Here is a 257,185-nt window from a genome sequence, read left to right on the forward strand (position 1 = left end):
TGTCATTTGAAAAAAAAAAAAAAAAAATAGAAAAATGTTGCTTTAACAGCTATGGGCGGAAGTGACGTTTTCGCCCAGCAATTGTATGGAGACGGGTGGGGGCCATCTTCCCTTCACTCATCTCCATACCTAACAGGAGACAGGACACGATTGCCCTCCGGTACCAGAGAGCGGCGGGAGGGGGGCCCTCTCCTGCTGCCGATAAAAGTGATCTTGCGGCGAATCTGCCACCGAGACCACTTTTATGTGAAAGCTGACCGCCCGCTGAAGAAGAGGATACCGGGGTTATGGTAGCTAGCTGCTGCCAAAACAACGATATCCCTCTTCAAACAGCTGATGTATAACGACGGCGGGCAGTCCGTAAGTGGTTAATAAAAACAAAACAAAAAAAAAACTATAGTATCACTTTAACATAAAGGAGAAGTAGTTCACCTAGGAACATTGACAAAAAACTGAGGTCTGAAAGTTTTGCCAGTGTCCAATCAACTGAAGACAGCAGCCTATAACCCAGAGTCTATGAATAGTCAAGCCTGTGTCCCGTACTGTAGTTCCACACATTTTCCAGTTTATTAAAAGTCAGCAGCTACAAAAAGTGTAACTGCTGACTTTTAATAAACAGACACTCACCTGTCCCACGGTCTAGCGATGCGGCCGCCCGGAGCCTCGCTCCCCTCCTCCTCCTCTCTGCAACTGTAGGCACTGTCAGAGAGCTCACCTTGCTGGTCGCGGTGCTGGCCGCCCTGGTGTGCGCGCTGCTGTGCGTGTCCCTGCAGGCGCTGGTCTGTGTACTGGCGTGCGGGCGCGCGCCTGTGAGCGTCGGCGTGCCGTTTGGCGCCAATCGGCCTATTTAGGTTTGACATGCACTCTGCTCGGTGCTGCCTGATCAACAACTTCCGGTTCCTTAGTTCCTAATACCTATTCCTGCGTTCTTGTTTCCAGATCTCCTGACTACCCGGCTTGCCTCTGATACTCCGCTGATTGCTGCCCGTACCTGACCTTGGCTTGTTTGACCCTTCTTCTGCCTGCTCCTTTGTACCGTGCTGCCTGTCTGTTGCCGAACTCTGCCTGTGCCCTGACCTGCCTGCTTGCTCCTGCTCAGCACCTGTTTGCCTGTATTCCAGCTCACCATCTGCTGCTTGAAGATCCTCTTCCACCCAGCACCTGGATCCCTCACCAGGCTCTCTTACCATTCCATACTCCCGTGCCTCCTGTCCATTCTACCAGGGGCCGCGAGTAGGATACGTATGGGAGACCACCCTCTGCCCAAGCGGACTCACCGGTCTGGTAAGTAAAGTCTGACAGTATCAGGCAGCCATGACCGAGTCCGGGCAGGGGGCCTCCCCCATGGATGAACCTTGTAGACACCTGGCGGGTCTTACTCAAGCCGTAAAGAGCCTTCAGGAAGGCTATACAAGATTGGAGGAGCAAGTTTTGGCTCTATCCTTTCTCTCCAATCCCCAGGGAGCATCTTCTACTGGACTTTCATCTGCACCCTCCGTGGTAATGCTTCCTCGTGAGCCCAGAGTACCCACTCCTGAAAGGTTTGCTGGAGAACGCAGCAAGTACCGTGCATTTCGCAACGCCTGCAAACTCTCTTTGGAAGCAACTAAGGTGGGCTTTGTCATTTCTTTGTTGTCCGGTGAACCCCAAACCTGGGCCCACCGCCTGCTGGAGCAAAAATCAGTGTCCCTGGATAATTTAGAAGCCTTCTTCTTGGCCATGTCCCAACTGTATGAGGATCCGCAGCTGACTGCGACTGCGGAAGCCGCTCTGCACTCTCTACAGCAGGGTCGCAGGGCAGCAGAAGATTATGCGGTAGAGTTCAGACGCTGGAGCTCTGGCACCAACTGGAATGACGCCGCCTTGCATCACCAGTTTAGAATGGGACTTTTGGACCCTCTGAAAGATGAGCTGGCACGTGTTGGAATACCCCCGTCCCTGGATGAACTTATTAACCTGTCCATCCAGACCGTCCTTTGAGGGAACGCTGGTCAGAGAGGTCTTCTCACCGTTTCCGCCATACTTGGATGCTACCTCAGGTCCCCAGTTGGGTCAGTCAACTTCCTCCCATCTCTACCGCACCCGCTCAAGATGCCCCAGAGCCTATGGCAGCTTGGCTTGCTTCGCCCCACAGTGACTCCTGAGGAAAAGCTGCGGAGACGAGCCCGCAACCTTTGCCTGTATTATGGTGAACCCGGGCACTACGTGAGGGCTTGCCACAACAAGATGCGCAAGTGTCTCCCTGCTCCTTCAATGTGTGCATCTATTGTACCTAAGTCCGGTTCTCACCTTGCTCTCTCCATCGCTTTGCAGCTTCCAGGAGGGAATACTCCAGTGACGGTCATCATTGACTCCGGTGCCTGCAGCTGCTTCGTCAACCTGACTTTCGCTGCTAATCACCACATTCCGCTTCAACCCAAGGCCCAGGGGCTTACAATACACCTGGCAGATGGCTCCACCCTTCGTTCCGGCCCGGTTACCCAAGAAACCGTCCCTTTGCTGGCCATCATTGGCACCCATCATCAGAAATTTCTTCATCTGGACGCCATCTCCTCTCCCCTCTTTCCCATCATCCTGGGAATACCTTGGCTACAAGCCCATAACCCCAGCATTAACTGGACCACAGGGGAAGTTACTTTTCTTTCTGAGTACTGCCAACAGCACTGCCTGTCCTCTACTGAAACCTCCAAACTCCTTTGTATGGACTCAGATCTGGAACTACGACAGTCCATCCCTGAACCCTACCGAGACTTTGTGGATGTATTCAGCAAGAAGGGAGCAGAAACATTGCCTGTGCACAGGCCTTATGACTGCCCAATAGAACTCCTACCGGGAACTGAGGTTTCCTTTTCCAAGAATCTTCCCACTAACTGAGCAGAAGGTAAGCACACTAAAAGCCTACATTGACGAAAATCTGGAAAAAGGATTCATCTGCCCGTCCACCTCTCCAGCCGTTGCGGGCATCTTTTTCGTCGAAAAGAAAGACCACTCCCTACGTCCCTGCATTGATTATCGGGAACTGAATAGGATAACTATCAAGAACCGTTATCCCCTGCCTCTAGTGCCAGAACTTTTCCAAAGGTTGGGAACCGCAGTCGTGTTCATGAAGCTTGATCTTCGCGGAGCTTATAATTTAATTCGAATCCAGGAAGGGGATGAGTGGAAAACAGCATTCCGCACTCGATTTGGGCACTTCGAGTACCTTGTCATGCCCTTTGGTCTATGCAACGCCCCTGCAACATTCCAGCACTTTGTCAACAACATTTTTCGTGACTACCTGGATTTGTACGTGATAGTGTATCTTGACAATATTCTGATCTTCTCCTCCTCGCTAACCGATCACCGCAGAAATGTCCGGAATGTCCTAACCCGGCTCAAACAACACGGTCTCTATGCAAAACTCGAAAAGTGTGAGTTCGAACTCCAGTGCAACCAATTCCTAGGCCTAATCATCTCGGTGGATGGCATCAAGATGGACCCTCAAAAGGTGTCCGCCATCCTGGACTGGCCCGCACCTATGGATAAAAAAGGTGTGCAGCACTTCATCTGCTTTTCTAATTTTTATCGGAAATTCATTAAGGGGTTTTCAGCAATAATCGCCCCAATAACCGAACTAACCAGGCAGGGAATCCGATTCCCATGGACTCCTAAGGCCCAGGCGGCTTTTGAGAAACTTAAAGAGCTCTTCACATCGGCTACCATCCTGAAACACCCTAATCCTGCTTTACCGTTTTTCCTGAAGGTTGATGCCTCAGAAATAGCAGTTGGAGCGGTTCTCTCTCAGCGGCAGGGTGCCAAAGCTCTTCAGTGGCATTTTTTTCACGCAAGCTCTCAATATCGGAAAGGAATTATGTGGGAGATCGGGAACTTCTTGCCATCAAGTCAGCTCTGGAGGAGTGGTGTTACCTTCTGGAGGGTGCTGCACATCCCATCTTGGTGTATACAGATCACAAGAATCTGGAATATTTGAGGACAGCCAAAAGATTGAGACCACAACAGGCTAGATGGGCACTTTTCTTTTCCCGATTCCAATTCCACATCACCTATAGACCAGGTTCTAAGAACATTAAGCCAGATGCGCTTTCACGCATGTTTCATGATTCCGAAGAGACCCTGCCTCCTGACACGATCCTTCCCTCTGGGAACTTTTTGCTCATTCAAGTGGACCTTATAATCCAGATAAAGCAGGCCTCTGTGGGAATGTCTCCGTATCCTGAAACCAATCTGAGTGAGGGTTTGTTTTGGAATAAAGATAAGGTCGTAGTCCCTGAACCCTTACGGGTGGCGGTAATGGAACTTTGTCATGACCATAAATTAGCTGGACATTTTGGTGTGTTGAAGACTACGGAGTTGGTGTAGCGCACCTTCTGGTGGCCCCAACTGTCTAACGATTGTAAAAGTTATGTGGATTCATGCAACACTTGTGCCCGAAGTAAAAATAGCCGGACAAAGGCTTGGGGCCTACTAAAACCTTTACCCGTTCCAGAGAGACCATGGAAAATGATATTGATGGATTTCATCGTGGAACTCCCTCCGTCGGAGGGATTTTCCACCATTTTCGTTGTTATAGATAGGCTATCCAAGATGGCACATTTTCTTCCCATGAAGGGCACACCCTCGGCCATGGACACTGCGAAGATTTTTGTTAAAGAAGTGGTAAGGCTGCATGGGGTCCCGGCAAGTATTGTGTCTGATCGCGGTGTCCGATTTACTTCGAGTTTCTGGAAGGCTCTCTGTGGATCCCTGGAAACAGAGTTGGCATTCTCATCAGCATACCATCCCCAAACGGGCAAACAGAGAGAACCAATCAAACCCTAGAGCAATACCTCCGCTGCTTCTCTGCTTTCTCTCAAGACGACTGGGTCTCTTTACTACCCGTTGCAGAGTTTGCCTACAATAACTCCTTGCATTCCGCCAAACGCCATTCTTTGCCAACTATGGTTTTCATCCTTCTTTCTTGCCTAGTTTAATACCCGAGTGTACCGTTCCCGCAGTCGCTGAAACCATGAATTTTTTCTCCACTAACAACAAACTTTTGCAGGAAACTATGGCCAAGTCTCAGGAGTACAGCAAAAGGATGTATGATAGGAAAAGGCGTGGAGAACTAATCCTGGAACCCGGCAACCAAGTATGGTTGTCCACTATTAACCTGAAAATGGCCTGTCCCTCAAGGAAATTGGGTCCCAAATTTATGGGTCCCTTCTCAGTAAAGAGGAAGATAAATGATGTTGCATATGAACTTGATCTGCCTGATACTCTAAAAATACATCCGCTATTCGGAATCCCTTTACTGGCCGTATGACCGGCCCACCTAAACCTATCATAATTGATAATGAAGAGGAAGTGGAAGTTGAAGCAATCTTGGATTGCAGAAAGAGGAACAACAGAATTCAATATCTCATCAAGTGGAAGGGGTATGGGCCGGAAGACAACTCCTGGGAGCCAGAGAGCAATTTGCATGCCCCGGAACTTTTACGGACTTTCAAGAACCTTCATGCCTCCAAGTTGGCCCAACTGGGCATCCAGAGGCTGCCCTTGAGGAGGGGGCACTGTCAGAGAGCTCACCTTGCTGGTCGCGGTGCTGGCCGCCCTGGTGCGCGCCGGTGTGCGTGTCCCTGCAGGCGCTGGTCTGTGTACTGGCGTGCGCGCCGTTTGACGTCAACCGGCCTATTTAGATTTGCCATGCACTCTGCTCGGTGCTACCTTATCAACAGTTCCTGCGTTCCCAGATCTCCTGATTACCTGGCTTGCCTCTGATACTCTGCTGATTGCTGCCCGTACCTGACCTTGGCTTGTTTGACCCTTCTTCTGCCTGCTCCTTTGTACCGTGCTGCCTGTCTGTTACCGAACTCTGCCTGTGCCCTGACCTGCCTGCTTGCTCCTGCTCAGCACCTGTTTGCCTGTGTTCAAAAAAAAAAAAAAAAAAAAAAAAAAAAAAAAAAAAAAAAAAGGAGTGCCGCTATTCCTGTCATCTATAGCGCGCAGACTCGGAAACGCGTCGCAGAGCTGTGACGTCACGGCCCGGCGCCGCGCTGCGCTTGCTTTCCAGGCCTCGTTCTGGCTCCCTGTACGGCCGTCACCATCTCTCTCCACGGAGCCGTACGAGCCTCAGACGGCAGCGCGCCCGGCGATCGGCCTTGACGTCCCCCCACCCCCTCCCTGGAACCCACAGACCGTTGGTCTTTGTTATTTAACTTACTACCCATTCTGAAGTGCCATCTGGAGACCCGAGGGAACTTCCACCGTGTTCTGCCATCACCATCCATCCCTGCCAGGACTTGATGTGTGACCAGTACTGCACGGACTCGCTGAGACTTGTGGTCCTCCAACCTCTCCTCTACTCAGAGATGCACCGGAACGCAATACTACAGTCTTCCATGTGAGTGGATATTGTTTGTTGTAATAAATGATTATTGATTTATACTCAGAGGCGCCCCTCTTCCTTGTTTTTATCTTCCTCAGCCTATTGGACCCTGCTTCTGGTCTTTTATTGGTGGCAGCCCTGATAGACTTCCTCTTGTGTATATGTCTATATACACCTACAGTCACCTACCCTGCCATTGGACTATTTGGGATCTGTTATGTGAGGTATACCTGCTTTGCGCCTTTTTACTTGTTTTTTGCCTGTGTTCAAGCTCACCATCTGCTGCTTGAAGATCCTTTTCCACCCAGCACCTGGATCTCTCACCAGGCTCTCTTACCATTCCATACTCCATACTCCCGTGCCTCCTGTCCATTCTACCAGGGGCTGCGAGTAGGATATGTACGGGAGACCGCCCTCTGCCCAAGCAGACCCACCGGTCTGATAAGTAAAGTCTGACAGACACACGGCTGTGACAGCTTGTGGCTTCACAGCCGGGTGCGCACTGCGCATGCGTGAATCACGCTGCGCTCTCTTAGTGGCCAGGCAATCTTTTGGGACCTGTGACATGTCCCAGAAGATTGCAGAGAGGGAGGGGGAGTCGTCTAGGCAGCCAGGCGACCGAAGCAGGAAGTGGGACAGGAAGTACCTGTCAAAAGTAGGTAACCCACTCCACCCCCCCCAAAAAAAGACATGCCAAATGTGGCATGTAAGGGGGTGAGGAGTGTTTAAAGTTCCACTTTTGGAACAAGATACAAGATTTACTATTATGGGTACAATTGCGGACCACATGTTTGTGGAGGTCTGCTGTGTCAGCAGTGACTAACCTGCTGCAGGTCTCATGTACTGAAAGTTTGGGCTGGAAAATATTGTACTTTCATATGCAAAGCTGAATTTAAAACAGCACTAAAAGACTGAAGAGTTTTATTTAAAATAGACCTATACTTTAAGTGATTCAGTACATTGCTGCCTGAAGCTTGCATGTTAATGCAATGCACCAGACTGCAAAGGTGCAAAAGGGGAGCTAAGTATATGTGAACCCTGAAAATGAACTTCCATCATTTGCTTCCTTTTGGTCTGCTAAACAGAGCATGTGACAATACCAGTCCCATTTAGCATCTGTCCCAACTCCCTTTTCTTCCCTGGGATTTCAGCCCCCTGAACCAGCCAGGTTGCCTATATTTAGAACACTGACATTTGACATAAGCATTTCCTCAAGTGTCCTTCCCACTGACAAAGTTGGATGCATGCCCAGTTTCTGTTTATAAGATTTGTTGAAAAGTTTGAATGTAACTGTGCCTCATGTTATTGGATGTACAGTTTACCCCGCCCTGTGTCTCTATGCAAACAGGGAGGGGGGGGATTGTCCCCAGGGATATTTATACTTGTGCCTGTTCCTCAATAATAGTCTTATGTCTCGTACACACGATCGGATTGTTGGCCAACAATTATGAACGTAGTGACGTACTAGACATACTACGTGGTTTTTCATCTATTTAGCGCCACCCTTTGGGCTCCTTCTGCTAATTTTGTGTTAGTAGAAGATGGGTGAGTGTTGATTTGCGCTTTTCATTTCACACTTTTCATTTCGTGCGTTTCAGTTCGTTTCTGAATGGCCGTTCGTCAACCAGACATGTTGCAGAATCGGCGGAGATAAAGTGTTATTTATTATTGACCTTGGAGTTATTGCTTTGACATTATTTTTTTGGTTAAAAATGATTTGATTTGGTATATTTTTGGATGCATAGAATGCACTTTTTGATTAAGTTCTATTGGCAGATAGCATGTTTAATTTTATTTGTTACCTTTTTTTTAACCTCCTTGGCGGTATGATTATTTCACATTTTTGCGTCTCAAAGCGGTACAACTGTTTTGCATAGAAATTTGGCGTTTTATATTGTAGGCCTGTAATTCTTAGCAATAACACACTTAAATCTGTTCACCAAGAGTCTAGTAGATATCCCGGGTATGATGAAGTTTGAAACACAAAATCATAAATTATAATATAATAAATATAAATAATTATAAAAAATAATAATATAATAAAAATAAAATACATTTCCCCACGATTCACTATGGCTCAATTCTGCAAGTGTTCTAATTTACTATCTCTGTTTTCTAGCTGGTCTAAAACCACTTTTGACGTAACGGGACACTTTTTGGTTGCTATGGACAATCTCCAGTTTCCAGGCAGAAAGAACAGTTTATATCATATAAAACAGGACACAGGACATCTGGGGGGGGGGGACAGAGCCCGCAGACACAGCGGGGGGACATCGCAGGATCCTGGGGACAAGGCAAGTACACTGCACCAGGATCCTGAGATATAATCCCGAGTGTGGCTCTGGGTTACCGCTAATGGTGCTAAAATTTAACCCCAAGCCACACTCAGGAAAACCACCAGGGAGGTTAATGCACAATAAAAAATTGTGGAGAATAATACTTGGCTATGTGTTTTACTTCAAATGACAGTTTGGGAGTAGGCAGTTACATTTAAAAAAAAATACAATGTAAAATTAACAAGGAACACCAACATAGTTGTATCTTTGATCTTAAAAACTACGGTGTTGTGGTAACTTGCCCAAATAAATAAAAATAAAAGCATAATAATATTATTCTTGATATCACTAGAAAAAAAAGCCTTTGAAAATTTGTTTGCAATAACTCAATCAGTATCACGAGCAAAGCAGCTTCATTATTATCCCATTAAAGAAGAAGAGACTGTGCATTGCATTTGGAGATTACATAATTTGCCACGTCACGAATGTTAATTCTCCATTACGAGCGCTAGTTTACAAGACCGACTGCTTGCATGCAGTTTTATATGATATAAACTCGTCCTTGCTTCCGAGCATGCGTGTTTGTACTTTGTACTTTTGTCCGACAGACTTGTGTACACACGATCGGAAAATCCGACAACACACATTTGTTGGCGGAAAATTTGAAGACATGCTAGCCAACATTTATTGGCGGAAAGTCCGACAACAATTGTCTGATGGAGCATACACATGGTCGGATTTTCCGCCAACAGCCTGACATCGAACATTTCCCGTCGGAAAATACGATCGTGTGTACGAGGCATTATGCTTTTATCCACCCTACACGGAGTCCTGTGATGATGAGTAAGCACAGTGTAGCTGTGCGAAACTAGTCCACTTCTGTTCCCGGCTACTGCAACCATGGTGTGTCATTGTTTGTATGGAACATTCAATAAATGGACTTCAAGAGGTGTGCAGCCAATTTCTTCCTTTATACACTGAGTCCTGACCAGTGACTGGGTGGGCTGCAGGATCGGGTATTGTCCTGGCACCAGGCAAGGGAGCTCATACAGCAGACATACTTCTCAGGAGTATGGGGGGTCCATCGCACACCACTGAAAGTATTTTGTTCTATCTGTTAGAGAAGTGCAAAAAAATCTACCTATTGTTCCAGTCAGAAATGCAGTGAGTTTGTACATTTTTGTGCAAGGTGTTGCACTCATTAGCCCCATCAGTTTATCAGTTGTGCTCCATTCTCTTTGAACCACAGAACAGCTCGCTCTAGGTTATGGAGGTGAGAAGGGGGAGTTTTTCCTCCCTTCTGTCCTTGAATGACAATGTTGATCCTCCTTAGATATTGTACAATAAGTGATCATTGTCACCATAAAACAGGGAGTGTATTAATAGCAGTGACAGCAGATAAGAAATAGGGAAAAAAAGCCTGTAAAAAAAAAAAGAAAACGAATGCAGCTACCACATTTAAAGACTGGTAAACTGCAATATATTACATTTTTGTGTTTGAGCTTAAATATATTTTAAGTCTAAAGTTTGCATACGTTTAACATATAATCCCTGAATAGCAGCAGCATAGCACTTCTTCGTGTGACATTGTCCAGGTAGGTAAAGGGAATGTGGCAAGTAGAGGCAGCCATTAAATAAAAAGGTGCTTCCGCTTGGATTCTTCAGGAAGGTTGGAATTTATCGATAACAAAAAAAAGTTAAAAAACACATCATCAACAAGTTTTGTGGCTCTATTTCATCATCCCAACCACTGCTGCCTATAATTACACCACTGGCATTATTAAGAGGCTAAATCTAGGAACAGAAAGAGTAATTCAGGGATTGCTTGTGCCTGCACCTTTCAGCCATCCACAGCACTCTGGAATGGAGTATTTTATCATTCACGAATGATTTCCCTCCTCTGCAGCCACTGTCGCATTTCAAAATCAGCGCGGCTGTGCAGGGCTCTTCCACCACAGCAGACGGCTTGTACTTCTCAAATATATTTTAAGTCTAAAGTTTGCATACGTTTAACAGACAGCTTGTACGTCCCACAGAGCTTTGAGGCATATCAAGCAGCGCCTTCGCTCTCTGCATTTGGTAGACAGTTGGAGGGTGCTGCATGAGCGGGACAGGGATTTCAGTTATTACTCAAAAACACAATCCATAAGGATTGACTTGTTGATGGTGGATCAGTATTACATGAACTATGTGTGCTCGTCCACTATCGAGTCAATCACTATACCCGACCACGCTCCAATAAGTTTAACATTTTGTCCTGCATCGGTTGGTAGTATCGAACGAACATGGCGTTTGAATGAATCTATTTTGGATGATAAACAGAGTGCGGAGTCCCTGTCTCGCACATTAGCATTACATTTTGAAATGAATACATTTGAAGAGGTATCCGATCAAGTGGTATGGGAGGCCCATAAGGCGGTTATTAGAGGGGAAATAATTTCACTAGGTACGCGTATTAGAAAAGAGAGACAGAGGGAAATGGTAGAGCTTTTGGAGGAAATACAAAAACTTGAAATTAAACATAAGGCCCATATAAATCCTGGGGATGTGCAGAGATTGGAGAAATTGTGGATAGACCTGAAGCAGTTTCTTGATCGGAAAGTTAGGTATTTCGCCCACAGCATAGGTATTTCGCCCACCGTTTCGATGAACAGGGGAATAAGGGTGGGAAGTTACTGGCCAGACAATTAAAAAAACAACAAGAGGTACGCCATGTTCACACTTTAAAGGCACGCGATAAACAGATAGTGGATTCCCAAGCAATAGCAGCTGAATTCCACAGTTTTTATAGGTCTTTATACAATATAGATCCAGTTTCTACAGGAGCTACAGAGGACGGACGTGCATATAGAATTTAGGTATATCTTAAGGCCTCAGATTTACACGACATCCCCTCTACGACCCTGGAAGAAATGGACACTAAGCTCCTGGCTAAGATTCTGGCCCTTAGATTACAAGATCATATAGTAAAATTGATTCACCCAGATCAAACAGGCTTTATGAAAGGCCGAGAGGCTAGCAATAACACTATTTGCGCACTGCATGTATTGCACTGGATGCATAATGGACCGAATCAAACCCCGAGTGTAGTAATTTCAATGGATGCTGAAAAAGCCTTCGATAGGGTAGGGTGGGAGTTTATGGTCGGAGTTTTGTGGGCCTAAGAGAATAGATGATGGGTTGAGTGATGGCACTATACGTGGATCCCAGAGCAAGGGTTAAAGTTAATGGTAGATTTTCAGACTATTTAGAGATACTGAATGGGACTAGGCAGGGGTGTCCCCTATCCCCATTATTATTTGCTATGGTGCTGGAGCCCTTGCTTACGATTAGGGGAAAAAGGAAGATTAGAGGGATCTGTATTGGATCAATGGAACACAAGATTTCAGCTTATGCTGATGATTTATTGTTATATCTTTCCTCTCCTCAAGAATCCCTGACTGAATTGATGTTAGAAATAAGTAAGTTTGGTTTTATATCCAATTTTAAAATAAACATTGAGAAGTTGGTACTGATGCAGAGCCATGTCCTCTCAGGGATGACAGCCACCCTGCAACAATCCTTTCCCTTTGTCTGGCGCTCTGATTCTATATTTTATTTGGGGATTCATATTTCTCTGGATGTAAAACGCCTATATGTTCTTAATTATGGACCCCTGATGGTATCTATATTAAAGGACTTGCAAAGGTGGAAAAGTTATACTCTGACATGGTTCGGCAGGGTAAACGCTCTTAAGAGGAGTACAATTCCTAGAATTATTTACGTTTTACATACAGTACCTATAACACTCCCACAGATATTCTTTAAACGGATACGAAGGGCATTCATGATGTTTGTGTGGGGAGATAAGCACCCTAGGCTGACATATGAGATTCTGAGGAGACCTAAACGGGAGGGGGGAGTGGGCTTCCGGACATGTATTACAGAGCCACGGCCCTAGTGCATATTATGAACTGGTGCCATGACTGTTAGCAAACTTTGGGTGCCTTTGGAGAAGACACTAGCAAGTAGGAACTTGGCGGATGCCCCATGGATCCCGGCCTCTTATAGGGGTCTATCAGAATGGGTATCACCATTAAGAACAACACTATCCATATGGGATAGAAGGATAGAATGAATAATACTGGAAAGTTTGCCCCCCGGATATCCCCTATGACACCACTGGAAGGATTCCCCTGGTTTCCTACGAGGGAAGAGTAGAGAAGTTTAGATCAATGGGGAATGGACGGAAAGGGTAATTGTGCAGGAGTGGCTCCACAGGGTAAATTGTTACCCTTGGAAGAGTTAATTTTGACCCTAGAATAAATACCAATGGCTACATGGAGATTCCATCAAATGGTGGACTTGTTTAATAAGTGGAAGCATCAGATAAGGCCAGCGAACCCGCTTACTACTTTTGAATTATGGTGTGCCAACATACCAAGAGCCGGGCCACATGTTGTCCCGAATGTATAAATTAGTTCTGAGTGCCCAGTGTATAACAATCCCTATTTTATTAGAGAATGGGAAAGAGAGATGGGTCATAATTTCACATCTGAACAAATTTAAAGACTGATCAGGACGACACACCATACTTCAATAAGCTCCCATATACGGGAAATGTCATATACATTTTTGACAAGATGGTACCGTACACCGGTCCGGTTGGCACAGATGTTTTTTTTTTTTTAAACAGTGGAGGGATGACTGATTTCATTAAAGGAAGAGAATAATTTATAGTTATGAATTAGGCACGGGATAGGTAACACTTAATTAAAGCACATAAAGGAGAGTGGATTGAAATATTGAAATGAAAGGAAGAGAGGAATAAATATTTAATGATGTAGGAGGTAGAGATTATATCGAATAAAAGCACTAAATATTGAAGATGACAATATTCATTTTAAATTTCACTTTCTTTTTTGTATTGGGTTCGACACACGTAATAGGGCGCTGTAAAGCCTCCTTCCTAATTATATATTAAATAATGAGTTACACAAATTTAGTGTTGGTTATGAGTTTATGAGTGTATATATATCGTTGGGGGGGGGTATTGTGTTTTGGGTAAATTATAAAAGCTAATGAAAATATTTACATAGATAGCCTTGTAGTGTGCATTTTTATGTTGTATGATGAAATTTGTCTTAGTAAAGAAAAAAAAAGTGTTTATAAAAAAGGATTGTATTGAGGTACAGATCTGGGGAAGGGTACAGAAAAATGTCTGCAGCACTAAAGGTCCCAATGAGCACAGTGGCCTTCATCATCCGTAAATGGAAGAAGTTTGGAACCACCAGGTCTCTTCCTAGAGCAGGCCGTCCAGCCAAACTGAGCGATCAGGGGAGAAGGGCCTTAGTCAGGGAGGTGACCAAGAACCTGATGGTCACTCTGACAGAGCTGCAGCGTTTTCCTATGGAGAGAAGAGAACCTTTCAGAATAACAACCATCTCTACAGTACTCCACTAATCAGGCCTGTATGGTAGAGTGTCCAGAGTGTCCACTCCGCCCACCTGGAGTTTGCCAAAAAGGCACCTGAACGACTCTGACCATGAGAAACAAAATTCTCTGGTCTGATGAAACAAAGATTGAACTCTTTGGCCTGAATGGCATGAGTCATGTCTGGAGGAAACCAGGCACCGCTCATCACCTGGCCAATACCATACCTACAGTGAAGCATGGTGGTGGCAGCATCATGCCGTGGGCATGTTTTTCAGTGGCAGAAACTGGAAGACTCGTTAGGATCAAGGGAAAGATGAATGCAGGAATGTACAGAGACATCCTTGATAAAAACCTGCTCTAGAGCAGAGACAGAGACCCCAAGCACACAGCCAAGATAACAAAGGAGTGGCTACAGGACAACTCTGTGAATGTCCTTGAGTGGCCCAGCCAGAGCCCTGACTTGAACCCGATTGAACATCTCTGGAGAGATCTGAAAATGGCTGTGCAATGACACTTCCCATCCAACCTGATGGCGCTTGAGAGGTCCTGCAAAGAATGAGAGAAACTGACCAAAAATAGGTGTGCCAAGATTGTAGCATCATCCGCAAAAATGTATTGAGGCTGTAATTGTTGCCAAAGGTGCTTCAACAATGTATTGAGCAAAGGCTATGAATACTTATATACATGGTATTTTTTTTGTTTCTTATTTGTAATAGATTTGCAAAGTTTTCAAACAAACTTCTTTCACGTTGTCATTATAGAGTATTGTTTGTAGAATTTTGAGGAAAATAAATGAATATAATCCATTTTGGAATAAGGCTGTAACAAAACAAAAATGTTGAAAAAGTGATGCGGTGTGAATACTCTCCGGATGCACTGTATATACATAGTTACATAGTAGGTGAGGTTGAAAAAAGACACAAGTCCATCAAGTTCAACCTATGTGTGTGATTATATGTCAGTATTACATTGTATATCCCTGTATGTTGCAGTCGTTCAGGTGCTTATCTAATTGTTTTTTGAAACTATCGATGCCCCTCGCTGAAACTACCACCTGTGGAATGGAATTCCACATCCTTGCCGCTCTTACAGTAAAGAACCTCTTTTTTCTAATAATATACTTTATGAAGATATGTATTACTTAGTAACGTGTTAAGAGTGACAAACATATGTGCATAAACAACTCTATGAAAATGGTTTGTCTTTAATGATGACAAGCAATGGGTGGACATTTTTCTATTTGTTTAATGTTGTAAACATTACCCGGTCATATCCTGATAATATATTGTATTTAAGATACTAAACCAGGAAATAAAGACGAGTGATGCCTTATTCTGTGTCCGTGTTTTGACTTCAGTCTACATTGCTCCCCCCAGGGGTGTGTGTGTGTCTGCGAGTGTGGAACGGAGAGTGACAGCACAGGTTAGTATAGGAGTAATATATAGGTATAGTTAATAATCTTTTAGCCCCCTTTCACACTGGAAGCGTTTTTCAGGTGCTAAAAGGGCTAAAAATAGCGCCTGTAAAGCACCTGAAAAATGCCTCCCCTGCAGCCCCAGTGTGAAAGCCCGAGTGCTTTCACACTGGAGCGTTGTGCTGGCAGGACATTAAAAAAAGTCCTGCAAGCAGCATCTTTGGGGCCCTGTATACACCGCTCCTCCACCGCCCCTGCCTATTGAAATGAATGGGCACCGCTGCTGAAGCACCTGCAAAGAGCTTTGGCAGTGGCACTTTTGGGGCGCATTTAACCCTTTCTTCGGCCACTAGCGGGGGTTAAAAGCACCCTGCTATCGACCAAATAGCTCAGCTAAAACAACGGTAAAGCGCCACTAAAATTAGCAGCGCTTCACCGCCAACACGGCCCGCGGCTCATTGTGAAAGGGCTCTTCATGATCTTTTAATGATCAGTCTTCAATGATAGACAGGTACTATTAACTTGTTTTAAGTCAGGTTGTAATAACCTTTCAGGGGTCTTATAGACCCCAGGTCTCTCCATAAAGAGGACCTGTCATGCTGTATGGCTATCGCAAGCAATGTTTACAAAAAAAAATTAAAGTGACGGTGGAGAAAAAAAAAGGGAGTAAATAAAAAAAATTAAAAATAAAAGCGCCCCCGCCCTCATGCGCAGTGGAGGATGCATATGTAGGTCGCGACCACATTTGTAAGCGGTGTTCAAACGACACCTGTGAAGTATCACTGCAAACGTCAGAGAGAGAGCAATAATTCTAGCACTAGACCTCCTCTAACTCTAAACTGGAAACTTGGGGGCGTGTCCAAGATGGCGACGGGAGCGGACGTGTTTTAGTGCTGCTCCACCATCCCAATCTCTTAGTCTGATTCACCGAAGTGCTGAAGTCTCTCACCCGCCTTATCTGGCGCTCCTGGCTGCCTGGATCTGACCACCCATGCCTGGCTACAGACGGGGAGGCTCCGCTCGGAAACAAAGCAAAAAATGGAACACTCTGCAAGCCGAGGGTAAGGCCGCCACCATAACCCTTACTGCTATGGCTTCCCAGATGGAGGAGGTGAGTCATGAGGCACACAGCCCTCATTGAGGCTATCAATGCCTGCAAAACGGCCCTGACAGAGAAAATGGACCATGTCTATACTGAACTGGGGCTGATTAGGAGAGACATTGACACCTTTAGGGGTCGGGTGACTGAGGTGGAGCAGCTTGTATTCTCAACAGAAGACATACAGCGGGAACACGCGGCAGACCTCCATACTCTAAATATCAGTTAGTTAAGTGAGCTAAGTGAGCTAAGTGAGTGAAACACTTAGAATCACGGGCTGAAGATGCCAAAAATCGGAGCAGACGAAAAAACCTGTGCATATTAGGGCTGTCTGAGGGAGCAGAGGGCAATGATACCGCTCTTTTCACTGAAAAGCTGCTGCGCTCTCTCCTACCCCATGCTTCATTCTCACACCACTTTGTGGTGGAACGTGCCCACCGGGTCCTCCCGGTCAGGGGGCCTCAAGGAGCACCTCCACATTTAAACTACTGAACTTTCGTGATCGTGACCTGATCCTGTGCGAAGCGAGAAATGTGGGGGAGCTGAAATATGAAAATGCTAAGCTCCTTATATTTACGGAATACTCCATTGAAACACAATGCCTACGGAAGTAATTCGACCATGTTTGCACATGCCTGCGTGTTAAAAGCCTCAAGTATAGCATGCTATTCCCGGACAGACTCCCAATTTCAACATGGGGAGTGGGTGCACTTCTTCACATCACCTCAGGAGGCGTCCTCCTGGCTGGATACAATTCGCACGGGATGACGGCGGTAGTCGATTGCCATATCTTGCCTTACTACGACGCTTCCTTTTGTTGCCACTTGGCACTTTTCATGGTGATGCTCTGTTTCTCCCCTGGAACTGGGACTGCTCTGGAGGGGATACTACTCTTCTCTACCTCACTGGGCCCTCCAGGGGAAGAGAGCCACGCTCTCCTACATTCGTTTACTCCTGGGTGCCCATGTGCGATTGTATACTGGTGACTCCCCACCTATTATTGTCTCTCGATTTTGAGCTCCCTGCTCATGCCCGGGGCCCACACTATCCTCAGGATGCTCCTATTGACTGTAATAAGTTTTGTACCCCCAGCTTGCTGGGAGACCTGAACATCATTTACCATCCGGCTGACCCTAGCTGTTAGGGGTTAGCAGACCAATGTACTGTATGCCTCTTGAACACGCTGCCTCCAATGCACGGCGACTTGCCATGCTTCTGTTGGGAAGATATGCCGCTCTCAGTTTGGGGGGGGGGCTGGCGATGTTTTGTTTTTTTGGTTATTGTTTTACTGTTTATTTTATAACAATGCATGTATGACACAGTCACTCGGGCTCAACTTAACTTTGCTCTTAGTGGGTACTCCAACTTGTGGCATTCTGTTGGCTGCCTTTGCTCCATCTGGGTTGATGCTGCTCCTTGAATCCCTCCCCTATTTATTGCTGTACAAGAATGCTGAATGATATCTCTCACTGTGATCCCTTGGAACACCAGAGGCCTTAATTCTCCTGTGAAACGGTCATTGGTATTCCAATTCTTGAGGACTTATAACCCTCATATCTGTGTCCTCCAGGAGACCCACTTGGTGGGGAAAAAGACCCTTAGTCTAAAAAAACCCTGGGTGGGTAACCAGTACCATTCGAGCTATTTCAATTTTGCCGGAGGTGTCAGTGTCCTGAACGCAAATCCCTACCCTTTAGACTCTTGGATCTTGCACTTGACCCAGATGAATGCTATGCAATGGTAGAATGCTTAGAAATTGTGCTGGTGGGTTTGTACATACCTCCTCCAGCTTCAACTAGGTTGCTTCATAAGATAGGCTCTCTCATTACCAAGTACGCTACAGACAAGGTGCTTCTTATGGGGGATTTTAATATGCCATCTAACCCTGAGCTGGACCACTTTGCCTCTACGGGGGTTCTACTTCGGACCTCTCTGGATGGGCTGAGACCTACGGGCTGACAGATCTGTGGAGGCGGAGGCACCCCCTCGACAGATCCTTTACGTGACACTCTGCCAACTATAAGACTCAATTCCGCATAGATCTCATGTATGCGGCAGGCTCCATTTTGCCCAGGGTCCAACAGGTTTCTATTCTGCCGAGGGGGATCTCTGACCATGCACCGATGCTGCTTCAGTTGTCCTTGGAGTGATCTCCCTCGGATAGATTGTGGAGACTGTCGAGGTTCTGGATATCTGACCCTGGGGTGGATTCCGAGTTTCGCCAACAGATGCTTAAATATTGGGTCCTTAACCCGGGGTCTGCCTCAGAGGCGGTGGTTTGGGATGCCTTTAAGGCTTTCTCCAGGGGCCACTACCAGACACTCATTGGGGGGGCTCGTAGGCAGCTGAAGGCTGACTTAGTAAGGGCTGAGGGACTGGCTGCTTCCTTGGCGCGACAGTATACCCAGACTAAAGACCTAGAGCTCCACGATAGGCTTCAGGAAAGTACCAGAGCAGTTCTTATTATCCGTACTTCCCTGACCAAAAAAAGAAAATGCTTCAGCAATCCCAAAGGATTTTTGAAGAGGGTGAGCGTGGTGGTAGATTGCTGGCCTGATTGGTATGTGAACAGTCGTCCTCTATGAGTGTCCCCTCATTGATTGACAAAGAGGAGATTAAGCAGACTGCGTCTAGGGCAATTACTGACTGCTTTGCTTCCTACTACTCTGAACGTTACTCTACCCGGGTAGACTATTCTATGGAAGACCTAACTTCCCTGTCCTGACTTCGACCTATAGGGATCAGCTCGACTCCCCTATTACCCTTAAGGAGGTTTGGCAGGCCATGTCTTTTCTTCAGACTGGGAGGACACCGGGCCCTGATGGATTCCCCACTGAATTTTATAGCACATATGCTGAGGATTTGGCACCCAGGTTTCACTCTATGCTTTTGTCTTCCTTGCGGGACGGGACCTTGCCAGCCTCCATATCTGAGGTTGTGATAGTGGTGGTACGCAGGCCTGATAAGGACCCGGAACTCTGCAAATCTTACCGCCCAATTTCCCTGATTAATGTGGATGCCAAGCTGTTAGAAAAAACATTGGCCATCTGGTTAAACACGGTGATCAAGGCTCTGATGCATCCGGATCAGTCTGGGTTCATGCCGGGCAGGGGTACTGATATTACTGTCCGTAGGCTGTTTACCCATGTAGATCTGGCCAGGGAGTGCAACACGGGAGTGATAGCGGCATTAGGTGCTGAAAAGTCGAATGGCTTTTCCTCTGGAAGGTGCTAGAATGTTATGGATTTGGGCCCAGGTATATCTCCTGGATTCAACTCCTATATAGGGACCCAACTGCTAGAGTCCGAGTGAACGGCCTGTCTGCCCCCTTTGGCCTGAGTAGGAGAACCAGGCAGGGGTGCCCTCTCTCCCTGGGGCCTCTCGCCCTGGCGATCCTAATATGTCAGGACCACAGGGTGATAGGAATTCAGGTCGGGGTGCTTCGGAAGAAAATGTCGCACTAGGCAGACGACACCCTCCTCTATCTGGCCGATGCAGGTGTCTCCTTACAGTCTGCCTTGGAGATTATATATCAATTTGGGGGGTATTCGGGGATCCGCACTAGTTGGGACAAGGCGGTCCTTTTTTCCCTTCACCCCTCGGGTTCTGGGATAGACAGTGGGACCCCGCTTCAGTGGGTAGAGGAGTTTAAATACCTGGGGATAAGAGTCTGAGGATCCTTTCAGGCTTATATGGAAGACAACCTTTCTCTCTTAATTGTTGAATTTGGTAAGAAATGTCAGCTATGGAAAACTATGCCACGGTCGCCGGTGGGTAAGGTGAATTTACTTAAGATGGTCTACCTCACCAAATTTTGATACCTTTTTAGAAATACCCCGATCTCTATTCCCAAATCATTTTTTCGCAAATTGGATAGCATAACAGCTTTTGTTTGGGCAGGGAAAACCTGGAGACTATTTAGGAATACCCCGATCCCTATTCCCAAATAATTTTTTCGCAAATTGGATAGCATAACAGCTTTTGTTTGGGCAGGGAAAACCTGGAGACTGTATTGGACAGGTGATGAGCAGTGCCTGATTTTCTCCACACATACCACTTAGAATTAAGGCCAAAAAGTTCTATCTTGGTCTAATCAGACCAGAGAATCTTATTTCTCACCATCTTGGAGTCCTTCGGGTGTTTTATAGCAAACTCCATGCGGGCTTTCATGTGTCTTGGAGGAGAGGCTTCCGTCGGGCCACTCTGTCATAAAGCCCCGACTGGTGGAAGGCTGCAGTGATGGTTGACTTTCTACAACTTTCTCCCATCTCCTGACTGCATCTCTGGAGCTCAGCCACAGTGATCTTTGGGTTCTTTACCTCTCTCACCAAGGCTCTTCTTCCCCAATAGCTCAGTTTGGCTGGACGGCCAGCTCTAGGAAGGGTTCTGGTCGTCCCAAACGTCTTCCATTTAAGGATAATGGAGGCCAATGTGCTCTTAGGAACCTTAAGTGCAGCAGAAATGTTTTTGTAACCTTGGCCAGATCTGTGTCTTGCCACAGTTCTGTCTCTGAGCTCTTCAGGCAGTTCCTTTGACCTCATGATTCTCATTTGCTCTGACATGCACTGTGAGCTGTAAGGTCCTATATAGACAGGTGTGTGGCTTTCCTAATCAAGTCCAATCAGTATAAACACAGCTGGACTCAAATGAAGGTGTAGAACCATCTCAAGGATGATCAGAAGAAATGGACAGCACCTGAGTTAAATATAGCAGTGTCACAGAAAAGGGTCTGAATACTTAGGACCATGTGATATTTCAGTTTTTCTTTTTTAATAAATCTGCAAAAATGTCAACAGTTCTGTATTTTTCTGTCAATATGGGGTTCTGTGTGTACATTAATGAGGGAAAAAAATGTACTTAAATGATTTTAGCAAATGGCTGCAATAGAACAAAGAGTGAAAAATTTAAGGGGGTCTGAATACTTTCCGTCCCCACTGTATGTATATAAATAATGTGAAATAATGTTTTCAGCCACCGGAGACATCTGTGATCATATTTATCAACAGTTAAAAACAGCAAAGGTACAGAAGGTAAAGAAAACAAGCAAACCAATTTTGACTGGGGCAGGGGATAAACCTAATGTCTGTGGCTTCTACACCAGACACCCCCAATCAACTGATCTCAGGGAAAATAGCAACAAGCCATAATGGATCATTTGTAACATTTTCCCAACACTGATTCTAAAAGTATCAGGCTGTGCTTCCCTTTCTGACTGTATAGACAAGTCTGCACACTTGGGCAGCCATGTCTTTAACCAACTCTAGGTTATTATTAGTAAAAAAGTGTAAATCTGATTAATAAAAATAATTGAGCAGCAAGACACATTTTAAGTTATTTATTCTTATAAAAAGGACAAACACATCTTACTTAGAAAGCACAAACATGTCAATCAAACAGCAAATGATAAAAAAGAAAAAGTAATTGCATACAATGAAATTGCTGCACAGTCCACCTGATGTTCTGGAACTCTCCATCACACCTTATAAATAAAACCTCTCAGACTGTGCACAATGAGCTGCTTACTATATGGTCCAGTGTTTGACACTTGCTTGCTTTCAGGTAAGGGATCTGAGAACTGCCAGTGAAGTGTTAGAGAACAACAGAGGTCACAAAGCAAATTGCTAAGTCCTTCTGTAAATAACTAAATTACCTGTGTGAAAAGCCTCAGATGAAAGCAGCCACTCTTTAAATTCTGGACTGCAAAATACTTGCAGAACAGCGACACTTTTTTGTATTGAATCCAAATAGGTTTAGTTTCACAGCTTTGAACTAGTATATGGCCTGGAAGTCACAGAATGGTTTCTCACACAATTTGGTTTGTGAAGTTTGCTTTAAAAATCTGGCCAGGATTAGAATCGTCTACAGCCGGCTTTAAAAGGACAGCTGCCGTTATGACATCTGATTAAGAAACAATCTTTGTCTTGCTTCAACCAGTTTATCACTTTCCTGTTGCTAGGGAAGGTTCTAAAAAACAAATGTGCAGCTGACTAGCTTCTACCTGTTCTTCAGTCGCACCTTTCATACATGAGGCCCAATGCGTGCACTTGAGTGGATCAGAACATTTCCAAATACTAAGAGTTGTCAAACTGACTAATTTGGCAATGGGTAAGCATCCAATAAGCATTTGACACTCAAGCTGTTCCTGATCCTTTCCATTTTATCATGATTTACAAGTGTACAAAGAGCAGAACAGGGGAAGTTCCTAACATCATAGAAGCTTAGCTTTCTTCCTTGCTCTGACTTGCTCAGCTATGACATGCCGAGGAGGAAAAACAGCTACACACAGAGCATATCCCATCAATTATTACTGGTCACTGACAGCGGGACACACCATTAACGTGCGTTTTTACAAAAAGGGTTGTCAGTTTTTTGTTAGAAGGCCATTTTAAAAAGAACTGACATATTAAAGTGTGTTTTTATCTGGGTAAGGAGAATATGGACACTGCTACAATCCACTGCATCCAAACAATTCTTTTGTATTATTCTGTCTGCCCAAATAAATGCTGAAATCTGATTGGTTGTTCCGAGTACCTGCACAACGCTACTCTTTGCCCTATTTTTTCTAACCTAGAAGACAATGTTATTGTTTACATATTGGCATTTAAAACCATACCTGTTTTTCTGAAGACCAGATCCACAGATTTAATACCAGTGATGCAAAAGATCCTTTGCCACATCCAGGTCTAAACCATATACATAACAAAACTGCTGCTTCAGAGTTTACAGTGGGAACACTGTCTTATTTTCATGCACATGCTCTTCAATTACTGTGCTCACAGTTTCCCATTACTAAAAAAAGATCTTTGTAAACTCAATCAATGCTCATGGCGTTACTGGATAAACTGGACAACAGCTCCAACGGCCTGTAAATCATATTTCTATTTCATATAAAAACAAAAAAATCTAACTTAGAACAAAAGCTCAAGCATTGGTTTGTAAACAAAATTTCCCAGAATAAAGCACAAGTAAAATACTATTGTCCCACACTGCTTTCACCCCAATCAGTCAACCACCTAAATGTAGAGACAGCAATGCATGCCTCTTATTTATTTTCATTAAATAACATAAGCAAAACTAGAGTGCAGGATCGACCATAGCCCACCGCTGACCAGAAGGGCTCAGATCACTTTTACTGGAGTTTGATGTCAATTCTATGTGAAACTCCCTAGAATATTAGGACACCGAGTGAAATGCTTCTTATTTTAAAATCCTGCATGAGGGGCAATATATAATTTTGGGGAATGTTCTTGACCTTTCTTATATTAGGTTTTGAAAGATGGATTCATTTGGAGGTAAGGCTTTGTCTTTGAGAGTAATCTCTTTACTTTCCAATAGCAGGGCAAATGATTGGAAGCATTCAGCATTCTTCATTCCTCACTCATTTAGCGCACCCTGTTTCTTTGACCTCTTCATCTTCACTCCATTTTGGATCTTTCAAAATGTGTTATCATTCGTTCCTGTTATAAGAAAAAAAAATATATATGTGATTTATAATGTATATACCAATACTCGCTAACACATCTCTAAAAGAAAACTTGATAACATTCTGGAGATCTTCCCCAAAAAACTTGATTTGATTGTAGCCGTATTAGTGCAATTGTGACAGAGAAAATTGTTTTCTCTTTTTTTTTTTTTTTTTTCTTCTTTAACATGCTGCTTAAAAATTTGTGAATCAGTACTGCTTGGACCTTGAAGAAGGGGACATACCCCGAAAGCTTGTCCTGAAAAATTGTATGTTAGTGCAAATAAAAAAAGTATCACGGACAGTACTCAATTTTCTCTTTCCCCCAAAAACAAATATTTAGCTGCAAGTGAAAGTGAATTGTGGCCCAAATGTACAGTGCTGCTCTACTGAAAAGATTTCCTGCAGCTGCATATACGGTGCTCGGCATAAATAAGTACACCGCCTTTGAAAAGTAAGATTCTAATCAATATCTCAATGAACACAAGGACAATTTCCCAAATTTTTGACAAAAATTAGTTTTATAGAACATTTGTTTAGCTCCATTACATGAAAGGAAGTTTAATAATATAACTTAAATGACAAAATCTTCAGTTTTACTCAAATTAGTTGATGCAAAAATGAATACACCCCACAACAAAAACTACTACATCTAGTATTTTGTATGACCTAAATGATTTGTAAAGGACTTTACCAAGTCTTCTAGCCATGGAATGAACAAGTTGGTGACATATTGCAACATCTATCTTTTTCCATTCTTCAAGAACGACCTCCTGGATGCTGGCTGGAGAATGATGCTCAACTTTTTTTCTTTTCAGAATTCCCCGTAGGTGTTTGATTGGGTTCAGATCAGGAGACATACTTGGCCACTGTTTTACTTTCACCTTGTTCTTCTTCAGAAATGCAACAATGACTTTAGATGTGTGTTTTGGATCATTGCCATTTTGGAAAATGCACGACGACCAAGGGCACGGAGTGATGGTAGCATCATCTCTTTCAATATAGAGCAGTACGTCTGTGAATTCATGATACCATCAATGAAATGCAGCTCCCCGACACCAGCAGCACTCATGCAGACCCACAGAAGGACACTGCCACCACCATGTTTCACTGTAGGCACCATGCGTTTTTCTTTGTACTCCTCACCTTTGCGATGCAATAAAGTTTTGAAGTCATCAGTTCCAAAAACATTTATCCTGGTCTCATCACTCCGGAGTACAGGGTTCCAGTAGTCTTTTTTTTTTTTTTTTTTTTTTTTAGCATGGGCCCTGGCAAATTCTAGGCAGGCTTCTTGTACATGGGCTTTAGGAGAGGCTTTCTTTATGGATGACACCCATGCATGCCATTCCTATGCAGTGTGCGCTGTATTGTGTCATCAGAAACAATCATCCCAGTTTTGCTTTCTACTTATTTAGCTAACTGCAGTGAACTTGCATGATGGTTTTCTTCAACCCTTCTCATCAGAAGATGCTCCGGTCAAGGTTTTAACTACCGTGGACAGCTGGACGTCTGTGAGATGTTGCAGTTCCATCTCTGTTTTGTATCACTTTTGCTACAGTATTTTGACTGATAAGTAAAGCTTTGCTGAGCTTCTTGTAGCCTTCACCTTTTCTTGTTTAAAGAAATGATTTTCTTTCTCTGGCCTTGTGACATTTCTCTTCCATGTGGTGCCATTGCTGACAGCATGAAATGGGAAGGGGTTTTCTTTTTTAAGTAAAGCCCTTATATAATAAACTGTCTGCTATACACCTGTTTAATGAATAATTAGATTCACTTGTAGTTGAATTCTTGTTAATTACAATTTTGTGGTCTAAAATTAAGCTTTGCTCCCAAGACTTTCATTGGGGTGTATTCATTTTTGCAACATGGTTTTGCATGAATTTGTTAGGAAAAATACTTTTTTGTGTGTGAAATTAATAAATCTGCTCACTGCCCTCCATCTTAAAATGTAATACATAGGAGAATGAACACTTTCTTCATATGAGCTCAGACTTACCGTACAGTCATGCCTGCAGTGCTTTAATCAACCTTCATTCAAAATTATAAAAGCATGCATTGTAAGAAACACTGGGTTTCCATTCATATATGAAAATTCCAGCTACCTGGTTGTCATGCAGGGCCTCAAGCGCTATTGTTTTTGTCAGTAATGGCCTTAAGTAGATGAGCTTTTGTATGCTTCAGAATTAATTCTCTCTACATACATTTCCATGGTGGTACAAAAACAACCTGATGCAGGTCAACTGCTCCTGCAATGAATTCTTAATGATCCCAGCAATGTCTCAAACAGATGTAAAAAAATATTCTGCACTTGCCCATTAAAGCCCGGCCACACAGGTCCTAAATACATGGAGATAAGGATTTCTGACTTCACCTGCTGTGATTTATTGATTAAAAATATTAAAAGCAGAGACAGCCAAGTAATGAGCAAAGTTAAAAGGGAATCATCAATTGCAGGCTACATACTGCATTTCTCCCATGGTATTTTGAATAAAGTTATAAGCTAAGCCTGAAGCAAGATCAGTATACAGCGTTATTAGCTTTGAGAACTCAACGTTTTATATTTTCCAAATACTTGTTCAGAATGGTATACCATTGCTACCCTGCTAAGAGTTAAAAAAAAAAAGAAAAAAAAGGCGACACAAATCCCCAGTAAAAATAAGTTTAATGTTTCTAGAAAAAAAAAAAAGATCTGACTGGAGAAAGAAATGTTTTGCAATTCACAAATATCTAAATGGTAATTCCAGCATTTGGAGAAAAACATTCAGTCCTAGTCTCTGTCTCTTAAAGCATATGGCCACCCAATGAACGGTTTAACTTTAAAATGCGTAAGAGGTTCTTTACTGTATTGCCCCATTACACACGATCGGAAATTCCCTCAGCAAAAGTCCGATGTGAGCTTTTGGTCGGAAACTCCGACCGTGTGCATGCTCCATCGGACTTTTGCTGGTGGAATTCCCGCCAGCAAAAGATTGAGAGCAGGTTCTCTATTTTTCGGTCGGAAATTCCGATCGTCTGTAGCAATTCCGACGTGCAAAATTCCTACGCATGCTTGGAAACAATTTGACGCAAGTCCAACCTATGTGTGTGATTATATGTCAGTATTACATTGTATATCCCTGTATGTTGCAGTTGTTCAGGTGCTTATCTAATTGTTTTTTTAAACTAATTGATGCCCCCCACTGAGACCACCGCCTGTGGAAGGGAATTCCACATCCTTGCTGCTCTTACAGTGAAGAACCCTCTATGTAGTTTAGGGTTAAACCTCTTTTCTGCTAATTTTAATGAGTGGCCACGTGTCTTGTTAAACTCCCTTCCTCGAAAAAGTTGTATCCCTATTGTGGGGTCACCAGTATGGTATTTGTAAATTTAAATCATATCCCCTCTCAAGCGGCTCTTCTACAGAGACAATAAGTTCAGTGCTCGCAACCTTTCTTCATAACTAATCTTCTCCAGACCCTTTATTAGCTTTGTTGCCCTTCTTTGTACTCGCTCCATTTCCAGTACATCCTTCCTAAGGTATATATGGAAAATGTGCAGCGCTAAGCAAATATTGCATGCCATTGCTAAGCCTATTATCTACTAGGACCCCCAGGTCCTGTTCCATCCTAGATTCCCCCAGAGGTTCCCCCCCAGTGTATAGATTGCATTCATATTTTTACCACCCAAATGCATTATTTTACATTTTTCTACATTAAACCTCATTTTCCATGTAGTTGCCCACCCCATTAATCATCCTGTAGGTGCTGCTTTTCCACAGAGCCGAGGAATGCTGGTAGAGTAGTAGAGGGTAATCTATCTGGTCAAAATGATAAATATTCATTTTTGGGTAATCTAAAGTTTCTCTCCCTCTCCATTATAGATATATTTAGATTTTGGATAAACTTCAAAAAAATGTAAATAAACTTGCGCTAATTAAATTTCCCCCATCAGTTAATGTGCTTTATGAAATCTGATTTGTGTTACTCTACTTGTATAGAGACTGTTGAATGACTCAGTAATGGCTGAGCACATGACAATCATGAGTTCTGCTTTCATGGTAATAAAAAAACTGAAAAATACTGACCTCATCTGAATCCAGTAATGCTGGAAGAGCCCTGAAATATGAAACAGAAAAATTACATTCATTATTTTCAGTGTGGAACGTGTAAGATGGAAAATGTGAGTCATTTTAAGGGACAAGCTTTGTTAAAAGTTACAAAAGTTTAAAAAAAAAAAAAGTTGCACACAAAATACCATGCTGCTAGCTTGCTAAAATAGGGGAAAATTAGAGACTCAACTTACTTTTGCCAGAAAGAAAATGAAAGATATACAGTATGACAGTGGCGGGACATGTCAACCAGTGCCCAGGGCGAAGATGCCAAATTTGGTGGCCAGTGGAGGGGGTTAACATTTAAGTGACTGTAAAGTCTATTTTTTAAAATAACAAACATGTTATACTTACCTATAAACAGGGGGATTGGCGCTGTCCGGCTATATGTGCATTAAATAATGATTCCTACAAGTGTAAGAAAAAAGGAGGCATACATGTAGAAAAAATAATAAAATAATAAAAAATAATAAAACAATTAATATGCGTGTGACCAATGTGTTGTGGGAGCTATTAAAGTGCAAACAACACTCCCAACAGGTGTTAGAATAATAAAGTGCAACTTGCTCCTGAGATAAATATATATGTGCCAATTTCTCAATAAGAACCAACTGCCTATATATGTATAGAAATGTGCCCAAAAGTAAAAACAAGAACTCCGAAATAAACACTTATGGCAATAAAACAGTATTGGCAGTAAAGAACAAACAATTATGACAGTAAAAAATCCCCAGCATGTGTGCATAAAAAAGTCCAACAAAGCAATGTGTGAAAGGTAAAGAAAATATATATGTGAAAAACAACAAAAATGTATAAAGCAGTAAGTGTCCAAAATCAAGGTCCTAAAGTGTATCCTTTTGGTGAAAAAAACGTGATTTCAGCATTGACTGGTGTTGTCCCCGTCCTTCACTGCACCCCCACTCGTGCTTACACTCACCGGACTGCCTAACCCCTGCAGGGGTAAAAGGCATATGTGGAAAATCCTGCGATGGCAAAGTCCAGGAAGCGGTCCTCCGTCCAGGGGTGTTTATCCTTCTCTGATGTTTTTGTATCCCCAAATGTTAAACATCACTTGGACAGAGTTCCAGCTGCTGGAACTCTGTCCAAGTGATGTTTAACATTTGGGGATACAAAAACATCAGAGAAGGATAAACACCCCTGGACGGAGGACCGCTTCCTGGACTTTGCCATCGCAGGATTTTCCACATATGCCTTTTACCCCTGCAGGGGTTAGGCAGTCCGGTGAGTGTAAGCACGAGTGGGGGTGCAGTGAAGGACGGGGACAACACCAGTCAATGCTGAAATCACGTTTTTTTCACCAAAAGGATACACTTTAGGACCTTGATTTTGGACACTTACTGCTTTATACATTTTTGTTGTTTTTCACATATATATTTTCTTTACCTTTCACACATTGCTTTGTTGGACTTTTTTATGCACACATGCTGGGGATTTTTTACTGTCATAATTGTTTGTTCTTTACTGCCAATACTGTTTTATTGCCATAAGTGTTTATTTCGGAGTTCTTGTTTTTACTTTTGGGCACATTTCTATACATATATAGGCAGTTGGTTCTTATTGAGAAATTGGCACATATATATTTATCTCAGGAGCAAGTTGCACTTTATTATTCTAACACCTGTTGGGAGTGTTGTTTGCACTTTAATAGCTCCCACAACACATTGGTCACACGCATATTAATTGTTTTATTATTTTTTATTATTTTATTATTTTTTCTACATGTATGCCTCCTTTTTTCTTACACTTGTAGGAATCATTATTTAATGCACATATAGCCGGACAGCGCCAATTCCCCTGTTTATAGCAATTTCTGTACACTGGATTTCACCTAGGTGATTTTCATTTTTAGGGGGGCAGCAGTCCTTCCTTGTTCCTATTCTCCTAAGCGCGGAATATCGTCACCCATTCATGTTATACTTACCTGCTCTGTGTAGTGGTTTAGCACAGAGCAGCCCAGATCCTCCTCTTCTCGAGTCCCTCTTCGCTGCTCCTGGCCCCTCCAGCAAGCAGCTTGCTATGGGGGCACTCAAGCCGAGCTGCAGCTCTGTGTGTCCATTCAGTTATGGAGCAACCGTTTGGCCCGCCCTCTCTCTCTCCCGATTGGCTAACTGACTTTGACTGACAGCTGCAGGAGCCAATGGTGCTGCTGCTGTGTCTCAGCCAATCAGGAGGGAGAGTCAGGGATGGCCGAGGGACTCGTGTACATCGCTGGACAGAGATGGGGCTCAGATAATTATTACGGTGTGCTGGGGAGGCTGCTGCACACAGAAGGCTTTTTATCTTAATGCATAGAATGAGTTAAGATAAAAAAAAAAAAAAAAAAAACTTCTGCCTTTACAACTCCTTTAACAGCAGTGACCACAAATGCACAAGGGGGTGTTAAGAATTTCACTGCCATGAGGACCAACGCAAGGTGAGGGAGGTGAGGATGGGGGGTTTAACATTCACTGGCACTGACAACCAATGCGGGAAGGGAGAGGGGGCATTAACCCCCCTCCCCCACATGCATTGGTGGTCATGGCAATGTTAACTTCTTTCCTCAATTCCGGCCTGCTTCAGTCCCATTCTCCTACTTCCTGTGCTCTGGTGTTGGTCAGAGAACAGCAGCAATACTAATTCAGGACATCAAATACTGCCAGCTGAGCTTACCTCAGCGCCCCCTCTCCACATATTGCCTCTGCACCCAGGGCACGTGCTCCTTCTGCCTACCCCTTGTACCGGCCCTGCAGAAAGATTTGTATTTACAAAGAAACTGCCTAGTCAGTTGAATTATAACGAGAGTGTATCCTTTATAGGGGCCTTGTACAAGAACAAATGCCTATCTTGTAGAACTTGTTTAGCACACGACTACCAAAACATTATGTTTTGCCGCTTTTTAATCTTTCTTTCTTTCATCTACCCTGACTATTGTGCAAACTATTGATTTTGCAAAAAATTATGACTTTTCTAACCTATTCATCGTTATCGTTTTCACAGTTATTGTACATTATTGTTCCATACACTGGTTCACCAAGATAAAGTTTCACGTGCTAGGTAAATTGATCAGTTGGAAATACTCACACATCAGTGACTGAAGAAGGGATGTTCTCTTCCACCCATTTCAAATCCTCCTCCTGCCAAATACATCATCACACATCACTTAAGTCACTGGCTATACAGTGTCTTGCAAAAGTATTCACCCCCTCGGCTTTTTACCTATTTTGTTACATTACAGCCTTTAGTTCAATGTTTTTTTTTATCTGAATTATATGTGACTGATCAGAAAACAATAGTCTAAGTTGGTGAAGTAAAATTAGAAAAATATATACATAAAACTATTTTTCAGAAATAAAAAACTGATAATTGGCATGTGCGCATGTATTCACCCCCTTTGTTATGAAGCCCATAAAAAGATCTGGTTAAACCAATTACCCTCAGAAGCCACATAATTAGTGAAGTGATGTCCACCTGTGTGCAATCTAAGTGTCACATGATCTGTCATTACATATATACACACCTTTTTGAAAGGCCCCAGAGGCTGCAACACCTAAGCAAGAGGCACCACTAACCAAACACTGCCATGAAGACCAAGGAACTTTCCAAACAAGTAAGGGACAATGTTGTTGAGAAGTACAAGTCAGGGTTAGGTTATAAAAAAAATAGCCAAATCTTTGATGATCCCTAGGAGAACCATCAAATCTATCATAACCAAATGGAAAAACATGACAATTTTGTTATGTTGCAGCCCGATACTACAGTTGTTTAACTGAATTATTTTTCTCATCAATATATACTCCGTACCCCATAATGACAAAGTTAAAACAGAATGTTAGAAATGTCTATGCGTTTATTAAAAGAAAAACTGAAATATCACATGTACTTAAGCATTCAGACCCTTTACATTGTTGAAGCACCTTTGTCAGCAATTACAGTCTCGAGTATTTGGGTATGACGCGACAAGCTTTGCACACTTGGATTGGGGAATTTCTTTCATTCTTCTTTGCAAATCCTCTCAAGCTCAGTCAGGTTGGATAGGGACCGTGGGTGCACAGCCATTTTTAGGTCTCTCCAGAGACGTTCAATAGGGTTCAAGTCAGAGCTGTGGCTGGACCACTCTAGGAAATTCACAGAGTTGTCCCTAAGCCACTGTGTTATAGCCGTGTGCTTAGGATGGTTGTCATGTTGGAAGGTAAACCTTTGGCCCAGTCTGGGGTCCTAAATGCTGTGGAACAGGTCTTCATTGAGGTCATCTCTGTACTTTGCTCCATTTGGCTTTCCCTCAACACTGACCAGTCTCTGCTGCTGAAAAACACCCACACAGCATGATGCTTCCACCACAATGCTTCACTGCTGGGATGGTATTGGGCAGGTGATGAGCGGTGCCTGGTTTCCTCCAGACATAACGTTTAGAATTGATGCCAAACATTTCAATCTTAGTTTCATCAGACCCCAGAATCGTGTTTCTCACAATCTGAGAGTCCTTCAGGTGCTCTTTTGCAAACTTCAAGTGGGCTCTAATGTGTTTTGCACTGAGGAGAGGCTTCAATTTAGCCACTCTGTCATATAAAGTCCAGATCAGTGGAGGGCTGCAGTGATGGTTGTCCCTCTGGAACTTTGTCCCATCTCCACCCAGGATCTCTTGAGCTCAGTCTGAGTGACCATTGGGTTCCTATTCACCTCTCTTACTAAGGCCCTTCTCCCCCGATTGCTCAGTTTGGCTGGGCGACCAGCTCTTGGAAGAGTCTTGCCTTTGCCAAACCCCTTTGAGAATTATAGAGACCACTGTGCTCCTTCCACCTTCAGATTATAGCCTTCCCCAAATGTGTGCCTTGCAATAAACCAATCTCTGAGCTCTGCAGGCCTTTTATAGAGAGGTGTGTGCCTTTCCAGATCATGTCCATTCAATTTAATTTACCATAGGTAAACTCCAATTAAGGTGTAGAAACATCTCAGCAACGTTCAGCCCGCACTGGAAGGGTTAATCGCTTGTTGTTTTTTTTTTCAGGGAGAGGATAAACACTTACTTGCCTGATCACCCACTCTTCAATAGGATGGTACTCCTCCATGCTCGGGTGGTGGACTGTCCCTCGGCATCAACACATCCAATGCAGGGCTATGGACCCTGCATTTGACTTGATGTTGTCAGGACCCTAGACCGCTGGAGTTTGGGGGAAGAAGATGATGCAGAAACTGGACTAGCAGCGTGGAGGAAAGGATGATCGGGTAAGTAAATCTTTTCCCCTAGACCTGAACAAGTAATTAACCCTTGCACTTTAACAGCAAAAAAAGTTCTATTTTTTGGCTCAAAAATAGTGCCGATAACAAAGTTTCCAATTGAAGGAAGTGAACCCATTGCCTCCAGCTCTGTTGGCACAGACCCTTAAAGTTGTGTAACTGATATAACTAAACTCCCCAGTATACTTCACCTGCACCTTCCAATGAAGTTCTGTAACTAATGTAACTAAACTCCCCAGTATACTTCACCTGCACCTTCTAATGATGTGGTGGTTACATCCCTCATCAGCCATTTTCACCTTCTCTGTGGGTGCCGGGTTTTCAGGCCTCTCGGCTGGCTGGTGTGCATGCGCATGGGAGTCAATCATTCCAGCACAGCCAAAGTGTTCCGGGAATGCATGCTGAGCTGTACAAGTGCAGCTCAGCTTACATTCATTTGTATTAGTATAAAAGAGACATAGCATGTCTCTTCTGCAAATAAAAAAAAAAAAAAAAGGCTGCCTGCTGACAGTTTTCTAAAAATTAGGTTTAGTTCCACTTTAACACCACCACCACTAGTAAAATTAGATAAAGAAACTTGTGAATTGTATAGAACCCATAACAACCAGCAAGCTGAAATGATCCAACTATGCTTATGACCATGGCATATCACACAAAATATTACACAAAGATGAAAAATCACTTTCAAAATTCATGTATACTTACAGCTTTGGAAACTTTTGTGTTGCCATTTGTTTCTGGTTTTGAACTTCTCATTTTCATTCCCTCTGTGGAAAAAAAAAAAAAAAAAGTAATTACATCTCTGGTCGATTATGGCATAGTTTTGCACATGTATCTACTATTGTAAATTTTTAGAAAGAACATGGTGCAAATGCTGCTATGCATTAGCAAAATGTTAGTCCCCTTGGTCAAACAACACACAATACATTTTTTTGTTTCCATAATTATGTTGCCTATTATTGGTGTCTGAGGTTTCTTTCTATGCAAGTTTACAAAGATAAAGCATCATTTTGCATACCTCCCTACCAACACATCTGAAACCTAATAAAGGAAAGCTTTTAGAATAAAAATGTTGAAGCCACCATTGCTGGGGTGGAGGACCAAAAGTCAACGGAAGCTGAACAGTTGCTGGCCTGGCTGACTTCAGACCCTCAACAATGGCTTAACCACCTCAATACCGCCGTGTGTATATATAATTACACATACATACATACATATATATACATACATACATACACAGGCAGTCCCTGAGTTACGAACACAATAGGGACTATAGGTTTGTTCGTAAGTCGAAGTTGTTCGTAAGTCGCAACACTGCATTTGTAAGTGTAAATTCCGGTTGGAACACTGCGTTCGTAAGTGTAACTGACGCCTGTGCATGGATGTGGGATGTTCCGGGCACTTGTTATGTTATCTGGGGCGTAGTACGGCAGTGTGGGATGTGTTCAGAAGTGCTCGAAAGGTATCCAGGACCCGCGTGGAGCACAAGTGGTCGGCATTTGAGGCTGTTCGTAAGTAAGAGTCGTTCGTAACTCGGGGACTGCCTATATATACACACATATTTTATATATATATATATATATATATATATATATATATATATGGACGGAAAGCATTCAGACCCCCTTAAATTTTTCACTCTGTTATATTGCAGCCATTTGCTAAAATATTCATTTTTTTCCTCATTAATGTACACACAGCACCCCATATTGACAGAAAAACACAGAATTGTTGACATTTTTGCAGATTTATTAAAAACGAAAAACTGAAATATCACATGGTCCTAAGTATTCAGACCCTTTGCTCAGTATTTAGTAGAAACACCCTTTTGATCTAATACAGCCATGAGTCTTTTTGGAAAAGATGCAACAAGTTTTTCGCACCTGGATTTGGGGATCCTCTGCCATTCCTCCTTGCAGATCCTCTCCAGTTCTGTCAGGTTGGATGGTAAAAGTTGGTGGACAGCCATTTTTAGGTCTCTCCAGAGATGCTCAATTGGGTTTAAGTCAGGGTTCTGGCTGGGCCATTCAAGAACAGTCACGGAGTTGTTGTGAAGCCACTCCTTTGTTATTTTAGCTGTGTGCTTAGGGTCATTGTCTTGTTGGAAGGTAAACCTTCGGCCCAGTCTGAGGTCCTGAGCACTCTGGAGAAGGTTTTCGTCCAGGATATCCCTGTACTTGGCCGCATTCATCTTTCCCTCGATTGCAACCAGTCGTCCTGTCCCTGCAGCTGAAAAACACCCCCACAGCATGATGCTGCCACCACCATGCTTCACTGTTGGGACTGTATTGGACAGGTGATGAGCAGTGCCTGGTTGTCTCCACACATACCGCTTAGAATTAAGGCCAAAAAGTTCTATCTTGGTCTCTTCAGACCAGAGAATCTTATTTCTCACCATCTTGGAGTTCTTCGGGTGTTTTTTTAGCAAACTCCATGCAGGCTTTCATGTGTCTTGCACTGAGGAGAGGCTTCTGTCGGGCCACTCTGCCATAAAGCCCCGACTGGTGGAGGGCTGCAGTGATGGTTGACTTTCTACAACTTTCTCCCATCTCCTGACTGCATCTCTGGAGCTCAGCCACAGTGATCTTTGGGTTCTTTACCTCTCTCACCAAGGCTCTTCTTCCCCAATAGCTCAGTTTGGCTGGACGGCCAGCTCTAGGAAGGGTTCTGGTCATCCCAAACGTCTTCCATTTAAGGGTTATGGAGGCCACTGTGCTCTTAGGAACCTTAAGTGCAGCAGAAATTTTTTTGCAACCTTGGCCAGATCTGTGCCTTGCCACAATTCTGTCTCTGAGCTCTTCAGGCAGTTCCTTTGACCTCATGATTCTCATTTGCTCTGACATGCACTGTGAGCTGTAAGGTCTTATATAGACAGATGTGTGGCTTTCCTAATCAAGTCCAATCAGTATAATCAAACACAGCTGGACTCAAATGAAGGTGTAGAACCATCTCAAGGATGATCAGAAGAAATGGACAGCACCTGAGTTAAATATATGAGTGTCACAGCAAAGGGTCTAAATACTTAGGACCATGTGATATTTCAGTTTTTCTTTTTAAATAAATCTGCAAAAATGTCAACAATTCTGTGTTTTTCTGTCAATATGGGGTGCTGTGTGTACAATAATGAGAAAAAAATGAACTTAAATGATTTTAGCAAATGGCTGCAATATAAAAAAAAGAGTGAAAAATGTAAGGGGGTCTGAATACTTTCCGTCCCCACTGTATATCACACACATACATATACACACATTGAGGTAGCTATACCAGAATCATGCTTGAGGCTACAATCCTGATCCCAGTATCGTTTTTTTACAGTACGCGTTTCTCAGATCCTTTTTGAGGCCAGAGGAGAGATCTGGGGATCTAATAGACTCCAGATCTCTCCATAAAGCAGACCGTGCGCCATCACAAAGGGTGTTGTTCATCCCTTGTAATAGCAATAAAGTTGATTAAAAAAAATAAAGATACAGTGTAAAAAAATAAACATAATAAAATTACATTTTTTATTTTATTTTGCCTCCCGTCGTCACACGCAAATGTGAATGCGCATGTAGGTCCCGTAAACAGTGATTGCACCACACATGTGCTGTGTATTAAGAGACAGAGAAATAATTCTAGCGCCAGACCTCCTGTGCAACTCTAAACTGGTAACCTGTAAAGGATTTTAGGGCATGGCCTATGGATAATGTACCGTAGTTTGATACCATTCCACGGACATACACAATTTTAAAGAGTGACATATTTTGTATCTATTTAGTTGGCATAATTTCTTTTATATTCTACCAAAAAATTGGGTATTATATTGTGTTTGTGTGCACTAAAATAAATTAAAGGGTATGTTTTCAATTTGCGTTTAAAAAACAGTTGTGCAAATATTTGATGTAAAAAAAAATTGCAACACCCACCATTATATTCTCCAGGGCCTCTGCTTAAAAATAATATATAATGCTTGGGGGTTCTAAGTATTTTTCTAGCAAAAACAAAATGCTGATTTTTACGTCTGAGAGAAATGTCAGAATTAGCCCAGTAGGCAAGTGGCTAAAACATAGTGGGAGCATAGGGAGTTGGGTACTGCAGGAAGAACGAGCTGTGATAATGTCTTAAATCTACCTGCAGTTTGAAAGATTACATTACAGTATGTGTGGCACAAATGGACCAATAGCAAAGCAAGGGTAAGACATACTGATAAACTATTAGGTAATAATCATCAGCCTTACTCATATTTTTAAATTATTTTGTCTGAGTGATAAGCAAACTGTTTTTGTGCAATACAGTGCCTTGAAAAAGTATTCATACCCCTTGAAAATATCCACATGTTACAACCAAAACAGGAAATGTATTTTATTGGGATTTTATGTTATAGGCAAACACAAACTGGCACATTATTGTGAAGTAGAAGGAAAATGATAAATGTTTTTCAAAGTTTTTTTACAAATAAATATTTGAACAGTGTGGCGTGCGCATTTGTATTGCGTGCACTTTGCAGAACCACGTTTCGCTGCAATTACAGATGCAAGTCTTTTTGGGTATGTCTCTACCAGCTTTGCACATCTAGAGAGTGAAATTTTTTCCCATTCTTCTTTTAAAAAATAGCTAAAAGCTGTGTTAGACTGGATGGAGATCATCTGTAAACAGCAATTTCCAAGTCTTGCCACAGGTTCTCTATTGGATTTAGGTCTGGACTTTGACTGGGTCATTCTAACACATGAATATGCTTTGATCTAAACTATTCCACTGTAGCTCTGGCTGTATGTTTAGGGTCGTTGTCCTGCTGAAAGGTGAACCTCCGCACTAGTCTCAAGTCTTCTGCAGACTCGAATAGGTTTTCTTCTAAGATTGCCCTGTATTTGGCTCCATCTATCTTCCCATCAACTCTGACCAGCTTCCCTGCCCCCCGCTGAAGAAAAGCATCCCCACAACATGTGGCTGCCACCAACATGTTTCACAGTTGGTATGGTGTGTTCAGGATGGTGTGCAGTATTCGTTTTCTGCCACACATAGCGTTTTGCCTTTAGGCCAAAAAGTTCAATTTTGGTCTCATCTGACCAGAGCACCTTCTTCCACATGTTGCTGTGTTCCCCACATAGCTTCTCGCAGACTGCAAATGGGACTTCTTATTGCTTTCTTTCAACAATGGCTTTCTTCTTGCCACTCTTCCAAGGCCCGATTTGTGGAGTGCAAAACTAATAGTTGTCCTGTGGACAGATTCTTCCACCTGAGCTGTGGATCTCTAAAGCTCCTCCAAAGTTACCATGGGCCTCTTGGCTACTTCTCTGATTAATGCTCTCCTTGCCCAGCCTGTCAGTTTAGGTGGACGGCCCTGTCTTGGTAGGTTTGCAGTTGTGCCATACTCTTTCCATTTTCGGATGATGGATTGAACAGTGCTCCGTGAGATGTTCAACGCTTGGGATTTTTTTTTATAACCTAACCCTGCTTTAAACTTCTCCACAACTTTATCCCTGACCTTTCTGGTGTGTCCTTGGCCTTCATGATGCTGTTTGTTCACGAAGGTTCTCTAATAAACCTCTGAGGGCTTCACAGAACAGTTGTATTTATACTAAGATTAAGTTACACACAGGTGGACTCAATTTACTAACTAGCGTGATTTCTGAAGGCAATTGGTTCCACAAAATTTTATTTAGGAGTATCAGAGTACATGGGCTGAATAGAAACGCATGCCACACTTTTCAGATCTTTATTTGTAAAAAAAAAATGAAAACCATTTATCATTTTCCTTCCACTTCACAATTGTGTGCCACTTTGTGTTGGTCTTTCACATAAAATCACAATAAAATACTTTTATGTTTTTGGTTGTAACATGACAAAATGTGGAAAATTTCAAGGGGTGTGAATACTTTTTCATGGCACTGTGCCAATCAACTCTGCAGGTGTAATTGTAATTTTTTCATATATTCTACATTTAGCTCTGCAATTAAGACACAAAGTGGTCATATAAAAACAAAAAGTTGTGTGTATATATATTGAAGTTTTATGAACTGCTACTGGAAAATGTGGTGTCTAAACTAAATTACAGCATATGATACCAAAGCTTTCTTTTAACATTGGTTCCTTCTGTTCATCATCCTCCTCTTCCTCAGTGAGTGGAGAAAAAGCAAACCTGTAGGAAGAAGACATCATTATGATCAAACATTACGGACACAGAAGAATGGTGAGAATCTTCACTCAATAAATAATAAAGTGTTCACTTTGAATAACCAACCATGCACAGGTGGAATAAACAGGAATTTACCTTTTACACGATTGGAAAATATAAGTAAATTTAGGTAAAGTGAAGTGAGGGCTGATTTAGTAAAGCTACATAATTAGTCATAGTAAACGATGGGAAGTGCAGCGCAATAAATATAACAAAAAGAGAGAAATAAGTCCAATCCGTATAAGTGGAACAATGTTATATACAAGGGAGATGAAAGCCAAGACTCCTCGTGACAGAAAGTGGGACAATTTCTCCAAGTGAAAATGGGTGACGTAATCCTCCACCATATTAACCAATTTGCGCTTTCCAGAAGAGATGGACCTCTGTGATACAAAAGGTCAAACACACATTTATCCCACCAGGGATGATGGTAACTCCTGGCACTGCTGCAAAGGTCCTTGCTCCGGCCGGATGGAAGAAAAACGCCCAGCAGAGAGTTCCAATGGTAAAAACATCTAGGTTGGCAATGGTGAGTGTAAGGATAATATGCTGACATGCCCTTCCATTTAAAGCAGCTGATGACTGTAGAAGTCTTTAAAAGGTGACGTTGTTTTCTATAGATCAGAGGGTGAGGTTCTGGTTCCTATTTATCACAGAAATGTACATTCATGAAAAGAACTGGTTGACCTGCATTCCCGGGGCTCAGTGCTAATAACTGCAGCTGACTTCACGGGATTAGTGGTCAGAGCACGGCGAGGAAGAGGCCGAGTGTGTCCTGGACCTTCCTTCTTCTGGGAACACTTTGGATTGTCACAGCTGATACAGGCTGTATTATCCTTACACTCACCATTGCCGACCTGGAGGTTTTTACCATTGGAACTCTCTGCTGGGCGTTTTTCTTCCATCCGGCCGGAGCGAGGACCTTTGCAGCAGTACCAGGAGTTAGCATCATCCCTGTGGGATAAATGTGTGTTTGACCTTCTGTATCACAGAGGTCCATCTCTTCTGGTAAGCGCAATTTGGTTTATATGGTGGAGGATTACATCACCCATTTTCACTTGGAGAAATTATCCCACTTTCTGTCACGAGGAGTCTTGGCTTTCATCTCCCTTGGATATAACATTGTTCCACTTATACGGATTGGACTTATTTCTCTCTTTTTGTTATATTTATTGCGCTGCACTTCCCATCGGTCACTAATACATTTTTTAGGCATATGTGATTACCTATAGTGTTCAGCTTGCATCTCATTTTGTGCTTTTTGTTTTTGTTTGCGCTGATTGCTCCCTGTTTATATACATAATTAGTCAGATTGAAAAAAAGAGACGAGTTCAACCAATAAAACACACACACCCGCCCACACATAACTCCACACCAAGTTCGCTATAAGGAACACTTATGTATTTATACATGGTGATCATTAATCTCCTCTTCTCAAGAGAGAATAAATTCAGTTCAGCTAATCTTTTCTCCTAGTTGAGCTGCTCCATGTCTCTTATAAGTTTGGTTGCCCTTCTCTGCACTTTCTCCAGTTCCCCAATATCCTTTTTTTGAACTGGTGCCCAATACTGAACAACGTATTCTAGATGAGGTCTTACAAATTATTTATACAGGGGCAATATGATGTCTATCTCTCTGGAGTCTTTACTTCCTTTAATACACAAAAGGACTTTGCTCGTTTTAGATACCACAGCTTGGCATTGCATGCTATTATTAAGCTTATGATACACCAGAACACCCAGACCCTTTCTCCACCAGGTGGAGTTAAGAAATCTTCAGTCAAACTGTACCAAGGTTTTTAAATCTTTCTGTAAATCAGCCTTAACATCTGTTAAGTGCAATCCTTCAATGGGACATGCTTTGTACCCCCAATGGGAGTCTGCTGCTAACATCTGTGTCAAAGACCACTCAATTCCTGGGGGTTTAACCTAACAGTCACAGGACTAGAAATTTTCAGGACAGGACTAAACACAAAAAAGCCAGTCCATGTTGTATTCCTTTGCAAAATAAAATAATGGGAGGGCATTAAAGCAGTAGTAAAGGTTAATAAAAAAACAAAACAAAAACCGAACCCTGCAAGGTTAAAGGCATAATGTGCTAGTATTTATCACACACTAGCACATTATGAAAGACTTACCTTAAAACAAATCCCTCCGGCGGTGTGCTTTCACCGCTAGCCGGACTTCCATCTTCACCTGGTGTTTCTTTCCAGTTTCGCGGGCTACGGCCACTTCAATGGCCGAGCTATGCAGGAGTCACAACCGCAGCACAGAGCTCTGAAGGAACGGCATGGGAATGCCGTTCCTTCTGAGCGCATGCGGCGGTGAAGTCACCGGCTGCTGTTCCCTAGAATATCTCCTAAACGGTGCATGGTAAGATTTTCATTTACCCTACATGTAAGCTTTATTAGAAGTTTACCTGTAGGTAAAAATAAGGAAGATTGTTGCCGTACTTACTTATCATAAATTTCCTTTCCTGGATCCTCCCCATGTCAGCCTACTATGGGTCAGCTCCGCCCCCTCTGACCCCTCCAGGACCACCTTATCTTCTAGCCCATAAAGGGCAGCTGTCGGACCAGCCCAGTGTTCAAAATACCCATCCTCGCAACGTAAGATAGGGTGGGAATCCCCGGCTGACATGGGGAGGATCCAGGAAAGGAAAATTACGGTAAGTATGGGCAACAATTTTCCTTATTCCTGGACCTCCCCATGGGATGTACCAAGCAACCTTCGATAAGGGAGGGAAAGAACAAAACAAGTCAAAGATAATACTGCTGCTTATACAAATTTAATGGCCGACAGCCGCAGAAATGACAGAAGAACCAAACGTTTCTGCAGGAGAGAGGGCTACATTTAGTCTATAATGCTGGATAAACGTGTTGGGTGCGCTCCAACTCGCTGCTCTGCATACTACCTCGGGTGACACCTTCGCATAGGCAGCCCATGATGCTGCCATGCCTCTGGTTGAGTGCGCCCTGATCTCTGCAGGAGAGGAAAGGCCCAGAGACTCGCAAGCGATCTGGATGGTCTTCACAATCCAGGATGAGACAATAGGTGGAGCCGCCATGCCCTTTTTAGGTCCCAAAGGGAAGATGAACAGTTGATCTTGCTTGCGAAACTCCTCAGTCCGCTCCAAGCTGAAATAGAGGAGACCAAGTCTAGCTTCTTCCACTCATCCTGCAACTGGTCCACGGTGAAGGCTGGCAGAATAGTCTCCCAATTCATGTGAAAAGCAGTAGAGACCTTTGGTAGAAAGCTAGAAACTGGTCTAAGAACAATCTTGTCTGGAAAAATCACACAAAAAGGCTCTCTGGATGAAAAGGCGCATAATTCGGAAACCCTCCTAGTGGAGGCTATGGCCGTCAAGAACACCGTCCTTAGTGTTAGATGAAATAAAGAACAGGATGATGTCGGGTCAAAAGGAGGAGCCAACAAAGCTTTTAAGACCAAAGTCAGGTCCCATTTAGGAAAGTAAGACTTCAGGGGAGGTCTGATTTTAATGGCTGCCTTCAGGTAATTGATCACGACAGGATCTAATGCCCACCTGGAATTCGTCATTGCCGAAAGGGTGGAAATGTGGACCTTCAGAGAATTATAAGCCAGGCCATCGTCCAGACCCTGCTGGAGAAATTCCAAGATGTTTGAGACTGAAGGAGATTCGGGCTGCCACCCCCTCTCTGCCGCGATGCGTCGGAAAGCCTTCCATACCCGGTGATAGGTCGAGTTTGTTGATATTTTACGAGACTGTAACAAGGTGTTTAACACTTGCTCCGAGAGGCCTAAATCCTTGAGAGGTCTCCTCTCAATTTCCATGCCATTAACCTCAACATCCTGGGGTTTGGGTGACATATTCCGTTTTGGAACAGGAGATCCTGACAAGGTGGCAGCGGGATTGGTTGACACAACTTCATTCTCCACACTAGTGGGAACCATGGCCTCCTGGGCCAGAATGGTAGGACTGCTATGGCTGTGACCCTCTCCCTGTAAATCTTCAACAGGGTCTTGAGGATTAAAGGAAGCGGAGAGAACACATACACCAGGGGGAAGTCCCACGGTAAGCTTGTGGATGGTATGTTCGAGAGAAGAAGCAAGGAAGCTGGGCGTTCTCTATCTATGCCGTGAGGTCTATTACAGGCAACCCCCAACGTCTGAAGATGTTTTGCAGAAATTTCAGATTCAAGGCCCATTCGCCGGGATCCACAATTCCACACAGTTCCAACTCAACTGGTCTGCCAAGGTATTCTCAGGCTCTGGAAGATAGGCTGCTGTAAGGGAAATGAGATTCTTCTCTGCCCACTGGAACAACTAGCACGCGACTTGAAGAAGGACCTGGCTCCTGGTGCCCCCCTTGCGGGACTTGTACGTGACAGTGGTCTTGTTGTCCAACAATATTTTTACCGCTTGACCTTTCAAGAGTTGTCGGAAGGCTAGAAGAGCGCGCCGAACGGCCACTAATTCCAGAAAGTTTGACGTTTGAGAAATGTGTGGGGGGCCACCGACCCTGAGCCTGCTGGCCCAGGCAGTGAGCTACCCAAACCAGGAGACTGGCATCGGTAGTCAGCACCACCAGATCTGGAGGCCGAAGTAATATACCCCGGGCCAAGTTGCGTGAGACTGTCCACCAAAGGAAGGATTGACTTATCGACCTTGGAATGTATATCCTCTGCATCAGAGAGTGACAATACCATTGGAGAAAGAAATTGTACTGAAAAGTTCTTCTTCTCCACCTGGCCCATGGAACTACCGGGATCGTGGCTGATAACACTCTGATAACATGCATTCTCTCGCAGCAAGGAATGAACTGGTCATTACTTTGCTGGTTTGGATCTGAAAGTCACGAATTTTCCTCAGAGGGAGAAAGACTCGACTCAGAATTGTGTCGAATTTCACCCCCAGGTATTCTAAAACCTGGGTTGGCTGCATTTGGCTCTTCCGGTAGTTGACTAGCTAGCCGAACCGAGCCACTGTTTCGCAGGTGAGAGCCACATGCTGAAGGAGAAGATGTTCCGAAGAGGCTAGTAGTAGCAGATCGTCCAAATAGTGAAAAATTTGAACGTCTCTGATTCTGAGGGTTGCGATGACGGCTAAGAGCACCTTCGAAAAGGTTCTGGGTGCCGTGCAAAGGCCAAACGGGAGGCACCGAAACCGGTAATGAGAGTCTTCCACTGCAAACCTGAGGAAACGATGATGAGCAGGATGGATGGGAACAAGTAAATAGGCATCCGCCAGGTCGATGGAGGCCATCCAGTCTCCTTCTTTCACCACAGATATTATTGTCTCCAACGACTCCATTTTGAAAGGCGGAAGCCTCATGTAAGAATTTAAAGCCTTCAGATCTAATACGGGTCTGAAACCTCCCGAAGCTTTCGATACTAGGAACAACGGAGAATAGACTCCTAGACCCCGCTCTCGCATTGGCACCGGGATGATGGCTTTCGCTGTCAGCAATTCGTCTATATAATTTTGCAAACAGAGCCTCTTCTCCAAAGAAGGCGGGAGTCGGGTTTCCATAAACAGGGACTGTGGCGGTCTTGAGCCAAACTCGAGACGATAGCCATCTCGAATTATGGCCAAAACCCATGCGTCCTGAATTTCGTCCACCCAAACCCTCTCGAACTGAGTGAGCCTAGCTCCCACATGAGGGTCTTGGGCGGATAAACCTTCAAAAGGTCTCGTCAGAGGCCTTCGTGGCTTGGCCGGGTTTGGACTTGAAGGCCTTAGGAAAGGATGAACCAGCTGGTCTCCATTGTCTGGAGAATGGCCTGCCAGGTGTGTAGGAACTTGCTTCCTTAAAAACTTCCCTGGACCTCCTTACTGGGCGAAAAGGCTACCGCTGTCTTCTCTTTTCTTGCGGTACTAGGCCCGATTTACCCCCGGATACGCGTTGGATCGCTGACTCCAAAGGTTTACCAAAAAGTAGTTTACCATCAAACAGCACTGAACATAGGCTCTGTTTTGAAGAATTGTCTGCCTACCAGTGCCTTAACCATAATGCTCTTCGAGCTGTCACAGAGTGGGCCATGATTTTCGCCATCATTCTGACCTGGTGAACGGCCACTTCTGCCAGGAATTCGACAGCTGTTTTAATGAATTGCAGGGGCGAGGGACCGCCAGCTCCAAGCTCTTCTGAGGAACCACCATCCAACTCCGATACCCAACTTTTGAGGGCTGCAGCCAGAGAGGTAAGGGCCAACTCTGGCCTGCAAGTCGCCTCCGCCACTGAATACAATCATTTTAAATCTGTGTCCACTCTACAATCCATGGGATCTCTGAAAAAGACCAAATCTTCTAATGGAAGAGTGATATGATGGGCCAAACGCTGCAGTGAGGCATCCACCCTGGGGGTAGTGTTCCACAACTCCACATCCTTTTGGCTGAATGGATACAATTTTGACAATCTGCTAAACTTTCTTTCTGGCCTAGCCCATTCATCCTCCAATATTTCCTGGATCTCAAAAATGAGGGGAAAGGAAGGCAGGGACTTCTTCAGTTCTGGGTAGTATTTCCGTTGTTTTTTCGGCGGAGGAGTTTCCTCCTGCCATTGCAATGCGTCTTTCACTGCTTCCACCAATATGGGGACTAATGCAAAATCGAAGGTGCGTGATTCAGGGGTTACTTCGGCCCCTGAGGAATCAGAGTCGGACTCTACACCTGCCTCCAAATCTGAATCTGCCGTAGAGGATGCTGGTTGAGCGCTTTGCTTGGATACACCTCTTAGCCCTTCCCTGACTGCAGATGTAATACACGACTTCACCTGACGAGCTTCAGATGCTCTGTCTCGCGCAGCTTCTTGAAGACAGGAAGTACACACCAACTTTCCCGGAAGGGATTCAGCCGTACAGGCCCAACAGCTTGCTTCCTCCAAATGACTTGGAGAGGAGGACCTAGATGAAGATGAAGACTGCACCCTGTGGTTGCGACTGGTCTTTCCGGAGGCTTTTCAATGGCCTAATCTGATTTGGCTCAGGCATGAGCGACTGCAATGAGGCATGCGACTCGATTTGGCATGTCTTGATTTTTTCTTACTTTTCTGAGGCAGTGCAGCAGCCTTAGAGCCTCTTTGCGGGCATTTAGCTTGCACTGGGCTTTTCTCTCTGTAAAGACAGAAGAGGTGCTCTCTTTTAAAAGAAAAACATTTAAAAATTTAAAAATTAAAAAATATTATATATATATATATATACATATATATATATATATATATATAAAAATAAAATAAAAACATGGGTAAAAACCTTTCCATTGGTTCTTCAGTGCAAATACAGCAGGAAACAGCAGTGTGTGGATCAATGCAGAGTGTACAGCAGTATCAAACACAGCAAGTCTGCAGCATTATTAGAGAAGACAGCCTACCTTAGTGCAGAGCAGCCTGACGAGCTGGAGCGCTGGGAGGAATGCAGGGAAGCCAGAGCCTGGAAACACTGCCCCTTAAGGCTGGCAGCGGCGTGACTTAGAGAGGAGCGTCGGGAGAGGCTTAACCCGACCAAGATTTCACTCAACCCATTCTTCACTCACATTATAAGTGAGCGAGGACGAAAAAAGAACACTGGGCTGGTCCGACAGCCGCCCTTTATGGGCTAGAAAAAAGGTGGTCCTGGAGGTGTCAGAGCTGACCCATAGTAGGCTGACATGGGGAGGTCCAGGAAAAAGACTTTACTATTTTAATTACAAAATACATTAGATCAAGAGTTCCTAGTCTTTAAATGGGTGATCCTTCTAACACTGACAACTCAAATTTGGGTAGATACCAGTAAACTAATTAATTACCCATTGGCTTCTCAGGGACTAGCAGTTAGGATTTTATCCCCAAAAGGACCATTATTGAGTGTAATGAACCTGTTAATTCAAAAGTTATGTACACAAAACGACTAAAGATGCTTTGAGAGTGGTTCCCCCAATAAAATATACAGCAATAACAGGGTGATTTAGGGCTCATGCAATCCGGACGTTTACCCTTCCTCTCGGAATGTCTTTTACTCCTGGCATGAAACGTGCATAAAGCCATGGTTTGTGCATGTGTTTAGGCAGGTTTATGGATTCTATTGGCCATAATATTAATTGATTCTGGCCATTACAATGCATTAAGTCACAAACGCTCCTAAATGCATTTGCACATTTTGTGTTTTTTCCGCTCAGAAGTGCCTTTAAAGTCTCCTACATGGGCAAATGCCTACATGGGCAAGGACACATAGGCTAACATGAAGGTGCATTTACAGGCACAAAAAATGCCTGTAAAAGTTGTGTTTTTTAAGCCCAGTGTGCATAAAACCTTACTGAAAAAGTAGAGAATGTTCACCTTAAAAATTAAACATTAGTAAATATGGTGAACCTGTACTTACTTTGAATGCCCAATTATCAGAGGAAAACTAAAAAAAGCATGTTTTTTTTCTGTACTTACTTTGAATGCCCAATTGTCCGAGGAAAACTTAAAAAAGCATGATTTTTTTCTAGCATATAATTGGGCATTCAGACTGAACAGTGCTTCACCTTATTAACATTCACTTTACTGGGTAAACAGCCTCTGCTCCTTTGGCAAATGAACCTTTTACAGAGAACAGAAGCAGATTACTTCATGTGCTGTTCCATCAAGGAAAACAAGCATCTAAGATCTTTGCATTCCTGAACTGACCACTCTTTAGCTCCTTCTAAACTGCTGTATAATCATAAAAAACATACTGCAAAAAAGAAAACTTCTAGTACATTAAAGGAAATCCTGAACCCAACACCAAAGAATTGTGTTGCTTCCGAACGCTAGCCATTACACAAACCTTATCCCATGTTATCCCATGGTCTGCTTTGCAAAAATCTCAAGGATCATATTCTGTTTTGCTCTATCTACTAAGTTTGAAAATGAACAGGTCAGCCTTACAAACCTCTGATTATTTGCAGATGGCCTCCAAAGGACCATGATGACAAACAGGATCATGGAGAAGAGAAGGCGCCATATAGCATCATCTACCCAGAGCTCCTGCCAATCCTGCCAAATTAAAAAAAATGGTAAAATTAGAGCAGTTCATGAAAAAAGGTGCACTCAAAGTGGCAGGAAATTTACTAGACTAATGATACATGAATCCTGTTCAATGACAGCTGCTGGAATGACAAGACTGTAATGCCCAGGGTTTAGCTGCCCAAAGATGGATCGAAGTTCAGCCAGTTCATCAGGGATCGGCTGAATTTCGATCAATCTATGGCCATTCGTGCTTGACAGAAGACAATTTAATGACCGACTTCTGTTGAGTGGGATTGTTGGAAAACATTGTCAATCAGCCGGCTGCAACCGCTGATTAGTGTATTCTGACAGTGGAGTTGTCCTACTGTCATAATACAATGACATAGCAGGAAGGATTCCTCCATCAACTGTGTGGATGGGGAGAATACATTTGTGTTTTTTTTTCCAATGAACAAGCGGGCCGATTAAAAAAAGTGACATCCATGTCTAGTCTTTGGCATGTTGGCTGTGTTCACTAATATTCTGTGAATATACTGTGCATACAACTCATCCACCCACAGTTAAAACCTTTTTTATAACTTGCCCTTCCCTTTAGGGCTAGGCTCTCCTAACCCTCTTATTTTAATTTGTAACTGAACTGTCCCCCTTTATTTTGTAAAACGCTGCACAAACTATTGGCACTGCATAAATCCTGAAAAATAATTCTACTACTTAAATGTAAGCATCGTCAGGCTAGTGATAGATGCTAGTATTATCCGCCATGAAAACAGCTTTTTTCATACTGTATGCAAGAGCTGCTAGTTTTTGTAGTGATCACTGAGGCTCCAAGTTCAACTTTGAACTCAGATATAGGAATTAAAGTTAATAAAACACCATAAGGGCTCTTGTTGATGCGCTTTAAGCTTATGTTGATGGAATTGGTTTGATATCAGTTTGAAATGCTACGGAGATCATTTAGAATTCATTGACAGGTGCTATTGACCTGCAGTTGATCTCCTTCCGATCTAAATTTGACCGGCTTCAAGGAGGTTTTACATTTCTATAGACTTGTGTGGGAATGCAAAATCCATCTGACATGAACAAAAACTCTCAATGGTGATGGTGGGATAAAGTAGTTACCAAAATTCTAAAGATGTTCAATAGAAACTCACTGATTGACAATCTACGAGGCGGAACTTCATAGTGGTCCAGACAATAAATACAATCGATGCTGCAAAGATAAAGAAAAAATTGTATTCATAATGACAAAAATGAACAGGTAAACATAGAAGTATGCACTTTTTACACAAAAAAAGCCACAAAAATTTAGCCGGATCATAACTTTAGAAAAAAAAAAAAAAGAGAAGAAGGTTGAATCACAATTTGTTTACTGTAAGAAAATAAAACTGATTTATAGAACTCATCTGCAGTACATGCATACATTACATAAATGGGATGGACAAGTTGGTAGTCTACAATGAAGGAAAAGACTTTCAAGAGGCTTACCTTGATTGCTCATACAGCTGCTGCTGGTCAGTAAAGCTGGATAATCCAGCAGGAACAGGTCAACTTTTGGTCAGTGTGTACAGCTGTCTGTTTGACAGAAGCCAGTCTAACAACCATGTTTTTTTTTGAAGGGACGTGCTGGGAAACTAGCATCCGATCAGTGTTTGCAGCAAATGGCTGTGAGCACTGATCAGTGTATTCTGGTGGGGTAGTGGAGGAAGGGTTGACTGGGGAGTACTGGGCTTAATGCCCCTAGTCCAGCAATTAGCTTCCTTACAAAGATTCACACAGGAAAGCCCTATTGTGAGTCCATTCAAAGGTCTTATTTTAACTGTGGAACTGATGAAGGGGCAGCTTATTTTGGCCCCAGAAATGCTGTGTAAAGTGTAAAACAAAAAAAATATTTGCACTCATCATTAGATTTGGCGCTCCTTCCACACCTGCATGTTTTCTAAAAGTTGCTAATCAGTCTTGGACCCCGTTTTTCCACACAGTCAGAAAATAATATTCAAAAAGCCAATGATTATTTTAGGTGCAGCAACTGCTGCTTTGAGAAATTTGTTTTGAACTTTGGAATAAAAGACATGCTTAGCTGTGCTTTACTTTTAAATTGTGCTTAAATCAGACTTCGACTCAGCCAAGCTTTTCCTACAAATAATATTAAACATGTTAGCTGTGAACATTGTAGCACTGACAGTAGCTGTGCTGCAGCTGCTCCATTGCCTAGGACCACCCTTTCATTTCATACCATAGGGTAGAGATGGGCTCAGGCGTGTTTGGGATCCTAGTCCCAACCCACCTGCCCGATTCCACCAGGAAGCCGATACTGCACACATTGAGACAAGTCCCGGTCTGTGCAGCTGCGGACCGGGAAATGCTTCTCAATGCCTACAATTAGCAGTGTGCAGTATCGGCTTCCTGGTGGGATCTGGCAGGTGGGTTGGGACTAGGATCCCAAACACATCTGAGCCCATGTCTACTATAGGGCTTTATGACTGCCATTCAACTACCATTTATTGGAGATACGTGCCATTACTGGGTAGCTCTTCCTTCACTTAGACCCAACCCTGATAGTACCATAATTTTAATACAGAGGTGGATGAACGGAGAAAATATATGTTATACAGACATACTATATGAAAGAATGGCAGCAATATCATAGGTCACATGACAGACAAAACAGGTGAGGGGGGGTGACATTTTTCAAATTCAGAACAAACATCTTATTTTAGAATAAAGTAATGTCACAGGACAACCAGACTTACCTACTACAGCCAGGATAAGTGTATTTGTGAAGTGTCTGTAAAGAGACAGCTTGACCACATTCCTTCGTAGCCTCAGCAGCTTCATGGTCTGTGTCAGGCTAATGAAGATGTGCAGGAAGGTTAAGGAAAATGCAGGGCTGCTAAAAGCTCAGATACCATATGTTCTACTAAAAAATAAAAAATTAATTCTACTAACATCTGTCTTATTAATAACTCCAAGATACCATCTATTAAATGTAGACATGTTAACTAATGCAGTGTACTTTTTTTTTGTTATCACTGTTGAAAGCTATACTCTAGCCAAGACTGGAAATTAGATAGACTGCCGTCGGAAAAATAAAACCACTGCGCGTATAATGTGCTAGTTGCTAGAGGTGCCTGCCTTTTCTTGCAGCAACCTTCTTGTTAAGACCATTTTGACAAGCAATGCTCTTACTTCTCAGTATCAAAGCTTGCCACTACTGCCGATTCCCACACAATCATGCTGGCCCATCCAGGCTGGGTATTTGCCTGTTAGAATGGCCTGGTATTGGGCCTTAAAAGCAAACTTTTTAAGGTTGCTGCAGGTATGTGCAGAATTACTTGTGTAACATGGGCCTTACCCTTAAGCCTTGTACACACTATGAAAATATGGGACAAATGATTGTCCAGTCTTTGTTGCATGCTAGTCTCATATCGAAAATGAAGAGGTTATAGAAATTCTCGTACGACCAAATATAACTTCGAATACAACTTCGGAAGTGATGTATTGTATTGCATTCTTTCATTTCCAAGCATGTGTGGTCTTGGTCTTCCAAATTTTTTCAGATGAATACTGTACTGATTAAATGAAAATCATTTGCTCTGATATCATATGATAAAAATTAAAATTTTTGTGTTTGTCCCTTCGGATAATTTTGCATGAACTGTGGTGATCGGCTCTCGAAAGCCTTGTAAGGATCAGATGATCGTACGATCGTTTTGAAAGCAGTATTTTTAATCAAATTTTCTGATCATGTTTACTAGGCCTTACTACAGCAATGAGCTCTTTCACATACTGTCCTCCTCCGGTTGCTCTGTGTGTGCTGCTGTATCACACAAAATTCTTGTAAGAGCCACACACACTGGGGCGTTGGAGGCCTCGGAGATAAAGCACCGCTATTTTTAGCGGTGCTTTACTGACGTTTTAGTGGAGCTTTTTGGTTGCTAGCAGGGTGAATTTAACCCCCGCTAGCGGTCAAAAAAGGGTTAAAAGCTCCCACAAAGCGCTGCTGCCTACTGATTTCAATGGGGAGGGGTGTTTTAGGAGCGAAGTATACACCGCTCCTAAAGCGCCTAAAAGATGCAGCTTGCAGGGCTTTTTATAACGTCCTGCCAGCGCACCACTCCAGCGAGAAAGCCCTCGGGCTTGACAGGAGAGGCGCTTTACAGGCGCTATTTTTAGCGCTATAGCGACTGTAAAACGCCTCAGTGTGAAAGGGGTCTTAGAGAAATCCTGATGTAGGAGACTTGATGCATATGTGAATGTACAATATATAAAGTGCTGAACAAACTGTCAGCGCTCTATAAATAAATGCATACTCGTAACAGCAGAATTTGGGGCCAACAGTATGTACTAATTATGAAATTTCCTACAGCACTCACACACAAATCCTTTCTGCAAAAATGAACATAAAATAAATAAATGTATAACAATAAAACAAGACCTTGCCCTGCTCCTATTGTACCTGTCATTAGGCATACACATTCTTGCATTAGCAACACTGAAGCAACACAGCTCAGATGCAACATGGAGCTGGCAATATAGCGGGTCTCGTTTTATTGTTGTACGTGTCATTTATTTGTACACCTTATTTGTACACCTTAGGGGTGTACTTTTGTTGCCAGCAGTTTAGACATTAATGGCTGTGTGTTGAGTTATTTTGAGGGGACAGCAAATTTACACTGTTATACAAGCTGTACACTCACTACTTTACATTGTAGCAAAGTGTCATTTCTTCAGTGTTGTCACATGAAAATATATAATAAAATATTTACAAAAATGTGAGGGGTGTACTCACTTTTGTGAGATACTGTATCTTTGGGGATGCCATCTCCTGGCCTCAAACCAGGCAATGTATGATTTCCAGACTCTATAGCAGATACTCCTAGAGACTGGCTTCCTAGCATTTAACATGGTTGACAATACTGGGCCAGAGATGCCTTGGTCCTTTAAAATCCTGGTTTCAATAGCCAAACCGTTAAATTTAGAGACCGTAAAGCAGGATGGAATATCAGACCCTGCGAGAGCAGATCCAGACGGAGTGGAAGAACCCATGGGTTTCCCACTGACAGTCTTACAATCTGTGCGTACCAAGTCCTTTTGGGCCAGGCTGGAGCTACTAGAATTACTGGCTTTTTCTGTTCCTGGATCCTGTGCAGTAGTCCTAGCAACAGCCGGATTGGAGGAAAAACATAGATCAGAGAGAACTGATCCCACAGAATTACTAAGGCATCAGCCCCTAATGCAAGCGGGTCCCTGGTTCTGGACACAAAACTGTCTAGTTTCCTGTTGAACCTGGATGCCAGGTCTACATCCGGAACCCCCCTTCGACGGCAGATTTCAGGATTTAGGGACCACTCCCCTGGAAACATCTGCTGGCGACTCAGAAAGTCCGCCTGCCAATTTTCCACTCCCGGAATAAACACCGCTGATAGGAATGGAACAAATTTTTCTACCCAGGTCAGCATGCAATCCACTTCCTTCTGGGCTGTTTGACTCCTGGTGCCTTCCTGGAGATTGATATATGCCACAGCCGTGGTGTTGTTGTCGGACTGGACCCTCACAGGACATCCTTGTAGTCTGGAAGTCCAGAAGCTTAGGGGAAGCGAGCTGCCCAAATCTCCAAAATGTTGATGGGCAAGCTCCTCTCTTTCCAGGACCACCCTTCCTGGACAATGGCCTCCTTTAGGATTGCCCCCCATCCAGAGAGACTGGCGTCTGTCGTCACCACCCTCCAGACCACAGGTAAAAAGGACTTTCCTTTTTCCAGATTCTTGGCTATTATCCACCAACTGAGACGGACGCACTTTCATTCGAAGAGACGTGCCAATCCAGAGCCTGGACAGTCGTTCTAGACAGACAGAATGTTGTTCTGTAGTGGTCTAAAGTGGAACTGCATAAGGGACTGCTTCGAATGAAGACACCATTTTCCTCAATAGCCTCATGCACAGGCGAATAGGGGGATATTTTCTCCCCCTTATGACCTGGATGAGGTTTTTCATGGCTCTGCCCTTCAGTGGTGGCAAAAATACTTTTGTAAAATGATTACATTTTAAATTTCTTGATAACCAACCTATGGATGAAGCTCAGACAACGCCAACTGATCGTAGGTATCAAGTGTGATAGCAAACAGCTAGAATGTACTCTGGAACTGTATGGCGACCATGTATGCACTTATCATTTGTACCTACACCCACATAAAGGAGAAATGCAGCTTGGGTATCAGAAAGTGGATATTTCAATTAGATGCCACCTCGTACCCAGGACTAAATGACGCTATATCGTTTGCCCCGTTTCTAAAAGGGTTTTCTTCGGGTAAGACCCAATAAGGTCTTTTTGCCCTCTGCCAACATTAGAAAGCAACTGTGCCCCTTAGGGCTTTTTTCTCCTGCCCCCCCTTCTTACTAGTTTCTACGTCTTTCCCTTCCCTTCCCTGTTTCCTTCCCTTCCTTTTTTTTTTTTTTTTTTTCTCCCCCCCCCCCTCCTCCTCCTCCCTTTTTCCCATTCCCTTTCTGATAGTTTAGGGACATTTATGACCACTTATGTATTTATTCTGCATACATTTTTTGATGTGCAGTGTATATGTGATTTTGGCTTCACCTTGTGTTGTCTCTTTTTTGCTCTAGAATGTGTTTCTTATTTTATGTTACCTCCATATACCTAGACATGTGAATTTACCCTGCATATATGGATGTCTCATGTGAAAATCCTTTCCGCCAAAAATTGTATGTATTAATATAGGATGATACGCTTACATTTATATTTTATACCATTCTTGTATTTTTTTGATCTTGTACAATCATTGTAATGTTGTCCCCTTTATAGCTTGCTCCCCTTCCCCCCATGAGTAGTCATCATGGCTGCTGGCGCCGCCCCAGTACCGGGGTTGGTTCCCTTGGATGTGTCTTCCCGGCAAGGTAAGGCGGGGAGGTGGGACTCCTCTATGGATGGCTCCCCCTCCCGCCGTTCCCCATTGGATACCCAGGGTGGACCTGGTTGCCAGATTGGGGATTCCCCCTTGCCGGCGGCGTTCAGGGACATCCCCGGACGTTTCCGCTCACTGCGCATGCGCGGGGCCCCGCGCGTGCCACGTGATGCGGGTGCGTCACGCATTTGCGACAGTGATGACGTCAGTGGACGGGGCGTTCGCTCGCCCTGAACGCCGAGGAGATCACACGAGGCCGCCCTGCGGCCGCCATGCCCCCGGGCTCGGTCCCCCCGGAGCGGTCTTATTAGTGGAATACTGGCACCTGCTACCAATCAACCCATGTGGAGTCCCGCCCTAATATTAGGGGCTTATATACACTTCCACATCCTTCTTTTATCACTCTGAACACTTTCTGTCCAGCTGATGGTCTCTCCTGCGGCTTCACATTGTAAGTACACTATTTTGTTTTACGTCATTGCACTTTTGTTGCCCCATAACATAACATTTGGTTTATTACAATGACCATTAAATACTCAAATGTATACAATATTTTTTATTTTTTTATTTTTTTATTTTACTTTATACTTTCAGACTTGCCAAATGGTAACCTGGACAGGCGTTTATTCAGCCAGTTCTAGGCAGTGACCAATCCCGGGTCAGGTCATACCTAAGTGCAAGCATACCGGGCAACATAGTGTGGTTTCTGCACTGCTTTTACCTTGTTTATTAGGTAACATACTTGGCACACCTCATTATTCTCTTTCTCCACCTGTGGGCACTTGTTCACCCGGTTTTCACATTCATTATTTTTAGATGGTTTTTGTTTCTCACTCTTTTGCGTGTTCACCTTTCACACATACCTGTTGTCCACATCAGGGATTCTCGTCCTTGGTTCCTACAACTTTTTTCACTTCTCAGTGTTATTTCTCATTAATCACATTTCCTATTTCATTTACACTTTTCTACAGGGTTGAGGTACTAATTTGTAATCTATTACTCCCTCCTTGATTCTGTTATTTCTCTTACCATAGTGTGCACTCCGCCATATCTCTCGTATTAAAATAGGTACCTTAAAACCATAAGTATGGTATACATATGTGTGTGTGCACACACATATGTACATGTCTGTGCGGATTTTTTTACGCACAGACACATACACCCAGTACGCACAGGCCACGGCCAATGTAATGGGTGGATATAGGTAGCTATGGTTTTTTATAACCAAGCAGATACAAACATATATACACTTCTTGCACTTCTTAGACCTTATGTTGGAGTGCACACCAATACATAATATACATTGTCTCTATCTTTGTTATTCTTCTCTCCCTGGGTTGTTGCTGCAGGTGTCTTCCCTATCTGACCGGCTGGGTGGTCTGCGCATAGGGGGTGCCTTACAGTGTGACCTCTTGTAAGCCACATCCTTTTGGGATCCTCCCCTGGGAATGGGGGCTGCGGCGGTGATGCCATGAGACCTCCGGGGGAAGGCGAACGGGCAATCTTTTGATTTTAAAGGGATCTACCCAACAAGGAGCTCCTGGGCTTAGGACACTCATTATTGGGTAAATATGCTGTATTGATATGCTATGTACTTGTTTCCAATATACACTAATTTTTTTGACACATGTATTTCTTGATATAATTTTAGCAAATTGACCTTTGAAGAAGACCTGGAATATATAGGTCGAAACGCGTCAGGTCCATAATTTTGCCACAAGTCAAACGCACATGCCAAGTTGTCATGAACATATATATACAGTGTATGTGTTGAGTGTCATGTATTGGTAAACATCCTATGTGAGCTCATTCTTTTTAACCAGTGTGTTGAAGTTTTTTGTACAATAAAGATACATTTTTACGTATTGGCCTCTCTACCCTTCCCTTTTTTTTGCTGCCTAAAAACCCCAATTGGGGAATTCGTCTCTCTCTTTTTTGTTTCAATCATCAGGGGTGAGCAGCACTCTTCTTTCTTCCCTGTGTCCCCTTTCTTCCATTTTCCTCAATAGCCTCATGCACAGGCGAATAGGGGGATATTTTCTCCCCCTTATGACCTGGATGAGGTTTTTCATGGCTCTGCCCTTCAGTGGTGGCAAAAATACTTTTGTAAAATGATTACATTTTAAATTTCTTGATAACCAACCTATGGATGAAGCTCAGACAACGCCAACTGATCGTAGGTATCAAGTGTGATAGCAAACAGCTAGAATGTACTCTGGAACTGTATGGCGACCATGTATGCACTTATCATTTGTACCTACACCCACATAAAGGAGAAATGCAGCTTGGGTATCAGAAATGGGAATTCTTAGATAGGACAACAACACTCAGTTTAGTGTAATAGCTTTTACAACAGCATGACAAAGGCAGGAAATGTGGACAGAGACACAGCTGACGTTTGTCAAAAAATGTAAATATGACACTTAGACCCCTTTCACACTGAGGCGTTTTTCAGATGTTTTAGCGCTAGAAATAGCCTCTAAATAGCACCTGAAAAACACCTCCCCATTCATTTCAGTGTGTGCTTTCACACTCGGGCGGTGCCCTTGCGGGACGTTAGGAAAAGTCCTGCAAGCAGCTTCTTTGGGGTGGTTTTGGAGCGCTGTATACATATTGAAATGAATGGGCAGCGCTTCCAAAGCGTCTGAAAAGCGTTTCGGAAACGCCACAACAAGGGCGCTTTTAACCCCTTCTTCGGCTGCTAGCGGGGGTTTAAAAGCATCCCGCTAGTGGCCTAAATGCACCACTTAAACAGCACTAAAGCACTTAAACAGTGCTAACGCGGCCTGCGACTCAGTGTGAAAGGGGTCTTAATGCATATTGAAAAATATCTAACCAGGTCTGCCTTGTTTACATTATGTATTTAGAAAAATAGGATTTTTTAAAACAGCTTACCTGTAAAATCCTTTTCTTTCGAAGGACATCACGGGACACAGAGCCACAGTAATTACTGATGGGTTATATAGGTATCACTGGTGATTGGACACTGGCACACCCTATCAGGAAGTTCAACCCCCTATATAATCCCTCCCCCTTGCAGGGTACCTCAGTTTTGTAGCCAAGCAATATAGTGTATTAGAAGAGGGGCGGGACCTCTGTGTCCCGTGATGTCCTTCGAAAGAAAAGGATTTTACAGGTAAGCTGTTTTAAAAAATCCTATTTTCTTTCTCGAACATCACGGGACACAGAGCCACAGTAATTACTGATGGGATGTCCCAGAGCAATGCTACCTGAGGGGGGGGAACCACGACCAAGTAGGGTGCAATCAGACCTGAGGACCCTGTACCGCTGCCTGCAGCACACTACGCCCAAAGGCGATATCCTCATGCCTTCTCACATCCACCTGATAGAATCTGGTGAATGTATGAACTGAAGACCAGGTTGCGGCCTTGCAGATTTGAGCCATAGAGGCCCGGTGATGCACTGCCCAAGAAGCACCAATAGCCCTTGTGGAATGTGCCCTGATCTGAAACAGAGGAATCTTCTGTTTCAAACCGTAAGCTTGAATGATCAACTGTCGAATCCATTTAGAAATGGTAGCTTTTGACGCTGCCTGTCCTCTATTGGGACCCTCTGGCAGCACAAACAAAACATCCGTCTTGCGGATCTGAGTAGTTGCCCCTAGATAGGCCTTAACTGCTCTTACTACATCCAATGAATGTAGAGATCTCTCTTCCGGAGAACAGGGATCTGGAAAAAAGGAAGGTAGAACAATGTCTTGGTTTAAATGAAAATCAGAAACCACCTTCGGTAAAAAACTAGGATGAGGGCGTAGTACCACTCTATCCTTGTGTATAATCAAATAAGGCTCCTTACAGGAAAGAGCTGCTAATTCTGATACAGCAGAAGAGATGGCCACCAGAAAAATTAATTTCCTTGTCAACAAGACCAAAGGAATCTGACTTATTGGTTCAAAAGGCTGTTTCTGTAACACAGCCAGGACCAAATTCAAGTCCCAGGGGTTTAGGGGCGCTTTAACCGGAGGATTAAGACACTTCACCCCCTGCATAAAGTTTCGGACCAAAGAATGCGAAGCAAGTGGCCGCTGAAATAATACTGATAAAGCAGAAACCTGGCCCTTGATGGTACTCAAGGCCAGCTTCATCTCTAATCCCATCTGTAGAAAATCAAGGATTCTACCTATGACATATTTCCTGGGATGCCAACCTCTGGATTCACACCAGGTTATATAAGCCTTCCAGACTCTATGATAAATCATCCTGGAAGCTGGCTTCCTTGCATTAATCAAGGTAGATATGACAGGACCTGAGAGCCCACGACTCTTCAGAACGTGGGTCTCAATAGCCAAACCGTCAAATTTAGCGTTTGTAAGGCAGGATGGAACACTGGACCTTGAGATAACAGGTCTGGGCGTACCGGTAGGGTCCACGGGGAACCCATCGTCATCCTTACTATTTCTGCATACCAAGTCCTTCTGGGCCAAGCGGGGGCCACCAGAAATACCGACTTCCTTTCCTGCCTGATCCTGCGAAGGAGTCGTGGTAGTAGCAGAATAGGCGGGAATGCGTAAATCAGTGAGAACCGATGCCACGGAATCACCAACGCATCCATCCCGCATGCAAGAGGATCTTTTGTCCTTGCCACAAATCTGTCTATCTTTTTGTTGAATCGGGATGCAAAGAGATCTACATCTGGAACCCCCCATCTTTGGCATATGGCCCAAAAGACGTCGGGATGCAGAGACCATTCCCCTGGAAGTAACTGCTGGCGACTTAGATAGTCCGCCTGCCAATATTCTATCCCCGGGATGAAAACTGCCGATATGCATGGCACATGCATCTCTGCCCAGACTAAGATCTGGTTCACCTCTTTTTGAGCAGCTCGGCTCCGGGTGCCTCCCTGATGATTGACATAAGCCACTGCTGTGGCATTGTCGGACTGGATCCTGACCGGACAACCCTGTAGCCTGATAGTCCAGGCTTTTAGAGCTAGATGTATCGCCCGGATCTCCAGAATGTTGATGGGTAAGGTCCTCTCTGTCTTGGACCATACCCCTTGGACCGCAGCCTGTTCCAGAACTGCTCCCCAACCTGACAGACTGGCATCTGTTGTTACCACCGTCCAGGTAACCGGTAGAAAGGATTTCCCCTTCTGCAGGTTTTCGGGTATGAGCCACCAATTGAGGCTCTGATGCACCGCATGCGACAGGTGCATCGGAAAGTCTAATGCCTGAACCTTCTTGTTCCAGGTCGACAGAATACTGTGTTGCAGCATTCTTGAGTGAAACTGAGCATAGGGAACTGCTTCGAATGAAGACACCATCTTCCCTAGTAGCCTCATACAAAGGCGGACTGAGGGACCCTTCTTGGTCCTTACTGTCAGAATCAGCTCTCTCAAAGCAGTGATCTTTGCCTGGGGTAGAAATATTTTCTCCTGGCTTGTATCTATAATCAGACCTAAATACTCCAGTCTTCTTACTGGTTTTAGGAAAGACTTTTCTAAGTTGAGGATCCAACCCAGGTGTTCTAGATACCTGACCGTGGTCCTCAAGTTTCCCTTCAAAGAGGCTACCGACCGGTCTATCAAGAGCAGGTCGTCTAGGTATGCTATGACAGCTATACCCTGAGCCCTTAATCTGGCCAGAGGAGGAGCCAAGATCTTTGTGAACACTCGAGGTGCAGTGGCTATCCCGAAAGGCAGAGCCACAAACTGGAAATGGCGCCCTCCTACCTCGAAGCGCAGAAACTTCTGATGAGCAGGAAAAATGGGCACATGCAGATATGCATCTCTGATGTCTATTGATGCCAGAAATTCTCCTCCCTGCAGGGTGGGAACTACTGTTCGAATTGATTCCATGCGGAAGGATTGAATCCTTAGGAATCGGTTCAGATCCCTTAAGTCCAGAATGGGCCTGACATCCCCATTTGGCTTTTGGACCGTAAAAAGGTTGGAATAGAAGCCCAATCCCTGGTCCTTTGCGGGAACTATCATAATGACCTCCTGCGACAAAAGTCGCTCTAACGCTAGAAGGAGCGACTGCTTCTTCTCTGGGTCTCTGGGAACATTTGATCCGAGGAACCGAGGAGAGGGGAATTCCTGAAACTCCAGCTTGTACCCTAAGGTTACCGTGGAGATTACCCATCTGTCCTGGAAGTCCTCCTGCCAGAGCTCTGAGAACTGTCGCAGTCTTCCCCCCACTCGAGTGAGAGGGGGCGCCCCCTCGTGCAGAGGTCTTAATGTTTTGCCTAGTAGGCTTCTTTCCCCAGGACTTCTTTTGACCCTGGGGTTGACTCTTGTCTCTGGACCCCGATGGAGGCGGCCGTCGAGACTGCCTGGAGGCTGAAGCCCCCGGCGCTGGGGAAAGAGTCCGTTTGAAAGAGGGACGCTTACTCTTCTTCTTGACAGGTAAGAGAGTGCTTTTCCCACAAGAGATTCTCTTGATATAGTTATCCAAGTCCTCTCCAAATAACCTTGCACCACGAAATGGAAACCCAGCCAGTAGCTTCTTACATGGTGCTTCGGCTGACCAATTTTTCAACCATAGGATTCTACGTATATGCACCAACCCCAGTGAAAGACGGGAGGTTTGCACGATAGAATCTCTAATGGCGTCAACCACAAAGCATAAGGCCGCTGGAAGGTTAGCAAACCCCTGGGCCTGCTGTTCAGGTAATACTTTGATGACCTGCTTAACATGGTCTCTTAAGTATTGACAGACTCCAATCGCTGCTACTGCAGGTTGGGCCACTGATCCTGCTAAGGAGAAAACATCCTTCAATAGGGATTCCATCCTTTTATCTACAGGATCCCTGAGCATCTGAGCATTGTCTACAGGACAAGTCAGGCTATTATTTACGGAGGAAATGGCGGCATCAATAGCCGGTATTCCCCACATTTTAATAAACTTTTCTTCCATCGGATAAAGTGTTGAAAACTTTCTCGGCGGAAAAAAACGTTTGTCTGGGTGATCCCACTCAGAATAAATAAGCTTTTCAAGTAAAGTATGAACAGGAAAAGCATGTGCTGCTTGGAAAGGTTTCAGTGACCCCAAAGCAAAAGAGGATTCTTTAGCAGTTTCAGGTATGGGCAACTTAAATGTGGAGCGGACCAATCCAGTGAGGATCTGCACTAAGACTTTCTCCTCTTGGGAAGTCGCAGAGGGTCCCTCTCCACCTAAATCCTCCGAAGAGGAATCATCCATCCCATCCCGATCCTCTGAAAGGGATTCATCTCCTTTATCCCAGAGCTCCTCTGTCTGAGGGTCTTGGGGAACAGAGGAAAGCCTAGTGCGTTTTCTTCCACTGAGTGAAGAGGAAAAAACCTCTTGTGTAATATATACAGGGGCTGAAGTGCCAGAAGCAGGTGTAGCCCCTGACCCCGATGGCTCTCCCTGGCTAGCCGTCCCTGGCCCATCTTTAGGGGGGGAGGATGCTGCCGACAGGGGGCCCTCAGAACCTGAACGAGATCCCCTAGTGTCTCTGGTTCCTGGGGTGCTTGAACCTCTTCTACCCATAGTGCAAAGCAACAAGGTGTGAGGTATACAAATGAACACTGCCCGCTGAGCGATGTAGTCTGGCTAAAAGCCTTGCTACCCAATGCTCAGTCTGGTGTTACTTCAGTAAATGCTGCCTAGGAGAATGCCTGCGACCGTCAGCTCTGTGTCTCTCAGAAGGCTGAGTGCACCTGTACAGAGTGCCTTTAATAGCCTGCAGCTGGCCTGAGTGGGAGTCTAAGCACTCTGTGCTGACATCCCGCCCCCTCCTCTACCGCCCCCCCCCCCCTCGAGTTTTGAAAAAAACGAGCGCTTCCCGCGCTGCCGACTCTCCTGTCATGCTTCCGGAGAAAGGCTGGGGATGGGGGGGGGGTGGGGGGGGGGGAGGCTGGTAACAAGATCTGCCTGAACGGCTATCTTGAGAGATGGTGGCCATTAGGCCGCAGAGCCCGGGTGGTATAAACACTTTCTAGACCCCTGTGGCCCCTCTCTAGCCTGGGGGGGGAACATTCAAACATGAGAAATCCCCCTTTCCACCTTACCTGCTTGCAGCCTGCTTGAGACGCTGGGACATAAACAGCGATTACAACACCTGAGACAGAGTCAGCATGTGTAGGTTTGTGCTCTTGGCAGCCCCCGGTGGTCACAATAGGCATAGCATGCATTTACCTTAAAGGAGAAAAGCCACTAGAACTCAAAAATTCTGTGGAATCTCCTCTTACCTTATCCAGCCGCAGGGTGCTGTTTACACAGACCCAATCTTCACCTCTCACGGTGGGCTCCGTTTGAAAAAACCGTCAGAGACTGGGGCCCCCATCAGTAGGGGGATCCAACAGTTCTGGGACCGTAAAGCACCTCGCCAGAAATTAGGAAGTTTAAAGCCATTTTCTGATCTGCGGGGTCCAGCTCTCTAAAAAGAGAAGCATTACGGGTAAAACCTCGTTTCTTCGGACACGAGGCCCGGGTACCATTCAATTCGGCCATGAAAAGACACTTTGAATGGATCCGGTTCGCCTGGCTTGCCCCAGTATAGGATCTTAGGATATTCCCTTTGGAGCTCAGCACAGGACATCTTTACACGTCCATCACCTAAGACACTGGCGTAAAAACTGAGGTATCCCTGCAAGGGGGAGGGATTATATAGGGGGTTGAACTTCCTGATAGGGTGTGCCAGTGTCCAATCACCAGTGATACCTATATAACCCATCAGTAATTACTGTGGCTCTGTGTCCCGTGATGTTCGAGAAAGAAAAAGGACCAATTCAAACTGATCTCAGTGTAACCATGCTGTATTATTCCCACATGATTACAACCCTTATATTGTAGATTGTAGATATTCACTGCAGCTGTACAAGAGCTCTTCTTCTACTAACAGGAAGAGTTGAATCTCAAAGTTTTAATTCATAAAAGCGAAGGAGAACTTTTGTCTACTCATTATACATTCCTATAAATGGCTCAACCTGGCCAAATGTTAATCTTGTATGGATCTATAGCATTACAAAGGTCACAGTTGTGACCGTTTTTAGTTAACAAAATAAAACACGGAAACTGAATAAAAATACAGTGGCACTTCTACTTCTCATGTTTAAGAATAAATAAAAAATAGACCAAATAACAAAAAAGTTAGAAAATGCAACTCTTCATTCAGTACACAGTATCTGTCAGGTTTTCGCGGAAGCAGCCATTCTGTGCCTCAGCTTCTGCATAATAGTTCCAGGGCAGTCACTGACTACCTTGGTGCTAGTATGTGACAGGAGCCATGGAATGGATGCTTCAACCAAATTCTGTTCTTTAACACCAACATTACCTAAAAATTACAGCCATATTCAAAAGGGCAAAGCGTGATAACCTGGAACACCAGGTTACAGTCACCAGGAACAGTCTTTAAAGTGGTTGTAAACCATTCAAAATTTAGAATGAAGAAAGCATATCCCTCTATAAGTGTGTACTAGCCTTAATTTAAAGCCCCTAATGTGATTTCTGTCTCCTCCTATTTCTCAGCTGTCTGCATGACTCACTTCTGATAGGTCACAGGGACACCACAGAATCTTGGAAGGACTTCCACGCCTCCCCCTCCAGTACATGAAAGGTGATGGACAGGCTTTTCTGTGCATATTTCCCTGAGAGACCGTGTAGAGGGGGTATGGTCCTTTTCCTCCACTCAGGTCTCAGATTACACTCAGATTTCCTGTGCACTATGCAGTGCAGTGTGTGATGTCAGATCCCCACCCTCTGCCTGCTAGAGCTGACAGCCTTTGATCTGTGTGTTTTTGAAGCTGTAGAGAAGAGAGGGCAGCAGATCAAACAAACAAAATATTTCCCAGCCCACTTTCTGCCCAAAGGCTGGTAAGTGTGCTGGGAGTTTTTTTTTTGTTGGTTTGTTTCTGATGTGTTTCCCTTCTACGTGCACCTTACTGCAAAGGCCAGTCATAAGTTGGGGTGGTTGCCACTTTTTTGTACAGTTGGTTGTTTTGGGTGCGGGGACACACTGGATGCCTTTTGCTCCCCTTGTGCTCTTGCTGGGCATCATGTGCATCCCTGTTCCTTCAAGGAGGGGTGGGGCTCCTTCCAGGCACACCTACCCTTAATCTATCCATGCTATATGTGTTCCTATTTAGGAGACTGTGAAAATGATAGGGTTAAGACTGCCGTATACAGAGGAGCCTTGATGTGGGTACCTCAGCTTATGCATATATTTGCAAATGCGTGCAAACAAAACCCTCTGCTTTTAAAATAAATTGCTAGACAGGGTCAAATTGGTTGTTTTGCAGGCCAGCTGGTAAATGTGCTAGGAAATCATTTGTTTGTTTCTGCTAGTTATAGGTTGGGGCCAATTTTTTATGCTGCAGATAAACAGGTACAGCTTCATTGGATTTGTTTCACAGGATTTGTTTAATCTCTGTGCATCACCTGAAGCCAGTCACTTCAGTGGGTTTACAACCACTTTAATCTTGCTTCAGTGTAAAACCTAACTAGTTCCTTAAAATGACTGCACTTCATTCAGTACCACCCTATCTTACTGAATATGGCTGTAAATTGAAAAAAATTTAAGACAGGCAAAAGTAAAATGGGCAGAAACAATGAAAGTAGTTAGGGAAGGATATCCACCAGCATAAGGCAGTGTCAAGAAAAGCCAGAGGAATAAAGGCCAGGGATGCGAGATCAGACTGTGCCTAAACCAGAAATGGAGCAAAGAGATGACAAGGAAGAGACATTAGAAAGTTGGCAACTATTCCATGATTGAGACAATAAAGTACAGCATTTGCTTGGTTAGGATGCGGACTGCCCCCTAGGTTTTGTCTATGCTACTACATAGATGGGACTAACTGTATCCACACCTAACAACCACCAAGTCCTAACTAAACAGAATCTCTTCTAAGACACCATACTAAAAACACCAAATACATTTCATAAGACCCTTCAAAGTAAATTAGAAAACAGAAAAATATTGGAAATGTATATAAAGAGGAACTCCAATCTAAAATGTTTTTTCTATAGTTTATAATAGTATTTACATGTCTTGATTTCTAAAGCCGGGAAGACTGCCAAGATCTAAATTAGTGATCTCCTAAACATGAAGCCCAGATGTTTTTTTTCACATGTGTGTGTACTTGCCCTGCTTTAAGGTAAAACTCTTGCCAAAACTTTTTTTTATGAATTTAAATGGGGAAAAAGTAAAACATCAGTCAGGTTTTTCATAATGTCTATGTTTCCACTGGGGAAAATGTGGAGAACACAAAGGTCCTTTTTTAACAAAGATAATGTATGTGTATATAAAATATATATATATATATACATACATACATACATACATACACACACACACACACACACACACACTGTATAAAAAACATAAAAATTGCGAGGTTGTCCTTTAACAAGGAACACGACACAATGCATTTGCAAAACAGATATATTTAACAAAAAGGCAAAGATAGAAAACTAATGATTCCCCACATTATACATGTTTGTAATATACCTATAAGTCATAGCAACAAGGGTTAAGAGGTTCTCCTAGAAGAGTTAAAATCATTGTATTTAACCACATAAAAAGGTACTGCTTGCTGCAGGGGATTGTGTGCGACTGAGCACATACAGTGGGGACGGAAAGTATTCAGACCCCCTTAAATTTTTCACTCTTTGTTATATTGCATTTGGTAAAATCATAAAATATACGCACACACACACACACATGTACACACACACACGTGGACAGTATCTCACAAAAAGGGAGTACACCCCTCACATTTTTGTAAATGTTTTATTATGTTATCCTGTGACAACACTGAAGAAATTACACTTTGCTATAATGTAAAGTAGTGAGTGTACAGCCTGTATAACAGTATAAATCTCCTGTCCCCTCAAAATAACTTAACACACAGCTATTAATGTCTAAACCTCTAGCAACAAAAGCGAGTACACCCCTAAGTGAAAATGTCCAAATTGGGCCCAAAGTGTCAATATTTTGTGTGGCCACCATTATTTGCCAGCACTGCCTTAACCCTCTTCAGCATGGAGTTCACCAGAGCTTCACAGGTTGCCACTGAAGTCCTCTTCCACTCCTCCATGACGACATCACAGAGCTGGTGGATGTTAGAGACCTTGCGCTCCTCCACCATCCGTTTGAGGATGCCCCACAGAAGCTCAATAGGGTTTAGGTCTGGAGACATGCTTGGCCAGTCCATCACCTTTACCCTCAGCTTCTTTAGCAAGGCAGTGGTCATCTTGGAGGTGTGTTTGGGGTTGTTATTTTGGAATACTGCCCTGAGGCGCAGTCTCCAAAGGGAGGGGAATCATGCTCTGCTTCAGTATGTTGCAGTACATGTTGGCATTAATGGTTCCCTCAATGAACTGTAGCGCCCCAGTGGTGGCAGCACTCATGCAGCCCCAGATCATGACCTTCCCACCACCATGCTTGACTGTAGGCAAGACACACTTGTCTATGTACTCCTCACCTGGTTGCCGCCACACATGCTTGACTCCATCTGAACCAAATAAGTTTATCTTGGTCTCATCAGACCACAGGACATGGTTCCAGCAATCCATATCCTTAGTCTGCTTGTCTTCAGCAAACTGTTTGCGGGCTTTCTTGTGCATCATCTTTAGAAGAGGCTTCCTTCTGGGACGACAGCCATGCAGACCAATTTGACGCAGCGTGCAGCATACGGTCTGAGCACTGACAGGCTGCCCCACCCCTTTAAAATCTGCAGCAAAGCTGACAGCACTCATAAGTTTATTTCCCAAACACAACCTCTGGATATGACGCTAAGCACATGCACTCAACTTCTTTGGTCGACCATGGGGAGGCCTGTTCTGAGATGAACCTGTCCTGTTTAACCGCTGTATGGTCTTGGCCATCGTGCTGCAGCTCAGTTTCAGGGCCTTGGTAATCTTCTTATAGTCTAGGACATCTTTATGTAGAGCAACAATTCTTTTATTTTTCAGATCCTCAGAGAGTTCATTGCCATGAGGTGCCATGTTGAACTTCCAGTGACCAGTATGAGCAAGTGAGAGCGATAACACCAAATTTAACACACCTGCTACCTTGTAACACTAACGAGTCACATGACACCGGGGAGGGAAAATGGCTAATTGGGCCCAATTTCAACATTTTCACTTAGGGGTGTACTTACTTTTGTTGCCAGTGGTTTAGACATTAATGGCTGTGTGTTGAGTTATTTTGAGGGGACAGAAAATTTACACTGTTATACAAGCTGTACACTCACTACTTTACATTGTAGCAAAGTGTCATTTCTTCACACACACACACACACACTGGACAGCAAGCAATTAAGCAACCTAGGGTTATCCAAAAACAGTCACCAATAGGAGAGGGCACAACTAAACATTAGAATAACTAGCCAAGTGAAACAAGCAAGAAGCAGACCAAGGACATTAAACAGCCTCTTACAGAACCTCTTGGCTGAAACTGGCATCTGCGGAAGCAGATATCCACTTTGTAAAGGCCAAGTTCCATTTAGAGGGCCGTGTTCACTTTTTAAAAAAAATAAAATAAATGCATTTTTTGCAGGTAATAGATGGGCATATAATAATAATAATAATAAAAAATTTAGGAGCCTACAGAGGATTTCAGATATCTGGCCTGAAACAGAAAACAGCAGCTATTGATAGTAACAGTCTTCCGATTTAATAAAAATATGAAGGGAAGGAAAAAGCATTCCCCTTAAAATGGTTCTAAAGGCAAACGGTGTTTTAGCCTAATGCTTTTTCTGCATCAAGGTAAAAAGCAAAAAAAAAAGAAAAAAAAACCCACCACAACTTTCAATAGCAGCTCCCCCCCGTCTCCTCGTGGGCCTTAAAGGGGTTGTAAACCCTCCTAGTTTTTCCCCTCAATGCATTCTATGCATTGAGGGGAAAAACTATTGTAGTGCACCAGCCCCCCCATTTTACTTACCTAAGCCCGTTCGTTCCCATGCCAGAGACACATACACCCTCTCTAGCTGCTGTCTCGGCTCTTGATTAGATAGATTGATAGCAACGCAGCCATTGGCTCCCGCTGCTGTCAATCAAATCAAATGACGCGGGTGTCGGGGGAGCAGTACCGAGTCCTGCTGTCTGTGTCTATGAACACAACAGCAGGACATGGGAGCGCACCCGCATGGGTGCCCCGTAGGAAAGCGCTTCTTCGATGGGTCACTCGATGCGGGGAGGAGCCAGGAGCGCCACAGAGGGACCCCAGAAGAGGATCGGGGCCACTCTGTGCAAAACCAACTGCACAGAGGTAAGTATGACATGTTTATTATTTTAAAAAGAAAAAAAAGGGAACCTTTAGTGTTCCTTTAAACACTTACTGCAGTCAAGAGCTGTCCTATCTAAAGCAGCTCTTTTCCTGTATTTACAGGAGCCATTGGCTCCTGCTGCTGTCAATCAAATCCTATAAGGAGGGAGCGGAGGGCGGGGCCAAGCTGTGCGTGTCTAAGGATGCACACAGCTCGGCTTGGGAGTGTACCTGCATGAGTGACCCCATAGCAAGCTGTACTTGGAGGAAAGGAGGAGGATTGGAGAGTGCACGTGTGGAATCCCAGAAAAGTGGGTAAGAGCCGCTGTGAAAAAATTTTGCGCAAAGCAGCTACTGTAAGCAGAACATCTTTTTTATCGTAACAAAAAAAAAAGTTAGGTTTTGCAACCATTTTAAGAACACTAAACAAAACTGAGCAGGAATAGTGCAACAGGAGCTTTAGTCCCTAGGGCCTGGCCTCTACTGAGTGCCTAGTGTCCATTTCTCCTGCTGGCCGCAGTAAAACTCTAGATTGCCTAATGGAAGCAGTGTCTCGATGGATGATAGATAAAAGGCCAACTCTTTCCTGGAGATTAATTTTAGCTGGTGCACTCACATTCATTTGAATATGCAATATGTATTTTTTTCATCACAGAGGCCATTGCTTTCTAGGTTGAACACAGATGACAGGTTTGGTGATGGAGAACAACTCAAAGCTTAATTCAAACAATTGTGGCGCACCTAGTAGTCGACAAAGTGCCATCATGTATAAGGTATTTCTTTTAAGGATATTATATGTGAGCTATAAGCCCAGGAACCAGAAATGAAGTCACAGTTAATAAGATATTTGAGACTGAGCACTCACAATACATATCAATAACACAAATTCATGCATTCACAACACGTGATGAGATGCACATTGGCCTGGTATATTACCTAGATCTTGGGGGAAGCCATAAAAATTACTGGCATAAGAAAGCATTCCAGAACCACTTTGATCTTGCCTCCTAAAAGCAAACCATTTTTACTTTTTTTTCCTTGCCTGCTAAAAGCAAACCATTTGGTACTTTGTCCTTCCCTTTTAAAGATAAACAATCTGGTGCTTTTTTTCCTTGAATGAATTAGCCTGAAAGTCCGTCTAGCAGTGGAGATAATTTAATGGATACTAAAATAAAAGAATGAAGATACTACAACAGGCGCATGAGAATACATGGCAGCTAAAAGGATATCCAAAAGAGAATGCAGGCATCAATCAATGACAGAGCCAGGTGTGCTATCAATGCTACGGTACTGAAGAAATGCTGGAGCAGAGATCAAGAGAGCACATGGTATTAATGTCATGGGGACAAGCAAATGTTAGTGACGAGCAAGTATGACAAGGCATGCTTCACAGATTACATTAAGTTTAATTCATGTAACAACACATGATCTTTAACATGTTACTGCATTGTACATTACCTATACAGTTTTTTGTGTGTCAAGGTACACTACCAGACCATTAAAAAAGGATGGGCCTTTATACACAAAACCGCATGCATGTATACACCCACAAGTGTGAGTGGGGAACCCCCTACCTTCCCCTACTTGTAAGCTGCCAATGAGCTTTTATACCACATTTGCTGCGTTGGCGTCTAAAGTAAAGGATCCACAAATTCCTGTAGATCACTACTATGGGAAAACACACTTACATAATGGTTAAAAAGTATAACTAAAAGGCAAACCTTTTAGACAGTGTGGAAAAGGATTAGAACACCTATTAAGAATTTATTGCCATCTGTCCTCCACATTATTAACATTCAGCCAATTTGTCCTGTTTACCATTATTATTGAAAATGAAAATCCCAAATTTTGAGTTATTCCCAGAAAATATAGGGCAAATCTTCCAACCTGTGGGGTTGGAAGATTAATTTAATTTGCAGGGATTTCCTGTTTGGGCTATTGGACAGGAAGTGAAAGACCCAATGGGACACATATGGCAAAAAAACTAACAGTGGTTATATCCCTCCCACAAAAAAAGATAAGATTTGCCCATAGTTCTACTTTAATTTGTAAGCATTGCAGCACTTCCCCATGTTCAATTTCTACCAGGGACATTATGTGTATGGAGTTTGTATGTGTTCCCCAGGTTTACACGCTTGGTTTCCGCCAACAAACCTAAAACAATGATGAAACGTATTCCACTACGTGTGTATTGTTAAGCTGGGGACATTAGGCTGTAATTTTACATGGACACAGACACAAATTGTTAGAGCATTCTATGTGCTAAAAATTAAGTTGCTAAATGAAGAGTAGCTTACTGTAAATTGAAAATAAATCAGTAGCACAGATTCTGGTGGCAACATCTTCTAGGCCACAGAAATACATAGAAAAGCCAATGTATGATGAATAAAAGCTGTGTGCAGCTATGTGAGGCTGACAGTCTGGGCACCTCCCTGAGTTCACCTTTCAGATCATTAACTTTAAGGCCACATGTACACTTGTTCATCATTTACCGCGGCAAACTGCAAAATCGTGCCCCGTTTTTGCATTTTCCCGCGGCTGGTGGTCAAAATGTTCCTATCCTGAAACATGATTCTGTTGCATTCATGAGAGGGAGGTTGGACCTCACCTAACCACAGCAGCTCTTAAATACTGCTAAAAGCCTATGTGTACATTGACATTTGGTCTCATTGGTTATGAGCATTGAGATAGCAGCGACCTCAGTTTATGCATTTTCCCAATTTGGATAGTGACTCATGCGCCCGGACTTTTTTGTGTGTACATTGACACATAGGCTTTTATGGAGTTGAGTTTAGGAGCTCTGGCAAAAAAAGCCTAAAGCTCCTAAACACAAGTTTAGGAGTTGCTAGTGTACATGAAGCCTAATATGCACGTAACAGCCTCCCAGTCACACAAGGTTTTCCTGACGACATGAGAATATTTTAGAAAAGGGCTACTGGCTACACTTTAAACAATTGATTACCTGACCCAGATGTCTGCACCCTGATGAGATCCCATCTTTTCATGACAGAAGATCCTACCCATCTATCTAATTTCCCACAGACAATGTCCACCCATATTGGCTGTATCATGAGTGCACTATTCTATTTGGGTTTATACATTGTCAATACATTTAACACCATTGTTACTGGTAGTTATAGGCAAGACAGTCGTGGAAAGCTGCTGAACATTCAGAGGTTACTTACAATACACTACCCCCCCACCCCAACACATATATGTCTAGTTCTTGTCTGGATGTCTACCCCGTTTCCTTTATTGTATAGTTTTAATGGGAGATAAGGTTGTAAATTGTGTCCTTTATTATACTCTGCAACACACTTTGTTGTACAGTAAGTGTAGTTTCTATTTCTATACAAGAATCTAATAAAAAGTGACTATTAAAAAAGAAACAAACAAAAAACTGCTTCAATTGGATCTAGAGAAGAGTATTTATACTCACTCTCCATAACACAAAGCAGTTATTGGTGCCCGAGACACCCATCATCAGCACTGGGTGTGGGCTTAAAGCAGGAGTAGGCAACCTTAAAGTGGTGGACATCTACCCGAATAGCACGGATCATCAAAGATCACTGGGCATAGTGTTGCCTCCTCACACCACATTTAAACCTCTAATTGCAGTACTACCGTGTCACAAACGCATGCTTTACATAGCAATCATGGGTTTAAATCAGGTGGTGAGAAGGCAACATATTGCCTCCTCACCAGCTAACACACGCTCAGATCACTTTTCAGAGGAGTAACACTTGCACAAGCCCTTAGTTGCATTCAGCAACGGCACCTTAGGGCTCGTAACACAGCAGGATATAATAGAAGTCTATGGCTAAGTGCAGCAAACCCGCAGGACAGCTGCAGGTACTGTGCCCTACACCCATTGTGTGGATGAACTGCAGCACGTCAGTGTGAAAAAAGCTATATATACTATTATGCCCGGTGTATTGCTTCACACTGACCTGAAGATCTTTCCTTTCCTGCTGCTGGCACCACTCTGGAGACAGCTACCTGGCATAAGAGCTGGAGAGTAGTTGGTATCACTCCGCATGGGACAGGAGCCAGCACTACAGAGGAGGCATCGGCTTTCGTGACTACAGGCTCCCTACTACAGCTTTAACCTTACAACTAGTCGCTCTGCATTGCACTCTGTTTGATGCTCTGGAATGGCAGGTCAGCAATCCCAGACCGAGATCTACCAGTCACCTGTCCACGATCTACTGTTTGCTGACCCGCAGCTTAAAGTGATATTAAAGGCAATTTTTGGGGGGGTTTTAAAATAAGAAACATGTTATACTTAGCTGCTCTGCACAGTGGTTTTGCACAGAGCAGCCCTGATACTATTCTTCTTGGGTCCCTTGCTGGCACTCCTGGCCCCTCACTTTTGCTGAGTGCCCCCAGAGCAAGCAGCTTGCAATGGAGGCACCAAAGCAGGCTTACTCCCGAGCCGCTGCTTTGTGGGTCCATTCACACAGAGAGCAGCAGCTCGGCCCCACCCCCCTCTCCACATTGGCTTACTGCCTGTGATTGACAGCAGTGGGAGCCATTGGCTCCCACTGCTGTCCCAGCCCATGTGGAGGGAGAGTCCCAGCCGAGGCTCTTGTGCACATCGCTGGATCGGGATGGAGCTCAGGTAAGTATTAGTGGGGCTGAGGGGGTTGCCATACAGACAAGGTTTTTTTACCTTTATGCATGAAGGTAAAAAAAAAACCTTGAGCCTTTAGAACCACTTTAAGTCTATATAAACAATGAACATCAAATCAGAATTTACACAGAAGCTTCACAAAGATGCTCTGTGTGGAGTAGAAGAAAAGATGATACAGAATAGTAGGCACCATAGAGTGCTGGACGGTACCTTTCCTGTTAAACTACTCTTCCTGACAGCACTTTGGATTTATGAAAATGGGAGCAAGAGAAAATTGGAGGTGTTGTCTAATGCCTATGACTCAGAACACCATCAACCACCTGTACCTAAAAAAGCACTTTTGTGAGAAAAACGTCAACATTTATCGAACATAAAAGTACTGATGTAGGCCTCCTTCACACAGCCAGGTAGCTGTGACTGCTAGGTTCCTTCAGCAAGAATTGGCAGATTCTTGCTGCTGGAATGACTGGGTCGTGCGATAAGAAGTGGCAGCTCAGCCCATTTAAAATTATTGGCGGGCTGACAGTAGCCACTGCTGTTCGCATAGTAAGGAAAAAAACAAACATAATGCGCCTCTAAGTGCAGTAAACACAAGACTTTAATTGCCCATGGTGGATAAGATAGGAAGTCCAGCGGCAGGTAGTCCCAAAGGTGATCCAATATGCAGCTAGATGGAATGAATCCCAACCAACCAGCAGAGGGGGGCCGCAGGAGGAAGCACCAGAAAGGACGGCCGCGCTGCTGGGACCAGCGTGGAACGCATGACCCGGATGTGACGTCAAAGGAAGAAGACCGGGGCCAGCATGGAACACAGGTGCCTGAATGTGGCGTCAAAGGTGCGGCCTTGCTTTATTTTAATTCTAGTAAGTGTATTTTATCTTTTGGGCAATTATAGTCTTGTGTTTATTGCACTTAGAGGTGCCTTCTTTTTGCTTTTTCCTTACTAGAGAATTGCTTCTCTCTTGGAGTGCTTCCCAAGTGCTGTCTGAGACACCTGTTTGCCTGCTTTGTATCTAGCGCATACTGCGGACATTATCTCTGGTCGTACCTGTCATTCAGAGTGCCCTACATTCCTTTAAACTGCTGTTCGCATGTAGCCCCACACACAGCAGTCAGGTGCTGTAAGGGACAGATGGAGCTCAGTCCAAGCTCGGACATCTGTCCCTAACCACGGCTATCCATTCTGTGTGCGGCTACATGTAAACAGCAGCAGTCGCCTTCAGCTTAATCTCATGACTTGGTCATTCCTGCAGCAAGAATCTGCCAACTCTTGGTGCAGGACTCCAATGGCTGCAGCTACCCAGCCATCTGAAAGAGGCCTAAAACTAAAAGGATGAATATAATGTACACAGCCAAAGTAGGCCAAAAATCATCAGTAAACCTATACAACATCAGATTATGTCCACTTAGTGTTTTATTGTGCTAAAATGGGAGTTCCAGAAGTCTATATTCTAAAATTGAAGGTCTCTCAGACTTCTGCATGCAGTCCTATACATCCCTATAGAAAAAAGTACACTGACTGGAAAATGCTGCTTTAAAAAGAAACCACAAACAAAAAAGATTTGGCAAGAAATGTAGAAAGGAATTCAAAAGCACCTAGCATTGCAGGTTGTTTAGGTTCAATGAAGGATCTGGCGTGTAAAGGGACCCTAGTAAGTACACTAAAGTGTAATGTTGCTCAAAAGCCTGTATTTTGCAAATGGGTCTTACGGTTACAAAAAGGTAAAAAATATTTTCTGCCAAATCGTGTTTACACATAAAGGTAAACGTAAGTAAAACCTATTGTATTTTTGAATTTATAGCTTTACCTGCAGTCCCCCCTCCCCCTTTTAAGCATCTGGTGGTTGGCAATTCACCTGTTGTGTACACCACCACAGCAGTACAGTTTTGCCAAGGGCAGGGAACTAGATCAACTATAATCTGCTTAACATACAAATGTCCACAGGTTCAAAATGAATGTTAATGCAGGCAAAAGTAATTAGCACAAGAATAACAGAAGTAACTTAGACAAAAGCAGCTGTTGAAGCTTATCGGAATTCCAGAAGCATGAAAACACAGACTACAGACATTCAGAGAAGCACATGCCCTGAGGTTTTACACCACTATACTGAAGTTATCATACTTACCCCTGAGACCCTCAGCACACCTTCCATACCAGAGAAAAGGAGGTAAAGGGCTCCAGCCATGACAACCTTATGCAGTGTGGCACCAAGACGGGGTCTGTGATTAACAATTAAAGAATGGGATGTTAAGGTTTCATCTGAACCAAAGTTGTTGTAGTGTTTAGCGAACTATTCATATTTATTTTCAAATACCAATACCAAAAAAAGTTTTAGTTTGTCAGAAAATTTTGTAAATAAGTCATGTTTCTCCTTCAGTGATGTGTGCTGATGAGGCTGCAATGATAGGCTGCACTGATGAGGCGGCACCGACGGGTACTGATGAGGAGGAACCAACATGCAGCACTGCTGGGCACTGATAGGTGGCACTGACTTGCATTACTGATGGGCACAGAATGGCCTCACTGATGAGCACAGAATGGCATCACTGCTAGGCACAGAATGGCATCACTGCACTAATAATCAGGACCCTGATTATCTGTACAGGTCTCCCCTGTAAGGAGAAGCGGCTCGCCTCTCCTCACACTTTGTCAGTGTGAGGTCAGGAGAGCCGATAAACGGCATCTCCGTGTTTACATGTGATCAGCTGTGGTTGGACACAGCTGATTACATGGGTTAAGAGCCAAGTCATCGGCTCTTTAACCAAGATCGGAGTCGCATTGTGTCCCAGGGACACAGCACGCCTGCGATTGTAGCACAGAGCACCTCCGCGGGGGGGTGCGATCATAGTGAGACTGGACGACAGCATTTGACGTCGGCTCAGAACAAGAGAGAGGATCCCGCCCGCCATCATTTGTCTATACAGCGGGCAGGAAGCAGTTAAGAAACAATGGCATCGCAAACGTATCCCGAGTTTTGTCGAGATTCCAGTATGCTCAGGTGAGAATGGAGCTTTACGCATTTTAGACACCAGAGAAGCGCAGGGCTTTACAAAGACGAAAACAAGCACAGAAAATGAAAAGTGGAAACCCCAACTTAATTTTAGAGCTGGCTATAGATGTGTCAGTTTTTTCCAAAACAAACATAAAAAAAAAAAAAAAAAATACGTACAGTCTCCTCCATTCACACAAGCATGGTGGATGGATGAATTCCTTCCTACCAGGACATTGTATTCTGACAGTGGTATTCTGATCAAGAAAAGTTTTACAACCTTCTCAGTAAACTTGAGCGGGGGCGGCCACACATGGATCGCAATTGGACCAGTACCTGCTGAAATTTCGATTCATCTATGGCCAGCTTAACGTCACCCAAAATGACAGTGTGAAGTGAAAAGTCTCCCCGCCATCAGAATACAATATCTTAGTGGGAGTGATTCCCCCATCCACATCGAGTGTGTGGATGGGGGAAATCGGGTGATTTATTTTCGTTTAACCTGATAGTTGAACAAAAAAAACAAAAAAATAAACCATGTATGTGCTGTTTAATAAGCTTCAAGTCCCCAGGCTATCAGCCAACCACACAATGGTTCATTTATCTGAAGCAAACATGCAGATTGGAATTTCTGGCTTCAATACTACATGCTTAAGTCCAAAGACAGTGCAGCTGGAGGATGAGGATGAAATGTAAGGACCTTGCTGTGATTAAAAATAAATATATTTGTCATGACAGGTCCACTTTTGTTGCAAACCCTGAATTATGAGTAGAAAAAGAGCTAAAACAAGCTTTCATAACGAAATGAAAGCTATGATTATTTCCTATTTTTTTATATGAAAACAGTCCAATTAAAAAAGTACTAAAATTAAAAGGAGCACCTATCAAACACTTACTTGACAATGCCATAACCAAGGCTTACTATGATGACAAGTATCCGTGCCAAGGACCTCTTCACAGCTGACAGCAGTTCTCCCAAGATTACAGCTCCCTGCACTACCAGATACAGAAAGAGAAGCAATAATAATTTCAGACTTTGTGCTCTTATATGTTAGTTTAGCTAAAAGATACTAGCGAAAAAAAAAAAATAAATAAATAAAAAAAAAACAAAACAAAACTTTAATTCAGTTCAGTTTGTGGCATGAAAACCTTTGGTGATTTGTGGACGTACCCACTATGGGTTTTTTTTTTTGCCATAATATCCTTTATTGTTATGCAAAACCAGACAATATAGAGAACAGGTCCAAACACAACATCAAATGTGACGAGTACAGTAACATATAAAGTAACAATTCTCAGTTGTAGCAAAATATAAAGAAGGAAACAAAACAAAAAACGGAAATAAAAACTAATATTAAATTGTGGCATGTTGCACATGAAATCAGGTAAGTATATGTGGTCGAGCTAAAGAAGCGAATGACCTTTTCTATTTGAGAATCGAATAGTGATAAACAGATGAACCCAATTGAGGTTCTGGGGGTCTATATGATTTTTACCGCCAGTGAACCCAGTAAAAAAAAGGGGGGGGGGGATTTAAAACAAAAAGGGGGGGGGGGGTGTCACAAATTCACAGCTAGCTAACCGCGACGTGCATTCTGTGACCGGGGTATATGAGGAACTAAGGGAATAAGGGGGAACTTATACTGAGCACGTAAGACTGGCTGTGGTACTTTCACAGCCCACACTACCTTTGGCCACCACTAGAGGGAGACTCCACTCCAATCCAGCTAGCTGACCACACACACAGGCAGATACAAATCTTACATACAATCTGGTGCACTCTAAGGGTTGGGGAGCAGTCTAGCAATTACTATACACTTCTAGGGTTCCTCCAGCTATCCTGCAAGCTTGAACCCCGGTGTTAATCACTCTTCCCACTGTCCCCACACCCCAGACACACAATAAACGATAGCCTGCCACCACCCAACAGTTTGTCCGCAGACTGGTCTGCTGAGCCACCACACACACAGATCTCTGTCTGGAAGATCTGTTAGCTTACAATCTGCATGCAATCTGCCAACACGCAGTGCAATTGCATACCGATTGGCACGTAACTTAGACCGAGTACTTAGGCACTAAAATACAACAACCTCTCCAGAGATATGAGTCCTAGCTTAGTACACAGAAGTCACTTATTAATTTTATCATTTAATATCCCGAAAGTGGGCAGTGCATATAAGATATACAAAGAAAAAGGATTTACCAAAAAAGATACAAAAAATGCAGAAAGACACACAAATTGGCAATTTGCTATGAAAATAAAAAGGAATAAAAACAGAAATAAACTTTACCAAAGTCTATTCATTAGTAGAAGCATACTGGAACATATGGGAACTCCCCAGTTTCGAACTGGCTTCGTGGAAGAACAATGTCCATATCTCAGGCTACCCAATTTATTGAAATATGGATGCGGGCTGGACTTTAGCCCCTGGCCAATCAACCCTGGGGGGTGTTCCTGTCTCAGCCCACAGAAGGTTTTGTGTTCTGAATTTACCAGAGTGGAACTGGCCCCGAACGGAGCTGATTGCTGGGTCATGGATAGGATTTCCGATACCAGCACATCAGGCCGATCGCAACAGTACCAATCACTGCCTGCCTGCTGCAATCAGGCGCCATATAAGGGTTTTGTGTGGTTCTCTAGGATTCCACACCTGCTAAACATACAGAGTTACATGTACACGTAACCCATCAGGTGTACGATCAAAGGGAATTATTTTCATCTCTCCGACGCTAATATTTTAGCTTTTATAAACTAGGTTCCTTAGATCTGTTGGTATTAATCAAAGTTTACATGCTGTCCGGAGCCTTGCGAATGCCCCCCGTGGATCAATGTAGCCAAAATGACTAGCAGTTTTCTTTGAGCCTCAGGAAGGTGGCAATCTATGTTTACTCTAATGGAAACTTTTATTGGCATCTAGGTGTCACTTCGATCCTAAAAAACTGGCTCTGTCCTTTTCAAATGCTAATGAAAGAACATATGTGCATGACTGACATAGAATACTATATTTTTAATAACCCAGAATTAAACTACATCTACAATTACACTACTTCTACAGATCACACCACATCTTGTTAGGGCAAAACTATCCTACGCTTACATTTTCATCACAGGGGGGTTTATGAGGAAAAAGAATAGGCGAGAGATGCAAGGGAAAACTAGAAGGGGTGGATAAACGGGAAGAATAAGGGAGAAGAGGACAAGGTGGTTAAAGGGGAGGGGGGGACCAGAGGGATCATGTTGGGGTGAGGTGTTCTCTCCACTGATGACGGAAGCTGCCAGTAGTATGCCAGGCTTGCCCTATAACTTTTAATACTTTTCGGTGGTCCGGTCATTTATTAAATCTTTCTCATGTTTGGTTATAAATGGTAAGGTCATTTTATATTTCACCCCTCCCCCCCACCCCATCCCCTCAAGAATAGATGCAACAAAGAAAACCTTAACACTGCCTTCTTCACTATTTCCCAATCCACCACGGCACCTCCAGAAATTCCTGCACAAGTTTTATGGATCCCAAATTCAAATTTGCCAGTTCTCCTCCATCAGTGGGAGTGTCATGTGGTGCCCCCATAGTCCAAAGTTCTGGTTTTATGACACCAATTATGTACATTTAAATTCCTTGTGGTACCTGTATTTAAGTGAACCTATTATTTTGGAAAGTCCAGGCAAAGTACATGTTTATTTTAACATTGGTGGATATCTTTATACAAGAAATATTAATTTCAAACCTACTGAAATAAAATACACATTTTAATGCATTAGGGCAAAGTACCTGATTCTCCATGGTAGCGGATATTCTGGAACTCTGCATAGAATACAGCTTTCTCCAGCATCCCTAGCAAGATCACAGCTCCCACCCAGAACTGGATTCGCAGCAAGTCCCTCCAATAACAAACTGACCAGGCCAGCCACAGGACCCCAAATAAAACGTATACAATGCACATCACCATGAAAAACTGCAAGAGAAGAGAGTATATTACAAGAGGTGACTGATGCATGTTTGACACTTGCATAAAATAATGCAAAACAACAACTTTAACATGGTCAATGTATCACCTTAAAAAAATTGCAAGAGTAAAGAGCATACAGTATTACAACAAGTGGCCAATGCATGTTTAACATTTGTAGGAAATTAGTTAAAAATGTCACTTTAGGCGTTATCAGATGAGGATGTGAGGCGTGACTGGATGAGGATGTGACAGGACACGCGCAGCACCTCTCCCTCTCCTACCTTATCATCCTGAGATGCTGACGAGAACAGTGGAAGCTGACCGAGGAGGAGAGAAGGGCTGCCGGGCGAGCGGTGCCGGCTCCGCGGTCATATGACGCTGGGGCTCTTGGTCTGATAGCGGGCTTGGCTGAGCGGCGGCATGAGAGGCTCCCGCCACACTCATCAGATAGAGAAACAACTCCAGCAGCAGTGTATGCTGCAGGCAAGGGGCCAAACACTGAATGTCGAGACCCGGAAGCTTAATTTCCTGGAGCACCATGTGGCAAGTGGAGATCTCCCTGAATCAGGAACAAGCCTGAGTAACGGTGGATGGATGAGAGACATGCACTGCCCTTTTCTTAAACAGAGACAGTCCCAGCGTCAGTGTGAGCACACACATATATGTAGTTGGACCACCAAATCAGTCTAAGTAGACAGTCAGGTAGACAAAAAGGTAAAACTCACCTCTCACCACATCCCAAAATAAACAGCGAAGATATTTAACCAAAAGGGGGGGACCCCAGGGATTTTGTGGGCGGGAGGGAGATATAAAGTATAGATATGTATAAAGGTGAAAGTCATCAAGGTATATAAAAGAAATAGTACTTTATTCAAAATTGCATAAAAATAGAAAATTTAAAAACAATGAGATATACAATAACTGCGATTGATCATAGACATAAAGGCTCTACTAGTAAAGAACTTCTATATAAATGATACATGTAGAAAAATCCAACATGTCTCGGAATATTTTAAGATGTAAATTCCTTCTTCAGGGATTTTCTGTGCAGTTGGAATATGTAGTCTGAAAAATGTAAAAAAACCGAAAACATACTAAACCCAGGTGCACAAGTAATAATCATATACAATCTAGTGGGCATATATATATTAATTAGGGGGCTTGGAAAAATTGAGGAGAACCACAGAGGGTAATAGAACACCAAAAAGGACTTACTAGTTTACACCGATTATAGTTGTTTGTAAGAATCAAAGAGGATAAAATGTTGGAAGATGATGCTCTCGGTTCTGGTCTCCCAGGTTGTGAGGTACAAACGGAAGAGGTGAAGCAGTTTGGAATCTCAATCCATATATTTGTGAAGTTGGCAGACCATATTGAAGTGATTCATGCCAAGTAAATTACATAGATGGGCTCATCCCAGCAGGCAAGGTCGTAGGAAACTATGTACATAGTTTACATATCATACTACATAGCGGTATAGCACACCTAACTATACACACTATTTTTATACCTTAGGACTTGGCATTTATATCAATTGAGCCGTTCCTTGTCGAAAGCATGGGCCGGGTGTGTTTCCTACGACCTTGCCTGCTGGGATGAGCCCATCTATGTAATTTACTTGGAGTGAATCACTTCAATATGGTCTGCCAACTTCACAAATATATGGATTGAGATTCCAAACTGCTTCACCTCTTCCGTTTGTACCTCACAACCTGGGAGACTAGAACCGAGAGCATCATCTTCCAACATTTTATCCTCTTTGATTCTTACAAACAACTATAATCGGTGTAAACTAGTAAGTCCTTTTTGGAGTTCTATTACCCTCTGTGGTTCTTGTCACGGAACGTCCCACACTCCGCTTGAGTGCTTCCGTCAGTATACCGCTTCCTAAGTTCTGGAACAGGAGCCCAATGGATCTGGCTATAGGAACCCCCAAGAACTAGACAACACCAGTCTTGGAGTACATCAGAACTAACTCTTTATTTGAGATCTCACACACATTTTTACAGCAGGCTGACTCAAAGCTAACCTAATTAACATGAGCTAATTTACTAAAAAATTTACCCAGACCAGATGACAGACTTGTGGGCACCGAGCTTCTCACACAGTAGTATAAACACAATAGCTGGAGCTAATTACAATTAACAATACAAACAACAATCTCCCCCCTCCTCAGCCTAGGCCATTCGTCTCCTAGCCAGTGCTGGTGGCTAATGTGATCAGCTCTCTCAATTAACATAAACACAGGTAGTTGGAGTTGATGACACCAGCATCTCCTCACAGGATGTGTCCCAACAGAATGAATCAGTCTTATCAGCAGGGGGCTGCTGGAGGAATCCCCCCTCCCTCTTCAGGGACACAAATCCACAGCAAAGAGTCCCCAACAGAATCAAACAACATACAATATATATATACGACTGAGTCCGATTAGTACAGTTCAGACTGGATTTCTCATTCACCTCACAAAGAGTATTGTTCCATTGAAAATCCAGGGCCCATAATCAAAAGGCAACAGGCTTGCATTCAGTCCTCTCCAACAGCCTCTGTCCCGGCTAGGTCTGTCACAGTTCTCCTCAATTTTTCCAAGCCCCCTAATTTATATATGCCCACTAGATTGTATATGATTATTACTTGTGCACCTGGGTTTAGTATGTTTTCGTTTTTATACATTTTGCAGACTACATATTCCAACTGCACAGAAAATCCCTGAAGAAGGAATTTACATCTTAAAATATTCCGAAACATGTTGGATTTTTCTACATGTATCATTTATATAGAAGTTCTTTACTAGTAGAGCCTTTATGTCTATGATCAATCGCAGTTATTGTATATCTCATTGTTTTGAAATTTTCTATTTTTGTGCAATTTTGAATAAAGTACTATTTATTTATATACCTTGATGACTTTCACCTTTATACATACCTATACTTTATATCTCCCTCCCACCCACAAAATCCCTGCCCCCCCCCCCCCTTTTGGTTAAATATCTTCAGCATCAGTGTGAGAAACTGGTAGAGAACTGAGAGTCTGGACCTGGAGGTCAGGGAAGGATTAACTCCTAAAGGAGATTTACAGAGAGGAGGTGTGAATAGACCAGGAGGGTGGAAGGACTGCTTTTTGAGTGGCATTATAAAAGCTTCTGCAACAGGTATTTTGGAGACCTTTCTTCTTTTCTGTTTTTATTTTGACGCTCCATTTCAATCAACTGGTCATTAATATCAGTAATAGCAATTATGACAAAGAGGGGGGAGGAGGCTTCGCAACAAGAGGGTGCAAACTCACAAACACAACGTTCAGCAAAGAAAAAGGAAGTCAAGCAGCAGCCAAACTGGAAAAGTTTGCACATACATCAGTTAAAAACAGCCAAACTGCTTCACAGGCTAAAAACCAGGGGGCCCCAGTAACAAGGAAAAGTTGGGGACAGCAGGGTGCTGGCACAGGAACAGAAGTGGTAGTGGCAAAGGAAAGCCCAACGCTATCCCTGGAAGCAGATGCTATGGGAGGGGAAGAATCCTCTTTGAAAGAAGTACTGCAGGCACTGTATTCTTATAAATCCTCTTTATTCGAAATGACTGAGCAACTTAAAGGGATAAGAGAGGAGATGAATTTCTTAAGACATGATATTTAGAAGGTGCGGGAACAGACAACTGCCCTGGAGGGGAGGGTGAGCCTGGTTGAGAACGATTTGAACCCATTAAAGCAGGAGATGAGAACGATTAGTGAAAAAGTTAACATATATAACTCCAAAATGGAGGATATGGAGAACAGACTGTGCAGGAACAATTTGAGGATATTATAGCTCCCTGAACGATGTGAGGCCTTCCGATCCCGTAGGCTTTATGGAGAGATGGCTTATGGAAACTTTTGGGAAAGAGTTTTTCTCCCCTTTCTTTGCGATAGAGAGGGTACATAGAGTGCAATATAGAGTGCCACCACCTGGGGAGTCAACCTAGACAATTTCTGGTGAAAATGCTTTACTTCAAGGACAAAGATATTATACTTCAGAAAGCAATGGAAAAGAGGGACATATATTACAGTGGAGTTAAAGTTTTATTTTTTCTAGATTTCTCGCCAGAATTGCAGAAGAGCAAAGTTTGTGGAGCTTAAGAAAAGACTGCAGCAATAAAAAATTATATATGCTATACCCCGCACAGCTGCGAGTAGCCGCACTTGGCGAAACGCACTTTTTCCAACACTCCAAACGACGCATCGGCATGGTTGGAAAGAGTCCAACAGATTAATTTGTTTAGTTTTGAAATAAGGATTTATTAGATTAGCGAAAGGGTGTATTTATTTGTTGTGTTTTTTCTTTTCTTTTTTTTTTTTAATGGAAGGGTAAGAAACGCTACACAAGAAATTCCCAATTTGAATATTTTTTCTACAGGTTTACAGAGGGCTTTTTTTCCTTTTTTCACTAAAAACGCTATAAAGGAAAAATGAGGAAGCACGTTCAAAGTACACGATATTCACGTATTATGTTATATATGGGGAGATATATGTGTTTATTACTGGGCTATCGATAACTGAATCTTGTTTGTATGCAATCTAGAGTAGTGAACATATGTTCATGGAATGTTCGAGGACTAAGGGACTCTACAAAGAGAGCTGCTGTTTTTTCTGGCGTTTCAATATGGGGCTACTGTACTCTGTCTGCAAGAGACACACCTAATGAAAGAGACAATAACTTATTTTAAAAAAAAAAAAACTTTCAAACTCAATATCACTCGGTATATACTTCATATTCTAGAGGAGTGAGTATTCGGATCGGCTCAGGGGTGGGGTTCTCCTGCAGACAGGTTAGTATAGATGAAAAAGGCTGGTATGTTTATTTATATTGCACTTTGGGGGGCATAGTATGCATTTTGGCTATATATATTCCTCCCCATTAAAGGATGAGGTTTTGCTCCAGTTGATGAGACTTCCGATAAACCTGATGTCCTGGTAATAGCAAAGGGAGATTTTAATATGGTATTAGACGGGAGGATGGATAGACAGCCACCAGGAATGCAGCTAGGAAATGGGGCTGATATATTTTCACAAATAATAGGAGAACTAGAATTGAGGGACATATGGAGGGTAAGAAATCCAACTAAACAACAGTATTCCTACTTCTCGAAGACCCATTCCACGCTCTTCAGGATCGACTTTGCCCAGGGCAGCGAGGAAATATTACACCTTGTTAAAAACATGAAATATATGCTATGGGGCCTTTCAGATCACTCTCCATTGGTAGTGTCGATGAGTTGAAGGGAGGAGCATCATAAGGGAAAATAGAAAATAAGTCCATATTTGTTAGAAATAATAGTAGAAGAAGAGGGATTGATGTCATCCCTGATAGAATTTATGAGTGTTGTTGCTGGCACGGTGTGTTTGGGGGTAGTTTGGGATGCCCTCAAGGCATCCCTTAGAGGGATGCTAATTCAACATGTGGCAAGAGTAAAAAGACAGAATAGAGAACAGGAAAAACTGATAATGAACAGGGTCATAGAGGCAGAAAGGCAACATGTAGTAGAATCAACCCCTGAGGCGCTTTGTGATTGGGTAAAAGCGCAGCAAGAATATAAGGAGGTGCTTCTTACAAAAGGCAAAGACCAAGTTGATGTTTCAGAAACAACGGTACTACGTAGAGGGAGAAAGCGCAGGCTATTTGCTGGCCTGATTTGTGAAGGCAAACACACCTACCACTGCTATATCCACCATTAGAACAGACGGAGGATTACATTACATGCTTCGGAAATTGTAGACACATTTAAAATATATTATGAGAAAATGTATACCACCCAGAGTGGGAAGGTAGAAAGGGGAGATATGGGAATTTTTTGGAGATCTGAGGATCCCATGCTTCACTGAGGAAGACAGGGAGGCATTGGATGTACCCATAGTAGTCAAGGAGGTAAGACAGGCGGTATTAGCAATGGCAAACCAGAAATCCCCTGGACGGGATGGCTTGCCAGCAGAGGTATACAAATGTTATGGAGAAGTACTGGTACCAGAGCTGTTAAAAACATTTAATAAAGCACTAGTGGAGGGTATATTGCCTGAATTGATGAGGAAATCTACCATCATTGTCGTGCCAAAAGAAGGAAAAGAGCCACTTAATCCTACCTCCAATAGACCAATAGCGCTGTTATGTACAGATGTAAAAATCCCTGCGAAAGTATTAGCCGTTGGGTTAAAAAAAATTATTCAAAAAACGTATTCACCCAGATCAGGCAGGGCTTATACCCAATTTTTTCTACATGTTGTTTATACCAAATAGGTCAACTAGTACAAATTTAAGGAGAGTATACTTAAATTTACAGGTTCCAACAATTGAGGGATCAAGAGCAATATCATCTCTGGACGCAGCCAAGGCCTTTGACAGCCTTGAGTAGCATTATCAGTGGCAGACCTTGGCTGCCTTCAAGTTTGGCCCGAAGTTTGTCAACCGGGTAAGGCTTTTATATAAAATACCTAAGGTGAAAGTGAGGATAAATAATGTTTGCTCTGAGACATTTTCTCTGACACGAGGGACAAGACAGGGGTGCCCTTTGTCACTCCTGCTCTTTGTTCTAGCAATGGAGCCACTAGCTAGCCATAAGGTCATCTGCTAACATCCAGGGATTTCAGGGAACATCGGGGGTGGAGAAGCTAGCATTATATGCCAATGATGTGTTGTTTTTGGGAGATACCCAAGCTTCTTTTGAAAATAGCTATGGATTTAATGACAGAATTCAGACGAATATCTAGCCTAAATATAAACTGGGATAAATCAATACTGTTACCAGTAGAACCAGTGGAGTCAGATTTGCCAATAGGGATCCCACGGTTGGAAATAGCTAATATGATCAAATATCTGGGGATATATATGACCCCAAGCCCTAAAGATTATATAGCTGATAATATTGCCCCATTATTAGATAAGATAACTTTAAACGTAAGGGGAAGGTATGGTGACGGTTGCCCTTATCGGTTGCAGGAAGGTGTAACTTGATCAAAATGATTTGGATGCCTCAGCTGTTGTATGTGCTGCACAACTCCCCTGTCTGGATAAATAAACAATGGTTCCAGAAGATAGATACCATATTTAGGGAGCCAATTTGGAAGAAAGGGCAATCAAGGGTGCAACTCCGCACATTGCAGCTGCCAAGAGATAGGAGGGGATTGGCGGTCCCGCACCCTTGGTGTTATTTTTTTGTAGCACAATTGTAGCATTTAAGAGGTTGTAATGTGGTGTCTGAGGAGAATCTGGACAGGATAATTATGCTATTGGGCACAGATCATAATACACTGGCAGAGGTGTTGGTGGCCAAATTTTTCTTATTCGGATCGCCCACGTTTTTGTTAATACACAAATTATGGAAACGGGTCAAGGAGATATTGGGGTATCAGGGATTTACAGCACTCTCACCACTGTGGAATCATAAACAACTACAGGAAACACTCAATATAGAAAGAAGCCGGGACTGGGAAAGATGTGGTCTTGTTTATCTCGCTCAGCTATATAGGGTAGATGTCCTTAAGTCATTGCAGGAACTTAAGGAGGAATATGATATACCAAATCAATCCTTCTTTAAATATTGACAAATCAGACATGCTTTGGAGACACAGTTTAAAGAGAGACCAGTGGAGTGGAGTGAGGCGACTATTCTTTGGAAAATAATTAATTTTAATACATCTAAAGGCTTGATTTCATTTATATATGATAGTATATGTGACAGGTTGTAGAGAAGAATGAGGAGCTTCCCTGTAGGAGGAGATGGGTGAAAGATTTAGGGGATATAACAAATGAACAGTGGAAATTTTGGAAACAGGTCCATTAAGTACCCTATCTCCATCACAGATGGTGTCACACCTATTACTGCTACATAGGGCATATAGGACACCTCAGAAATTATTCCTATATGGGTGGAAGTCAGACACTAAATGCCCACGATGTAGGGATCCGGCGGGAGACTTAATACATATGATGTGGAGGTGCCCAAAATTAAACAGATATTGGAGAGAAGTTATTGGCAAAATAGACACAGTATTCGGAGCAACTCTTGAAATGGAACCAAAGACATGTACATTAGGTTATATGGAAGAAAATAATAACATATGGGGAAGATGAACAGCAATAACTAGATGTCTCTTCTTAGCACGGGAATTAATAGCAAGGAAGTGGTTGGCAACAAATCCACCAACTTATGCTAAATGGGAAAACTAAGTTAAAAGTACAATGAGAAAGGAAAAATTTGTGTATAAAAAAAAGGGGAAATGCCAAAATGTATAAAAAAATATGGGAATATTGGATTGATGGATAAGGGTAAAGTGAAATATATGGTTAAAAGTGAAATTAATGTTGAATAATTTTTCTTTCCCTCCTTTATCTGAGGATTGTTCTTTCTCTCTTTTTTAGAAAATATAGTGGGATATTTATATAGGATAATACTATAAGAAAAACAGATTGTAGTGTTTTTTTGTATATGTTGAATTAAATGTGAATGTAATGATGGAAAAAACAATTTGAATAAAGATTACATGAATTTAAGAAAAAAAAAAAAGTCACTTTAACATGGACAATATTTGATGTGTTTTCCGGAATAAACATACATTCCTGTGTAAAACTGTAGAGTTTGTACACATCAATTCCACGGGACATTGCTATTGTAGGAAACAGATGTAAAAATCTGTATTATATAAATATGTTTTCTGTGCAATTTTTAGGAAAACAGCACACCCTAAGTGACTGTATTATTGATCAATGAATGTGTGAATTTGTAGGTATTGGCTTTAAAATATGCAAATACCATATAGATATGCCAAATGGCACTCAAGCAAAACTTACAATCATGCGGGGATAATCCGCAAGCGACAGGTATTCATAGGGGCCTTTCACTTCAACTTTCACTACAAAAAAAAAAAAAAGAACAAATGAGTTGTAAAATTAGATCTTTCCCTAAAGTATTCACAAATGCATGCATCATTATCACCTAAAAAAACAAACAAAAAAAGATTGAAAATTACATACATTTTTTTGCCCCACACTGTTAAAAAATTAAAAAAAAAAAAAAAAAAAAAAAAAAACAGTGTTGCTCCTGTACACACATTTCACACTATTGTGCTGTAAGACATACTGTATAAATTATTGCATTCTGAGTGTAAGCTGTAATTGGTAGTCTTGAAATTATACCTATTCAAATGCATTTCAGGACTATCACATTTTAATGTCATCCAAGCAGCTTGTATAAACTACATTACAAAGCACTATAATGAATCTTAAATTCACACTGATTTACAAAAAAGGCAAATAGACTCCGATTTGCAAAAGTGCAGTTGCACTCATTTTTCCCAGAGATTAGTGAATGTGGTAAAGCTTCATTTTGCAAAGAATACCTAATCAGGTGCTAAAAAAAATAAACAGCATTTTTGCTTGCACACGATTGGATGATGAAAATCAGCAGAACTATTCTACATTTACAAAACTGCAGAAAACTAGTGCAACTCCACTTGCAGTCTATTTGCCTTTAGTAAATCCACTTCATTGAGTCGGCATAGAAAGACTACTTGACTCCAAAAGTAAACTATATTCAGAGTACATATAATTGCACAAATTACATTTGTAACTGCATCAATTTATATACAGCGGGGACGGAAAGTATTCAGACCCCCTTAAATTTTTCACTCTGTTATATTGCAACCATTTGCTAAAATCATTTAAGTTCGTTTTTTTCCTCATTAATGTACACACAGCACCCCATATTGACAGAAAAACACAGAATTGTTGACATTTGTGCAGATTTATAAAAAAGAAAAATTGAAATATCACATGGTCCTAAGTATTCAGACCCTTTGCTGAGTATTTAATAGAAGCACCCTTTTGATCTAATATAGCCATGAGTCTTTTTGGGAAAGATGCAACAAGTTTTTCACACCTGGATTTGGGGATCCTCTGCCATTCCTCCTTGCAGATCCTCTCCAGTTCTGTCAGGTTGGATGGTAAACGTTGGTGGACGGTTCCAGGGATCCAGATCCAATGCTGCAGTGTGCCTAGAGGCGAATTTCCTGGGATAACTGGCTGACCTTCGAAACTTTCCCTATAGAGGCCCGGGGGCGTATACTGGGATCCCCGAGGCTACACATACGACATGGAGGGTGTGGGTGGCTGCTAGAAGACGTTATCTACAACCTGGACAATGGTTCCCGTCACATCCACTTTAGGGAAATCCTGCTTTACCGCACTTCCGCACTATTCCAGACCCACAGGTATGGGCACGCTATGATTTCACAACCTTAAACCAGATTATGCCCCAGGGTGTGTTGATGCCTCTCTCAGACATGATGACTAAATTCCAACTACCTCAGTGGATGCGATTCCGGTACCTGCAACTTAGGAATGCAGCTAAGGCCCAATTTCCTCAAAACCTTTCCTACAGGCTGATCCCATTGAGGAACTCCTAACCCCTGGGGACCTTTCCAAACCCCTCTCCACACTATACATAGCCCTCCTAGGCAAAGATTCCCCCAGGATGGAGAGATTGTGGGAAATGTGGCATAGGGATATACCAGCATTAGACAAAGAGGGATGGGAAGAATGTCTCCAATATGGCCCCAAGTTGGTCATAGCATCTAAGGATAAACTAATCCAGGTCAAGTTCCTCCACAGGATCTATTATACCCCCCAAAAACGTAATCGCATATTCCCAGATAGAGACCCTATATGCCCCTAAATGCAAAACTCAAGTTGGTACCTTTTTTCACATGTTTTGGGAGTGCCCTATCATAGCAACCTATTGGTCAGCGGTTTTTAATTCTATTAATATGAGGCTACAATTATCCATTCAAGCCTTACCGGAGCTTGCCCTACTGTGAGTTCATGATAATGAACAACGCTCTCATCATCTAAAACTTCTCATTTCATATCTCTTATTCTATGCGAAAAAAGAGATCCTCTTAGAATGGATTAGCACTTCCCCTCCATCCCTTTCTGCCTGGGAAGCACAGATCGAGGCAGCTTTACCCATGTATAGAATCACATATATGAATAGAGGCTGTCCATGGAAATATGAGAAGGTGTGGGCTCCGTGGATATCCTCCTAATGCTCCTAGTACTGTATCTATTTGATTGCTGGGGGGCGGGATAGGAAAATGGAAATTGGGAGACTTATCCGCCTTATGGAAATGGCATGAAATACGCTGTGACATGTCGGTTGTCTGCAACATGTAATCTCTGTACGGAATTGTGTTCATGTCGTATGAAGTGTTATGTACTGTGTCAATTGGTATACTGTATGTACCCCCTTTATATGACAATAAAGCACCTTTGATTGTTAAAAAAAAAAAACGTTGGTGGACAGCCATTTTTAGGTCTCTCCAGAGATGCTCAATTGGGTTTAAGTCAGGGCTCTCTGGCTGGGCCATTCAAGAACAGTCACGGACTTGTTGTGAAGCCACTCCTTCGTTATTTTAGCTGTGTGCTTAGGATCGTTGTCTTGTTGGAAGGTAAACCTTCGGCCCAGTATGAGGTCCTGAGCACTCTGGAGAAGGTTTTCGTTCAGGATATCCCTTTACTTGGCTGCATTCACCTTTCCCTCGATTGCAACCAGTCGTCCTGCCCCTGCAGCTGAAAAACACCCCCACAACATGATGCTGCCACCACCATGCTTAACTGTTGGGACCGTATTGGACAGGTGATGAGCAGTGCCTGGTTTTCTCCACACATACCGCTTAGAATTAAGGCCACAAAAGTTCTATCTTGGTCTCATCAGACCAAAGAATCTTATTTCTCACCATCTTGGAGTCCTTCAGGTGTTTTTTTTAGCAAACTCCATGCGGGCTTTCATGTGTCTTGCACTGAGGAGAGGCTTCTGTCGGGCCACTCTGTCATAAAGCCCCGACTGGTGGAGGGCTGCAGTGATGGTTGACTTTCTACAACTTTCTCCCATCTCCCGACTGCATCTCTGGAGCTCAGCCACAGTGATCTTTGGGTTCTTCTTTACCTCTCTCACCAAAGCTCTTCTCCACCGATAGCTCGATTTGGCCGGACGGCCAGCTCTAGGAAGGGTTCTGGTCGTCCCAAACGTCTTCCATTTAAGGATTATGGAGGCCATTTTGGTCTTAGGAACCCTAAGTGCAGCAGAATTTTTTGTAAACTTGGCCAGATCTGTGCCTTGCCACAATTCTGTCTCTGAGCTCTTCAGGCAGTTCCTTTGACCTCATGATTCTCATTTGTTATGACATGCACTGTGAGCTGTAAGGTCTTATATAGACAGGTGTTTGGCTTTCCTAATCAAGTCCAATCAGTATAATCAAACACAGCTGGACTCAACTGAAGGTGTAGAACAATCTCAAGGATGGTCAGAAGAAATGGACAGCACCTGAGTTAAATATATGAGTGTCACAGCAAAGGGTATGAATATTTAGGACCATGTGATATTTCAGTTTTTCTTTTTTTAATAAATCTGCAAAAATGTCAACAATTCTGTGTTTTTCTGTCAATATGGGGTGCTGAGTGTACATTAATGAGGAAAATAACAAAGAGTGAAAAATTTAAGGGGGTCTGAATACTTTCCATCCCCACTGTATGCTAATAGTCTAACACTCTTGCATCTTCAGGGCTATAAATGATAACGTAAGCTATCAACATTATGTGCTCATAAATGTACAGTAAATGCACAAATGAAAAGCCTTACAGATTAAGGAAAATTCGTCAGCGACAGCAGTCACAGCTGGACTTGTGGGCTGTCCAGGCTTTGAATTGGAGGAAAGATCTGGAGTCTGTGGTGCCGAGAAGTTCACACTGACAATAAAGATGTATGGCCCATTCTGCCACGTCTTCACTGCTGCATGCGTCTACCAAACAAAGAGAAGAAAATTGAGCATGGGGCAATTCACATAATATAAAGAACAGTGTTTGTCTTCATTCACAAACTTTTTTTTCACTATTATTGTCAGACCACATAACAGCAAATTCATCAAATTATACATTGTACCTCGTCTCCTTATTAAAAACGGTGTCTGTGGCATAAAAGAAGTGAACTTGTGGCTTTCTCCAAATAAATAACAGTTACAAGCACCTAGAAGTGCCCATGTATACCCTCTCACAGCTTCCAGAATGCCTTGGCAGCCTCAAAATCTTTATATGCAAATAGACGTTTCCTTGTAACATTGAAAACTGTCCTGCCTCATTCTGCCTTACTTTAATAAGTGAGGCCACACATTACAGTGATGGGCCAATAGTAAGGCGCAGAAGGGGAAAGGAGCAGATCAACACGACTTAAAAAAAAGTGAGGGCGAATCGCCTCACGTGGAAAACAGAACTAAAATATGATTTTGTGAACTTTCTATAAAATCTTCTGCTTGCCTTCATTTGAGGGACACATGAAAGTAATAATTATTCAGCATATGCCTTATACTGAAGGTATGGGTAAAAAAAAAAAAAAGAAAAAAAAAAAAAGGAAGGAAAGGGTAAGCCAAGACCCGTATAACCTTACTTGCAACCATCAAGGTTCAGTTTTGTGAACAAAAAAAAAAAAAATACATAGGGTCTAGACCTATTTCCCTCAATGATCTTCAAGAAAAAGATTTTACAGTAAGTATAACAATCTAAATTTCTTTGTGGTCTATTGAGGGACACAAGATAGTAGTAATTTTTGGACATATGGGACATGCAAAAGCAGGCTGAGGGGTAGGCAAAAGTTTTTCGATGAATGAGAAATCACACCACAAGCATAGGAGAAGGAATCAAAGCCTTAACATATCAATGGAATGAAGTCAATGAAATGATGTCAATGGAATGGTCATATCAAGAGAGGGTCAATGTTATAGTTACACAGTTACGTTGGGAAAAACCCCCCAAAAGGACGCAAGTTCATCTAGTTCAACCAATACAAAAAATAATCCCTATAAAGCATGGTCCAATTTGCTCCAGCAAGAGAAAAATACATTCTGTCCTGACCCCCTAAAGGCAATTGGACATTCAATCTCCTGTGTTATTGCCTATAAATGTTAATATCCAGTTATAGTCTGTGCATTTAGGTATGAATCAAGCACTTTTTTCAAATGTTACTAAACCTGCTAAGGATCCTGCATTCACTATATCCGGTCTCCCACAGTACACAGAACATGGAAATGCAATTATTTTGGTAAATATAAACGGCTAAATACCTTTCCTCATTAGCAATAAATAGCAGTCTTGTGACTTCTATCAGTGTCTGGTTAAAGCTAGCAGGAAGTGTCTTCATTCTCCTCTGATTGTCCTATGAGGATGCAGGACCCCTGGCCCTCTATCTGGACAGTACTGATTGGCCCTGTCCTGATCACATGCACCCTCCCAAGTAAAAACAGCTTACTCGTAAAATCCTTTTCTTTGAAGTACATCAGGGGACACAGAGCCATAGTAGTTACTATGTGGGTTATAGGCCACCTTCAGGTTATGGACACTGGCACGCCCTAAGACGGGAAATCCACTCCCTATATAACCCCTCCCACTACTGGGAATACCTCAGTTTTTGTAACAAAGCAATACATGTGTATACCAGAAAGAAGGGAGGGACCTCTGTGTCCCGTGATGTACTTCAAAGGAAAGGATTTTACAGGTAAGCCGTTATAAAAATCATATTTTCTTTATCGTACATCACGGGACACAGAGCCTTAAGTAATTACTTAATGGGACGTCCCATAGCAATGCTACTTGAGGGGAGGGAGACACAACCTGGAGCCTGGAGGGTACCCCCAGACTTGAGGACCTATACTGCTGCCTGCAGCACACTGTGCCCGAAGGCGATATCCTCATACCTCCTTACATCCAGCTGATAAAATTTAGTGAATGTATGCACTGAAGACCAAGTTGCGGCCTTACAGATCTGAGCCATGGAGGCCTGATGACGCACTGCCTAAGAAGCACTAACCGCCCTGGTAGACTGCGCCTTAACTTGAAAAGGGGGAATCTTACCCCTTAAATCATAAGTTTGAATTATAACTTGCCGAATCCACTTAGCGACAGTGGATTTCGACGCTGCCTGTCCTTTCTTAGGACCTCTGGCAGAATAAATAAGACATCAGTCTTATGAATCTGAGCAGTTGCCTTTAAATAGATTTTCACTGCTCTCACCACATCAAGACAATGTAGTGACTTTTCTTCCCTGGAACATAGTTTTGGAAAAAACGATGGCAGGACAATATCTTGGTTCAGGTGAAAACCTGAAACCACCTTTTGCAAAAAGTCTGGATGAAGGCGTAACACCAATCTGTCCTCATGAAAAATCAAATATGGCTCTTTACAAGAAAGAGAAGCCAATTCCGAAACGCTCCTTGCTGAGGATCCTTGTCAAAAGGACTACAGAATATGTTGTATTGGTTCAAATGGCTGTTTTTGTAACACAGACCAAACTAAATTCAAGTCCCAAGGGTTCAAGGGAGGTTTGACTGGCGGATTAAGCCGCATCACCCCTTGCATAAAACCTCGGACTAAAGAATGTGTAGCAAGCAGTCTTTGAATTAAGAACGATAAAGCTGAGACTTGGCCTTTAATAGTACACAAGGCCAATTTCATTTCTACCCCTAATTGTAGAAAGGCAAGAATTCTGCCTACGATATATCTTCAAGGGTGCCAACCGTTGGATTCACACCAGGAAACATAAGCCCTCCAGACTCTATAATATATAGTACTGGAAGCTGGCTTCCTTGCATTAATCAGCGTAGAGATAACTGACCCAGAGAGCCCACGTTTCTCCAGAATGTGGGTTTCAATAGCCAAGCCGTTAAATTTAGAGACCGTAAGGTAGGATGGAATATCGTCCCTGTGAGAGCAGATCTGGCCGTAGTGGGAGGGACCATGGGCCCTCCACTGCCATCTTTACGATTTCTGCATACTACGACCTTCAGGGCCCTGCTGGTGCCACCAGAATTAACGGCTTTCTTTCCAGCTTGATCCTGCAAAGAAGTCTAGGCAGCAACTGAATAGAGGGGAATGCATAGATCAGTGAGAACTGATCCTATGGCGTCACCAACGCATCCGTTCCGCATGTGAGTGGATCCCTTGTTCTGGCCACAAAGTTGACTCACTTCATGTTGAACCTGTACGCTAGAAGATCTATGTCCGGAGTCCCCCATCTTTGGCAAACAGCCTAAAATATGTCGGGGGGGAGAGACCATTCCCCTGGGAATAACTGCTGGCGACTTAAGTAGTCCGCCTGCCAAATCTCTACTCCCGGAATGAAGGCTGCAGATAGGCACGGAACACTCCTTTCTGCCCAAGTTAGAATATGGTTCACCTCTCTCTGCGCTGAGAGACTCTTGGTGTCCCCTTGGTGATTGATATAGGCCACAACTGTGGCATTGTCGGATTGGATCCTGACAGGACAATCCCGTAACCTGAAAGTCCAGGCCTTTAGAGCCAGACGCACTGCCCGAATCTCTAGGATATTGATGGGCAAGGTTCTTTCGGCTCTTGACCACTATCCCTGGACAGTTGTCTTTTCTAGTACTGCTCCCCAGCCTGAAAGGCTGGCATCTGTCGTTACCACTTTCCAGATAACTGGTCTGAAGGATTTTCCTTTCAGCAGATTCTGAGTTAGTAACCACCAATTGAGGCTTTGTGACATCCTTGGGGACAGCCACATTGGCAAGTCTAAAGCTTGAATAGTTTTGTTCCAAGTGGACAGGATACTGTTTTGCAACAGTCTTGAATGGAACTGGGCATAGGGAACTGCTTTGAATGAAGCCACCATGGTTCCTAGTAACCTCATGCAAAGGCGAATGGAGGGATTGCCTTTTGACCTGACCATCCGCACCAGCTCTCTTATGGAGTTGATCTTTGCCTGAGGCAAGAACACCTTTTCCTGGACTGTGTCTATGATCTATGATCCAGTCTTTTTAGCGGTATTAAGGAAGATTTCTTTAGGTTGAGAATCCAACCCAAACTTTCCAGGTAACTGGTTGTAATGCGTATGCTTTGCTCCAAACAAGCCACTGACTGGTCTATTACCAATAGATCATCTAGGTACGCTACGACTGTTATGCCCTGTGCCCTTAACCTGGTTAGAGGTGGGGTCAGCACCTTTGTGAACACCTGGGGTGCTGTGGCTAGCCGGAAGGGCAGGACTACAAACTGGAAATGCTGCTGTTCTAACTCGAACCGCAGAAACTTTTGGTGAGCGGTAAATATAGGGACATGCAGATATGCATCCCTGATGTCGATTGATGCCAGAAGTTCTCCTTCTAGAAGGATAGAAACTACTGACTTGATCATCTCCATGCAAAAGGAGCGGATCTTCGGGAACTGATTTTTTAGATCTAGAATGGGTCTGACATCTCCTTTTGGTTTTTGTACCATAAAAAGATTTGAATAAAACACCAGACCTTGCCCTTTTGTGGGGATCTGTATGATCACCCCTTGAAATATTAATCGGTCTAGTGCCTGAAACAGAGATTTTCTTTTCTCTGGATCTTTGGGAACGCTTGACCTCAGGAAATGAGATGGTGGAAAGTCCCAAAATTCCAGCTGGTACCCCAGCGTTACCGTGGAGAAGACCCATCTGTCCTGAATTTCCTCTTGCCAGACTTCTGAAAACTGCAGAAGTCTTTCCCCCACCTTGGTGAGGGGTGTTGCCTCTTCATGATAAGACTTTAGGATTCTGCTTTGCAGGTTTCCGACCCCACGACTTCTTTTGAGCCTGGGTCTGACCATGAGGTTTTCCCCTAGAGTCTGATGGCGTAGGCCGTCGCTACTGCCTAGAGGCAGAAGCCCCTGGCGCAGGGGAAAGAGCCCGTTTAAATGAAGGGCGTTTATACTTTCTTTTGACCGGTAAAAGAGTACTTTTTCCACTAGAAATTGTTTGGATATATTTGTTCAAATCTTCTCCAAATAGTTGCTCCCCATGAAAAGGGAACCCAGTTAGGAGGGTTTTACATGGTGCTTTGGCAGACCAATTTTTTAACCAGAGGATTCTACGCATACAGTATGTACAAGCATAAGCAGAGATGCTTGGTGAACAGAATCTTTAATGGCGTCTATGGCAAAGCATAATGCTTTTGGTAGTTCAGCTGATTCCCGGGCTTGTTGCGCAGGAACCTCTGTTAAAATGGTCTGTTAGGGATTGACAGATGCCTATTGCAGTGACTGCAGGCTGAGTAACGGCACCAAGTAGATTTTAACAAGGATTCCAACTTCTTATCTATTGGATCATTAAACATTGGTGCATTGTCTACAGGGCAAGTTAGGCTTTTATGCACACTGGAAATCTGCAGCGTCAACTGCTGGTACTTTCCATCTCTTGGTGAATTTCTCCTCCATGGGATAGAGAACTGAAAATCTCTTAGGAGGGAGAAAATGCTCATCCAGGTGATCCCATTCAGCAAAAACAAGTTGTTCTAGTAATGCATGAACAGGAAACGCATGCACAAGGTGAAAAGGTTTTAAGGAAGCCAAGGAAGAAATCTAGCTTTCAGGAGACTCCATTAGGGGCAACATGAAAGTGGAACGAACCATCTCCGTAAGAGTTTGTATCAGCAATTTCTCTGAAATGTAAGGCTGAAAAAGGTTCATCCACCGTTGTTTCCTTCACAGAGAAATCATCGGTTTGTTTTTCCTCCTGATCGACGGAGGGTAACACCTCATCCTGAGCCCACTGTTCCTCTTGCAAAAGTTCTGAAGTGGGGGAGGAGGATCTAGCATGCTTCCTATCCATTTGAATGGAGGATGCGATTAAAGCTGCCAATCTTCCTTTCAGACCCTGCAGGGCGGAGGAAAGGACATCTTCAGTCACATATACAGGGGATGAGATGTGAGAAGCAGTTGCACCATCAATTTGTTCCAATGGCTCACCCTGGCTTGCCATAACTGGTAATTCAGGTGAGGATGACAGCGTGGAAATGCGACTCGAGATCCTAGCGCCTGGGGGTGAAACCTTTAGTACTTTTTTGGTCTTTGTGGTGTCTTTTTTGGAAAGCATAGTTCTAAGCACAAAAAAAGAGGCACTATACAATTGCACTTATTCGCTGAATATAGTCATGACAAATAAAGCCGCTATAAAGTTTAGCCTAGTGCTGCGAAAATAAGTGTCCTTCCTGTATCAGGAATGCCAGCTTACAACCCTCACGTGTCCCACAGCTCCTGTGTCCCTGTGTGCAGGCTGCTTGTTTCCTCCTCGTCAGCCGAGGAGAGACTGTCACAGCTGTAGTTTTATCTGTTTTTGCCTGCCACGTGTCCTCGTCGACGTTCATGGCACCGCGATTAGGCCCAGCCCCCTCCGAAAAAATTCCGCCCCTCTTTTCATTTAAAAATGTTCCAGCGCTCGTGCGCGGCGCTTTCGGGTCTACAGACCCAACAAGGGGGGGCAGAGACCTGTTTAGCAGCAGGCACACAGCAACAGAAACAGCAGTCAATAGTAACAATAGTTAACAATATGAGCAGTACCAGCAGGACCTCCGCACCCCCCTTGGCGGGGGGGAAGCTTAGTGTAAGGGGGGTACACTGCTGATGTCCCCCTAACCCTCCAATCCCTTCAGGGGGGAGAAAGAAAACATTTGGCAGATTTCCTTTACCTGAGAGGAATCTCCCTGCACACGCTGCTGCGGCCACACACAGACTGACTGAGCTTTACAGGGAAGACAACAGAGTAAGGTACGTGCATAGACTCCCTCTAGTGGAGAATTAAGGCATGACAACATTTTTTCCCTAATAGAAGAATACATAGGTGTTTTTAGTACCTAAGTTTCTTCCTTTACCTTACCCCCGCCGAAGGATTTGCTGAATTAACAGACAATCCAACCTTCACCCATCACGGCGGGCTGCATTTAGCAAACCTTCAAAGACCGGTCCCTACTCCCCTGGACCTGTAAAGCACCCCACCAGGAAAGCTTTATGTAATGTAGCAAGACCTAAGCCCTGGGTTCCCTGGGTCCAGCCCTACAAAGAGGCGTTACAGGCAAAAACCTTGTGCTTTGGATACGAGGCCTCAATTACCATCCACTTAGGCCTCAGTGGTGCTTTGGATGGATCTGGTCTATGGAGGCTATTTAAATACAGCATGGATCCCTCCTGGAGCTCCTCAGAGCACATCTTCACTCGTGACCAACACCTTAGACACTGGCGAAAAAACTGATCTGCTCCTGGAAGGAGGAGGGGTTATATATGGAGTCAACTTCCTGGATTGGGTATACCAGTGTCCATCACCTGAAGGTGGCCTGTAACCCATTAATTACTTAAGGCTCTGTGTCCCATGATGTACGATAAAGAAAGCTACATTTTTATCAAATATCCACTTACATGAAGAAACCTATATACAGCTTTGAGGTCGGTGTGGTATGCACAGAAACTACCCTCTCTGATCTGGGTGAAACGGAGGTAGGTGGCAAGGCATAAAGGAGGATGCACTTGTGGTAAGACAATCCAAGCTTGACAAAGGAGCAGGGCCGTGGAAACGTGTGGCCCGCCCATCTGTCACTCTCTTCCATGAGCGGGTCCTCCTATTTGTTCTGTATTCTTCGATAACATTCCCCTCAGTCTAGGTCTTGGAGAGCAGCCCTTGGCCTTGCAAAATGTGCTTGCTTATTTGTTGTTTACAGCTTATTTTAAATGAAATAATGTTATGGTCACTGCTGCCAAGATGTTATTTTATAAGATTGTTAGTAATAAGCTATGCGTGGTTTGAGATAACCAGGTCGAGCAGATCATCACTTCTAGTTTGGACTACAAACTGTGCCATAAAAATTGCATTGTAATTTCCACGTTTTACTGTTCCAGCAGTGCCATAACTGGCAGTTAAAATTTCCCATCAGCATTGTACTAGCCCTTGCAGCACTTCTGTCTATGGAAGAAGCTGAGTCTCTATATCCCCATTAACACAGGAGGGCCAATAGCAACCTCTGATGATTAACGTTGAAATACACACAGCAATATGCAACGCCTCCATTATGCCTCAGCACAATCACACTCTCCATCAATAAGGTCCTTGTTCACATTCACTTTTAGATCACTTCTCACATAGAGACAGACGCCGCCACCTTTTCATTATACCCTGCCTCTCTAAAAGAGTATAGCCAGGAATATTAATAGCCCAATCATGTGAAGAAGTAAGCTGAGATTAGGCAATAACAATCAAATCATAGTTCTCTTTGTGCACCAACTTTCCTATTTTACTTGGCAGACTTCTGGTATCGGTGAACGAACACATAACTGAATTGCTGCATTTTGCATTTGTATTTTCCATAGCTTTTTATAGTACAAATAGTACTGCAAATGCTAATGGTTGTCACACCTGCCATGACCTTCCCCCATATTTTCCCATTCCACTCTTCATTAGCGTCTGACTTGTTTGTCCAACTATATACTAATTTGGTCACATAGCTGCCCCACTATCCTAGTTTAAATACTCCTGACTTTGCATACATTCCTCCCCCCCAGCAAAGCAGTCCACCTTCCAATTATGTGTAATCCATCTTTTAGCATATGGGTTGTGCCACAATGTAAAGTCAATAAAAAGTCAGCCCAGTGATCAAAAATCCAAATGATTCTCTTACAAGTTTTTAGCCATGCATTCAGTTCTGTAAGCTCCTGCTGCAACTCCTGTGTTGCGCATGGCACAGGCAATATTCCAGAGAATACACAGGTCTTTCCCTTCCACCTGCAGCCTAGTTCTTTAAATTGATTCTTAAAGAGATTGTAACCCTCTCTTTACAATTTGTACCTATAGGCAAGCCTTACCTATAGGTACTTTAGGAGATATATACAGTATACTGCGGCAATGAGGTAATTGACGCATGCGCTCTGAATAAACAGGTACCCATGCCATTTCTTCAGTAGCGAGTGCCATGGCCGGCGGCTCCCGCACACATGCGCGGCAGTAACATCATGCGGCTCCGGCCAGTCACAGAGCCGAAGTCAATGGCCCCGGAAGGAAGAGGGGCAAAGATGGATGGGGACGGCTGGGGCTTTGTTTGCATGCAAGTGTCACATAATGCGCTAGTATGCAATGCATACTAGCACATTATGTCTTTACTTTGCAGGGGAGGGAGAAGAATTTTTTTTTTTTTAGCAAGGGTAAGGATCCTGTAACTGATGTGTCAGACCAGGACATAGAACATGAAGATGTAATGGGTTCCAATTAGCAAGTAGACTATAACTAATTAGCCACCTTAGGAAAATAAATATGTGGAACCACCATTACTAAATAAGAGAACCAATTCAAACCAACAATCAAGGTGGTCAACAAAAAGAAAAGTCTAGCATTCCAACTAGGGCTGCAACTAACGATTATTTTCATAATCGATTAGTTGGCAGATTATTGTTTTGATTAATCGGATAATAACGTTAAAAAAAGTATGGTGTATAATTTAGTTATTATGTAAAGTTAAAAAAAAGGGGCAATTTATTCTCAAGTATCTATATGCAGTGGTAAATATAAATAACCAACTATATGGATGGAGAGCAAAATCTCTAATCCACTTTGAGAATAACAGACAGAAGAGATAAATATGGTAAATATCATCAGACTCGGAGATCACATTTTTTATCTAACGAAAAAAAAAATTAAAGACCCTTTTGCCAATTTTCAGACAGAACTGTAACATATTATGTATGACAAACTCCCTTTTCATAGGCAAGTGGCTTGATAAAAGCTACCTGGTCGTTTTGGACCACAGTGATGGGAAAATTCGAGGAGCAGAATAGAAAACTTCCAGGTCAAAGGAATTTTCAGACACTGCATTTGCTTTTCATTCAGAAATTACATTCATTTTAAAACTGAATGTTAAAAGCAAGTGAAATTTTCAAACGACATTCTTTCATTCAGCGAACGTACAAAGATTTTTCGTATGAATATTCTCGTCCAAAAATCAACACATGTATGGTCAGCATAAAGCTCGGTTCACACTAGAGCTGCACGATTCTGGCTAAAAATGAGAATCGCAATTTTTTTGCTTAGAAGATAGATCGCAATCCTCTCATGATTCTCACGGCGTAACATCATCTTTCACAATAAACAAAATAATTGGGTTTGAAAGACCACTGTGCAAATACAGTGTGACATAAAATATTGCAAAAATCACCATTTTATTCCCTAGGGTCTCTGCTAAAAAATATATATATAATGTTTGGGGGTTCCAAGTAATTTTCTAGCAAAAAAATCTGATTTTAACTGTAAGAAACAAGTGTCAGAAAAAGGTTTAGACTTTAAGTGGTTAAACTTCCTGCATATTCACACAGAAGTTTTATCCCTTTGATCTAAGACTGAAGAGTTACAATGTTGTAAAAAACTTGGCAGACTGCCAGAGTGAGCAGAGAACTCACTATACTTGTTACATGAAAGAATCGGGAAGCTCTACAGATAGTCAGGGGTGTTGAATCGAGATCGCAATCTTTTAACGATTAATTGTGCAGCTCTAGTTCACACCTATGCAGTTTGCTTTTGATCCGTTTCTGTAGTGCTTTTTGCTTTGCGTTTTTGCACATGTGATTTTGCTGCGATTTGTGTGGTTGATGTTGATGATGTTTGATGTTGGGTGGATAAAAAAACACAAATTGTGGCAAAAACGCACTACATGCTTTTCTGCAGCTTCTTCGTTGAAGTTTATTGAACCAAACAAGCAAAAAAAAAGAACCATTTTGCGTTGAAAAAAGTCCCTTTCCAAATACGCAGTGGATGAAAAAAAGCATAGATGTGAACGTGTCCCATATTATACAATATATATATATAAAAAATAAATAAAAACACCCAAAAGTAGGATATATGGCCATTTTAACTAGGAGTCAGACATGAAGCTATATGAAGAGTGGAAGGGAGATATAAATCTTTTATAAAAAGCTGAGACTTTTTTTTTTTCATAGTTACATAGTTAACCACTTAAGGACCAGCCTCGTTTTGGAATTTTGGTGTTCACATGTTTAAAACAGGTTTTTTTGCTAGAAAATTACTTAGAACCCTCAAACATTATATATTGTTTTTTTTCTAACACCCTAGAGAATAAAATGGCGGTCATTGCAATACTTTTTTTCACACCGTATTTGCGCAGCGGTCTTACAAGCGCGCTTTTTTTTTAAAAAATTCACTTTTTTGAATAAAAAAATAAGACAACAGTAAAGTTAGCCCAATTTTTTTTAATATTGTGAAAGATAATGTTACGCCGAGTAAATTGATACCCAACATGTCACGCTTAAAAATTGCGCCCGCTCGTGGAATGGCGTCAAACTTTTACCCTCAAAAAGAAAGAATCTGCCAGGGCCGGATGACGACGCTAGAGATTTCTGGTGACCAGATGGTCACCAGTCATCTCTATGACCGTCGGAAGCCTGGGCGCGACGTTATGACGTTACGCCCGGGTTCCCGGAAGTAAACAAAGCCGTGATCGCGGCTGTCAGCATGAGATTGAGAAAAAAGATTCACCAATCTCATGCTTTCCAGCCTGGAGGAGAGATGTGGGGTCTTATTGTCCCCGATCTCTCCATAAAGAGGACCTGTCACAACAGATTCCTATTACAAGGGATGTTTACATTCCTTGTAATAGGAATAAAAGTGATAAAAAAAACATTTTAAAAAAGTGTAAAAAAAAACAAAATTAAAAAAAATTAAAAAATAAACATTTAAAACGCCCCTGTCCCCGGTAGCTCACGTTCAGAAGCAAACACACGCGTAAGCCCCGCCCACATATGTAAACGCCGTTCAAACCACACATGTGAGGTATCGCTGCATGTGTTAGAGCGTGTGCAACAATTCTAGCACTGGATCTCCTCTGTAACTCTAAACTGGTAACCTGTAAAAATGACATACAAAATATAGGTGTCTTGCGAGCCACAGATGGACTAATGCCTCTAAGGAGTAAACTATTTAAGCTGCAAGCACTGAACCACGTTTCATTGCGTGTAAATAGATATAAAATAGTAAATGTGCCCGCGCTAGTATAGTGTCACATATAAAATATATAATATATAAAAAAAAAAAAAAAAAAATACTTTCACATATAAAACACATAATGTGATAAATAAAACCATACAGGTAAAATATAATGCAAATAACTATAAATGATAAACCACCAAGTGCATATAAAGGTGCAATCGTGGTAATAACTAATAAAAGTGCAACGTGCTGAAATATAAATATCAAAACACTTTCCAGTGACAAATGAGTGTATATCCCAATTATTAAATACAAATCACAAAAAACGTGAATAAATAGTGTCCATAAAATGAGTATACATCATGCTTCTTCTGATGGGTGTATAAATCACAACACGTGAAAACTGTGCTCTCCCGTGACACCCCACATGTGCTTGCGCTCACCTTCAGTCGTGTGACACAGTAATTAAACGGTGTCAAAATAAGCATTGGGGCCACTGCTAGGCTCACTCAGGATACAATGATGCTTCCCCCAGAGGAAGGCACGAAACCCCTGTGCCGAATACACGTCGGGGAGGGGTAGGACGGAGCTGTCAGCAGAGGAGGAGGATTGCACATGCCATTCCGCACGCCATACGATCAGCTGCTTATTATTTTACCTGTACAGTCTGGTGCACTCTAGCACCCATCTAATGTGAGTACCCTCTTGGAGGGCTTTATTCTTTTAATAAATGTCCTGGCTATATTGCACTATGGAGTCCCTCTGTTTGTTTCTTCTATGATTTTGGATCTTGGTTTTACCTGAGAGGAGTGTTTTTGCATCATTGTAACCTGAGTGAGCCTAGCAGTTTCACCTGAGAGGAGTGTCTTTGCATCATTGTATCCTGAGTGAGCCTAGCAGTGGCCCCAATGCTTATTTTGACACCGTTTAATTACTGTGTCACACGACTGAAGGTGAGCGCAAGCACATGTGGGGTGTCACGGGAGAGCACAGTTTTCACGTGTTGTGATTTATACACCCATCAGAAGAAGCATGATGTATACTCATTTTATGGACACTATTTATTCACGTTTTTTGTGATTTGTATTTAATAATTGGGATATACACTCATTTGTCACTGGAAAGTGTTTTGATATTTATATTTCAGCACGTTGCACTTTTATTAGTTATTACCATGATTGCACCTTTATATGCACTTGGTGGTTTATCATTTATAGTTATTTGCATTATATTTTACCTGTATGGTTTTATTTATCACATTATATGTGTTTTATATGTGAAAGTATTTTTTTTTTTTTTATATATTATATATTTTATATGTGACACTATACTAGCGCGGGCACATTTACTATTTTATAACTGTAAAAATGACATGTTAGGTATCTATTTACTCGGCGTAACATCATCTTTCATATTATACAAAAAAATTGGGCTAACTTTACTGTTTTGTTATTTTTTAATTCATTAAACCGTTTTTACTCCAAAAAAAAAAGGCGTTTGAAAAATTATTGCGCAAATACCGGGCAAGATAAAAAGTTGCAATGACCGCCATTTTATTCCCTATGGTGTCTGCTAAAAAAAAACATATATAATGTTTGGGGGTTCTGAGTAATTTTCTAGCAAAAAAATTATGATTTTTACATGTAGGAGAGAAGTGCCAGAATAGGCCTGGTATTGAAGCAACAATAATTTGTAATGTGGAAATTTTTAAACACTGTACATAAGACTACTAACAAGCTCAAACTGTATAACAGAACCAGAATAGAATTAGGGATAGATGCTTCCTTACTTAACATTTTCAACTGAAATAAATTCATTAGTAGCCATAAAGGGTATAAATTCACTTTGTCCAAACCTAGGACGCCAGCAAAAAACAAAGGTATGACAGATGGAAGTAGTGGTGCACCGATATGAAAATTCTGGTGCCGAAAACAGAAAACGGACAGTTTTTGAAAATAATGTTTTTAAATGTAATTAATGTGGCTGGTGTTTTTGCATTGAAGTCAATGAGACACGATTTTGCATTGCCGTCAATAGGGTGTTTTTGTATTGAAGTCAATATGACCATATGAAATCCAACACATACCTCCATCTGCAGATGGATGATTTCGGCCTGCTGGATTATTGTATTCTGACAAGTGGCGTCCCCAGCTATCAAAATCCCTGACAAACGGCTGCACCCAATTGGGAGCAGGCACTGTTCAGCCATCAATTTTCTGACAGGCTCTTTCAATAACAGTCGATGGAATAGTGGACTTTTGTCAAACTGAGTCAATTTGGCAGGGCCCTACACTGCTTGAATTTCAGCCGAGCCAACAGGAATCGTCTGAAATACCACCCAAAACTACCCAGACCTGCCACTATACCGCCCTATACTACGCAAACCTGTCACTATACCACCCTATACTACCAAAACCGGCCACTATACCACCCTATACTACCGAAATATGACACTATACCTCCCTATACTCCCCAAACCTGCCACTATACATACCGCCCTATACTCCCCAAACCTGACACTATACCGCCCTATACTCCCCAAACCTGACACAATACCGCCCTATACGCCCCAAACCTGCCACTATGCCGCCATATACTCCCCCAAACCTGCCACTATACCTTCCTATACGCCCCAAACCTGCCACTGTACCACCCTGTAGTACCCAAACCTGCCAATATATTACTCAAACCTGCCTAGAGTAGCCAATCATATTTTATCCCTATTTTATTTATCAGTCAGATCAATGAAATATGCTTCATGTTAATATTGTTAAAGTTGTTGTTGTTAAGTCTGCATCAAACATTTAACAGTGACATTTCATGAGATAATTTACAAGGGCGTGTTTGGGGGCAGGGCAGGGTAGGGCTTGGGTGGGGCAACTGGTGGCTGGGTTCACACTATTGTGAATTGGATGCGGGATTCTCCGCATCCATTTCGCAATAGCATGAGATTTTGACCGGCTCTATATGAAGCTGGCTCACATATTTCCACTGCGAATTTGCACAGGAGCCCTGCACGTCTTTTGGTCCATTTCAGGTCCGAATTCAGCCCAATTAAATTGGACTGAAATCGTACCTGAAACGGTGAACGAGGACACACAGACCCCTGCTGTGAGCCGCATGCGAAGATAGTGTGAACCCAGCATAACTCTTAAGGCCTGGCTAGTAGCTCAGGATTTGAAATTTTAAACCTTTATATACAGGTTCCCCACTTGCTCCCCAGAAGCAGATGGGTCTTCGGTCTCATTTTTTAAACAGAAACTTCCAGAATCAAAACCATGGAGACAATTACAGTAAACAATGAAACAGCAAACAGATAGCTGAGAAGTAGACACAAAACCCTTTTCATACAATATTGATTATACTAAAATGTTAAATAGGCTAGGTACATATACACAAAAAGTGCAACAGCAAATGCACCAGATTAATACTTACATTGTTCTTTACAGACGGACATACGGTAGCATTAACTATTTCTTTTTTCTGAAAAAAATAAAGAGGCAGAAGTTAGAAAGACAAATTAGGTCAACTTTATCTAAAACCCACTTATAAAAAAAAAACAATGATGAAACATACCTCAGAAGAATTCTCCTCTATTATTATTGGGAAGCTCTCCTTGCACTGGACCTTAAAAATAGATTTGGAAATCATTAAAAATAACCCATTAGCATCCAATCAAAACTGAAATAATTTACTGTAGCATGAACAAAATGTATTTTCATGTGCAGTAGAGCCCCATATACTTTTATGGAACCCCTTCCACGGCATCTTTGGCTACAGCACTCAGTCCCAAAGAAAAGTGTAAGAGGATTGAATTTGCAGATGTTGCCAGTCCAGAGATGATTATTATGGAAGAATGCAAACATTAGGTGAGGCCACAATATGGGAATGGTGGAGTATTTTAGGTAGCTTTTAAGGTGGAAATCCAGGAACTGAATCACTTTTACAAATATGCTGGTTTATACAAGGATAAGTCCAAGGAGGTGTATGCCCACCTTGTGGACGTCTCTTTTATTTACATTTATACTGAGCACTATTGCTATACTTCCTTGGAGCTGACACTAGACCTTAGAGTCTCTGATACAACAGCTGCAGAGTCTTTTCCAGCTGCTCCACCTGCCTCACCTCTTTTCTTGTACAATCAAGAAAGTTTTTTTTTACATTTTTAAAAATATGCTGGATTACAGGAGATTAGGTCAATGAAATGTATGCGACCTTGTGAATCGTTCTCGTATTTATATTTTTACTAAGTACCAGGGATACAGTTATTGTTATACTGGCACTCTGACAGCAAAAATGCGCTCTGCTATACAACTGCCCTACCTGTCCCTCCTCTCTGCTGTCCATTCACAGAATACTTTGCATTTTGTGAAAAGCTTCACATAATACAGAATATAAAAAGTGAAAGACAGTCAGCGCAGTCAGTATTTGTGCAAAACATCATAAGCAATCTATAGCATATGAAACCTAATACACATAAATCAATAATAAATGTGCTCACAAGCTGTAAATTCTTAGTTGCTGCCCAGCATTGTTTTCACTTCACTCCTCCAAAATATCATGCAAATAATGATACAACACAACTAAACAGTGTGTCAAACAAGTCCCAAATGTTGAAACAAAAAAAAAGTCCATAAAAATGTATGTGTGGCCAAACACCAGTGAAATCCAAAATGTCAAAATCTTCACTTCAACAAATCACCCACATGTCACATATGCAACACCTAGTGAACCATATGCGCTCACCTCCTGGACTAGACCTTAATCAATAATCAAGGTCAAACACACTTTTGCCCCTCTGGGTCTATACTCCAGCTGGCTCCTTGTTCCCAGTAGCAGTCATAAGGCGCACCGTTCAGCCACCTCCTCTCCATGCAAAATGTACCCATGTAAAAGGAATAAAACCAATAATGCTCTCCATACATCTTAAAAGCAATTTAATAAAATCTAAAACAGGACACTCACAAACAAATGCACTCTCAGAAACATGTTCTGTGCATAGTGTAAAAGTAAGCCGCCTTCTCACCCCAGGACCAAACACCGCCCGGTGGTGGTATCAAAAGTCCAGTGGTCATTCCTATATGCGTTACACCTCCAAAGGTTTCCTCAGTAGCTACAGCACATTTGATGCCACCACCAGGCGGTGTTTGATCCTGTGTTGAGGTGGTTTAATTTTATATTATGCGCAGAATATGGCACAAAGAATGCATATGTTTGTGGAGTTAGCTGGAGTATAGCCCCAGGAGGACAAAAGTGCGTTTGACCCTGATTAGTGATTAAGGTCAATCCAGGAGGTGAACACATATGGTTCACTGGGTGTTACGCATGTGACATGTAGGCGATTCATTGAAGTGAAGATTTTGACATTTGGATTTCACTGGTAATTGGCCACATATACATATTTATTGACTCTCTTTGGTTTATCATTTGGAATATTCTGCAATGGCCGAGTCAATCACCTGATCTCAAACCGTTTGAGCATGCATTTCACTCGCTGAAAGCAAAACTAAAGGCAGAAAACCCCACAAAGAAAAACTGAAGACAGCTGGATTTAGAGCCTGGCAAAGCATCAGAAAGGAGGAAACACAGTCTTTGGTAATGTCCATGGGTTCCAGACGTCAGCCAGTCATTGCCAGTAAAGGATTCTCAACAAAATATTAAAAATGAACATTTTATTTATGATTATATTCGTTTGTCCAATTTGTCCCCTGAAAATAGGGGGACTGTGTATAAAAATGGTTGCAGTTCCTAAAATTTGTACTTGATATTTATGTTCAACCCCTTGAATAAAGCTGAAAGTCTGCACTTCAAATTAATTCGGATTGTTTAGGTTTAATTTTATTCTGGTGGCATACAGAGCCAAAAGTATGAAAATCACGCCTGTGTCCAAATATATGTATATATGTGTGTGTGTGTAATATATATATATATATATATATACACACACACACACACACAAAATGGGGACGGAAAGTATTCAGACCCCCTTAAATTTGTCACTCTTTGTTATATTGCAACCATTTGCTAAAATCATTGAAGTTAATTTTTTTTCCTCATTAATGTACACAGAGCACCCCATATTGACAGAAAAACACAGAATTGTTGACATTTTGGATTGGGCCCAATTTGGACAGTTTCACTTAGGGGTGCACTCACCTTTGTTGCCAGAGGTTTAGACATTAATGGCTGTGTGTTGAGTTATTTTGAGGGGACAGCAAATTTACACTGTTATACAAGCTGTACACTCACTACATTGTAGCAAAATGTCATTTCTTCAGTGTTGTTACATGAAAAGATATAATAAAATATTTACAAAAATGTAAGGGGTGAAGCTCATTGAAAACTACAAGCCGTCTGCCACGGTGGAAGAAATTTTTTGTTTCTTAACTTTGTTTTCCATCATATTGGGGACATTAATGACATTGTAGAAGGGAAAATAGATCTGCCCCAGCTACATATTGCACATGAAGGAATATTAAATATAGAATTTGTACCTGCCGCTTTTTCTCACAGGAGGACACTTGACTTGACTGTTTGGTAAAAGACCCGGTCAGGCCAAGACGAATAACTTTGTCGGGATTATCAAGATAATTCTTGATATGCTCCTCCTGTAAAAGAAAAGAAAAACTAAAAACTGGCATAAATTGGCATAAGCAGGTGCTTGTTTAGTAATGAAAGGGCATTTGTCACTGAAATCCTTGTGTCTCATTTTACCATATATACATTGCCAATTTTTAATTTTTTTTATTAGCATTGGATAGAGTCGGAAAGGATTAGAACATCTGGACTGAATTGTTACCTGTGTCTTGTTGAGGGCAACTTGCTTAGAGGGGGATTTCCCCTCACTTCCTGTTGTGTCTAAGACAGGGAATGAGGGTAAATCTCCATTATGCCACACTCAAACAGGCAATGACATAAATGCGATTATATACATTTACAGGACAGCTGCTGCAATCATTTTTATTGGTTATGGTTGGTTTTATGGTCATGTACATTTTGTATAGACACAAAATAAACACAAAATTTCCCATATCAATCTGTGCTGAGTTTAACAGGACACAGACAATAAATGTCATTCTCTTCTATGCATAATCACAAAATGAAAAGCTGTCTACCTTTGATCACTTGCCACCTGATGGTATGTCCAGGGCCGAGCACTAGCGGGTTAACGCTGCATGAGCGATTACATGCGGGTGGCTGAGATTAGCTGTGTGAGCCAGCAGCTTCCCATTGCTTTCTATAGGGCTGTCTTTCACAGCTAATCGCCGGGAACCCTCATTGGGGTTGTCGCATGTAATCGGTGTTGGGCCCATTCGCAAGTGTGAAGGTGGTCTAAGGGTGTACTTGTGCCTTCCTGCCTCAGACTAATGACATCCCCTCCCCCAAGTAAAACTATCTGTCTGAAGCTCAAGAACTGCTTAAAGGTACATCTTTCACTGAAAATCATATAAGGAATAAGGTTGTGCAACCTTGTGAAGTTACTGAAAAATAGGATTTTTTAAAACAGCTTACCTGTAAAATCCTTTTCTTTCGAAGGACATCACGGGACACAGAGCCACAGTAATTACTGATGGGTTATATAGGTATCACTGGTGATTGGACACTGGCACACCCTATCAGGAAGTTCAACCCCCTATATAATCCCTCCCCCTTGCAGGGATACCTCAGTTTTGTAGCCAAGCAATATAGTGTATTAGAAGAGGGGTGGGACTTCTGTGTCCCGTGATGTCCTTCGAAAGAAAAGGATTTTACAGGTAAGCTGTTTTAAAAAATCCTATTTTCTTTCTCGAACATCACGGGACACAGAGCCACAGTAATTACTGATGGGATGTCCCAGAGCAATGCTACCTGAGGGGGGGGAACCACGACCAAGTAGGGTGCAATCAGACCTGAGGACCCTGTACCACTGCCTGCAGCACACTACGCCCAAAGGCGATATCCTCATGCCTTCTCACATCCACCTGATAGAATCTGGTGAATGTATGAACTGAAGACCAGGTTGCGGCCTTGCAGATTTGAGCCATAGAGGCCCGGTGATGCACTGCCCAAGAAGCACCAATAGCCCTTGTGGAATGTGCCCTGATCTGAAACGGAGGAATCTTCTGTTTCAAACCGTAAGCTTGAATGATCAACTGTCGAATCCATTTAGAAATGGTAGCTTTTGACGCTGCCTGTCCTCTATTGGGACCCTCTGGCAGCACAAACAAAACATCCGTCTTGCGGATCTGAGTAGTTGCCCCTAGATAGGCCTTAACTGCTCTTACTACATCCAACGAATGTAGAGATCTCTCTTCCGGAGAACAGGGATCTGGAAAAAAGGAAGGTAGAACAATGTCTTGGTTTAAATGAAAATCAGAAACCACCTTCGGTAAAAAACTAGGATGAGGGCGTAGTACCACTCTATCCTTGTGTATAATCAAATAAGGCTCCTTACAGGAAAGAGCTGCTAATTCTGATACTCTTCTAGCAGAAGAGATGGCCACCAGAAAAATTAATTTCCTTGTCAACAAGACCAAAGGAATCTGACTTATTGGTTCAAAAGGCCGTTTCTGTAACACAGCCAGGACCAAATTCAAGTCCCAGGGGTTTAGGGGCGCTTTAACCGGAGGATTAAGACGCATCACCCCCTGCATAAAGTTTCGGACCAAAGAACGCAAAGCAAGTGGCCGCTGAAATAATACTGATAAAGCAGAGACCTGGCCCTTGATGGTACTCAAGGCCAGCTTCATCTCTAATCCCATCTGTAGAAAATCAAGGATTCTACCTATGACATATTTCCTGGGATGCCAACCTCTGGATTCACACCAGGTTATATAAGCCTTCCAGACTCTATGATAAATCATCCTGGAAGCTGGCTTCCTTGCATTAATCAAGGTAGATATGACAGGACCTGAGAGCCCACGACTCTTCAGAACGTGGGTCTCAATAGCCAAACCGTCAAATTTAGCGTTTGTAAGGCAGGATGGAACACTGGACCTTGAGATAACAGGTCTGGGCGTTCCGGTAGTGTCCACGGGGAACCTACCGTCATCCTTACTATTTCTTCATACCAAGTCCTTCTGGGCCAAGCGGGGGCCACCAGAAGTACCGACTTCCTTTCCTGCCTGATCCTGCGAAGGAGTCGTGGTAGTAGCAGAATAGGCGGGAATGCGTAAATCAGTGAGAACCGATGCCACGGAATCACCAACGCATCCGTCCCGCATGCAAGAGGATCTTTTGTCCTTGCCACAAATCTGTCTATCTTTTTGTTGAATCGGGATGCAAAGAGATCTACATCTGGAACCCCCCATCTTTGGCATATGGCCCAAAAGACGTCGGGATGCAGAGACCATTCCCCTGGAAGTAACTGCTGGCGACTTAGATAGTCCGCCTGCCAATTTTCTATTCCCGGGATGAAAACTGCCGATATGCATGGCACATGCATCTCTGCCCAGACTAAGATCTGGTTCACCTCTTTTTGAGCAGCTCGGCTCCGGGTGCCTCCCTGATGATTGACATAAGCCACTGCTGTGGCATTGTCGGACTGGATCCTGACCGGACAACCCTGTAGCCTGATAGTCCAGGCTTTTAGAGCTAGATGTATCGCCCGGATCTCCAGAATGTTGATGGTTAAGGTCCTCTCTGTCTTGGACCATACCCCTTGGACCGCAGCCTGTTCCAGAACTGCTCCCCAACCTGACAGACTGGCATCTGTTGTTACCACCATCCAGGTAACCGGTAGAAAGGATTTCCCCTTCTGCAGGTTTTCGGGTATGAGCCACCAATTGAGGCTCTGACGCACCGCATGCGACAGGTGCATCGGAAAGTCTAATGCCTGAACCTTCTTGTTCCAGGTCGACAGAATACTGTGTTGCAGCATTCTTGAGTGAAACTGAGCATAGGGAACTGCTTCGAATGAAGACACCATCTTCCCTAGTAGCCTCATACAAAGGCGGACTGAGGGACCCTTCTTGGTCCTTACTGTCAGAATCAGCTCTCTCAAAGCAGTGATCTTTGCCTGGGGTAGAAATATTTTCTCCTGGCTTGTATCTATAATCAGACCTAAATACTCCAGTCTTCTTACTGGTTTTAGGAAAGACTTTTCTAAGTTGAGGATCCAACCCAGGTGTTCTAGATACCTGACCGTGGTCCTCAAGTTTCCATTCAAAGAGGCTACCGACCGGTCTATCAAGAGCAGGTCGTCTAGGTATGCTATGACAGCTATACCCTGAGCCCTTAATCTGGCCAGAGGAGGAGCCAAGATCTTTGTGAACACTCGAGGTGCAGTGGCTATCCCGAAAGGCAGAGCCACAAACTGGAAATGGCGCCCTCCTACCTCGAAGCGCAGAAACTTCTGATGAGCAGGAAAAATGGGCACATGCAGATATGCATTTCTGATGTCTATTGATGCCAGAAATTCTCCTCCCTGCAGGGTGGGAACTACTGTTCGAATTGATTCCATGCGGAAGGATTGAATCCTTAGGAATCGGTTCAGATCCCTTAAGTCCAAAATGGGCCTGACATCCCCATTTGGCTTTTGGACCGTAAAAAGGTTGGAATAGAAGCCCAATCCCTGGTCCTTTGCGGGAACTATCATAATGACCTCCTGCGACAAAAGTCGCTCTAACGCTAGAAGGAGCGACTGCTTCTTCTCTGGGTCTCTGGGAACATTTGATCTGAGGAACCGAGGAGAAGGGAATTCCTGAAACTCCAGCTTGTACCCTAAGGTTACCGTGGAGACTACCCATCTGTCCTGGAAGTCCTCGTGCCAGAGCTCTGAGAACTGTCGCAGTCTTCCCCCCACTCGAGTGAGCGGGGGCGCCCCCTCATGCAGAGGTCTTAGTGTTTTGCCTAGTAGGCTTCTTTCCCCAGGACTTCTTTTGTCCCTGGGGTTGACTCTTGTCTCTGGACCCCGATGGAGGCGGCCGTCGAGACTGCCTGGAGGCTGAAGCCCCCAGCGCTGGGGAAAGAGTCCGTTTGAAAGAGGGACGCTTACTCTTCTTCTTGACAGGTAAGAGAGTGCTTTTCCCACAAGAGATTCTCTTGATATAGTTATCCAAGTCCTCTCCAAACAACCTTGCACCACGAAATGGAAACCCAGCCAGTAGGTTCTTACATGGTGCTTCGGCTGACCAATTTTTCAACCATAGGATTCTACGTATATGCACCAACCCCAGTGAAAGACGGGAGGTTTGCACGATAGAATCTCTAATGGCGTCAACCACAAAGCATAAGGCCGCTGGAAGGTTAGCAAACCCCTGGGCCTGCTGTTCAGGTAATACTTTGATGACCTGCTTAACATGGTCTCTTAAGTATTGACAGACTCCAATCGCTGCTACTGCAGGTTGGGCCACTGATCCTGCTAAGGAGAAAACATCCTTCAATAGGGATTCCATCCTTTTATCTACAGGATCCCTGAGCATCTGAGCATTGTCTACAGGACAAGTCAGGCTATTATTTACGGAGGAAATGGCGGCATCAATAGCCGGTATTCCCCACATTTTAATAAACTTTTCTTCCATCGGATAAAGTGTTGAAAACTTTCTCGGCGGAAAAAAACGTTTGTCTGGGTGATCCCACTCAGAATAAATAAGCTTTTCAAGTAAAGTATGAACAGGAAAAGCATGTGCTGCTTGGAAAGGTTTCAGTGACCCCAAAGCAGAAGAGGATTCTTTAGCAGTTTCAGGTATGGGCAACTTAAATGTGGAGCGGACCAATCCAGTGAGGATCTGCACTAAGACTTTCTCCTCTTGGGAAGTCGCAGAAGGTCCCTCTCCACCTGAATCCTCCGAAGAGGAATCATCCATCCCATCCCAATCCTCTGAAAGGGATTCATCTCCTTTATCCCAGAACTCCTCTGTCTGAGGGTCTTGGGGAACAGAGGAAAGCCTAGTGCGTTTTCTTCCACTGAGTGAAGACGTAATCACGGCCATTAATCTTTCCTCTAGACCATTAATGGTTGAGGAAAAAACCTCTTGTGTAATATATACAGGGGCTGAAGTGCCAGAAGCAGGTGTAGCCCCTGACCCCGATGGCTCTCCCTGGCTAGCCGTCCCTGGCCCATCTTTAGGGGGGGAGGATGCTGCCGACAGGGGGCCCTCAGAACCTGAACGAGATCCCCTAGTGTCTCTGGTTCCTGGGGTGCTTGAACCTCTTCTACCCATAGTGCAAAGCAACAAGGTGTGAGGTATACAAATGAACACTGCCCGCTGAGCGATGTAGTCTGGCTAAAAGCCTTGCTACCCAATGCTCAGTCTGGTGTTACTTCAGTAAATGCTGCCTAGGAGAATGCCTGTGTCCCACCTTACATGCGACCGTCAGCTCTGTGTCTCTCAGAAGGCTGAGTGCACCTGTACAGAGTGCCTTTAATAGCCTGCAGCTGGCCTGAGTGGGAGTCTAAGCACTCTGTGCTGACATCCCGCCCCCTCCTCTACCGCCCCCCCCCTCGAGTTTTGAAAAAAACGAGCGCTTCCCGCACTGCCGACTCTCCTGTCATGCTTCTGGAGAAAAGGCTGGGGATGGGGGGGGGGGAAGGAGGGAGACTGGTAACAAGATCTGCCTGAACGGCTATCTTCAGAGATGGTGGCCATTAGGCCGCAGAGCCCGGGTGGTATAAACACTTTCTAGACCCCTGTGCCCCCTCTCTAGCCTGGGGGGAACATTCAAACATGAGAAATGCCCCTTTCCACCTTACCTGCTTGCAGCCTGCTTTGAGATGCTGGCACATAATCAGCACTGAACACCTGAGACAGTCAGTCAGCATGTGTAGGTTTGTGCTCTTGGCAGCCCCCGGTGGTCACAATAGGCATAGCATGCATTTACCTTAAAGGAGAAAAGCCACTAGAACTCAAAAATTCTGTGGAATCTCCTCTTACCTTATCCAGCCGCAGGGTGCTGTTTACACAGACCCAATCTTCACCTCTCATGGTGGGCTCCGTTTGAAAAAACCGTCAGAGACTGGGGCCCCATCAGTAGGGGGATCCAACAGTTCTGGGACCGTAAAGCACCTCGCCAGAAATTAGGAAGTTTAAAGCCATTTTCTGATCTGCGGGGTCCAGCTCTCTAAAAAGAAAAGCATTACGGGTAAAACCTCATTTCTTCGGACACGAGGCCCGGGTACCATTCAATTCGGCCATGAAAAGACACTTTGAATGGATCCGGTTCGCCTGGCTTGCCCCAGTATAGGATCTTAGGATATTCCCTTTGGAGCTCAGCACAGGACATCTTTACACGTCCATCACCTAAGACACTGGCGTAAAAACTGAGGTATCCCTGCAAGGGGGAGGGATTATATAGGGGGTTGAACTTCCTGATAGGGTGTGCCAGTGTCCAATCACCAGTGATACCTATATAACCCATCAGTAATTACTGTGGCTCTGTGTCCCGTGATGTTCGAGAAAGAAAGTACACTTTAAAAAAACATAAAATCTGCTGTATGAAGTCCACATATCTACAGTATACTTCTCCAGTCGTACAGGGCAATGACATCAGCTTAAAAATTGATTAAACTGTGGACGTAGTGGTGGTCACTGTTGAGCAGTAGGTATTGAGCTTGCAGCCATATCCGTTGTGACCTGACCCCGAGTCCAAGGAATATCTTGAACAAGCTCCTATACCACCTCACAGTGCGCAAAGCATAACTGGCCAGTAGGATGTTTTCAGAAGGCAGAACTTTCCAGGAATGCCTCTCCCTGTGTCCCGTCAACTTTATTATGCGACACGACAGGGGGCATGTGGAGAGCCAATAACTTCTTTGCCATCCAATACATCCACCTGGAGCTTATTGGGAAGCACATTTATGCTGCTGTGAAAAAGTATTTGCCCACGTTCTGTTTTTTTTGTTTTTTGCATACTGTCACACTTAAATGATTCAGATCATCAAAAAAGTTTAATATTACAAAATGTAGTTTAAATGACAATGTGATTTCAAAGTTGCAATTTATGTATATATTGATATTGCTATATTTGAGGTATTACTATATCAACTAGTTAATGATTTTGAGTTATATTTATTTGATGTTTTATGTATTTCAGCAAATTTGTTCCATGCTCCTGAAGAAGCGCTATGGTATGTAACATGTTGAGCGAGTGCTAGACACCCATTATCCATAACTACATATCTCCTCCTTGACAACAAAGTAACTTATGGTGGAATGACTGGTATTCTATCCTCATATAACTTGTTTACATGATACTGAGCTATGTATGGAGTGTATAACTGTAACTGTATCTCTATGAACTGATTTCTGTATTTGCTTCTTTTTTCTCTTGTTTTTAATACAATACTTTATATATTTAATAAAATTCCATTTTTAATTATAAAAAATTGATTATTGTGCCTATAAGGTCCAAGCCCAGATTTATCTCTATACCTAACAATGATTTCGGGACGTGGCACTTAGTATGTTATTTGTATCCACATTACCACTATGTGTTGATACCTGATTGATTCAGTGTCATTTATTAAGCCTGCAAACTTGCTTGGCCCTATGTAAAAAACAAGTTATTACCCATTAACTAATTTTCCAGGAATGTTCCAGGGCGGCTTACAGACAGACAGAGAGGGGGTGAGAGGGAGGGAGAGAGAGAGAGAGGGGCTCCTCCTACCTAGCACAGGAAACACAAGATCCACATTATAAAAGACAACCCACAGGCAGTATCCCCTCAGTATTAATAAATAACCGAAGGCACAGATAAAACAATAAAAAAATCCCATTAGTGCAGCGAGTTTAGGATTACATCATTAGACTTATAAAAACAAAGGAGGGAACTGACGCTTTCCTGGAAAATTAGTTAATGGGTAATAACTCTTGTTTTCCCAAGTCATCTTCCATGACAGCTTACAGAGAGGACAAAATAGAACTATCTGATCAGGGCAGGACCACAGCTTTAAAGCGGAGTTCCACCCTAAAGTGGAACTTCCGCTCATCGGATTCCTTCCCTCCTCCGGTGCCACAATTGGCACCTTTCAGGGGGGAGGGGGGGGGGTTGCAGATACCTGTCTAATACAGGTATCTGCAGCCACTTCTGGGCTTAGACAGCGGCAGAATATCAGCAAATTCCCGCCCCCCCCTCCCCCCTGTTGTGTTCTGGGAAACACAGTTCCCAGAACACAACGGGGACCAGTGCAGTGACGCAGCGCGACTCGAGCATGCGCAGTAGGGAACCGGGCAGTGAAGCCGCAGCGCTTCACTGCCCGATTCCCTGACCGAGGATGGCGGCGGGGGCAGCTGAGAGCCGAGCGATTGATCGGCTTCGGCTGCCGACATCGCTGGACCCTGGGTCAGGCAAGTGTCCATTTATTAAAAGTCAGCAGCTGCAGTATTTGTAGCTGCTGGCTTTTAATATTTTTTTTTAAGGTGGAGCTCCTCTTTAAGCACCTTCCTCCCAACAGCCTGTTTCTGATTAGAGAACAGGCCTGGTGGGTAATGTTTATGAAGGTTTGGAAACTGGACCCGGATGCGGTTTTACAGATCTGGGGAGGAGAAGCGCTGACATTTCCAGCCCAAGAAATGGCCCCTGCTCTGTCTGAATGAGATTTGATATTTTCCAGGAGGAAACAACAATGATGCCTGGTAGGCTTCCATCATTGCACATTTCAATCACCTTGTGATAGTAATATTTTGACGCCTTCTTGCCTTTATCTGGGCTCCAGAACAGAACAAGCAAACTAGAGGTTGATCTCCAATCTATAGGTCTCTTTAAATCTCAACCAACCTAATGTTAATTCAATGAGATACCCATGGACATTTAGATAATAGGCCCTAGTAATTATCCAGCGAGATTTCTGCCCAAAGAGTCTTTCATATCGCTGTGGAGGAATTTTGGCACACTCTTCTTTGCAGAATTGTTTTAAATCAGCCATGTTGGAGAGTTTAAAAGCAAGAATAGCCTGTTTATGGTCATGCCACAGCATCTCAATTGTATTTAAGTTCGGACTTTGACTACCCCACTCCAAAACCTTAATTTTTTTTTTTTTTTTTGGGCCATTCAGAGGTGGACTTGCTGGTATGTTTTGGATCACTGTCCTGCTACATAACCCAAGTGCACATGAGCTTGAGGTCACAAACTGAAGGCAGGACATTATCTCTGCAAAGCAGCCCCAGACTATCACACTAGCGCCGCCACGTTTGACTGCTGGTATGATGTCCTTTTTTATTTAATGCTGTGTTAGTTTTACGCCAGATGTATCGGGAAGCACACTTTCCAAAAAGTTAAACTTTTGTCTCATCGGTCCACAGAATATTTGCCCAAAAGTCTTAGGGATAATGAAGATATTTTTTGGCAAATGGGAGCCTCTGTGTTCTTTTTGGTTAGCAATGGCTTTCGATTTGGAACTCTCCCATAGATGCCATTTTTGCCCAGTCTCTTTCTTGTTGAATCATGAACACCTACCTAAACTGAGACAAGTGAGGCCTGCAGTTCTTTAGATGTTGTTCTGAGTTCTTTTAGGACCTCCTAGATGAGTCGACGTTGTGCTCTTCGGGTAATTTTGGTAGGCTGGCCACTCCTGGAAGGTTCCCAACTGTTCCAGGTTTTCTCCATTTGTGTATAATGGCTCTCATGGTGGTTCACTGGAGTCCCAAAGCCTTAGAAATGGCTTTGTAACCCTTTGCAGACTCTTACATGTCAATTACTTTGTTTTCCATCTGTTCTTGAATTTCTTTAGATCGTGGTATGATGTGTTGCTTTATGAAATCTTTCATTATGCTTTACTTTGTCAGACAGCTTCTATTTAAGTGATTTCTTGATTCAACAGGTCTGGCAGTAATTAGGCCTGAGTGTGGCAAGTGAAACTTAACTCAGCTTTCCAAAAAATGTGGTTAATCACAGTTCAATCATGATTTAGCAAGGGGGAGCAATTACTTTTTTACAAAGGGCCAGGCAGGTTTGGACAGCTTTTTTCCCTTAATAAACTAAATCATATTTTAAAAACTGTGCTTTGTATTTACTAAGGTTATCTTTGTGTAATATTAAAATTTGTTTGATGATCTGAATCATTTAGGTGTGCAAAATATGCAAAAAGAAAAAAAAAAAACAGGAAAGGGGCAAATACATTTTCACTTTTGTGTATGTTAAAAGGTTTTGATAGGAAGCCGAACCTGATGGCAGCCTAAGCTCTCAGCTCCCTAAGCCCACAGCACTAACGGCGACTTTCGGGGTATTTCTACTGCACCCACATGGGCAAATCTAGGACCACTCGATCCTCCAGACCTAGGGGATCATCCCTGCCCCCTCCGGGGACCTCCACGGACCTCCGCTCCTATTTCTCTCAGCCCGGAATATCCCAGGACGAGGAAGCCAATATGGCGCCGGACACTCCGGACCGCATGCAGAGGAGTCCCGCCCAGCCCTCACAGCCAGCGTACATAGAGAAGCGGCCCTCTGAAAACTCGCTGCGAGGCACAGAGACTCTCCAGGGTACGGCATCCAGCATGGGAAGGGTGAGTCCCCAACAGCTCCCAGATATCCCCACAGAGCGGACACTTGGATCCCGGCCCGCCACGCCGCCCGTCTCCCCCACGCACTACACTCAGTGCTCGGCGGCCTTCCCGAGGCTTCTGAGGACGGCTCCGGAGCCGCCCTCACAGACTATGGAATCAGTGTCCACAGACTCCTCGGACATTTCCCGGGACTTCCCCCCCCTGCCAAGTCATGCGGGCCCGCAAGCTGGAACCCACAGCCTCCCTGATGGCCTACACGAGGGAGCCTGGGCAGGGGTTATCACCTCCCCCCCTCCCAAAACGCAGAGACTGTCCCGCTCCAGGGACCCCAGTCTACAGCAGCAGCATAAAATCACAGCCCCGTCTTATGCACAGAAGGCCAGTACCTCACCCTCCCCCCCAGCAGAGGACCTTAACACCAGACCCCTTCCACATCAGCAGCAAACAAGGGCATGCATGGATTCATGGGACCCCTCAGCAACTGGAATGCAGTTCATTCAGGGAGCAGATGCTTTACCACCGCATTCCCCACCACGTGTGTCCTCCCCTTCTCCCCACTACTACAGTCCTGCACAGGATCCTTACTTGCCCCCGCACATGCCCCAACAATGGCAAACCTATCTGCAAGCCATGCCTACTAAGGAGGACTTCAGACAACTAATTGAAGACGTGAAATCCACGTGTCGCACGGAAATTCAAGTACTTCAAACGGGCCTTAAACATTTGGCAGACAGAGTGGAAATGGCCGAAGAAGAAATACAAGAAACGAAACTAGCGGTCCACAGAACACAACTCCAAGGAGCAGACCACAGAGCAATGCTGAGAGATATGCAGAGACACGTGGAAGACCTGGACAATAGGGGGCGCCGCAATAACATTCGGGTACGAGGCATTCCAGAATCAGAAAGCACAGAAGATCTGCAAGCAATCCTGCAGTCTGTCTTCAACAATCTTACTGGGGACCCCCCCTCTAAACATATTGAAATGGACAGAGCCCACCGAGCGCTTAGGCCCAAAGGCGCCACCTCCAAACCAAGAGACGTTATATGCAAAATCAGCTCCTACCCTCTTAAAGAGGAAATTATGAGGCAGGCACGCCTGGCACGTAAAGTAACTTATGCGGATACCCAGATACAATTGTACCCTGACCTATCGTGGATAACCCTGCAAAAACGTAGACTCCTCCAACCGCTCCTACAACTTCTCCAGAAAGAAGCCATTATCTACAGATGGGGCTTTCCTTTTAGCCTCACGGCAAAACACCAAGGAAAATCCGCAGTACTGCGATACCCAGAAGATCTTCGCACATTTTGTGACACGCTTGAGATAACAGCTCCACAACTACCGGAGTGGGATATAGTTGCCACTCCCCCACCGCCGCCCGTTACCTGGCAAAAGGTGCCTGCATCCAACCGGCCCAGGAACTCTGACACTCAACGTAAATCCGCCAAGCACAAGGCCCGCTGAATAGCGTTTCCGGCAACAACATACAGTTCAGAGACTCGAGTACCTAGACTCAGTAGATAGAAATGTTTAACTAGCATATGGTCTGTTAGACCCCCTAGAATATCTTGCTTGATTATACCCCTACGCCCAACTACAGTTTACTATTATGGGCTAGTCTTAGAAGAGCCCTGAGAGGACAGGCACTGAAGCCACTGTCCATCACTCCCCCTCCCCCTTTTCTATTGTTTCTAACCCTCGTTGGTTGGACACGAGTGCGTAGTATTAGGCTGCGCACAGTCTGAAAAATTATAGTTGACGGGACGCGGGCTCCTGGGCGTGCCCCTATACCCGCCCTATCCGGGATGGGGGTGGGGGTTCACACGGAGGTCCGCTCTAGTCCAGGCCTGTTGGCCGTTTATAGATGGAATATAGGGTTGAATCTGTGTTATTTTTATGCACTAAATGTACCTCTCTCTTCTTCCCATCTCTCCTTCTTTTTCCAACTTTCCAGCCATCCTACCTCGTACATGGATTTGTGCATGAAGATTCCTGGTCTCCTCCCGGAGGGTGCCCACTCTGAACCTGGGGTCCTAAAGGTTAACAACCCATCACCGGGTAAGCGCACATTCCCACACACCTATCCACCAACACCATGACCAAGGTATTATCATTAAATGTACATGGATTGAACTCCAATAGAAAAAGACATCTGGCGCTGAGGGAGTTTAGACAATCGGGAGCTGATATTGTTATGGTCCAGGAGACCCATTATAATAAAGAGGGCTCGTTTGCATTCGCATCCAGATATTATTCCCAAATATACATCGCATCGGGTAATCGCAAAAAAGCTGGGGTAGCCATACTTTTTAAACGGGGGGCCCCCTTCACCTGCGTGACCCAATATAGGGATCCAAACGGCCACTTCATAATCTTGAAAGGTCTCTGGCAAACACAAGAACTGACGCTGTGTGCGATATACGCCCCCAATGTTAATCAGCATAGATTCCTATCTAAGGTACTTTCACGAATTTTTAAGTCCACCCCCAAGGTCCTTATTCTGGGAGGTGATTTTAACCTCATTCAGTCGACTACTGCGGACCGCCAGGCCATAACCCCTCACGCTCCTTCACCTAGATCCCATAGAGACTCGAGACTATTCAGACAAATTACCAGAAGATACGCACTTTTTGATGCATGGAGGGCTCTCTGCCCACAAAGCCGACAGTACACGTTCTACTCGGCACCCCATCGTACACACACCCGCATTGACTATTTCTTTGTTAATAACTATACACTAAAACTGACACGCAAAGCACAAATAGGCCCCATTTCATGGTCGGACCATGCACCCATCTTGATCACACTAGATCTAGAGAGCCCAATCCGTAGACCCTATAATTGGAGACTGAACACATTTCTCCTCCAACACCAACCAACCCTAGCAGAATTAACCTCTACGCTCAAGCATTATTTTCTAGAAAACTCCAATCAGGAAGTCTCACTCCCTATACTTTGGGAGGCCCATAAGGCGGTCCTTAGAGGTAAATGCATAGCAACTTCATCAGCATTAAAAAAAGACGCCTTAGTAGCCAAAGTAAAAACAGAACGGGAACTCAGAACACTCGAAATCCAGCTCCAGACAAACCCCACAATCTCTACCTTAAAGAGAATAACTGACCTCCGCACAACTCTCCGTGACCTAGCTATGGGACAGGTAGAGAAAGCTCTGACGAGACTGAAACAGAGGTTCTATGACAAAGGGAACAAGGCACACTCTCTCTTAGCCAACAAATTACGGGAGAGATCCCATATGCAATCCCCGAACCAAATTAAAAATAAAATGGGACAGCTATTATCACACCCTGAAGACATTGCATGCACATTCGCGGACTTTTACCAGAAACTATACAACAACCCGGACATACCCACTAATCCTCCCTCCACGGACCTGACCCACACGATGAAACAATATTTAGAACAAAGTGGAATTCCCCATCTCCAATCAACCGACCTGATAGCACTTAATGCCCAGATCACAGAGGAGGAAATAGAGCTTACCATTAAAAATTTACCGTCCCATAAGGCCCCGGGCCCGGACGGTTTCCCGTACGAATACTATAAAGCATTTCTTCCTATATTACTCCCCCATCTCAGTAGACTGTTCAACGCCTTCCTTCAAGATACCCAAATACCCCTGGAGATGCAGAAATCCTTTATCACCCTAATCCCCAAACCGGATAAAGACCCATCTATATGTGCAAACTACAGACCCATTGCGTTGCTAAATTCTGACTTAAAATTTTTTACCAAACTTCTATCCAACCGACTGAATATGATTTTACCATCACTAATCCATAAGGACCAGGTGGGATTTGTACCAATGCGGCAAGCAGGAGATAACACTAGAAAAGTGATAGACCTAGTGGAAGTGGCGAACAGGGATGGCGCCCCTTCTATACTACTAGGTCTAGACGCTGAAAAAGCATTTGATCGGCTGGGGTGGCCGTTCCTGTTTGCCACGTTGACCCATATGGGCTTCCGAGGCCCCTTCCTGCGGGCAATAAAACACTTATATTCTAACCCCTCCTCACAGGTCAGGACTCCCTTCGCCCTTTCAACATCATTCACAGTATCAAACGGCACAAGGCAGGGATGTCCGCTTTCACCTCTATTGTTCGCACTATGTGTAGAACCCCTAGCGGCCTCCATCAGGAATAATTTAAACATACGAGGAATAACGGTTAGAGACAAGGAGTTTAAGATCTCCCTCTTTGCTGATGACATAATACTCACCCTGACCCAACCCCACATCTCCCTCCCGAATCTACACGCTGAACTGGACCGTTTCCGCGTCCTTTCAGGATACAAAATTAATGCTTCAAAATCAGAAGCTTTACCCATTAATCTCCCGGAAGCAGAACTGGAACTCCTGAAATCCAACTACAACTATAATTGGCAGACAACAGCCCTGAAATACTTAGGGACCAATATCCCCCCAAAATTTAATACCCTGTACCAAGAGAACTTTCCTCCCCTCTATGCTAACATTAGATCCCTCCTGCTCCAATGGAAAAAACATCGTATCTCCTTATTAGGACGAATCGCGTCAATAAAAATGACCATTCTTCCGAAACTTTTATACCTTTTCCAAACACTCCCTATACCCATACCACTCAAACATCTAAAAAAGCTCCAAACAGACTTACTCCACTTTGTATGGAATTACAAAAGGCATAGGATCTCAAAAACAGTGCTGATGGCGTCGCGCAGTGAGGGGGGTCTTGCCTTCCCGAATATAGTCAAATACTACCAAGCGACACAGCTGAGAGCTGTGGCATCATGGTTTACGCAAAAATCATATAACAAATGGACAGAGATAGAAAAGCTATGGCTAGCTCCAATACACCCGAACAGTCTACTATGGAATGCGGATGCGGACGTAGCCCCGGAACGCCTGCTGGGCCCCATGCTCATGTTAAAGAGAGCGTGGCGCACATTGGCTAAATCCAGTAAACTAATCTCGGAGAAATCAACTCTGACTTCTTTTATGTGTAACCCCAAGGTGCCAGATAGTCTCACACGCCAGATGTCACACCCCTGGTCCTCCAGGAGTTTGTTCCATTTTGGGAGTATAGTAGATCCTAGAACCCGTAGGCTCTTGTCTTTCTCAGATCTGCAGGCCAAACACGATATACCAAAACAAGCATTCTATGGGTATCTACAAATAAGACACTATGCGCTAACCATAGCCCCTGATCTACAATTTTCACCCCCATCCCCGTTCGAAACCATTATTCTAGCAGGCAATACACAGAAGGGAATTATATCAGAGATCTATAAAATCTTGAACACCATCTCCCTAGAGGAACAAAGTAAGCATTACTACATGCTTAAGTGGGAAAAGATCCTAGGGGAAGACATCACATTAGCACAGTGGCAGACAATATGGAACCAAGCAGCGAAGAGCTCAATGTGCACGCTGTATAAAGAAAACACATATAAAATCCTCTACTTTTGGTACATGACCCCAGATGTACTACACACGATCTTCCCAAATAGCTCAGATAAATGCTGGCGTTGCCAGGGAGCCAAAGGAACCCTTTTGCACGTGTATTGGACCTGCCCACTGCTAGCCCAATACTGGGAGACGGTTAGTCACCTCCTTGCCCACCTCTTAGAAACCGAAGTACAAGCGACTCCAAAATTCTTCTTATTAGGACTATCACCACTTAAAATTTGTAGACCATACAAAAAATTAGTGCGACACATACTTACGGCAGCGCGCTGTCTAATAGCCTTGAATTGGAAACGCACTACCCCGCCTTCAGCTGAAGACCTATACGCTAGAATCAGAGATGTAGAGCTGATGGAGAAAATGACAGCTAGAATCCAAGATAGACTGGAGGCACATAACAGGGTTTGGGAGCTGTGGCACCTCCGGGAGGATCCACCATGACCAGGTAATAAAATCAACTAGAAGGCTATTCTTCTCTTCCCCCTTCTTTCTTTCTTTCTTTCTTTCCTATCCTATATCTAATCCCTATATGCCACAGGTTTATGCAACATTGTTTTCAACTACAAATATCTGTTTTATTTTCATGTTTTTTTTTTTTGTTTCTTTTTTCCTTTTTTATTAGCTCCATTCCAGTCAAGAAGACTGGAATACCAGTTAGTAACTAAATGAAGTTCGCATTTGCTTTCTTGTTTAACATAGGAACTAAAGACAGGTACGCCATACAGGATATATGTTTAAAACTACTTATAGATGCATTGAACAATGTATGTGATTATTCATGTTCCTTTATTCTGTATCACTAAAACTTATAATAAAAATTCGCTATTTGGAAAAAAGGTTTTGATACCATACCGCCCCCTGAATATGTTCACAGACCAGCCACAAATTTGCTGCAGTCCCACTCCCATCCCATCATCAAGAAAGCCATCAGTGGCTTGCTAACAAATTTCCCTGATTGCCTTTTTTTCAATACCACCAAGTAACCGCTGCTTTACTTACCCCAATACCAGAGATCTCATTGTAACAGTTGCAATGTCGCAGGTACCAGGTAACGGTAAAATAGCTGCAGGGACTCTGATTACCTTCCACTAAAAGAAAACAGAGAAGTATGAGAGAAAACAAAGCAAGGTATATTTCTCAAGATTAGTTTGAAGGATCATAGGTCAAACTGTAAAGCCCTGGTGCCCAAACCTGTACCCTTTTGGTGCCTGTCATTCAGCAATTGGTCCCCATAAGTCAGCAGTGGAAGTGATGGTTTTGTAAAGGGTGTATTGGCAGGGACATGCAACATGTCCTCAATTTCTGAAAGACTCTAGTCTTCCAACCACAACTGTAGCTTGTCCGTAAATTCTGACCATTTCTTCCAGAAATACTGCAGTCTCTAACCATCTTCAGTAATATTAGGTATACTAAATATGTGTAGCCCCTTGGTTGACAAACGAGGTATGCAGTTCTCCTCTAGATCTCTTACGTTGACAACCACTGTTCTAAGGGCCGTTCACACAATAAGCAGGGACCTGGTTTTTTTTGCACAAAACAAAGCAGGCCACCACTAATGCACATAGAAAACAATTGTTTCCTATGTGCCCCATTCACACTACAATGCTGTGGTTATATGCAGTGTGAAAAAATACAGAGATGCTGCCTTTTTCTGCGGCACATCAGGTGGCTCCAAACTGCTGTGCAGAGACATGAATAGAGTGTATATGTTTATACTCTCAAAGCTGGCCAAAATTTTTTTTTTTTTTTTTTTTTATTAACTGTTCCAGTGCATCACACAGTGAAACTGAAATCAGCCCACATGCTAAATGAAGGTGTTGTAGTGTGAACAGGCCCTAAAGGGTGCACAGACATTATTGGTTTTGTGCATCTTTAAAATCTCTACAGTCACATATTATTTATAACAAGACATACTACCAACCTTTGCATCCCCTCCACATCAAGAATGTAGTAATGGAAGTGTCAAAAACTTTATTTCCTTAACTTTACGCTACATAAATAGTTATAGTAAATTTTATATTTATATTATACACACTGTAACCTTGAAAGCTGCATCTTTACCTCTCCAACATGTGAAGATAATAAAAAGCAATGCTTTCACATGTTCACACACATTCTTATACACATACACACTTCAAAATGTCTCCCAAGAAACCCTCAATAGATCAATATAGTGCCCTGAGGTTTAAAAAAAGTAGAGCATGCCCCCCCGGATGCTCAAAATTTCACCCTCATAGAAATTAAAACACTGAGTTTTGTGAATGGGTCCCTCTGAATTAGGTATGCTGTTTATCTAAACTTGTCACCAATCACAATACCTCATGAATAGGAATAGTGTGTTCATAATTCTTCCTATCCACCTCAATGATGAGCAACAGGGTGTGGATTCGCACCTCATAATCTAGCAGGATCCACACTCCCCCCTCACTGGCTACCTGCTGCATCTGAATGGGGGTGGACCACACGGAGAGCAGACCATGGTTTTAAAGGATAAGCTCGCCTTTACAAAAAAAAAAAAAATAATAATAAAGGAGTATTTTTTGCTGTTAAAAAAAAGTACATTTATTTATTTATTTTTAAGGAGCCTGTAAAGCATTGCACCCACGATCAACAAATCCTAGGTATAATGCCATGTTCCTTTAGAGTGTCTGTGTAGCTGTCTACTCATACCTCTGATACAGTCAGGCAGTTATTGAATGACAGGAAGCTCAATGAACTAACTAGAGCGCTCATCAGTGCCCTGATAGTTCATTGAGAACTACAAGCCATCAGCCGCAAAGGCAGACAGTACTTGTAGTTCATTGTGTCACAGGGATCTATAAATGAATGACATGGGCATGTAGGCAGATGCTGAACATGTTACACCCTAAATAGGAGTGTAACATGTCCAGAAAAGTGAATGTATCCTTTAAATGTTTGGCTGACTGAATCCAAAATTTGGTATTTCTTGTAAGTGCTAAAGATTGGTAAATCTTGGCATATTTTACAGACTAGAAAAAAAATGAAAAATTTGTATATTCTAGATGCTCACTCTACCTTCTGAGGTAGCATGCTTTGAAATGCGTTGGTTTATTCACAAGAACAATGCCATATTTTTGCAAGATGTTTGCATTCTGATGTTTGGTGGAATAGAGAATGTGAAATTTTATCCTCTTGCCTGAGGAAAGGAACAGCCATCAGCCTTGATTTTAAATGTAGCATTTTTCTTGTTTTTGCAATTTTTGTTCAATAAAAAAAATAAATAAATAAAAAAATCTATATTGAATGTTTAAATTTATCTATATACAGTAGAGGTCGACCAATATTTCGGCCAATATTTGGCTTTTTTTTTACTTAATCAGCATCGGCCGATTGTGCTGATAAAAAAAGCCGATTATAACTTCAGTGTCTTGCAAATGACTTCTGTAATAGAAGTCAATGCAAATTGTCTGAAGTTTTCTTCTCTCCTCCCTGGGCAGCCTGCCAAGTCTAATAAGAAGAAACATTGTATCTTCAGGTTCTTTTATCAATAGACTGAACTCAGTGTGTAGAAGTTCTCAGTTTAACCATTTAAAAACTAAATCTTTTCTGACACTTGTTGCTTACAAGTAAAAATCCTGTATTTTCTGCTAGAAAATCACTTAGAACCCCCAAACATTATATATATATATATATTTTTTAGCAGAGACCCTAGGGAATAACATAGCGGTTGTTGCAATATTTTATGTCATGCGGTATTTGCGCAGCGGTCTTTCAAACGCAATTTTTAAAAAAAAAAAATACACTAATGAAATTAAAAAAAAAAAATAAGCAGTAAAGTTAGCCCATTTTTTTCGTCCAAAAGTTTTGATTACCTGTTTTTGTGTATTTAATATTTAAGATATAGTTATTTTTTTTTTTAACCACTTCCCGACCGCCGCATGACTATGTACGTCCTAAGTTTGAACGGGGATATCGGGGTTATGGCAGCAGCTAGCTGCCATAACCCCGGTATCCCCGTTTTCGTGCGGCGGCCGGCTTTCAGATAAAAGTGGTCCCTGCGGCGGATTCGCCGCGAGATCACTTTTATCGGTGGCGGGAGAGGGCCCCCCCCTCCCGCCGCGATCCGGTGCCCTCCGCCGCTTACCGGAGCCGTCGGTAGCGGCGGAGGCGATCGCGTCCTGTGCCGTGGTGTGTCTGGAGACGAGTGAGGCCAAGATGGCGCTCACTCGTCTCCATGACATGCTGGGCGGAAGCGACGTCAAAACGTCACTTCCGTCCACGCCTCTTAAAGGCATATTTTTTCAAATGTCATTTTTCTAAATGACTTTTTTTTTTTTTTTTTTTTTTTTTATTGCATTTTAGTGTAAATATGAGATCTGAGGTCTTTTTGACCCCAGATCTCATATTTAAGAGGTCCTGCCATGCTTTTTTCTATTACAAGGGATGTTTACATTCCTTGTAATAGGAATAAAAGTGACACAATTTTTTTTTTTTTTTAAACAGTGTAAAAATAAATAAAATATTGTAAAATAAATAATAAAAATAAAAAAAAAATTTTTAAAACCCCCTGTCCCGACGAGCTCGCGCGCAGAAGCGAACGCATACGCGAGTAGCGCCCGCATATGAAAACGGTGGTCAAACCACACATGTGAGGTATCGCCGCGACCGGTAGAGCGAGAGCAATAATTCTAGCCCTAGACCTCCTCTGTAGCGCAAAATATGCAACCTGTAGAATTTTTTAAACGTCGCCTATGGAGATTTTTGAGGGTAAAAGTTTGACGCCATTCCATGAGTGGGCGCAATTTTCAAGCATGACATGTTGGGTATCAATTTACTTGGCGCAACATTATATTTCACAATATAAAAAAAAATTGGGATAACTTTACTGTTGTTTTATTTTTTTAATTAAAAAAGTGAATTTTTTCCAAAAAAAAGTGCGCTTATAAGACCGCTGCGCAAATACGGTGCAAAAAAAAGTATTGCAATGACCGCCATTGTATTCTCTAGGGTGTTAGAAGAAAAACCATATATAATGTTTGGGGGTTCTAAGTAATTTTTTAGCAGAAAAACCTGTTTTAAACATGTAAACACCTAAAATCCAAAACGAGGCTGGTCCTTAAGTGGTTAATCTAAATTATACATACAAGTGAACTAATTGGAGGTTTGTTTTGTTTAATAAATGTTTAAATGTAAAAAATTTTCTGTATCACTTATTACTTAAGGCTGCTTTCACACTGGAGCAGGCAAGCGTTGACGGTAAAACGCTGTTAGTTTTAGCGGCGCTTTACCGTCATTTTAGCGGCGCTATTTGGCTGCTAGCGGGGCGCTAATAACCCAGCTAGCGGCCGAGAAGGGGTTAAATGCACCCCTGAAGCGCTGCTGCCGAAACGCTTTGCAGGTGCTTCGGCAGCGGTACGCATTCATTTCAATGGGCAGGAGTGGTGGAGCAGCGGTATACAACGCTCCAAAGATGCTGCTTGCAGGACTTTTTTTTTTAACATCCTGCCAGCGCATCACCTCAGTGTGAAAGCACTCAGGATATCACACTGATGCCCCGTATACACGGTCGGACTTTGTTCGGACATTCCGACAACAAAATCCTAGGATTTTTTCCGATGGATGTTGGCTCAAACTTGTCTTGCATACACACGGTCACACAAAGTAGTCGGAAAATCCGATCGTTCTAAACGCGGTGACTTAAAACACGTACGTCGGGACTATAAACGGGGCAGTGGCCAATAGATTTGATCTCTTTATTTATTCTGAGCATGCGTGGCACTTTGTCCGTCGGATTTGTGTACACACGATCGGAATTTCCGACAACGGATTTTGTTGTCGGAAAATTTTATATCCTGCTCTCAAACTTTGTGTGTCGGAAAATCCGATGGAAAATGTGTGATGGAGCCCACACACGGTCGGAATTTCCGACAACAAGGTCCTATCACACATTTTCCGTCGGAAAATCCAACCGTGTGTACGGGGCATGAGACTGCAGGGGAGCCGTTTTACAGGCACTTTACAGGCGCTATTTTTAGCCCAAAAGCGCCTGAAAAACGCCCCAGTGTGAAAGGGGTCTAACTGTTAGATTTTATGAGATGAAGGAAAAAAAAAAAGAAAGAAAAAAAATCGCCATCATATATCGGCCATCGGCCACCGCAATTTCTAAATATTGGCATCGGCCAGAGAAAAACCCATATCGGTCGACCTCTAATATACAGTCTATCATAAGTTTTGGCATACAATGGTGCCTAAAAAGTCACACCACAAAAACATAATTTCATAATACTGACATTAATTGGGACGTTGGCAAAAGTCCCTCCATGTTTTTGAAATTTTGCAAGGGTGCCACAACTCTGTCCGCAGTACCCTGCAAAAACGGGTAAAGGTATAAGTAATTGACCATGTAGCTGCGTACACACCTGTGAAACCGATGTCTGGTGGTGAAAAGCCCACAAAGCAGTCACTGCCCTAGTAGAAAGGTCAGTAACTAGAAACTGAGGATCCAGATGTAGGTGCATAAGCCTGAACTATAGTTTGGAGAATCCAACAAGAAATGGTGGTTATAGAGGCCACCTAGCCATTCTGTGACCTGACAGTATCCACAAAGAGGGTATCCATTTGGAAAATGTAGGTCATAACATTTGTATAAACATCACCAACCATGACTACTTCCTGGCAAAGTTGAGCTCCTTCCTTTGAGAAACTGGTTTAGGACAGCATAAGACTACAATATCCCTGCTTGAGTGAAAAGAGGATGCCACCTTGGGCAAAGTATGGTTTGTCCAAGACCAGATATCGAGGCAAGCAAGACAAGGCTATTAAGTCCAAAATTCTCCAAGCCAAAACCACCAAAAAGTTGGAAAGAATCAACAAATAGGTATGGGAGCAAGAGGTAGACTCCTGTGCATCAGACCTGGCTTACAGACAGTCAAGCTGTTAAAACCAGAGCCTGTAAAGCAGGGTGGAAGATTGCTCCTTGAGACAGAGGAGCTGTGCAAAGAGGAATGTGCCAGGGAGCATCTAAGACCAAACAAACTACCACCACATACCAGGACCAAGCAGGCCATTTGCAATATGGCCAGAATTACCCAAATCTCCACAGTAGAAGCTTTATCAGATTAAAAACTTCCAGCCCAGGGATCCTTAGTCTTGGCTACAAACCTGTCCACTTTGCAGTTAAGGCAAGATACCAAGATCTGCCAGCATCTGGCAACCCCCACAACAGGCACAACTAATGGCAAGTTTTCTAATGGAGAGACCACTCTTCTTGATTCAGGTCTAGAAACTTAGAAAGACAGCCTGATAATAATTCACGCCTGAAATTTATACCACAAGGGGATCCAGAGCAATTATTTTCCTGCCAACTGCAAGAAGTGGGACACCGCCAGAGCTTCGGCCTCCCCCTTTGTAACTCCTCAGTGGTTAAACAAGAGTGTCATGTAGTTGTCAGACTGTACCCTTAATAGGTACCCTTCCTGGAGGTAGTCTGGCGCAGGACTGATTGCCTGAAGTTCCAGAACATAGATGGCTTGACCAGGCTTCTTCTAGGGCGTGGGTGCCCAACCTGTGGCCCTCCAGCTGTTGCGGAACTACAAGTCCCATGAGGCATTGCAAGGCTGGCAGTTACAAGCAGGACTCCCAAAGGACAGAGGCATGATGGGACTTGTACTTTCGCAACAGCTGGAGGGCCACAGGTTGGGCACCCATGTTCTAGGGTGAAAGACTCTGAGCAGAGAGGTGATCCAGTACACCTGCCCTGCTCATTGAGCAGGCATTCATTTTCATGATCTCCTGGTGAAAAAGGAAGAAAAGACTGCCTAGCAATCAGCAGTAGTAAGTAAACACACCAAAATAGAGAAGCATTGCATAGATGACTTGGCCTGATCTCCCTGTCCAGGAAGTATGGAGACTTGTTCTTGAACTCGAGTATGGTGTTGTGCATAAGGGGCTAACCTGAATGAGACCCAGAACGTACATGCAACAACAGATCTGATGCCTAGCTGCGTGAGCACAAGAAACAAATGTGGGATTGAAGCTTCTGGTGGGTAGGACCAAACCCAGGAACTCCAGGCAGAAATACAGTACAAGAACATTTAAGGTTGAAAGTCCATTCAAATTCTTCCCAGGTCCAGAAGAACATAAAGAGATTGAATCCCAGGGCAGAAAAACATTCGGCTCGAAGCAGCAGGACATTCCAACCCTTGGTGAATACCCATGGGGAGATGCCAAGCCAAAAAGAAGGGTCACAAACTAGTAATGGTTCAGGGGAATAGCAGATGACCAGTGCGTATGGTAAAGTTTAAGGCTGGATTCACACCTATGCAGTTTTAGTGCTTTTTGCATTTTGCAGATTTGAACTACAGTCCATTTAACATGGTTTCCTATTGAACACGTTCTGTAGTGCAAATCTGCAAAATGCAAAAAGCACTAAAATGCATAGGTGTGAATCCAGCCTAAGTATCCTGCAATAGAATGAGAAACAGGTCCCCCAATGAAGAAAGCCCACCACCAATTGAAGAGACTCCGTCCTAGGTTTGCACACTCTGAGGACATTGAGTCCCTTGAGGTCTAGGATTGGCCAGATCTCATTCATCTTTGGGACAGTAATCCGATTTTAATTAATTCCTTTGAAAATTTTCCACGGAATGAAATGGAACATCTACCTTGCATTTGCTTAAGACACAGTTCACACTGGATGAGGTGCGGGGCCCACATGCGATCTGAACAAGAATTGCACCGCGTGCCTGTTTAAATCACATGCGATTCTGCAGCAGTGCGATTTGAGCTGTTCATTCTGTATGGCTCAAATTGCACCGCATTCACACCAAATTCGTGTATGACCCTTTTTTGCTGCACAAGAATCGGATGGCATGGGTGTTCACACCCATACGATCCAATTCTGCAAATTGCACTGCGTTTTGTGAACCGATTTCGGGGTTTTGTTAACATACACACTCACAGAGGTTCGCTTGAACGGGGTGCGATTTTGATGCAGTGCAGAAACCGCACAGAACTGCTGCGAATTCCGCACCGCATCAGTGTGCACAGGGCCTGAAGGAGTGAGATTCTTCTACAGGAATGATTGTGGACTTGGTTAGCCCAAAAACAGTCAAATCCACCACAGGGGAAGACATTCATTCTTAAAGAACCCCACCTCATAGCAAACTAAAAAAGTTTCTGCAAGGAGAATGTCTGCTTCCAGTATTTGCAAACAAAATAATTGAAAATGTAGTAATAGGAAAAATAAGGAAAAAACACTTGCAGAACCCTTAAGCTGGTCATAGATGGGTAGCACACAAAACAAAAATTTGAGCTAGATGAATGAACTGATGAATGATGAATGTGCTCAAATCGACTATTGGTATCCAATTCTTTACAGGAAAAAAAAAAAAAAAACCAAACGGTCATGTTGGGAAAAAAAAAAAAAACAACCTTTAAAATATAATGCATCTGTCAAAAGCTTAACCCAGATCGAACAAAAAATATACTTTAAAGTGTTTGTAAACCTAAATTTTTTATTTTTTTTTTTATCAAACCAGGTTTTATTGATCAACTGGTGCATACATAATATGCTTGTGGTAACACATGAACATGGTAACATTACATTAATTGTTGTTAGTTCAGTATTTATGATATTGAGTACACAAAACTTGTCGTGTGAGGATATTCATATAATGTATTCATATACATTTGACACGTGCAACTACACATCTAAACTCACAAACGAGATATCACCTTATAACCATTTAGTTACGTTAGACACAGGTAGCAGATTCCTGTAGCCAACGATCCCATATCTTATTGTACTTGGCAGGGCAACCCCTATTAATATATATGCATTTCTTATTCGGTAATGTATTATTCACCTCCACCTTCCATTCCACTATTTTAGGAGGCGCTTGTCTCATCCATTTTTTGGCTATAACCTTTCTTGCTGCAAAGAGTGTTTCATGTAGAAATGTTTTGGTGTATTTGTCAATTGTATCTGGAATTATACCTAGGAGGCATTGTTTTGGGTCTAGGGCTAAGGGTGAGCCCATTGTGTCATGTAGAAATGTCACAATTTGTTCCCACAGGCCTTGAATCTTAGGGCATGTCCAGATCAAGTGGAAAAAAGTGCCCGTCTCCCTTCCACACATCTGACATGTGGTGGGTTGTGTGCGTTTATATCTTGCAAGATAAGCCCTGTGAAGTATGTAGAGCTGCGACAAACGGTCTGATAATTTGGGGGACACAGCTTTGCAGGACTCCAATGCCTTTCCCCACTCCTCATCCTCTATTGGTCCCACCTCTCTTTCCCATCTTGGTTTGAGATCATATGCTATTTTAGTAGATACAGGGATTGAGAGCATGTTATAAAAGGCTGAGATCAATTTATGAGGGTCTGTACTCTTAATTACTGCCATAAGAATATTAGGTGTGGGGCTGGGGAGGGAGTCAGGGAATTGTGACTGAGACGCATGCCAGATTTGTAAAAATCTGAAGAACATCTCGTTCTGAATTGTAAAATCTTCCTTAAGTGTATCAAAGGTTTTGAGATGTCCATCCTTGAATAAGTGGTGCAGGTAAAATACTCCCTGCATGGACCATATAAATGTGTCATAAATTTTATTAAAGCAGGGGTCCACCTATCTATCGTTTTTTTTTTTTTTGGAGTTCATTCACAAACTTTTCTTCTCATGATTATCTACTCACATGTTCTGTGTAATAAGTCCGCCTGTGTCCGATTTCGTTGTAAAGAATAACTTATAATATTCACTGAAGGCGGTTTCCATCTTCATTGTGGGCATTTGAAGCCCACAAGCATGTATTTCCTGGATGCGGTGAATGCTGTGCTCCCAGCATTCACCGAGATGTTGTGATGATGCTGTTGCACAATGCATGCTGGGAAGCCTGCGACTAGCTCCCAGGGGACTGTGGGAGGTCTGGGAGAGGCTAGAAACACGCCTACTCCCATGGGAGGAAAACCAGGAAGTGCTAAGAAGATTAGAAAAAAAAAGGTAATTACGGCGATTTAAATTTTTTTTACACAGCATGTCAGCATCTAGGCAAGGAAGAGAATGCATAGAGATAATGTTCAAAATTTGGGTGGAACCCCGCTTTAAACTCGGGAGAGGTTCTTGTTATGCCATATCGGAGTGTAATCATTGATCTGTGGAATTTCAAGCTTAGAGGCAGCTAAATCCCATATTTTCCTGTAGTGATATAACATGGTATGTCTTTTTTCTCCTATCTCCATCCCTCCCGAGCCCGATGCTATTGCGTATATCAAGTCCTTGGTGTATTGTGCCCACTTTGGACATAAGAGCGCGAGAAATCTCTCGCTGTCCGTTTTATCTAAGTGGAACATCTGTGACAGTTGTGCTGCAATGTAATATAGGTTAAAATTGGGGAGAGCTGTGCCACCAAGGTCCGTTGGATTCTTGAGTGTTTGCCATGCTAGTTTATGTCTGTTGGGCCCCCACACAAATGGCTTAAGGAGGGACTCTTATGCCGCGTACACACGAGCGGACTTTCTATCCTACTTGGTCCGGCACACTTTCCGACGGACTTTGTCCGCCAGGTGCGCCGGACTTTAAAACGAACGGACTTGCCCACACACGCCGGGATTTTCCGGCGGGCTAAGTCCGCCCGTCTTTCCGACGGACTTTCGCCGGAGTTCCGGCGGACTTTCAGAATGAACGGACTTGCCCACACACGGACAAGTCCGTTCATTTTGAACGTGACTCAGGTGCGACGGGACTAGAAAAGGATGTCAATCTTGCCGCTTTTATCGGCTAGATTGACACCTTGCGAGCCCCGTCGCGGGGCATACCAGGCCCTTAGGTCTGGTATGGATTATAAAGGGGAACCCCGCTACGCCGAAAAAACGGCGTGGGGCCCCCCCTAAAATCCATACCAGACCCCGATCCGAGCACGCAGCCTGGCCGGTCAGGAAAGGGGGTGGGGACGAGCGAGCGCCCCCCCCCCTCCTGAACCGTACCAGGCCGCATGCCCTCAACATGGGGGGTGGGTGCTTTGGGGGAGGGGGGCGCCCTGCGCCCCCCCCCCCAAAGCACCTTGTCCCCATGTTGATGAGGACAAGGGCCTCTTCCCGACAACCCTGGCCGTTGGTTGTCGGGGTCTGCGGGCGGGGGCTTATCGGAATCTGGGAGCCCCCTTTAATAAGGGGGCCCCCAGATCCCGGCCCCCCACCCTATGTAAATGAGTATGGGGTACATGGTACCCCTACCCATTTACCTAGGAAAAAAGTGTAAGTAATAAAACACACTACACAGGTTTTTAAAATATTTTATTAAACAGCTCCGGGGGGGGGGGATCTTCCTCCGGCTTCGGGGGTCTTCTTCCGGCTTCGGGGGTCCCTCCGCTTCATCTTCTCCCGGCGTCCGGTTGGTTCTTCTCCGCTCTCCGGCCTCTTCTCCCGGTGTCGCAGGTCTTCGGCCGGCCCCTCCGCTCTCTTCATGTAGCTCTATTGCGAGCGGAGGTCCGGACTTCTGGGCTTCTTGGCTTCTTGGCTTCTTGGCTTCTCTTCTCTTCTCTTCTCTTCCCCCAGATGTTGACACGACGCTCTCTCCGGCTGGACTGGTCTCTGAGGGCTGCGTTGTGACTTATATAGGCGGAGACCCCGCCCCCATATGATGTCACAGTCCCTGGGCATGCTGGGACTGTGACGTTTTAGGGGGCGTGGTCGACCACGCCCCCTAAAACGTCACAGTCCCAGCATGCCCAGGGACTGTGACATCATATGGGGGCGGGGTCTCCGCCTATATAAGTCACAACGCAGCCCTCAGAGACCAGTCCAGCCGGAGAGAGCGTCGTGTCAACATCTGGGGGAAGAGAAGAGAAGAGAAGAGAAGCCAAGAAGCCAAGAAGCCAAGAAGCCAAGAAGCCCAGAAGTCCGGACCTCCGCTCGCAATAGAGCTACATGAAGAGAGCGGAGGGGCCGGCCGAAGACCTGCGACACCGGGAGAAGAGGCCGGAGAGCGGAGAAGAACCAACCGGACGCCGGGAGAAGATGAAGCGGAGGGACCCCCGAAGCCGGAAGAAGACCCCCGAAGCCGGAGGAAGATCCCCCCCCCGGAGCTGTTTAATAAAATATTTTAAAAACCTGTGTAGTGTGTTTTATTACTTACACTTTTTTCCTAGGTAAATGGGTAGGGGTACCATGTACCCCATACTCATTTACATAGGGTGGGGGGCCGGGATCTGGGGGCCCCCTTATTAAAGGGGGCTCCCAGATTCCGATAAGCCCCCGCCCGCAGACCCCGACAACCAACGGCCAGGGTTGTCGGGAAGAGGCCCTTGTCCTCATCAACATGGGGACAAGGTGCTTTGGGGGGGGGGGCGCAGGGCGCCCCCCTCCCCCAAAGCACCCACCCCCCATGTTGAGGGCATGCGGCCTGGTACGGTTCAGGAGGGGGGGGGGGGCGCTCGCTCGTCCCCACCCCCTTTCCTGACCGGCCAGGCTGCGTGCTCGGATCGGGGTCTGGTATGGATTTTAGGGGGACCCCACGCCGTTTTTTCGGCGTAGCGGGGTTCCCCTTTATAATCCATACCAGACCTAAGGGCCTGGTATGCCCCGCGCTCGCCGCAATAGGAAGATTTGTTTTTCCTATTGCAGCGAGCGCGAGATGCAATACCATCCCCTCGTGTCGTATTTGGTCTGTCGGACCAGCCTACACACGAGCGGGCTTTCCGTCGGACCAGCACACACACGAGCGGACTTTCCGCCCGAAACTGAGTCCGACGGAAAGATTTCAAACATGTTTAAAATCTAGGTCCGGCGGGCTTTTGGGAAGAAGTCCGCCGGAAAAGTCCGCCGCCGCCCACACACGGGCGGATTGTCCGGCACACTCTGGTCCGCCGGACCAAGTATGCCGGAAAGTCCGACCGTGTGTACGCGGCATAAAGATTTAAAATGTTTCAAGGGTAAGTAAACCAGAGTATGCCAGAGAACATACAGTATTTTAGAGAGTAGTATCATTTTGATTTAATTTATGCGTCCCCAGACTCCCAGTGGTAGTTTGGACCAAACTCGTATTTTGTTTTTAACCATAGCAATGAGAGGATCTATATTGAGGGATACATAGTCTGCAGGGGATCTAGATATATAGATCCCTAAATATTTAATAACATCAACTCTCTGAAGCAGTAGTCTGGCTTGGGATTCTGGGGGTGGGAAGCTATCAATTGGTAAAATTTGGGACTTGTCCCAATTGATTTTCAGCCCTGAAAATAGTCCGAATTGTTCAATCGTGTGGAGTGCGGTACATAATGTTGGGCCCGAATCTGCTAAATATAAAAGCGTGTCGTCTGCATACATGCTAATTTTTTCAATTAAAGAGCCCACTCTAAGTCCTTTAATCTCTGGATTCGCTCGGATGGATATCGCCAGGGGTTCTGCCGCAAGGGCATATAACAATGGGAATAAGGGGCAGCCCTGTCTCGTGCCTCTGCTGAGAGAGACGACCACCCATTAGCCACCACTCTGGCCCTAGGTGCCTGGTATTATAATTGCACCCATTTAATAAATTTCGGGCCGAAGCCATAACCCTCCAAGCATTTCCAGAGATACCTCCACTCCACCGAGTCAAAGGCTTTTGCTGTGTCTAAAGTCACCACAACCCGTGAGCCAACCTCCTCGTGTGTAGCCTGTATATTAATATATAGTTTCCAGAGGTTAAACGAGGTGTTGCGACCAGGCATGAACCCTGCCTGATCTGCATGTATTAATGATAAAATTACTTGATTAAGCCTAACGGATAGTACTTTGGCTAATATTTTAATATCAACCTGTAAAAGGGATATTGGACGATAGGATTCTGGGTATCCCGGGTCCTTTCCCAGTTTGGGGATGAGGACTATTGTTGCCTCTGCCATAGATGGGGGTAAAGTCCCAGTTTCAAAGAGATGATTGTATAAGCTTAGTAATTTAGGGGTTAGTATTTCGCTAAATTGGGAATAAAACTCGATTGGGAGTCCGTCTGAAGCTGGAGATTTAGACCTAGAAAAACTGGCCATAGCAGTTGTAATTTTGTCTGTGCTGAGGGGTGCCTCTAATAGTTCTATCTGTTCCTCTGTCACTGTGGGAAAGTCACCTTCTCAAGAAAGAGAGACATGGATTGTGTCTCAGTGGGAGCTGTCGTTTTGTATAAGTCAGCAAAGAAATCTCTGAACATAGAAGTTACTCTAGGTGGATCTGTTATTTGTTGTCCTCCAAGGCCATGTAATGTGATGACCACTGGGGGCCTATCTTCGCTGTGTACCAAGTATGCCAGTAACATGCCTGCTTTTTCCCCATGTTCAAACATTTTGTTTGGAAAAAAAAAAATTTTGTCTAGCTTTCTGGTATTGTAGCTGGTTTACTACTCTAGTTTGTAGTTTAAGCAGGTCTGCGTTTGTGGGGGACGGGGTGTTGGCAAAGTCTCTTTCGGCAGAGGATAGATCCCCCAGCGCCTTACCGAGGGCACTGGAAGAGTTTGTCTTAATTTTAGTGATAGCCGTAATTAATGTGGAGCGTGCGAATAGCTTAAAGGAATCCCATACTGCGGATGGCGATGCAGTCTTTTCATTCTCCACAAAGTACATTTTCCATTTATCCATAAGGTCATCATCTTCAGGTAGAAGAGAGAGCCAAAATGGGTTCAAACGCCATGTCCGTGGTGGTTTTGCTATAGGGATTCTTAATGTAATCCAATAAGGACTATGATCCGAGAGTATTCTGGGGCAAAATACAGCCTCTGATTGTCTTGGTGTCAATCTGCGGGAGATGAGTATGAAATCTATATGGGACATGGACCCATGAGAAGACGAAAAGCACGAGTATGATTTGGCCTGTGGGATCTTGTGGCGCCATGTGTCTATTAAGTGGAAGGTGGAGATGAGCTTAGAGAACCTAGTCTCATTAGGAGTATTGCTGGTAGGCGAAGTAAGTTGGAGCCTGTCTAACATCGGGTTTAGTGTGGTATTAAAGTCGCCTAGCCAAACTGCAGATATAGCCAAGTGACGGGCCATGAACGATAATCCCTCTTTAATCATGGAGATGTTGAATGGGGGTGGTATATAAAAAGCCAATATAACTAGGGGTTCTCCATATAATTTAGCATGGAAAAAGACATATCGGCCTAGTGGGTCAGTGGACAACTCACATAACTCAAAATGTACCGACTTGGCTATCAAAACTGAGACTCACCTGGAATGAGATGTATGGGTAGAATGATACGCCCATCCAACCCATGGCCGGCGAAGTGCCATCTGGACACCTCCCTCAACGTGCGTCTCCACCAACGCTACTATATCAGCATGTTTCTTGAGGAATGTGAGGACTGCTGCGCGCTTAAATTTCTCACGCATGCCCGTCAGCATTCCATGTGAGAAACTTCAAAGATGCCATAGACAAAACCCTTTAATATCTAATATAACAGTTACGGTAAGCAATTTGCTCTCTATGTGTAAGGCACACGTGTTCTTAATATGTAAACATAGTTGCATCAATCTTGTAACGCACGACATATATGAACATTCACATGGACATATCATTCGAGATGTTACCTGTTTTCTGTGATTGGTATGCACAATCAAGTTTAACCAAACTATAAACAAATGAACTCCCACCCCCCTCCCTGCCCTGCCCTGTCCCAAACTGGTGCGGGAATATTCCCTTAACTTTTGCCTAACTGGGAAACAGTCCATCTTCCTGGTTATATGTAGAATGCGAAACATCTGGTTAAGTTCTCTGGGACTGAGTAAAACATCCATGTCATTTGTATAAGATATGGTATGTTCTCCCGATTCCCTTGCTTCCAGTTAACTGCAGCGAATAAGATCCAGAAAAAGTTCCAGTAATCATGGTGCTGCTTCCCAGTATTGTGTGGGGTAACGTCTCGCTGCACTATGCATGTTGTCAGTAGCACTTCTGCCTCTCCGGAGCCCCGGAGAGTAAGTGGACTCTTATACTGTAGGTGTCTAGGATTTAAACTTCGTACTTGCGCTGGTTCGGGAACGTTTCTACGTCACAGTCACAGAGTTGCCGTGTGTAGTGATAGACAGTTCACATCAAAAAGTGCATGGTTCCTCAGGCAACAGTGTAACTATGCGACTATGTCTGGGACTTGATCAATTAGCTCTATCCGGAACAGCCCGACGTTCCAGCCAGGTGATCACTTCCTCTGGATCTTCAAAGAAGATTGCACGACCGTCATGTTCCACTCTATGGCGGGCAGGAAAGAGCATAGAGTATTTATATTGTAAGTTCCTTAGCCTACGCTTGGCCTCCGTAAAGCTCTGCCGACGGCGCTGTACCTCTGCTGAGAAGTCTGGGAAAATAGCCACTTTAACATTCCCTACTGGGATATTGCCCTTCTCCCTCGCCATCCTCAGAGCTGTATCTCGATCCTTGTAATTAAGGAGTTTGGCTATGAACGTGCGAGGGGGAGTTCCCTGCGGGGGGGGGGGGGGGGGGGGGGGTCTTGCTGGCATACGATGCGCCCTCTCCACCGTAAACATAGGGGAGAAGGCTTCTCTCCCATAGGTGTTGATCAAAAGTTGTTCCAAGAATGTGGTAGTGTCCTTGCCCTCAGACCCCTCTGGCAGGCCGATCAGGCGTATGTTACATCTTCTCTGCCTATTCTCCATATCATCCTGTTTCGTAAGGAGTTGGTGTATTTGCCGTTGTACGCGATCTGAGGATGTTTGTAAGGGTGGTATGGCATCCTCCACCGTGCTCAGTCTGGTCTCGGCTTCCTTCACTCTGTCTCTGAGCTTTTGAAAGTCTTGCCTAATAAGGGAAATATCCATCTTGACTTCCTCAATTTGTGCCGTGAGTGAAGTTCTGCAAAAGGTGATTGCTTCAAGGAGTTTGTCAGTATCACTCGCCGTTCGTTCTCCCCCTCCAGTTTTCTCAGAGGCTCCATCTTCCTCCATGTCCTCTTTGTCTTGTCGGCGATATTGATCAAGTTTTGCCGCCGCTGCCTTCTGTGCTTTGGTTGGCGACATGCTGTGAAGGCCTGGGGTATCACACAGCGAGTCCCCAATCTCATGTTGGCAAAATTAACTGCTTGTGGGATAGGAGAGAGTGCTGGCTAGGGTCACAAGGCCACTAATATGTCCAGGGGTAGAGGGTGCTCTTATGTGGCGAGTACTTAGTATGTTGTTGCTCCCTTTGGGGTGTTGGCAATCTGAGGTTACAGTAGGGAGTGTAAAAGGACCCCAAAAGAAGTTGCTCACAGGTGATCAAAAAGGCAACAAGCCTAAGATGCAGCACAGGCTGGATGAGTAGGGGTACCAAGATAGCCGCCGGCTCCTACACACAGGCCTAGGCCGCGACCTAGCCTAAGCACAGCCGCCACTCCTTCTGGGATACTGGGGGGCCAATGAAGTCTATCTGTATGAGGATGAATGCATTCCAGATCCCCTAGGTGGTTATTCAGTACCTGAGCATCAGTAGGGCACAGTTATCTCAGAGTAGGCCTGAGGCAGGGGAGGACCAAGATGGCCGTGGACCTCCAGGAGTAGGCCGAAGCCGCGGACTTGCCTGAATTCGGCCGCCGTGTAAAGGATCGCCGCTCCGCTCGGGCCGCCGTTCATCCAATCGCTCCAGAAGTTAGAGTAGGGTGTTGTAGGTGTTCCAATGAGGGTTATCCAGCAATTTAGAGCAGTACAAGCAGTCCAGGAGTGATTATATCAGGAGTAATGGACGGAGCTCAAGGAGTGTATGTCCTACTCCATGCTGTGTCAGGCCACGCCCCCCAACCTAAATATTTTTTACTCTGCCAGCCCCTCTCTAGTATCCACCTATAACACACTGTGTAACGAAGCTTCTATATACCTTTTTTTTTCAGATCTCATCAGGCCAGTCACGTGACTCCCGGCTGCTCTTCTATTCCGATCCAGAGCTTCAGGAGGAGAAGCCGCAGTCTCCCGCTGATGTCAGCCGGGAGGTCACGTGACCGCTCTGAAGAGATCTGCAAAAATGTTATTTAGAAGCTTTTTTTTAACACATAAACGTACACCGAGTGTTATACCCGGGTACAAGAGAGGGGCTGGCAGTAAGTTTTTTAAAGATTTAATGCTTATTAATAGCGTCAGGAGGAGAAGGGAGGGGCGTTTTTTACACACATACAGAGCTGACAGGTAGGAAAGGAGGGGGGGAGAAAGGACACAGGAGACAGAGAGCAGGGCTGTGGAGGAACGTAAACTGATCACGGTGTCAGGGCTCAGCAGCCATGATACACGGTGGTCAGTTTACAGGGAGGAGGGCATAGCCAGGCAGGATCAGCCAGGTATTTCAGGTGTTACGTGGGGTCAAACTACACAGCACAAGCACTGTGCTGTATAAAATGCTTTAAAGGAGCAGGATCCATTTTTCTTTAGGTTAACAAATGCTTTAATTCTGAAAACGAATAAAAATTTGTAGATGATAGGTAGAAATATTTTGATACAATAATGGGTGAATCGAACGCGCAATCGAATGTTGCATTGCAGCTAAAAAGGGCATAGTGCCGAAAACTAAAATGGCAACGTAAAAGTGTGTTACAAATATGGTCGCCATACAGGCTGGGGTGCAGAGAGCCCCCAAAGGCTTCCCAAGGGATAAAATAATTTGGAAAGGTGCAGAGAGGAAGGAGAAATATCAGTTCCCAAGCCTACAGTGTCAGCACATAACTCAGGCTGCGGCCAACAACTTCTCCCCAGGGTAACAGTACCCTGGAGGACATTAAAAGGAAGTATAGTCCCCACACAGCAAAGGTTGACCCCTGCAGTGTGCCTCCGGAGAGGATAGAAGTACCATACAACCATAGAAGAGGGGAAAACATTGCCGCACAACTTCCCAGGTCAAGACACTGAGGTTCTGCTGGGATAAAGAGCAGGACGCCACCTACCAGGGTGCAGCTTACCTGAGGTGGACACTGACAGGACAGCCCAAGGCCTACAGGTCATACATCTCCAGAGGAACCAAAACTCCACAGGCTGCCATTGTCAGAGCCTGGACTACGTGGTGAGTTAAAAACCAGAGTTAGTGGAACTGAACTAAGTGGTGAGTTAAAAAACAGAGTTGAAAACAGGAGGTTATAACAGAGGTCAAAGTACCTGTGTAGTGTGAGTGTGTACCTGTGTATTGTAAGTACATGAGTTTTGCGAGTGCACGTGGGCTGTATTGATTATTAGTGTCAGGTAGTACCTGTGTATTGCGAGTACCTGAGTGTTGTCTGAGTAGTGTGTGTGGATCGTTAGTACTTGTGTATTGTGTGTGCACGTGGGTCTGTGAATACCTGTGTATTGTCTTGTTGAGTATTAGTGTTAGGAAGCTAGTTGTTATTTAATTTGGACAGGGTATAATCCCCAATCCTCATTAAATTAGTAGGTACGATGCCCGGCGGGTGTGGAGATGTGACTCGGTGTACATCTTGCGGAATGTATGTGTTCCTTGATCATCCGATCGAGAGCGAATACTGCAAAATGTAAGTACATTGTTTCCCTGGAAGCCCAGGTTTTGAATCTAGGGAAGCAACTGTCAGCACTGAGAAGACCCTCCATACTAAAGGAGGGCCGGGAACGTACCCGGCAGGGGACAGCACAGAGGAAGGTGGAGACAAAGAGGTGCAGGCACTAGAAGAGAGTAGAAGGGTGACAGTCAGGAAGGGTAGAGGGGAAGTGCCAGGGAGACTGATCCAGGGCTGGAGCAATCCAATAAGTACGCTCCATTGAGTGACATTGGTGAAACCAGTCAGGGACAAGCACTGCTGGAGCTGAGGGACTCTTCTAGCTGCCGGGGGAAGAACTCAAGGGGACTCAATTCTTAGAAGGACAGAGAGGGCAATCTGTAACAAAGACCTGAAGCGAACTGTATGTTGTCTACCAGGCGCTTGAGTTGGGCACATCACAGATCTGGTGGACAGATTACTGGGAGGGGCTGGGGAAGACCCGGCTGTCATGGTGCACGTTGGCACCAATGAAAAAAACAGAGACAGAGTGTCCTAAAGAACGATTTTAGGGACTTGGGAGCTAAATTGAGGAAAAGAACCTCCAAGGTAGTATTCTCAGGAATACTACCAGTAACCCGAGCCACACCAGAAAGGCAGAGGGAGATTAGGGAAGTAAACAAGTGGCTGAGGAGCTGGTGTATTTAGGAGGGGTTTGGGTTCCTGGAGGACTGGGCCGACTACTTAGTTGGTCACCAGTACTATAGAAGGGACTGACTGCACCTAAATGAGGAGGGTGCAGATCAGCTAGGAGTAAAGATGGCCAAAAAGTTAGAGGGGTTTTTAAACTAGGCGACGGGGGGGGGGGAGGGCCCAGAGGTAGAGATAGTCAGCGCGGAACATATTCCAGAGGGTAGTATTGGGGGCATTAGTGGTAGGCTTACTAAAACACATAAACCCAAGGTAAGTATAGTAACAAGTCTGTTAGGATTATTTTTCTCCTGTGATCAGTCAAACTCCAGATGTAGTGAAAAGAAGACAATTTATTTTCAGATGTGCCGACACAAAAGGATGATGATTACAAGTCAAAAGATGCAGTAAGAATCATCCTTTTGTGTCGGCACATCTGAAAATAAATTGTCTGCTTTTCAATACATCTGGAGTTTGACTGATCACAGGAGAAAAATAATCCTAACATTTTTGGTCCTTGTTGTCAATGTTAGTGGTGAAATAGGGGTGGGGGTCTAGGACCCAGATCCACCGTCTGGTTTCGAACCTACGTGACCTAGTCCTTCTGGTGTTTGAGAGGTAAGATAAATTTAAATTATTCTTAATTCTTTCTTATGCCCTGTACACACGATCGGACATTCCGACAACAAAATCCATGGATTTTTTCAGAAAAAATGAAGTTCAATAGCCATTGCGGCTCTTCTACTTGATTCCGAGCATGCGTGGAACTTTGCGTCGGAATTGTGTACACGAGATCGGAATTTACGACAGCGGATTTTGTTGTCGGAAAATTTGAGATCCAGATCTCAAATTTTGTGTGACGGAAATTCCAATGGAAAAAGTCCGGTGGAGCCTACACACAGTCGGAATTTCCGACAACAAGCTCCCATCGAACATTTTCCGTCGGAAAATCCGCATGAGAGTCTCTTCTTCTCTTTCTGTTTGATTCTGGTTTAATGAATTGTAATTGCCGACATTGGGACTGATTGTAAAAAATCTCAATAGTTCTGGTGTTCGTAGACAGAGGCCTTTGCCCAAGGTAAAAAAAAACTCACATCACCCGCTGTCCCGGACAGACAAAAATAAGGAAAATTCTTATCCATACTTACCGTAATTTTCCTTTCCTGGATCCTCCCCATGTCAGCCTACTATAGGGTCAGCTCCGCCCCCTCTGACCCCTCCAGGACCACCTGTTTTCTAGCCCATAAAAGGGTGGCTGTCTGCCTACACCAGTGTTAAAAAAAACCCTGCCTCGCGACGTATAAACTCAGTAGGAATCCTCCGGCTGACATGGGGAGGAGCCAGGAAAGGAAAATTATGGTAAGTATTGATAAGTATATTTTCATTATTCCTGGACCTCCCCATGTCAGCCTACTATGGGATGTACCAAGCAAAATTAAGAAGGGAGGGAAGACAAAAAATAAAAAATAAGCCAAACCCTCAATGCAATGCTACTCAAAATTTTAAATGGGCAACAGCCGCCGTAATAACCGTAGAGCCAAATGTTTCCTCAGGCGGACAAGCCATATTAAGCCTGTAATGCCCTAATAAAAGGTGTTGGGCGCACTCCAGCTTGCTGCTCTGCAAACTACCTCAGGGGCGACCTTAGCATATGCCCAGGATACCGCCATACCCCTCGTTGAATGTGCTTTGATCTCTGGAGGAGGAAGGCCCAGCGTTTTGTATGCAATATGCATGCTCTTGACAAACCAGGAAGACACCACTCTGGATGTTGCTGGCATACCCTTTTTATGCCCCATTGGGAAAACCTACAGCTGATCTTGTTTTCCAAAGCTTTTAGTCCATTTCAAGGTAGGTTGAAACCGCAGAGACCAGGTCTAACCTACTCCACTCATCATCAGCTGTATCCGCCAGAAAGGCTGGAAGAATGACCTCCCAGTTCATACGAAATTATGTGGCCACCTTAGGTAGAAAGCTCGGTATCGGCCTAAGGACTATCTTGTCTGGGAGCACCAAACAATATGGTTCTTTAGATGAGAAGGCGCACAACTCTGAGTCTCTTCTGGCCGAGGCCACGGCTAGTAAAAAAACAAAAACAAAAAACTGTTAAAAGAAACAATGAACAAGAGAAAGCTTGATCAAACAGAGGAACCAGCAGTGTTCTCAAGACTAGTGTTAAGTCCTCTTTTGGAAAAAACAATTTCAATGGAGGTCTGATTTCTATGGCTGCCCCAAAAAAAAAATCAGATCACCAACGGATGTAGAGCATATCTTGTACACAACATAGCCGACAAGGCAGGAATTTAACCCTTCAGGGAATTATAAGCTAACCCTTGGAGACTACTCTGCAGAAACTCCAAAATGTTAGATACTGAAGGAGATCCAAGGTCCCAACCCCTTTCTGTAGTATTCCAGATCCGGTGATAGGTTACATTCGTTCTGAGGAGCCTGTAATAATTTCATTAACTGTCATTAACTGCGGTTCGGGTGTCAGGCCCCATTCTGCAGAAGGAGATTTTGACAAGGAGGCAGAGGCATGGGTGAGCCCAACTTTATCCTCCAAGCCAGAGGGAACCACAGTTCCCTGAGCCAGTAAGATAGGACTACTATTGCTGTGACCCTTTCTCTCTGAATCTTCAGCAGGATTTTCAGCCAATGGAAGCGGCGGGAACACATACACCAAGGAGAAGTTCCAAGACCTGGACAGAGCACCCTGACCCAATGCCTGTGGATGCTAGGTCCGGGAGAAGAAGCACGGCAGTTGACAATTCTCCTCCAATGCCATAAGATCTATCGAAGGCATCCCCCCAGACCCTGAAGATCTAGCGTAGGTACTTGGGGTTGAGGCCCCATTTGTTGTGATCCCCAAAGCCTTGACTCAAGCGATCTGCTAAAACATTGCCAGGCCCTGGGAGTTAAGATGCTGTAAGAGAGCCGAGATTCTTCTCTGTGCATAGGAAGATTGACATGCCACCTGAAGGAGAGGGTGACTTCTTGTGCCCCCTTGATGAGACACATAAGCCACCGTAGTTTTGTTGTCCAAAAGAATCTTGACAGCTCGACCTCGCAACATAGGTTGGAACGCTAAGAGCGCGTCTGACAATTTGAACTCTTCGCCCCACAAAGGTTCCATTGGCATTGAACCTGCTGTTCCAGGCAGTGTGCCCCGCAGCCTGCCAGACTGGGATTGGTCGACACCACTATTGGATACGAGGCCTTCAACGGAACTGCGCAGGAAAGATTGCGAGCTACTGACCACCAAACCAAAAAAAAGCAAGTCTAGGCGCAATCACCTAGAGCTCCCACATATTCAAATCCGTACAATAAAAGCAATCAAAGGACAGTCAAAAACAAAAAATGTAAACAATGACAATCCATTCAATAAGCACAAGCCAATAGTCCATATATTGTTGTGATCAGGATGAGGGGAAAAAACGCCCAGAGAAAGCAAGCAGGGCTGCCATCATAGTAGGAACGAAACCATGGTCCTGAGGCTGAAATACAACAAGTAAAGAGGTGCCTCTGGGTGCACACGTTTTTATAGATATAAAATGCTTTAATAAGATATATAGAGATAAACTCACATTGTGGTGATAAAAACAAGCATGATAGTAAGAGTCATGGATGGCGCTCCCAGTCCTGTGCCTGTGAAAAGTCTCTGTGGTGGATGTAGTAACAGCTCTTCCAGACGTCTGTTGAGAAAGGCGCGCGGCTTGCCTACCACCCAAGCGTGCTTGCCCAGGAAACGCGTCCACTATTGATGACGCCATCCCCCTGCAGCCAGCTGTCTCATGTGTGTCAAGCCTCGTTCTGAGGCTGCTCCTCCATTGTCTGAAGCCGGCTCACTACAACCAGGAAGAGCTGTTACTACATCCACCACAGAGACTTTTTACAGGCACAGGACTGGGAGCGCCATCCATGACTCTTACTATCATGCTTGTTTTTATCACCACAATGTGAGTTTATCTCTATATATCTTATTAAAGCATTTTATATGTATAAAAACGTCTGCACCCAGAGGCGCCTCTTTACTTGTTGTATGACCACCAAACCAGGGACCAGATTATCCAAATTGGCAGACGATCCCACTGAAGAAGAAAGTTGCATTGAAACCTCCTTCTGTGCCACCTGACCCATGGGGCTACTGGAACTGTGGCTGATAAAACCCCCAGATACTGCATGCATTCCTTCAGCAATTATAGAAGGCCTGGCCATCACTGCTTTGTCTGAGACTGGATCTCCTGGACCTTCCTCTGAGGAAGAGAAACACGACCCCGATCACTGTTGAACTGTACTCCTAAATACTCCAACATTTGGGCCAGATGCATCTGGCTCTTCCGAAAGTTGATCAAAGTTGATCAACCGAAATGAGCTAGTGTTTTGCAGGTGAAATTCACATGAACTAGAAGGAGCTCATTTGACGGATCCAGAAGTAGCATGACGTCTAGATAATGGAATATTTGCATTCCCTTGACCCTGAGAGTCGCAACGACAGCAGACAGTAGCTTTAAAAAACGTTCTTGGGGACATAGCAGTGGAAACACAGCCCCAGGAGCTTTGATGGCCCTGGAAGGTTTCTGGAAGGTTGAACCAGCTCCCCTCCACTGTCTGAAAGCCCTGGCCTCTCTGAATCCTTCTTTGGATCCCTTGTTAAACCGAAAGGGCTGCTGTGTCTTTCTCTTCTGCGGGATTAGGCCAGATCTGCTGCCGGAAACCTGCTGAATTGCTGATTCTAAGACCCGAAGAGTAGCCTTCCGTCTAATGGAACCGAACACAGACTGTGCTGAGAAGCCTTATCGGCCGACCAATGCTTCAACCATAAGGCTCTGCGGGCTGTGACGGAATGAGCCATTATCTTTGCTGTCATCTTGACCTGGTCGACAGCCACTTCAGCCATAACTCTACAGCAGTCTTAAAAACTGCAAAGGAGAAGAACTGCCACTTCCCAGACTTTCATCCAAACATCCATCCACCAGCTCCGCTACCCACACTCTAAGGCTGGATTCACACCCATGTACTCCCAGCGCATTCCGCAGAACCGCACCACAGAACGTGTTCCATAGGAGACCATGATAAATGGACGGTAGTGCAAATCCGCAAAACGCAAAAAGCACCAAAAAACGCACAAGTGCAAACCCAGCTCAAGTGCTGCTGCCACAGGAGTGAGTGTTAACGCCGGTCTGCAGGCTGCTGCGGCCAACTATACAACCTTTTTAGGTCTGCATTTATTTTGCGATCCATAGGATCCCTATAAGACACCGAATCCTCCAGCGGAAGGCGGGCGAATACACGTAATTAAGCATCCACTTTAGGCGTAGTGTCCCAAGGGGTACAGCTTCGATTGAAGCACATTGAGCTTCTTCTCAGGCCCCCCCCCCCCACTCATTCTCAATTACTTTTTTAATTTCAGAAGTGAAATGGGAAGGAAGGTAAAGATTTCTTTAAATACGGGTAGTATCTTTGCTGTTTCTTTGGAGGCGACGATTCTTCCTGCCACTTCATCGCATCTTTAACAGCCTCCACCAAGGGGGGAACCAGTGCAAAAATCAAACGTATGCGATTCTGAGACCATCTCAGCCTCAGATGGATCCGAAACGCTTTCGACTTCAGAGTTAAAACGCACTGAAAACACGATCTGAATCTGCAGATGGATGAGCAGGATTCCTTGAAACACTCTTTAACCCTTCCTTGACTGTGTGCTTAATGTAGGATTTAACCTGGCGTGCTTTCGCAGCATTGTCCTGACCTCTCTTGGCTTGGGTCGGAGCAACTAAAGTGAGGTAAGAGCGAGGGAGATCTGGAATGCTGTGACAACAGGCGTCTATCCAGCTGCATGCGACTCTGCGATTTATCATGTCTAGTCCCTTCTTTACTCTTGAGGCTGGAATGCTGATTTGGAACCTCTTTGCGGGAGTTTATCTCGCAGTGGGCCCTTCTCTCTGTAAAACAAAGAGGATGTGCTCTCTTTTAAAAAATAAAATAAATAAATTTTTTTTTTTTTTTTTTTTAAACAAAAATAAATAAATACAATTAAAATAAACTTCTCCATCCAAATCTTCAGTGCTAAGGCAGCTAGGCAGGTAGGCAAAATTTCACAGTCCTAAAAGGTACAGGATAATAAAAATACTCTGACTGACAAGTAACACAGCAGAAAGTAATGAGAGACCTGAAAGGAGGCTTACCAGAGCAGAGTAGAGTAGCAGATTGACCAGCTGGAGACTGAGATCAGCCTAGAGGACAGAGGCTGCTGCAAATCAGCAGTGAGCATTCTGGTGTTTTCTAGGCAACCCAAAGAGGAAGCTACCTCTGACCTCACCTGCTCAACTCTGAGATTCCTTAAAGGAGTACATGTGGAGATGGTGAACTACAAGTCCCAGCGAGCCAAACCACTGCCTGAACACACAAAAACATGACAGGAGAGAGTGCCTAACGAAGGTATATACAGTCATTTATACTGCCAGTGACCTTTGCCAGAAACACAGTCATTTATACTGTACCATATAATCCCAGCACCACAGGAACCCACCTCCTCAGGAGATTTACAGCCTATATGGGGGGTCTTGTGAACCGGGAGAGGCTGAACCCGACAGGATGGATGGATGGAGAAGAAAAAATAAATAAAAATAAACTTTAAAAGGCATCCAGAGCGAGGACGTAAAAAGAACACTGGTGTGGGCAGACAGCCGCCCTTTTATGGGTTAGAAAAGAGGTGGTCCTGGAGGGGTCAGAGGGGGCGGAGCTGACCCTATAGTCAGCTGACATGGGGAGGTCCAGGAAAAAAAAGATTTGTTGGAAGGTATACCAAACGTCAGAGGTTGATTGCCCGACGGGTTAAGCACTAATTAGCTAAGTGAACTAGAAAGATCGCAAGGCTAACCTTCTTCTGTGTGTTTAGTTTCTCCTTTCTCATGTTTAACCTTTCTGTTGACGCTGTAACCTTATTGAACAACAACAGTACTGCAGAGACCAGTTTTAATTATTTTTTGATTCTCCGTATAGTGTGGGGAGTGCTGATGTTTTTATTCTTCTTGTATTCCTATTGTTACCGTGAGCCGAGTGTCACTATCCCAGTGTTTTATAGGTTAATGAGAGACCCGACTAACGCTGACAATGGGGAATAGTCTCTGTAAAATAATGTCTTGTGCTTGCTTACGTTGCTGCTGTGTCCCTAATGTGCCTTAGAAGGAGATAAGAAATGTATGCATAGCAAAGACCCTAAGTCCATTCAGTATTGTGCTAAGTGGGAGAGAAAGTTTGGATTCAATGGTAAACTAACTGTGAAAGAGTGTCAGGAGTTGGTGGATAAGCTTAAATTGTTAGGACCCAAAGATCAAAAAAGGTATGGGTTGAAAATGGCGGAGTACTGGCTTCAGCAAGCTAGAATTAGAGTAGAAGGAAGGAGAACAAAAGAAAAATGCCAAGCCCAAATGCCCCTAATGGACAAAGAGGAAGATCTCATTTGTTATACCAAGAGACCACCTCCTTATAATGGTCCTCCCCCTCAGGTGCAAGCCACTGCCCAGAGTACCACCCTCCCTCTGACATCCACCCCTGTCAAAGGGACCGCCTCTGAACAAAACCCCAACTCCACTTCCCCGATCTCTCCAGACAGTAGTACAGTCCCGGAGATGAACAGATCGATCCTTGAAACCATAACTGACGCCATAACCCATGCACTAGGTGCCCCGGCAGGCAAGCCAAGAGACCAAGTAAACCTCCTATTAGGTATGGTGTAGATGATGGTGAGGAATACCCCTTGACAGGAGTCCTAAACCCAAGAGGAAAACAGAATAATGCACTTGGCCAGCCATATCCCTTGACTATGACTGTTTTTCGACCATGGACCGACAGTGACATACAAAAGGCTACAGAACACATAAAACATCCAAAATTAGGTCCAGCTGAATTCATTGAAAACATAGAGGAATTACGGAACAGTTATAAGTTGAATGGGGTGGAGGTAGAGAGAGCCCTGAGGAGAGTACTAGGATCAGATTGGGCCTCGGTAAAGGGGGACTGGGACCCCTGCACTCCAGCAAACGGACATGGGCGAGGGGATCCATTGCCTCCAGATAGCCCAGACTTAGGAAACAGGTTGACTGCCTTACTTAACAGATGCCAGCTTAGATAGGTACAAGGGACTGATTGGCAAAAAATAAATATGACAGTACAGGAAGACAAGGAGAGTGTCAGTGACTACCTAAATAAACTACGAGAGGTTTTTAAAGTGTTCTCCAGGCTCCCCGAAGCTGAGGATGTGAATAGTGCACATCAGCAACAGCTAAATATAGCTTTTGTTAATGGATTGAAACAGGATCATAAGGATTAAATTGTTAAAAACATGGTTACTTACCAAACTGCATCGGTTTTAGATGTTTTACAATATGCTAAGCATTCTGAGAAGTATTTGAAAACAAGGACAAAAAAGAAAGTGAAAGTAAAGGTTTTTGTGCAAGGTGATGAAGGAGATGAGGATGCAGAAGAGTACACTGGCGAGGCAGAACCAGAGAGGTCTCATAGAGGGAGAGGCAAAGGCGGTTTTAGAGGAAGGAACAAGCCAAGAGGAAGAGGAAGGGGTAGAGGACAATGTAGGAATAAAGAATGGGTAGAAAGAAGGGAATATAGGGATTGTGGAAAACAGGGGCATTTGGCCAGGGACTGCCCTGACAGGTCAGGCCCTCACAAATCGGATTGACTAGGAATGGTATGTGTGAGCCATCTGGAAAAGATAGGGTACATTGAAAACTTACCACAGGTGGCGTTAATGGTTGAAAGAAAATGTGTAGTTTTTGGTGGACTCCGGGGCCTCTAGGACCTTAATTCACCCTGCAGATGTGCCTCATATTGATCAATCTACAAAATCTATTTTGGTACAAGAAGTGAAAAACTGGTGAGGGAATCACTGTCTGAGTATGTCTTCATTGAGGAGCCAGAGACAGGGGTCAAGACCACAACCAGAGTGATCTTGTCTACTGTCTGCCCTGTGAATCTCTTGGGTAGAGACCTAATGTCAGCCATACGCATGTCAGTCAGTGCACAAAATAATGGGTTTGCAGTCCAGGTAGGACAGGGACCCATGAACCCAATAGAAGAAACACATTATTATTACTCCTTAGATGTGTATATGAAAGACAAGGAGACAGTTGATACGGTTGACAAAATGATTAATTATGCTGAAACCGTGACGGAAGGTAGGACAGTGGACTTACAGACACCAAATAGGGCTCACTGCACAATGTATTTTAAGAGAACAACGAGGCCTGATTATTACGCCTCCAGATTTTTCTCAAAGAAGGAAGTTACCCTGCAATTAACCAATGTTTACTGGAGGGATTTTGTGCATCGGCATGTTGCATACCCCCCCCGAGGAACAAGTTCTGTTTAGGGAAATCACCCCACATCTATTCTTGGCTAAACCCAAAAGCCGAGACTGGAAGGATGTGGGAGGGTTTGTGAAGGGATGCCAAGACCTAAGAGATTTGGCTCCTGTGGGCCTACCTGATCTATACAAAAGTAAGTTGACAGGTTATTTGTCACAAACCCTTGGGACACAAAATCATTACAACACCCTTGGCACACGTGTGGGCTGCAGGAAATGAATGATACTTGACACAAGAGGGTCACCTGTTAGATGGGCTCCCAGACTGTAGACTAGAGGTCCAGCAGATGTGGGACTCATGAAAAGAGTCCAACCAGTAACCATCACTCCAAAATCAAACCACAGACCCCACCTAAGACAATACCCCCTTAAGAAGGAAGCAGAGGAGGGCATAGCCCCTGTAGTAGACGAACTTTTAAAAACAGGGGTGATTATTCCGTGTCCTGACAGCCCTTGCAATATTTCCCTTTTTCCTGTTAAGAAGGCTCCGCCTTCCACAGGCTGGAGAATGGTACAAGATCTACAAGCTGTTTAAAGACAGAAAGAATCTAAAAAAAAATGGGGTTTTAAGGGTAATTATTGAATAGATAAAAAAACTATATAAAATATAAAATTTTTAATAATACAAAAATTAAAAAAAAAACAGACTTTTAACAAAGAATCACATAGATAACAAAAATATTGTATACAGTAATTAACAGTGCTGGCAAAGAAATCCCACTACATAAATGAACATCATCCATGAGTGAGAGTCCGACATGTTTCGAAATATGTAAATATAATCTTCATCAGGGAAAATTTGCCATTTCTGAAATGTAAAATACAGTATAAATGCATAGAATACAAAAATGTACCATATAACATATAACTGACAGGATGTATGTAAAACCCCTGTCAGAATATACAAAAAACTCACATGTCAAAAAGCAGTGATTTGAGCAAAGAATTCCTATATACCATCAATCGTCCACAAAGCTTGTATTGGCCTTTCAACATACAGAAGAACCCCAGGATATTGTAATCCAATAGAGGCATCCAAATAGAAGAGAAGTGGTGATAACACCTTAGAAAACAACGGCCAAGAACAGGAAAAAGGGGGACAAAAATTCCAATATGTAATGAGGCCCCTAATATGGATAAACAAAGTAAATAATAATAATAATAAATGCAGTTAAGGGAGTAGGCCTACATTCCAAACTTAGGCAAAACAGAGGGCAGACCTCCATGCACCCCTCAGAAAGCCGAGGGGCCAGGGAGGCTAAATACCCCAGATGCCGCAAGTATAGGGGTGGCCAATGCAATCCAGGATAAATGATCCATAGGGTAAAAATAGTATTGACATAAATAACACTTACAGGTTGTTAAGTCCAAGCCACGACCTCAAAATGAGGTTGCTCCAATAGAGATAGTCCAACCCACCAGAGAAGAGGGAGACAGAAAGTCCCAGTCCTAAGTGGTGATAAGAGGGGTAAGCTGTCTAAAAAATAGGACATAGGTGACTGTAAATAAACAATTTAAAGAACCCAAAGTTTGACAGTAATAAATGAATTGCATTAAATAAACTACACAAAGGTGAGAACGTACAGTGGGCATGGCACCCCTCCAAGTGGAGGCTACAAAGTACAAAGTAAAATATAAGCCATCTAAGAATATCCAAAGGGGCTATACTTACCAAAAATATTGAATAGTCAAAGATCCCCACCTGGAACAGCCGAAGGACCGTGGTGGCACCTAAATGAGAGAGAGGTTATCCCTCTCCTCCCCAAAACGGTATATTCGACATCCAAATAGGACGTCATAGAATAGGAATGGCAGCTCTAGGGTTCCCGATGTCCTCCTTATATAGCCCAAGCTCTGAACCAAATGAGCCTCGTGGAGCGTCAGGGGACGGCGTCACATGACGCACAAGCGATGACGCCATCACCTAAGTGCCGCTTCAACAGAGGATTCATCGGCGGGAAGGAAAAACATCCAAAAAAACAGAAAAACAGCTGACAGCGACTAACCCAAGGAGGGCGCGGCGTGCTGACGTAGCCACACCCTCCCATGGGCCGATCCGACAGATGTAATCCAAGACGTGAGAGCGGAAGCAGCATTGTTAACAGTGAATGCCGCCGCATATGACGCGGGGCTGGACAAAGCAAACCCGGGAGTAGCAAACAACTAGAACGTAACAAAACAAAACAGCTTCGCAATCCAAAAGGCGGAGCTACCAGGGGTAACCATGCATTGGCCTGATAAAACGAAAACGTAGTCCAGATGGAGATAGCCGGTTGAATCAAAAAGATAACAGGCAAAGAACACTGGTCAGATGTGAGGGCACCCCAAAAAGTTGTGAGAGAACAAAAGACCCAGTGCTAAAAATAATCCACCCCCATTGTCAGAATGACCGGGCTGGATGGAGAGATGGAACAATCCAAGCCGAAGCTAGGGCCTTTTGATGTAAAACATGGCTAACAGCAGCCACCCCTAAATCATGAAGTATGCTGTAATAAAGTGATTCGACGTCTATGGTAACCAGGATAGCCAAATCCGGAATCACCAAATCATCTAGTAGTAGATTCCGGATTCAGATTGGAACAAAACTCTAATGCAACGCAAAATGTGCTGGATTAGATATTTAGATGCTACCACCCCACCTGGCCTCAGTGAGGCTGAAAGTTTTAGCCCTTCTTGGAAAGCTTCAGTTCAGGAAAAACAGACTAAAATCCACCAGGTTTTCCTCCCTTTTGCTTCTTTCACTCTGTTTTTCTGTCAGCAGACTTGTCAGAATGACACTATCTATTTGGGTTTTTTTGTATTAATTTAAATCTGATTATTAAATAATTTTGTAGCCCTTGGTGCCCTATTTATTTATGGTTAGTGTGACAGACTCACCCGGGATAGAGGCTGTTTGAGGGGACTGAATGCAAGCCTCTTGCCGACCGATTATGGGCCCTGGCATTAGGGGGAACGATGCTCTTTGTGAGCTGTATGCCTGGGGACCCTTGAGGTGGTATTACTGTGGATTCGGGTCCTGGTCCCCCAGGACACAGACTCTGGGGACTCTAGATTTGCCATATTAGAAATAGTGGCTGATTCATAATGCTGGGACAAATACTGTTAGGAGATACTGATGTCAATTCCAGCCACCTGTCTTTTGCTTGCTAGAATGTGTTTATTGTAAATAAGTCTAGTATGGGATCTAAGAGTCATTAGATCCCCATTGTTGTTTGTGTTAATTAACTCTGCTATTGTGTGAAGAAGAGTTCTGTGTTGATTTGTGATAATGTTGATTGTGTTTTCTGAGCTACAATACGGCCAGTCTGGCCTAAAGGTCATGACTGAGTCATCTAGGCTGTCTAAAGGGATTAGTTAATTAGGCCATGTTAATTAGGTTTCTGGTCACAGGTGTATGTTCAGAGTAATATGAGCAGGAGGTATACACCTCCTCTTTTACTGTATAAAAAAGCCTGTATTCCTTTCAGTAAAAGAGATTCCTGTTTGAACTTACATACAGCCTGCCTGGTGTTCTGATTCTATAGCCGCAGAGGAGTGTCGGGAGAGTGGAATCGAGCGAGCAAGGGGCTCAAATCACTGCTTTTTGACATGTGAGTTTTTTGTATATTCTGACAGGGGTTTTTCATACATCCTGTCAGTTATATGTTATATGGTACATTTTTGTATTCTATGCATTTATACTGTATTTTACATTTCAGAAATGGCAAATTTTACCTGATGAAGATTATATTTACATATTTCGAAACGCGTCGGACTCTCACTCATGGATGATGTTCATTTATGTAGTGGGATTTCTTTGCCACCACTGTTAATTACAGTATACAATATTTTTGTTATCTATGTGATTTTCTTTGTTAAAAGTCTGGTTTTTAAATTTTTGTATTAATAAAAATTTAAATATTTTATATAGTTTTTTATCTATTCAATAATTGCCCTTAAAATCCAATTTTTTGAGGTTCTTTTGGTCTTTAAATGTTGAGGGATGATGGCAATTTACACGTCAGTCTCTGGGAGCCTGTTTATTCTTTAAGATCTACAAGCTGTTAACCAGGCAGTTATACCAAGAGCTCCTGTGGTACCAGATCCACACACACACACTACTGAACGATTTAGATCCAGGGAATCATTCTCTGTGATTGATATCAGTAACACCTTCTTTAGCACCCCGGTTCACCCTGACCATCAATTTTGGTTTGCCTTCACCTACCGGCGAAGAGAAAGGTATCCCTTCAGCAGGTTGCCCCAGGGCTATTGCGAGTCCCCTACCATTTTTTCACAAGTAATGTCCTCAAACTTGGCTCAATTTGTACCCCCAGGGGGAAGCCAGCTCCTCCTCTATGTAGACAACATCTTAGTGGCGTCTCCCTCAGAGGAGGTTTGTAGGGCTGACACAATGGCTCTGTTGTATTTCCTCCATGACCAAGGGCATAAGGTAAATAGAACTAAACTCCAGTTGTGGCAACAGCAGGTCAAATACTTGGGGTATAATATCTCAAAAGAAGGTCGGCACCTGGATGAGGGGAGAATTCAAGCCCTTCTCCAGGTGCCGAAACCAAAGACAAACAAATGTTGTCCTTCCTGGGTATGACAATTTTTTGTAGAGCCTGGATTCCGGGGTATTCCAGGCTGACGGTCCCGTTGGTTCAGGCAATACATGGGAGCCCTATGGTCCCCCAGGATGCTATAAAATGGAGTGAGGAAACAGAGACAGCCTTTACTGACCTAAAACAAGTCCTTTCTAGTTCATCAGTGCTAGCCTAACCAAACTATGACAAACCTTTCGAACAAACAGTAGACTCAAAGAAAGGTCACATGACATCAGTACTTACACAGTCACATGGCGGGCACCAGAGGCCGATTGCTTACTATTCTACAAAATTAGACAGTGTAACTAGAACACTTCCACCCTGTGTACAGGCAGTGGTAGCTGTAGCTGAAGCAGTTAAGGCCTCAGCATCTATAGTGCTATATCACCCACTGACACTCAAAGCACCACATGCAGTATCTGTTATCCTTTTACAACAAAAGATATCACATTTGAGCCCAGCACGACACCTTTTCTGTATGACAATACTCTTGACACAACCTCCCTTAACAATACAGAGGTGTACTACATTAAACCTATCCACACTAATACCACTTCCTACTGATGGTCATAAACATGACTGTACTGCTGCCATCGCTGAAAAGGTACTGCCATGAAGTGATTTGAAAGATGTACCGTTATCTAACCCTGACATGACACTTTTTGTTGATGGTTCCAGTAAGAAAAATCCAGATGGCACAAATGCAACGGGATATGCAGTAGTGACACAGGATGAAATTTTGGAAGCTAGGCCATTACCAAAACATTATTCAGCACAAGTAGAACTTGAAGCACTGACCAGAGCATGCATACTATCAAAAGGAAAATGCGTAACCATATACACTGACAGTCAATATGCCCTTTCAACAGTACATGTTTTTGCACAACAATGGAAATACAGGGGGATGGTCACCTCCAGTGGTAAGCCAATTTCACACATGGACTTCAGTCTAGAACTCCTAGATGCAATACAGTTACCAAAAGAGCTTTCAATCTGCAAATGTCAAACACACACAAAATATACAGACCCCATCTCAAAGGGAAATAAAAGGGCAAATAAAGCAGACAAAATAGCGGCACAAGAAACACATCAAATAATGACAAAACAGGAAATCATATGGATAGATTATACAGTCCTTACTGATATGCAGCAGAATGCACCCCCGTGGAGAAATAATATTGGAAAACAAAGGGTTGCACAATTATAGATAACATTTACACATCACCTGAAGGAAAACTGGTGTTAGGTACCTATTTAGGTATGCAGCAGTATTGACACATTGAGTAACTTATGTGTCAAACGGGGGGGGGGGATGATTGAAGTGTTAAATAAGGTATGTACAGCCTATGACTTCACAAACTACTCAAAAACTTTTTGCTCTCAATGTATTATATGTGCAAACACAATGCTCAGGGAGGCATAAGACCCTGAGCATAAGACCCTGAGCATATATATGTATATATATATATATTGAACCCCAATGGGGAGTACTCACCATCCCAAGCAGCAGGGCCTGTCTTGCCAGGCCCAATCTTCCCCCATCACGGGGCGGGTAGCGCCTCTAAGGACCTTCAGGGACCGGGTCCCCCATATATTGGGGTCCACACCCCTGGACCTGTAAAGCACCCTTTGTGGTTTTCTTGGGCAAGGTTGACCAGGAATACCAACTTTTAACAAGGGTCCAGCGCCTAAAAAGGACACATTACAAGCAATACCTCGTTCTTGAGCCAAGGTTCGGGTACCATCCACTTTAGCTTAGTAAGCCATCTGAATGGATCCGATTATAAAGTCCTCAGTGGGACATTCTTTGAAGAAATTGAAGAGCTTCAACAGCCATGACCATCACCTTCAAGACACTGGCGAAAAAACTGAGGCACTTCCTGTATAGGAGGGGTTATATGGGAGGAACCGTCTTACTATTGGTTGCCAGTGTCCAATCACCTGAAGGTAAGCATATAACCCACATAGTCATTATTATGGTGCTCTGTGTCCCGTGATGTACGATAAAGAAATATTGTTTGGTAATCATAGACGCCCTGACCAAATGGGTGGAGGTATTCCTGACAGGAAGTGCAAACGCACAGACTGTGGTCAAAGCATTACTAAGAGATATGATTCCTAGATCTGGAATCCCTAAAAAGATCTACAATGATAATGGACCCCATTTTGTAAATAAAACTATACAACATTTGACAGAAGTGATGGGTATCCAAGTAAAAAACCATTGCACCTACCACCCCAATCAGCTGGATTAGTGGAGAGACACAATGGAATCCTAAGGCTTCATGCACACGAGACGCTGGTGCAAACTCTGCTGAACACGTTTTTAAAAGCTGAAACCGGTGTTCAGAAACGCCCGTTTTGCCGCATTTGCATGCCGTGTTTAACCGCGCTTGCGTCTAGAAGCGTCTGCAGAGCAGAGAATGACATTTTGCGACCCAACTTTGAGGCCCCGTATCTCAGGGCCACTTGGAGCTAGGAACACCAAATTTGGTATGCAAACACAGTGGAACTAGCACTACAGCATATCCCAATTTCCTAGCACCAAGTGGCCCCGAGATACGGAACCTCAAAGTTGGGTCGCAAAATGTCATTCTCTGATTTTGGGGCCCCGTATCTCGGGGTCACTTGGTGCTAGGAACCCCAAATTTGGTGTGCTAACACAGTGGAACTAACACTACAACATATCCAAAGTGGCCCCAATATACGGGGCCCCAAATTTGGGTCGCAAAATGTCATTCTCTGCTGCAGAAAAGTGCTTGACATTTTGCGACCCAAATTTGGGGCGCCATATCTTGGAGACACTTGATGCTAGGAACCCCAAATTTGGATAGGTTGTAGTGTGAGTTCCACTGTGTTTGCACACCAAATTTGGGGTATCTAGCACTAAGAAACCCCGAGATATGGGGCCCCAAAATGTCATTCTCTGCTGCAGTTTACCATTATATTTCTGTGTTTTCTGGTCCAAAAAATAGGGTTCCTTTAAAAACACTTATAAATGCAAACACGGCTAAACGCAGTACCAGCGTTTAGCCGCATTTGGCATCTGAAACGTGGAAAACGTTTGCGTCTGAACCCATTTTTTTTGCTTTTGGAAAAACGAGGTTAAAACACATCTGCCTAAAAATGCCAAAAAACGAGACCGTGTACATGGACACATAGGATAACATTGAATGAGTTCAGGGGCAGTTGAAAAAAAGTGTCCAACTGCCTCTGAACGCGCGTTTAACAGTGTCTCGTGTGCATGAGGCCTAAAAAATAAGTTGAGAAAAGCTATGGAAGAAACAGTTAAAAAATTGGATGTACTGCTTATCATTAGCTGTAACTAGTATGCATATTACACCCACAAAAGAAGGTTTGAGCCCATTTGAAATGATACATGGAAGGCCATATAGAATACCCTTACTACCAAATGAAACACCAGCTGAAGAATCTGAACGTACTTTAGCAGAATATATGTCTAACCTGTTGAAACAGAAGCAAATTAATAAAGTCTGTTCTATTCCAGAAGGTCCAATCCAAGGAGAAGAGAAAATCCATATTGGAGACTGGGTCCTGGTAAAAGTAATAAAAAGAAAACATTGGAACTCAGCCAAGTGGGAGGGACTGTATCAGTTTCTTCTCACCACCCCCACGGCTATAAGGATAGCAGAGAGGTCTACCTGGATTCACCAGTCCCATTGCAAAAAGGTTTTACAGGCAGAGAAGGCCCAGTTGGCTGCAAGAGGGCCAGAAAATACAGCTACAAAGGGAGGTCTCATACATGGTGGGACTTGTCTCAAACCGGTGATGTCTCCCTCCCCTTCCAACTCACCTACCCTATCCGCTGGAACTCTGTGGCTGGTTGGGATGAAAGGGACAGCAATTATCCTTGGGTTACTGGTGACTCTAGGAGAGGCATCCATAAAAGGTGGTATACGTTATGGAAGAGCAGAGGAACCTTTGGATTGGGAAAGAACAGGAACAGCATTGAATATAACCTTTATAGAGGGAATAACTATAGAGGGAATAACTAAGTGGCAAAAAGGAAAGACTCATAATTACAAATGCGGCCAACTCCCACTGCACACAGTGAGAACTGTAACCAATTATTGATAACATTAAAGGAGCAGAGGAACGAAGATCAGCAGTTGTACTCTATGGGAGCATGGGTGTCAGGAACTGACCCCTCAGGCAAATTTTTCCTCGAGGTATTACCACCCAATAAGACCAGACAACAGGAAAAGGTAGACACAGAAGGGAAAGAAGAAGGCCATACTAAAATAGAAGTTTTGAATAAAACTATGATTTACTAACCTAACAGTAGAAGATGCCATGGCTTTGGAGACGGGTTACCAAGAAAATAATGAGTGGTTAGAATGGTTGCGGAACACGGTTAAAACTCTAAAAAATGAAAACTGTTTAGTTTGTGCCGGAACCAGACCACATTTAGTAACGGTCCCTTTTCCTCTAGATCACAATACAGATCCAGAAGGTTTAAAATGTATGTTGCGGTTGTATAATAAGAGCTATAAACCTTAAACAAATTCTACGTGTCTACATTGAGGTTGTTGTTTCCCCCAGTACAGAGACCTCAGATAACTCCGGCGGTTACTGCTTATCCGGGCAACTTTACTTGTTTTGCACTCCCAGGGAACCGTAGCAGGGTGGATCTTGGGTCACTACCCGATGACTACTGCAGGGAGAGGATTATTATGGGCAATGGTGACTGGGTTGAACATGACATTCAGAGAGCTGATATCTGGTGGATGTGTGGGGATAAGAAACTGCGAGCTAGGATACCGGCCAATGCCCAAGGGGACTGCAGTATGGTCTAGCTGGCTATGCCCCTGAGGATCCTGTTAAAACACCCGTGGACTAACAGTCACCAACGGTATCGGAGGGACACCTCTCCCAAGGGGTCATTTGACGTTCAGATCTACATAGATGAGATTGGGGTTCCTCGTGGGGTGCCGGATTAGTTTAAGGCCAGGAATCAGATAACAGCTGGGTTTGAGTCTCTTCTCTGGTGGGTGACTATAAATAAAAATGTTGACTGGATTAACTATACATACTATAACCAACAACGATTTGTAAACAATACTAGGGATGCTGTGAAGGGCCTAGCAGAACAGTTGGCCCCCACATCTCTAATGGCATGGCAGAGCCGAATGGCCTTAGATATGGTCCTAGCTGAAAGAGGAGGAGTATACAAAATGTTTGGTAGAATATGCACCTTTATCCCCAACAATACAGCTCCTGGAGGGACCGTGACCAGAGCCCTGGAAGGATTTACTGCTCTAATGAGTTAGCGGAAAACTCAGTTATTAATGATCCATTCACAAACTGGCTTGAAGGATGGTTTGGTAAATGGACTGAACTTATCACATCTTGTTTGGTCTCAATTGCTGTGGCTTTGGCCGTTTTGGTCACTTGCGGTTCTGCTGCATTCTCTGTATTCAAGGACTTTCAAAAAAACTGATTGAAACCGCAGTCTCAAGAACAATGTATCAAGCCCTTCCTACCTCTGAGGAGACCTATGTGGACATTGAAGGTCAACTTAATGACATACAGTACGAACGTGTACAACACAGGGACCATCATCGAAATGTGTTGAGATAAAATAGTCACACAAGAGGTGGGAATGTTAGAAAAGTTTTAAATGTTTATTTTGTGACTATTAAAAAAACAAAAACCCTGAGACTGATTTTTAAGATGACTTCTGAGCACATGTTTTAACTTGCTGTATCGTTTGTTTTAACTAACTCCATAGTAAGTTATAGGATGATTAGGCTTAACCACATATGGTAGAACAGGTTGTACAGGAAACGCTAATTAGGCAATAAAGTACATACCATTCTGTACCAGGAATGCTATCAGTGTTTCCTCAGCCAATAGAAGCTTTATAGCTATATTATTGTAAGTATTAGGAGGGGGGCTGTACATCCCTCTGTATGATTCTTACTGCATCTTTTGACTTGTAAGCATCATCCTTTTGTGTCGGCACATCTGAAAATAAATTGTCTGCTTTTCAATACATCTGGAGTTTGACTGATCACAGGAGAAGAATAATCCTAACAAAGTCCTATTTGCAATAAGCAATAAGAGGATAGTATGTGACCAGTCTAAAATACGTGGCATGTTCACCAAAGTCCGGAGCCTGGCGGACAAGATGGATGAACTAGAGATACTGCTGTACGAGCAGGATTTGGATTTTGTGGGAATTTCAGAGACCTGGTTCAACAGCTCTCATGATTGGCTAGCAACCATTCAAGAGTATATCCTTTATCGCAGGGATAGAGTAAAAAAGGGGGAGGGGTATGCCTATATATCAAGAATAATGTACAAGTGAATGCGAGAGATGACATCACTAAGGGAGCTAGGGAGGAGGTGGAATCCTTATGGGTTTAGCTCCAAAGGGATGAGGCTAGGGGGAAAATAATACTGGAAGTATGCTATAGGCCCCCTAACCTGAGGGAGGAGGGGGAGACGGATCTCCTATCACAATTTGGATTAGCAGCAAGGATGTGTTATCATAATGGGGGATTTTAATTATCTAGACAGACTGAGCGGAGGGAACCACGCATTCATCTAAGGCTCGCTAGTTCCTAAATGTCTTGCAGGACAATTTCATGGTTCAGATGGTAGACGCACCAACTAGAAATAAAGCGTTACTGGATCTACTGATTACCAACAATACAGACCTGATCACAGATGTGGAAATACGGGGAAATTTAGGAAACAGCGATCGCAGGTCAATTGGCTTCAGTATAAATCACACAAATAGAAAACATAAGGGGAATACAAAGACACAATTTCAAAAGAGCCAACTTCCCTAAACTACGAACCTTGCTAGAAGGCATAAATTTGGATAAAATCTTAGTAACAAAGAACATGGAGGAAAGATGGGTTTGCTTAAAGAGCATATTAAATAAGGGCATGAGCTAACGCATCCCATTGGGTAATACATTTAAGAGCTAACAAAATTCGGATGGCTTAACTCCAATGTAAAAATGCATAAAAAAGCAAAGGAGAAGGCCTTCAAAAAATACAAGGTTGAGGGATCATCATCAGCATTCAGACTTTATAAAAGAATCCAACAAGAAATGTAAGGGTGCAATCATAGGTGTGCGCAGCCCATTGTATTAGGGTGTGCACCTCAAAGCTCCAACACATATGCCTTTGTGACATATTAACCAGCCTCTTCCCCACTCGTCATCCTAAAACAATGGGGTGGGGGGGGGGGGGAGCAGGTGAGCACACAGGGGGACCTGGGCAGCAGAAAGAAAAGGAACTGGGACAAGAGGGGTGGCATACATTGGTACCAATCCCCTGTATTTTCCTCCCGTGGCAGCTGAATATCGGCAAGAGGAAGAGGAGGAGAAGCCTACTTTCAGCTGCTGCAGAAGAAAATACAGATCGGTCCCTTAATTTCCACTCCAGCCGCCTATCCTGTCCAGGTTCTGGGGGTCGGCAAGTAAGGATCGCGGCTTACCTGTCACCTGCCCACAATTGATGGGTTGCCAACTCCAGGATTAGGGTGTGCCCAGGCACACCTGGCACACCCCTTGCGCACGCCTATGGGTGCAATTAGGGGGCTAAGATAGAACACGAAAGACACATAGCGGAGGAAAGCAAAAAAAAAATCCCAAGAAATTCTAAGTATGTAAACAGTAAAAAAGGGAGGACAGATCATATTGGCCCCATAAAAAATGAGGAAGGACATCTGGTTACAAAGGATGGGGCGATGGTAAAGGTATTGAATTTATTCTTCTGCTCGGTCTTCACGAGGGAATCGGGGGCTTCAGGAACCAAAACTGCAGTGTTTATCCTCATGACACATCACAGGAAGCACCTCCATGGTTAACAGAGGACAGAATTAAAATTAGACTTGGGAAACTTATAATTAATAAATCACCGGGAGCATATGGCTTGCCCCCGAGGGTACTTAGGGAACTCAGTCAAGCAATTGCCAGACCATTGTTCCTAATTTTTACTGACAGTCTACTGACTGGAATGGTACCAGGTGATTGGAGAAGCCAATGTAGCACCAATATTTAACCACTTCAAAACCAGGCTATAGTCATATGACGTCCGCAGATGGGATCTCCCATCTTTGGCGGGCGTCATATGACGTCCTGGGTTTCTCGCTACTCCTGCGGGTCCCCGGGTACCTGTCACAGTCCATCTGAGTACCCGAATACCTGTCACCAGGCCATCAAAGTACCCGAGTACCTGTCACCAGACCATCAGAGTACCCGAGTACTTGTCCCCAGCCCATCAGAGTACCCGAGTACCTATCTGCAGCCCATGCCTCATAGAATATACGTCGGGGTGTTTGCTTTCCAAAATGGGGTCATTTTGTGGTAATTCCATTGTCCTGGTGTTCCAGGGCCTTCACAACTGTAATAGGTCATTAGGAAATTAGAGGTGTAATTTATGCTCCAAAAACGCCTGACGGTGCTCCCTGCATGTTGGGCCTCTGTATGTGGCCAGGCTGTGTAAAGTCAAGAGGAGTAGCAGAATGTGTTTTGAGGGTCATTTTTACTATATACACATGCTTTGAGTTAGAAATATCTTATAAACTGACCACTTTGTGTAAAAAAAAAAAAATAAGTTTTAATTTTCTTTCCACGTGTTCAGAAGACTTGTGGAAAAAAATGAACCGTTCGAAAGACTCATTATGCCTCACAGAATAGACGTTGTGGTGTTTGCTTTCCAAAATGGGGTAATTTTGTGGGTAATTCCACTGTCCTGGTGCTCCAGGGCCTTCAGAAATGTAATAGGTCGTAATAGGACGGTGCTCCCTGCATGTTGGGTCTCTCTGTGTGGCCAGGCTGTGTAAAAGTCACACACATGTAATAACTCCATACTCAGGAGGAGTAGCAGAATATTTTTTGGGGTGTAATTGGAAGTATGCATATGCTGTGTCTGAGAAAAAACTTGTTATTATGACAATTTTGTGGAAAAAAAAAGCACCTCCATAGCAAGGTGTAAAGCCACTCAAAAGAATCTTAAATTTTCCCAAGAATTGTGGGAAAAAATTACAACTTCAAAAAAACTCACCATGCCTCTTACTAAATACCTTTGACTGTCTACTTTTCAAAAAGGGGTAATTTGGGGGGTGTTTGTAACTTTCCTGACATTTCAGGGCCTCAAGAAATGAGATAGGCCGTCAGTGTATCAGGTGTGATCAATTTTTAATGATTTGCACCATAGCTTGTAGACTCTATAACTTTCACAGAGACTAAATAATATCCACTAATTTGGGTTATTTTTACCAAAGAGATGTAGCTGTATAAATTTTGGCCCAAATTTATGAACAAAAATGACTTATTTGCAAAATTTTATCATAGAAACTAAAAAAAAAAAAAAAAAAAAGTGTTTTTTTTTCAAATTTTTGCTCTTTTTTCACTTCATGTCGCAAAAAATAAAAAAGCCCAGTGGTGATTAAATACCAGCAAAAGAAAGCTCTATTTGCACAAAAAAAATGATAAAAATTTTGTTTGGGTACAGCGTTGCATGACTGAGTAATTGGCATTTAAAGTGTGAGAGCACTGAAAGTTAAAAATTGGTCTGGGCAGGAAGGGTGTATAAAATGTCCTGTATTGAAGTGGTTAAAAAGGGCCCAAAATACATCCCTGGGTATTACAGACCAGTTAGCCCAACATCAATAGTATGCAAGCTCTTGGAGGGGATGATAAGGGACTTTATACAAGATTTATTAATGAGAACGGTATTATTAGCAGTAATCAGCATGGATTAACCACTTGCTTACAGGGCACTTAAACCCCCCTCCTATCCAGACCAATTTTCAGCTTTCAGCACTGACGCACTTGACAACTGCACGGTCATGCAACACTGTACCCAAATGAAATTTTTATCATTTTTTCCCCACAAATAGAGCTTTCTTTTGGTGGTATTTGATCACCTCTGCGGTTTTTATTTTTTGTTAAAAAAATTTAAAAAGAGCGAATTTAAAAAAAAATATATATTTTTTTTTATATTTTGTTATAAAATTTTTTAAAAGGGTAATTTTTCTCCTTCATTGATGTACGCTGATGAGGCGGCACCAATGGGCACTGATAGGTAGCAGTGATGGGCACTGATCTTGTACACTGCTAGGTGGCACTGATTGGCACCACTGGTGGGCATTGTTAGGTGGCAATGGTGGGCACTGATAGGTGGCACTTGCAGGCATTGATAGGTGGCACTTATGGGCATTGATACGTGGCACTGGTGGGCACTGTGATGTGGCAATAACAGGTGGCCCTGGCAGGGGGTACTTGTGGCACAACTGAGGCACGTATGAGGCATTATTGCCTCCTCCTCTTCGTGACCCATGTCCCTTGCTGCTGAGCCGGTGATCGGCTTTTTTTTCTCCTCGCACTGTCAGCGCGAGGAGAAAAAAAAACGATCACAGAGCTTTTGTTTTGATCATGTGATCAGCTGTCATTGGCTGACAGCTGATCACATGGTAAGGGGCCGGGACCGGCCCCTTACTTGGATCGGTGATCACCCGAGTCTTAGTGACTCGGTGATCACAGCGCGCTCCATGCACGCCCTGCAGGGCGCGCGCAGGGCACGTGCACGGGAATTCAGGGCCGCGCTGTAGCCGTCATTCGGCTATAGCGCGGATGTCAAGCAGTTAATGAAAAATCGCTCTTGCCAAACCAATCTATTAACCTTCTATGAGAAGGTAAGTTGCCATCTAGCTAAAGGAAGGCCCGTAGACTGGCTCCGTATCTGGGTTTTGCAAAAGCATTTGACGCAGTTCCCCATAAACATTTACTGTACAAAATAAGGTCCGTTGGCATGGACCATAGGGTGAGTACATGGATTGAAAACTGGCTACAAGGGCGAGTTTAGAGGGTGGTGATAAATGGGGAGTACTCGGAATGGTGGGTAGTGGGGTCCCCCAGGGTTCTGTGCTGGGACAAATCCGATTTAATTTATTCATAAAGGACCTGGAGGATGGGATAAACAGTTCAATCTCTGTATTTGCGGACGATACTAAGCTAAGCAGGGTGATAACTTCTCCGCAGAATGTGGAAACCTTGCAAAAAGACCTGAACAAATTAATGGGATGTGCAACTACATGGCAAATGACCTAGGGGTGCTAGTAGATGATAGGATCAGCAATGGCATGCAATGCCAAGCTGCTGCTAACAAAGCAGAACAACAGAATATTGGCATGCATTAAAATGGGGAACAACTCCAGAGCTAAAACGATAATTCTCCCGCTCTACAAGACTCTGGTCCGGCCGCACCTAGAGTATGCTGTCCAGTTCTGGGCACCAGTTCTCAGGAAGGATGTACTGGAAATGGAGCGAGTACAAAGAAGGACAACAAAGCTAATAAAGAGTCTGGAGGATATTAGTTATGAGGAAAGGTTGTGAGCACTGAACTTATTCTCTCTGGAGAAGAGACGCTTGAGAGGGGATATGAATTCAATTTACAAATACCGTACTGGTGACCCCACAGTGGGGATAAAACGTATTCGCGGAAGGGAGTTTAACAAGACACGTGGCCACGCATTAAAATTGGAAGATAAAGAGGTTTAATCCTAAACTACGTAGAGGGTTCTTTACTGTAAGAGCGGTAAGGATGTGGAATTCCCTTCCACAGGCGGTGGTCTCAGCGGGGAGCATCGATAGTTTAAAAAACTATTAGACAAGCACAACGACCACAACATACAGGGATATACAATGTAATACTGACATATAATCACACACATAGGTTGGACTTGATGGACTTTGGTCTTTTTTCAACCTCACCTACTATGTAACTATGTAACTATGATGGCTGAAACTGGGTAGACTGCCGCATTCTATAGTATTCAGCCTGTCACCAGCTTGATAGATGATCATCTTCAATGATAGATATAAATAAAATGATTTATTCTGAGGAAAAGAATAGAAAAAGCGGGAAACTAAAATTCAACATAACTAGGATGAGCTTTTCTTTTGTTTTCCTACCTAGCGTCCTACTCCTGCAGTTGACAGTATAACCAAATCATGAAGAATAGAGAAAGCTATGTCTGTCAATGAATAAACTAAAATAATGTATCTTCTAAATATAAACAATCAACTGTAAGGCCTTTCACTGGTATATCTGAATGCTGAGAGAGAGAAAGTTCACAGCCTTAAATCATATTAATTATATTGTAACTATATTTTAACTTACCATTGAGAAAGATGATAGAGTCATTAAACAGAATCTTCCCAAAGGTGAAATTTGTACCATTCTAAAAAAATAAATAAAAATAAATAAATAAATAAAAGTGACTAAATTCACATTCATAGCATAGCAAGGTGTAAAGCCAATCAGATTCCAGTTACTAGAGAACTATCAGAACTGTGGACACAATCTGACTTGCCCTGAGTCATCTTTCCATGCCAGCTCTTCCCTAGGCACCAACAGTGACATTTAGTCATTTATGGAGAGCAGTGTCAGTGTACAGTACTTGTCTCAATCCAGAGCACTAAGAGTTCAATTTGCTAAGAGTAAATATCAATAAATAAATAAACCCAGTGACAGGTGATGGTGATCAACACTAATACATAAATAAACAACTATTAATAAAGTTTGTGCAAAAATAGTCCATAAATGAGACTGGATTGTCTCAAAACAAGGAAAGCTGAATATATCCCGATGTGGGATCTTCAAAACTTCCACCACACCACGTGAACTCAGTGTTTCCACTCCTTTGGTTAAAAACTCACCAAATCACGATGCCTTGCAGAGTACTCTCATGTAGGGCTGAAACAACTAATCGATTAATCGACAACTAATCGATTATGAAATTAATCGATTACTATTTTTATAATCGATTAATCGGCCAGTAACATAATGGGGTTAAAAAAAAACTAAAATGAGCTCTTTATAGTACAAATAGAGCAAATAATCTCTACTGTAAATAAATTATATAAATAAGTTTAGTTGGTCTACCTGACCGTGGTTTGGTTTCAACAGAAACCCTCATTTTCCACTTCTTGATTAGAGTTTGAACACTGCTGATTGGCATTCTCAATTCCTTGGATATCTTTTTATATCCCTTTCCTGTTTTTTTTTTTACAGTTCAACTACCTTTTCCCGCAGATCCTTTGACAATTCGATTTTGACCACACAATTAGAAAATCGAACAAACGTTCTTAAAATTACATTTTTTGTCATTTGTCGGGGAAGACATTGTTTGTTTTTTTAAATAAAAAATAGATCTCTGAGTCTGATGATATTTACCAGATTCACCCTTTAATAGTATATACAGTATATCTCCTCTAATAGTATGTACAGAATATCTCTTCTGTCTGTTATTCTCAGAGTGGATTAGATATTTTGCTCCCTAACCATATAGTTGGTTACTTATATTCACCACTGCATAGAGATGTTTAAGAATAAATTGCCTTTTTTTAAAACTTTACATATTAACTAAATTATACACCATACTTTTTTTTAAGGTTATTAACCGATTAATCGAAACAATAATCGGCCAACTAATCGATTATGACAATAATCGTTAGTTGCAGCCCTACTCTCATGCTCTGCAAAACAGCATCAACCCTTACAGGGTTAGATATCCACCGATACCCAGACATGACACCTGATATCATGGACTCAGTAAGTCATTATGACGAAACGTCGGGACGTGGCTGTATGGCAACCAGTTTTTCACACTTTACGCTATACCGGAAGTGACGCTCAGAGGATCACGATCTTTCGCTGATGAGATTCAGTTCACCTATGCTTTGTCCGCTGAGACCACATTACACCAGTACTTGCTGCTGCAAGTGGATGTCTCTAGGCTTCATAGATTTGAGCTTATGTGAGTGCAATGTTTGAAGCTGTTTTAATAGAATAAACTTTTTACAACGATACTGCACTATTAGAGCACTTTGTTTCATTATATATGGAGAGTCCATGATATCGGGTGTCACGTCTGGATATCGGTGGATATCTAACCCTGTGGAGGTTGATGCTGTTTTGCAGAGCATGAGAGTGCTAGGCATCGTCATTTGGTGAGTTTTTAACCAAAGGGGAGTGGAAACACTGAGTGCACGTGGTGTGCTGAAAGTTTTGAAGATCCCACATTAGGATATATTCCGCTTTCCTTTTTTGAGACAATCCAGTCTCATTTATGGACTATTTTTGCACAAACTTTATTATTAGTTGTTAATTTATGTATTCGTGTTGATCACTATCACCTGTCACTGGGTTGATTTATTTATACTATAGCGCTACTATTTACTTTAGTTTACACTGTAAATGCTTATTTATATTTATTTCAATTAAATTAGCAGCTGTTGCACACTTAGGTTACTTTTAGCGCAGTGGTGGCACTTGAAGAGTGGGTGTACGGATGTTTTTGGACCAGTTTTGTTGTCTAAAAGTAAATATTGCATGGTTATTTAAGGTAAAATAACTCAAGCTGTATTTAACTCAAACTGCAATTCACAAAAATGCTTGTTCGCAGCTCCATGTGCCCGAGCCCACTGTGCAGCCGTGGATTGGGAAATGTCTCAGTGCTTGTGATTAGCGCTGTGCAGTGTCAGCTTCCTGGTAGGCTCAGGCACGTGGAGCTGCGAACATGCCCGAGCCTATCCTTATGGTTAGCAGGAATTCCCTTGCTGACAGCAGAATGTAAGCAAAAAAAGCTGGCAGTAAATGTTTTTCTTTTCCCAAATGCTATGCAAGGATGGGATCATCTGGTAACATCATTGACTCTGGCCCGGTCAACGTCATCACTATGTGGCCATGCTCTTTATACTCCACCCCCCTGGTTTACTTAAAGTAGAGCTATAGGAAAACATTTTTTTTTTCATTTTGGATAGAATAAGGGAAGGTTATAATAACCCCTGTTAGCTTATATTTTGCCCTCTGTGTCCCATTGGGAAGATTTCCCTTCACTTCCTGCCCCACAGCCAAAACCGGAAGTGAGAGGAAATCTGTGCAAATTAAGGGATTTCCTTGGGGACCCCCAGGTCATTAGAACTAATGTCCCCATTGGAAGATTTCCCCTCTGTTACTTTTCTGCAGGAATCCAAAATTTTGAATTTTCTTTCACTTTCACCGATAATGGTAAGCAGGAGAAATAGAGGAGGGTGAATCTCTCTAATAAGGGCACAGACAACAAAATAAGCAGGTGTTCTAATCCATCTCCACTCTATCCAGACCTAAAAAAGTTTTATCTTTAGTTGTACTTTAAGCGGTATGTCATTTGGCAGGAGCAAAGCATCAGAAGTGGCAGTTTTTTTTCTTTTGTGCAGGCGGCATTCATTGGGATCGAAGATGGATCTATCAGAGGGACAATTTTTTATTTTTTTAATAAAGGACTTGTCAAAAAACTGTCTGTTTTATTTACACAATTTTTTTTTGGGGGGGGGGGGGAATGGAGCAGAGGTACTATGTACACCATATCCATTCACACACGGGATCTGGGGCCCCCCTGTTAAAGGGAGTTTTCAGATTCTGATAAGTTATCCACCGCACAACCACCAGGCAAGGGTTGTAGGGAAGAGATCCCTGTCCACACCTCATCAACATGGGGACAGGTGCTTTGTTGTGGCCTTATTTGTTCAGGAGTGACGTACGCACACAAGTCTCCCCCCCACCACTTTTCTGGCCTGTGTGCTCGGATAAGGGTCAGGCATTTTATGGGGGAACTCATGTCATCTTATTTTTAGTGTGGGGATTCCCCTAAAATCCAGACCAGACCAGTTTTTATTTTTATTTTACTGTCATGTTTTTTTTTTTTTACATTTTACTGTCAGTGGCAGATGAGTCACTGGCTGCTAAGGATGTTGGAGGGTGACGACTCCTTAACAACCAGCCATTCTGTAAATACCGTGTGGCAAAGCCATGCCTGACTTAATAAATGTTTTTGCTTACTTTTTTTTTTTTTTGTTGAGGACAGGTTTAAGCGTTTTTTTTTTTTTTTTTTCACTAAGGCCCCTTTCACACTGGGGCAGGAGGTGCATCGGCGTAAAGCGCCGCTATTATTAGCGGCGCTTTACCGTTTTAGTGGCAGTATTCGCCCCCTAGCGGGGGTAAAACCGCCCCGCTAGCTGAGAAAGGGTTAAAAACTGCAGAGACGCTTTGCCAGCGTTATAGCTGCGCTGCCCCATTGATTTCAATGGGCAGGAGCGGTGAAGGAGCAGTGTATACACCGCTCCTTCACCGCTCCGAAGATGCTGCTAGCAGGACTTTTAGGACTTTTTTTTCCCATCCTGCTAGCGCACTGCTCCAGTGTGAAAGACCTCGGGTGGGTGATGTATGTACACAGCGTAGTATATGGAGGGGTAAGGTGTGTATACAGCGTAGTATATGGAGGGGTGATGTGTGTACACAGCATAGTATATGGAGGGGTGATGTGTACACAGTGTAGTATATGGAGGGGTAAGGTGTGTATACAGCGTAGTATATGGAGGGGTGATGTGTGTACACAGCATAGTATATGGAGGGGTGATGTGTACACAGTGTAGTATATGGAGGGGTAAGGTGTGTATACAGCGTAGTATATGGAGGGGTAAGGTGTGTATACAGCGTAGTATATGGAGGGGTAAGGTGTGTGTACACAGCGTAGTATATGGAGGGGTGATGTGTGTACACAGCGTAGTATATGGAGGGGTGATGTGTACACAGTGTAGTATATGGGGTGATGTGTGTACACAGTGTAGTATATGGGGTGATGTGTGTACACAGTGTAGTATATGGGGTGATGTGTGTACACAGTGTAGTATATGGGGTGATGTGTGTACACAGTGTAGTATATGGGGTGATGTGTGTACACAGCGTATTATATATGGTGGGTGATGTGTGTACACAGTGTAGTAAACATGATGTGTGTACACAGTGTAGTATATGGAGAGGTTATGTGTGTACAGTGTAACATATGGGGGGGGGAGGTTGATGTATGTACACAGTGTAGTATATGGGGGGTGATGTATGTACACAGTGTAGTATATATGGGGGTGATGTGTGTACACAGTGTAGTATATATGGAGGGGTGATGTGTGTACACAGCGTAGTATATATGGAGGGGTGATGTGTGTACACAGCGTAGTATATATGGAGGGGTGATGTGTGTACACAGCGTAGTATATATGGAGGGGTGATGTGTGTACACAGCGTAGTATATATGGAGGGGTGATGTATGTACACAGCGTAGTATAGGGAGGGGTGGTGTGTGCACAGTGTAGTATATGGGGTGATGTGTGTACACAGCGTATTATATATGGTGGGTGATGTGTGTACACAGTGTAGCATATGGGGGGGGAGGTTGATGTATGTACATAGTGTAGTACATGGGGGGGGTGATGTATGTACAGTGTAGTATATATGGAGAGGTGATGTGTGTACACAGTGTAATATATATGGAGAGGTGATGTGTGTACACAGTGTAGTATATATGGGGGGGGTGATGTGTGTACACAGTTTAGTATATATGGGGGGGGGTGATGTGTGTACACAGTGTAGTATATATGGGGGGGGTGATGTGTGTACACAGTGTAGTATATATGGGGGGGGGGTGATGTGTGTACACAGTGTAGTATATATGGGGGGGGGGTGATGTGTGTACACAGTGTAGTATATATGGGGGGGTGATGTGTACACAGGTGTAGTATATATGGGGGGGGGGGTGATGTGTGTACACAGTGTAGTATATATGGGGGTGATGTGTGTACAGTGTAGCATATGGGGGGTGATGTGTACACAGTGTAGTATAAGGGGGTGATGTGTACACAGTGTAGCATATGGGGGGGGTGATGTGTACACAGTGTAGTATATGGGGGGGGGAGTGATGTGTGTACACAGTGTAGTATATATGGGGGGTGATGTGTGTACACAGTGTAGTATATATGGGGGTGATGTGTGTACACAGTGTAGTATATATGGGGGGTGATGTGTGTACACAGTGTACTATAAGGGGGGTGATGTGTACACAGTGTAGTATATGGGGGGGGGGGTGATGTGTACACACAGTGTAGTATTATGGGGGGGGGTGATGTGTGTACACAGTGTATTATATATGGGGGGTGATGTGTACACAGTATAGTATATGGGGTGGTGATGTGTGTACACAGTGTAGTATATATGGAGGGGGGTGATGTGTACACAGTGTAGTATATATGGAGGGGGGTGATATGTGTACACAGTGTAGTATATATGGAGGGGGTGATGTATGTACACACAGTGTAGTATATGGGGGGGGGGGGTGATGTGTGTACACGGTGTAGTATATATGGAGGGGGTGATGTGTACACAGTGTAGTATATGGGGGGGTGATGTGTACACAGTGTAGTATATGGGGGGGTGATGTGTACAGTGTAGTATATGGGGGGGGGGGTGATGTGTACAGTGTAGTATATGGGGGGGGGGTGATGTGTACACAGTGTAGTATATGGGGGGGTGATGTGTACACAGTGTAGTATATATGGAGGAGGTGCTGTGTACACATTCTCTTATATAGAGGGGCTCCTCTGTATACAGGACATATATCCTCTTGTCAGGCCACACTCACCGGGGACAGGGGGACCCTCCATAGGGATGGTTCGGCGTTCTCCGCCCGGCTGAGAAGGAACGATCCGGTCACTAGGACGGCTACACACAGCCAGCTACACCGCCTCTTCCCTGCCAGCGCCATCCTGACACCGGAATCTGGTCCAGCGTGTCACTTCCTGCAACATCACTGTCACGTGACCCGGAGATTACAGCCCTTCGTTGTTTGTTACAATAAAGTTCAACAAAAAAAAGTGAAGTGGAGGACACATATTTCCTGTGTAACGTGGAGCTCGAGAGGGGGCTCCACTCTGCGGATAGACTCCCTTGTGGAGCGCCACTGTTTGTTCCTGACTTCCTCTCTATGGTAGTATCTGAAGGATACCATTGAGCAGAGTGGTGGGGGGTGTAACCAAGAATGGATTCGGGACCGGAGGAGCTGATGCCGCGGCTCCTGCCTGTAGGGGACTGCGACCTCTCCGAGGACTTTGACCCCGCAGTCCCACCGCGGACGCCGCAGGAATATTTGAGGAGGGTGCAGTAAGTAGATATAGCCTGAGACTGCCACTGCCTGGCGATATGGATGTCATCGTTGTGCAGGGTGCCGCACATGTGTGACTGCAGTCAGGTGTACTCTGCGTGCTCCGCTTCTAAATACATGCCCGACATTCACCCTCAATGTGCAGTGCTTCCCCCCTTAGAGAGCGGGGGAGGGGACGTGAAGTTATCTTCCTCCTAGAAAGCAGGGGGAGGGGGGCTTTCAGTGCCCCCCCCCCCCCCCCCGAGAACGGTGAGGGGGGAGTGCAGTGCTCCCCCCCCCTAGAAGCGGTGAGGGGGGGCGCGCAGTGCTTTCCCCCCCTAGAGAGCGGTGAGGGGGGGCGCGCAGTGCTTTCCCCCCCTTGAGAGCGGTGAGGGGGGGCGCGCAGTGCTTTTCCCCCCTAGAGAGCGGTGAGGGGGGGCGCGCAGTGCTTTTCCCCCCTTGAGAGCGGTGGGGGGGGCACGCAGTGCTTTCCCCCCCTTGAGAGCGGTGAGGGGGGGGCCGCGCAGTGCTTTTCCCCCCTAGAGAGCGGTGAGGGGGGGCGCGCAGTGCTTTTCCCCCCTTGAGAGCGGTGGGGGGGGCACGCAGTGCTTTCCCCCCCTTGAGAGCGGTGAGGGGGGGCCGCGCAGTGCTTTCCCCCCCTAGAGCGGTGAGGGGGGCCGCGCAGTGCTTTCCCCCCCTAGAGCGGTGAGGGGGGCCGCGCAGTGCTTTCCCCCCCTGAGCGGTGAGGGGGGCTGCGCAGTGCTTTCCCCCCCTAGAGCGGTGAGGGGGGGGCGCGCAGTGCTTTCCCCCCCTAGAGAGCGGTGAGGGGGGCGCGCAGTGCTTTACCCCCCCCCCTAGAGAGCGGCGAGGGGGGGCGCGCAGTGCTTTCCCCCCTAGAGAGCGGTGAGGGGGGCGCGCAGTGCTTCCCCCCCTAGAGAGCGGTGAGGGGGGCGCGCAGTGCTTCCCCCCCTAGAGAGCGGTGAGGGGGGCGCGCAGTGCTTCCCCCCCCTAGAGAGCGGTGAGGGGGGCGCGCAGTGCTTCCCCCCCCTAGAGAGCGGTGAGGGGGGCGCGCAGTGCTTCCCCCCCTAGAGAGCGGTGAGGGGGGCGCGCAGTGCTTCCCCCCCCTAGAGAGCGGTGAGGGGGGCGCGCAGTGCTTCCCCCCCCCTAGAGAGCGGTGAGGGGGGGCGCGCAGTGCTTCCCCCCCCCTAGAGAGCGCTGAGGGGGGCGCGCAGTGCTTCCCCCCCCCTAGAGAGCGCTGAGGGGGGCGCGCAGTGCTTCCCCCCCTTGACAGCGGTGAGGGGGGCGTGCAGTGCTTTCCCCCCCTTGAGAGCGGTGAGGGGGGGGCGCGCAGTGCTTCCCCCCCCCAGAGAGCGGTGAGGGGGGGCGCGCAGTGCTTCCCCCCCCCAGAGAGCGGTGAGGGGGGGCGCGCAGTGCTTCCCCCCCCAGAGAGCGGTGAGGGGGGGGCGCGCAGTGCTTCCCCCCCCCCCCAGAGAGCGGTGAGGGGGGGCGCGCAGTGCTTCCCCCCCCCCAGAGAGCGGTGAGGGGGGGCGCGCAGTGCTTCCCCCCCCCTAGAGAGCGGTGAGGGGGGGCGCGCAGTGCTTCCCCCCCCTAGAGAGCGGTGAGGGGGGGCGCGCAGTGCTTCCCCCCCTAGAGAGCGGTGAGGGGGGGCGCGCAGTGCCCCCCCCCCTAGAGAGCGGTGAGGGGGGCGCGCAGTGCTTTCCCCCCCCCCTTGAGAGCGGTGAGGGGGGCGCGCAGTGCTTTCCCCCCCCCCCTTGAGAGCGGTGAGGGGGGCGCGCAGTGCTTTCCCCCCCCTTGAGAGCGGTGAGGGGGGCGCGCAGTGCTTTCCCCCCCCCTTGAGAGCGGTGAGGGGGGCGCGCAGTGCTTTCCCCCCCCCTTGAGAGCGGTGAGGGGGGCGCGCAGTGCTTTCCCCCCCCTTGAGAGCGGTGAGGGGGGCGCGCAGTGCTTTCCCCCCCCTTGAGAGCGGTGAGGGGGGCGCGCAGTGCTTTCCCCCCCCCTTGAGAGCGGTGAGGGGGGCGCGCAGTGCTTTCCCCCCCTTGAGAGCGGTGAGGGGGGCGCGCAGTGCTTTCCCCCCCTTGAGAGCGGTGAGGGGGGCGCGCAGTGCTTTCCCCCCCTTGAGAGCGGTGAGGGGGGGCGTGCAGTGCTTTCCCCCCCCCCCCCAGAGAGCGGTGAGGGGGGCGCGTAGTGCTTTCCCCCCCCCCCTAGAGAGCGGTGAGGGGGGCGCGCAGTGCTTTCCCCCCCCCCCTAGAGAGCGGTGAGGGGGGCGCGCAGTGCTTTCCCCCCCCCCTAGAGAGCGGTGAGGGGGGCGCGCAGTGCTTTCCCCCCCCCTAGAGAGCGGTGAGGGGGGCGCGCAGTGCTCCCCCCCCCTAGAGAGCGGTGAGGGGGGCGCGCAGTGCTCCCCCCTCCTAGAGAGCGGTGAGAGGGGGGCGCGCAGTGCTTCCCCCCCCCCCCCCAGAGAGCGGTGAGGGGGGCGCGCAGTGCTTCCCCCCCCCCCCTAGAGAGCGGTGAGGGGGCGCGCAGTGCTTCCCCCCCCCCTAGAGAGCGGTGAGGGGGGCGCGCAGTGCTCCCCCCCCCCTAGAGAGCGGTGAGAGGGGGGCGCGCAGTGCTCCCCCCCCCCTTGAGAGCGGTGAGGGGGGCGCGCAGTGCTTCCCCCCCCTTGAGAGCGGTGAGGGGGGCGCGCAGTGCTTTCCCCCCCTTGAGAGCGGTGAGGGGGGCACGCAGTGCTTTCCCCCCTTGAGAGCGGTGAGGGGGGCCGCGCAGTGCTTTCCCCCCCTTGAGAGCGGTGAGGGGGGCCGCGCAGTGCTTTCCCCCCCCTAGAGCGGTGAGGGGGGCCGCGCAGTGCTTTCCCCCCCCCCTAGAGCGGTGAGGGGGCCGCGCAGTGCTTTCCCCCCCCCTAGAGCGGTGAGGGGGGCCGCGCAGTGCTTTCCCCCCCTAGAGCGGTGAGGGGGGCCGCGCAGTGCTTTCCCCCCTAGAGCGGTGAGGGGGGCCGCGCAGTGCTTTCCCCCCCTAGAGCGGTGAGGGGGCCGCGCAGTGCTTTCCCCCCCTAGAGCGGTGAGGGGGGCCGCGCAGTGCTTTCCCCCCCTAGAGCGGTGAGGGGGGCCGCGCAGTGCTTTCCCCCCCTAGAGCGGTGAGGGGGGCGTGCAGTGCTTTCCCCCCCCCTAGAGAGCGGTGAGGGGGGCGCGCAGTGCTTTCCCCCCCCCTAGAGAGCGGTGAGGGGGGCGCGCAGTGCTTTCCCCCCCCCTAGAGAGCGGCGAGGGGGGGCGCGCAGTGCTTCCCCCCCTAGAGAGCGGTGAGGGGGGCGCGCAGTGCTTCCCCCCCTAGAGAGCGGTGAGGGGCGCGCAGTGCTTCCCCCCCCTAGAGAGCGGTGAGGGGGGCGCGCCAGTGCTTCCCCCCCCTAGAGAGCGGTGAGGGGGGGCGCGCAGTGCTTCCCCCCCCCTAGAGAGCGGTGAGGGGGGGCGCGCAGTGCTTCCCCCCCCTTGAGAGCGGTGAGAGGGGGCGCGCAGTGCTTCCCCCCCCTAGAGAGCGGTGAGGGGGGCGCGCAGTGCTTTCCCCCCCCCCCCCCCCAGAGAGCGGTGAGGGGGGCGCGCAGTGCTTTCCCCCCCCCCTAGAGAGTGGTGAGGGGGGCGCGCAGTGCTTTCCCCCCCCCCCCTAGAGAGCGGTGAGGGGGGCGCGCAGTGCTTCCCCCCCCCTAGAGAGCGGTGAGGGGGGCGCGCAGTGCTTCCCCCCCCCCCCCCCCCAGAGAGCGGTGAGGGGGGCGCGCAGTGCTTTCCCCCCCCCCCCCCAGAGAGCGGTGAGGGGGGGCGCGCAGTGCTTTCCCCCCTAGAGAGCGGTGAGGGGGGGCGCGCAGTGCTTTCCCCCCCTTGAGAGCGGTGAGGGGGGGCGCGCAGTGCTTTCCCCCCCTTGAGAGCGGTGAGGGGGGGCGCGCAGTGCTTTCCCCCCCCTTGAGAGCGGTGAGGGGGGGCGCGCAGTGCTTTCCCCCCCTTGAGAGCGGTGAGGGGGGCGCGCAGTGCTTTCCCCCCCTTGAGAGCGGTGAGGGGGGCGCGCAGTGCTTTCCCCCCCTTGAGAGCGGTGAGGGGGGCGCGCAGTGCTTTCCCCCCCTTGAGAGCGGTGAGGGGGGCGTGCAGTGCTTTCCCCCCCCCCCCCAGAGAGCGGTGAGGGGGGCGCGCAGTGCTTTCCCCCCCCCTAGAGAGCGGTGAGGGGGGCGCGCAGTGCTTTCCCCCCCCCCTAGAGAGCGGTGAGGGGGGCGCGCAGTGCTTTCCCCCCCTAGAGAGCGGTGAGGGGGGCGCGCAGTGCTCCCCCCCCCTAGAGAGCGGTGAGAGGGGGGCGCGCAGTGCTTCCCCCCCCCCCCCCAGAGAGCGGTGAGGGGGGCGCGCAGTGCTTCCCCCCCCCTAGAGAGCGGTGAGGGGGGCGCGCAGTGCTTCCCCCCCCCCTAGAGAGCGGTGAGGGGGGCGCGCAGTGCTCCCCCCCCCCCCCCTAGAGAGCGGTGAGAGGGGGGCGCGCAGTGCTTCCCCCCCCCTGAGAGCGGTGAGGGGGGCGCGCAGTGCTTTCCCCCCCTTGAGAGCGGTGAGGGGGGCGCGCAGTGCTTTCCCCCCCTTGAGAGCGGTGAGGGGGGCACGCAGTGCTTTCCCCCCCTTGAGAGCGGTGAGGGGGGCCGCGCAGTGCTTTCCCCCCCTAGAGCGGTGAGGGGGGCCGCGCAGTGCTTTCCCCCCCCTAGAGCGGTGAGGGGGGCCGCGCAGTGCTTTCCCCCCCCCCTAGAGCGGTGAGGGGGGCCGCGCAGTGCTTTCCCCCCCCCTAGAGCGGTGAGGGGGGCCGCGCAGTGCTTTCCCCCCCTAGAGCGGTGAGGGGGGGCCGCGCAGTGCTTTCCCCCCCTAGAGCGGTGAGGGGGGCCGCGCAGTGCTTTCCCCCCCTAGAGCGGTGAGGGGGGCCGCGCAGTGCTTTCCCCCCCCCTAGAGAGCGGTGAGGGGGGCGCGCAGTGCTTTACCCCCCCCTAGAGAGCGGCGAGGGGGGGCGCGCAGTGCTTCCCCCCCCTAGAGAGCGGTGAGGGGGGCGCGCAGTGCTTCCCCCCCTAGAGAGCGGTGAGGGGGGCGCGCAGTGCTTCCCCCCCTAGAGAGCGGTGAGGGGGGCGCGCAGTGCTTCCCCCCCCTAGAGAGCGGTGAGGGGGGCGCGCAGTGCTTCCCCCCCCCCCCAGAGAGCGGTGAGGGGGGCGCGCAGTGCTTCCCCCCCCTTGAGAGCGGTGAGGGGGGCGTGCAGTGCTTTCCCCCCCTTGAGAGCGGTGAGGGGGGGCGCGCAGTGCTCCCCCCCCCCCCGAGAGCGGTGAGGGGGGGGCGCGCAGTGCTCCCCCCCCCCCCCCAGAGAGCGGTGAGGGGGGGGGCGCGCAGTGCTTCCCCCCCCCCCAGAGAGCGGTGAGGGGGGGCGCGCAATGCTTCCCCCCCCTAGAGAGCGGTGAGGGGGGGGCGCGCAGTGCTTCCCCCCCCTAGAGAGCGGTGAGGGGGGGCGCGCAGTGCCCCCCCCCCCCTAGAGAGCGGTGAGGGGGGCGCGCAGTGCTTTCCCCCCCTCCTTGAGAGCGGTGAGGGGGGCGCGCAGTGCTTTCCCCCCCCTTGAGAGCGGTGAGGGGGGCGCGCAGTGCTTTCCCCCCCCCTTGAGAGCGGTGAGGGGGGGCGCGCAGTGCTTTCCCCCCCTTGAGAGCGGTGAGGGGGGCGCGCAGTGCTTTCCCCCCCTTGAGAGCGGTGAGGGGGGCGCGCAGTGCTTTCCCCCCCTTGAGAGCGGTGAGGGGGGCGCGCAGTGCTTTCCCCCCCCCAGAGAGCGGTGAGGGGGGCGCGCAGTGCTTTCCCCCCCCCCCTAGAGAGCGGTGAGGGGGGCGCGCAGTGCTTTCCCCCCCCCCCTAGAGAGCGGTGAGGGGGGCGCGCAGTGCTCCCCCCCCCCCCTAGAGAGCGGTGAGGGGGGCGCGCAGTGCTCCCCCCCCCCCCTAGAGAGCGGTGAGAGGGGGGCGCGCAGTGCTTCCCCCCCCCCCAGAGAGTGGTGAGGGGGGCGCGCAGTGCTTCCCCCCCCCCCCTAGAGAGCGGTGAGGGGGGGGGCGCAGTGCTTCCCCCCCCCCCCTAGAGAGCGGTGAGGGGGGCGCGCAGTGCTTCCCCCCCCCCCCTAGAGAGCGGTGAGGGGGGCGCGCAGTGCTCCCCCCCCCCTAGAGAGCGGTGAGAGGGGGCGCGCAGTGCTCCCCCCCCCCCCCTAGAGAGCGGTGAGAGGGGGGCGCGCAGTGCTCCCCCCCCCCCCCCCCTAGAGAGCGGTGAGAGGGGGGCGCGCAGTGCTTCCCCCCCCCCCCCCCTTGAGAGCGGTGAGGGGGGCGCGCAGTGCTTTCCCCCCCTTGAGAGCGGTGAGGGGGGGCGCGCAGTGCTTTCCCCCCCTAGAGCGGTGAGGGGGGCCGCGCAGTGCTTTCCCCCCCTAGAGCGGTGAGGGGGGCCGCGCAGTGCTTTCCCCCCCTAGAGCGGTGAGGGGGGGCCGCGCAGTGCTTTCCCCCCCTAGAGCGGTGAGGGGGGCCGCGCAGTGCTTTCCCCCCCCTAGAGCGGTGAGGGGGGCCGCGCAGTGCTTTCCCCCCCTAGAGCGGTGAGGGGGGCCGCGCAGTGCTTTCCCCCCGAGCGGTGAGGGGGGCCGCGCAGTGCTTTCCCCCCTAGAGCGGTGAGGGGGGCCGCGCAGTGCTTTCCCCCCCTAGAGCGGTGAGGGGGGCGTGCAGTGCTTTCCCCCCCCCCTAGAGAGCGGTGAGGGGGGCGCGCAGTGCTTTCCCCCCCCTAGAGAGCGGTGAGGGGGGCGCGCAGTGCTTTCCCCCCCCTAGAGAGCGGTGAGGGGGGCGCGCAGTGCTTCCCCCCCCCCCCTAGAGAGCGGTGAGGGGGGCGGCGCAGTGCTCCCCCCCCCCTAGAGAGCGGTGAGAGGGGGGCGCGCAGTGCTTCCCCCCCAGAGAGCGGTGAGGGGGGCGCGCAGTGCTTCCCCCCCCCCCCCCCTAGAGGAGCGGTGAGGGGGGCGCGCAGTGCTTTCCCCCCCCCCCCCCCAGAGAGCGGTGAGGGGGGCGCGCAGTGCTTTCCCCCCCCCCCCAGAGAGCGGTGAGAGGGGGCGCGCAGTGCTTTCCCCCCCCCCCAGAGAGCGGTGAGGGGGGCGCGCAGTGCTTTCCCCCCCCTAGAGAGCGGTGAGGGGGGCGCGCAGTGCTTTCCCCCCCCCTAGAGAGCGGTGAGGGGGGCGCGCAGTGCTTTCCCCCCCCCCTAGAGAGCGGTGAGGGGGGGCGCGCAGTGCTTTCCCCCCCCCTAGAGAGCGGTGAGGGGGGCGCGCAGTGCTTCCCCCCCCCCCCCCAGAGAGCGGTGAGGGGGGCGCGCAGTTCTTCCCCCCCCCCCCCAGAGAGTGGTGAGGGGGGCGCGCAGTGCTTCCCCCCCCCCCCCAGAGAGTGGTGAGGGGGGCGCGCAGTGCTCCCCCCCCCCCCCCCCCCAGAGAGTGGTGAGGGGGGCGCGCAGTGCTCCCCCCCCCCCCCCCCCCAGAGAGTGGTGAGGGGGGGCGCGCAGTGCTCCCCCCCCCCCCCCCCCCCCCCAGAGAGTGGTGAGGGGGGCGCGCAGTGCTTCCCCCCCCCCCCCCCAGAGAGTGGTGAGGGGGGCGCGCAGTGCTTCCCCCCCCCCCCCAGAGAGTGGTGAGGGGGGCGCGCAGTGCTCCCCCCCCCCCCCCCCCAGAGAGTGGTGAGGGGGGCGCGCAGTGCTTTCCCCCCCTCTCCAGAGAGCGGTGAGGGGGGCGCGCAGTGCTTTCCCCCCCTAGAGAGCAGTGAACAGGGGCAGACTGACAACGCATGGGGCCCCCGGGCAATAGGAGATCCAGGGGCACCCCTGTCCCTGCCCATGTGTTCCCACCCACTCTCAAGCCACACCCACACAAATCCCTACCTACATATTGCTCTGCCCACACTACATGCGTTCGTCACAGAATCTCTGCAGAAGAAAAATAAACTTACATTAAAGTGCAACAACAGTACATTTCCAAAATTAAAGTCTTGGGGTTTTTTTGTGTTTTTTTTTTTTTTAAGTAACAAACATATCATACTTACCGCCACTGTGCAGCTCGTTTTGCACAGAGTGTCCCCGATCGTCCTCTTCTGGGGAGCCCCCCCAGGTGGCTTTCGCGGCTCCTCCCCGCATCAGATAACCCCCTGGGGGGGGTTACCTTGCGGGCGAGCTCCTGAGTCCAGCATTTGTGTTTATAGACACATGTTTACATACATGTGCTCGTCCTACATAATGCTTTTCATATAGAGCATGTGTGGGGGTCATGGGTGTGCTTGACATTTTTTTTTTTTTTTTTTAATAATTTTTATTTACTTTATATAATTTTTCACTGATCACCAATGTAAGGAGCATTCTTCTCACTGATCACCAATGTAAGGAGCATTCTTCTCACTGATCACCAATGTAAGGAGCATTCTTCTCACTGATCACCAATGTAAGGAGCATTCTTTCTGCTGACCACCAATGTAAGGAACAATATAATCACTGATGGTTCTTTCCACCGAAGTGTACAGATATCAGTGTTGTATATAAAGAATAGCTCTCAGTATACAGATATCAGTGTTAGGGAAAAGCACTCAGTGTATAGATGTCAGTGTAACACATAGGGAATATCGCTAAGTGCTATTCCCTATATATAACTGACATCTATACACTGCTTTTCCCTAACACTGATATCTCTATACTGAGATCTATTCTTTATATACAACACTGATATCTGTACACTGCGTGGCACTCAGTGTACAGATATCAGTGTACCAGGGACTAGCACCTGGTAGATGGGCACTGGTGAAGAAGGAACACTCAGTCAGCCTGGCTGGTGATCATAGAGATGCAGTGATTACACAATGAATGATTTGTATAGCGCTGCAAATGCGAACTGAATCGCCTCAAGGCGCTAGATCCGTCCTGTGTTGTCCAGCTTCTTAGAAGAGGTAGGTCTTGAGTTTTCTTCTGAAGGCCTGATGGTTTTCTTCCATGCGGATGAAAGTCGGTAGAGCGGTTCTATAGCCATGGTCCTTGGACTGCAAATCTTCATTCTCCCTTTGTTTTGTAGCAGGGTTTGGGAGTGAGGAGGAGGCTTTGGTTAGAAGATCGAAGACTGCGATTGGGTGTATAGCGTCTTATTTTCTCGCATAGGTATTGAGGAGCGTTTCCTTGTATGCATTTGTGGGTGAGGCAGAGGGTCTTGAAAGTGATTTGATTCTTTATGGTTAGCCAATGTAGGCTCCTCAGGGAAGGGGAGATGGATTCCCAGGGTTTTTTTCCTGTTAGCAGTCTTGCCGCTGTGTTTTGGATGAGTTGTAAGCGCGCAAGCTGATATTGGGGTATTCCTATGTAGACGGAATTTGTGTAGTCGAGTCTGGGATTAATGATTGTTCTAACTACTGCTGCTTTATCCTCTTCTGGAACGAAGGGGATGAGCCTACCTAGCAGGTGGAGGAGATGGCGAGATCCGCTGACTACTGATCCTATTTGCGCATCCATTGACATTTCTGAGTCAAAAATGACTCGGAGACTCTTGGCTTTGGTGCTTGGAGAGATGGTCTGTCCAAAGATGGTGGGAGGTGTCCCATGGGGTCTTAGTTTTGGAACTTTGGTTTGCATGTAGGAGAAGAAGCTTTGTTTTGATCCGTTGAGTTTGAGGGAGCTAGTGGTCATCCAGTCGTCTATCAAAGTGAGGCATTTTTCTAGTCGCTGATGATGGTCTTTTTGTCCAGTGATGCGAAAGTAGAGTTGAGTGTCATCAGCGTATTAGTGGAAGCAGAGGTCCGATTTTCTGATTTTGAGTAATGGGCGGATGTAGATGTTGAAGAGCAACTGGTGACAAGGGTGAACCTTGAGGGACTCCACAAGAGATTGCTTGGGTTTCAGAGGTGAATGCTCCTAGTTTCACTGTCTGAGAACGATTTCCTAAGAAGGATGCAAACTATTGTAGATCTGAATCTGTGACTCCTGCTACTTCTGTGAGGCGGATGAGTAGAGTATTGTGGTCCACTGTATCGAATGCTGCACTGAGGTCCAACAGTACCAAGAGACATGATTCTCCGTCATCAGCTGCTTCGAGGGCGTCGTCCCATATTTTGAGAAGTGCCGTTTCTGTGCCATGACCTGGACAGAAGCCTGATTGCAGAGGGTCCGAGAGTTTGTGTGTGTCCAGGTGGTGTTGTAGCTGTTGTACTACTGCTTTCTCCAAAATCTGGAAATGGTGTTAAGGCTTGTTATCGGTCTGTGGTAGTTGGGGTCCTTAGGGTCGAGGTTGGGTTTCCTTAGCAGGGGGTTGATGGGCTGGGGAAAAAATCGATTTAAGTCTTGAATCGAGTTAAGAGGTCAAATTGATTCAAAATTTAACCACTTGCTTACTGGGCACTTAAACCCCCCTCCTATCCAGACCAATTTTCAGCTTTCAGCACTGACGCATTTTGAATGACAATTGCGCGGTGATACAACACTGTACCCATATGAAATTTTTATCATTTTTTCACCACAAATAGAGCTTTCTTTTGGTGGTATTTGATCACCTCTGCAGTTTTTACTTTTGTTAAAATGTAAAAAACTGAATTAAAAAAAAAAATTTTTTTTTTATATTTTGTTATAAAAAATTTAAAACAGGTAATTTTTCTCCTTCATTGATGTACGCTGATGAGGCCGCAGTGCTGGCACTGATTGGTTACACTGATAGGCAAGCACTGCTAGGTGGCACTGATTGGCGCTACTTGTGGGCATTGTTAGGTGGCACTTGTGGGCATTGTTAGGTGGCACTTGTGGGCACTGTTAGGTGGCACTGATGAGGCAGATGTGCCTCATCCACTTTGGGCCGATGTCCCTCGCATCTGAGCCGGTGATCGGCTTTTTTTTTCTACTCGCGCTGTCAGCGTGAATAGAAAAAAACACGATTACCGATCTTTTGCTTACATCATGTGATCAGCTGTCATTGGCTGACAGCTGATCACATGGTAAGGGGCCGGGAACGGCCCCTTACTTGGATCGGTGATCACAGCGCGCTCAGGGCGTGCACAGGGGAGGCTGTCATATGACGGCCTCCCGGGAATTCAGGTCGGCGCTGTGGCCGTCATTCGGCCATAGCGGCGGATGCTAAGTGGTTAAGCAAATCGAATTTTTTTTTTTTTCACCGCGCCAGTCCTCGCCTAAAAACTCCTGCCGCAGCTCTTCAGGACCGGCGTGTCCAATAAAAAATAAAAAAAACTCGATGTGAATCGAGGTGTGGTTTTTTTTTTTTTTTTTTTTTTTTTTTGTGGAAAATCTCCCAGCCCTAGGTTTGACGATGCCATGCTTGAGGGCGATCGGAACAGTCCCTTCTTTGAACGACTGGTTTATGAGGTGTGTTATAGTAGGAGCCAAGATGTCGGAACATTCTTTCAGGAGTTTTGTGGGAATGATGTCGTTTGGTGATGTGCTGTCTCTGAGGCTTCTGATGATGTTTTTAGTGGTGTCAGTGGTGATTGGGATCAGCGAACAATTTGGTGATTGTGTGACGTTCGTATCGATTTTTGCTTTAGTTGAATGAGGTTGGTTGTTTTTTTTCTGTTAAATTGTTTTCCGGATGTTGTCGATCAAAAATCCGATAACTCATTGCAGAATTCTTGGGTTTCGTTTCTTGGGGGCTCTAGGCAGGTAGGGTTCATAGTCTTGGCGACTATTTTGAAGAGTTCCTAAGGGTGGTTTAAGGCTATTGAGATGGTGTTTGAGAATGTTGCTTTTTTGCTTTGAGATTGCTTTGATATTTCTCTGTGAGTGCTTTGTAGTTTGTGTGGTTTTCCTTTGTGGAATTTCTTCTCCAGGCTCTTTCAGCTTTTCTGCGTTCCTGCTTTAGTAAAGTAAGAGTGCCATTAAACCATCCATAGTTTATTTTGTGGATGTGTGTTCTACGTTTTGGAGCCACTGAGTCCGCTGTTTGTAGTAATGCCTTGTTTAAGGAATTGAGTGTTTGTTCCGTTGCGTGGTTTAAGTTTAGCATTGCTATTTTGTTTGATAATGTGGTTTTGAAGAGTTTGGATTGTAGTTTCTTCTGAGATCTTGTCCAGCGTGTTGTTATTGCATGTTTCTGTTTTTGGAGGGTGGTGTTGGTAGCGATTTTTTTTTTTTTAAATTTGATAGCGTGGTGATCCGTCCATGGTAGCGGTAGGTTGTTGAATATGTTGACGTCCATATTTTGTTTGAAGATGAGGTCCAGAATGTGTCCTGAACCATGTGTAGGAGCATTTATCAGTTGCTGAAGACCTAATTCTTCCAGTTGGTTAATGCAGGCGTTGGCGATAGGGTCCTTGTGTGGAGTTTTCCCAGAGGTTGAAATCTCCAAGTGCCAAAAAGTTTTTGGTTTTCAGGGTGTGAGTTGACATGAATTCCGTGAAGGGTGTAAAGAGATTGGTCTGCGGTCCTGGTGGTCTGTAACATAGTAGTATGTGAAAGGTGTCTTGGGGTGTTGTTTGAAGTTGTAGAGTGAGTGTCTCCATGAAAGGCACTGAGTTCTGTACAGTTTTTTTGATGAGCACGAGGTGAGATTTGAAGATCACTGCTAGGCCTCCTCCTTTTTTTTCTTATTCTGTGCTCAGTTAGGATCCTGTAGTTCTCAGGCACTAATTCGGTTAGGATGGCGTTGCAGGCGGGGGTTAACCAGCTTTCCGTGATGAAGAGGCAATATATGTTGTTTTGGGTGATGAAGTCGTGTACTTCCAGTCTGTGCTTGACTGCAGATCTGGTGTTGATCAGAGCGCATGCTTATTGTTGTGGTTGAATTGTTGTCTTCCTATATTTGATGGTTGATTGTAGGTTGGTCCTTAGTAATTGTTCTTTCTGTAGTATTTTTTGAATGGAAGTTGGTAATGTTGAGGTGGTATTTCTTAGCCTGTGGAGAGCGTTCGCTGAGTATTTGAAGTTGCACATGGCGAGAAAATTGCTGAAGGTAGGATGATGCGGTGATGATACTGATGTGGCGATGGTGAGGTTGCTGAGAAGATGGTGGTCCTGAAGGGTGCCACTGCTTCTGTTGCTGAGAAGATGATGGTCTGAAGGATGCCGCTGTTTCAGGGGTGGTGTTGATGATGGTACGAATGGAACTGGTGGTGGAGGGGGGCCACGCAGGCCTAACCACCCTCCCGTTGATCCAGAGAAAGGTGAAAAACCCCTAGCTGAGCTAGCCAATTGCTGCAGCAGAGGAAAAAATTCCTTCCTGACCCCTGGGGGCGATCTGACCCAAGGTCCCTGGATCAACTGCTACAAGGTGGGCCCCGTGTACTTGCCTAACCCGGGTTGGTTGGTGATGAATAGAGAGGGGGGGGTTGTCGGACCGAGAAGAGGGCACTAGGGTTGACCTAGGCCAGTGATGGCGAACCTTGGCACTCCAGATGTTTTGAAACTACATTTCCCATGATGCTCAACTACACTGCAGAGTGCATGAGCATCATGGGAAACGTAGTTCAAAAACATCTGGGGTGCCAAGGTTCGCCATTACTTACTGGTACTGAGCCGCGCCTGGAAGGATTGAGAAGAACACCGGTGCAAGGCCTGAGCCGAGGATTGTCCTGCTCTCGGTGTCACCCTGTGCTCTTGCGGTGAGGTCCAGTAACGAAGGAGGTGGTATTCAGGGGTAGGAAGGGCACACTGCCCGCTAGAGACAGAGAGGGGTGAGCTGAGGAGGTGGGCTGGAGCTAGGCCGCAGCCGCGATCTGTCCCCCGAGTCTAGCAGCTAGGGATGAGGTGACCAGACAGCGGCTGTGGAAGGTGCACTGGTGAGCAGGGGGCTGGGTGGGGGGCGGGTGGGTCCTTGTGGAATATTTCTGCGGAATCCAGGGATGAAGCCCCGGTTGGCCGGGGGAGTGCTGCAGCCGCGTCTGGGTGTCCCAAGATGGCCGCTGGGCTAGGCCCGAGCCGCGGCCTGTCCAGATGCTAAGGATCCCTGGTGCGGCAACGGTCGCGTCTCTAGCTGATGGGTAGGATGCAGGGGGAGGAGGAGGTCGAGGTGCTCCCCTTCCTAGAAATGTTGCTAGGGGGCTGCTGGGGGACCCGGTTCAGTTTTGCTGGGTGTCCGCTGGGGAGCCCAGGATGAATCCTGGATGGCCGATGCTTCTAGCACACACGTCTGCTCTGCTCTGACAACACTGACCGGAGTGAGAGATGAAAATTTTGATGCACACAAGGCAGGTCAGGTGACTGTCTCCGACATGATGAATCCACTCTGTCTTCACTCTGCAGCCTCCAGCTCTCTCACTGGCTTTCCCCTGCAGCATGGATGTATACTGTGGCCCCACCCCTCTGCTGAATTCCCAGGAGGAGAGGTTGCCTGAGCGCCTGTCACTGCTATAATGGCCATGGTCCATGATCGCTCTGTATTTCCGGCCAGCACCCGAGTTCTCTTTTATAGCCTCACCAACTCCAGGCAGGGGTGACATCGCTCACTACCTCCACGGTGCATAAACTTCCCTAATCCTGCATGATAAACTGTGGGTACATCCAGGGGCAGACTGACAGAGGCGTATCTAGTGAAAATGGTGCCTATGGCAAGCACTGAAACTGCGACCCTGTCAAAAAAAAATTAAAAAAACAGCTAACAAAACTACAAGTCAAGCTCTTTAATCTTTAAATTAACAAATTATGGATTGGCACTACATAAAGTGCCCGATGGGTCAGCCTGCCCCTGCTCATTAAACAGTCTACATTCAGTGAAAGTTCATGTACTGCAAACTTTGCACTGCATGAACTTTCACTGAATGTAGAATGTTTAATGAGCTTGTTGCACAAATCACTTTATTATATCTATTTATTGAATCCATATTGAGCACTGTATTTGATTGGCTGCTTCTGCTTGACACACACGCACAATTGCACATGATGATGAAATCATCATCATGTGCTTGTGTGCCAGGCCTAAGCAGAAGAAAACAGCCAATCAAATATAGTGCTCAATATGGATTCAATAAATACCGTATTTATCGGCGTATAACACGCACATTCTTTTTAAGAGGGAAGTTTCAGGAAAAAAACTTAAATTTTAAATAAGGGACTTTGAAGCAAAATAAGGGTCAGTGCCCATCTGCAGCTTCACCATTGCCATCAATGCAGCCTGATCAATGCCCATCTGCAGCCTCACAAGTGCCATAAATGCAGCCTCATCAGTCCACATCAATGCAGCCTCACCATTGCCGTCAATGCAGCAGCCTCACCATTGCCGTCAATGCAGCAGCCTCACCATTGCCGTCAATGCAGCAGCCTCACCATTGCCGTCAATGCAGCAGCCTCACCATTGCCGTCAATGCAGCAGCCTCACCATTGCCGTCAATGCAGCAGCCTCACCATTGCCGTCAATGCAGCAGCCTCACCATTGCCGTCAATGCAGCAGCCTCACCATTGCCGTCAATGCAGCAGCCTCACCATTGCCGTCAATGCAGCAGCCTCACCATTGCCGTCAATGCAGCAGCCTCACCATTGCCGTCAATGCAGCAGCCTCACCATTGCCGTCAATGCAGCAGCCTCACCATTGCCATCAATGCAGCAGCCTCACCATTGCCATCAATGCAGCAGCCTCACCATTGCCATCAATGCAGCAGCCTCACCATTGCCATCAATGCAGCCTGATCGATGCCCATCTGTAGCCTAGAGGGGACAGGGAGGGGGGCGGGATGAGCGCCGACCGATTACATACAGTGAGAATCTCCTATGATAGACAGAACAGTGGTCCAATGGCAGCCCAGGAGACGGGCCTTCTTATTACAGAGGCAGCCAAGTAAACAGGAGATTCTCACTGGATGTAATCTGACGGCGCTCGTCCCGCCTCTTCCCTGTCCCCTCCGAGGCAGCTAAAATTGAAGTATTGGCGTATAACACGCATACCCTATTTGCACCCGATTTTCATGGTAAAAAAGTGAGTGTTATACGCCAATAAATACAGTATTCATAGCCATAGATATCATACATTTTTTTTAAAAAGGGATTTGTGCAACAGCAGATGCTACTTTTGAGTAGATTACAGGAAATAACCAGAGACTGCGGATGTGACTATAGGCGATGGCCAGAGACTGTATCATGATTATGCAGTAATCTTTCTCTGTCAGCTTACCTCATCTCATATGTTCAGACTAAGAGGCCAGTCACTCTCACCTGGCCGTTTTTATAACCTCTCCTCTAAGCATGGCTCCACCCCAGGCCCTATCAGGGAACCCTATATTAACCTGTGCACTGCAAGCTAGCGGAGCTGATCAACTATTGTATATTTGGCTTCCTGTTTCCTGCTTACTGTGTGTGCTCTTCGTTTGTCTCTGTTACCGACCTTGGCGTGTTCCCAACTATATTCCTGTCTGCTAGTCGCCTTGATCTCTGCCTTGTCCCTTTACTATCCTTGTTCCAGCCTGCTGCTTCCTTCTCCTGTAGTCTACCGTGAGCTGTGAGACCCTAGGGGCCGCGACCTGGAGCCAGACTGCAGCCCAGTCCATCCTCACCACTAGGGGCTTTGGTGAACACCTGCTGGCTCTTAGACTCTGCGCCCTGGGGAATCTATGCTCTAGCTCCCACTGGGATCTGTGTTAGTGATCCAGTAAACCTGCTTCCTGAACCTCCCTGGGTACTATCCGCAGCAGTCAGTCCTAGGGTCCACTATCTTAGCGGTGTGCTTCCGACTCCTACGGAGTACATCTGTCACCTGGTCTCAGGTGACCTGAAAGTTTGATCAGCCATGGACCTGGCTGATATGCTGCTATCCGCAGATGATCCGTTGCAGGGCCTAGTTTGCAGACTTGAGACCCAGGAATCGCATCAGACGTCAGGATTTGGCATCCCGTTGTGAACAGGTTCAGGCCTCATTAGGCCCCCTGGTTCAACAACCTCAACCGCTATCTGTTGCTGCACCAGTCGCAGCCACACATTCATTACAACTGCCAGCTCCGGCCCGTTTCTCTGGGGACTCCAAGGTTTGCAGGGGGTTCCTTAGCCAGTGCACAATTTTGAACTTCAGCCCCAAAACTTCCTGTCTGATTGGGCGAAAGTAGCCAAATATTATATCCCTCCTGTCCGGCGAGGCGCTAGCTTGGGCTGCCCCTCTGTGGGAACTGAATGATCCAGTGGTTTCTAGCCTGTCTGATTTCTTGAAAATTTTTTGCAATATCTTCACGGAACCTGGTTGTGTCTCCTTAGCGGCTAGCGCTCTTTTACGTGTCCGTCAAGAGTCCGCTTCTGTGGAACAGTATGCTCTTCAGTTCCGTATCCTCACAGCTGAATTGAGCTGGAATAATGAGGCCCTAGTTGCAATCTTTTTACATGGGCTCTCTGATAGAGTGAAGGATGAATCCACAGGAAGATCCCTTCCTGCTGATCTGGACGGTGTCAGCACCTTGTGTAACCAGATCGATATTTGCTTTCAGGAGAGGGCCCTGGAAAAAAGATGCCAGCACTCCCCGTTCTTTAGACAGCCTGAGTTCCCAGTCCCTTCTCCTAGATCTGCGGAGCACCCCCTGCCTGCTGAGGAACCTATGCAGCTGGTTTGGACCAAGTTATCTCCCGAAGAACGCGCTAGGCGCAGAACTCTGGGCTTGTGCCTCTATTGTGGGGCCAAAGGTCATTTTTGTGACACTTATTCTCTTCGTCCGGAAAAACGCTCGGGGCTAATACATCTGGAAGGTGGAGTATTAGACCCTGAAATTTCACCTTCTGGTCTTCTCCTTTCTGTGTTCCTTCATGTCGGCGCTTCCCCTCGTTCGGTCTCGGCACATCTGGATTCCGGAGCCGCTGGCAATTTCATGGATTGGGAAACTGCATCTTCCATGAGACTTACCCTTTTGCCCCTTTCAACGCCATTGGTGGTCTTGGTGATTGATGGCACTGTTCTCCCAGGGGGCCCTATCCGTTTCCAGACCCTCCCTGTTAAGATGTCCTCTCCCTACCTCGGTTTCAGTCTCTGAGGATAATCTAAAGTTCGAGGTTAGTCAAGTTCTGGATTCCCGGTGCCGTAGAGGCATTCTTCAGTATCTCAAAAAAAGAAGGGGGGAGGAAAAAGCAGTTCATCAGGGAGGAACACGCAGTTATCAAAAAAGTAAAAAATATTTATTGATAATTCACTTTAACACCAATCAAAAATTAATTAAAAACAGGTACCACCACCAATTCTTAAAATTGACAACGTTGTCGTGAACAGACACAGATGGCCACCACACACAAAGAGCATGCATACCTCCTATCATATGAAGGCAGGATGAAAACTCCTAATGGGTCAACAAGCTTAGAGCTGATAGTCCTAATATTGTTCAGCGTGCAGGCTGATATCAAATAGAGAAGGTGGATGGTAATGCAGCCGTTTGGAAATCACATCCTCAATATGAATGTGAAGAGGGGAACTGACAGTGACCAATTTGCTGCTGGGGCAGTAGGAACTGCTGTCCTTGTGTACAAAGTTCACCATACACATTCAGTGCCGTGGGATACAAATAGCACATGGGAGAGTTCCTGTAAATAGGGAGCTATTAACCCTAGAGGTTTGGAGCAGGCTAGAAAGTAAATCTGTATCGGTTAATTCATCAGTGCTTAAGGGGAGAAAACAACTAGAGGATGGAGCAACAGTCCCATACTGGGGATATAATGGTAAGATCTCACCCAAATGCTGCCACTGGAATGTAGCACCGATCAAGTAGAAAAGCCGAGTCTTGCTCGTACCATCTCCGAGTAGCTGGTCAGGTTATCTTCCCTCCACATGCTTCCATGATGTTCAGGGAACAGGGTATTTAGTCTGGAGAGTGTAATGGATAGTGCAGACTGTCCTTCGGTCATCCAGTTACCGGGCTTGTTTGGAAGACCTCGCGGGAGTACGGACAGAAATCCCGAGGCTGGTGGGTGGGTCTGTGATGGCGTCGTGTTGACGCGTTTCATCCGTCACTCGGATTCCTTCAGAGCATGATTCATTATATACAGGCACAGATATTACTGAACCACTGCCTGTTATCACCTCACTGCCTAGGAAAGTCTTTATTTCCCTTTTTACCCTCCTTTTTGTTTCAATATATTCTTCAGTACCTCATACATTGAAAAGGGTTTGGCCCTGAGGAGAGGGGTCTTGGATCACTGCATCTGAGATCTTTGCGCCTCGTCTGTTGAGAAGGTTTCATCTGGAGTTTCCCTTTAAGCCTGGGCCCAAGCGGGGGAGGGGGAGGACTCGTAAGAGGGGAGGGGGGTACTGTCATGGTTATGCAGTAATCTTTTCTGTCAGCTTGCCTCATCTCATATGTTCAGACTAAGAGGCCAGTCACTCTCACCTGGCCGTTTTTATAACCTCTCCACCCCAGCATGGCTCCACCCCAGGCCCTATCAGGGAACCCTATATTAACCTGTGCACTGCACGCTAGCGGGGCTGATCAACCACTGTGTATTCATTGTGTTTGGTTTCCTGCTTGCCGTGTGCTTCTTTTCGTTTGTCTCTGTTACCGACCTTGGGGTGTTCCCGACTATTCCTGTCTGTTCGTGACCCTGACCTTTTTGGCATGTCCCTGACTATCCCTGTTTGTCTGTGACCCTGAACCTTTGGCGTGTACTCTGTTGTTCCTGTCCGCTTGTCGCCCTGACCTCTGCCTTGTCCCTTTACTATCCTTGTTCCAGCCTGCTGCTTCCTTCTCCTGTAGTCTGCCGTGAGCTGTGAGACCCTAGGGGCCGCGACCCGGAGCCAGACTGCAGCCCAGGCCATCCTCACCACTAGGGGCTCTGGTGAACACCTGCTGGCTCTTCGACTCCGCGCCCTGGGGAATCTATGCTCTAGCTCCCACTGGGATCTGTGTTAGTAATTCAGTAGACCAGCTTCCTGAACCTCCCTGGGTACTATCCGCAGCAGTCAGTCCTAAGGTCCACTATCTTAGCGGTGCACTTTCGACTCCTACAGAGTGCAGCTGTCGCCTGGTCTCAGGTGACCTGTCAGACTGCGGATGCGACTAGAGGAGATAACCAGAGACTGCGGATGCGACTAGAGGAGATGACCAGAGACTGCGGATGCGACTAGAGGAGATGACCAGAGACTGCGGATGCGACTAGAGGAGATGACCAGAGACTGCGGATGCGACTAGAGGAGATGACCAGAGACTACGGATGCGACTAGAGGAGATGACCAGAGACTACGGATGCGACTAGAGGAGATGACCAGAGACTACGGATGCGACTAGAGGAGATGACCAGAGACTACGGATGCGACTAGAGGAGATGACCAGAGACTACGGATGCGACTAGAGGAGATGACCAGAGACTACGGATGCGACTAGAGGAGATGACCAGAGACTACGGATGCGACTAGAGGAGATGACCAGAGACTACGGATGCGACTAGAGGAGATGACCAGAGACTACGGATGCGACTACAGGTTATTATTATTATTATACAGGATTTATATAGCGCCAACAGTTTACGTAGCTGACCAGAGACTGTGAATGCGACTATAGGAGATGACCAGACTGCAGATGTGACTATAGGAGATAACCAGAGACTGTGAATGGGACTATAGGAGATGATCAGGTAGCCAGTTTTAATATTTAAACTTTCAGCAATGCACAGCTATACGGGGGGGGGGGGTAAACAGCATTGTCAGGGATGGTTTAGCAAAACAGGGAGTCTACATGCAGTGTATATAGGCAGAAAGACCTACCTGGCCAGCCAGGCTCACCTCCCGCTCTGAGGTCCGGGGGCGGAGCTTTTGGTGGTAGGGGCAAGGATTTTCGTTGTCCAGGACTCGGGGGCGGCTTTTTTTCTGCTGCAGACTGAGCCGCTCATGGGACCCCAACTGACGTCCCCCCCCCCAGAGTACGGTGAAGGGGGCGTGCAGTGCTCCCCCCCCCCCCCCAAAAGAGCGGTGAGGGGGCAGGTAGTGCTCCCCCCAGCGAGCGGTGAGGGGGTCTTGCAATACTTGGGGGCCCCCCCCCCAAGAGAGCGGTGAGGGGGGCGTGCAGTGCTTCCCTCCCCCCCCCCCAAGGAAGCGGTGGGGTGTGCAGTGCTTTTCCCCCCTAGAGAGCAGTGAGGGTGGCGTGCAGTCCCCCCCGCCCCCAGAGAGCAGTGAGGGGGCGTGCAGTGCTCTCACCCCCCCCCCCCAGAGAGGAGTGGGGGAGGCGTGCAGTTCTCCCCCCGAGAGCGGTGAGGGGGGCATGCAGTGCTTCCCCCTAGAGAGTGGGGGGGCATGCAGTGCTTTCCCCCCTAGAGAGGGTGGGGCAGGCAGTGCTTTCCCCCGTAGAGAGAGGGTGGGGCATGCAGTGCTTTCCCCCCTAGAGTGGGGTGGGGCATGCAGTGCTTTCCCCCCTAGAGTGGGGGTGGGGCATGCAGTGCTTTCCCCCCTAGAGTGGGGGGGGCATGCAGTGCTTTCCCCCCTAGAGTGGGGGGGGCATGCAGTGTTTTCCCCCCTAGAGTGAGTGGGGGGGGGCATGCAGTGCTTTCCCCCCTAGAGAGAGTGGGGGGGGGGGCATGCAGTGCTTTCCCCCCTAGAGAGAGTGGGGGGGGGGCATGCAGTGCTTTCCCCCCTAGAGAGAGTGGGGGGGGGGGGCATGCAGTGCTTTCCCCCCTAGAGAGAGTGGGGGGGGGCATGCAGTGCTTTCCCCCCTAGAGAGAGGGGGGGGGGCATGCAGTGCTTTCCCCCCCTAGAGAGTGGGGTGGGGCAGGGCGTGCACTGCTTCCCCCCCTAGAGAGTGGGGGGGCAGGACATGCAGTCCCCCCCCCCCAGAGAGTGGGGGGGCAGGGCGTGCAGTGCTTTCCCCCATGTTAGTTTTTTTTTTTTTTTCTGCAGGAGTATATAATGAGTTTGGCAATTCTAAAGAAATGCTTAAGTAATGCATTAAAATTTAACTTAACCCATTCGATCTTAGTTGACTAAAATACAAATAGCATTTTAGTCAAAAGACTATAACTAAAACTAAATCAAAATTTGATGTAAAAATTAGCACTGGACATTACATTTCTCATCTGTGATATTAGCCTACCCGCTCCCACTCCTTTAAAAGGCCTTCAAGTGATTGTAAACGATCATCTTGCAAAACAACCCATTCAGTTAAAAATAGAAATAAAAGGCAAACCGTTTTTGTATAGGTATACAAAAATAAATGTATAAATGCTTTTTTTTTTTTTTTTCTGTTTTCAGTTGCATAAGAGATGGGGGAGGAGAAGCAGTAACATACTGAGCTTCTAAGTAAAAGGATTGTGGGGGCGTATCAGGACAAATCTGGTCATTGGAGGAGAGCAGGTTAAGTTCCCAGCATAGCTTGAGAATTACCACAGTGCGCTCTCCTGCTTAGTGTGGTCAGTTTTTAATAAGCAGGCAGAGGGACTGGCAGGAACACCAGGGAATTCACACAAAGGAAGCAATACAAAACAAACAGAATATTTTAAGTACATGGTGCAGCAGGCACATATCAGCAATATGAAATGTTGGACTAACAAACACTTTCTGTTCCCCTTTAACTGAGCTTGCAGCCTGGCTTGCCAAAGAAGGTTAGGCAGCAAACGTGCAGCCCTATCGCCCCCTCTTCAAAAATACCAGGCAGCTTGCCATCAGCATAGGTGGGTAGCTCACCGGGGAGCCACCTGTTAACGCATCTCATCCACACATTTTTGACTCAGTGGATGTGGGGGGGTCTCTAGAGCAGAGGTAGGCAGCCTGGGGCCCTCCAGCTGTTGTGGAACTACATTTTCCATGAGGCATTGCAAAGCTGGCAGTTACAGGTTGCCTACCCCTGCTCTAGAGGGTGGACTTGATTAGCATGTGAATGCCCCATTTGTCTATATTCAGCTGTCAGCCAGCAGATGACGGGGCCTGGGCATGTCACTGGTTGCTAGGATGCCAGCGACGGTTATCTTTCCAGCAACCAGGAGCCCTGAGTGGGAAACTCACTTTCAGCAGCAGTAGTAATACCACTACCAAGTGTTTGTCCTGCTGCAGGCAGAGGATCTGACCAATCCGTCCAAGCTCTAACCTCATCCTTATTGAAGTACTACTGCACACATTTCATTGGCTCATCTCAGTACGTTTGTCTCCCTGCATGTGGAGATTTTTGTTTCAGAATCTCAACCTGCTGATGCAGCTTTTCACATGGCACAGTAAAGGGTTTTTTTTTTTTTTGTTTTTTTTTTAAAACTGCCACCAATAGCGGAGTGAATTAGGTCAGAACCAGGCATGAGAACGTGTCTAGAAATCTGTGTATTGAGCTTGATGGTTCCCTTTTTTGAATTAATCTTTGGACGCATGTGAAATCTCATGTTGAAACTATGTTCCATTTGAAAACTGAGTTGTATTCCCCCCCTTTTATTTCCCCAGGATTGAAGCTTCACGATGCCCAGACGTAGTGATTGCACAGATAGATCCAAAAAAACTAAGAAAGAAGCAAACTGTTAGCATAGCGGTGAGTGTTCAGCTTACTTTTATTGCATGACTTCTGTTAGGCCACTTTCAAACGGGCTCCTTTGTGAAGGGGAATCCACTTGCTCAGCAGGGGATCTGTCAGCTGAGCAGGCAGATGACTGGTCCTTGTCCGCTCCACTATGCAAAATGGACAGGGCCCACTCTCGTCTGTGGGGCAATTGGATGAAAACGGACTGCCTGTCTATCTCCATTCAATGCCACCCAATCCGCCAAACAAATGGGGAATAGGTCCCCTGTTTTTGACACAGGATCAGATCAAATGGTGGCATATCTGATATATAAAAAATTTCTGGATGGCTAATATGTATTGTACAGTGCTGTAACAGTGTACATGATGTGCAGATCCAGCATTTAGAGATAACAAGTCACCATTTGGTATTTATAAGAGGCCAATCTCCACATGTTGCCCTTGTTACACCTGTATTTAGGCTGTAACATGGTGTAAACCCCACCCCTCTCTATGCTGTGACAGGACACATGGGTTCTTCTCCACCATAGCCGCTGTCACTTCTGAAATTTGTAGAGCTCCGCCTGCACAGTCTTGTAGATCATTCACAGATCTCCTTGAATGAATGACAAGTCTTATCTGCCACCATGCCTGACAGACTTGTAGTTATCAACAGAACACAGGTGCTGTGAGTGCCACACTCCTTGACACTTCCCCCAGCTCTCCAGCTGATAGGAGGCAGGCTTATGGTTTCAGTGCTTTGCAGGCTAATTTGCAAAAAGTAATAAAAGCATTTTATAATTTTTCCCTGTAGATAATTGTGCATTTGTTTTGTAAAAGGTGAAAGTGGTCTTTAGCGCTGAGCTTTGTGCTACTAAAGCATTAGTAACTGTCAAAGCCTGTCTGGATTAAATAAAAGCTTTAACATGCAGGATTTCTCTGAAGAAGCAAGTGACTGTCTGTCTGTTTTTTTTTTTTTGTTTTGTTTTGTTTTTCTTTAATACTCAGACATTTTTTATGTTTTTTTATTTGAGTGGTTAATGTGATCTTTGCTTTTAGCTTTCAGGTTGCCAACCTGCCCCTGAAGGTTATTCACCAAGTCTTCGCTGGCAGCAGCAACAAGTAGCTCAGTTCTCTGCAGTCCGACAGGTAACTGATACATCTGTAGTCTTGTATAGGTGCCTCCACAGATCCAACTGTCCAGCAAAAGTAGCAGTTAGAAGGTTAAGGCAAAGCATTCAGCACTGACTGGTGTGCTTGCATAGATCAGCTTTTATTTATGTAAAAACTTTATCCCAAAGATAAAAAATTAAACATTCCTCTAACTGCTTTAAAAGTGTTAGCTGGAGTGCAGCTTCAATTTAAGTCCATCTAAATCTGCTAGTCTAGTACTACCCTCTCCCCAGACTGACAATGTTGCTGTCCAAACTTAATTACTTCACCCACAATGCAAACACCCTAAGACAGGAAGTGTTACTGGCTGAATCACCACATGAAATAAAGGAAACTGCAGTATTTTGTGTTGAACCCTTTTGCTGCCAGCGACAGAATTATGGTGGCACAGAACTGCTTTCAGCTGGTCAGCTCAGTAAGTTTTATGTTATACTGGCATTCCCCTTTTACCTAGTAGGTAAGGTTGAATAAAGACAATAGTCCATCCAGTTCAACCTGTGTAGGTGCACATGTGTCAGTGTCTAATTATTTCCCATATCCCTGTGTATTGTGTTCTTTAGGATGCACATCCAAGACCTTCTTTAAAATATCCATACACCCCGCAGCCACCACCAATTGTGGAAGAGAGTTCCACGTCCTTATTGCCCTGACAGTGAAAAAACCCCTGGGCAGTTTAAGGTTAAACCACTTCTCCTCTAATCTCATTGAGTGTTCTCTTACACTCCTTGAGACTGAATGGTTTTTTTTTTTTTTTTTTTTTTTTTTTTTTCCTATGCTGGGTTCGCCATTGAGGTATTTTGTAAATCGCTATCATATCTCCTCTCAAGTGTTGTTTCTCCAGCGAGAATAAATTTAGTGCTTGTTGTCGTTCTTCGTAATCGAGGTCCTCCAGTCCCCTTATTAGTTTAGTTGCCCCTCTTTGGGCTCTCTCCAGTTCCAGCACATCCCTTCTAAGGACTGGTGACTAGAACTGGACAGAATACTCCAGATGTGGTCTAACCAGAGTTTTATAAAGTGGTAGAATTATCGTTTTATCTCTGGAGTTATATCCCTCTCCTTCTTTTTTTTTTTTTTTTTTTTTTTTTTTTTTTTTTTTAAATGCATGCAATTGCTCAATCTGTCATCCACTACGAACCCCAGATCTTTCCCCATCCTTGATTCCCCCAGCAGTTCTCCCCCTAGTGAGTAGTTTGCATTTGTTTTTTGCTCCTGAGTGCATTACTTTACATTTCTCCACATTAAACCTCATTTGCCATGCATTGGCTCACTCCATTGTTTTGTTTGGATCTTTCTGTAATTTTTCTATATCCTTATGTGAAGTTATTGCCCTGCTTAATTTTGTGTCGTTCGCAAAAACTAAGATTCAGCTATTTATCCCATTCTCTATATAATTTATGAATAATTTGAATAGAATTGGTCCCAAGACAGAACCTTGAGGTACCCCACTAACCACTCCAGACCAGTCTGAGTACACGTTATTTATCACCACCCTTTGGATGCACCCCCTGTAACCATTTTTTTTTTTTTACCCAAGAACAAACCTTTATGGTCCATGCGCGCAGACCTCAGCTTGTAAATTAAGCATTTATGGGGGGCTGTATCGAATGCTTTTGCAAAATCCAGGTACACTAAATCCATGGGCCTTCCCCTGTTTAGATGGCAGCTCACTTCCTCGTAGAATGTTAACAGATTGGTGTTGCGAGAATGACCTTTCATAAACCCATGCTGATAACTGCGAATTATATTTTTTTTTCTTCAGTAAATTTTGGATATAGTCCCTTATCATCCCCTCCAATAATTTACCTACTTTTGATGATAGGCTGACTGGCCTGTAGTTTCCAGGGATTTGTCTCTGTCCTTTTTTGAATATTAGTACAACATTGGAGAAAAGCCAATCGGCTGGTACATTTCCTGTCAGTATGTTCGCAAAGATTATCAACAATGGTCTGGTTATAACCTGATTGAGTTCTCTGAGGACTCTTGGGTGTAAGCCATCTGGTCTTGGTGATTTATTTGTTTTAAGTTTAAGTCTTTCCTTCACTCTGGACTCTGTTAGCCACATGGGTATGCCCTGTGATGTGTCACGGTCGGTATGCCCTTCCCTTTTCCTGTGTAAAAACTGAGGAGAAGGTGGTAGTTGGTACAGTTGCCTTCTCAATGTCATCCGTAACCATCCTCGTCTTTTATGTGGAAAATGTGTTTTGATTTTGCCTTTGCCTGATTTTGTTAAAATATCTAAAAAAAAAATTCTTAGGATTTTTTAAATTTTTTTTAGGTGTCTCGTAATTACTTACCTGATTGCGTTCTTACACTTATTGCATTGCTTGCAGTGTTGGAATTCTGGCAGGGATCTATCCCCATTTATATTGTTTAAAGGCCATTTTTTTTTATCTTTTAATGAGGCTTTTTATATTACGGATTAGCCACCCAGGTTTAACCTTTTGCTCTTCTATATTTATTGCCCATTGGAATGCACTGTGTGATATCTTTTGTTTTAATATGCTCCTAAATCATGCCCATTTTTCTTCTGTGTTCAATGTTTCTAGGATTTGGTCCCAATTGCTGTCATGTAGTCATGACCACAAATCAGAAAAATTGGCTCGTTTGAAATTTAGTGTTCTTGTGCTACTCTCATGCCTCCTTTTTCTATGATTTGCGTTAAATGCCATTATCCTATGATCGCTAGATCCCAAGTTGTCCTGTATTGCCACATCTGAGATCAGACTTGGATCATTCGTAATTAATAGATCTAGCAGGACATCCTTTCTAGTTAGGGAAAGACACCAATTGGCATATAAAGTTGTCCTGTAAGGCAGTGGTCGTCAACCCTGTCCTCAGGGCCCACTCACAGGCCAGGTTTGCAAGATAACTGAAATACATCACAGGTGATATTTGCTGCTCAGTGATTGCAGCATTATATTCTGCATCTCCCCAAGGTAATACATAAAACCTGGCCTGTTAGTGGGCCCTGACGACAGGGTTGATGACCACTGCTGTAAGGCATTCATGAAATGGTGGGCCTTTAACCACTTCCGGACCAGCTTAAGACGATATACGTTGGCACTTTAAAGAGGGATATCGTTGTTATAGCAGCAGCTAGCTACCATAACCCCCGGTATCCTTCTTCAGTGAGCGGTCCAGTTTCTGCTAAAAGTGGTCTCTGCAGCGGATTCGCCGTGAGATCACTTTTGGCGGTGGGAGATGGGGGGGCCCCGCCGTTCTCTGGTGCCCTCCACCGCTTACTGGAGCCGGCGGCGGCGGTGAAGGCAATCTGATCCTGTTGGCTATGGAGACGAGTGAGGGGAAGATGGCCCCCACCCGTCTCCATACCTTTTCCAGGGCGAAAGCGACGTCAAATTGTCACTTCGGGCCATTCTTTTCTTTTTATTATTGCATTTCAGTGTAAATGAGATAGATCTGAGGTCTTTTTGACCCCAGATCTCATATTTAAGAGGTCCTGTCATGCTTTTTTCTATTACAAGGGATGTTCCTTGTAATAGAAATAAAGGTGACACAATTTTTTTTTTTTTTTTAAAAGAACAGTGTAAAAATAAAAAGTAAAAGAAATAAAATTTAACGCGCCCTGTCCCACGAGCTCACGTGCAGAAGGGAACGCATACATGAGTAGCGCCTGCATATGAAAACCGTGTTCTAACCACACATGAGGTATCGCCGCAGTCATTAGAGCGAGAGCAATAATTCTAGCCCCAGACCTCCTCTGAAACTCCAAAACATGCAACCTGTTAGAGCTGCACGATTCTGGCTAAAATAAGTATCCCCATTTTTTTTTCTTAGGATAAAAAGATCACGATTCTCGCGGCGTAAAATCTTTCACATTATACAAAAAAAAATTGGGCTAACTTTTACTGTTTTTTTTTTTTTTTTTTTTTTTCATTAAAGTGTAATTTTCTCAAGTCATCTTCCAGGACGGCACACCTGAGAGATGAGAGGCTCCTCCCCACAGGAAACACAATCAATCAACAGCTGTTTTAAGTCCACACCCTTCCCCCTGATCCTCAGTTTTTGATTGTGTTTCTCCCTACACGGCGAAACTGTTTGTTTTTTTCCAAATGACCGAAGCCTGGGGCTGGTGGTCTCCCCTGGGAGCCGGACCAAATGCCTGGGAAGCCTCTGGGTCTGGCGGGATATATTTATCCTTCCCGGGGGGTTCCCCTATCCTTTCCTCAGGGGGGGGCAGCAGAAACTGGGAAAGCCCCCCTGAGAGCTGAAGGCCCCTGGGTACAGTGGTGTCCCCAGAACTTCAGGGGCCTTTATCCTGTCTCCCCCCCTTACCTGTCCGGACGTCCGTTCAGACGGGGGTGCTGGCCGTCGGTTCTTTCCAGGGGGATCGTATCCCCTGACTCCTGGGCTGCTGGGGAGGGCACCGCCTGAACGACCCGCGTTCTTACCCAGAAGGGAAGGCTGAGAGTCAGCAGGAGTAGGCGCCCACATCCTCCTTTCGAGGAAGCACCAGTTTACTATGGTGAATGTCTGCCTAAACCACCTCAGATGGGAATGAGGAACGTACCCCCCCCCCCATGTGTATATACTGACTGGACAGTGCAGGACACAGCCTAACCTTGCAGCTCCCTAAAGGGACAGCAGTTGTGGGGGGGGGGGGGGGGGGCACTTTGGCGGCTATCCTCCTTGCGTGTGGACCATAAGGATGGAAAAGCAAGCCCGGTGGCTGTGGCAAAAGGGGAAGACGACAACGGTGAGTCAAAAATCCCCAATCCCAGCCAGATGGTTTCTGGGCATTTGAGATAATCTCCCCTGGGGTCTGGATTCAAATAGCCCAGAAGCTTTTGCTAAAGACACCAGCCACAGCTCCCTCCTACATCAGAGATGCTGTATGGTGGACAAGTGGTGCAGAGGAGCGAGTGTGCCTAAACCACCTCAGATGGGAAAGAGGTAGGTAAGGCATTTTTTCCCCTTCCACCTGTATTTACTGAGTGGTGCAGTGCAGGACCTGGGGTCTCCATAACAAAATAGCCCAGAAGCTACTGCTAAAAACCACCAGCCACAGCTTCTTCTTATAGCAGAGACACTGTGGTTATCACAACAGTAGGTTGCCAGCCTCTCCCTACATACCCGGTTGTGGTACATTAGTAGGGCTGAATACAGCAAAGAGGGTGACCTGGTAGAACAAAGAGTTCCTTACTGGCCAGGTATACCACTGAACAAGTTATTAATGGTGCAATGGTTGAAGGATTCAGGAGTAAGCTCCCTTGCTCAGCAGGTGCACTAGGTTATCTGGCCCTATTAGCCCAGCTGCTAGGAATCTGCTTAAAGTTGCTCCAAGATGCTTAAAAGCTGACCTAACTTTCAACAATGTGGCAGGGACCAAGCTTCTGTGTGGCACAGTAGGGGTTCCCTTGTGACAGATCCTCCTTTTTGGGGGTTGCTTGCTATGGGTAACTTTTCATAAGCTCCAACCTCCCACTCCACTCTTACATTGTGGTTATATTTTAATGCAGGGGGTAAGAAAAACCTTTTTGTTGGTTTGGGCTACAGTCCACTCAGTGACAGATCTAAAAGCGATTTACCATAAATCGTTTTTCCTATATCCTTTGATTAAGGATTTTCTGTGCAAACATATGCAAGAGCTAGATGGCTATATGATTGCTTCTTTAAGGGCTGCAGGTGGCTATTTAACTCCAGGCTAAATTGGTAACCACCCTTTTTAGAGGTCTTATATTGGTCTCTAGGGCTGGGCTCATTGAGACTTTAGTTACTGATCAGCCCCACCCGTGTATGAGCTGGGTAGCGTTTGCTCAATCTACGGAGGTAAGGTAGGACAACAGCTACTATAGTAAGGTGTCCAACCATTTTAGGATTGGTTCCTTCACTGGTGGTGAAGCATTAGTATCTACAGCCCAGGCTATGCCTATGAAATAATTTGCCCCTGTTTGGTTATTTCATAAAGGGATACACCATGACTCCTTCTTGGCTGCTCACCAGTAGACCTCAGTAGTGAAGGTTTGTCCTTGCTGGGGTGTTTGGTGGCACAACTAAAGTACACATTGAGATTTGTGACATCTCTGCTGAAGCTTGTTGGGTGTCCTTTATATCCTAAAGGTACTGCTTTGTTTGGCTACAGATCAGAAAATACAACAGGGAAGGTGGTCTGTACTTTCTGGTTTTGTGCCGCACGCCAGAAACGCACATCATTGAGTCTGGTGATGATATTTCTGCTCATAATTGTTATATTGCTGCACATCAGACCTACACAAGATTGGGGTCTGTCTGTGGGGTTTTTGTGTCCTGTATTACTGCCTTATTGGTTGCTTATCAGAAAGGCATCAGGAAATTGATGGCAGGGATGGTACATATACTGCCTTTGGTAATCGGTACAGCACCACAAGGTGGCGTCGTGCTGATTCAGACAGTGCTATTAACGGCAATAGCTGCCGATTTTAGGCATGCGATTTGACATGTGAGTCGCATGCCAAATCGCTTCAATATGGATGTGCTATCTCTATTCAGAATTGTTAGATTGTTGCACATTAGAGATATACACGATTGAAGTTTGTCTGTGGGTCCTGTATTACTGCCTTATTGGTTGCTTATCAGAAAGGTAGCAGTGAAGATGGATGGTCCTGATTTTGTTGAAAAATACAAATTGAACCTGTGCTATGGGTAGTACACATACTGCCATTGATAATAGGTGCAGCACCACAAAGTGACGTCGTGCTGATTCAGACAGTGCTATTAACGGCAATGGCTGCCAATTTTAGGCATGCGATTTGACATGTTGAGTCACAAGCCAAATCACTTGATTATGGATGTGCTATCTCTATTCAAGATTGTTGTTGCACATCAGACACATACAAAATTGAAGGTTTACTGCCTTATTGGCTGCATATCAGAAAGGGCACAACAGTGAAGGTTGTTTGTCTTTTTCTGATTTGTTTTTGCTGCCCAGCAGGGAGACACATTGAGGGTAATGACATCTCTGCTCAGTATTGGTATATGCTACACATCAGACATACACAAAGATTGAACATTGTTTGTGTCCTGTATGTCCTATATTTACTGCCTTATCGTCCGTATATCAGAAAGGCACAGCAGTAAGTGGTGTTTCTCATTGATCTTCCTTGCTGTTTCTTAGGTATACACAGTAGGGGGTTGTTGGCTGCACTCCTCCAGGGAGCCACAGCATGGGGACCCCTTGTTTGTTCGACCCGAAAACTGCTTTTCCTGCGACCTGTGTAATCTTGAGGTCTGTGGTTCCGTAAGCAGGGACTGCTGGATACGCTGCGACCTGGAGTCGCACAGTCATGAATGATACCCTTTGGAAGCCATAGTATGACTTCTCATGCGTCTTGAAGTCCCAAGTGGCAGGTTGGGTCGCACGGGTGTGGGAACCCTAAGCTTATCTGTCCCTTCTGGTTCAGATTTTGCAACGCTGCAGGAATACTCATTGTGGAGTTATTGCCTTATTTTGCAGTAGACCAGAAAGATCGCAGCTGTAAAGGCTGTCTGTTGTTTCTTTGTTTTTATGTTGCTGCACAGCAGAAATACTCAACATTGAAGCTTGTTGGTGCTTTCTGTTTCATATTGCCTTACCTTATGGCACTTCAGAAAAACACAATGCTGTAGGTTGCTTGTGTTCTTTCTCTGTTGGTTCTATGTAACTGCACTACAGAACTGCATAACAGGAAGGATTGTCTTATAACTGTACTTGGTGGTTCGTCATAAATACGCAACATAGAAGTTTGGGTCTTTCTGTCTTCTCTTTATAGCCTTGTTTTGCTGTACATCAGTAAAACACCACTGTAAAAGGGGGTTCCCGTCCTTACTGTATTTACCAGTTATGACCTAGCTAGCTGCACTTCAGAAATGCGCAGCATTTAAGGTGTGTTTGTGTCTTAATGCTTACATATTGGCCGCACATCAGAAAACCAGACTGTGAGGTTCAGATTTGGGTCTCTTCCCATATTTGATATTTTGGTTTAGCTAGTCACACTCAGATACACAACATTGTTGTCTATGCTTGTGTCCTTTCTGTCTAAATCTATTGTGCTATGTCCACAATCTATGATTTTTTTATTTGTGATATTAATAATACATGTATCACCTTTTTGTATTTCAGCCTTCTCTTCCGTGAAAGGGCCAGGAGTTCTGGTGCAGATGTCACATGTCAGAAAGCCTCGACCCCTTACATTCAGGGATGCCAGAGCCATTTCCTAGGGTTGAAGCCCAGTAGAGTTATGGGTCACTGGAGGAAGGCGATAATGGATCGCCCTGTTTAATAAGAACTTAGGAAGTTCGGTTCAAAGGAGTTTTATGGCCTGAAGATGAAGTATAAACATGTATACCCGACCAAATAGGTTACAGCTTGGTGCATGGCCTTCATTTTGCCCTTCTAGCAAAACTAGATGTAGCAATATGAGTGTTCTTTTCCTGCTATAGATGTTAATCTCCTGAGTAGGCTCTCAGGCGAAAGTAAAACTATAGATTGGGCATGCCTTAAACCCAGGGATTAAGGTTTTTGTTAATCTATTTCCCTTAAGTAGGTTTCCCTTCAGTCTTTGCTGACGTAAAGATAAAAATGAACAAAAAGGGGTTGTCTGTCAGGGGCCCCCCTTTTTTGGCAGTTTTATTTCCCTGGACAGGGTTGTGTTAAGACAGACCCCCTTATGGATCAATGTAGTGTCCTTGTCTTACAACACAGGTCTCCGATTAATCTTTTTAGTGGTTCTAAGCAGCACCTATAGGCAGAATAGGCCATTGTTGGTAGATGTGTGACAGGCAACATTGATAACCTACAAGTTTAACATGTTTTCTGATTCCATCTTTAAGAGCCCACTCCACCTAAATCCTGCATCCAAAACAGAGAAGGCAGGGACACCGGTGGAGTAGACCGGCAGATCACCCGCATGATCCAGCTAAGATACCTTCATCAAGCATATGGAGTAAAGGTAAAGCTTACTGCAGAACCGAGGTTCGCCAAGAGTCTTGCAGTGGTCCCACCCTAAGGTAGGCCTGAGGTACTTGATTATCCTCTCAGGTGTGCCGTCCTGGAAGATGACTTGAGAAAAGTACTAGTTACTTACCGGTAACTGTCTTTCTGGGAAATTTTCCAGGACGGCAGGCCTACTTCCCACCCGTTGGAGGGAAAATTTTAGAACACTAGAAGATGAGTGCCTATGAGGAATGATTTCCCTTGTGAACCAGGTTCAGGAGTTACTTCTCTACAAACTGAGGATCAGGGGGAAGGGTGTGGACTTAAAACAGCTGTTGATTGATTGTGTTTCCTGTGGGGAGGAGCCTCTCATCTCTCAGGTGTGCCGTCCTGGAAGATTTCCCAGAAAGACCGTTACCGGTAAGTAACTAGTACTTTTTTTTTCCCCAAAAAATTTGCATTTGAACGACTGCTGCGCAAATACAGTGTGACATAAAATATTGCAAAAACCACCATTTTATTCTCTAGGGTCTCTACTAAAAAAATATATATATATAATGTTTGGGGGTTCTAAGTAATTTTCTAGCCAAAAAAAAAACTGTTAACTTGTAACTGTTAACACCAAATCTCAGAGGCTCTGTCCTTAAGTGATAAATTAAATGTGTTATTTATGGAAGACACTGTTACACCTGGAAGATTGAAGCTTCTTCATATATATGTTTTTGTGGTGGACTTTTATTGTGGATCTTTCTTTCACTTATTTAGGTGTTTTTTTTTTTTCTCATGTCATTTTTGTTGGGATTGCGTTTTAGGAGACGATTATAAATCAACATTTTTTTAAATTGGTTGTTATGGAAATTATCAACTAGTTACCAAGCACTATCACTATATAGCGCCTCCTACACCTAATTTATCACATACCATAGGAGCACACCACTCTTTTTGAGGGAAGCAGCAATCTATTTATATATTTTTTTCACACATTTTTTCTAGTAAATTGGCGCAGAGTTTCACTTAAATCTCATCCTTAAGTAGTTAACCCTTTCACGGCCAAGTCCGTATGGACGTCACTTCAATGACCAAAAACTTATAGCAGTTATTAACTCCTAATGTGACCCCCCCCCCCCCCCCCCCCCCCAGAAAAGTCCACTCCCTACAGCTAACCTCATTACCCGGCATCCCTCCTCTTCCACTCCCGCTGGCTTCAGGTGCTGCCTGGGGGGATCCAGGTGTGTTTTTAATGTGGGAGGGGGTGGAGTTGAGGGGGGGGGGGGGCTTGGTAAACATGTGTTTACCAAGCCCCCCCCCCCCCCCCGTAGTAGCGTGGGCACGGGCAGTGATCACTACAGATCGCTCCTAGATGTGTTACTGACAGCTGAAATATAGTAACCACAAGTGTTACTGTGTATCAGACTGTCATTTTATGAATGATTGAGGAAAATCTATACAGATTCCTTATTTCATTCAAGTAAAGTGCTGCAGAGAAAGGGACTTTCTCTGTCTCAGAAATATGGGGGTCTGTTTAGACCCCTGATATCACCCAAAAAAAAAATTTAATATAACGTTAAAAAAAAAAAAATTAAGAGGGAGTGAGTTTGGAGAAACATAGACTCAGTGGGGGGGGGGGGGGGGGGGGCGCTATTGTTACAAGTGGGTGGGTTCAGGGTGCAATGCTCTGTGCCCCGAGCCCAACCTTTTTCAAGCTGATAAGAGCCATGGGCTCTAATCATGTGGCTTGTAAAAAAAAAAAAAAAAAAAAAACTCATACAAACGTATGAGTCCGGCACCCTGCAGGGGGGCAGCGCTCCTGATAAGACCCCTTTCACATGGAGTGGACTCTGTCAAGCAGATCCGCCTGCTCAGCGGAGGATCTGTCTGCTGATCCCCGCATAGCAGGCGGACAACTGGTCCGTGTCCGCTCCGCTCATGTAGAGCGGACACGGAAACAATTGATAAAAAGAAAAAACTGTAAGCGCAAATATTTATGTACGTGAAGTAATATAGCAGGCAATATGAGAGCAATAACGGCTCAATAGTCCATACAGCAACAGTTTTTAGGGTGAGGTGGTAGGAGGCAGCTGTCCTCAGAGAAAATCCAGCTCTGTAAGCAGATTGAGGAAGGGGGAGAGACACAGGAAGCGCCAACCTGAGTGTAGTATATTAGATACGATTTATTAGCAAAGTAAGTAATGCACTTACAGGAAATAACATAAAAACAGGCTCATCTGTAAATGTTGGTGTCTGCAGGTGTAGATCGGCATCCAAAACGAGCGTCCATGGATTTGGCAGATGACTGGGGGAGCCTCAATCCGTCCTGTGGCCACCAGGAAGTCGGTCTGGGCCACCGTGGAGCGCAGTGAGATGACGTTACAAGGAAGCGGAGAGACACCAGGGGAGAAACAACTGAATAAAAGCGGCTATGCGCTCGGAGCGTTAGCTCCTGATACAGGCCTGTAGAAGGTGTCTCTCTGCTTCCTGGTGACGTCATCTCCCTGCGCTCCACGGTGGCCCAGGCCGACTTCCTTGTGGCCACAGGATGGATGGACAAAATGAACAAATATTTTGTTATTTATTCAATAAAGGTTAAGCTTTTATATTTAGTAGTTATTTTGTAAAATTTGCTGTGTATAAATGTGCTAATCGTGATTTTAGTGGATTTTTAGCAAGAATATTGTTTTGATAAACATCTGTGCAAATATCGTGGGACCTTATAAAGTAGCACCTTCTTTTTATTCTATTGGTCATGTGCTTTCAGAAAATATATGGTTTGGGGGGTCTTTTACAAACTTTGAAAGCTGTAAGTGAAAAATAAAAAATCAAAGGAAAAATTGCAAAAATGGTCTGGCCACCTGAGTGTACAAAATGGAGCACAGGGCCTGGCAGCGAAAGGGTAAATGAGTGAGCTGTCCCCTCTGCCCAGTCTATATTGGGATAATTGAGGTCCCCTATTATACTAACTGATAGTAGGCCCCGCTCCTCCTTCATACCCCAACTATTAATTTCCCACTTCTGTTTTTTCTTTTCTTTTTTTTGCTATAGGCTCGTGGTCCCTTCAGTGAACATGAGCTTATAGTAGAATTCTTAAGCAGACTCTTCTGAACAAAAGAATAACTGCAATCAGCGGCTGACAGTATATCATTTACCAGCTCCTTCCTTTCATTCCCTTAACCGCTTTCCGACCAGCCGCCGTCGTTTTACCGTGGCAGGTCGGCATATTCCTGCGAACCGTCGTAGCTAGACTGCACTGCGTGGGTGCCGATGCCCGTGGCCGAAGGTCGCGATGACAGCCGGCCATGAGCAATCGCAAGCACGAGGGACAGAACATGGAAGTGTGTGTGTGTAAACACACAAATCCGTGTTCCGCTCTGAGAGGAATGACAGATCGTGTGTTTCTATTAGCTAGGAACCACGATCCGTCACTTCCTCTAGTCAGTCCCCTCCCCCTTCAGTTAGAATCGCCTCCCCGGGAACACAAATAACCCCTTGATCGCCCCCTGGTGTTAACCCCTTCACTACCAGTCACATTTTTACAGTAATCAATGCATTTTTTATAGCACTGATCGCTGTATAAATACCAATGGTCCCAAAATGTGTCAAAATTGTCCAATGTGTCTGCCATAATGTCCAAGTCACGATAAAAATTGCAGATCGCCACCATTACTAGTAAAGCATAAGAATAAGCACCTGAATGACCACAATATACAGGGATATACAATGTAATACTGACATATAATCACACACATAGGTTAGACTTGTGTCTTTTTTCAACCTCACCTACTTTGTAACTATGTAACACGGTGAATAATCGGTACCAATGTGTTCATAAATTAAATATAATGAACATAGTTCGCTAGAGCTGCACATCTTCACTGGTCTCACGATTCGATTATCATGTCAACAATTCGATTCCGCAATGTATCCTGATTACAGCCCATCAAATGCAGCCTCGCCAGTGCCTGGATCACACACAGCCGGCCTCTCCCACTGTGTCACAGAGCTTGGATATCCCAGCGGCCGCTGTAACAAAGTCCCACCTCCTAGACAGGCTCCTGTGATAGACTGATCACTGATTCAGTTGCAATGCATTGGATCAGTGTGCCGTCTATCACAGGAGTAAGTCTAGGAGTCGGGACTTTGTTACAGCGGCCAACAGATATTGTGAAATCCACGCTCTGTGACACAGTGGCAGAGGCCCGCTGTGTGTGATCCAGGCACTGCTGAGCAGCTGCTCCAGGTACTTCAGATCCACTGTGTTTGACATTGGGAGAAGGAGGGGAGTGCAGTATGCTTTTTACAATGTTTACTTACAGATTATTCACATTAATCTTGTGCCCTTTACAGAGTCTTCATAAGCACAGAAGTCATTGGAGGTCCCAGCCTTTAGATGGCAATGTTACAATGGTGAGTGTTTTTATACAGGGCCACCCTCATGGAATAATAATTACTCCTGTATTGAGGGGGATCCAAAAGTAAAATTTAAAATTCTCACATGAAAATAATTTAGTTTTGTTAAACACTGTAAGTAAATCAGTTTTTGTCTTTATTAATGCTGAATTGAGTAAGCATTGCCAGGCAAGGAAGTGGTGTGTCTGGCTTGTCTGTGGGGGTAGAGATATCTCTATCTCTATCGCTATCGTAGAAACACCAGCGGTTTTTATTTAATTGAAAGGGGAAAATACAAATTAACAACTTTGAAAATTTAAATTTGGTTTAACCACTTTGCCTGTCATGCCTGTTCACCCACTATGGACCAGAGCAATTTTCACATTTCTGCAATGGACTTGTTCATTCAGCAACAACTCTGTCATTACTAAAAGATAACAAGGTAATCCATACAGGCATACCCCACTTTGTATATTTTTTTCGGGGGGGGCGGCAAACAAAGATTTCTTTTAATTATATTGTTTTGCAACAATGATTTTTTTTTTTTTTTTTTTCCCCCCTTAATTGTCTTTCAGGACAGCCACCTGAGACCTTGGCTCCTCTCTGTAGGACACACCGTGCCAGCCCACTTTAAAGTTCCTCCTCCCCTGCTGGTTCCTCAGTTATTTGTGTTTGTTTCCTCCAGAGGGGAGACACTGCATGGAGCCAAGCCAGGGAGGCACAGGCTAGAAGTCCTGGAAGGGGGCAGAGGCTCCTTTGGACATTAGCCAGAAAGTCTTAGCTTGAAGAAGATCGCCGTGACCACTCGCATCTGAGGGCGGGAGAGAGTAGGGGACCTACCTGTTATACCTCTGTATAAAAAAAAAAAATTACCTATAAGAAAGCAAATATATTGTATGTAATGAGTAAATAGCTCTATTGGTTAAAGCCCAAAAACCACTTAAATAATGGACACCCTTCACCGGACTCTAATCTAATGGGGGTCTGTAAGCGGTGTGTGCTGAATGCTGATATAAGGTGACTCTGATATAATGGGGGGTGCTGACTGCTGAGCTAATGGTTGGTCAGCAACCATTTAAATCGGCAGCCGGCATCCCCCATTAGTTCATCTTATTAGAGTCATCTTATATCAGCACCGGTGGCAACTATAGTGTGAATGAGCCCCCCTGTAGCAACTCTACTGATCAGCACTCCTCCTTAGAGTGTCCCCCATTAGATTATTAGATTAGTGTCCCTTTTTATATTAGCAGCATAGACCCCCCCCCCCCCCTTTAGAGACCCTGTTAGCTCTGAGCCTCTTAAATATCACAGTCCCTGACCCCCCCCAGAGACCTCCATAAAGCGAGACAAAACCCCCTTACCTTCCAGGCGCAGTCTGTAACACCATGCTCTCTCCTGCAAAAGCAACACCAGTCCAGTGGCCTTCCTTTCACTGTCTCTGGCATCGTTGCTGGCGGCTGGGTGGGAGAGAGGGTGTGACCCGACTACTACAGGACATTGGCTGCACAACCTGCTGGAGCAGGGAAAGGGGGGGGGGGGGGATACTGCTGGCGGTAGAGAGAGTTCTACACCTGCACCATTGCAGGGGGGGGGGGTCTTCTGGCGGGAGAGCATTGAGAGAAAGCATCTATTCTAACAGTCAGAGGCAGGGTGGTGATGGGGAGGGAGGAGGCACGCATCACTGAAGCCACAGGAGCTGGTGGGTTTGGTATGCTGCTGGCGGGACTCAGAGAGGGCATTGGGGGGGGTTGGGAAGTAAGGCATGATACTGGTGACGCCGGGGCTGCAGGTACTTCCCTCACTGGGGCTGGGACTGGTCTGGAGCCTATACTGCTGTGTCCGGGTGTCAGGAAGACACAAACCCGGGCACAGCTGTCAAAACCCGCATTGTCCGGGTCATTCCTGTACAGGTGGCAACCTTACCGCACATCCCCACAAAATCTCCTACTTCTCATACCTGCTTTAAAAGTTTCCCAGCCTGGGAATTGCAAGATTAACAAAACTAATTTCACCTCTCCTCCCCTCCTTTTTTTTAATCCCTTCCCAGTTTCCTCTTCCCCCAACTGAAAATTGGGATATCAACTTCCAGAGGCACATAAAAAAACCACACGGTTTATTTAGTTGTATCATCATGTCAATTAACAGACTTTTTTTTTTTGGTTGTTTTTTTTTATCGATTTTCAAAATTGGTTGTAAATTGTTGTAACTAAGCAAATGTTGAAACTTTCTGTTTAAAATGTATGGCCCGTACACAATCAGAAAAATTATACAAAAAATACCGGTTTCAAACCGATCGTAAGATTATTTGATCGTTGGTACACAGTATTCGAGAGTCGATCACGACTATTCATGCAAAATTATCTGATGGAACAAGCACGAGAATGTTTGTACGATTTTCATTTAATCAGTATAGTTGTCCGAAAATACACTACAACACATTACATCCCTTCCAAATTTTTATTCTGTCGTAAGAGAATTTTCGCAACTTCAGTAAACTCTTCCATTTCGATAAGGAGACTAGCATTAAAAAAAAAAAAAAAAAATGGACCATCATTCGTCCAATCTCATTGTGTGTGCCAGGCATTAATCTATTGCAAATGAACCCAATTGTTATCCTCTTATATATGCTTAGGGAGGTTCATGAGATTTCCAAAGTCCTTTTTTAATTTTTAAATCTGCAGCTTTCATTAAAATATTCCTGGCGATTTTACCATGATGGTCTTTATTTGGGCGTTTCCTGTCATGGGGGGGTAATGCGCACTCTCTCCCTGTCTTCCAGGTTGGTCTTCTGTGTTGTCACTGTGTCAAAAGGGTGACATAGATTTGATTTTTCTTTTCAGCCAAGCACAGAGGATGAGGAAAGCTGGAAGAAGTTTTGTCTGGGTGAGAGGTTGTATTCTGATCTGGCTGCTGCTCTGAACAATGAGAACCAGAACCCAGGTATCGATTATATCAAGGTAAACCTCATTATATGGAGGATATGTACAATCTTACATAGTTAAACATTACATTGTCTGATTGGGCTGGACTTCGGGGGCACTGTAGCAAAGGCTAAAAGGTAAGAGGGAGACCAATGGTAGCATTTAACCCCTACATGTACTAATTAGGCTTTGGTTTCCAAAATGACTTAAATGTTGTCTTCTAAAGCTTAGCCCTCACAGAGCTTTATGCCGCGTACATACGACCGGACTTTACGGCATACTTGGTTCGGCGGACCGGAGTCCGTCAGACAATTCGATTGTGTGTGGGCTCCAGCGGACTTTTTTTCCCCAAAAGTTCGACGGACCTAGAAATGAAACGTGTTTCAAATCTTTTCGACGGACTCGAGTCCTGTCGAAAAGTCCGCTCGTCTGTATGCTAGTCCGATGGACAAAAACCGACGCTAGGGCAGGTATTGGCTACTGGCTATGAACTTCCTTGTTTTAGTCCGGACGTACGTCATCACGTATGAATCCGTCGGACTTTGGTTGATCGTGTGTAGGCAAGTCCGTTCATTCGGAAAGTCTGCCGTAAAGTCCACTCGTGTGTACGTGGCATTAGGGTCAACAGCCATTGGTTTTGCATCTATATGGGGGGAAGCAGTTTGCTTTTGGCTGCATTTGAGATCAGTTTGAGACACTTCTGAGATCCTTCAGGACTGAATGACCGGTGCATTCATTTGGCTTGACCCCCTTACTTGCTTCAAGCTTCTTTTTGCCTTCTTTTTGAAAGTCCTTTCAATCAATTCAGCTGCTAGCATTCACAATCTAATATATAGAAATTCTGAATGGCATTTGCACAACAAATTCTGAGTGTGATGTGCTTATTTTGCTTTCAGCAGTGTGCCTTATGTGCGAGAAGCTGTAGTTTTGTTTCTTTTAGCGATGTCCAAAATTCCAAAGGGTTTTTATTGATGTAAACCATTGGCTCTACTTTATCTGAAATCTAATACTTCATTGTTTTAGATCAGTGATGGTTAACTTGCTTGCTGTAGTGGGCCTTAGGGTGCAGCTTTGAACATCACCAAAGGGGCTTCATTAATAATCAGCAAATGTAATGTCACAGAAAACTGTAAAACTGCAGATATTTAAAAGGAGGTGGTCAGAGGCTACAGATCTGCTACAAAAATTGGTCAGATTTTGGGTCTGCTACGGGAAATAGGCAGAGACTATGAACGTGATATAGTAGTTGTTGGAGACTGTAGACCTTTACATGAGACTACTAGAGATCACTGCTATTGTACCCTTTTTACAAATAAATGGTTCCACATTTGTGCCATCTACAGCCTCCTTGAAAAAATTACTTGTGTCACGCTTGACTCTAAGCATTATAAATGCTTAGAGCGGAAAACCTGAAAAAGGAGGTAGCACAAAAAAGTTAGGATATTGAAAGAAATACATGAAACCGTTTATTGGCTTGAGTATGCACGAACGCTCACTAATAACTTCAGGGGCCTCAGATTAGGTATGAAGGCTTTAGACTCCATTTTCCATCTTTCTTTCCTTCCTAATGAAACCTTACAACCTTTCTTGTAATTTCTGTCCCATATGTGGTTTGGCCTCTAAATAAACTGTTAGTTTGCTTTTACTCTTTTTGTAGAATTGTAAGGTGTTGGGCAGTTCTTTTTCTTTCTTCTTTTTTTTTCAGTAGATTTTGTGCTTTGGCCTATGGAAAGTTAAGGTCATGATTTATACTCTGTTTACCTTTTAATCTTGGGTCTTGTATAATAATTTTTTTTTCTTTTGTTAAAGCAGTGTTTACAAACCACTTCTGCCATTGCTATTGTAGGTTGGATTTCCACCTCTGCTGAGTATTGTCAGTCGTATGAGCCAGGTGAGATGAGTCAATTACTTATGTGTGCAGTTGTTCAATAAGCTAAATACACATGACAAAAATGATAATAAACTGCTCATTAGGTGTGACTCGCAATGACAATGAGGTCCATTTATAAACACACATTTTGCCTTGTGCAAAAGCATGTGCAACAAACTCGGTAAAACATATGCAAACCGCAATATGCCAAAATGCCCCATGAGGTACTCTACCACAGTTTGTTTCGTGTAGGGCAGCCCATTGAAATCAATGGATTGTCAAATGCGTGTCACAGAAAAAACACGCCAAAAAATTGCGCTCCCACTACACTAGATGTGAATGAGGCCTTAAAGTGAAATTGGTATATTTACACAAGAACACTGGCAGCTTTATACAAGTACATAAGAGTGTCTCTCTCTTATGTACTTGTATAAAGCTGGCCATATACTATGTAATCTTATTGTACGATTTTCCTTCAGATTTACCAAAAATATGGAATTATAGGGTCCACCTAAACAATCCATTCAATTTCTATCAAATCAGGCAGGCTCTTGCACTGCAAAGCTGATAGATATAAAGGCGATTGTACAGTGTATGGTCACCTTAACCACTTCAGCCCTGGAATATTTTCCCCCTTAGTGACCAGGCCTTTTTTTGCAATATGGCACTGCGTCGCTTTAATTGACAACTGCGCGGCCATGCAATGCTGTACCCAAACAAAATTGACATCCCCCCTTTTTTTTTTTTTTTTTTTTTCATCACAAATGGAACTTTCTTTTGGTGGTATTTTATCACCTCTGCGGTTTTTATTTTTTGCGCTATAAACAAAAAAACAATTTTTATCTCCAAAAATGTTTTTAAACATTTCTTCATCAGTTTAGGGGCATTTTTTTTTTTTTTTTTTTGTTTACTAGTAATGGCGGTGATCTGCTATTTTTAGTGGTACTGCGGACACTTTTGACACCTTTTTGGGACAGTTGACGTGTATACAGCAATCGGTGCTATAAAAATGCACTGATTACTGTGTAAACATCACTGGCAGGGAAGGGGTTAACACTAGGGGCCAATCAAGGGGTTAAATGTGTTCCCTAGTTAGTGTTTCTTCCTGTGGGGGGACGGGACTGACTGGGGGAGGAGACATTTCGCTGTTATTACTACAAACGGCAGATCTGTCTCTTCTCTCCTGTTGGAACAATGATTTGTCCCTGTTCCCTCTCTCATGCCCACGATCGTGGGTGGCCGGCAGCGATCACACGCATCGGGTACTCTGCTGTGCAGCAGGCACACATGCCTGCTATGGCTCTTAAAGGAGCTGACGTAGCCATACGCCGATTCGCGGGAGCGTGCCATTTTGCCGACGTGTATATATCAGCGTGAGCTGGTCGGCAAGTTGTTATAAGAAGTGGGATATTTGGTGGAATTAAAGTGGTATAGTAAAGGGGAAGGTGTGGTAAATGCCCTATTCTGTGATGCAGTAAGGCATAATTGTTTTGTTTTGAACTGAGAGATGCAGATTCATAGCTGCCATGGACTAGGTTTGTGAGAGATGAGCACAGTGGGATGGCTTGGGCAGAAAAGCCATTCAAAAAGATTTCCGTTTGTGAAAAGTGAAATTCTGCCTGAAAAGGTGAACTTGGCCTTTAAAACCTTAAACACACAGCTGATCCAGTGAAAGGTGAAAAAAAACGCCTTCTAAAGCGTGGTCCATTTTGTTCCAGTAAAAATTTTCTCTGCACTTCAGTTGTTGCTGTGATTTCTGATAAAACCTTAATAGCCAGTTCTAATTTGTGTACTTAGAAACACATTAAACTCACTTGTAGTGTTGTTAAACACTCAGCACAGACCCCCCCTGTCAGGAGAGCAGCCGATCGTCTCTCCTCTACTCGCGTCTGTCAGACGCGAGTGAGGAAAAGCCGATCACCGGCCCTTCCTATTTACATCGTGATCAGCCATGATTGGACACGGCTGATCACGTGGTAAAGAGTCTCCGTCGGAGATTCTTTACCTAGATCGGTGTTGAGTACACCCCTAAGTGAAAATGTCTACATTGGGCCCAAAGTATCAATATTTTGTGTGGCCACCATTATTTTCAGCACTGCCTTAACCCTCTTAGGCATGGAGTTCACAGGTTGCCACTGGAGTCCTCTTCCACTCCTCCGTGACGACATCACAGAGCTGGTAGATGTTAGATACCTTGCGCTCCTCCACCTTCCGTTTTTGAGGATGCTCCACAGATGCTCAATAGGGTTTAAGTCTGGAGACTTGCTTGGCCTGTCCATCACCTTTACCCTCAGCTTCTTTAGCAAGGCAGTGGCCGTCTTGGAGGTGTGTTTCGGGTCATTATCGTGTTGGAATACTGCCCTTCGGCCCAGCCTCCGAAGGGCGGGGATCATGCTCTGCTTCAGTATGTCACAGTACGTGTTGGCATTCATGGTTCCCTCAAATCTAGTTCCCCAGTGGTGGCAGCACTCACACAGCCCCAGACAATGACACTCCCTCCACCATGCTTGACTGTAGGCAAGACACACTTGTCTTTGTACTCCTCACTTAGTTGCCGCCAGACATGCTTGACACCATCTGAACCAAATAAGTTTATCTTGGTTCCAGTAATCCATGTCCTTAGTCTGCTTGTCTTCAGCAAACTGTATGCGGGCTTTCTTGTGCATCATCTTTAGAAGAGGCTTCCTTCTGGGACGACAGCCATGTAGCCAATTTGACGCAGTGTGCGGCGCATGGTCTGTGCACTGACAGGCTGACCCTCCCCCCACCTTCAACCTCTGCAGCAATGCTGGCAACATTCATACGTCTTATTTCCCAAAGACAATCTCTGGATATGCCGCCTAGCACGTGCACTCAACTTCTTTGGTCGACCATGACGAGGCCTGTTCTGAGTGGAACCTGTCCTGTTAAACTGCTGTATGGTCTTGGTCACCGTGCTGCAGCTCAGTTTTAGGGTCTTGGCAATCATCTTATAGCCTAGGCCATCTTTATGTAGAGCAACAATTCTTTTTTTTAGATCCTCAAAGAGTTCTTTGCCATGAGGTGCCATGTTGAACTTCCAGTGACCAGTATGAGAGAGTGAGAGCAATAACACTGTTGTGCTTAGTAAGTCATTTTTAACCATGATATTTTTAAGATACAGATTCAATCTCTTATGACCACAGTCTAAAAATATGAAATGTATTCACCAGACATGTGATCATACAAAATAGAGATATATAATAGTTGACATAAACGTTACATAAAATATTAAATACCGATTGCGTTACATAAAATCTTGAATATCAATTGAAACACCTGCTAAATTGGAGTGTAGTACCTTGGTGATACAACAGTGACAAACTTCCCCGTAGAATCAATAACCTTGTAAAATGACAATTAGTCTATATTTCTCAAATTCAACCGTTACTATACTGCAGGTAAGTAAGTGGTTAACAGTGTGAAATAAAATTAGATGTTTGTTATGTCATAAAATGTAAACTATGAAAAATATATTTTGAAAATTGAATCTTTAGAGAAAAATCTACAAGGCGGTTATTGATTCAGGAGAAAAATTATCATTTATAAAATATTCAATAAATCAATATTTAAGAGAACACAAATGAATATAAGATAAAATCAACACGACATAATTACCTGTTCCAAAACAGCTACTGGTCTGAATTGCTGGTTACCAGAGTTTTTAGAATGGCTGCCGTGGCTTTCAAGATGGATACTCTTAAAGAGGAATTACTTCTTGCGACCTCAGAGTTCCAAAGCATAAGGTGTTCAGGAATCTTCATGAATGTAAAAGTGTGAGTAGATGACTGGTGTATGTGTCTGCGTGTATGATTGATGGTAATCAGGTGTTTCTGAATGTTCTTGAGTGTCTTCATGGCATCTTTCTTGCTTATAAATACCATCTAAGATCATAAAATTATAATAGGCTCAGCCCAAAAAGTATGGCTTCTTTTCTAGGAAAAATATAATGATTTACTTTGGTGAATTTCAGGTAATATCACCTTCAACCACTAGGCATGTCTGAGGGCAGAAAAATGAACTATCTTTTAAATAAAATGTTCAATTTTCATAATGTGTATTTGTTTGTATCTTGGTGAGAAGAATATATAACTTTAAGTATTCTGGTAACCGGTCTAATATAAAATACAAAATACGCTCTGGTATAATTTTGATCACTATTACATAAAATGGAATAAATATATATATATATATATATATATATATATATATATATATATATATATATATATATATATATATATATATATATATATATAATTTCTTATAAAGACTGGTCTATCTATTAATCATATTAAGCAATATCGCATAAAATGATTATCTATATGGATAAATGTATAATTCTGGTATATCCAATGAATATTTCTTGATCTAAAGACACATGCTATGTGTAAATGTTTATACAGTTATAATCACGATTCATATGTCTTTCATAATACTGATTGGCATCTTAAACAATTCTACTTATTATTTGTCCTAAATTACAACCTTCTATTTTTACCTTATAACAGATATATTTTAAAACATAATACTGACTGCACATTTGAAGTCAACTTTGGACAGACTCAATGGTTATTTATGGATGAATTAGTTATCTACACAACTCCTAAAATCTCACACAATAGGTTTTGTTCGACACGAGTGATTTCTATGTGATAACAGTCTAGTCACGTATTTGTGTAACTTTTTTTTCTATGGCTGTGTTTTGTCGCTTTTATTTACAAACCACAGACAGGTACACATCTTTGTTTTGTGAAATGGGACCTTATTGTTCCCGCAAGTCTGTTTCAACACACTTTGTAGAATCTACAAATCCATTGAAAACTTGGAAAACATATGAACTCACAAAGACTTTTTTAGTTCATCTGTCTTGTCTTGAGGCCTACTTGAATTTACACATCTCTGCCCGTAGATTATAAAATGTGTTATTTCTTCATCATATTTATAACACCACCAAATTTAACACGCCTGCTCCCCATTCACACCTGAGACCTTGTAACACTAACAAGTCACATGACACCAGGGAGGGAAAATGGCTAATTGGGCTTATTTTGGACATTTTACCTTGGTGTACTCACTTTTGTTGCCAGTGGTTTAGACATTAATGGCTGTGTGTTCGGTTATTTTGAGAAGAAAGCAAATTTACACTGTTATACAAGCATTGTCGCAAAGTGTCATTTCTTCAGTGTTGTCACATGATAATATATAATAAAATATTTACAAAAATGTGAGGGGTGTACTCACTTTTGTGAAATACTGTACATAGTAGAGACTATGCAGCATTTTCACCTGTAAACACAAAAAATGGTACTTTAATCCCAAACGCACTACTTTTTTTTTTTTTTTTTTTTTTTGAAGGCAACTGTTACAAGTGTGTTGGAGTACCTTGTGAACTGGTTTGAAGAAAGAGACTTTACTCCAGAGCTGGTGAGTATATTTTCTTATAGGTTTGTATAGTTAATTATAATTTGCTTGATGTTGCCTTTTACCTGTTTCTTCTCAGGGTCGTTGGTTGTATGCCTTGCTTGCCTGCTTGGAGAAACCACTTATGCCAGAGGCACACTCCCTCATCCGGCAGCTGGCACGCAGGTGCTCTCAAGTCAGAGCAGCAGTGGTATGTATAGTATGATCCTTGCAGCGTGCTAGAACGTCAGTTTGGGTCCAGATTTCCTTCTCTAGAGCTACCAAGATAACTTTATTGGATTAATCCGTTAATTATCATGCACTCAAAGTGGGTGATTTTATCCCTGTCAAAACTGATAGAAACCATTGCTTGGATGTTTTAACCCCTTCCCGCCAACCGTACGCATATGTGCGTACTCGGCTTTCGGGGGTTATACCGGGATGATGCCCGCAGCTGCAGGCATCATCCCGGTACCGTTGTTTCGAGTGGGCGATCGGCTACCCGTATATAACAACCGATGCGGCTAAAAGCCGCTCGGCTGTTATACCGGAGGAGCGGGAGGGGACGCTCCCCCTTCCCGCCGCTCTTACCGGGCCTCGCGTGCGATCGGGAGGCCCGGTGTCCAATCGGCTGCCTCTGGCGGCTGTGGGCGGGCTGGAACGAAGCTGTGGGCGGCTTCGTTCCAGCTTTCTCAATGTAAACGCGGAAGCGACGTCATGACGTCACTTCCCATTTACTCGGCTGCCGATGGCGCCGAATTTAAAAAAATACACAGTATTCGGAATCGCCGTTTTCGGCGATCTGAATACTTTGGAGTGCAGAGGAGGGATCGGGGGTCTTTTAGACCCCCGATCCCTCCATAAAGAGTACCTGTCACCACCTATTACTGTCACAAGGGATGTTTATATTCCTTGTGACAGCAATAAAAGTAAAAAAAAAAAACATTTTTTTTTAAAACACAATTTATAAGTCTAAAAATAAATTTAAAAAAAAAAAAAAATTTTTAAAGCGCCCCCGTCCCCGCGAGCTCGCGCAGTGAAGAAAATGCATACGGAAGTCGCGCCCGCATATGTAAACGGTGTTTAAATCACACATGTGAGGTATCGCCGCGATCGTCAGAGCGAGAGCAATAATTCTAGTCCTAGACCTCCTCTGTAACTCTAACCTGGTAACCGTAAAAAAAATTGAAAGCGTCGCTTATGGAAATTCATAGCTACCATAGTTTGTCGCCATTCCACGAGTGCGTGCAATTATAAAGCGTGACATGTTTGGTATCTGTTTACTCAGCGTAACATCATCTTTCACATTATACAAAAATTGGGGTAACTTTACTGTTTGGATTTTTTTAAATTAATGGAAGTGTCCCTTTTCCAAAAATTTGCATTTAAAACACCGCTGCACAAATACCGTGTGATATAAAATATTGCAACAATCTCCATTTTATTCTCTAGATTCTCTGCTAAAAAAATATATATAATGTTTGGGGGTTCTAAGTAACTTTCTAGCAAAAAATATGGATTTTAATTTGTAAACACCAAATTTCAAAAATAGGCTTAGTCATGAAAGGGTTAAAGTCTTTGGGTGTGGTGTTTTACATATTTTTTTTTTTTTTTTTTTTTTTTTTGTTATACAGGAATGATCAATCACCATAATATACAGCATGGGCATTAAACATATACTGAAATTAAATCTTCATAGGCCAATGCAGAGGAACAGTACAAGAATCAGCACTACTTTGTTTTGTGATCTATATTGTGGATCTGTTAAGACTTTGTGTTTTCTTTTTTGTAGGAACACAAGGAAGATGAGAGGGTATCTGCTTTAAACTTGTTCATCTGTCTAGTTGGCAGGTAAATCAGCTTTTTTTTTTTTTTGTAAGTTTGCTTTAGGTTAAAGTGGATGTAAATCCCACAAATGTTAATTTAAGACTCATATCTGTTACAGCAGAGTATGCCATTTCTTCTGTGCCCAGTCTTGCCAAGAAGAGTTATTCCAGCTCTGAGCAATCCTCTTATCTTCCTTCAGTAAGATAAAAACAGACACACAGAGAAATAGGTGTCTGTTCTTCCCCCTTGCTGTGAGTGTGAGAGAGGCATTCTGGGTACTTCACTTCCCCTCTCCTTTCTTCTCCAGCTCTCCCAGGATTGGCTGCTCCACACCTCAACATGATTTGGCCTACTGAAGTCATGTGGTGACTTTCATGGGTTTTGACTGGATGTTGGTAATCATGGGGCATAATCCACGAGACCAGCAAAAGTTCAGTGTTAGAAAAATTGATGCCTGGCCAAGGGGAGTGTAGAGGTGGACGGGGAGTCTACTGACATCAGGACTCCACCCACCGAGCTGCAGACAACAGACCCACCCACAGAATCCAGAGTATTGCAGGGCACCAAACAGGTAAAGGGGAGATATTTGATAGGCAAGGATACATGCATTAGGCATGTATATCCTTATAGATCAGCACTATGGAAGTAGTTTAGAAATGATGAGTGGGTTTACATCCACTTTAAACACAGGCATGTTTTGTGTTGGTTCTGTTACTCGTATTTGTATCAATGCAGGTCATATAATAAAAATTTTGAAATTTCTGTATTTGGATGTCTGTGCAAGAATTTATGTATTTATGCTCGATGACTAAATCATGATTGGCCATGCAAACAATCTTGATGGTTTGCTTGCCAATTCTTTCAAGCCCAAGGTTTTTTTAAATTACATTAGATCATTCAACTGTATACATATATTTTTTATTTTAATAAATTGTCATCGCTCATCTCTAGTATAACTATTTAGAACTGTTCTGACAGGTTTGGGTTTTCAGCTCCTTATTTCTAATATATTCACTTGCTCTAATCTTCAACTTTTTACAGGTCCTTCTTGTAATTTTGGAGCTGGCATGGGCACTCTAATAAACTATTTCTAGTATTACATTTTAAAATGCCACTTGATTTTAGACTCTGGTAATTTGACAGAGATATGGGCTCATTCACACATGTCGGCACCATGTGTTTATGCGGAATTTCTAAAGCCTCATAACCGCCCACCATGAATATTATAATGGTAGCACACAGTGCTGTTAACACAGGAACAGTAGTGTCGTGTTAAAAATGAAGCAGCATGTTGCTTTCATGAGTCATTGATGCCTGTCAACCGCTTCCATTGATTTCAGTGGTCATGCCCAATATCTGCACCTTAACAGCACCTAGAGCATTTAGGGTGTGTTGGTGATGCATTTTTTTGAAGTGTTAGCATAGACTGGGGAAAAATGGAGAACTAGGACAGAGCAGCTCCAATCACTTCTGTTGTACAGAACAGACGTGTGATAACGCCGTTTACTTCTGTGTACAGGCAAAATTCCCAACCAGCCAGCAATATGGACAGTGCCAGGTAGGAAATGTCAATATTATAATGCGTCACTGCGCAGCCAAAAAGTGTTAAATTACATATACTGAGCAGCTGAACACAAAAGAATTAATCTGCAAAAATTCCATTGAGCATTATTGGTAGTGGCAATGCTTTCTGTGTCAGTAAAAGACCTCATCAGCAAGTGTTGGTATATGGAAGGAACAGTGTCAGCAAGTGTTATGAAAGGCTGATATTTATGTATCAGTACTCATAGAAAAGGCGGAACAGTACCCAGAATATATGACCCAAGTATCCTGAGCTATTGTGATGCATACAAAAAAAAAAATCTTATCCTTCGATTGGGAAAAACTGTGTTCCAGGAAGCAGGAGAGCAGTAGTGAGTATGATTATGGCTGCTGGTTTTATTTTATATATTTTATTGTAATATATCCTAAGTCAACATATCAAACTGGATCATTTCTTCTACATCACTTTTGCCTTTTAAGCACTTCCCTCAAGAAAAGCAGCCCTTCCATGAGTGTTTTTATTGCGCCTTTATTGAAGTGTTTTCAACGCTTTATAAACACAACAAAAACACATAATAAACACATGCCATAGGAGCGTTAATGAGTATTGCTTTGTTCATAAACACGTGTGAACAATCCCTATGGGTGAGTAGCCCTAAACGTGAACTGTCTGCATACGGGGCCACTCGCCTGCAAGCCCACACCTGTCCAATTGGGCCAAGCAACAGTATGTCTAGTCACTTCATTCACATACATTTACATTGGCTACCTGCAATCAGCACCTACTAGCTCAAGAACTACAGGCCTCAGCACTTGGCATTGAGTGAGGCATTTGTCCCTTTTATCATTTTGTTTCTTCACCTTCATGTTTGTTTTTTTGTTTGTTTTTTATGGTTGGCAACAATCAAAATTCCAGTCAATGGCTCCTAGAATTAAAGAAGTGTGCAAATAACTAAAATGGATTGTGTGTGTTCTGCTTTGATTTAGTTGTGGGTTATGTTATGGTTTTTTTTTTTTTTTTTTTTTTTTTTTTTTTTTGGTTTCTACTAAATATGTCCAGTAATCCAGCATGAAACAATTCCTGTGCAAGATCATGCTATAATAGAGACCAGTCCCTGCTGCTCCCCCTTCTTGTGTAGGGCGACTGGTCTTCAATAATACCCCTCCTGTAGTTTTCCGCAGGCAGCCTAGTGTGTGTGTGTGAACCTGCTAGGTCCCTCCCACAGCACTGCTTTCTGCACTGGTTATGGTGTCACTTCTACTTTCTATAAGGCAGTAGCTGGGTTTGAAAAAACACATTTTGGTGCACCTAAAATGGGTTCATGTTTTGGCTATTGGGGATTTTTTTTTTTTAAAATACAGGTATTTATGCTTAGAATATGTCTTTAAGGGAAGGTTACAGTGACAAAGTGTTGAAATACCCCTTATCTTTATCTAGGTATTTTGAACAACGAGATCTGGCAGATTCTGGTGACCCTTCCTGAAGAGATGAGACTGCCTGCCTCTATTTCCCCTGCACACAGCAATACCTGTCCATTCAAAGCAAGCCTCCCTTCATTACGTGGTGCATCTACCATCTTTTCTGTTCAGAACTTGACTTTCAGAAAGAAAGTGGCAGTAATAAAATCCCTTTGACGCAGTGATATGAAGGGCTACACATCAGACTATTGCATGTGAATATACAATGACCAGGAGTGGAAAATGATCCTGCTGCTTAGATTTAAAAATGCTGAATTTTTATTTTTTATTTTTTTCAAATGGCCAAAGTTGTAGAGATTTCAAGTGCCTAAAGGGTTTTGGAAACCATAAATTCATCCTTTTTGTAAAGGATATCAGCAGTTTTACAGAAAACCACCAAAGACCAGAACTGGATCCAATACATCTGCAAATAACCTGGTGGCACCCTTTCGTTAAAAGTCCTTAATTCATGTTGCTTTGCTTGTATGGGACCAGTGAAACATGTACATTGGCTTGTTATCTTTGTAGAAGTCTAAACCCTTTGTGCTGTGCTTCTATACAGGGATGGAGACAGAGGATCGGGTTGTGAGTCATGATGGTTTGTGGAGAGTTGTGGCCTCCTTAATAATACTTCTCCCTTTTGTATGGGTCTCCCCCATGCAGAGGATACTAGCGTCAAAGCTAGTATTGTACCTGTTTGCTAAGAAGAGGGGGTGGGGTCCTTAGTTTGAGTGGTTTATAGGATGAGTCCTGTAGTTTTCTGTAAAACTGCACCTGTCCTTTTGATCTCAATTCAAAAAGCCCATCCTTGCCAGTAGGACCTGCATGGGTTTTCCTGCTGGCACTGTTGTGGTTGAAGCAACCTGTAGCATGGAAAACTGTGAAACTTCTGTATTTTTTTTTTTTTTTTTTATGTTTAATTCTTTTGTATCGATCATTTTTTATAAATTGTATTTGTAGGTCTGTCTCTGCAAGCAAACTATGTATGAGGTTTTGGGTTATTTTTTACATATGCAAGTCAACTGAAAATTGAAAGTTTGGATTAAACAGGATTATTATAAATTATTTCTATTTTTTTTTTTTTTTTTTTTTTTCAAATGGTCTTCCTCCCATTTTAAGGACTAAGTTTTTATGTGCTTCCTACCCAAACTTAATTTTACATCTCTGGATTTCACCTTTTAAGGTATAATTTTGCTAACACCTTAGACTTGGATCCTTTACTATGTTAATTGTGGTGATCATGTCCTATAGTACCAATGATGGGTAAAAAAAAATAGCAAATAGGCTGACATTCTCACCTTCTGCATGCTGTGTAATGGTTATAGACAAATGTCAGTCTGCTTCATTCACTGGATATCAAACTCTCCTAGGAGCAAAGAGGTGCATAAGTTAGGATCTGGCAGGTAACCACTGCTCCAAAAATCTAGCAAGAATATGCTCCTTTATCTATTCTTTGTGTGTTGTAAGCAGGTGCGGGTGTGAAAGATGGTGGCATTTCAAAGCAAGAAAGGATACAGCAACCTAGCTGGTATATGTAGTTTTATGTTTCCTTTGCTTTTAAATATTACCTATTATAGGTAGGCTGTTTGGTGGGACAATCATCTTTGGTATAAATGCTGTTTAAGTGTTGACACATGTTCTATTGTGTTGGTTGCAGAGGCAATTTCAGGATCTGTGTTCTGTTTTATGAAACCTGTCTTATTCTCCCTGTCTGTACATAAAGATCTCTTTCTTTTTTTTTATTAAGACCTCGTTTTTGTCTTCTTGCTCATTTCATGACCTTGATATTACTTATTAATTATATACATTTTTAAATTCTGCTCTTAAAGTGATACTAAAATTAAAAAGAGAAGATGTTATACTTGTCTGCTCGGTGCAATACTTTTTCACAGAACTGACCCTTAACTCCTCTTTGGTAGTCCCCTGACAGTGCTGTCTGCTCCTCCTTTGCAAATCAGGTGCTATGGACGCATGCATGCTCCTGGGCTGTTTGTGTCATGCATGCTCCCTGCTCCCACCTCACAAGAGTTTGACAGCAGCAGGAGCCTAAGGTTCCGCTGCTCTGGGTGTCTCCTGTGAGACCCAGAGGTGAGAGGTTTGGTGCTGTAGTAGTGAGAGGAGTTGGGTCGTTGTTTAGGAATGGGGGGTTGGTAGGATAGGTAGTTTTTACCTTTTTAATAAGGAGCATGTATTGGGATAAAAATTTAGGGTTGCACCGATACTAGTATCGGTGCCGATACTGAGTATTTGCCCAAGTATCGGTACTTAAGCAAATGCACTGATACCTGAAATTGATACTTTCAGGCTCGGTTCTTTGAGCTGTCAGTGGGTCTCTTCTGTTGACAGCTCAAGTGTTAAAGAAGTCTGGTAATTGAAGCTGTCAAAAAAAAAAAAAAAAGATCTACAGCGACTGCAATTCCAAATGCACTTGTAGTGCAAAGTGGATTTGCCTTTAGTAAATCAACCCCGTTTGTTTCTTTTTGAATCTTTCTGTTTCTTCATCTGCAGATCAAAGGAATGAACAAATGCTCCTCTGTTTAACCCCTTATAAACCCTTAATTTACTCGACTCATCCTTAATTAACTCCCTATTCTCCTCCATTTTAATTTTCCTGCTTTTTTTTTTTTGTTCACATCTATGTTATTGACGATAAACAATTAAAACTTATTAACATATATTTACACATTTCACATTGAAAACGCAAAATTTAAAAAAAAAAAAATGTCAATGCTTTGTACCATTGCTAACAGCTGAAGTGAAAACAAAACAGTTGCGGTAGGTCTCGGTAATTGGTATTGGCGAATACTAAAAAGTATTGGTACTCGGAAAAAAAAAAAAAATGGTAGTGGTATACAAATACCACAGTGGTGATCACCGCATAGGTAGGTAGAAAACTGTTCAGTCTCGGAGTGTAAGAAGACATGGGGCTACTCAATGAAATTGGCGGTGAATTGGTTTAACCTTAACCACTTCAGCCCCAGAAGATTTGGCTGCTCAATGTCCAGGCCATTTTTTGCGATACGGCACTGCGTCTCTTTAACTGACAATTGCGTGGTCGTGCGACGCTGTACCCAAACAAAATTGATGTCTTTTTTTTTTTTTCCCCACAAATAGAGCTTTCTTTTGGTGGTATTTGATCACCTCTGCGTTTTTTTTTTTTTTTTTGTTTTTTGTTTTTTTGTTTTGTTTTTTTTTGCGCTATATATACAGATGAGCGACAATTTAAAAAAAAAAAAAAACTATCTTTAACTTTTTGCTATAATAAATATCCCACATTTAAAAAAAAAACACTTTTTTTCCTCAGTTTAGACCATTTATGTATTCGTCTACATATTTTTGATTACAAAAATCGCAATAAGCGTTTGGTTTGCGCAAATGTTATAGTGCCTACAAAATAGGGGATTGATTTATGGCATTTTTTTTACTAGTAATGCGGCGATCTGCGTTTTTTGTTTTTTTTGTTTTTTTTTTTTTTCTCGGGACTGCGATATTGAGGCGGAAAATTGGACACTTTTGACACATTTTTGGGACCAGTGACAATTATACAGTGATCAGTGCTATAAAAATGCACTGATTACTGTATAAATGTCACTGGCAGGGAAGGGGTTAAGTGTGTGCGTTTTCTAACTGTGTGGGGATAGGACTGTCTAGGAGGCGGGAGATCTGTCTCTACTCCCCTGAAAGAACTGGGATTTGTGTGTTTACACACACCGATCCTGGTTCTCACTCTGTCACGAGCGATCGCCGTCATCCCGCCCGCCGGGCACATGCTTTGGCTAGTGGCCAAAAGGCAAAGCAATGTAAGGTAATGTTGATTTGCCCAGCCGAGCCAACCTGCTGCAGTTAAACTGCGGCGGCTGGTCCGGAAGTGGTTAAGCTGCGTAAGGTGTTTTTTTTTGTTTTTGTTTTTTGTTTTGTTTTTTGTTTTTGTTTTTTCACTCACAGGTATGTGCAACTCCATTCCACAATCTGTGGTGTCAGCGGAAAGTATTGATATTTTTAAAAGACTCTTGGACGTGCATCTTGGTGAACATAATATACAGGGATATGAGAAATAAATGACAGGAGCACATACACCTACACCCTCAAACAGGAGGGAGAGGCCCCTGGGACGAACAAAGCTATTCTCGCCGGTACCCTGTACATCTGAGCAAAACCTTGTAATTTGCTTCAATCAATAAGGTATTTATATATGATTTTGATGTAGATTGTGACATTGTTTACCATTCATCTGGAGCGATTGTCTCCCCTATGTCTTGTTCCCACTTCTTTATATAGAACAATTTTTCTGGAGTAGAGGTCAATATAGTATAGATTTTGGAGAGATAGCCAGTGTGCTTATCAAAGGATCTGCATAAATACTCCATTGAGGTGGATGTGGTTATATCAGCTGCACGTTGTAAGGTTTGCAGAAAATGCACATAATGAAAAATTTCTGAGTTTGGAAGAAGGTATTTCTCTTGGAAGAGTTCCTTGTGATAAAATCCCCCTATGATCAGAGGTTAGCAATACATATCAAACCCTTGTTTGTCCACCAAGCAAGGGTCTGGGGATTGAGACCTGGGTTGCCAGCTAGGGCGGTCATGGGAGCATGTGGGGATTTGAAATTATGGGGTTTCATTAATCCATCCCATAGGTTTAATGAAAATGATAGTGTGGGACACATCATGACAGGTCTGTCTTTTGGTCTTGACCACATCAGGTGCCTAATTGGTTTTGTGGGATATAGGGAAGATTCAGTTTTCATCCAGATGGATGGAGGTGTTGAGTGGTAGTGAATTAGCTGTGCCAATTGCGCTGTATGAAAACATTTGGCTAAGTCTGGGACACCCAAGACACCCTCATCTTAGGCGTGTATAGAGTGTACTTGTTCACCCAAGGTCTCTTATTCCCCCATATAAATTTCAAAACCTTATTTCGGAGTTTGTGTAAGTCTGACATCAAACCACGACAGGATTATTAACCCATCATTTTTAGATCAGCCACCATCTTGCTATATAGAGGGGGATAGTTTGCCTGATAGTTAATTTGTGAAATCGGGTGATAGTTGGCACAGTCCCCGTGGTTCTTCCCAGGTTTAGGGATGGCATGGATAAAGGCCGCATTTTCATGCATAGCCAAAGCCATGCCTTTCTTCAGGTCATTAAAAAAGGAGCATAGGTGGGGTACCAACAACTCCGAATACTTCTTGTAATAGTGACCCAAAAATCCATAAAGTGCCAGCCACTTTGATTTTTCCCTTTGTAAAATCTCCCTCCATCAGTTCAATATGATCGTTCGCCACCTTAGGTATGTCCCTATATAATTTATCAGCTAGAGCTGCGGAGAAAGCGACACAATTATTTTTGATTCAATAGTTATTTATATTTACAAACCAGGGGTGTAGCAATGGGCGCTAAATTTGTACCCAGTCTTGCAAATTTATTTATGGCAAGGTGGGAGCACAATGTAATTTTTTTCAAATGGTGGCCTGCCCTATCCTTTTCCAAAAGGTACATTGATGATGTATGTTTATCTGGAATGGGGCTGCCACCTCTCAATTTTTATGGGATTTCTTAATGACCATCATCTAAATATTAGGTTGACTCATAATTTTAGCCAGCAGGAGATCAATTTTCTAGACCTAACAGAAAACAGAATTTCTACTAAATCTTATTTTAAAAATTCAGATTATAGTTCTAGTTTAGGCTTATAAAAGACACAAGTCCATCTAGTTCAACCAAAAAAAAAAAAATCATATAATCCCATCTACACAATCCTTCACCCACAGTAGATCCAGAGGAAGGCGAAAAACCCCAGCAAAGCATGCTACAATTTGCTACAGCAGGGGGAAAATTTCCTTCCTGATCCCCCGAGAAGCAATCGGATTTTCCCTGGATCAACATTACCTATAAATGTTAGTACCCAGTTATATTATGTACATTAAGGAAAGAATCCAGGCCTTTTTTAAAAGCAATCTACTGAGCTGTCCAGGACCACCTCTGGAGGGAGTCTATTGATAATTAGATAGTGGATAATGTTGGATTATTTCCAGATACAGATAAGGGTCCCCAATCCCTAATGATTAAATCGCAAATAGAAACTAGGGGAGGGAGCCTAGGCTGCCTCATAAGAGATGGGATTTTTATAGTGCACCATTTTATCTGTATAATAAGGCAAGCACGAACTCAAAAAATGATAAAAATTACATTTTATTGATTACAAAACACGTAATATCTAATATAATAAAATCATGAGCTACAAAAAGTACATTAGAGATACTTGATACTAAAGATCGCTGTTACGCGAATTGCTGGAAAGATGCTAGAATATGCGGTAAGCCAACATGTTTCGCAGTTTCCTGCTTTTCTTCAAGGGCGTCGCTTGCATCTGTCGATATCTCTAGATTACATAAATTCATATTAGGAACCATTCTATAGTACACAGTCCAAGTACATTTTATTCAGCTAATAAAAGTGCTTACCCAATAGTAGTTACCAATGCCTAAAGTAGGGCGTGCATAGCCAGACTCACACCAAAGGCCCAATCTGTTATCAGCCGATCGCGATCAATACCCCAGGGCAGTCAGCCTAAGAGGTTGGATAGTGGGATGTCGGATCACGTAGTGACCAACCTATTAAATAGGTATGTCCTGTGTAAAAAGATATTTTTAACTACTTTTGCGATAGAGGAAAGGGGTATTGATTATCGTTGTTCATAATCCTGATATATTAGGTTACTCCTGACTTTTACTATCTATGCATATTAAATAATATAGGTTGTACTCATAACCATATTGCACCACCCTACATGCCAATTAGAAGTATCCACCTAGGTGGATAAAGTTACCTTATATTAATAATGTAGTTAGTCTCAAAAATGGATCAGCATATATATCTGTATTGCTGTAGATGCCAAAGTGTCAGCTAATATAAATAGCCGTCACACATTTAGCATCCACCACAGAGTACAGCCATGTGATCAATAATAGCATGTAAAGCATTTTGTAAACACTCTGATATGGGTTTGTATTAGTGAATGGGGTAATGCAATATTGGGTTGCAGTCTACATAGCTTAATAATATGCCGTGGGTGATCTATAGAAACAGAATAGATCATGTCAGAGTTTATCAATAGTCAGTAGGCAAGGAAACTATCCATCTATAATTTACCTCTAGTTGTTATGAATGTGGGATGGTTTTAAGGCCGAAGGCCTCCGGGTAAGGTCCACTGTGTCTGCTGCCGTTATATCTATATCTATATATCGATATATATATAGTCTGCGTGATCCCCCCGGAAGCAGAGGGTCAGCTGACCCCTGACTTTGCGTCCGCAGCGGGAGCCCCTGCATTGCGCATGCGCAAGACGGCCGGGACTGGCCGTCATTGCGTCAGCGCACACCACGCAACTAATTCGTGCGCGGGGAGGGAGGAAGGGAGATGATATGACCCTAACCTCCCACCAGGGGCGCCCGAACATCCACACTCATTTCCTAATCGCCGCCAGCTGAACAGGAGAGCCCCCGATGTGAGGTGCCAGGCAAGCCCCTCAGCATCGATACTGTTACAAATCTAAATCACACCGATTCATATGCACAGGAACAATAACACATATTTGTGCCCTAGAATAGAGATGTACAAAATATATACAGACAATCATAAGTTATCAATTGAATGAGTCATTGTAGGTACATTATATACATAAATCTCTTTATGGTGCTGCACCGTCAGGTAATAGTAAAATATACATAGGAAAAAAGGGGGGAAAGAGGAAAACAGAATGAGGGAGAAGGGAAAGAGAGGAATATAAGAAACATTGGATAAAGAGGGAAATCACAGACAGACAGATGTTGAGGGGAGGGGGGAGAGGGGGAAGTTTTTACAACTCCTACTGAGGGTCTTATCCCCACTGATACCATCCAGTAAGCCAGATATGTCACAGAGACATTTCAGTCGATCAAGCAATATTTTACCAATCAAGATATATATATATATATATATATATATATATATATATATATATATATATATATATATATATATATATATATATATTTATGGTCTGCATTATATTTATGGAGAAGAGAGTGGAGACCCCTTACTTGATTAATGTGCCAACAGATACGAGGTACAGAAAAGATCCAATCGAATATTATCAGATTGGTGTTGTTAGTTTATAAAAATGGTTTAAATGACAGCAGTATTCAAACCGGTGGATAGGTAGCTCTTTGGCAAAAAATCCATCTAGCCTCATGTTGGAGGATCCTCTTATCAAAGTCACCTCCTCTATCGGATTCTGGAATCACCTCCAATGCAAAAAATTATATAAACATAGGATCATAACTATGGTTTAATCCGACATGCTTACAGATTGGGGTATATAGTAAACCCGCGTCAAGGTAATAGAGGTGATCCTAAATCCGTTTTGCAAAAATGCGCCACATAGGCACATTGCAAGATAGACTATCCCGATGGTATTGCAATCTGCATACGTTTTGGACTTATAGTACCCACCTCTCGGTAAGGGACAATCAGCGCCCTCTCTGATCCACGGGCACTGATAGATCCATGGGTCTATTGATAGTTATATTTCCCTGACCAGCTATCACAATCCAGGGTGGCTGAATAATATCCCCAAGAGACAGTTTGTCAGAATGAGAAGAAATTATAGCGCATTAGATGATTTCTATATACAAAGTCAGGTAATTAAATGTTTTTTTACAGAAAGGTTATGCGGGAGCTGATCTTGACGGGATCATTAAGGAAGTTGGTGAACGAGACAGGACATCCATCCTTACTGGTGAATAACTGTCCATTCATAACCAACTTCTCCACTCAACATTGGCAAATCAGACGCATCATAAAAACGTCACTGGGGCATTCTAAAATGAGCTCCCACTCTGAATACCCTTTTACCTAGCACTCCAGCTGTGGTCTTCAGAAAAGCCCCAAATCTAAGAGACAGATTGGCCCCTAATGTGGTTAACCTACCTTCCAGACCTGTAATCTTTTCAAATATAAAAGGTTTTCACCCTTGCAATAAGTGTGTGATTTGTGATGTAAAGGGCAAAAGATGTAAAGATTTACCAATTTTTTTTCGACCTGTACAGGAAAAATATATGATCTTGATAGTTTTATATCTTGCAACTCTTCTTATGATGTTTATCTCCTCCAATGCACGACGTTGGGAGGACTACCAGACATATATAATGATACACATTATTAAACGCGGCTTCAAACACCACAGCCTTTCTGTCCTTTTTAGAGAGATCCATAATAGAAATCCCAAACATTTCATTTTGTGGGTACTCAAACCACACTGGAGGAGATGTAATAAAACCAGAGAAATCTCTAAATTAGAAATGAAATTATTTTTTGAGCTCAAGAAATATGTTCCCTATGGGTTAAATGTTGATTGGGACGTTAACTGTTTTATTGACACAAAATAATCCAATGTTCAGATTCTTGGTTTTTGCCATTTTATTCTTTTTTATTTTTTTGTATACTGTTTCCTTTTAACACAAAGGAAGTAAAGAGATTTTGAATATTTTGTTTTTTAAATGCATTTTTGTCCATATCTTTTGATACTGTACCTACTTTATACTGTCCCTATACATGGCTTAAAAAAAAAAAAAAAACAGTGACTAGTCTGGTATAACTCCCAACATGACACAGTTTTTTTGCTAGTGTTCCATAGTTGTTAACATTTTCAAAAACATTTTAAGGACACTTTTTTTTTTTCTGTAGGCGGAGTAGTATTTTAATTAGGCGTGGGGCATGCATTTGTAGGTGTGGTCTAGGATGAGTGAAACGCTGTGCAAAATGGCCGTAGTTTAAATTGCACTAAACTTTGGAGCGTGGCTTAAAGGGGTGTGGTTATATAGAGTCTGAGATGACCTGCATAGTGGAGAATGTGGTAATGTTAAATAGGGAATGTAGGTAGGGCATTGTATGGAGGTCAGTAGGATGTAGGGCACCCCAGTACAGCCAAAATAAGGCCCCCATCAGGTATTCGTTTCCATACCACCCAATGCTGCTTCCTTCCTCACACAAAAAATGAAAAGACTATAGAGCTCCAACCACAAAGCTCCTCCCCAGATCACATGAGCAGGCATTTAAATTACCTGACTTGGGCTTGACGCTGGCTGCGACTCTGGCTGGGGTGGTTGGTTCTGCTGGCCTCTGCTCTGTCTGTCTGGGTGGCTGGATCACCTCTGGCCTCTACAGTCCTCACGACACCCCTGCTTGCGGCTTTAATGAATACTCAGGCCTCTGGCTGACCCTCACTCCGGGTCCCTCTTCTCCTCCGGCTGGGCTCTCGCTGTCCATATCTGCTCCTCTTGCTCCCAGTGAGGTCCCTGCAGCAGCCACTCAAGGTTTGTTTTGTGGTTGGAAACAAACCCTTAGTGATTTGAACAGAAGCATTGGATCATTCTGACCTTGGTATGATCTGAAGCTCTTAAGGGCTGAGGACAGATCTGAGGTTTAATAGACCCCAGATCTCTTGGGAAACAGTACCTGTCACTGCCTATTGCTATCACATCGGATATTTATATAAAAAAAATATTTAAAGTGGATGTAAACCCGAAATTTTTTTTTTTTTAATCATACTGTAGAGTATAAGATTTGCTATCATTTTAGCCCTGTCTTGCCACACAGAGTTAATCCATCTCTGAGCAATCCCTTTTTATTGTTCAGTGAGACGATTCTTGACAAACTGAGAAAAACTTTGTCAAATACTCCCCCTTGCTGTGAGTGACAGGTGATTTACATCTCGTGCATTAGCCTAAGAGACATGCAGTATTTTTTAATTTCCTCCCCCACTCCTTTCTTCAGCAGCTCTGCAAGTCCACACCTCAGCATGATTTGGCATGCTGAAGTCATGTGGTTACTTTCCTGTCTTTTCACTGGATGTTAAAGATCATAGCAGAAGTTCAGTGTTGGAAATACACAGGAGAAAATGCATATTGACAAGAGGAGTGTAGAGGTGGGCAGGGAGTCTACTGACATCACGACTCCACCCACCGAGCTCCAGACAACCGACCCACCCACAGAATATGCAGTTTTTCGGGTCTAATAACAGACCGAGGGGAGACATTTGACAGGTAAAGATACATGCAGGATGCATGTATATCCTTTATAGATAACCCCCATGGCAGTAGTTTAGAAAGGATGACATTGGGTTTACATCCACTTTAATACAATATATTTATTAATATAATTATAAAAATAAAGGAACAGTTTATATTAAATTAAAAGCACTCACATGCAAAGGCCCTGCACATGTGCAAACAGCAATCAAACCACACATGTGAGGTATCACCTCGAATATTAGATTGAGGGCAGTAATTCTGGCACCAGACCTCCTGTGTAAATCTAAAGTGGTAGCCTGTAAAGGTTTTTTAAAGCGACACCTATAAACAATAAAATTCACGTAGTTTTGGAGTTTTTTGCAGTTACATGGGCGTATTCAAAGCAATTTCAAAGGGTGACATGTTTGATATCGGTGTAAACTATTGGCGCTTTAAAAAATCCAGTATAAAATAATAAGCTTTTGGTTACTCTGCGTAACATCATCTTTTATATTTTAAAAAATATAGATACAGGGAGTGGCGCTGTGCATGAGGGAATAGATGGCATATAATAATTTTCTAATGATTATGATTTATGTGTCTATAGGACATATTAAGGAGAACGATAAAAAATTGGAAAAAGCTATATATATATCCCACATGTGGATCATGTAGTGCTAATAAGAAAGTTTGGATACAAGTAGGTGTTCAATACAGCCTTAATCTCATAACCCAATAAACGCTGGTGATTTCTAATGGTGTTATATAATGTGCATTAAAAAGTGCCAGAATATCAAGTGCAGTCCAATTAAGTGTTCCAGCCCCTGCTGGGATGAGTTACAAGTGATATATATAAAGGAGGGAGTATCTACAACCCTCTAAAGTGCAGTGCCAAGAAATTAAATTAAATTGCTATAAAAGTAGAAATGTATAAAGAAATTATAAATATGTATATAGAGTATATAAGTGATATATAATAAATGTGGGATGCAGAATAAAGATAGTAATAATAAATTAATTGATAGTAGCACAAATAGATAACAGCATAAGATCATATGTGAAAACGCAAGCAAAAGTAAATATCCAGTAAATTGTTAAAAAAGTTCATGTATTATCTTCCACCCGACGACCTCCAGAATTACTAATGACACAATCCCCCTGATGTGATTCCACTCACCGGAACGCTACACCCCTGCAGGGGTATAAGCATAAGATGTTTCAACTCCAACCGATCCGATCCGGATGCCGATCGAGTCCTTGTGTGGTGATATCCTCTCGCCTATAATTCCCCAGTCCAGGTCAGCCTTTCCAACAGAGCAGGGAAAAGGGGGAAGTTGATAATCCCCTAGTGCGATCCTATCTCCAGCCGGACACCCGCTCCAGGGATATTATATGGAATAAAGAAAGAAGTTGTATCCACATAGCGTAACTCCTTTTTAAAAAGTTTATTTGGTAATATAAATTCATACAGTCCAATAAAGCGGAGTTAATTTCAAAAAATGAATTAAAAAGAGTAGGGAGCGTGCAAGCTCACTGGCTCCCCTTGCTATCCCGGGACGCAGCGTTGTTCGCAGTTACCGCTTGCGTTCCACCGGTCAGCTAGCAGAAACCACAGCGGCAGGAAGTGACGTTGTGCGTACCAAGATAGTCCCGCCTTACGCGTTTCGTCACACGGACGTCATCGGAGGCGCACTAGGGGATTATCAACTTCCCCCTTTTCCCTGCTCTGTTGGAAAGGCTGACCTGGACTGGGGAATTATAGGCGAGAGGATATCACCACACAAGGACTCGATCGGCATCCGGATCGGATCGGTTGGAGTTGAAACATCTTATGCTTATACCCCTGCAGGGGTGTAGCGTTCCGGTGAGTGGAATCACATCAGGGGGATTGTGTCATTAGTAATTCTGGAGGTCGTCGGGTGGAAGATAATACATGAACTTTTTTAACAATTTACTGGATATTTACTTTTGCTTGCATTTTCACATATGATCTTATGCTGTTATCTATTTGTGCTACTATCAATTAATTTATTATTACTATCTTTATTCTGCATCCCACATTTATTATATATCACTTATATACTCCATATATATATTTATAATTTCTTTATACATTTCTACTTTTATAGCAATTTAATTTAATTTCTTGGCACTGCACTTTAGAGGGTTGTAGATACTCCCTCCTTTATATATATCACTTGTAACTCATCCCAGCAGGGGCTGGAACACTTAATTGGACTGCACTTGATATTCTGGCACTTTTTAATGCACATTATATAACACCATTAGAAATCACCAGCGTTTATTGGGTTATGAGATTAAGGCTGTATTGAACACCTACTTGTATCCAAACTTTCTTATTAGCACTACATGATCCACATGTGGGATATATATATAGCTTTTTCCAATTTTTTATCGTTCTCCTTAATATGTCCTATAGACACATAAATCATAATCATTAGAAAATTATTATATGCCATCTATTCCCTCATGCACAGCGCCACTCCCTGTATCTATATTTTTTAGACCCATTTTTTGAGGGTACACGTTGGTGCCCTCTGCCTACATAGGGGGGCTGCAGTTGCAAGTATAGCCTGTAGCGCGGATCCACTGACCATAGAAACATCATCTTTTATATTTTATCAAGCAATTTTGTATAGTTTGTTTTTGTGCAATACGCTTCAAAGAAGTGTGCATTTCTTCCCCCCAAAAAATAGAAAAACCACTGTGACATAAATTGCAACACCCACCATTTTATTCTCTAGAACCTCTGATTTAAAAAAATATGTATAATGTTTGGGTTTATATAGAGAGGGCAAAAACAATCAGCCATTGGCACCACATCCCATAAGGAATACATAAAGAAAAGGGGAATGGGGAAAAAACACCCCAGGGACTTTAAAGGTGCTTGAATACACTGGTAATTAGAGTAAAAAAGATATAAGTATACAGGATCTATCCATACAAAAATGTATTTATTCAGTTTAATACATTTTGACAAAAAAGTTAAAAACAAGTCTCTCAATATCCATATTTGACTTTTACAGAGACAATGGAGGAAAAAAACACTTAGTGAGTACCACTCGACATGTTTCGCTCTTTATGAGCTTCATCAGGAGTTCTGGTAAACATGTGGTATACTGAGAATGAGAAACGCAGAATAAATATCGCATATTATAAACAATGAATAAAACCACACGGATGGAGTAATTACTGTATACATAGCAAAATCCAATCAAAAAGTTCAATAAAAATACTGATGTCACAGCAATTAATCAATTAGAAATAAGGTAGAGCTAACACAGCAGAAAAAAGCATCTCATCTAAAGGTAATCATAATAAAGACAATCTTACGAGACCAAATAGTAAATGAAAGTAAGAAATGTAGTTTGAAAAACGCGGTGGATAGCGTTCAAAGATATAGATGGGTCTCTCCCGCCTGGGCTCCCCACATTGTTGGTCACAGAGGGGCTAAGTATAAATAAATCCTTGCTGGAAAATTAAATGAAGATAAAGAATATTTACAAAATGGTCTGCAGGGCGCTCAATATTGAACATCCAAAAATCAGACACAAAATTACCTTGTGTTGAATCAAGAGTTAATTGCTAAAGGCTATCAAAGCCTTATTGCAAAATAGAAGCAGCCGCTTAAAAGCTCCCTGGTAAGGAGACTTAACGCTGACTAGTTATTAACAATTTACAGGCAGTAGGTGGTGTTAGAAGATACTGCAAAAGAGTAAAGAGAGAGTGAGAGTTTGTATCAGTAAGTGTGCTATCCACACCAGTGAGTCGCTTTGTACTGTGACCAATTGTTATCAGCTTACAGTACAGATATGTATTATCTATGTATGTCTATACTTCCCCATTTTGGAATTGACTTTCTTCCCAGGCATCTCTGGGAATGAGGTTCCCTACATGCACTGTTCTAAAATGCTTGGATACATTGGCTCTATTCTTTTTGTATTTGTATTCAGTGTTTCATTTAAAAAGTTCAGATACGCTAACTGGCAAGTTACGTATGGTGCAATCAATATATTTTCCTGTAGAGAAAGAGGTCACACTCTTTTTCTCTTTTTAGGCCTTACACCAGTGGTTTTCAACCCTGCCCTCAAGTACCCACAACAGACCATGTTTTGGGAATTTCTCTTAGATAAAATAACTGTCCAAAATACCAAACCATTGACTCTGAATTAAAGCACCTGTGCAAGATAAAGGAAAACCTGCAAACATGACCTGTTAGGGGTACTTGAGGACAGTGTTGAGAACCACTGTCTTACACTACTTGCATGTTTTGAAGTCACATGGATAAGAACCCACTGCCCCCAACCATGAACTGGAAGTATGGGAATTTTGAGAACGATAAAGGGAGGAGACAACAGAGCAGGAGCTATCCTGCTTGAAAATTTGCACCCCCTGCAAAATCTCATATAACCTCTTATCTGCATATAAAACAGGAAGGCAAAGTTTAATGATTTTTTACAATCAAATTTATATTGCTTGGAATAGGTGGTCACAAAGTGAACCTTCCACTCCTACCACAAAACTGTCTTATTTCTAGGGCTAAGGGACTTATTAATCAAAGTATCTTGATCCCTCTCCTCAGCTATATTCCTACCTCTATTAATAAGAGGTCTACTGTATCCTTGTTCCCTTCTACCTCTCTGAACTTTCCTCCAGTTAGTTTTGAAGTCTTTGAGGTCATGTCCCAGTGTTCTTGATTTTGGCTTTATATTGAAAAAACTGCCCTTCTGAACCTTAATCACCCCTTGATGTATTTTAAGGTTTCAATCATGTCTCCCCTTTCCCTTCTTTCCTCCAGACTGTACATATTAAGTTCCTGAAGTAGCCATCGATATTCTTTATCCTCCGAAACTTTCACCATTTTTGTTACCTGTCTCTGGACTTGTTCTATCTTAGCAATATCTTTTTGTAAGTGAGGTCTTTCGAACTGGACACAGTATTCTAAATGAGAAAAAGTTTGTAACCAAAAAGTCTACCAAACCTCAATAAATATAACCCCACACCTCATCCCAGTAATCAAGAAAAATTGGAAGAGAGAGTGCCCCAACGGCTTGTCCCGGTAAGGGTTATTAAATGTAAGATTAGTACAAGAGTATTAGAAAAATAGTAAATTTTAAATTTTTATTCGAAATACAAAAAGATCATGATTAAAAACAATTAGAACAATTCATATAATTGATAGTCAATCTTTTGAAGCATGATAGAAAGGACTCTATAGTGGAAGAGCACAATCGAACATGACAATCAGCATACCTAACATGTTTCTGAATTTTGTTTATACAGTTCCTTCTTCAGGGTTTTTTTGGGGATGTACTGTATTAATCTATCATAGGAATACATAGATAGAAGTTGATCAAAAATTATAATTAAAAACGGATGCAAAACATGGGGACAACAACGGGGAACATGGCGAAAAAATAGGGCAAGACAACGATAATGTAAAGCAAGCAGTAAAGCATATATTTTTAAACAACTTACTATTGGATAATTTTCATATGCACTACAGGTGTGTCACACACGAATAAAGGCCCTTTAGTTTGACAGGCATCGCTCCACGCTTCAAGTCTCCAAGCAAATCGTGACAGAATTTCTTTTTAAGGATCCGCCAACCCAATTTATATGTAGATGGTGGCTGCAAACTAGAGGATCCACAGGGACCTCACACTGGTGGCTAACAAGCCATTGCATAAAGAGGAAGCATGATGGGTGGAATAGGCCAGAAGGATCCACATGGAGCAGCAAAAATAGGGGATCCAGACCCTAAACAAAAGTAATATATATTGTGTAAATATGAAAAGTAACTATTAAGTGTGTGTAATATATATGTATATATGTGGGGGTATATATATATTATTATAATATATTGGGAATCGCTGAACTAAGGCTGTGCAAGAACAGAATATATATTATACTACTGGCATATAACATGTCAGCAAAATATAAGTAAGTTGAAAATCATATCAATAAAAGTGCCTGATAGATATATCATATTCGGTACATGATGGGCTTTTTATATATAGAAAAAGTGGAATAATAAAATGTCAGCAAGGGTATAACAATGTGAACAAACGTAAGCTAAGAATGCACCATGCATTTGCCAAAATAGAAGTGGATCAGATACAAGTATATGGTGCTTATATAAGAAAGCAATGAAATACCTTTCTTAACAGCGTGCTTGGCTTGGTGTGGGCTCAGCAAGTGCTCTTCCACATACATGTATATATGTGTGTATGTATATGTGTATATGTATGTGTGTGTGTGTATGTGTATATATATATATATATATATATATATATATATATATATATATATATATACACACACGCATATACATTTAATTATTTTTCATATTTACACCATATATACTAATGTTTAGGGTCCGGATCGCCTCTTTTTGCTGCTCCATGTGGATCCTTCTGACCTATTCCGCAATTTTCCAGTATTCTAAATGAGGTCTCACTAAAGCTCTATATAGGATAATTGCAACCTCCTTCCTCCTGCTGGTGATCCCTCTAGTGATGCATCCTGGCATTCTATGTGCTTTTCCCACTGCCTGGTCCCACTGTTTGCTCATTATGCAATTATCTAAAAATTAGGGTTTCCCAAATCTTTTTCTTCTGTAATGTTGGCTAACACTGCACTTTGTATTTTCTGGAATCAATCTGCCCTTAACTCAGGCATGCATGCAGGGGGGTGTGCTTTGCTGAGAAAGCACCTCCTTTTTTTTCTCCTCTTGAAGATTCCTGGGATGTATGACATCATTTGCCTAAGCAAGAAACCATTAAGAAAATCCAAAAAATGTGAAAAAACAAAACAAGCAAATATAATATACCTTCCTATCTATTTACTAATGCTAGCAGCATAAGGATTAAAAATAATCAATGTTGATAGGGAGAGGAGTGTTCCACTTTATCTATGTAACCCTTTTGTTGCCAGAGCTGTTTGGGTGCATTTTCTGAAGGCAGTCACCCTGAAGAATAAAATAATGGTAGTTCCAAATTTTGATCTCACATGCTATTAATGCAACAGATTGTCAAGTGCAAATTTTCTGTAAAAAAATAGTTTTGTAGTGCACAAAAATGCACCATATTCCTCGATTTAGGTAACATAAAGATGAGGTGGTACAGAGTAACTAGATACCCAACATGTAAAGACTTTGAATTGCACAGTGCCCTGTCACACAACGACAAACTTTGGTACCAAAAGCTTTACGTAGGTGATGTTTTAAAAGCTCTTGGAGGTCATCAGTGTAAAAGTTAACCATGAATATTGCTCCAACAATTCCAAAGAAGTTGGGATGCTGTGTAAAATCTACATAAAAACAGAATGCATTAATTTGCAAATCTCATAGACCTCATATTTTATTCACAATAGCAAATAGAAAACACATGAAATATTTAAACTGAGAAAATGTACCATTTTAATAAACAAATTAAGGTCATTTTGGGATTGATGGCAGCAACATGTCTCAAAAAAAAGGCTGGCAAAGTACAACCTCAATTCCAAAAAAGTTGGGGCAGGGCCATGATAAACCACGGTGTAGCATCCCCTCTACTTTTAACAACACTCAATAAATGTCTGGGAACTGGGACCAGTTGCTAGAGCTTTTGGAGTGGAATGATTTCCCATTCTTTGCTAAATATATGCCGCTCTTAAACTTAGATTTATCTTTCAGCATTGATGGTGCTAATCCATACCATCAGAGATGCAGGCTTTTGAAATGAGCCCTGGTAAAAAGCTGAATGGTTCCTCTCCTCTTTAGTGGCGGAAGCAGTGCCCATGGTTGCCAAAAAGAATGTACATTTTCGATTTGTCTGACCACAGAACAGTTTTCCACTTTGCAGCAGACCATTTTAAATGAGCTTTGGCCCAGAAAAGAAAGCAGGTTTCTGAATCATGTTCAGATATGTCTTCTTCTTTGCATGATAGAGCTTTAACTTGCTATTTTGGATGGCATGGCGAATGGTGTTCACAGACAGTGATTTTCGGAAGTATTCCTGAGCCCATGCAGTGATGCCCATCACAGAATCATGCCTGTTTTTAATGCAGTGCTGTTGAGGGGCTCGAAAATCATGGGCATCCAATATTGTGTTTTGGCCTTGTCCCCTGAGCACAGAGATTTCTCCAGATTCTGTACTGTATGTGATGATATATTTAAAGTCTTTGCAATTTTATATTGAAGAACATTATTCTGAAATAGATTATTTTTAGATGCAGCTTTTCACAGATTGGTGAACCTCTGCCCATCTTTATGAGCCCTTTCACACTGAAGACCGCCCCTGCGCTAGCGTTAAAGCGCAGCTCGTTTTAGTGGCACTTTACCGGCGCTGTGCTGGGCGTAGGGCACTTTTAACCCCAAAGAAGGGGTTAACAAGGGGTTAAAAGGGCCCGAACAGCGCCGCTGCCGAAGCGCTTTGCAGCGCTGTCCATTGATTTCAATGGCAGGGGCGGTTTAGGAGCAGTGTTTACGACGCTCCCGCACCACCCCAAAGACACTGCTTGCAGAATTTTTTTTTTTCCGTCCTGCAAACGCACTGCCCCAGTGTGAAAGCATTTGGGCTTTCACACCGGGGAGGCAGTTTACAGGCACTATTTTTAGCGCTAATACGCCTGTAACGCACCTTCAATGTAAAAGGGGTCTATTTCTGAGATACTCTGATCTAAAATGTTTTTTTGTTTTTTTTGTTTTTTTTTTTTTTTTTTTTTTTTTTTTTTAAGCCCATTCATGTTTCTAACCTGTTGGCAAATTAACCTAGTTAGTTAAAAAATCTTCTTCTAGCTCTTCCATGTTAGTACCACTTACTGTACCAGCTTTGTTGCCTTGTCTCTGCTTTTTTGAGACATGTTGCTGCCATTAATTTCAAAATTACCTTTATTTTTTTTTCTTAAAATGGTACATTGTCCCAGTTTAAACATTTGATTTGTTTTTTATTCTCTATTGTAAGCAAAATATTATGTTATGAGATTTGCAAATCATTGCATTCTGTTTTTATTTAGATTTTACACAGCATCCCAACTTTTTTGGAATTGGGGTTGTAGAACGATTGCTCTTACCTTGGCATGCATGGCAATATGTAACGTGTAGCTCAATCAAGATTTGCATACATAGTATAGTTGTCCCAAAGCGCGCTTTTACGTATGGTATGTGCGTATACATAGGAACCAGAGGGCTCAAAATATTGGGGGGGGTTCAGAGCTTGGTTGTGCCTCTTTTAATGTTTTTTCCCCTTTTTTTTTTTTTTTTTTTTTTTTACTTAACATTATTGCATTCCTATAAGCAATAATTAGCTCCCATCTGATGGCATATGTAGAATGACAGGTTCTCCTTAATGAGACAACAGGTGTATATGAGGTGTCTTCCCTGCACTTCACTAAAGCTAATGGAGCACAGATTGATTAGCTTCTTCTCTTGTCACAGCAACCATGGCAAGTGATCGCAAATATCTGGAGTGACAAAATTCTCATCACTTCTGGGTTCCTACTGGCTAGAAGAGATCAGCAAATTGACATTTGCTGGTCTTCCTCCCCCTCTTCCCTGTGACCCCTGCCATGAGAGTCCTAGGCCCACAGGTGTGATGGCAGAGCCTCGGAAACATGGCGAGGGGTGCAGGTTTTGGGGATCCGTGGAAGCAATCCATCTGAAAGCTAAGAGTCGGCTTGTGATCGTTACACACGTTCTCAGCTGCTGGACAGTGTGTAAATACCCTTGCTGCTGTCAACATATCACATATGTCAGTGGCAGCAAAAAGGGATAAAAAATACATAGATTAATAAAAAAAAAATCAGCTGAGCTCGGCGAAATAGTGACTGCATCCTATGATCCTATCAGGTGATTAGGCTCTAGGTTGCTGGTCTGTTCTCTGCCAACAATACTTATTGGACATTTAAAAGAGGACTACAACCACTGCCAGTTGTTAGAAATCTTTTTTATTAAAGTGACATTAAACCCCACATTATTTTGAGCATTTTCAGCAGCTTCTTCATCTTTTAATCATTACAAATGTTCCTGTTTTAAGCTGGTGCCATGATCACTGCCTCAGGTTTTTAGTTTCAGGGTGGCTCCTTTCACTTGCAGCATCCAATGGAGCCACCCTTGCATGCAGGGACTAGAGGTGTGTCTCTGTACACTGTGTTAGAAACCCACAGCCCTGTAACCTAGCCTGGCAAGGCACTCCCTCTCTCACTGCTTTGTCCACTGTTAACTCTTTCCTATGAAGGCTGGAAGTTCAGTGTAGCAGCACTGACAGAACATGAGCTAGCAGCATTGAAAGTTGTAAACTGCAAGTGTTGGGATAACAATTTGAAAAATAGTCAACTGAGGAATGTTTATTTCTTTATCGTACATCACAGGACACAGAGCACCATAATAATGACTAATTGGGTTATACACTACCTTTAGGTGAT

General features: G+C 44.2%; 2 protein-coding genes across 3 annotated transcripts; one reads left to right on the top strand and one right to left on the bottom strand.

The window, feature by feature from the left end:
• Window positions 1-21,888: 21,888 nt before the first annotated feature.
• TMEM87A (transmembrane protein 87A) lies at window positions 21,889-182,535 on the bottom strand. 2 transcript variants are annotated; one of them, XM_073610611.1, is made up of 20 exons: window positions 182,345-182,535; window positions 176,011-176,071; window positions 129,809-129,897; window positions 112,420-112,533; window positions 109,502-109,552; window positions 109,361-109,408; window positions 93,785-93,944; window positions 89,941-90,002; window positions 80,954-81,137; window positions 78,080-78,179; window positions 76,320-76,413; window positions 65,924-65,994; window positions 51,203-51,309; window positions 49,604-49,662; window positions 48,376-48,479; window positions 39,397-39,470; window positions 34,058-34,119; window positions 31,199-31,251; window positions 28,094-28,124; window positions 21,889-24,025 (listed from the first exon to the last, which is right to left on the bottom strand). In XM_073610611.1, exons 1-20 carry the CDS (start codon window positions 182,465-182,467, stop codon window positions 23,984-23,986), a joined length of 1,689 nt encoding a protein of 562 aa, XP_073466712.1. In that variant the 5' UTR covers window positions 182,468-182,535; the 3' UTR covers window positions 21,889-23,983. The 2 variants fall into 2 exon arrangements, with proteins under 2 accessions (XP_073466712.1, XP_073466711.1); XM_073610610.1 differs by lacking the exon at window positions 65,924-65,994 and adding an exon at window positions 70,788-70,861.
• A 22-nt stretch (window positions 182,536-182,557) lies between these two features.
• GEMIN2 (gem nuclear organelle associated protein 2) lies at window positions 182,558-237,569 on the top strand. Its single transcript, XM_073610612.1, has 10 exons — window positions 182,558-182,862; window positions 206,156-206,240; window positions 207,267-207,356; window positions 220,630-220,689; window positions 223,512-223,628; window positions 225,439-225,483; window positions 230,839-230,907; window positions 230,984-231,094; window positions 232,676-232,734; window positions 235,691-237,569. The coding sequence occupies exons 1-10, from the start codon at window positions 182,741-182,743 to the stop codon at window positions 235,734-235,736; spliced, it is 804 nt and encodes a 267-aa protein (XP_073466713.1). The 5' UTR covers window positions 182,558-182,740; the 3' UTR covers window positions 235,737-237,569.
• Window positions 237,570-257,185: the final 19,616 nt, after the last annotated feature.

The sequence above is a fragment of the Aquarana catesbeiana genome, linkage group LG13 (assembly GCF_042186555.1).
Source record: "Aquarana catesbeiana isolate 2022-GZ linkage group LG13, ASM4218655v1, whole genome shotgun sequence".
Classification (NCBI taxonomy): domain Eukaryota; kingdom Metazoa; phylum Chordata; class Amphibia; order Anura; family Ranidae; genus Aquarana; species Aquarana catesbeiana.

Excerpts from the sequence above, each read along its gene's own strand:
- TMEM87A (XM_073610610.1), bottom strand. The coding sequence starts at position 182,467 with ATGGCGCTGGCAGGGAAGAGGCGGTGTAGCTGGCTGTGTGTAGCCGTC. Across the intron at positions 93,945-109,360 it reads GTCCGTCTGTAAAGAACAAT|ACGCATGCAGCAGTGAAGAC; the intron begins GTAAGTATTAAT and ends TTTGTTTGGTAG. Across the intron at positions 39,471-48,375 it reads CCATCTGCAAATAATCAGAG|GTTTGCTTTTTCTCCACTCA; the intron begins GTTTGTAAGGCT and ends TTCTTCCTACAG.
- GEMIN2 (XM_073610612.1), top strand. The coding sequence starts at position 182,741 with ATGGATTCGGGACCGGAGGAGCTGATGCCGCGGCTCCTGCCTGTAGGG. Across the intron at positions 206,241-207,266 it reads AGCAAACTGTTAGCATAGCG|CTTTCAGGTTGCCAACCTGC; the intron begins GTGAGTGTTCAG and ends CTTTGCTTTTAG. Across the intron at positions 231,095-232,675 it reads CTCAAGTCAGAGCAGCAGTG|GAACACAAGGAAGATGAGAG; the intron begins GTATGTATAGTA and ends TCTTTTTTGTAG.